At 24.3% G+C, this 231,767-nt stretch overlaps 22 protein-coding genes across 37 annotated transcripts; 7 read left to right on the top strand and 15 right to left on the bottom strand.

Annotated features, from left to right (window-relative positions):
- Positions 1-2,696: 2,696 nt before the first annotated feature.
- LOC129608203 (thioester-containing protein 1 allele R1) lies at positions 2,697-23,406 on the top strand. The gene is made up of 17 exons (XM_055519558.1): positions 2,697-3,157; positions 17,522-17,699; positions 17,779-18,006; positions 18,237-19,010; positions 19,089-19,183; positions 19,240-19,351; positions 19,408-19,822; positions 19,895-20,123; positions 20,189-20,364; positions 20,418-20,552; positions 20,627-21,396; positions 21,468-21,645; positions 21,706-22,061; positions 22,147-22,322; positions 22,394-22,517; positions 22,590-22,743; positions 22,839-23,406. Exons 1-17 carry the CDS (start codon positions 3,093-3,095, stop codon positions 23,072-23,074), a joined length of 4,401 nt encoding a protein of 1,466 aa, XP_055375533.1. The 5' UTR covers positions 2,697-3,092; the 3' UTR covers positions 23,075-23,406.
- A 1,184-nt stretch (positions 23,407-24,590) lies between these two features.
- On the bottom strand, positions 24,591-28,135 carry LOC129608438 (uncharacterized). The gene is made up of 10 exons (XM_055519931.1): positions 27,981-28,135; positions 26,265-26,495; positions 26,029-26,168; positions 25,780-25,924; positions 25,582-25,715; positions 25,374-25,515; positions 25,175-25,308; positions 24,981-25,119; positions 24,777-24,910; positions 24,591-24,698 (listed from the first exon to the last, which is right to left on the bottom strand). The coding sequence occupies exons 2-10, from the start codon at positions 26,412-26,414 to the stop codon at positions 24,677-24,679; spliced, it is 1,140 nt and encodes a 379-aa protein (XP_055375906.1). The 5' UTR covers positions 26,415-26,495; positions 27,981-28,135; the 3' UTR covers positions 24,591-24,676.
- A 1,555-nt stretch (positions 28,136-29,690) lies between these two features.
- LOC129608263 (probable cytochrome P450 6a20) lies at positions 29,691-31,518 on the top strand. 2 transcript variants are annotated; one of them, XM_055519656.1, is made up of 3 exons: positions 29,691-29,863; positions 29,960-30,784; positions 30,880-31,518. In XM_055519656.1, the coding sequence occupies exons 1-3, from the start codon at positions 29,737-29,739 to the stop codon at positions 31,293-31,295; spliced, it is 1,368 nt and encodes a 455-aa protein (XP_055375631.1). In that variant the 5' UTR covers positions 29,691-29,736; the 3' UTR covers positions 31,296-31,518. The 2 variants fall into 2 exon arrangements, with proteins under 2 accessions (XP_055375631.1, XP_055375630.1); XM_055519655.1 differs by having other exon boundaries at positions 29,691-30,784.
- Positions 31,519-31,658: 140 nt separating this feature from the next.
- Positions 31,659-37,313, bottom strand: LOC129608436 (uncharacterized). Its single transcript, XM_055519930.1, has 4 exons — positions 36,161-37,313; positions 35,054-35,470; positions 34,492-34,503; positions 31,659-33,355 (listed from the first exon to the last, which is right to left on the bottom strand). The coding sequence occupies exons 1-4, from the start codon at positions 37,245-37,247 to the stop codon at positions 31,854-31,856; spliced, it is 3,018 nt and encodes a 1,005-aa protein (XP_055375905.1). The 5' UTR covers positions 37,248-37,313; the 3' UTR covers positions 31,659-31,853.
- Positions 37,314-40,199: 2,886 nt separating this feature from the next.
- Positions 40,200-52,108, bottom strand: LOC129608262 (myosin-VIIa-like; the record flags this gene model as incomplete). Its single annotated transcript, XM_055519654.1, has 17 exons — positions 51,923-52,108; positions 49,818-50,081; positions 48,589-49,710; positions 48,353-48,494; positions 48,139-48,273; positions 47,832-48,073; positions 46,910-47,758; positions 44,564-44,785; positions 44,034-44,455; positions 43,759-43,963; positions 43,267-43,668; positions 42,793-42,903; positions 42,428-42,733; positions 41,807-42,357; positions 41,577-41,736; positions 40,426-41,517; positions 40,200-40,364 (listed from the first exon to the last, which is right to left on the bottom strand). Coding segments are annotated over exons 1-17 (6,414 nt in total), but the record flags the coding sequence as incomplete, so codon positions are not given.
- Positions 52,109-53,479: 1,371 nt separating this feature from the next.
- Positions 53,480-54,806, top strand: LOC129608316 (39S ribosomal protein L28, mitochondrial). The gene is made up of 4 exons (XM_055519766.1): positions 53,480-53,671; positions 53,766-54,347; positions 54,404-54,606; positions 54,657-54,806. Exons 1-4 carry the CDS (start codon positions 53,651-53,653, stop codon positions 54,715-54,717), a joined length of 867 nt encoding a protein of 288 aa, XP_055375741.1. The 5' UTR covers positions 53,480-53,650; the 3' UTR covers positions 54,718-54,806.
- Positions 54,807-54,832: 26 nt separating this feature from the next.
- LOC129608315 (THO complex subunit 6) lies at positions 54,833-56,048 on the bottom strand. The gene has a single exon (XM_055519765.1). It carries the CDS (start codon positions 55,955-55,957, stop codon positions 55,022-55,024), a length of 936 nt encoding a protein of 311 aa, XP_055375740.1. The 5' UTR covers positions 55,958-56,048; the 3' UTR covers positions 54,833-55,021.
- Positions 56,049-56,487: 439 nt separating this feature from the next.
- LOC129608478 (uncharacterized) lies at positions 56,488-61,202 on the bottom strand. Of its 2 annotated transcripts, none has more exons than XM_055519983.1 (5): positions 60,948-61,202; positions 58,041-58,206; positions 57,846-57,948; positions 57,546-57,752; positions 56,488-57,477 (listed from the first exon to the last, which is right to left on the bottom strand). In XM_055519983.1, the coding sequence occupies exons 1-5, from the start codon at positions 61,032-61,034 to the stop codon at positions 56,631-56,633; spliced, it is 1,410 nt and encodes a 469-aa protein (XP_055375958.1). In that variant the 5' UTR covers positions 61,035-61,202; the 3' UTR covers positions 56,488-56,630. The 2 variants fall into 2 exon arrangements, with proteins under 2 accessions (XP_055375958.1, XP_055375959.1); XM_055519984.1 differs by lacking the exon at positions 60,948-61,202 and adding an exon at positions 60,405-60,423.
- Positions 61,203-68,281: 7,079 nt separating this feature from the next.
- On the top strand, positions 68,282-72,413 carry LOC129608529 (TBC1 domain family member 19). The gene is made up of 10 exons (XM_055520089.1): positions 68,282-68,383; positions 70,384-70,714; positions 70,810-70,900; positions 70,971-71,031; positions 71,099-71,281; positions 71,352-71,619; positions 71,693-71,802; positions 71,859-71,950; positions 72,028-72,109; positions 72,240-72,413. Exons 1-10 carry the CDS (start codon positions 68,282-68,284, stop codon positions 72,411-72,413), a joined length of 1,494 nt encoding a protein of 497 aa, XP_055376064.1.
- A 256-nt stretch (positions 72,414-72,669) lies between these two features.
- LOC129608435 (SANT and BTB domain regulator of class switch recombination) lies at positions 72,670-75,786 on the bottom strand (the record flags this gene model as incomplete). The annotated part of the gene is made up of 10 exons (XM_055519929.1): positions 75,153-75,786; positions 74,723-75,032; positions 74,373-74,661; positions 74,048-74,319; positions 73,751-73,994; positions 73,546-73,683; positions 73,312-73,485; positions 73,133-73,247; positions 72,958-73,081; positions 72,670-72,895 (listed from the first exon to the last, which is right to left on the bottom strand). Coding segments are annotated over exons 1-10 (2,526 nt in total), but the record flags the coding sequence as incomplete, so codon positions are not given.
- Positions 75,787-84,606: 8,820 nt separating this feature from the next.
- On the bottom strand, positions 84,607-105,435 carry LOC129608341 (bridge-like lipid transfer protein family member 3A). Of its 8 annotated transcripts, none has more exons than XR_008696889.1 (21): positions 105,276-105,435; positions 103,687-103,888; positions 103,380-103,595; positions 102,218-103,322; positions 102,069-102,095; positions 100,994-101,086; positions 100,192-100,922; positions 99,765-100,130; positions 99,542-99,701; positions 98,216-98,357; positions 97,751-98,146; positions 97,494-97,658; positions 97,319-97,433; positions 93,585-93,605; positions 88,046-88,188; positions 87,868-87,991; positions 87,586-87,748; positions 87,381-87,519; positions 87,172-87,289; positions 86,950-87,087; positions 84,607-85,796 (listed from the first exon to the last, which is right to left on the bottom strand). XR_008696889.1 is itself a non-coding variant. In XM_055519803.1 (20 exons), exons 1-20 carry the CDS (start codon positions 105,317-105,319, stop codon positions 85,740-85,742), a joined length of 4,527 nt encoding a protein of 1,508 aa, XP_055375778.1. In that variant the 5' UTR covers positions 105,320-105,435; the 3' UTR covers positions 84,607-85,739. The 8 variants fall into 8 exon arrangements, 6 of the variants coding, with proteins under 6 accessions (XP_055375778.1, XP_055375780.1, XP_055375783.1 ...); XR_008696888.1 differs by having other exon boundaries at positions 86,992-87,087; XM_055519803.1 differs by lacking the exon at positions 86,950-87,087.
- An 877-nt stretch (positions 105,436-106,312) lies between these two features.
- On the top strand, positions 106,313-107,178 carry LOC129608272 (39S ribosomal protein L34, mitochondrial). Its single transcript, XM_055519666.1, has 2 exons — positions 106,313-106,480; positions 106,543-107,178. Exons 1-2 carry the CDS (start codon positions 106,449-106,451, stop codon positions 106,814-106,816), a joined length of 306 nt encoding a protein of 101 aa, XP_055375641.1. The 5' UTR covers positions 106,313-106,448; the 3' UTR covers positions 106,817-107,178.
- Positions 107,179-107,306: 128 nt separating this feature from the next.
- LOC129608271 (ubiquinone biosynthesis O-methyltransferase, mitochondrial-like) lies at positions 107,307-108,670 on the top strand. Its single transcript, XM_055519664.1, has one exon. It carries the CDS (start codon positions 107,569-107,571, stop codon positions 108,412-108,414), a length of 846 nt encoding a protein of 281 aa, XP_055375639.1. The 5' UTR covers positions 107,307-107,568; the 3' UTR covers positions 108,415-108,670.
- A 198-nt stretch (positions 108,671-108,868) lies between these two features.
- On the bottom strand, positions 108,869-115,042 carry LOC129608270 (ubiquitin conjugation factor E4 B). Its single transcript, XM_055519663.1, has 12 exons — positions 114,258-115,042; positions 114,093-114,204; positions 112,549-113,957; positions 112,104-112,434; positions 111,811-112,042; positions 111,551-111,739; positions 111,240-111,447; positions 111,065-111,177; positions 110,827-111,004; positions 110,022-110,168; positions 109,611-109,953; positions 108,869-109,550 (listed from the first exon to the last, which is right to left on the bottom strand). The coding sequence occupies exons 1-12, from the start codon at positions 114,279-114,281 to the stop codon at positions 109,243-109,245; spliced, it is 3,594 nt and encodes a 1,197-aa protein (XP_055375638.1). The 5' UTR covers positions 114,282-115,042; the 3' UTR covers positions 108,869-109,242.
- A 634-nt stretch (positions 115,043-115,676) lies between these two features.
- LOC129608202 (uncharacterized protein DDB_G0287625-like) lies at positions 115,677-121,468 on the top strand. 2 transcript variants are annotated; one of them, XM_055519557.1, is made up of 9 exons: positions 115,677-116,767; positions 116,952-117,376; positions 117,444-119,156; positions 119,219-119,359; positions 119,423-119,562; positions 119,623-119,762; positions 119,855-120,145; positions 120,208-120,710; positions 120,766-120,902. In XM_055519557.1, the coding sequence occupies exons 1-9, from the start codon at positions 116,065-116,067 to the stop codon at positions 120,772-120,774; spliced, it is 4,065 nt and encodes a 1,354-aa protein (XP_055375532.1). In that variant the 5' UTR covers positions 115,677-116,064; the 3' UTR covers positions 120,775-120,902. The 2 variants fall into 2 exon arrangements, with proteins under 2 accessions (XP_055375532.1, XP_055375531.1); XM_055519556.1 differs by having other exon boundaries at positions 120,208-121,468.
- A 6,598-nt stretch (positions 121,469-128,066) lies between these two features.
- LOC129608236 (sterol carrier protein 2-like) lies at positions 128,067-131,492 on the bottom strand. Its single transcript, XM_055519608.1, has 5 exons — positions 131,329-131,492; positions 129,597-129,920; positions 129,340-129,530; positions 129,056-129,272; positions 128,067-129,002 (listed from the first exon to the last, which is right to left on the bottom strand). The coding sequence occupies exons 1-5, from the start codon at positions 131,371-131,373 to the stop codon at positions 128,142-128,144; spliced, it is 1,638 nt and encodes a 545-aa protein (XP_055375583.1). The 5' UTR covers positions 131,374-131,492; the 3' UTR covers positions 128,067-128,141.
- A 719-nt stretch (positions 131,493-132,211) lies between these two features.
- Positions 132,212-135,343, bottom strand: LOC129608322 (sterol carrier protein 2-like). Its single transcript, XM_055519774.1, has 5 exons — positions 135,214-135,343; positions 133,754-134,077; positions 133,497-133,687; positions 133,213-133,429; positions 132,212-133,159 (listed from the first exon to the last, which is right to left on the bottom strand). Exons 1-5 carry the CDS (start codon positions 135,256-135,258, stop codon positions 132,296-132,298), a joined length of 1,641 nt encoding a protein of 546 aa, XP_055375749.1. The 5' UTR covers positions 135,259-135,343; the 3' UTR covers positions 132,212-132,295.
- Positions 135,344-135,982: 639 nt separating this feature from the next.
- LOC129608294 (UDP-glycosyltransferase UGT5-like) lies at positions 135,983-146,209 on the bottom strand. 2 transcript variants are annotated; one of them, XM_055519704.1, is made up of 6 exons: positions 146,032-146,209; positions 140,366-140,646; positions 137,361-137,737; positions 137,095-137,293; positions 136,603-137,042; positions 135,983-136,502 (listed from the first exon to the last, which is right to left on the bottom strand). In XM_055519704.1, the coding sequence occupies exons 2-6, from the start codon at positions 140,639-140,641 to the stop codon at positions 136,223-136,225; spliced, it is 1,572 nt and encodes a 523-aa protein (XP_055375679.1). In that variant the 5' UTR covers positions 140,642-140,646; positions 146,032-146,209; the 3' UTR covers positions 135,983-136,222. The 2 variants fall into 2 exon arrangements, with proteins under 2 accessions (XP_055375679.1, XP_055375680.1); XM_055519705.1 differs by having other exon boundaries at positions 146,149-146,167.
- A 2,162-nt stretch (positions 146,210-148,371) lies between these two features.
- Positions 148,372-153,268, bottom strand: LOC129608234 (UDP-glucosyltransferase 2-like). Its single transcript, XM_055519606.1, has 6 exons — positions 153,126-153,268; positions 150,632-150,914; positions 150,176-150,546; positions 149,807-150,008; positions 148,726-149,165; positions 148,372-148,641 (listed from the first exon to the last, which is right to left on the bottom strand). The coding sequence occupies exons 2-6, from the start codon at positions 150,893-150,895 to the stop codon at positions 148,629-148,631; spliced, it is 1,290 nt and encodes a 429-aa protein (XP_055375581.1). The 5' UTR covers positions 150,896-150,914; positions 153,126-153,268; the 3' UTR covers positions 148,372-148,628.
- An 18,277-nt stretch (positions 153,269-171,545) lies between these two features.
- Positions 171,546-179,849, bottom strand: LOC129608361 (polycomb protein Sfmbt). Of its 5 annotated transcripts, none has more exons than XM_055519840.1 (10): positions 179,703-179,844; positions 177,831-178,174; positions 176,322-177,006; positions 174,056-174,937; positions 173,540-173,986; positions 173,224-173,473; positions 172,974-173,163; positions 172,633-172,915; positions 172,199-172,554; positions 171,546-172,116 (listed from the first exon to the last, which is right to left on the bottom strand). In XM_055519840.1, exons 2-10 carry the CDS (start codon positions 177,975-177,977, stop codon positions 171,742-171,744), a joined length of 3,615 nt encoding a protein of 1,204 aa, XP_055375815.1. In that variant the 5' UTR covers positions 177,978-178,174; positions 179,703-179,844; the 3' UTR covers positions 171,546-171,741. The 5 variants fall into 5 exon arrangements, with proteins under 5 accessions (XP_055375815.1, XP_055375817.1, XP_055375816.1 ...); XM_055519842.1 differs by lacking the exon at positions 179,703-179,844 and adding an exon at positions 179,540-179,622 and having other exon boundaries at positions 177,831-177,957; XM_055519841.1 differs by having other exon boundaries at positions 171,547-172,116; positions 177,831-177,957; positions 179,703-179,849.
- Positions 179,850-191,375: 11,526 nt separating this feature from the next.
- LOC129608551 (GATA zinc finger domain-containing protein 8-like) lies at positions 191,376-192,455 on the bottom strand. Its single transcript, XM_055520134.1, has one exon. It carries the CDS (start codon positions 192,209-192,211, stop codon positions 191,387-191,389), a length of 825 nt encoding a protein of 274 aa, XP_055376109.1. The 5' UTR covers positions 192,212-192,455; the 3' UTR covers positions 191,376-191,386.
- On the bottom strand, positions 192,395-223,007 carry LOC129608550 (uncharacterized). The gene is made up of 3 exons (XM_055520133.1): positions 222,905-223,007; positions 192,598-193,968; positions 192,395-192,535 (listed from the first exon to the last, which is right to left on the bottom strand). The coding sequence occupies exons 1-3, from the start codon at positions 222,971-222,973 to the stop codon at positions 192,458-192,460; spliced, it is 1,518 nt and encodes a 505-aa protein (XP_055376108.1). The 5' UTR covers positions 222,974-223,007; the 3' UTR covers positions 192,395-192,457.
- Positions 223,008-231,767: the final 8,760 nt, after the last annotated feature.

Genomic DNA, 231,767 nt, shown 5'->3' with positions numbered 1-231,767 from the left:
AATTCTTGTAACGATTAAGGAATGTGAAAAATAAAAAATTTAATTTGAATATGTTTGACATCCATTTACTCTGTTTAAATTGTGTGGTAACAAGTTTGTGATAAATTCAAACTTTTCGGTTGTATAACAAATAACTGCATAATTAGCTACATAGTCTTTGATGTATAGCTATGTGAATTTCAGATTCTATATTATCACGATCCTATAAAGCTAATTTTTCGATTAAAACCATTTACGTACATACATATGTACATATACATTGTTATGTAATTGAAATATATTCGATCGAAAAAGTTATTCCAACAACGTACCTACCCCATAATTTCTATAATTTTTGGCTCAAAAAAAACCACTTTTAAATTTTCAAATATTTTTGTTTAGAAAAAAAAATAAAGATATCAAGATTTACTTACCACAATCGCTTTTTTGGAGAACGCCAAAACCCTTCGTTAAATGGATTAATTGATTTTGTTGACGGTATTAAAATTCCTTTTGGATTTGTAAATAGATTTTTTTCCATTATAAATAATTTTATAAATTTACAGTTAATATTTATATTAAAACAAATCTATTTTTTCTGTATTTTCTAAAATTTTGTTCTTTCTTCACTGATATTCACTTTTGTTTTTGTTGTTGCACAGCATTAAATTATACCGGCTTTAATTTATTTAATAAAAATTATTCAAACATGCTTCTTGTATTTATAGTCTTGAACAAAATAAACAAAACCATATGATTTCAGTGTATTTCGTCATTTCGTATAACTCATTATTCTCTGTTTTGAAATTTATTGTGCTCGTTAAACAAAACAAAAATGTAATTTTGATGACATCACCAAAGCTTTTTTGTTTCCTTTATATGTATAACAAAATGTAAACATGAAAAGCTTGAAAAGCATTCCTACTGAAATTTTTAGTACTTTTTTTATTAATACATAATTGAACTAGAAGTTAGTAGTACTTTTACTTTAAATTGGAATGGGTAATCATTTGGGCAGTTTGATTTGGTAAATGAAAACCAAAGTTTGTATGTATATCTATTTAAGAAGTAATTCGAGTCTTCTAAAACTATTAGTTTTCGTTTACTTGCCACTTGCAAAATTCTCAAAATACTCTATTTTTATTAAGAAAGAAATGTTAATAAGAGTTACGTAGCCTGGAAAGAAACAAAATGTTTTTGTTTACAATAGCGAATTAAAATAAAATTAAATTTTGAGTTACGTAAAAATTTTGTTGTTTTTATTTTAATAAAAGCAAAATTATTTTTCATTTCACAAAAGTTAGTTAAAAACATCCCGAAGTAGAATTTTGCTCTTCACCCACAAAATTACAAACCAAGTAGTTCACATAATGTTTACTTATTATTAAAAAATAATTTTACTTTTTTACGACTCTTCAAATATATTTTTTTTATTATTGGTTTTTTTTTTTAATTTATCTTTGTTACTTTTAACATATAATTGTAATTTATAATTTATTTGTACCGACCAGATTGCATACAATGGCGGAGGTCATGTGATGATTTCACATGATGTGAAATCATCACATGACCTCCGCCATTGTATGCATTTCATGAATTTCGTTTATCGAGATTTCGGTGGGAAAGCACTTCTCCGAAATGGAGAAGCATGTGCACGCTTGTATCTCACGTTCGGCTGAACCGATTTAGATGAAATTTTATATGGGAGTTTATTCTGGTTTATGGTACTGATTAATCAACTTTTGGGATATATCAGACCTTGGGAGCTTTCAGACCTCTTCGCAGGCCGATTATACATTTTTGCGTATATAAAGAGAAATTATCAACCTATTTAAAATTTAATATTTTAATTCGAAGTATTAAAACAATGAATTTATAAATTTGTGGAAATATTAAGAGGCGATTTCACGTTTTTTAACGTAGACATACGGAAGGAATTAATGGAATTTCTTGATATTTGATAATTTAGCTCTGATTATTACCGAAACTATCTGGTGAGCTTTTCAGGAAATTCAGGTGGTACAAAGAGAAATTCTACTACGAGTTTTATTTCCACTTTTCTCGATATGTTAACTAAACCTAGAAATATTTATTAGAAATATTTAAATTTTTTTTTTAAAACAATGTGAGATGGACAGTTTTCTTTATAAGTTCTTGACAAGAAAATTAACAATGTATAAGCCCTTCGAAACTATTTCTACATGATATTTATTATTACTATCACCAATTCTGTTTACCGTTATATTTTTTTTACTGTATGCATAAATTATGTTACAATTGTGCAGTATGTATGGATGTTTTTAAAGCACACACTATATAAATTATTTATCTATTTTCATTTATTACTTGTAAATTGTTTATTTTATTCTTCTCTCGGTTCTCATTAACTCTTTTATCATACCACTTTAAATTCAGCTCTCTGTTTTTGTTAAAATTTCATACATACTCACATACATACATATTTGTGCCTACAAACATTTTTTTTTTGAATGCATACAAAAAAGAAAAATTAATTTATAAAACAATAACAAAAAAAATTAACAAAAAAACTCTGATTTTTAAGCTTTCCTCATTTTTTTTTATTTTTTGTTTTAATATATACACACACACACGATTCACTAGAAAACTTTTAAACTTTACTCTATCCGTATATTCTCACCTTGCCTTTTTTTCTTACCTGACATCAATTCAGTTAGTCTTTCTCAAACAGTTATTCATATCGGTTGTGAATGGATTAAAGCTACAAAAATTTAAAACTTGATCAAAAGTTAACAAAAAATCTGAACAAAAAAAAAAAAAAAAATTTCTTTAAACCCACATAAAATTATTTTATTTTTTTGTTTTTTCACCCCACCTACTTCACCTGTTTAAAACATTTCGCATTTTAACCTTCACGCGTTTTTAATCTTAAATTAATTTGAAAAACAAGAACTATTTTGAAATATTACAAAAAAAAAGTGTTAAATAATTTTAGAAATTACAAAACAAAAAATTTTTTCTAAATGAAAATAAAGAAATAAATTGTGTTAAAAAATAAATTATACATGTGTGTACATACTTATGTATAAATAAATATATGTAAATTTAGTATATAAAAATTATAATTGTTCAAAATGACAAAGAGCCTAATATTTTCTAGTTTAATTTTACAAATTTTTCACCAGTGTTATTGTCAAGGGTTAGTAAATTTTTTTGTAATTCATGTGAAAATTTGAAATAAATTTAATAAAGATTGCAAATTTAAAAAAAATATATATACATATATGGAAATGATATGTAAATGCACATATAAACAAACATATATATGGCATTTGTTTATCTATATTTGTGCTTATGATTTCAAAGTTAGTTTTTCTGTTTTATTGTGCAAGTTTTTTTTCTTATAAGTTTTTGTTGTGGCAAATTTTGATAGAATACAGTAAAATGGGAAAACTTTTTACACATTCAATTTCATTTTCTCGTTTATAATTAGTATAAAAATTAGAATAAAAATATTGAATTTAGAATTACAAATGATTGAAAAAATGCGAATTTTTGTGCACATACATACTTATACAAAAAAAAATTGGTTTCAAAATCTTTTAAAGTTTATATTTTTTGTATTTCCTATTCTAAAAAAAATAAAAACAAAAGTAAGGATGTCAAATAAAATCAAACTTAAATTAACCATTACACAACCCGGTTTTTGGTCAATTTTCAGAGAATTGTTTCTCCTGCACGGCAAAATCGATTTGTCTTATATTTTAACAGTATTACACAATTTACCTATAAAATAAATGTTTTATTTTATTAAAACCAAATCTTCCTTATTCCTTCTCCTCTATTGTATCTGCTTCTCGATTTCTCCATCTTCGATACTATAAGCTTTATCTAATTCTATTAAAAACTATTAACTTAAACTGTTATGGAAGAAGTTAAGAAAATATTTATTAAAACAATAAAATTTTTCCTTTATACTTGTATTTAGATCAATAAAATTTAATTTTATTCCAATAAATTACGCTAAAATATTTGTAAACATCCATGTACTCATATTAAAAACTCATATTTTAACTAAATATTAATTTCATTTTGGACACAAATAACTGTGTAGCACTGATTTTGTAAAGCAAAATATTATGTAGAAAAAAAAAATTAGTTTTTAAAATTTGGGCAACCACCATAACCTGAAAAAAAGAGAAAAAAAATTCAATAAAACAAGCATCATGTTGCAATAACCAGGTAACAATTACGCATTTCAAACGGCAATGCTTCTTTTTTTTTATAGCTTAGTCGAAAACCAGTAAAACTGTAGCAACTGTTGGACAATATGGTTTTATTATCTTATACAATACCTTTCTGTTTGCTCTGCTTTTACAAATTATTTTTTGTTATTTATTATTTAACTTTTCAAGCAAAAAGCATTTTTCATCTCTTTCCAATTTTATGCATAAAAAAAAAGAAATGAAAGGAATGGAAAATATCATTTATTCGCATCTACATACATACATACATACATTAAAATCTTCTTGTTTCTAACGAGTTAAGAGCGGCAAATTCACTTTTCTTTGTGTGTTTTACCTCTCTCTCTATATTCCTCTCTTTCTTCTTCTATCTATTTTCTGCGTTTAAATTAGATTTTAGCAACATATTTTCAAAATTAGATTTTGTTTAAGGTTGAATGAAAAATTTATGTATTACTTTTGAAGTGAACTCATTTATTAACTGGAAACGATTGCTTACCATGCTTGATAGGCATGGTAAAAAAACTTAAATAAAACTTTAAAAAAATAAATATATAAAAAAATATAAAGCAAATATGAAACTTTTTGTTTAAATTTGAAAGAGTATATTTGACTTACATTTTTCATGTCTTAATTTCAATATTGCAAATTCAACGTTTATGTGAAAAAGTACACAGCTAAGTTATGTGAAAAAAAAGAGATCTCACCAACAAATCAACACACACATGTTTCTATTGCTATCTACTGTAACATAATAATAATAAAATATGAAGAAATTATTTATAGAGCTACAATGTCATATTTTTTTCTCTTTTCTCTGGGAGCAATAAAAGGTTTAAGCTTCAGTTTCACAAGCTATTTATAATTAACTAGGCACTGATCAGCCTGCCATAATTTTTTCCTTATATTAAATATTAAAAATTATTTATTGATATGTATTTATTTATTTTTGTTAGTATTCGATATCGAATGTTATGGATTTACTTACATATATGAATAATTACTTTTATATTAATACTTTATTTTACAATATTGCAAAATCTCTGGTGTTCAGCACTTAGCAGAACAGATTTGTGCTACCCACTTCGAGGAGATGAAGATATTTAAATTTTTATGCTGGTTCAATTTGTTCATCTAGAAATACGACCCAAAACAATTTTAAGTTTTTGACGTTTACTATGTCAAAATTTTGGAAATTGTTTTTGTGAATGAAAGCAAGCTAAAAACCGAATTATACATTATACAAATTTTAAAATTTGAAACAAAATGAAAATTTTACGAAACGAATAAGAATTTTTCTATAAAAAATAATACATTTATGTGGTAACACTATTTTGTTAGAGCTATTGCTAATATGAATTAATATGCAAAAGATCAAAACAAAATCATATACACCCCATTTATTCGTGGGAATTTTTTTTTATATGGACTATTAAATATTTCCATATATATATGTATAAGTATATATATGTATATATGTATAGTTAATAGTATGATTAAAAAAGTAAGAAATTAAAATTATTATTAAAAAATCCATATTGCCTAAATCACTGACTAGATTTATAAATTACAAATATGAAAAATATGGATATGAAGTAAAGCAATAAAGAAAAGTGAAACAGTTCAATAATTTTCCATAAAAAACAGTTCATAATAAAAGTTTTGCAATCAATGTAGTATTGAGAATTTTCATTCAATTTTCAATTAACATTCAAAGTTGCTCATTTTGTGACGTGACAGAAAGTTTTGTAACTATAGCAGATAATACGGCAGGCAAAACAGTTATGTAAACGAAAAAAGTGTGTTATGTTGCAAGTGGAAATGAGAAAAAAATGTGAGGTAATGGTTAATATTGATTATTGATAATCAAATAGTAATTATCACCGATTAATTGAGGAAAATCATAAATTTTAAATAAACAAAGAAAAAATAGTTTTTTTTAGTGTTTTGTTCTTTTTTCAATGAAAATCACATAATTAAATTTAAGTTTACTCTAAAGAAAAATGATCGATTGATGATTGGTGAAATTTTTTCTGTAATTTTTTTTTTATTATACGTATCTTAACTTTTATTTAGTGAAGTGGCAAGAAGACATGGGAAAAGTAAAACAATTAAACAATTGGGAATTGGAAAGTTACATTGTACCTTACGTTTTGTAAATGTATGAATACACACATTTTTCCATATGCAAGATATTTTTTAAGATGGTTAGATTAAATCTTTTATTATATTATTATTATAAACTTACTTAATTTGTTTTATGTTTAAAATCGAAAGTTGTTATGAAATTTTTGTATTTAGATTTTTGATAGCAAAAATGTAAGGGAATGGGTAACACTCAAAGTACAGCCAATCATTTATGACAATTTGTTAAGACAACAAAATATATGTAAATAATCAAGTAAATTACTTTAAATATAAAAATAATTCTTTTTTAAATTCGCACTTTCAACCGACGGGACTCGTCATTTTTATTATATTATTAGCATGTAACAGTTGAAGTAATTAATTATAATTAAAATTTTGGCTATGAAATTCTTATAACTTCCACAATACTTTCCGGTCGCATTATGTATTAAAAATTTCTCTTATTTTCATTGTATATATTTAAATTCAAATTTAATTTTCGAATTTAAATTGAACACTCTGTATATGTTTAAAATTTTATTTAAACTTAATGCATACACATAAAATTTTTATTTGGGAAATTAATTATATTGGTTGTACTATTGAAATTTTCCATAAAAAAAAAGTTTTTCAAATTTGCCCATTGCTTAAAGAAAGTTTAAATGTTTGTTCAATAAAATCTATCGTAACTTATTTACAACATTTTATATTGAGAGTTGATAATATTACATATTATTTCTATAGGATACTTTAACCAAATACGTGATATTTTGAATTCCATATTAAATTAATCAATTAATTCCACAGATATAGTTAATACAACGTATGTTCGTTATTACGACATATTTGTAAAGTGCTTGAATAAGCGCGAAATATATTCCGTTCCCACACCACTTACCCTATTATACTGCTATAATGTAATTTCATGTACAGAACAATCAAAAATTCAATAACGAAACATGCTAAAAACACAAATTTGTTTTATTGCATTCAACGATTTTTGATATATTTTTGTAAATTAAATAAAGTTTCTAGCTTAAATCTTTTGTTTAAGATTATTTTTTCCATAGTTTTCATAAAATTATAGGGGAATTCCTATTTTTTTTTTTTTGTAAAAGTTTGCCTCTCTTAGATTCCATTGCACGTCCACGGTTTGTAGTATTTTGAAGGTCGCGCATGAAGCCTTTATTGTTCCTCTGTTATCTTTGTTTTTTAATGTTGGTTCCCCAACACTGAGTTCCGCTCAATACCAGCTGCGTCTTCTGACAGGCGGAGTAGGACATTCACACAGAATATGTATGTTCGTCTCGTCATCGCTCTTGCAGAATCTATATAAAAAGGAATTTGACTTTCTTAGCTAAAACAGAAATCAAATGCGTACTGTTACTGTCCATTATCGTAATGATAGATATTGACAGTCAATAGAAGGGGGCGGGTCGAACGAAGAGAATCTCAGATCTCCATGCCAACTCCTAAGTCTCGTTGCCTTTGAGCCCACTGTGCCTTGTTGATACCTCCACCACCAGTGCGAGCACACACCTCCAAACTAACTAGAATATGATCTTAGCTGATTTGAGCACTGGTAACGCTTCCCTTATATCTAAGAGCACATTTTGTGAGATTTTTATATTTCCTGCCTAAGTTCACTCTTAGGCAGAACTCTAATCTAAGTCCTTACACGCATTAATACATGCAGCTAACCTTATATATATATAATTGGATAAAAATATGCAAAATAATAAACATTCATTTCTGTACAAAATATTCAAGTTGGAATTCAATTATTCTGCTGTATATACTTAAAAATATTAAAATTTTAAGCAGAAAAAAATAATTATTGCTGAGCTTTTCTGTTTTTGGAAATAACTACTTTATAAAATATTGAAGAAAAGACGTAACTCAAGTATTACGATAAGCAAAGACAAAAAATAAACAAAAACAACTAAATAAAATCGTTCACGTCATGGGCAATGCGTTGGTGTCACTCCAAAAAATTAATAAAAATACCAATATTATGAATAATTTAAAAAGTCGGAATTAAATTTTACATACATAGCGATGTATTTATTCGGTGTTTAAAAGTTTTAACTTATTAAGAGGAATTTGCAGTATTTTATCAAAGATTGATTAATTAAATTAAAAAAAGTAATTTCATTATTAGATAAATCGTAGATAATTTTTTGACAGTAATTGTAGTTGTAGCTAATATGCAGAAACACCGCTAGGTGACATTTACTATAAGAAACCAACTCTTTGTACCAGAAGTTAATTTTTAAGTAAACAGTTCTTCTAACAATTTTACTGTCGAATTTTCAAAAATGTCCACGAAATAAACAAAACTTTGCATAACTACATAAAGTTTCTAAAATTATTAACTATATACATTGAAACTAAGTTACGGTGCCCAAATAAATAAATTGTTATTCGGGCACCATGAAACCAATTTTTCTTTTAAATTTCAATTAAATTTTTTTTCTCTGTCTATATTATTCTTGACTACAGAAAATGCATATTACTTATAGCCTACTACAGATAATTGTTTTTGACACCTGATCATTAGATAATAGGATGGTAATATACCAATCTAATATGGAAAAGAAAACAAAAGAAATAATTAAATTTAAATTAAATTGCTTCTGTGATAAGGACGACAACAATTATTATCATAATAATAATAATTATAATGTGACGATAATCATAATAATGATTTTAATGCAATGATTAAATACAAAATTTTACAAATTTATGAAATTTTTATTTTTACTAAAAATACATGTGTATACTCATGTGTATGTCGGTGTGTGCAATGAATGTTATACTATCGCGATAATGCCATAATAAAAATTAATTTTGTAAAATAACATTTAAGTTTTATTTTTTAAGCTTTGAATTTTAATTCAAGGTTGAGGTTATGTTACGTATGAAAGTAAAACGTTCATAATTTTAGCAAATAATTATATGCAAATGTATAGCCGCATTCATATATATGTTCCCTTAATATAATTTATTTTATAAAAAATATAACTATAATTACTATCTGTTATAATAAATTCATAAATTAATTTATTAAATCGGATCTGATATTATAACGAAAGCTTGAGTTTTTTTGTTTTGTTTTTGACTTAAAGTGGGTGTAAAGATTTCTGAGTGTTGTTGATATACATAATGTACTTAATAATTATGAAATAACAAAGAATTTATAATAATTTGAGATGATTCATTATTATTTTTTTTTATTAAAATCATTTCATATTACGTGAATCAAATTATTAAGAAAAATTATTGAAGAATTCAATAACAAATTTCAGATGTATAAAAATACTAGAATAAGAAATTCTTAATAAATGCCTTGCGTGTTCTTTTGATTATTGTTAATCAAATTTATTAAATTTCAATCTTATTAAAATTCAATCTGACAATATTAACAAGTTTTCATCAGATTCAGATTTATAACTAGACTATCACTACTGATATTGAACTACATTTTAATTAATTTAAAATTATTTTATGTAATTTCCTGTTAAAGTTCCACATATGACACATTTATATGCTCATATGACCCATTCAAAACTCCTCTGTGTTCGACTCATACGATCAAAATTGCGATTATCGTGTCAATCAATCGAATTCAAACTTACAGCATCAATAACACAATATCCTTTCAAAACAAGCTTTATAATCAATTCGAAAATTGTAAAGACAAAACTTTCAACTTTACTTATTATGAATGCTAAAAATGCAAAACAAAAATATATAACAATAAAAATAAAAAATTATTACCTTGAAAAAATATCAGGAAATGAAATAAAATATCACCATTTTGCTTTAATTTCAATTTTAAATTGCATATGAAATGATAAACTTACATCAAAACAGCTTTTTTTTTTGTTTAAAAGGGAACACTATACCAGAAAATATGAGTGTACAAGACTCGTGCACTCATTATGGTGAAAACAACATAATTCTAGTACTCAAATATTTCTATATTTCACTGTACATATGTACGTGTCAATATTAAAATTCATATCAGAAAACCTTTTTAAAAGTAAAATATGGTGTTCAACATTAAATTACCAAGTCTGATCATAAGCAACCCACATACAACTTTTGATATCTCATATTATTAGTATTGTAAAAAAGGTAAAATCTCTAAAACATATAATAAGTATAAATTATATTAATAATAAAAAACAGAAAATGAGAGAAAATCAATTCTTTAAAGGAAAATATACAAACATTTAAAACCTTTTCTCTGCACATATCCAAAATGTAATAGTAACATACACTACAAACAAAATGATAGCAATGACAGCAATAGAATAAATTTAATGCTGAAAGTTATTACGAGTACAACAGGAAAAATAATATTAACAGCCTTTCTCTATGTTACTATTTTTTTTGCTCATTTCTTTTTTATTTTGATTATTTTGTATAAAATGAAAATTTTACGCTGGTTTTCTTGCGAATCCATTTTGCTCACAGACATTTTTAATTTTTAAGCAAAGAGTGAAATTGTTATTAGTGGCATAGTTAAATAATGTAAACTCTTTTACTTTTATAGAATTGTCTCAAAAAAAATGTTGCATACTTATATTCCGTCACGTTATTGTGTTGAAGTATTGCGTTTATGAATTCTCAGTATGGCACTTTAGACTTGAATTCACTGAACTGAATAAGATATGTAGCAAATTTTTTCTTAGTTTATTTATTTATTCTAGATTTTAGTTACACAACTAGATTTATTCTAGATTTTAGTTATCTAGAGAACAGATTTCTAGATTGAACATTGTAAGCCTCACAGAACTGATTTCCAAAAGCCTAACGGAACAGAGTTATCAATCTCACTGAGACCTTTCCAATAATACCCTATATGACCACATTTGTCTACTGCGATCAGTAGTGTATTGTCTGTTCATAATAACACGGAACTGACAGACAAAATACTTACGTTGAATTTTTGTCATTGCAAATACTTTTAAAGTACTTTAAAAGTATTTTACATTTTTCTTATACATTCTATTTTCTCTATTGTTTTCCTTCTTAATATTTCCTAAAGTGTAATTTAAGATCGAAATCTTGGTCTTTTTATAAAAAAAAAAAAAAATCTAGAACATTACAGTCATGTAAATTATCTCAAGTACCAATAATAATAGTAATAATAATGAAGAAAATAACCATTATACCTCCCATGGTTCAAAGGTAAAAAATATTAAAGAAAGAGAAAATAGATTAATAAATTTTTTCAAAACAGTCAAAATAAAATCACAATAGAAAATTTATATTTAAGAAAAACGTTTAAGGCAATAACTATTGGCGCAGAATTATTTGAAAAGAGAAAAAGAATATAAAGAGAGAAAAGATCAACTACAACACAGTGACTGTAACATTCAATACTTACCTTCAATTTCAACAAATTAATGTAGAAAAGGTGTGCTTTATCACAGGCATCTTTATATTATAGGAGTTTATGGCTTTATACACATTTCGTTGCTCTATATCGGATATACGCCAAAGTATAAGTCCCAATAAAAAATTTATTCGGGTTAAATTCTCTTTCTTCAAAGTTTTCTTTTATTTTCATATACCTTTGATCATGAGAATGTCGTTTTTAATCCTCGTGGGTTACTTAACGTGTATATAGCTTAACTTCAGTCATTTTAAAGCAACTAAAACGTGGCAGGAAAGGGTCTTTGTTTTTTATTTGCCATAAATCTTTCATGACCACTAAAAATTTGGAATTTCAAGAAAAATTAAAATACCAATTTTTTCTCTTCACTGTGCAATATTAAATGCACTACAATCACTTTAAAATAGGTGAAAAAAATAATAAATGTATTCTTAGTCACGGTCTGTATAACAATTAATTTGTATATAGAAGAAAAATCGTTCTTACAGCTATGTTAACTGAACAACGAAATTTGTAAGTTTTATCTTGCAGAGATAGTAGCGCTAAAACGAAAAGAGGAAATAGTAATAAAAGAAGACGCATGTGTAACACATTACATTTTAAAACCGCCCGACTTCTTTCTAAAATTCTAAAATCTTTTCACTGCCGTCTAGTGGGAGGTGCATTCATTATTTAACTGCAGAAATACAAAAGTAACAGGATTTTGTTTGCCTTACGAAAAGTGTTACCATACTTTTTAAAATTTTATATTAATTTGTTGACAAGAATATAAAGCAAAAAAAAACTGTAAATAAAACTTATTTATTTGTCTTTTTAATTTTTAATAAAAGTTCAATTTAATCACAAAATACCTTTTTTATAATAATAACATTTAAGATATTTATAAATAAAAAACCAGTTACAGTTTCAATATTTTTTTTTTTACATGAAAACTATATGTAGTTTACCAGTTATAAGTTCTTGCAAAAATAAAAACACATACAAAACTAAAAAAGTTTATAAAGATATAAAGATAATTTTGCACTTGGTTTTTTATAATACTTAGAATAAAAGAATTAATTTTTTTTTGCCAATTTAATTTTATTTCTATGACATTCGCATATCAGCCCAGTAACTAAGAATCTCAGTCATGACAAAATAATTCCGCCTTTAAAATAACACAATATACATCGTCAAATACACACATACGAGAACATCTAATACGTTATGTTTCATATGTAAAATTATTCAAAGTATTTATTTCTGCTAATTTTATTATTGTTATGACTCATAAAACGAGTATATAAAATAAACATTTGATTTTGTTTAAAAAACATTAAACAAAGAACTTAATTTATATTATTTCTAGTTTAAGTATTCATTCGGCAAGGAATAATTCTTTATTAAAGTTTTGTTTTCTACATGCAGCAAAATTATATAACGGAGAATATAATTATTTTACTCTTAATTAGTTCAATATAAAAGTAAAATGTAATAGTCTTTGGCGACTACTTTAAAAATTACATAATATTTCTACTTGACATTTTTAATTCGGTTAGAATCGGGTCGCTCTCAATGAAGTCTCTGTGAGTCCTGTGGGCCAACTTTAGCTCTGCCCCGTCCTCGCCAGAGAGAAGTCGGTAAGTCACTAGCTGAGCTTCCTTTAATATATGGAAGTGCAGTGGCGGCAAGCCGATCATCACCTCCAATACAGCGGTAGGTGCCGTCCGCATTGCCCCGGTCACTCCCAGGCAGGCCAGCCTCTGTAGCTTTTCCAGCTGGGCCCGCACACCCGCCTGCTGAGACTTACGGCACCATACAATTGACGCATAGGTGGCGATGGGCCTAGCAAGGGCCGTATATAGCCACGGTGCTATCCTGGGACTGATTCCCCAGGTCCCCCCGATGAAGCTCCTACACGTCCACAAGGCCGCCGTAGCCCTCTCGATAACTCTATCTATATGGGTATTACAGGAGAGACGATCATCCAGGGTTACCTCCAGATACTTCACCTCCTAGAGTAACTAATACGTTCACCAAACAGAATTGGGCTCGTTAATCTGTCCTTCTGCGTCTGGTGAAGGCAACCAAAGTGCTCTTGCTAGGATTTATATTTAACTCAACGCCTTCGCACCACCTCTCCACAACACTTAAATTTTGCTGTAGAAGACCAGAAATAGTGCTCTCAAATTTGCCCCGTACGACGAAGGCCACATCGTCAGCGTATCCCCAGACACGTGCCCCGGAGCCCCTGAGAGCAGCGATTAGATCATCAACTACAATGGACCACAGGAGGGGCGAAAGAACCCCGCCCTGCGGACACCCTTTTGCAGCATAGATGAAGAGTATATTGTCAGCTATGGTGGACTTAATAATCCTGTCCTGTAGCATCCGATTAACCCATCTGCTAGTCGTCGCATCAATCCCTCGTTTGTGCAACGACTCACAGATGACATGATATGGGGTGTTGTCAAAAGCTCCCTCTATATCAAGGAAGCAGCCAACTGCCACCTCTCGCACTTCCAGTGAGTTTACAAGAACCCCCACCAGACTCTGCAGAGCGAGTACAGTAGACCTTTCCGACTGATAGGCGTACTGAGATTCATGCAAAGGATTGCTTCCCAGTTCATCATCCCGTATAAATCTATCAATCACTTTTTCCATTGCTTTCAATAGAAAAGAAGTAAGGCTGATTGGACGGAAAGACCTTGGGTGGTTGCTTGGTCGCTTACCCGCGTTCGGAATATACGTCACTTTAGGCACCCTCCATGCCTCTGCAAAAATGCGGGATATATCCCGTCATCAACTGGAGATTTGAAGGGCCTGAAAGAGAAAACAGCCCATCTAATCCTGCCCATCGTGAAAGCTAGACGGGATCGTTGCCAGTCATCCCTTCTGGGCCAGGATGCCCTCGGTTCAATGACCGCATTTGAGTGATTCCGAAGAATCTTCGAGTCAGGAAAGTGCGTTGACGCCATAAGCTCCAACATCTGCTTTCCGTTCTCAGTCATGGAGCCATCAGGCCGTTCTATTAGGCCCAACCCGCTAGCATACTTTTTGGAAAGCACCCTGTGAAGAAGCGCACTGCTGGACAGTTCATCAATGCCCCTGCAGAACGCCCTCCACGAAATTCTCTTCGCTTTCCTAATTTCTTTGTTGTATTTCGTGAGTGAGTTTTTATACTCTTCCCACGAACCCGACGCCTTGGCGTTATTGAATAGCTTTCTGGTCTTTGATCTAAGCCTTGAAAGCTCTTCATTCCACCACGGGCACTTCCTATTGCTCCGCCTCGGCTTAGCGCGGCAGCTCCCATGGTAGGCACTAGTAATAGCCGCCGTCAGAGCCTCGCTGCAAGTTCGATATCAATCACCGTTCTGATAGAAGCAGGAATGGATCCAATACAATCCATGAGGAGTGTTTCGAATTGACTCGAATCTGTGGATTGGGGTACCCGATACATTTCTTCTGTCAGGCCCTCGGAGACCATGATATCAAACCTAATCTGCCTATGGTCGGACATGGATGTCTCATTTGAGACATGCCATCCACTAACCCTACTGCTGATAAACTCAATGTAAAGGATGATGTCAAGGACCTCTTCCCTAATTGCATTTATGAAAGTCGGCCTATTGCCCTCATTCATAACCATTAATTTATTTCTATATATAAATTCAAGTAGGCACTCACCTCTTTTGTTTATATTACTGCTTCCCCAGACGGTGTGGTGGGCATTGGCATCACTAACTATTATTAGTTGGAAGTTTCTCCTTCCACAAAAGTCCATCAGATCTTTTCAGTTGTTCGTCTGGGTGGGCACAGTCTCCCGAGAGGTAGGATGAGCACACAATGAACTCTGTCCAAGCCCCAGAAGATTTCACCTTCACCAACACAGCTACCCGATCCTTAGAACAGTAATCTGGATTACTAAACAAAATGCAAGCCCTAGGCCTGTCCCCAATTGTATTATCATACAATAGCTCACCTGTTAGGCCCTTAACCTGATCCTTCACTATGTAAGGCTCTTGGATAAGGGCGATATCGAGATGATCCTTCATAAATCTATGAGCTAGAACATCAGTAGATGCCCTAGCATGCTGTAGATTTATTTGGATGCACCTTACAGCCATATCATTTCCTCCGGCTCTTGTCTATTTTGGTCCTTACATAAGCCTTGCTTCCCATTGCCGCCTGTTTACGCATCTTGGTGGGCGCCCGCCCTGCCATAGCCTCTTTTGCCGTCCTAGGTGCCACACTAGCCCCTCCAACAGCAAATACCGAAGCAGTACCGGGCTTCCCAATGGGCTTGGGCCCTTTTGGTTAACCCGGGACGCTTGTATCCGGCGCGCTGGTCTACGGTCCTTCCGCCTCCTCCGTTTTCGGAGCGACTTCAGACTTTCCAATGAGTTTTGGCTCTTTTGGTTGGCCTGAAGTGCTCGTTGATAGTTTCCTAAGTAATTCCCGAACCTAAGTTCCTAAGTAATCGAACTGTGATTGCTACGAAGGTAGGTGGAAATTTTTCCTCCGCACGCACCCAACGCGTGCCTGTTTATTCCTTTATATATAGAAACATTAAACTGACGCGATATTTAGTTAGTTTTTAGTTAAGTATGAATAACTTGCTCAGTAGATCTATTATAACGGCCATGAAGTGGTTGAAATGTTTAAGAAATAAAATGTAATAAACTTGAAGCTTTGTTTGAGCGGCAGTCATGCATAAAGAGTCAAAAATACAAACACAAGAAACCAAACAGAAAATTAATAAGCCATTATAGTGTCTAATATGTTATTTATCCACGTATATTTAAAAACTAAGTCAATATTGTATAACAGTAAAAATTTCGTCTAGTTTTAATTGAATTGAAGCAAAGATTCATTAAGATGTGAAAAAGCATCACAATGACATTATAATATATTTTGACTTTTACATAGCAGCTCTATTCTAGAGTGATCCTAATAAAATGAACTCAATCATTAATAACTAAAAGCTAAATAAAAATTAAAAGTCCTAAATATTCGAGTACTCTTACTTTGCTTAAATACAGTGAACGAAATACGGTCCATGTTATTTGAAAACACGAAATTATATGTGCAATTTAAATCCATAGAAATTTCCATTAAGTTAAATCCATAATTTATTCCACATATGTAATTATTTGTTGATCAGCTTGACGCTCCAATTCTCACCTGCCAAAACAATAATTAAAAAAAAAAAGCGGAATTAAAAAAAATACAAAAAAAACAACTGCGCGTCTAATTTTTGATTTTCAAAATCAGTAAAGCGATTGAATTTTTCGTTTCGTTTTTGAGTGCCATAAATTTTTCCCATAACAATTGTGCTCATAATTAACTGATCTAACAGCCCGACATAAATAAATATGTAATTAAGTTTGTAATTTTGTTACAAAAATATGAGGTTTTATATTGTTTTTATTTACATATTTATTTATTCAATTGCTCTTTTCAAAATAAACTACATAGGTAATTTTAAAAAATAATGGAAAGTGAATCCAACATAAGGTTTTGAGAAATGAACTCATTATTTATTCAAATTCAAACTCTTTAGCGAAAATTGATGCCATTTTCATTGTAGGAAGTTGGTAGACTTGTGAAAATTTATTGTGAGATGACAAATTTCAAGTATACTAGTAGACTAGCTAGTCAAAGCTAATAATAATTTGTAAGCTGCATCTTTTTAAATCTTCTGAAAGAGCTGCTATGTGTAACGTTTTAACATTAGAATAACAACCTTAGTCCGCCTATTCTAGACATAATAAAACAATTCTAATCTTATAAATTTTAATTTTAGACTTTATTCAATATTAGCACCAAGTACAATTAGACCAAATTCCGAATATCATGTAGCAGTTAATGTGTATCGTAATGGAGAACCAGCAACAATAAAATTGGGTATTATAAGTCCAAATTATTCAAATTTTAAGACTGTAGAAGTACGTCCGTTTTTCTCAGAATTAGTACAATTCGATGTAAGTAAATTTTTTTGAAATAAGTTTTTTTAATTTGAATTTGTAATTTTCTTGTTTTTTTTTAATTTTATTTAAAAAGTTACCAGACATAAAAGAAGACAATTATAAGCTTACAGCTGAGGGTATTTCTGGTTTAACATTCACCAATGAAACCAATCTACTATATGATTCTAAACAATTATCAGTTTTAGTACAAACTGATAAAGCTATTTATAAACCGGGTGATATTATTAGATTTAGAATATTAATACTAGATGAAAATTTAAGACCAGCTAAAAATTATGGAGAAGTTACTGCTGAAATGAGAGTAAGAACTTTTGCAAATACCTTTTTGTTACTTTATTCGCAATATTTTCCTTCAAATATCAAATCTATTAATAAAGTATAGTTCTTTTAATATCTTTAAAAGAATAAAGTATAGTTGGAAATTTCAAATAATAACTACTAAACACTAAAAAGAAGTAACAAAATGGTGTTCTTTATTTTGTGTGTTTTTGTGTATTTACTATATCAACAAATATTTTAATTATTTTTAAGGATTCCCAAGGAAATTTAATTAGAACATGGAACGATATTCGTTTAACAAATTCCATATATAAAGATGAGATTCAATTAACTGGAGATTTTCCTGCTTTAGGTGAATGGACAATTAATGTAATAGTTATGAAAGAAACCCATGTCAAAACATTCGAAGTTGATGAATATATTGTACCGAAATATAAAATTTCAATTGAAACAGCTAAGCACACGTTTTATAAAGATGGCAAAATTACAGCAATAATACGCGCTAAAGAACATTTTGGAAAATCAATTAAAGGTGAAGTAACTGTAGCAATTTATCCTAAATTTTATCAATCATTGCAACCATTTATACTTGGTTTAATAACACGAAAAGTTGTGCCATTAGATGGAAAAGCATATATAGAATTTGATATTAAAGATGAATTAAATTTTAAAGAAGATTACAGACGTGATATATTATTAGAAGCTACTGTAGAAGAACAATATACCGGTAGAAAACAAAATACATCCACTGTAGTTTCATTATATCGTGACCGGTATAGTATTGAAGCTGTTCGAATACCAAAATATTATGTACCAAATGTTCCATTCGATATTTTAATTAAAGTTTCACAACAAGATGGAACACCTATTCAAGATCCAGCCAATCTTGTATCAGCATATTATACAGATAGTCCTAGCAGCGAAGAACTTAAGAATAAAACTGAAGTTAAATTAAATAATTTTGGAATGGCTACACTACAATTTGTAATTCCAGATACTGAAACAGCTGATCAACAAGCTATCATTGTAAATATTATGAATACATTACTTTGATTAAGTAAATAAAAAATTTAGAATGTATTAAGAAAATTAATTTTTCAATAGGTTAAATACTTAGATGTTACGTCAGAAGTTGGCACAATAGAAAGAAAACAAAGCCGTAGTGAAAACTTTATACAAGCAGAAATTTTAAACGAAAAGTAAGATTTTTGAAATTACAAAAAAGAAATGACTATGAAAATTTTTGATATTTTAGACCAACTGTTAATCAAGAAGTCAACATTGTTGTTAGATCAAATGAGCTAATGAAGTATTTCATGTATCAAATTGTTGGACGTGGCGACATTATAACTTCAAGAACTATTAATGTATTTTTAACCTATAAAATATGATTACTACATTTAACTTTAAATATTTTTATTAGGTTGATAATTCAAATTATCATAGCTTTAAATTCTTGGCAACTTTTGCAATGGTTCCGAAAGCAAATCTAATTGTTTCTTATGTAGATAGCACAGGAGAATTGATTTTTGATGAACAAGTGATCGATTTTGGTGACGATTTGTGGAATTTCGTTCATATTGAAGCACCTGAAAAATCGTCTCCAGGGCAAGAAGTAGATATAACAATTACTACAAAACCCTACTCATACATTATGTTAACGGCTGTTGATCAAAGTGCTGTCGATATAAGATGTTGTGAAAATGATATTACTAAGGATATGATAAATGATGAGCTAAGTAAATATGATGCAGATACTGAAATGACTAATCGGGGCAGCCCTGGTCATGATTCAGGTTTAATAATACTAACAAATTCCGACTATTTTGCAATCAAATGTAAGATTTTATAATTTTATTCAGAAGTTATAAAAATATTCACTCACACATTCGTCTGTTAATTATTTCTAGCTGATTCCACAAAAGCTCCACCCACCACATTAAATGTTGTTGAAAGTGACGAAAAACTTACAAAAAAAACTGATATCGGTCCAGCTCATACCTTTGATGTGAACACCAAACCACCTTTAGCAGGTCCATATGCTTTCAGTAGAATTCCAAAACCATTTTGGAATCGTCCCAGAGTACATGTTATGGGTGATGTAATGGATACATGGTTATTTATGAATATTTCATCAGGGTAATTATTCAAAAATTTTCAATTACGAATTCTATTGAAAAATTGCCTTCCGTGTTTTTCTATAGAAATGATGGACGTGTAACAGTTCAACAAAAGCTTCCCAATTCCATGAATTCTTGGATGGTTACGGCGTTTTCAGTTGATCCCATTACTGGTTTGGGTATCCCAAAAAATACCAGATCTATAGAATATTTCAGATCTTTTTATATAACTACGGAATTACCTTATTCAATAAAAAAAGGTAACCTATATCAATATATCAATAAATAATTGGGTTTAAAATGAATATTGTAGGTGAAATTATTTCAATTCCTTTTGTTGTTTTTAATAATCAAAACAAGGAAATCGAAACTGAAGTAACTCTATATAATGTTGCACGTGAATTTGATATAGTTCAAATTAGTAATGAATTAGAACCAAATACATCAAGTAAATACAACCAATTTTACAAACAAAATTACTCAAAATGGTTTTTTCTGAACAAAACTTAATAATAATTTCAGCTGTTGAGTTATACAGTCGTCAATCTCTAAGAATCCCAGCGAACTCTGCTCAATCTGTTTCATTTATGATACAAACCAAAAGAATTGGACCTGTTATGATTAAAGCTACAGCTAATACCCCGCTTTCCGGTGATACAATCGAGAAAATTTTGATGGTTGAACCTGAAGGAACCCCAATAATGGTGACTCGAGGAATCCTTTTGGATTTACGTTCTGGAAAACCAATCAAAGAAAATATAACTATAGGAATTCCTAAAAATGCTATACCTGATTCTTCATATATTGAAGTTTCTGTCGTTGGCGATCTTTTAGCATCTGCAATAAAAAGCCCAGAGAAACTTTTAGACAAACCAGATGGTAGCGGTGAACAAAATATGGCAAAATTTATGCCCAATTTAATGGTACTACATTATTTACAAAAAGCAAACTATGGAAGACCAGAAATTGAAATGAAAGCAATAAAGTATTTGGAACTTGGTTACCAGAGGCAACTTTTTTATAGGCATTCAGATGGATCATTTAGTGAATTCGGAAGTGCAACTGATAAAGTCGGAAGTACTTGGTTGACGGCATATGTTGCACGAGCATTTAAACAAGCTGAAAGTTATATTGAAATAGATCATACAATTGTTAGTAGAGCTTTACAATATTTAGCAAAAATTCAAGCACCAGATGGTCGTTTTCCAGAGCTAGGTGATGTAACAATACGTTTCGAAGATGATGGAATTAGTTTAACAGCATTTACTTTATTAGCATTTTTGGAAAATTCAGTGAGTACATATTAAACTAACACAATTTCATTAGCTTATTTAAGTAATTGCTTTTCGTTCTTTAATTTTAGAATAACATTCCAGAACATAGAAATGTAATTAGCAATGCTATAAATTATTTAGTCAAAAGTTTATCAACCACAAATGATGTATATCCGCTCGCAATTTCAGCATATGCTCTATCAGTTGCAAATCATAATACTAAAAATTTGGTAGTTCAACGTCTTGATTCTTTGGCAACTTATGAAGGTGAAATAAAAAAGAAAAATTGAATTGAATATCCTAAATATATATACAAATGCATTTTAGGTGACAAAAAATGGTGGTCTAAACCATATCCAGTCTCTGAAAAGAAAAGTCCTTGGTACAATAGTACTCGTTCAATTAATAATGAAATAACTGCTTATGCTGCTTTGGCGCTCTTAGAAAATAACTATATATCAAATGCAATTCCAGTTTTAAAATGGTTAGTTGATCAAAGAACTAAAATGGGATCATTTGTATCATCCCAGGATACAGTTGTTGGGTTACAAGCATTAATTAAATTTTCGGAAAGAGTACCAGATATTCAACCAAACGTTCAAGTAACATTTGAACCGAATGATGGATCAGAAACTAGAATTAGTGTTAACAATGGTAATGCTCTTGTACTTCAAACAACTCAGGTTAGTTTCAACAAAATATATTTCATGCACATATAAGATATAACATACATATATACAATATATCATGCGTCTTATTTATTTATAGCTGCCAAATAATATTAAAAATGTAACGGTTAAAGCATCTGGTAGCGGTTTGGCACTGGCCCAAGTTTCATACAAGTATAACACCAATATTACTGGCGCATGGCCTCGTTTTTCATTAGATCCACAAGTTAATCGAATTTCACATGCAAATTATTTACATTTGTCCATTTGTGCAAGGTATAAAAAATCTATTTTTATGAAAAATTATTTTCTAAAATTGGAAAATTTTTTTGCTTCATAATTTTTAGTTTTGTGTCAGTTCCCGGTGAAAATAATAGATCAAATATGGCAATAATGGAAGTAAATTTACCAAGTGGTTTTACAGTCGATTTGGATACACTACCATCATTAGAAGCGAACGAAAGAATAAAGGTCATTGTTAAATTTCAAACATTCATTAAAAAATTTACATATTAAATTAAAATTTTATTTTTTTTCTTATAGAAAGTCGAAACTCGAATGCGAAATACGGTTGTTGTAATATATTTCGACTATTTAGGTCGTAGAGAAATTTGCCCAACTCTTGATGCTTACAAAACATATAAAGTAACAAAACATCGACCAGTACCTGTCATTATATATGACGTTTATGATAGTGGTAAGTTTTTATTAATTTTCGAATATACAAAAATTTTTTTCATATGCATACATTTAAAATTTTATTGCAATGCTACATATTAAATGTATTTTTAGCACGAAAAGCCAGAATGTTTTATAGGGCACCGAAATCAACACTATGTGATATTTGTGAAGGTTCAAGTTGTGGAAAATCATGTGGACCACAAGAACAGCGGCAATCCAGAGTACTTGTTGATTTCGATGAAAAACTAATTAAGGCTAAAACGGGCGGTGGGGCACAATCAATATTTTCAACGACGTTTTCTACAACAATTTTAATAGCATTATTTATAGCAAGAATAATTACTTAATTATTACATACATGTACATATGTTAATTTATAGTAACATAATTTTTACAGTTTAAAATTATAATGCCATCTGAATAAAAAAAAGTATTTTGTTTGATTGTTAAGTTAAAAAATAAGTTTACTAGGTTATGTAAACGCAAAATTAAATTTTTAATAGAGTGTACAATATGATTTTGTTGTAAAAGAAAATTTTTAAAAATCGAATACTTAAAATTTTTAAATAACTTACTAATTAAAATTATTATTTTTCTCAATTATGTAATTTTTTTCCCTTAAAAATAAATTCCATACAAATTTTATTGATAAAATTAAAATAAAAGTACATGAAATAAAAAAGAGCTTTAATATGTTATTTAAAAAAATTTATTATTTAATGTAATATAATTTTTATAATGTTACTAATTTATGAATTGAAAATTAAGAAATTTTATTGAGAGTTTATTTGAAATTCAGAAAATATAAAATATTTAAACAGATAGAATTTTAATAATTTATAAATTTAATTTATTGAGAATGTTAAATTCAATTATGTTTATTTTAAATATATATTTAAGTTTTTAAAATTTTAAATATGTTTTAAAAAAATTTGTTTTCAAACCATTATTTTAAAAAATATTCAATTAAATAAATTTTTTTTTTTAATTTTAAAAAATAATTATTAATAATACCAAGTTAAAATAATACTAAGTTTTAATAATAATTATTAATAAACCCAAGTTATTTAACTAAATAACAATATTTTTGTAAATAACAACATAATTTTTATACATAAAAACACAAAAACAAAATTAAAAAAAAAATTAGTTAAAAAGGGAAATGAAAATACCGTTTTATTTGTTTAAAATGATGAAAAATAATTCCAAATTTTTTTTTCAGTTACTCGAATAAATGTTTTTTCTTTATTATTTGATATTTTTTTATCTAAGTTTTTTTTAAATTTAGTGTCATTTGCTAAGTTGTTTAGTTTTTAATTAAATTCGTCTAAAAAAATAAAAATCTATGATGAAAGCTACTAGATTTGAGATCCATAAAATACCCGCTTCTTTTGAATTCGAATAATTTTTACTTGTACTATTACATCTTGTTGAACCAAGTCAAGAAAAACTGAAAGGGTTCGAGATTTTGTAAAATCCCTTGTGAACACAAGTAATGAAATGTAAATTAAAAAGAAAATAACTATCTACATAATCATTTATAGTTTCACTTATATAAAACGCAAACGAATCCCACATGAATTGTTAGAAAATTCACTTGAATTCGGAATATAGTTTCACTAGTAGAGAATCTCTTTCTACCAAGTTCAACTGAATATTAATATTAAAACATGAATATGCACTTTAATTCGTATTTAAATTTTAAAATTTTGAACAGCAATCAAATGTAAGATTTTAATTTCACGCATGTTATGTCAAAAAACCATGTGTATTCATTTAATTCTTTCCTCATTTAAATAAGAATTTCAAACTAATGTGCTAATGACAAAACAAATTTATTTGAGAAAAATAATTACAAACATTTTTATTCTTACATTTTATTTCAAAAAAATTCATATATCTATGTATACATTTTTAAATGGAACGCTGTGTTGTGTATACTTAAAAAGCTAATTATGAGTTTTAATATACCTAAAAAGAAAATAAAATAAATAATTTTGAAACAATTAATAAAAGCAACTATGTTATTCATAATCAATAATGTCTTACTCTTCAACATCATCTATTATGACTTCATACGACATGTTATTTTTTTCCAATATTGAAAGCAAGTTAGTGGCATTCTCAGGTGACACCATTATATCAGCTAATTTACTTTTCTGACGTAATTGCCAAAATGAATACTGAAATCAAGGTGATTACCATTCAATTACTATAAATACTCAAAAAAAAAATATAAGTAAATTATCTTACATTTCCAGAACCTGACTCTATTTGCATTTTACGTAAAGTTTCAAATTGCTCATCAGAATTGAAATTTACCCGGTAAACTTTATATCCCTTGTAAAAACTTCGATCATTAGTTGGCTTACCTTTAGATTCATTTATTAATCTAAAATTATTAACTAATAATTTTAAATTTTAAATTTTATTTTTAAAAAATTTACTCTTCAACATCTTCACAAACACATTTATAACTTAAATTTTCTTGATCTAGTACATTAAATAAATTTGATATTTTACTAGGTCCAACCATTATATCAGCAATTTTACGAGAACGTGATAAATGCAAAACATTGTACTGTTAAAAACACAAAAGTTATTTTAAAAATTACCGTACTGAAAATCTTTATATTTTTAACTTACATCCGATGTTTCACCTGATTCCAATAGCATTTGGTTTAAAATTTTAAATTGTTCATCAGTTGTAAATTGAACCTCATAAATTTTATAACCCTTATAACTTTTAGGTTTTTCATTTAAATTTCTGGCGGTTTTAGGTATTGTGCTGTAATTCAAAATTTATATTTATTGTATATGGTGTATAGATTTTAAAAGAAAATATTTGATTTACCCTTCAACATCTTCAACAATGCATTCATATTTAAAATTATATTTAGTTAAAAAATTTAGAAAGTCGGCAGCTTTCGTTGGGGCTAGCATAATATCAGCAAATTTATCAAAATGAGAAAGATGCCAGAATGTGAACTAATTAAAGAAAATTTTTTTAGTAATACATTTAATATTTCAAAAAAAAATTAAATCTAATTACATCACCGGCTCCTGATTCAAATTGCATCTTACGCAATATTTCGAATTGTTCTTCGTTATCAAATGTCACCTTGTATACCTTATAACCCCGATAGCTTTTACGTTGATTTTCAATAACAGCCCTTGGCATATAATTTTTCAAAGTTCTATAAACAAAATTTTGTTTTTAATTTATAACTTATAAAATTGCTTTTAAATTTCTTATTTTAAAAATATTTCTACAAATATGAATTTCAAATATTTTACTGACTCATCATTCTGTATTTCATATAAAAATTCCCATTGAATAGATAATTCTCTTAATAAATCAAAAAATGGTTTTTCATCTTTTGGTGAAACAACTATTTCAGCCCAAGTTTCATTCGGATCTACATATAACCATAATACTTTCTAAAAAAATTAAATTAGTAAATTTACATGTTTTAAAATTTTAAATCAATTTATTCGATTTTAATTAAAATTTTTAACCAATAAAATTTTGTTTACCTCAAACCTTGTGATCATTGCATCACGTAAATCCCTTAATTGAATATTTTCAATAAAATGAACACGATAAACTTTATGGCCAACAAGATTATTTGTCTGTGCAATAGCAATAATAGTTAAAAAACCAAGTAGAGATATGAAAACTTTCATGATGTTTTTTCTTTACAATTATTTCCAAGAAAGATAGCCAAAAAATAAAGTTAACCGTACAGATGAAACTTTGAAAAAGTACTGCAAAATTTAAAAGTTGAGAATCAGTATTTATATTAACATAAGATAGGGGTGCCCTTCTTAAGTGGACACTTGTAAAAAGAAAAAACCTTCCAAAGAAAATAATTTTAATTATTGATAATTTTTATTTATTTTAGCTTTTTTTTAAGAATTATGAGTATTCAATATACAAAATTGAACAAAATCATTTCAAATATTTCATTCAATAAGACAATAGTTGATAACAGATAACAAAGAGTGTTTATTAAAAGGTGGGCATACACAGTAGGCACAAAAAATTTTCAAAAAATTTTTTAAAACACTTAAGTACTTTAACTTACGAAAAAATATTATTTTAAATAATTTTATAGCTAATAAATTAATTGTATAAAAGTCATTCACCCTTATAGATATGCTTTATAAGCAATTATTTGTCAATTAATTTAAAATAACAACAACCAAGTTTAATAAAATGCATGAAAAACGAACCACTCCTGCATAGAATTTGAAATATAGTTTTGATTTTACATTAATTTTACATTAAAAGAGCATTATAGCATTAATTGGCACATTCAAAACTTCCGTTTCAATTTACAATTGTAGCTTTAAAAGGTTATTAACTTCTATTATAAAGTACTAAACCTTATTGCAAAATTAGTTTTAGTTGCAGTTTTAATTTGCTTCCAGTTTCTGAGTTCTATATAGAAAACGCATAATAATATTTCAAAGCCCCAAATTGCTATAAGAGTTCGTAATATTCAAAAATTCATTACATATATTAATAAAAAAGAAAATAAACTGAAGAATGATAAAAAAAATTAATTATGACTTACATTTTAAATAACCAACTATATTTATATTTTAATATTAATTTCAAATAATTTTATAAAATTCTAAACTTTAAATCAGAGTGCAAAAATGTCTACACTAAATACGTTAAATAATTCATGGCAGAGGAAATTAATAACTAAAATTTCAAAAAAAAAAACAATTTTATTTAATTCTATTGCAAACGTTCTAAATTTCTAATAGGAAAAACTTGTTTTATTTACTAATTTTTACTTATATTTACTTATATAATTGTATTATAATTAAACACTATACATTTTTTAATACGACAAAATTACCCGTGATTTTAATTTATAATAAAAAACTATCACAATTAAAATTTATTCATTTTATATGGAACATTTTATTGCGGATAGTTTATAAAAAACCGAAAAATATAAGGTATTTTCAAATCTATACATTTTATATTCGTTTTCACTGAATTTCATTGTTTTATTTAGAAGCACTCCATTTAATATTTAAATTAGATCACATCATAGCGCATGCATGACTAACTTGTCATATTGTTTAAATTAAAAGATTTCAGTACAAAAAAAATATTTTTTAAGTAAAATGAAAACATACTAGAATATTAAAACTTAAATGTTCTTGTACCATAAACCAAATAGGAGGATCGATAAATATTTACATAAAAATAATTTAGCACTTGAAATATACCTTCAATTATAAATAATTAAACCCGTAAGAAATGTTTTTCTATTCTCCTTGTGGTATAAACTATTCTCAAATGGTCAAAATTAAAAAATTATTGTTTTGTTACTTTTCTCTGCGGTGTGAATGTACATACTTCTAAATTTTATTAAAATCCTCTCCTTTCGCCCCACTTTTTCATATTAAACAATTTTTTTATAACATTAAATTGTTTTCATTGAATTTCGCCCATGCACTTTAAATATTTTTACACACATTATAAAATTGTTTTTCAGTTTGTTTTATAAATTTCTTTTAATTACCAGTAGTTACAAAAACGATAAACGAATTTTTATTTTAAAATAGTAAAATTTAATTTTTACTCGTAATTTCCCCTTGCGAATTTAAATTTATATCTATTAATAATAAATCTTTTATATATTTTAAATTAATTATTACATACATTATTATTGTAGTACATTTTATTTATATTTAAATCAATTTTGTTTAGAAAATTTTAAAATACCCTATAATTTGTGTGATTTATTGTTTTTATGTTGTATATCTGCATATAAATGTACTGACGTATAAACAGACCCATAAATTATGTCACCGTTTAATATTCAATAGTATCAACCATATAAAAATAAGGTCAATACCTTATCATACTCATCATACATTCATACAAACAAATAGATAAAATATGATGAAGTAAAACAACGTCTATATAAATTTATATGCATATATGTAATTTATTTTAGCCCAAATGTATGCAATTTGAATTTTCAAATTTATCTCTCATTCATAACCAAGAAGCATTAAACTTTCTAAAGCTTTTTTATTTTCTAAATATGCAAGTAACAACCAAAATATTTACTCTTGATAAGATTTTAATTTTTTGCTTTTAATTTGTTAAGTGAAAAAAAAATTATATGCATACAAAAGTATCCACAATTCACATATTTTATTACGCTAATTTCAGAAGCAGCATTACCATATTGATTTTACGAAAGATATGAAAAATTTTGTCAAAAAATCTGAAAAATCCGACAACATAAAAAGAAAAAAAAAATTACCTTAAGTTCAGGTAAAAAAACAGACTTTTATATTTAATTTAAGCATATTTTCGTTGTCATATATTTTATTGTCTTTTAATCAATAAATGTTTAATAAAACAAAAAAATATAAATCATTTCAGTTTTTGAAACGCTCAATATACCTTATGTTTATCAAAAAATAATCTTATTACAATTAAATTTTCAAAAATGCCTAGAATAATGTTGGCGAAAAATTATTTAGTTAAGTTTTTATACACTCTTGAATTGAAATTATAACGAGTATATTTGTTTTTTTGTGTTAAATCGTTATAAGATAAATAATATTGTATTTATTATGTTTGAATTAACATTTTCAATCTATTTTTGGCTAATTATGACAGAAAAAGTTCATCAGATAATTCTAGCAATTTAGAATATCTAGTAATATAAAAATTCAGATAAATCTAGTAATATAGGAACGCTGTTCAGAAGGAAATTTTAAAATTAAAAACCTGTTATAGTGTTACAAATTTTCATCTATTTTTCCATACTAATTTAAGCGTCTAATTCAATATATTGAATATTACTTATTTCATTCATTTCATATCACGTAAACGATTCAAGGGAAACTAAAAAAATTTTTTATAATTAATTTTTATAACATTTTCTCTCATTTCAGTTTTATTTCAGACATCATTGAGATAACTTCAACTTGAAAGTAAAGTGCAGATGACATTCTCATAAAAATGTTATTTTATTTAATATCAGCTGTTTTAATTAGTTTGATAACAATTCTTTATGGATTTATTAAATATCGTTTTACATATTGGGAACGTAAACAAATTCCACATAAAAAACCAAAATTCCCTAAAGGTAATATGACTGGAAATTTTTTAATTGATTTAAAAAATCTTTATGCAAATTTGAAAAATGAGAAAAATCAATTTTTTGGGGCGTATTTTTCATTAGCACCTGTTGCAATAATCACTGATTTAAATCTTATTCGATTAATATTAATTAAAGATTTTGAATATTTCTCAAATCGTGGAATGTATCATAATGAAAAGTATGATCCACTATCAGCAAATTTAGTGACAATAGATGCCGATAAATGGAAAAATCAAAGAACAAAAATTTCACCGACATTTTCATCTGGTAAAATGAAATTTATGTTTCCCACAATCAAAGCAATTGGACAAAGATTAACAGCTCATATTGAAAAATTCGAAGAAAAAGATCTTGATATTTATGAAATTGCTTCTCGTTATACTATCGATGTAATTGGAGCTGTCGCATTTGGTATAGAATGCGATAGTTTGTCAAATCCAAATTCAGATTTCTATAAATATGGTATTAAAGGAAATGAAAAACGTGAAGGTCGTAACCCTTTAAAAATGATGTTAAAAATACAAGCACCAAATTTAGCAAGATATTTGGGTATTAAAGATACACCAAATGATGTTATAGAATTTTTTGTACAAACTGTTGATAATACAATCAATTATAGAAAAAAAAATAATGTTAGAAGAAATGATTTTATGGATATTATGATCGAAATGAAAAATCAATCGAAATTAAGTTTCAATGAAATAATAGCAAATTGTTATATGTTTTTTAGTGTCGGTTATGATACATCATCTATAACATTAGCATTTTGTATTTATGAACTTGTAATGAATAGTGAAATACAGGATAAAATTAGAAAGGAAATCCGATCAGTATTAGATAAACATAACGGAGATTTATCATGGGAAGCTCTAATGGAAATGCCATATTTAGAACAAGTTTTAAAAGGTATGTTTTTATTAATTCTTCTAAAACCAAATGAGTAATAATTTTGTTAATCAATTCTTAAACCAATTGACCGAATATTCTTTTTACATTTGTAGAAACTTTAAGAAAATACCCAGTTCTGGCAATGTTAGGACGAGTAGCAACTAAAAATTATAAAATTCCAAATTCTAATTATATTATTGAAAAAGGTATTCCAGTAATCATTCCAATTTATGAAATTCATCATGATGAAAATATTTATCCGAATTCAAAAGTTTTTGATCCTGAACGATTTTCTGACATTAATGTGGAAAAAAGACATCCAATGGCTTTTCTTGGATTTGGTGATGGTCCCAGGAATTGTATTGGAATGAGATTTGCAAAATTACAAACTAAAATAGCTCTTATATCAATTTTAAACTCATATAAGTTATTCAAAAGTGATAAATTACAAATTCCTTTGATTTATAATACAAAAAGATTTCTTTTGTCACCACAAACAAAAGTTTGGATAAAATTTAAAAAATTGTAACTACAATTAAATTTACACTTCGTCTATTTAAAAAAAAAAGTCTGTAAATAATACTTTTTATGGAGCATCTGAATTAAACGAAAGAATAAATATTCTGCATTATTATACAAAGTTAACATACCAATATAGAAGTATCTATTCATATATGTATTATTCAAAACTATTTCATTAATTATATTTAATCTTGAAATTAGATAACTTCTACTCTACATATGGTAAATAGCTAACTACTAAGTTTAAATTAGACATTTTATCAACAACAAATTTTCTTCAACAAATAAATATTTCATAAAAACAAACTTTAATAAGATTATAATCACCGGTACTCATGCACCAGAAATACCTACTTAAAAACACATAAACTGAATGAAGTGATAAAGAATTTATTTAAAATTTATAATTAAGATAAGTAAATTAATTGCTTTAAAAAAGTTTAAAATAAAAACATACATGATTTTATGTAGTTATTAAGTAAAAATTATTAAATTATATTCTTTTAAAGTACGTAGTTAAAGATCAAACGCATATATAGAACTTAATGTGTCACCCTCCAGTACTTCATACGTTTAACTTTTTTATTTTAAACCACAAACCGTGTTTGCTTTGTCTTAGAACAGCTGTTTCATTTAAAACAATTGGCACTTTTAAATTATCACCAGGATGAATTTCAAAATTTCTTAATAATGTCGCTAAACCTAATTTTGCTTGCATTTTACCAAATCTCATGCCAATACAATTCCTTGGCCCATCACCAAATGGTATAAAAGACATTTGGTGTCGATTTTGCATTTCTTCAGCTGTAAATCTTTCTGGCATAAATTCATTGGGGTTCTTATAATATTTTGGATCTCTATGAATGTCGGAAATTGGTATAGTTATTTGTGAATTAGCAGGTATGATGTAATCTGTATTTAAAACTTTATAGTCTTTAACACAATGCCTATGTAACTCTATCAAAGGTGGATACATACGAAGCGTTTCATTAATTACTTGTTCCAAATATACCATTTCTTCTAAACAATCATATGACATTTTACCATCATGCTTCTCTAAAATTTCAATTATTTCATTTCTTGCTTTATTTTGTACCTCTTGATTTAAGCACATTTCATATAATGCAAAACCCATTGTTGTTGAAGTTGTTTCAAAACCAGCAATAAAGAAAACAAATGTATGAGCAGCAATTTCTCCGAATTCCAAACCATTAGGATTTGCATCAGTTCTTTTCATAGCTAACAATAAATCCATGAAATCATTTCTTTTAATATTATTATTAGTTCTATAATCCATTGTTTGTCGAACAATTTGAAAGCAAAATTTTTCAACATCAACCGGTATATTACGTATACCAAAGAATCTAGCAATGTCTGGTAAATTTCTCCTTAAAGCTCTAAAGAAAAAATTTGATTGAATATTTGTAACAGATTTCCTTCCAAATTCACGAAATTCAGCATTTGGATCTCTTAAACTATTACATTCAACACCGAATGCAACATTACCGATAACATCTGTACCATATCTTGCCAAATATTCTTTCATTTCGATTTCATTGCTTGTATTAGATGCTTCACTTAAAACATCAGCCAAACATTCTGTAATTTTTAATACAGTTGAAAACATATATTTCATTTTACCAGATGTAAATGTTGGTGATAATTTAGATCTTTGATCTTTCCAACCCTCTTTATCCATAGCAAATAAATGTGCTGATAACGGATCATTTTTTTTATTGTGATAAAGTCCACGTTCTGGGAACGTATGAAAATCTTTAATTAAAACATTTTTTATGAGATCTAAATCCTTTAGATAAACTGTTGGATTAAACATTAAATACATTCCGAAAATTGGTTCATTTTTAAATTCATTATATAATTTTGTAACATCCGACATATAATTTTTTGTTAAATTTCCCATTAGTGTGTATGGTTGCCGATGCGGTATTTTGTGTCGTTTGAAAAATGTTATTTGACGATAAATAAATAAAATTAATATTGTAAGGATTGCCACTAAAATGGTAGTAATCCAATTGATGACATTTAAAATCATGATTGAATTTTTTTCTCGAATTTAGAAAAAACACACGTTATTAGACCGCAACTTAATAGTCAACTAACTGTATTTTAAAATTTTCGTTAACATTTAAATACTCCAAACAATATAAAAATGTGGTTACTATTTGTATTTTGTTTTAAAAATTGCGATGAGAATGCTACATTTTATCAAAAAGATAATTTAAAATTTAATTTTGTTATAATGTAGATAAGATTTTAATTTTTTCAACAGTTTTTTTGACTGAAAAAATGTTTTCCATTATTTAGGTGTGCATTTAAAAAATAAATCATGCAAATGTACTAGTAAATAATGAATGTACAACAAAAAAATATAATTATATTTCGTCACCTAGAGATGACTCTTAAAAATTGTAGCGATATCAGAATAACATGAATTAAAGCCGAGAATAATGACGTATAGAAACAATTGATAGGTAGAAAATTTTGCAAGAAACAAATCAATAGTGCAAACGAATCTTCTATTATTTCAAAAAATTTCGGAAGAAGCAATAATATTTTTTAACTTTGAGGCTTCTTGAAAAATTGATGTTTTTGTGTATTGTTTTTGAAACTTTTTAAAAATAATCACCATAATTATTCTCATAAGTAATGGGGCTCAGGTTAGCTTGTCGAATGAAAAGTTAAAGACTGATAATTTGATTATAGTAAAGTTATCCCCGGAAAATGATTGTTTATAAATTTGTTGCTGTTAAGGTAACTGATCACAAAGCGACAAAAAATGGTATTAACAAAATTATTAATTAAATTTTTCTAAAATACAGCAATAGTAATCAGCAAAACGGGCCATTTTGAAATGTGTTAACTGCTGCACCAGCCACGTGAATGTATAATATTAAACAAACTTAAAAAAGCTTATTAGAAATCGGTATTCCGAGATTGTTACGGATAAAGTATTTTGTGATTAACGAGGGAGAGAGCTTGGTATCTATTGATTATTTGAGAATTATTAAATATGTTAACTGCTAGATAATATTCGAATTCGATACTTTCGATCTATTTAAACCACACCGTAATATAGGTCTCGCATGAATTTAATTTAGCAAACTAAAATAAAAACAATTTAATTTATAAAAAACTTTATTAATTAAAAATTTATTATCTGATATCTACCTATAAAAATTTACTTCTTATTTTACCTAAACAAAAACACTTATTTAAAAAATTTTATTTCTTTCTTTTTAATAGCTAATAATAATTGGGAAAATTTTCTTTTATAATTATCTTCTCTAATTTCAGTTGAATTAAAATGTTTACTAAAATTTCTTTTAAATAAATAACAAATAGGATTATTAAAAAATTTAAATGGCAACATAATTTTCTTTGATTTAACAACAATACTTTTATTATTATTGTTACCAATTTTATTTTTATAATTTGTATTTAAAAAATTTCTAAATAATTTGAATGATTTTATAAATTTTGTAATGTTATATGATTTATTGAGTAGATTTTTATTACAATTTTTACATAAATTAATATTTTTGTTTTCAATATTTAAGAATTTTTTCCATTTTGGTTTCTTAGTGAAATTTAACAATTCATCGAGGTTATAGTATATGAAACAAAAATCTTTTGTTAATTCACACATTATTTTTATTTCATCAATTTTTTCCAATATTAAATTAAAAAACTGAAATTTATATTTTGTAATTTTCTTCATTTTATTTAAACAAACATCTAATCATGATTCAATTTTATTTACTTTAAACCATAGTCCTGATTTTGATTGCCTTAATACAGCATTTTCATCTAATTCAATTGGTATTGTTAAATTTTTTCCAGGTTTAAAAATAAATTTTTTTAATAATATTGCTAGACCAAGTTTTGCTTGCATTTTACCAAATCTCATGCCAATACAATTTCGTGGACCATCACCAAATGGTATAAAAGACATTGGATGACGATTTTTCATTTCATCACTATGAAAACGTTCTGGTATAAATTTATCTGGATCATCAAATAAATTTGGATCACGTTGTATTAATGAAATTGGTATAACAATTCTCATACGTTTTTCTATTATTAAATTTGTATCCTCAATTTCATAATCTTTAACAGCTCTTCTATTTAATTCAATAACTGGGGGATACATACGAAGAGTTTCTATATGGCACAAATATAGTTATAAAAAAAATTAATACCTTATATGTACGAAATTTTCTTTATGTAATGCAAAATATTGTAAAATATCTTTAAAACCGAATATTTTCTACATAAAAACAACATCAACTCAAATTCTAAAATTTAATAGCTTATATGTATATATTTAGATATTCATTAATCACTATAAGTACCACTTATCAAATATAATAAAAAATACGATTCAGACGACGCTTTAAAGACAATCAGCTAAACTTGATAAAATACTATTTCCTCGAAACAAAATATTTGATTTCATACAACATCGCATACACGCAAATGTACACATTTGTATTGAAAATATTAACGATCCACGTATACATAATTAAATTTTGCTTCCAATACAATCTAAAATTTGGAGAGCAATATGTCACTATAGAATTTTTGGACATATTGCACTATGAAGTTAATTCAAAAATTCTATAACTTTTTTTAAAAAACATATCTCACATAAATCATGAGAAAGCTCTTATAATCAAAATTTTGAAGTTCGTGTAATAAATGAGTGTATACACTTGAAGAAAAAAGCTTACTAAAAGGTGATAATTTTTAATTATTTTGGACTCACTCACTTACATATGTACATATTTTTGAATATTATTTTATAATACCCTATTAATATTAATTATATTTTTTATTTTAATTTTGTCTCACCATTAATTACTTGTTCCAAATATACCATTTCTTCTAAACAATCATATGACATTTTACCATCATGTTTCTCCAAAATTTCATTTACTTCATTTCTTGCTTTATTTTGTACCTCTTGATTTATACACATTTCATATAGAGCAAAACCCATTGTTGTTGAAGTTGTTTCAAAACCAGCAATAAAGAAAACAAATGTGTGAGCAGCAATTTCATCAAAGCCTAAACCATCTGGATTTTTGTCAGTTTTTCTCATTTCTAATAATAAATCCATAAAATCATTTTTCTTTATTTGACCATCTTGTCGATAATTCATTGTTTCACGTACAATACGGAAACAAAATTGTTGTACATCAATTGATTGATTTCGAATTTTAAAAAAACGTGCTATTTGTGGAAAATTTGCTTTTAGAATTCTACCAAAAAAATTTCCAACTGATGCATTAACTGCTTTTCTACCAAATTCACGAAATTCGGCATTTGGATCTTTTAAACTATTACACTCAATACCGAATGCAACATTACCGATAACATCTGTACCATATCTAGCCAAATATTCTTTCATTTCAATTTCATTATCATTTTTATTTAAAATTATAGCATCATTTAAGGCTTCAGCTAAACGATTTGTTATTTTATCGACAACCGAGAACATATATTTCATTTTACCAGATGTAAATGTTGGTGATAATTTTGATCTCTGTTCCTTCCAACCTTCTTTATCCATATTAAATAAATGTACTGATAGTGGATCATCTTTTTTATTTGTATAAAAACCACGTTCAGGAAATGTATGAAAATCTTTTATTAAAATTTTTTTTATTAAATCTAGATTTTTTATAACAATTGTTGGATTAAATAATATATACATTCCGAATATTGGTTTGGAATCATTTTTAAAACATTCATATAATCTTTTTACATCTGATAAATATTTTCCAGTCATATTTCCTTTAAGGAATTTTGGCTTTTCATATGGTATACCATGATTTTCAAAATAATTCATTCGATTATAAATATAATACAGAATTCCTGTAACCAATACAGTTAAAATTGTAAAGATCCAATTTAAAAGACTCCACGTGATTATCATCTTAATGTATATATAAATATGTATGTATATATATTAATTTTAAAGCTAGAGAAAATTTTGGAATATTAAAATTAATTCTTATAGGGACAAGAGTTCTGAATTAACTAAAATATAATCAGTTTCTTTAATTAATTTTTATATTCTTTAAATTAAAAACTATATTTCAGTGTTTCATGTTTACAAGATAACATTTGATAGTGAACTGATAAAAAAATTCATTTGTTTTCTTTTATTATTATACAATTGTTAAGAGCATGTATAAAAAAATATACAAATTTAAAATAAAAATATCGCAGACTATTACATGTACACTAAGGAAAATATTTCAAACTTTCAATCAAAAAAATTTTGTGAATAATAAATAAAGCCCTGAAATCAAACCAAAAACCAAAAATATTTTAACCAATGAATTTGTTATTCCAAAAATTTTAAATAATCTCTATACTAAACTCCAACACCATTGTAATAAGGAACTAGTAAATCAATCTCGAAAGCAAACTATAATTATATTGATCCAAAAATTATTCTAATTTATTATTTTTTTTTCTCTCTGTTTTTATTTAATTTATAAATTAAAATAAAATATTATGTATAAAAAAAGTTTTGTTCACCCGCTTCAACAATTCGATATAGAACTAAATTAATAAATAGTTGCCATTTCACTAATCCATACAGAAAATTTCTCTCAGTATTTAGTGACAAGAAACAATACAAAAAAAAATTTTTTTGATCCAAAAATACCTTATATACATGTGTAAACAAAAAGCTCTTAATAAATAAAATTCACTGTTTTTACCTACCTACCTATGTACATGTATGTTTACAAATTACATATATGAATGCTCATATATGATTAATAAAACACCTATATGTACGTATAAATCAGATTACCTTTATATTATAAAATTTATAATATGCCTGTAAAGAGCGTCAATTAAACAAATTAAAGAAATGTTTTAATTGTAAACTTTTTTATCTTTCATATTAAAAATATTATTAACACAAAATAATACTAAATATTTTTCTAGCATAATACAATATCAAGAAAAATATAAATAAAAATTTTAAATGACCTTGAACATTAGTCAAGATTTTAATTTTGTTTTTTATAACTTTAATATTTTTTTTTATAAAGATTTTATAATTCTTATAAGGTGTTATATAGTGATTTACTATTATTTGATAAATTACATATAATTAAGACGCTGTAAATCCATTCAAATAAATTTGTTCATATATTTGCTATCCTATTCCCTGGTGGGTAGGGGAAGTAGAAACACGTTAAGAGAGAAAAGAAAAACAAAGTCTGAAGAAAACCCAAAAAGTAAAACCTCTAAAGGCAATGTAAAAAATTCATTTTCTGTTTTATCAGAAAACTGGATCAATAATGGATTCGCGTATGAACAATTTGGAAACCCTGTGTGAGGAGCTGAACAGAATATAGTTTCAAATGGCACCAGGAAAGACAAAATAGGTATGGTTGTGTACGGAACAGATGAGGAAGAATTGGCTAGAGAAACCAATTGAATTTTTAAAACCAAAAGAAATTCAAAGAAGATAAAATTCAAGATTCACCACAAACGGAACCAGTAATAGAAATGAAGCACTAAAGCAAAAAAATATTCACCAAGTATTGACAATACTCAACTTAAAAAAAACAATCTTCCGCCGGTAACTGTGAGTAATATAACTAATTGCACGCAGTTAATAAGGATCCTCAAAGAGGAAAATATTGACGTAAAACAAATGTTGAAAATTAAAACGAACAATTAAATAAAGCTGTTAATAAAGCCACAGGATATTAAGTGTGAACTTATCCAAAGAGGTTTCGAATTCGTAGATGTCATAAATAAAACTAAAAAATAGAAAATGACTTGAATACTATTATAAAGTTACCCCTTTTTATGTTGTCGATTATACCGAAGACATAAATAAAATATATAAAATAAAATATCTTTAGCACATGAGACTAAAAGTTGAATCTCCTAGAAGTAATGGGTCCATCCCGTGATGCAAGAGATGCCAGAGGATACACATACACAAAGATAATCATAGAACGGCAGAATGTAATAAAACAATTAATTTTCAAGCCAGGTGTGTAAACTGCAACGGAGTACACCCTGCCCCTATCATTCTACTAGCAGTCTGACTTATTAGCCTACTGATGCCAACAAAGCCCCGGATCTTATTAAGTTTTTTATAACTAAAAGATTTGCGTGAAATTCTTTAAATTTAGAAAATGATTTTAATATGAATTTCGATCACTCTGCTTTCATATTAACTCTTCGATCACTTCTTTGTTTTTCTTCAGGGAATGTAGACAAAAAAACGGTAAACTAATGTTTAGTCAGTTTGACTATTTTTGGGAGTTTAAGACCTTCCAAATGCGTTTTAGGTTGGGTTATAGTCCATCAGTATTCATAGGTCTGACGACAGTTTGGTTTCGCCTATTTTTTTTTTCGATAATTTTAAACATAATAAATTTTTTAAGAATTTTGAATTAATTAGAATTTGAGTAAAATTATAATAATTTATTTAAAACTCTATATACGAGTGCACTACGACTGTTCCAAATATGTAGTTGCTAAAAGTAGCAAAGCCGCAAAGAGAATTCTCAATTTTCTTTTCTCTCTTAACGACCTCTATGAGTTAAGATAAAAAAAAAGAAATTAACTCAACTGCCGAAATCGATTTAGAAGTTTGTAAATAATTTTTTATGTCTAATTAATTGAAATTACGGGTTATAATAATTTTGCTAAATATTCTTAGTCTGTTGAATCAAATTTTACTTCTTTGGAAATATTTTTAAACTATAACATTAGGGTTTATTGTTTATTAAATTATTTTAAAAAACATATTTTCAATTTTATTTATTTTTAAACTAATTACTACAATAATTTTGATAATTTAATATTTTAATTTTTTTTTAAATTAATCATTTTCTCTTGTTTTCAAGTAATTTATATAAGATGTTAACAAATTGTCAATTTTATATCCTAAAGTGGTTGTACAAAGTAATTTTGAAGCACCGATCATATTGCCAAAACGTATATGAAAGAATGTATTTCCAGAGCTCCAAAAATTTAAATCTTGATAACCATAGGATGCCAACATTTCCTAAATACGAAAAAAAAAGAAATCAAAATAAAATACATGAAATTCAAAAAAGCATATTTACTTTTGATCTAGGATCAATAATGGTAAATCCGTTTCGATTAATTGCTATTAAAATTGCTTCGGGCAAAGAAGCATCATTTGTTTGTTTAACAACGAAGAAAGTTGATCCAAAAGTTTCTTGATGTGAAATTTCTTTTAAAAATTTATTTTTTGCTTCGACCTCATTCAAATGATTTATGCAATTTAATTCTTTTATTATAACTCTTTTCCAATCATCTGGCTTTTGTAAATAAGCAATATCTTCCGGAATCAATTTAGATAAAATATCTTGCGTTTTCTGTCCTGCTTGGAAATTAGTACCAAACTTAATTAAATATATTAAAGCACCAAGTTTTGCTGCTTCTTCTTTATTAATTTTATAATATCCCATTAAATATTTCGGTAATTCTTGATAAAAATGAAAAATTAAATCAGCGATAGCATCACGACCAATTTGTATATTAATCCACAATTTTCTCATAAAATATATTTGATATTTAAAATGTAAATTTGAATCACCAGAACGTGAAGGCATTGTATCTTTTACCCACTTTTTTATTTCAACTAAGAAATCAAATATAAATTCATCTTCTGGTATAGAAAATGCTTTGTCAGATATTTTTATGAATAAACTAAAACCTTCAGTTGATTTTAAACTCATTCTTTTTGCTATATCAGCCATTAAATCGGAAGCACGAGTTGATGATTGTATTTCGAATGCTTGATCTGTATCATCTGGAAAATATATTTTATGATATATATGTTCACTGCGATTTTGTATTGCTTCAACTTCTACGATATATGGTGGATATTTTCGTTGACCAACAGATAAAGTTTTACGTACACGTTTTAATGATTCTAAAGCAATAGGATGAGTACGTGTTCTTAGAAATTCAGTTAATTCTTTTAGAACTAATGTTCCAGGTGTCATAATACCAGTTGCTAACCACATTAAATCCCATGCCCGTTCTTCACTGTAAAATATATTATTTTCTGTTAATTGTTTCATTATTTGACAATAAACTTCATCTCGTAAATCTTCATTAGCTAATGGTTCTTTAAAGATATGATCGGTATTAACAGAAACCATTGCACGTCCAGTTTCACCCATATACTAAAATTTATAAGAATTAAATAAATTAATATTGCATATACAAATTTTTACTAGTATACCTTTAAAATGTAACTAAATATTCCAACAGCAATTTCAAAAAGTTTCGTTTCCTTCTGAAGTTTCTTTAGTAAAGGAGCCCGAATTATGTCTCGCGAATGCTTCCATAAAGTTTCATTTTTTTCCCTAATAGCACGCATTGATTGAGAATTATATTTAGATCTAAAATTCAGATAAAACTTTTTAAAAATATTTTCATTAAATAATTTAATTTTTGCACGTCAATTGTTACCCTATATTTGCTCGGAAATGGAATTCAGCAAATTTACGTAATGTATACATTTTTTGACGTTGTAACGTGTTATATTTAGCTTTAAGATTTCTTTTAGACGTAACAATTGATCCTTCTCTAAATATCTTTAATATGCTTTCCGTTGGCACCATTATAGTTGGTAAAATATAGATCATATCAGCAGCAAATAAACCTTGTTTTCCATTACATTCACCTTTAAACCATGAAGATGGTGGTGCTTTCATTATTTCCGTACCATTTATGCCTTTAGAGAACTTTATGAAATCACCCTTGTGAAAATTTAAATATTCATCAGATTTCTCCGAACTGTTTAAATAATCATTTGTAGCTACAGCATATATTGAGCGGGCTTTTAAATTCTCAAGAATTGATGAAATTAATTCTGAAATATCTTTCGCTTCAAAACATTTAAATGTATAATTCTCTTTTTGGATTGTTTCTATGGAAAATTCATTTATTGTAATATTTGAGTCAATTGCATCTGATTCTTGAAGATTCACTGCAACAATTTCAGGATATGAATATTCAGCCTAAATCAAATAATTTGTGTTATTTTTTTCTTCGAAATTTTTCGTTTTTAAAAAAAAATAAAAGTATCACCTGAACTTGTTCACTTTCATCAATCAAAAATATACCAACAGAATTTACAGCAATTATAATATTATCAGTTATTAATTGTGCTCCAGATACTCTGACAGTTTCAAAAAATCTTGAGAATAACATTGGCCAATTAAGCTGGGCAAATACTACAATATCTTCCTTAGCATTGCTTTGTGGAATTTTATTCTTTACATAATCGTTTCTATTAAAAGCTTCAGTAATAATACGTTCCCAATTTTTTAATGCTTTATCTCCCGATTTTAATAAATCCTTTGGTAAATATTCTGGTAAACATTCTAATAAAATCTAAAAAAAAATTTAAATAATTTAATTTACATATGGCATAAAATTCCATATAATTATACCTTTGGATTCAGCACATGTCCATGGTCAGCATAATATTGTAAAGCACATATCATAGCCAAATCTTTTTCATTTTTACAACGATATTCACCAAAATTTATTCCACGGACAATCTTTTCATGACGGATAATGAAATTAAAAACAAAATTATGATTTAAAATTAATAAATTTATACTTGGTTGCTTATAAGATATTTTCACAGCAAATTTTCATAAATTTTGAGATAATCTTTTCATTCACAGGACTTTCTAAGTATTGAAAATTAAAATTTGCATTATTCTTATTAAACTCTCAACTTTAGTTTTATTAGAACTTTTAAGTTTGATTTTTAAATTCTAAATAAAACAAAGTAAAACAAATAAAATGCAACAGTTAGGAACATTAAAAAATAATTTTCATTTTTGACAGCTTTCATTTTTATAAAAAATCTAAAGGTTTTTTTTATTAAACTTTTAAAATGACTACAAATTGCTTACTTGTTTATATATTAAATTTGTTGCAATTTGATCTATAGATGGATTATACCAGGGTGAGAAAATTTCTTTTCTTAAATACAATTTACAAACAGTTTTTCGTTCACTAACACCACGTTCCTTTGCATATTGTTCACAATTAGAGATCGCATCCATAATATGTTCTCGTCCACCACCCAATGATAAAACTTTATCAAATGATGTTACAAATATTGAAAAACCAAAATGATCTAAAATCCCTACATTATTAGCGATCTGAGTGATAGCTTCTTTAGCAGTAGATGCTGAATCCACTTGTATTTTTTTTATTGAACCATCCATTAAAAATACGTTTAATGTAACAACATCTTTATTACGATTTGCTCGTAATTCCAAATATGATGGAGGTTGAGTCCGAGTACCATTCTAAAATATGATATACATACATTCATGGTCGTTTTTGACAAATTCTTTTTAAAAATGCTTGCTACATTTAAAACACGTATTATAATTTACCAATAAAGTTCTTTCTAATAAATTTTCACAATAAGGAGAGTATAATTCCGGACCACATTGAATAAAACGACGTAAATATTTTTCGAAACGAGATGATGGTGGAAAACTCCCCAAACATAATGAAAGTAAAACCCAACCTCTTGCAAATGATGTTTGATATGGGTTGTTTGTTAATTGTTTACAAATTTGACAATAAATTTCATCCCTTAAATGACATTTAATTTTTTTTTATTTACAATTTTTAGCCACCCATGATTATTTGTATAATTGAATACCTTAATTGTGGTTTTAAAATACCGTGTCCAATGATAAAATGAGTTTTTTGTAAATTTGAACTTCTCTGTTCTAACCATTGATGATAATATTCTATTTCTTCGCTATTATCTAATGCTTTTCGTAAAATATCTGGTAATTTCGTTTTTCTTTTTAAAGTTTTTCTAATTAAACGTTGATGGCCAGTTTCATTATCAGTAATGGAACTCAAAGCATCTAAATAATCTTTACTAGAAACTTGATTTTTACTTAAATTTACAGTTAAACGGTGCATAATAGATGGTTTTGATTTTTTTAATGCTTTTGATTTCTTTTCATAAACATCAATTTCATCATCAACATCTTCTTCTTCTTGATCATCATCAAAATCATATTTTGCTTCAGCCATGTCACCCATAAATCTTAATAGAGTTATCCATATTGCCTTAATGGTGAATAATATATATGTACATAAAAATATAAAAATTTAATTGTGATGCATTAAATATATTTAATAATTTATTGAAAAGCATAAAATTGTTGTTATGCAAACCTGTGCTGATATAACATCAACCGGTATATTGTGATCTAATAGAGAATTTTTCAATGGTTTTTTACTATAGTGAAATGACACATCCGTGTTGAAATATATCGCTGCAAATTTAGCAAAACTATATTCACTTAAATCTTCTATAATAATTTGCCTTTTCGGTAATCTTATTGTACCATCTTTAGAAATAGCATGATATGGTTCCGTCAAGGTGTCGCGTTTTCTCTATAATTTTTTTTAAATAACAAGAATTTTATATAATATTAAAATATTTGTATTCACTTGTTATAATTTTATTATTAGCATGTTGAAGAGAAAGCTTTGAAATTATTGTAGTTTAAGTTATATTTCGACTAATATAACTAGTTCAATAATTATATTAAGTTGTATTTGCAAAGATATCAGTTATATTATTTTTTATCTTATTAAAAAAAATACCATTTTTCGCATAAAGTCGACTCCAATATGCTAAAAGATAGTTTTAATTAAATTTTATATTTTCTTTAATTTAATTATAAATCCAAATTTCCTCTTTAAAGTCCCTATTTATTAATTTTATTATAAATTTAAATTAGATTTTTTATAAAATTGAAATCTTTAATTAGCAAAAATTTATATACAATGCCTTGGAATAATTGCGTATGTCCAATAATTTCATATAACTTCAAATCTACTTTACTTATGTATTTATCTTTGATAATGCAATGGAGACAACAGTTTTAAAATTTCAATGAATTTAATGAAAACGAGTTTGATGTTTTAATAATTACATTAATTCTATTATTATTACATATGTATGCATACGAACATATTAACAAACACTATTAAGTATGAAATAATTTACGTACCATTAGCTTCCCAAAAATATTTTGTGTTGAAAATCAACAAAAGTTTTCCTATGTAACTACACATATATATATATACAAAACTAAAGTTTTACATGAGAAAGAAGTTTCCGCTTTTATTTCAAGATGATCAAAATTTTGTCAATGAATAAGTTATGCCAAATTTACCTGTACAACTCTCCCGAAAATTATGAGCATTTAGTGTAAGTAAAGATGAACTCTTGCGAATTCCAAATACAAATTAAATTAAATTTAAGTTGAAAATTTATGTTTAGATTTAAATTAATATGAAAATGATCTGCTGACCACCAGGCAGCGGATTATGTATTTAAAATCTCCAAACATAAGATCACGGCCAATAATTGGTTTTATGTGATTAAACTGTAAAGATGGTGTCACAATAAAATATTAAAATTTCTTGTTTCAAGTTTAACATCTTGACCTTCTATTAATGGGTGTAATAACCTAACCAAAAATTTACATTCCACTTTGAATATTTACATGTATGAGTATGTACATTATTACCTATGTATATTATGTACAGAGTTTTGTAATTTAACATAAATACAAAATTCAGTTAGGAAAATATTTTGCAAATTTTGAATTTTGATGTAAAATGGTGTAAATTTGTGTAATAAATAAACATTGTGTTTTTTTTGCGTATTTTGTGTTTATTTCTTTTCCAATGTTTTAATGTTCTAACTATATTTACTTTACAAATTTATATACAATGAAATAAATATTATTTCAAATTTAATATTATAATATAATTGTATAATATTCTATGCAGAAATGAGTTTAAATAAAATAAAATTTTTTTAATAAATTCGAGAATAATTTGTAAATGAAATGATCTGAATATAAAAGAGTATGACTATATATAATATACTTTTGTAAAATTTTATATACAATTTTTTAAATAAAAATTTAAATTATACTATATATTACTAAAAATAATTTTTTTTTAATTTTTTTAGCGTAATAAATAATTTTGAAATTTATTTAATAATTTAATTACCAAGCCAATTTTTATACTTTAATAATACCGTAAGCAAATATTTTAAATGAAATTGAAAACAAATTTTATATTATATAAGGAATATATACGAGTATATAAAATGAGGAAATTTTATATATCATATGAAAATAACTACATTTATTTAAAATTATAATTTAAAAGTTATTATTCTTACGAAATATATAGAAAAAGTTTCGTTAAAGTCTCGAGTTTTTAAACTTATAAAATTCCAAAAGCATAAACTGTATTGAGGTGCCGAAATTAAAGTTGACTATATAGTGAAATTAAGCTAATTGTCACCGAAGCTTTACTTTTAACTGTGCATTTGTAAAGCTATAGGACCGATTAGTTTTTTTTTTAATGTTATATTTGAAATCACATTCGCGATTCATATGAATAAAAGCCAACTGGTCTAGACAATAACTTACTCGGTATTATTTTTTTCATACGACTTATCTCTTCAAAGTAGACTAACATATCGCTTACACTTTCTGATTCATTTTCCAAAAATTCAAATGCTCTATCGACAACTCTTCCATGATCCTCAGATGTTATCACTGAATTATCACCTTTTTGACTTCGTCTTGCACTTTCTTTATTTGTTGTTATTAATGTTGTAATTTGTTTATTTAATTCCATTAAACGTTTTTGGTAAATAATATCAGCTTCGTTTTTCCAATTTGATTTTCCCGATTTTTTAAGTTCTTGTTCATCTAATGCCCTTTGCACTCTTATTTCTTTCAATTGTTGACTATACTTTGGCAAAATATTATTAAAATGTCTACGAAAGACGTTACCACGACAATGTGCTTGCAATTTTATGATACGATCTCGTTTTTGTTTATAATTTAATGTATTTTCACGGGACTTAATACATGCTTGCAAACGATTAAAACCACGTCTCATTACTACAAAACGTTTACGTAATTTATATCCACGCCATGTTTTTTGTATCATAGTTGCTGCATTACGATATTTTTGTAAATAGCGTTTAAATAAAACACGACGAAATCCCCGTTGTATTGTTATTATATGTTTTAAATAAATTCTTGTTCTTTCAGATTCTAATAGAATATCATCAGCATCCTTAAGAAATATTTTATTATTACCAAATTGATAATCAGATTCTTGTGGTAAAATTCTACTACAAATTTTTTTAGAAGCCTCTACACAATCAGTTTTATGAGCAGGTGCTATACCACTTGTTAAATGCCGGTACCTTTCAACAAATTCAAAATAAGTATGACGTATTGGATATCCTAGACGACGAATTCTTGCTGTTTCCATCATACCTGAATAACGTAATTGGCGAACACACAATCCTTTATCGAAAACCTAAAACAGAATAAAAGGAAACAAATAATTAATAATATAATTAATTAATAACAAAATAAATATTATTTTTTACATTTGGCATTTTATTTTCATTTGGTTTTATGCAACGAACAAATGATGGATGACACGCTAATAATGTTTTCATCAATAAATCCAATGAACTACGAAATTGAAATGAAAGGGTCACTGCTTTTTTAGTTGTGTCCAATGCACTTTTATCATTTTCAAATATCTCTAATAAATATGGATTCGTTGTCTTTGAAATCAACTCTTTAAGATCCAAACTGAAAGAATCTCTATTTTTTTCAAGAAAACCTATATAGATACATAAAAGAAATAAGTACATTTTTATAGGTTTTATATAGCAACAAATTATTTACCTTTAGGATTATAATAAACTGTTCCTGCATAATGTTGGATACCGAATATGTGATCATTAGATGATTTAGGTTTTTTGTAAATGGTTTTTGTTCCATGAGTAGAATGAAGCTTTTCAAGTAATGTGTAATCAGTTCCTGTATTTAATTAAACAAAACAAAATCAACATTACCATAAAATTATCATGAGTTTTTATAATTTTTTTTTGAATTTTACCTTTTGGAAATTTGGTCTCCTCATCAATCAGCGACATAATGTTTAAAGTTTTCAAACCAATCAAATCCAAAATATTTTGATTATCAACAAAATCAATCATTTTCCAATTAATACCCTCATTTTGATACTCAGCTTGTTCCAACTTTATTTTTTTTAGCAAATAATAGAAAATAATTTAATAACCATTTGCCCTAAAAAACTAAACAAGGAAAAATTAAAAACAAGTAAAAACTTACCTTAAAAATGTGTTTTACGAAAAATTGTTGTAAATTCTCATTGGCATAATTTATACATAGTTGCTCGAAACTATTTGAATGGAAATTTTCAAAACCAAAAATATCCAAAACGCCAATCGATTGAAATTTTTTGTTATTATGAACGTCTTTAAAAATGGTTTCATTTATTTTATCTACAATTCTCAAAAAAATTCTTCCATAAATTGCTTTCACAAATGCATCGCGACCATCAATTGCTGCGTCTTTAGATAAAGAAGTAATAACTCTTTCACCTTGTACAAATAAAGTTTTTTTAGTTAAAGCTTCGCATAAACTATGCTTTTGCATTCCCAAAAAATTTGCTATCCTTGTAACATTCGTGTTATCGTTAATTTCAGATGAATCCATATTTTGTGTTACAGTTCCTTTAATTTTTAAATTTCCTAAATGCAAAATTGCTGCCAATAAACGAAATATATTCCAAACTTCTTCTTCTCTAAATGCTAAAACTTGTAATGCAGATCGTATATCAGTTAATTCTTTAGCATCATCACGGCCCTCACATATAACGTTACCACCTTGAGTCAAATAATAATATTTTGTAGCATCTTCTAATTCTAATTTTCTTTTCTCATCTTTATTAAGACCCGCTAACATCGAATAGAATATATGATAATTACGTTCATTTTTAGTCTGTGCAACTAATCTTGATTTCTCTAACAAATATTGTTCAATTCTTGCTCCTTGTATTGCTCCAGTATTGTTAAAGTAAATATCAATGTATTTACCAAAACGTGAACTGTTATCGTTGCGGATTGTTTTCGCGTTACCAAAACCTTCCATAATTGGATTTGCTTCAATTATTTGCTGTTCTATCCATGAATGTTTGCCACTTATTGCTGCTAAATATTGCAATAATAATTTTGTACTTTCAGTTTTTCCAGCACCAGATTCACCACTAATAACAATACATTGATTACATGATTCCCGTTTCATCTCTTGGAATGCATTATCACCGATTGCAAAAATATGTGGTGGTAACTCACCAATTTTTTTATTACGATAATTTCTTATTTCACGATTTGTATATATTGGAAGAACTTCATATGGATTTATGGCAACTAACATTGCACCAGTGTATGTCTAAAAAAATTTAAAAATAACTCTTCGAATAATGCTACTTTGGATTAGTTCAAATTCTTTTTTTTTTACAAAATTATTTATTCTTGTGTATGCATGTATGTACTTACATAAATTTTCTTATTCTTATACCGTATGTGTAGATTTCGTAGAATTGCAAATTCTTGTAGATCGCCTAATGTTATCATATCTTCAACACCATTTTGTGATGTAACATGCATTCCTTTAATTATATCGGATGATGCTATCCATACTTCGTTCCCTTCGTCATCTTTGATTAGTGTACGATTTTTATCGGTGCGTAATATGCGTCCACCAGTTGGAACTGAAAACTCATCTAAATGATTTGATGGTCGAACCCAAACATAATCAACCTGAAGATTTAAAAATTGCATTATTCATATTTTTGAAAACTTTGGAAATAAAATTTTGATTATTTATGTAATTTCGAATTGAAAAATAATACTAAAAAAAAAAAAAAAATTTTAAAAGTTTTGACTCATTGATTTTATGATTATAATTTTTTTTATTTTTAAAAGCACTTTACAAAAATTCACTTTAACATTTTGAAATTCCCATAGGAACATAATAACTGATTGAATCACTATTTTTTAATAATGAAATTTCATTTATGTATGTATAATGAAGTGCAAGAATTCTTATCGCTCTTATCAATATATAAAAATTAATTTTATCGCAGCCTACAACAAAAATCTTTTGTGAATTATGTTGCCATTAAAAAAGTCTAATCATAAATATTTTAAGAGCTTAAGCCCAATTGGCAATGCGTACAAATACAGTTAGTTTTAAATATACATAACCAATATACAGCTACATATATGTAAGTACATAAGTACAAAAGGTTTCATGACCGAAACTGCCTCTAAAATTAAAGAAAAATAACACTTTTACTAGATGAAATACAGAAGAAATTTTTAACATAAAAAATGTACAAGTACTAGAGTATGCCCCAGTACATAATTATATATGTATTTCGTTGAATATTTAAACTAAAATTCAGTTACTATACATAAATTATTAATTTATAAATAAACAAGTGTATAATATTATATAACCAAAATAATTATATACATATGTAAGTAAATTTATTAAATTTAATAAAAAACAAAACTTGTTCTTATCGTAAGAGAGCAAAAAAAAATATTAGAGTAGGTACTTCATTAGTTTCCTTAGTAATACCTAAATATAGATTAATCCGTATTATTAAAAGATTCTTATGTATCGCAAACTTTGATTTAAAATATCATTCTAATGATAACTGAAATACTTATGTGACGTATTAATTTGTTGGGTTTGTTACTAAATTTTGTGTTTAGGTGTAACTGAATGGTTGGTGTTTATCTGTTTTATGTAATGTAAACTTATTTGACTCCAAATCACTATGACTTGGTTTAATTTAATAATGTTTAATACTTTAACTTTATTCAACAATTTTACGGAAAAATATCTTTATAATTACATACTACAAACTAAATTCAACGTAAGACAAGTTAATTTAATGTATCTAAATCCACTTCCATTAATTTTTGAATGACAAATATTTACATATGTATGTTTGATTACAGTAGATATAATTTGTTGTCCAATACGAACTACATTGACATTTTATTTGGTGTTCAAAATTTATCTTAATTGTTATATAAGGACTTTTCATAAACGCAGTATATTGCCACACATAAAAACGAAAACTTAAATCATAAATTTTTATGTTCACAAAGAAGTGTTGCTATAACTTAATTTGCTCATAAACTTACTAGTTTTTTTGCAATATAGGCAAGTTGGTATGTTTATCGCAGTTAAATCGTATAAAACTATAAACTGCCTCAGTTTTATAGAATCATATTACGTTTTTGTACTACAAATTTCGTACATAATACAAGTACATTTTAAAAATTTGTTATACGAACTGTTATACTTATTAATATACATAATTGTTATATATGTACATATATAGTTAACACAAGCTTCAATAGAACGTATTTTCAACATACTCGTATAGGCAATAAAAAAATTTTATAAACATACATGATTATACACAATATTTTCAATAATTAAAAAATCAAATTAAATATTTTATCAAAAAATAAAATCTAATATCAGTAAATTGATAAAATTTGCTGTTACATGTCATTTCATACACACACATATTTTTATATTATATTTGTATTTTTTTGTGATTTTTTAATGAACTTACATGTTCCTTTTTTGAAGTGGCCATGCTAATTATATTTGATATTGTTGCTTTTTTTATATTATTTATTTTTTAATATCAAACCTCAATTATTATTAAATGAAAATAATATACAATAAATTCTGGAACTTATATTTAAAACATTTCAAATAATTTTTGAAATATTATTTTTTTTTTAATATTTTTTAATGATCGCATAAAACTTAAAGTAAGAAATTCCGAATTGAACTGAGTAATTAATAAAAAAATTTTATTCAATAAACCTATCAGTAAAGAAAAAAAAAATAATCAAAGTTTTGATAAAAAAAATTGTTCTACAATTGAAAAAAGGTATTTATTGAATACAATTAGATAAAAAAAATTTATTTTGATTACAACTCAGTTACAAAAATTTTTAATGTTATACTGTAGGTATTTTTAATGTAGGTATAAATATGGGTATTTGTATGATGATATATATATATATATATATATATGTGAATGTGTAACTATTATTAATAATATGACTTATGTATATATTATTATTATTAATTTATATTTGTAAAATAATATTTGTATAGATTAGATACAGAGAGCACGAACATCTCTATGAAATATGTTTGATATCTATAATATTCAATTCAGCATTGAATAATATTGGTATATATATTTGCACAATATACAAAGAAAAGAATATTGAATAGACACTTCTTAGAGACCTAAGAAGTGAACACAACAAAATTATATTTCCCTTAAATTGTACAGAAAAATGCACCTGACTTATATTGGACTTCCAAAAATTTACCAGTTTAACATACACCAATTTGTCATCACTAAACTTCAATCCAATTTAAATTTTAACCTTTGTCCGTATTATTGCAATAAGTTTAAATTTCTTAAAAACAGTCTTTCTTATCTTTATATAGGTAATATTTTAATTAGCAATTAGCATTCCGACAATTCTTTTATAATTCTTTATAAAAAAAACTCAGACGCTTGTTAACGCTTATTTAAATCCAAGACAAAGTCTTGAGTTTAAAAACGTTTCCATTTTACTAACAGTGTGAGCATGTACTGTGTAAATTTTTTCCTAATTAGTTTTTTTAAATAAAGATTCTTTCACAATCATAAAAAATATAAATAGTTAGAATACTCTTACGAGTATTAATCATGTAACGCCTTTTGTAAAATTTACCTTTTTCAAATTTTTTTAACATCTACAGGTAAATGAATACATTATTAATTAAAGTGTGAATGCAGATTAAAATGCGTTTCCCAAAAACTGATGTTTTATTTCACAAATTTAGTGTAATCATTAAGAAAGGAAAAGTGAAAGGAACATACTTGCAATTTAAAAAATAAATCAAACCGCACGAAGTTCACGTTTTTCGTAAATACAACTTGAGATAAACCAAGTTTTCTAAATTTTAACCGCTCAAATAAAACGGAAATGGACTCATGAATCTATATTCACCAGAATAAAAACGCTTCCACTTTCACATATTATGTATATGAATTTTTGGAAATGTCAGAACTATTAATTATGGCATCAAATAAATAATTGTCAAATTGGCAGTTGTCAAAAGTCAATCTTATCGAAGTTTTTTTTTTTTTTGTAGAAAAATTTAATAAAAAAATATTACCAATATAATACACTCAATTATTTATTGGGCATACTATTTTATAGTTGAAAGGAATTTAAATAATTCTGGGCTACATTAAGAAAATTATTTACAAATTCAAATACTTTAAATGTCTGCTGGTACCTCACAGGTAAATTTTGGATTGTTTAATTTTTATGATGCAATGTTTCCCAATAAAGCGTATTTTGATTTTAATACTCACATATATTTAAATTTTTGTACAGGGCCCTAAACTCTTAAATGGGTTCAAGCATTTTACCCGTTTTGATAAAGGATTAGGTGCTCAATTACCAGAGGCTTATAGAAAGTTTTGGAGAGAATGGAAAAACGCTAAGCCAACAGCAGTTCATTATATACCAAAAGAAGGGACGTGGGAAAGAGACGAGTTTACTGGGCTTGTAAAACCAATTCAAGATGTACCAATTCCTTTAATTGATGTACCAGAATCAAATAGAGGAATATGGGGTGGTGAAGCAGTAATCAAGGGATTTCAGAAACGTAATCAATATAAAAGAAGAGTGCCACATTTTTGGGTTCCACTTTTAAGACGTTCTGCAGTGTATAGTGCCGTTTTAGACGAATATATGTCAATGGTTGTAACTGAAAGAACCATAAATTTAATATTCGAAAGCCACGGATTTGACCATTATTTATTGAAGACCCCAGCTTGTGACTTACGTTCAATATTAGCATTAAAACTCAAGGCAAAAATTTTGCAAAGTTTATCAAGTGGTTGCCCAAATTTAAAAGACCAACCTGACAAACAAGCTTATGTTCTAAAAGAATATGGAAAATATCTAGAACAGGTTAGCGAAAATTAATTAAAATTTTGATCATTTATACTGTAAAGTTGAATTTTTAGTACACTAACGAAGAAATAGAATGGTACGGATTAACATTTAACGAGGCGATAAATAAATTGAAAGACCAAATAAAAGCGGAAAACCCTGTGGTTCCTCATAAAATTGAATTTCGTAAGCAGTTAATTGAGCAATTGAAAAATGCAAAACTTACCGAAGGTGACCAAATTCTCAAAAGTGAAAAATTAGAAGCGGTTAATATAAAGTAAGTTCCATTTTTTTTATTATTAAATTAATTACCAAGATCATTTTTAGTGAATCTTCGTCTAGTTGGTTTTCTAAAATGAACCCATTTGGAAGAAAGCATGAAAGCTAATTAAAAAGGGAAATCTTAGAGAAACTTAATATATTGAGTTCGATTGTTTGAAATGTTAGGACTAATTTGTTAATAAAAGCAAAACAATATTTATCAGCGTTTGTTTTTCTTTGTTTATATTTTCCTTTTGCGAGGTATGCATAAGGTAATTAAAAAAATAATGTAATACGTAATAAGGATGTTTAATAGTTCCTAGTTGGTGGAACCGAAAATTGTTACTTAGAATGCTTACAGAGAGCACATGTTAACAAATTTTTGTTTCTATGCCTTAACATGTTAAAAAAAACAATTTGCTTAAAAATTTTTAATATTTATATAAATCCTTGTAATAATCTATGTACCTAATGTCATTCATATTTATAACTTTATTGCCAGCTCCGGATATGGCCATGTAATTTAATTTTTTACAATACGTCACATTGTAAATGGCTGGCAAATCACTTTCAATTTTTCCAACCTCTTCTCCATTTAAAGCATAGTATAAAATATTTTTTGACTCGCCAGCTATCATTACAGTTTCATCTATAAAATCACAATAATGTATTTTTCCAGGGAACGGGAAAGCTTGAATCATTTCGGAAGAAGGTAAATGCCAAAGCGAAGCCTGCGTTCCGCCTCCGCATATTAGCCAGTCGTTATATACGGCAACACTCCCTTGCCAATTCCCAAATTCTGGTCTGTATAATTTTTGCTCTTTATATGGTTTAATTTTCTTCAGAATCTGTTTAGTATTTATGTCCCAACAAATTATTTGACCATCTTCAGCAGCAGAATACAAATTTATTTCATATAACTGAATACAATGAATGTAATTAGTGTGTCCTTTGAATTCGAACAAAATAGTTTTTGATTTTACACATATCTGGTAAATGCTATTATTCCCACATCCAATAAATATGCTGTCATTAGAATCGTCTGACAAAATACAATTGATATCGCCGCAACCACTAATTTCTATTTGAAAATATGTTTTGTTGACTTCTACCTTTTCATTTAGCCATTTATACGCAGATATTAAGGAATCTGTTCCAACTAAAATTAAGTCTTTATAAAATAATAAACTCAGTATTGGTCCAAGATTTAAAGAATAGCATTCAGTATCTGCAGTCTCACATCCCTCACTTAAATTTTGTACAAACAGATCTCCGTAATTATTTCCGTAAAACATCCATTTCCCATCGGAAGAAATTGTTTGAGATAGAACCGTATTGTAAAGTACCTTTAACTTATCCGATACCATAATTCTTTGTAAATATTATTTAAAAAAATATTTTAACCAATTTTGCCGAAAAAATTTTGTTTATGCACAAAAACAAAACGCCAAATCGTATTTTGACTTTTTGAAGTTTTTCTTTTGCGAACTTTACTGTCAGCTGCCATATGTTTGAACTTCAACTTAAAATTTTTAATACATCAAGATGACATTCAGAAAAACGTTTTGTGTTTCAAAAAACTTTTGATTTGTGTCTACACTGTGGGTTATTCTAGATTTAGTTTGGTTTTTGAAAGTCCACATCCTTGGTTGGTGGTCATTTCCCACAAATATGCTGGATTCAAATGTATTTTTCAGCCCATTAAAAACAGCCAATGACCGTCAACCAAATTTGTAAACAATAAAAATAAACATAAAAACTAAAGGAAAACCGCGACATCTATTGCCAACATTACACAAATTTCCCAAAAATTTTTCTCTATTTTCAAAAACTAATTTTTTCGTTTTCGTTCCGTTCCGTTTAATGAAAAACAAACATCCATAAAAATAAATATCTATTTGCTTTCAACACAGTTGCTTTATTATTTTAAAAATCACAGCAATTTTTTTTCAATACTTTTATAACCGTTAATTGCAATGCATTATTATACGTACTTTAAAATATTTTGCAATCTGTACATAAGGAATTATATAAACATTATTATGTAAATTTTGACCTAATTTGACAAACTCCACCACTATCACTAAAAACTAAATTACAAACATTTTCTACACTATACCATAGTAAAGAACCGTAACGTCTAGCTGTGAAATCAATAGTTGATGATGCCTCACAAATTAAAAATAGACATTGTGTCCGATAATTAAAAATGACTGCTTCCTCAGATGTAACCTTTCCACTGGTTGTAAAACCATATAAAGCCCGCCAAATTTGATGGTTACCTGCTTCCACAGCTGTGCTGCCTACTACGATATAACGATTTCGTATAGGCATTGGAGTTTCGCTTCTCTCAATTTTAACTTGTGAATATAAAAATTTATTGTTAAAATTTGGTGGAATATTGAATCTGTCAAGGCCATAATTCTGATGAAAAAACACTGTATCAAAAATAAAACTTGTAGATCTGTAACGGTCTTCGAGTGTCTCGACATATTCTGTTAAGGTATTTTGTTGTAAAGGCATTATAATTTCATCTATTCCAACCATAGCTAAATGTTTAAAACCATCTTTGAATGTTCCACGATACATACAATCATTGTAATATGCCAAAATGTTAGCATATTTAACTTCACTTTGATTCAAGCCTCTATAAAAATTCCAATCCATTTTCTCAACTACATCTTTTTCAACATAATAATCAAGCAATTTATGTACATCATCAGTCGCTTTTATTATATAAAAATAGAATTTTTCAGATCCTAATAATTTATAAAGCTCAATAAATTCAGCAATACGAAGAACATTTCGATAATGAACTGGTAGTGGAAACACACATACTGCTAAGTATTTATAATTATATCTTAAAATATTAGATGCTACTGGATATCTAAAAGCACAAAAAAATTATTTATTTTATGTTAAAACTATTTTTAATTACATATGCAATAAACTTACGTAATTGGGATAAAAGCGGGTTGTTCTACAGTTAACATATTACTCTCATACGATAAAGCTATAGAATATGGCAAGTCTACAATTTTACTATTATTAACATTTATAAGAGGGCACATAATTGTGAAGGCAGCAAATTCTAAGTCTTCATGTTCTGTAATAGCATTAACTTCACCTGGTGTTACAGTCATAGTTTCATTGTCATCAAATCTATTGCAAAATAAAAATATAAAGTTAAAAATTAACATTATATTAGGTGTATACATAGACACAAAAATATTAAAAGTAAATTATCGTACTTACTTATAGATGCAAACAATTTCATCATCATCTATATCCAAAGGTAATATTGCAAAAGTTCTAATTGTTCCATATGATTTATTTTCCTCGTCAAAATCTGCACTATCTGAAATTTGTTTATTTTTTTTTAATATTTCTATAATTATTGTACATTTAAAAATATGCATATGTATATATATATATGTATATATATATTACTTAAAGTTTCTACTCTCGGATCAAAATACGCTGAATATTGTTGATGTCTTAAATCTGGATCACCTATATAAATCCATTTATAAAAGCTCTCATTACCACTTTGCATAGGTCTTATAAATGTTAAAGATTTTTGTACTTCTTTCAGAATTGCGGTTCTTTGTTCGTACTAAAATAAATATTAAATGTATAATTGAAATTAGTGTGTTGTTTATTAATTCGTACTAATAACTTAAGTTTTAATTAACTACAGGCTTCGATACTAAAGAGTCTATATTAATAATAATTATAATAATGCAAAGATTTACAGGAATAAATTTAACTCCGATGCAGTTCTACCTCTCGCGTGTAAAAATATAAAAATGAATAGTCAAAAGTATTTAAATACTTTAAAAGTGCAATAATTTCGAATGTAAATATATTATTATGATGTTGAAATATTGCAATTGCATAGTATATTCCGAAAATTCATATAGTTTCCAAGTGTCACAAGACTGTATTTAAAATCGTAATTTGGTAAAGGAAAATAAAATTCTCAAATTTTAAATATTCTAAAATAAAATGCATATATGCAATATATTTTGCACAAAAAATATACATTTAATCAGTTATATTTTCCTAAAATATTAATATCACTTTATTAAGAGGAAGTTAATATCACTTCCTCTTAATAATAGGAATGCATTTTACCATTAAAACTAAAATTATAAAAAAAAACACAATTTTAATGATTATCTAGAATTATATTATTCTTAAATATACCTTTAACTTTATTATAACGTAAATATATGTATATGTGTCTGCAAAACACAATATCAATGGATAACATTATATCTCTAATACAATACTACATACGTATGTATGCATATGGATCCTTATTATTGATATTTTCTTCATTGTTTTCATACTTTAGTTAAAAGCCTTAACCTTCAAAGTTGGTTTTTTTATATATGACAAATATATTCCAAATATATTCAGAGGTTTATATAAATTCCATGTATAATAACACATACACAATATATTAAAGCACATTGAATTGCATATAGATTTACCTGTGTCTACTGATATATTAAATATTATTATTAGCTATTATTTCCAGTTTATGTATATGCACATTGATTGAGTTGGTAAACAAAATTGTGCCAAAATATTTTTATTATTATACGTATACCCGTAAATCTTAATATAGAAAAAAAACTACATACTTAGCTTTATTATACAAATTAATCAATACTTATTATATTAAAAATGGAAACGGTTACTGAACATAAAGAACATAGTTAATGTAATATTCCGCAAGTTTACAAGTAGGTACCGTACATATTATATGTAATTAAAATTTATATTAAATGAAACCAATTTTAATGAGAAAAATTTAAAATTGATAACAAAAATTGAATAACCGATTTAGTAAATTTAAAAATAAATTTAACCATTTATGCAAATAGAATTAATTTCACAAAGCAGATAAATATTTTACTTATTCAACGAAACGCAAATATATATACTCGGATACGTAATTTTTTTGCAAAATTTTGAAAAAGTTGAAAGTCAGTTACTTATGTCTATACTTGGCTCATATTTTTTGAATGTAAACTTTTTACATGCCTTATTTATACATATGTTGGTATACATAAAATTATATCTACATAATGTATTTGGGTATAAGTATTCTGCAGATATCAAACACATTATTATTACTCTTCAACAACTGTACATGTATTAGAGTTTTTTTCAAATATACATATATTCACAAATTGACTAATGACAAATATTTGACAAACAATTAATAAATATAATTTAGATTACATCACTATTGTATAAGTACAATTAACATCTAAAACACTAGGGTATCATAAAGAGGTTTGATTGAATATTTTTATTAAACCCAAACGATTTTGTAGATATAATGATATAATTTTACTTTAACATATATTATGCACATATTCAAGTTATATATATTCAAGGAGCCTAAAAACTCAACAGCAATGCTATAAATTTTGTTCCTAAATAATTATACACTTCATTACGATTCATTTATTATTTTTAATTGATATAATAAGATGTCACAGTGACATTTTAATTGATAATTGAGTTAATTCACTTGACATTAATAATTAATTTATTCCTGTATAATAAAATATTACTAAAATTATAATCCAGAAATATTTTGAAATTTCAGTTTAATGCGTATCATTAATTTCAAATTTAAAAACAAATTATTCATATATGTACAAACGACTAGTCGTACAAACATATTTAAATATTTTAACTTTATACCGAATAGAATTAAGTATAATTGTATTCAAAGAAATAGTAAAACTTTCAAAAAATATTTCCTATACATATGTATATGTATATACCTACCACCCTCTGGTTTTATTATTAGCAATTAAATTACCATAGCAAAAACAAAATTGATAATTTTTATTAATTTAAACGAAATTCAGATCAATATTCTTGTAGAAAACACGCGTTCAATTCACTGTAGACAAAATTTTTTTCGTATATATTTTCTATTTCTCATTTAAAATATTTTGCATGTATAAAAAATATTAAACAATTAAATTTATAATTAAATGTCCTTTATTTCATATAAAATATGTAATAAAAAAAAATAGAGAAGCAAAAAAAATTCATTAAATTAAAAATTCATAAAATTCGAATGTCAAGTCCATGAAATTAAAAAATGTTCAATTTTGCAATTTAAAAAATTCAAAACAAAAGTATATTTAAATATTTTATTATATGCATGTATCCCGTCCCAATGTGTATGTATGTATATATATTTAAAATAAAATGTAGATATAAAAAACATTACGAAATATTGTATACCACTTTATATGCACAAAATATAACATTATAATAAATTTACGTTTGTATAACAAAAAAATATATAGAAGAACTTACAATAATATGTTTGAGTGTAAAATATAATAATAAAGATATTAAACCCGTAACAATTCCCGATTTAATTAAATAAATCCATTTTCCCATTTTTTTTTAATATTTTATTTTATTTAAAAAAATTTTTTTTTTTTTTGATAAAATATTTCTTTGCAATTAACGAAAATTAATTAATATTTTTAATTTTCTCTTAAAAATAATTTTAATTTTAATATTATTTTTATAATAACAATATTACCGCACCGCCATTATATTAACATTTTCTTTCAATAATCTTAGCGGAACTAAAACGAAAATTTGTTATAGTATTTATTTTTTTTAATATTTATAAATTTTCGTATACTTCATATTGGTACGAGTACGCTGTACCTACCACCCATGTGAGAAAAATAAATAATTTAAAGATATTATAAATTTAAGTTTACGTTTTTGATAAAAAAAATCTAATCGAAAAAAAATTTTTTGTACTTATAGCTAATGCCCTTTACACATCAAATTTAAAACAATTTCATTCTAAATTAAACTATTTTGAAATGTCATTAAATTTCATTAACTAAAACGAAAAAATCAGAATTTTTTGGTAGTAATAAATACTTTGAACTGTGATGAATAATACCTGTTATTCACCACATAGCGTATTTGTATTTCAATTTACACAAGTTGACTTTAAACAAAAATACTTATTAATACGTCGCGCTTGCGAAAATTAGTTAATCTTCTTAATTTATAATAAACATATATACACATATCTTGTGTCAATTTGATTTAGCAATTGCAATATTATTTTGTCAAAGTTGAAGTCAGATATAAATGCATTTTGATAGACATTTTCAACTATGATGTACATAATGTCTTTAACTTACTCAGTTCTAGAATTTAAAAATTAATTTATTGAAAATATTTTTAATAACAAATGTTATGCATTTTATTTAATTGATTATATTGCTGATTTTCTAAAAAACCAATCACCATTCAATGATCTGACAGTTTACAAGATTTAATACGTACATAATTTTGGTTCTTAATTTTTTATACACCTATATGCATATATATTTTATATAATAATATTTTCTCTCAAAATATCTCAGAAATTTTTAATATTCTTATTATTTTCAACTTTTATATTTATTGTGATTGTTTTTCTCTATGTAAAAAATTACTTTGAGTGCCAAAAAATAAAAAACAAATAAGACGAAAATATAAAAGAAATATCTATATACAAAATAGAAACTTAACTATAACATTCTGCTGTTTTTACTAAGATATGAGAAATTTATAGTGAATCTATAAATATTACAAATATTTTTTTTTTATTTTTGTGTACAAATATAAAATATAAAATATATTTGTACATAAGTTAGTACTTATTTATAATGAATGAACCTAATATAACATCAAAATATTTGCATGAATGAAGTATAAAGAAACAAAACATTTGCATATATAGAATTTTGTGTTTTGTATACAAATATACACACATATGTGCATACATCTGTATAATAATATTTATTATAAAAGTGTACATAGTTATAAACATATACATATTCATACAAAACATGCCAATTTGCATAAAATTGTAGAACATTGTTATTCTACATGTCATCAATATATTTATTAACGGTATTTTCCTTGTCGCTGGTCGTTATTTCATTTTAAGTTTTTTTACTTATTTTGTTTTTCTCTTTTAACATTAATGATTTTTGAAAAAAAAACATTGGTCCTATAAGCTATACGTTATATACCTATATACAAATTCATATTATGTAGGTATATAGGTATATAACGTATATTTATATGTTGCATAGGTGCATTTTATATTTACGTATATGTTTTCAGACATTTCTCACAAAAATTAGAAAAAATATGCTTCGGTATTTGTTTCGTTCCATTCCATCCGCCCAGCCGTGCCTCGTTTTTGTAAACTATTTTGTTTTTAAAATTTTTGACGTTGTAAAATATGTACGTTTCCAATTTTGTAGAAATTATCAAAGATTTTATTTAATTGGAACAAAATATTTATTCATCTCACTCCCCTTCAAAGTTATCAGATCCCAAAAGTAGCACTCAGCTTTCCTAAGTTTCTATAAAATCAAAAAAATTTAAAGTATAAAATGTCTTGCCATCAAAAAAATGGGTTCATTTACCTCAATTCCATTAATCATTGGTGAACGAATTTGAGCGTTACGTTAATATTATATTTCTTCAAATATTTATTTGAATCCTAAAAGTATGCAATAATTGTTTATTTTATAAAACAATTTTGACAATAATATATTGTATTTTCACTTATTAAAAGAAAATGTGCCACTTAACAAACCATTGGTTTAATTCGAATTTATTGTAAGTACATTAGGATCGATATAAATTCATATACACACACAATGCATAAATAAAAAAAGTGAAATTATTATAGATAATTTATTTGAAATAAATGTAATGTAATATTCATAGTAATAGAATACTATTCTTATAAGTAATGCCCCTAAATAGTAATAAAATTCTCGAAAATATGAGTAATAGGACGCAAGAATATTTTAATTTTTCTTCTCATTATAATAAAATAAAAGATTTTTCATTAGTTATTCAAAAATCAGCGTAACAATAGACAACACATAGAAATTTTTTATTATTTTTTCCGAAGAAAAGTAGATTTTTTTGCATGTTAAATTTTCTTTTTCTGGAAAAAGAAACACAACCTCATATACATACATCTTTGAATTTTTAAATTACATACTATTTTTAAAATTAAATTTTTTTTTCTCGAATTGGACTTTAACCAGCGACCTAGCGAATACTCTAACTATTTCTGAACTATGGTTTCTGGTACAAGTCCTTTTATGGGAGAAAATTTTTTGGGTCATCCATCTGTATGATGTAATTTTTATTGTTGATTTTAACATTCGCAATTTACGTAAAAAAAGTTTTGTCTAAAATTTTCTTTTAAAACGCAACATTAAAATATAATTTTTTGCTTATTTTATTATACCTAATTATTTTATTATAAGCAGTTATTCTTAAAAAATAAATAGGCTATATAGAAAAAAATAGAAAAATAAATTTCGCGTGCAATTTTTTATTAGAGAATTACTTATGTAATTTAATTTGAACTAAAAATAACTTTTAGATTTTTATTTTATTTTTATTATGTTTAATGAGTACGTACATATAAAAATGTTGGGACTACAATTAAATTATAACAACAAAAATAAAACAAAAAAAATAGTCATTTCCAAAAACAAAGAAAAATTAGTACAACCTATACATAAATAATGAACATAAAAATTGTAAGTTATTAAATTACGATTAGATTTACTGCAAAAAAAAAATATTTTTAAAATATAACCTCATTTTAAACACAAATATGACGAAGAATAAAAGATTGACTTCATAAAAAGAATATGAATTATTGGTTATTTAAGAATCGAAAGTGTAACCAAAATTCACAATCAAACCTTAAAGCTATTTCACCCAGTCAAATTAGGATATAACGTATATTGAGTGAATCTTTTATCTTGCTCTAAATTTCACCAAAAACTTTAAAAAAATTAAACAAAACAGTTTTTGCAATAAACTTTAAGAACTTTATACAATTAATTAATCACGTACAAATTCAAAAAATTTTCAATTCTAATTTTAAGAACAAAATTTGAGAAAAAATCATATTTCAATCAAATTTAATTAATTTAATTTTTAATAAATGTTTGTATCGTTGTGGCCACAACTATATACATATCATGTATGTACATACATACTCGTATAAGCATTCATAATGCTTTATATTGTATAGGTACTTAACAATTTTTAAAAAATATTATTCACATATTATTATGCTTATAGATGAGTATGGTTGCTCCTTACTTTCATTCAACATTTTGTAATACTACCAATAATTTTTATTCAAAACTATCATACGCATATGTCGTCGGCTGAGAAAGAAAACAGCGTATAACATTTATACGTCGTTATCCGATTTTATCACCATTGGATTCTCCATAGTCGATTCTATAAGTTGAGTTACTTTATATTTCTCTAGCTTTTCATTTTAACATACTTTTTAAATAAAAACGAAAATATTGTATAAAGCATTTTTAGAAACTAATTAATAACAAAATAGCGTAAAATGCGTTTACTTTGTTTTATTGCCAAACCGTAACTTTTTACAAAATTTAAAATAACGTAATGAATTCTTACACTATTTTGGTAGAAAATTTATCATTCAGTTGTTAATTTCAATACCAAATAAAAAAGTGTATGTTACTTTTACACGCTTTTTAAATTTTAATAAAAAAAATTTTTGCAATAAACTGAAAAGTAAAACGGTGTAAGAATTTGATACACTGTTTCATATTGTCTTATACACTACTTTAATTTTGAATTTTGAATCGTCTTCCCTGGCAAACAATGCAATAAAACAGCGTACAAAACAAACGTACATATGTACATTATACTTGTTTAATTTTGTTTAATTCTATATGCATCTTCATGTATAAGACAAATATTTTTAACAAATAAGTATTCTGTTGGATTTTGTTGATCAGTACAGAACTTAAAGTTATAACTTTTTTAATAAGTGAAGCAAATAATTAATAATTTAAGGCAAAATTTTATACTCACAACAATTAAAATAATTTTGTTGTGTTACGTAAAAAGAAAAGGAATAAAAATTTTAATGATGAAGAAGTGGTAACGTTTTTCGAGAAGTCACCAGAAAATTCTATTACACACTTTTCTTCTGGCTCTGATGACAATTATGAGCCTAGCAAGAGTTCAGCATCTGAAACGGGTGAAGCGGAACCAGAAAAACTTACAGAATGTTTTATAGACTAAACGTTTGATAATGAAACCATTACATCTACATCAGCGGAAACACTACTCGAAAAAATTTTATAAAGTACTAATCTAAGTGAAAATGTAAAAAAGCAATAAAAAAAATTAAAAAAGAAAGAATTCAAAGCAAAAGAACGTTACAACGGAATTTGCAACTGCCAACACAATTGCGTTGAAAAATTTCCTTAAGATGCAAGAATTAATAGTAATAATTCGTATTGAAAGCTGGGTGATTATGGAAAGAAAAGATTATTTCTAAAACATACTCTCACACACAAAGTATATACAAGAAAACGACCGCGAATGTCTCGAAAAAATTTTACGCCTTGTTATACATTGTATGGTAAAACCGTTTGCAAGAAAGCTTAACTTAAGCATTATAAAATACACATAAAAGTTGGCTAGCATACTTATAAAAGAATCTTTAATACAAAATTTAATAACTCGTTTCATGTGCGCAATATGAAAACATGATCAATCAATCTTAGTTAGAAACATTCAGTAGCATTTTATCAAAACTTGGCAGAAAAAGCCTCATCTAAAAATAATTTATCTAAATTAAACGAACCAAGCTATTCAGAAGACGAGATTGAAGAGCTACAATTAAATTTTAGAACTAAGTTTCAAAATTTCAAGTAGAAATAATGTACATTTGAATTATCTTTTATGTTAATATTATTTATTTTTGTTTACGACTTTTCATGTTACATTAATATCGATAAAAATACCTGTTTATATTTTCATACGTTGAGTTAAAGTATGTAATGTTAATTTGGTTTCTCAAATTATATTAATTTTTTACAAAATAAAATAACGTATAAATAAAAATGAAATGGTGTATACCATACAAAAAAATTAAAATGAAACAGTGTATAACTTTCTTCATACAATTTCTACCAAAAATAAAATAGTGTAAGAAGTACCAAGAAATTTCAAACCTCTAATTTTCTAAGATCTACAAAAATTTATTTAATCAAATTTATGCAAATAAACTATTTATTCCCCCAATAATGTTTAACATAACTTTTCAGGATAGTCAAAGATGACAACCGGAAGATTTTAGATTCGAAACTTCATTTTTATTTTGCAAAAAACTTCAAACGCGATTTACTCAAAACTATACCTTTTTTTATACACTGTTTTATTTCTCAGCCGACGATGTATATACATCAATATGTTATGTATGTATATCTAATAAGCAATAATAAATTATAATATAGCAATGTATGTATGCATGTATGGAATATTAAACCGAATTGAAGATCAACAGGTATTTTGTATTTATATTATTTACTACATTATTTTCCGTTTTTATTGCTAAGGATAACAAAACAACAAATGAAATTAACAAACATTCTAAAATTCAACAGGTTTTTTATTATTACATACATGCGAGTCGGGGATTTGTACATGCATGTATGTATGTATGTATGTCCGGAAAAAGTAAAATATTATGTATAAACATTTTTCCACGCTTGATACAAATGATATTATAAAACTAGAAATCCAATTAGAAGCGCGTTTTCAAATTTTGTACACCTGTTAAATCACTAAAATGAAACTTGTACACGCAACTATGTAATATAATTATTATTAGTTACATACGTGTATGTAACGCTATCTTTAGGAGAAAATATCACAAAATAATATTTTTTATAATTATCGAATGATTTGTATACAATTTATAATTTAATATAATTTCGTATAAATGAACAAATATAATTTCGTTTGGGAGAAAATTTTATTTTAAAACTCTTTTTTTTATATTGCAAATTTGTTTAAATAAATTATGTCTGCAAGTATAAGCATTCGAATTCAATATCACAATTAATATTCAAAAATATTTTAAATGAGTATCGTTCAGTAAGTTGCTATAAATCTTAATATTTTGTGTCTTACATTTGTTTTTCCAAAAAACACTCAATATTTTTATAAAATATCAAGTAATATTGAAAATAAGCTAAATTATGTCGCTAAACATTTCTAATGTTGCTATATACCTATGTAACAATTTTCAAAATATTATGTACGTCATATTTTAAAAAAGTTGGTAAACATTCATAATAACATTTTCTATATACATTTATTATTATTGTAAAATGTATTTAGTTTGATCAATACAATGTTAATCAATCCTAGACACATTTACATATACACATATTTATTAATTTTGATGTAATAAGTATATACGAATGCTCTTCATCGACTTTTTTTTAGATAAGTAATATTAAATGCAGAATTTTCATTTTAGTCATGCTAGTCGAGTTGAAAATAGCAGCATACTTTAAAAATTAGGGAATAAAAAAATATATATAAAAATTTTTTTCTCGTTTTTTCTTCCCATTAATCTACAAAAAAAAAAATTTATTTTTTGTTTTTCTTTTGGAATTTTCCTTTTATCAGAAATTGAGAGTGATTTTTCTCAATTAGGTTTTCAATTTCATAAAAAAATTTTTAATATTAGTGTTTAATAATAATAATAACTATATAATATTATATTTGTATAAAATATGGAAGAATTAAAAGATGTTAGCATTCATCATACTGCCATAAAGTTAGCTGGAGAATTGAAATCAATGAAAATGTACGAATCTTTGTATAAAACAGTACAGGTGAGATCAAAATTATTTCTAGAACAATTTCTAAAAAATATTATTCACATATTATTATGTGTATAGCTTTGGTTGCTCCTTACTTTCATATGCATGTATACATAATGTGAATAAATAATTTAATTTGTAAGAAATGTATATAGATAAAATTCAAATTAAATTTTTCCTAAAATTGTCCTTAAAATTACACAACTATGACGAAAAGTTGAAAAACACTAAGTTATAAATTGAAATATTATAAATTGAATATTAATTCCTTTACAGTTATTAAAAAAATTCTCATTTCTTTGTTTTTAATTTTAATTTTATATTAACATGTTTGATCAATGACGACGACATTATTGTGTATAAATGAAATATGCAAGTACATATATCCCCCAAAAAAATGAAAAAACACCAAGAGTAAAACAAAAATCCTCTAAAAATCAATAGAAACGGAAATAAAAAATTTTTTCGGTTCATTTTCTTCTTTTTCTTGTACTTATTGGTATACAAACCCTCTTAACAAATCAACAAAATAATTCTTAGGTTCTGCTCTGATTCCAAATTTATTCATATTTATTAGTTATTTTAGGGTTCTTTTTTAACATTTTTCTAATTCTAAAGGTTGAAATTTCGTTTTATTATTTTATTTTTTTCTTCTTTTTTTTATATATTTTGTAGAAGTTATAAAATTTGATTGAAACTTAATGGAAATAAAATTGAAAGTTTTGTTTTTACCTTTTATTTTTATGCATACCTACCTACATAAACCGTTTAGTGATGTGCTCAATAAAAAACGCGTAAAGAAAACTTAACAAAAATATTTTTTAAATATACTATTATTATGCCTGGAAAATTATAAGCAGAAATTTATTATTATTATTTATTTATCAAAATTATCGTACATAAAGTATAAAGAAATAAAAGGAAAAACTATAATATGTCAGAGAAAATAGAAATTCTACAAAAACATCAAGGTATTTCCAATAAAAAATTGAAAATATTATATGTGAGATTTTTAACATAATATTGCAAATGTATATGTACATATGTATGTACATATATGCGCGTAAGTATAGGTACGAGTTCAAAAAAATTCGATTGTACTTGCAATGAAATGATAGGGTAGGTACTTAACCTCAATAGAATAGAATAAAAATAAATGAACTTTATTTACCTGTCATAACAAAAACTTTGTCAGTTATAATTTCAACTTTCATTCAATAAAATTTTATCTAATGTAAGAATCTTAAGCGTAAAAGAAAGTTCAACACCACTATATAAAAGTTTTAAATATTTATGTATATAGGATTTGTAATATACGAGTAGATACATGGTATATACAAGTTTGTTATTATAAATTTATTCCTATGTGTGTTGAACTTTTTAACTGTTCCTTAATCAATGAGAATACAAATCACGTTATATTTTTTTTACATATTTTATAACAACTCACATATATACATATATATTAATGGATACGAAAAGTCAATGTTCCCTGTCATATTACTATAGTTATGAATTTTTAATTTTAATATAATACGCGTTTAAATTTAATAAAAACAAACACATTTTAGATTTAAGTACCTTATAATAGGAACGAACGTGTTAAAATGATAACTCAATTCATTTTCGTAGCAACATGCACATTGTAAAAGAATTGTTAACGGAATTACAATTTTAACAATAAATTTTAAGTCAGGCAGTTGCACGGATATTATTAACATTAAATTTTTTCCTATGCTTTGTATGCTATCAATTTCAATTTTCAAAAAATGCTTTATTTATTTATTTTCTTTTTTACATTATAATTTAAACTTAATATAGCTTAGGACTACTTTCAAATTTTTTTTCAATTTTTTCTTTACTGGCCCTCTGCTGGAGCTTTGTATGCTATCAATGTGACATCTCCTTTTTAATTGACTTTAATTTATAATCTTTTCTCTTTTTCTTATTTTATTTTTATTTTTTTTTATGTTTATTTAAGTTAATGTTGATTTCTTCATTTATATTTATAGAAAATAGTATGTAAACCAAATGTAGATAAATATGATATGAAAAATACATTAGAAGAGGCTATTAAATCAAGTGGATTAGAAATTGAAATAAGAAATTTAGTTTATCATTTAATTCGAAATTCAAATAAAAATGAAACAAAAACGACAATACCATCAAATGATCCATTAAATTATTTGAAACGTGCTGGTATGCTGTGGGATCGACGTGTTAAAAAATCTTTAAACGCAATGTGCACTGAATTAAAAGTACCCATACATGGTCAACATAGAATTACAGCTGAACGAGAAGAAATCTTAACAAAGTGGGATGAATTAAGTAATTTTCAAATAGGTGATTATATAACAATTTAGTAAATTATTATTATTATTATTATTATTATTATTATTATATACAAACAACAATTAAAATCAAATTTACATATGTAGATTTAACAAATTATCGACCGGTATATGCTCCTAAGGATCTTTTAGACGTCCTACTATCACTTAAGGGTCCAACTAAAAGTAACGATAGCGAGTATGTACACTGTTATCATATTTATGCTATAACAAATGCTAATACTCAGTTTGAATATTTTATTTTGCAGAAATATTCCGAAATGGGAATTTTCTCATATAGCTTTAACAGTCAAAAATCTCTTTGAATTGGTATATGTTCTTAATTTTTAGTCGTTCCTTCATTTTTTAGATTTAATTTAATATAAAATTTTAACAGAGAACTCATTATTCTGAATTATTAAGAAGCGATTTTAATGCTGACTTGACAAATCATTGTAAAAAAGTTTTATCTTATAAACATTCACCATTATGCCAACAACTTTTAAGACAAGGGAATACTCCAGCACCATATCGAGGAGAATTGTGGTCATATGTTTTAGGCAGTAATATATATACGCACGTAAATTTTTAAAAATTCAAAAGAAAACCTATAACAATATCTTAATTATATAACACTTTGTTTTTCATAGCAATCACAATATTGGGAACTCCTAAAAACAAATGTTCTAAATATTGATCATATTGTTGATAAATTAGTTTTTAAAGATATTCAATTAACGGCTTCCAATGATGATCAATATTTTGTTTTCGAGGATGTTTTATACCAAGTAATGTTATGCTTTTCTCGTGATACAGAAATTGCTGAATTGATACATGTTGAACCTTATATGATTAAAGGTAAACAATATGAGGGACCACCTTCTGGTGTAGTACCATTCCACGGCATTTGTATGTATGGTAAAAACAAAATAATAGATTAAGTTTATTAAAATATTATAGAAAAAAAAAAAAATTTATTTTTAAATTTTAGCTGCACCGTTTTGTTATTTATTTGATTGCCCGCGATCATTATATTTTACTTTTCGAGCTTTTTATATACGTTACTGCCACAGATTAACAACTATTAATACTCACCCACAAGTAAATGCTTTTTTTAATTATTTAATTAGACAAAATATAAAAATATTAATTTATAGGGTATTGTAAGCTTGTGTCTTCTATTTGAAAAACTCCTTCAAACTCACGAACCATTATTGTGGTCGCATTTCAGGGAACTTCAAATTTCGCCGTAAGTATATTGTAATTTTTACTTTTCTTCTAAATGTTTTATAGTTTTATTACATGTTATATATTTTTTTGTTATAGAATTCGAATTGTGTTCAAATGGCTGATGCGCGCTTTTAGCGGACATTTAATGCCAGACCAATTGTTGATTTTATGGGATTTAGTAAGGATAAACTTTGCGATTTAAAATTATTTTACTTAATTTGAATTTGAATTATATTTTATGTTAATTAAAAACATATTATAATATTAAATTATAAGAATGTGATTTTTAATTTCATAAATATTTTTAGGTCCTAGGATTCGATAGTTTAGAAATTCTTTCTTTATTTTCAATTATAATACTTAGTTTTCGTAAGGAAAGCCTTATGCAAGTTGTTACATTGGACAGTATTGAAGCTGTTCTTTCAGATTTATCATCAATAAAAGTTCTCCCATTAATTCAGCTTGCTTTAAGTCGTGATTAATCATTATTGACTTATGAAAATAAAATAATTAATTTAAGTAGAGAAATTTAATGTAATATATAAAATATAGTACAATATTTTAATATAAAAATCTGCGTTTTATTAAATTTACTTGTACGTAAATTTAAAATTATTGATAAAATTGTTTTGTTTGTTTTCTATTTTGATTATTATTTAATATAAAATGTTTTAAAATTTTTATAAGAAATATACAATATTATTAAACTTAAAACTTGGCTTTTATTTTACATAAATTTCTTTGTCGAAGCTGTTCCTTCCAATCAGATTCTAAGCGAACATATGATCCACCATGCAATATGCCTGTATTGACAGAGCCATGATCATTGCCATTTTTCCTACTCACAATTGACATTATTTGTTTCATTACTTTTTCCTCATACTCTCTTTGATTATCCTGATTGCTTCGCGCTGAAACTTCACCACACCAATATCGACCATATGTTTTTGATCCCCTTGCAGTTCTAAAATATTATTTTTTACTTTTACAAAACATGATCGCTTAATCTAATTTAATAAAAACAACCTGCGGCGTCGATTATTTTTATAATTTCTTTCGCTACTGCTTTCAGATTCACAACCATCAGTACTACCAGATAATTGCCTATTTGAAAATTTCCCTTTAGCCATTGGAAATGAATCACTTGAGTCTAAAAATAACGAATATGTATTAAAATATTATAAAAGTGTATTTCTAAAACCTGATTCAGAACTTGACTCAGGATAAGATATTGGTGTTTTTCCTCTACGAATAAATTTTGAGTTACTTTCATCTACGTGCACAACGGGCAGCAACCCTTGACGACATTTTGTAGGCTTACATACAAGGAGAATTAATAATTATCACGTATGTACGAAACTACGAGTAGTTAGTTTTTACCATTAATGATATTCCAGTCCATATTGGTTCATATGCTACTCCACATTGTGTAGCTGTTTTCATTTTTGGCGATTCCGTTAGGCAACCGCCTTCAGCTGCAATTTGAGCTAATGCCAAAACAGCACGATCACGATCGCTCTCTACCAAAACACTATGCTCCCGGAATTGGCAACCCTTTCGAAAAGAACACAGTTGCCATGAATAATTTTATTATAAATAATTATAATTTCTTACATTAGGTCCAATTAATGATTCAAATCTAAAAGCTTGCTGCCCACAACATGGAAACCTCCCAGCGGGACCGGGAGCATGTCCTTCAGTTATTGGGCCTAAAAATTGCGCTGGTTCTGGATGAAAAAGACACCAGTTCATCTAAAATGTACATTTTTTAGAAAAGCTTAATATTTTCCTTAATTTAAAGAGTTTTAAGATCTAATACCTGATATACTGGAAAATGCGTTTCACAAATACAGCAGTATAGAAAATGGCAGTGACCCCATAGTTTCCAATACACTTTTCTCCAACTTTTAAGTTCTTTGTACAATGTTACAATATAATGATTAATGTCCCACTGCTGATCTTTTATATGTTGACTAACTAATTGTCCCCAGCGATTTATGCGGATATTGGAGGCCGTGCAATATACATATGTAGCAGCTGCTTGAGTTAAATATTTACCGCATCTGAAAATTTACGCATCATTTTAAATACTTATATTACAATAGAAATATCTTACTTCTGACATCTAAAAATGCCAGCTAAACTAAAGTAATGGCCACGCAAGGCTTGTGGTTCGGGCTCCATCAAAGATTGTATTAATTTTGTCCATAATCTAGGTGTAACGCGTTCTTTTTTATCTTTAACCATTTCTAATTCTAAATTTGTAAACATTGCGGCTAATCTTATAATAATCGCATCATTTAAACAAGATAAGTTTGTTGAAGTTCTCACAACATCGTTTAAACGAGAATGGCAAAATGAGAGACAATCCAAAAGTAATGGTTCCATCTATGATATATTTGGAGTTAATTTCTAACATGTTAATATTGAAACTTAGTTACCTGCAAAAAGCTGGCTGACACCAAAATTGGTATGACATTCGAGGCATCCAACTGCGGTGAATTACTATTTCCGTCAAGGGATGATTGATTTATATCCTTTTTGACCCATTTCATTAACCATTCAAAAATTTGTATATCGCAATGTACTGATATATCCATGTCCTCCAATTTTTGGCCACCGGTTACGTCCGCAAAATATCTCATTTTATTAACTAATAAATTTTGCGGACAACTAAAATCTTTTGATGTACTTTTCACTTCATCGCATACATGTATTATGACCTCGGATCTATAATTGATAATAATATTCAAACAGCATTTTCATTAAGTTTTTATAAAACACAAATTACTCTCCGCATTTCCTATTTTCATTAGAATCTCTGCTGCCTAATCCAGAAGCTAGCGATTTTCTTCTTAAAGTTGTTTTGTTTTCCTTAACTTTATATACTGTGTCGGCAGTTTTCGGTGCTTTATGCTTTTCCGTATTTTCACTTTTTCCCATTATGCTTTCATTTCCCTCTTGTGCAGACGGAACTTCAACAATATCTACCGAAGCATGAAGAACATTACGTTGCTGATGCTGTCCCGTTTTACTAGAATTGCTATTATTATTTGAGTTTACATTTGAAGTTTCCTTTGGTTTTGAAACCGTTTTAAATCCTGATTTGTTTGCATTTAAATTTGTTGCATTGCTATTAACGTTGTTACTGTTGTTAATGTTGTTAATATTATTTGAATTATTATTCGGATTCGAAAATATATTTCCAGTCGTTATGTTACTAGCATTCGAATTGTTCAATGTATAATGTAGCAAAGCAGATGGCGGGTGCGCTGGACAAATGTGAGGTAAAATTGAATCAATTATACCCTCATCAATGAACTGATCAAGTTTTTTTTTTAAACTTGGATGAATTCCCTTGCTATATAGTGAACTAGAAGTTGATGACGCTCCTGCCACTGCTGCGTCTAACTTACCTCTGTTTAAACAATTTTTTAAAGTTCCGGCAACACTCGGTAAAGCACGTTTTCTTAATATTGAAGCTGCTGTTTCTATTCTATTCGATTGTCCTGACACATTATTTGTATTAGCTGACAATTGATTATCGTATATTATTGATAATTCGTTAACACGTTGTTTGATTGTATCACCAAGAATTTTATTTATCATACTGTTATTAGCTATATCATTTAAATCGGGATCTCCAAAGTACTTGGATTCACCAAAAAATATTATATCATGAATTTGACAGGCAAGTTTTAAAAACTCCAAAAATTCACTCATTGAAATTTCATCTTCAGCAGATTTTGTATTGTTTTCAGTATTTTTTTCAGGTTGCGATACTTTTTCGGTCGGAATGTTAGTTTTTTTAATTTCGTCGGGTACTGTTTTAATATTTTCGGTTTCTTTATTCATCTTTATTTAATGTTCCTGCTTCGAAGGTTTTTTTTGTTAATGAATTAAGTTTATTATAAATTATATAAAATATTTACTTTTAAATTTTTCTATTATAAAATTATATATATTTCTTTTTAGCAATGTTTTACCAGATTTGATATAGGTCAGGTGAAATTACAAATTGCCCTTTATATTAACTACAAATGAAAAATACTTTTTACCAGCAAGTTTTTCAAACTCTATTGGTAACCATGTTATTAATAATGTTAACTAAGCAACCGATTCGATTTCCTATACCCAGAGAATATAATATTATTCTTAGTTCAGTTTTCAGTTTATAATAATCAAAGTAAAGCTATCCACTGTTGACTTTATTGAAAAAGCTCTTGAAGAAACTTTAATCGTATTTCGGCCAGGTAATATCAGTCAAAAGTAAGGCGCGAAATTTCTAATATTCTTTACTTTTTCAATGTTATAATTTGCATGAAGGGCAAATTCTTTCGGATTTTATGCTATTTAAAATTCTGTTGTATGATATTAATTAGAAGTTATTCTAGATTATATGAATTTAAAGGAGGCGTTATATATTCTTATGTAACTAACTTTATATTTTGCATATTGAAATAGAAACCTAGAAATTGAAAACTTATAATCGCAAGTTACAAAATATTGGTTAATTTTTGGTTTTTTTCATTTTTCTAGGTTAAATTTTTTAATATAAAATTTATATTTAAATAATTATTAATAGTTGCACATTTATTCTTGAGGGTGGGAAAAAACGTGGGCAACTCTTTGCTTTATTTTAAAACCAAGTGGCTCTTCAAAACATTTATATTGCAAATTATTGTAATTTTTGTATTTCCGATTTTATAAAATTGAAAAAAAAAAAACCTTCCATAGTTAAATCGTTAACCAGCCTCGGTAAAATTATATGCATAGAAATTATGACTTAATTTTATTTTAAATAAAAAATGTTTTGAATACACATACTTACATATTTCAAAAGTTCAAGAAAACAAAAACACCAAATAACATATGTACATACTCAATTACATTAACATTGTAGTAATTTGAAGGCGAATACGAGAAAAAAATTAAATAAGCATTTTGATAAATCAAAAGCGTCCACGACGAGAATTTTTGTATATTTTTCAGGGAATTGCCATTTGGTGAAAATTGTAATGCGGCTCCTTTTTACCTTGTATTTGCCCACTCCTGTCTTTTGAACATTATTTTACTTTATCATTTTTTCTATTGTATGCTATATTTTTATTTAATAAATGAATACTATAGATTAGATGTACATACATTTGTACATATGTATACTGATTAGTAAAAGTAGAATTTTATTAGCATAATAATTATGATATCTTTATTTAGCAAATTTTATTAAACTAAAAGAGTTTTAAAAAACTTTTAATGCAAAATAAAATCATTCATAAGTGAAATGGGTAAGTGGGCACTATTATTAATTATTATATAAAGAAGTCAACTTTATATAAATACATATATATGTATACTCGCATACATACATTTATACAAAAAAGATCGATTTAAATTTTAAGTAAAAATGTGTATAATACTTACATAGTTTGATATAGAATACATCGCCGTACAAGGCATAACTTTCTCTTTCCCAAAAGTTTAATAAATATTAAAAATTATTTAATTATATGCAATCGTATTATTAATTATAAATTTCGTGTATTTCACTCAGTTTTACGAAGTTGATATAATTGTATCACGAAAATAACATCAATTTCAGATACTTAATTGACAAATTTTTCTCAAATTTACTTCGGTTATTTATTATACTTTAATAAGCAATATATTATATAATATATACTGTGAGTCGAATTGAAAAATCTAAAACCAATAATTGTATTTCTATTATATTGAATCGTATTCATTATTTAATTAAATTTAATTAAGCCAAAAATATTTTTTGATCTATTAATAATAAACTTCAAATTAAATGTAATTTTCATGTCAAATATGACCATATTTAGAAGTTGCGTTAATCAACTCAAATTCATTTAATTGACCTATACGCACTCCTACATGCAAACAATTAATTTGTCAATAAAAATTATAATAGACATTGTGGAACAGACTTCTTGGTGAAGAGTAAATTCTTATAAAAAGCTGATACAATAAAAATATAATTTTAGGCAGTAATGAAATAATTTTATATATTTAAACTTTCAGAACCGAAATCGGAATGAAATTCTTTTCTTTCGCTTATAAAATATATTTTGTTATTATTTACTTTAATTTAGTTCAATGTACTAATTATCAAAATAAAATAATTGAAATTTTAAAATATGAAAGTTTAAAACGTTCAACAAATAGTCTACTAATATTTTCAAATAAAAATACAAATTTAATAGACATTAAAAATATTTATAACAATTTACATTTTTTTAATATAATTTTAATGGAAACTTCTAAAACCGATATAATTTTCCAACAAACAACTATTAATCGAAATTTATTAATTATTATAATCAGTAAAAATATTAAAACATTAAAATTTGATTTAGAATGTATAACAAACTCCTTGACCGGTTTACATAATTTAAATATGATTGGAATTATTTTAGAAAATGAAAATGGAGTTAAAAATAATCTCCAAGTGCTTGAATCGTTTTTTAATTGGATTTTTAAAAAAAGATTTTTAAATTTTATTTTATTATATGAAAAATTTTATGAACAGAAATTGATTTTCATTGGTTATGATTGCTACCCGAATATAAAAATTAATTTTTTGACAAATACTACAGAATTGTTTCCCGATAAAACAAGAAATCTTCATAAAATTGTATTAAGGTCAGAAGTAAAACAAGATGTTCCAAGAACTTTTTTTTATAAAGATAGCAATGGAAAAAAAATTATTAAAGGATTAGGACCTGAAATATTTTTTCTATTTATAAAATTTATAAATGCAACTTTTGAAGATACGAGTATAAGCTTAAATAATTCAAGTGATTCAGAAACTCTTAATGTTATAGATGCAGTAAAATTTGTTAATTCTGGACAAACTGAAATTCATTTTCATTCATATGTTACCGAATCAATATTTCCAAATATATTTTATATTAATTATTCGTACCCTTATAAATATTCTCCATGGTGTTATATGATACCATATAGTAAAGAAATACCCTTATCATATTATTTACTTTTACCATTTAATTTAAGATTATGGTTATTCATTGGATGCAGCCTATTAATTTTAATCAGTTCAAAAATATTAGTATATTTTAGAATATATAACAAATTCAAAATTGAATATATATTTAATGCTATAGAGATTACATATTGTGAAATATTATATTTAACTTCAAATGATTGTGTTGAAAGAATGAAAAATTTCTGGATTTATAAAATAATTAAAATTAATTCTTTTTTTAGTGGATTTATAATTACAACACTCTATATGACAGCATTATCAGCATTTTTAATAACAAATGTATATGAACCGCAAATTGAAAATCTTAATGATCTTATACGTAAGGGTAAAAAAATAATGATAATTACCTATGAGGTAGAAAAATTTAAAACACTTGATATATATCCAAAAATTAAGCATCTTTTTCATCCAGTTAAAAATGATGATTTTTATAAACATAGAACAGATTTGAATGATACATATATTTATACTGCAAATACAGATCGACAATATTTTCTTTTACAGCAACAAAAATATTCAAAAAGACCAATTTTTCTTCCACCTAAAATTTGTATTTTAGATTCATATTTGGCTTTTATTGTATATCGTGACACACCGTTGCTTAAAACTTTTAATTTATATTTACGATGGACTTCAGAATTCGGATTACATCAATATTGGGAAAGTAGAAGCATAGAAAGTGCATTTAAAATGGGTATTTTGAAGAAAATTAAAAATCATACGTTACATAATTTTCGATTTAATTTACAGCATTTAAAATTAATTTTTCAACTTTTAATTGTAATGTATTTTTTTTGTATATTAGTTTTTCTTTATGAATTATTTTATTACAGAAATTTCCATAAAATTATTGTAATTACAGAAAAGCTATAAATAAAATAAAAGTAAAATTTTTCTTTCACAAAAATTTTAAAAGTTAATTAAAACTTATACGAAATTAAACGAAATTAATTTTTGAATAAAACACATTTTTCTTATCATTTATATATTATCTTCATTTATTTTTCTTTTTTTTTTATTTTATATAGTTATATTATATTACTTACATCGTTATATATATATATATGTATATTCATATGTACATTTTATATTTTTTAAATTTTATTTCAATATACATGAATATATTAAAAATTTTTACAACGAACGACAACAATATAATAAATTTGTTTTTAATATTTAAAATTACATATAAAAACAAAATAACAATATAATATGTAAGTTTAAAAATATTTAAAAAAATTTTTACAATATTTAAAAATAAACAAAGAAAAATAGAAAACAAAAATTACAAATAATAATTACACCTGTGTGAAATACAAAATCATAACAAAATTTTTATTATAAAGCTATAAAATTAACAATGATTATTAATATTGCTCTTTGGTTAACAACATGAACAGAATAGTTTGGCATTTTACAATTTTATAATTCAATTTTTTTAAATAAAGAATTTTCTGATTGTTTTATATTAAAATAAAAATAATATTAGTTATTTTTTTTAATATTTAATCTAACAATATAAATTCTATATATTATTGCAATGTTGAGATATTTTTATTTACTGCTAAATGAGTTAAAACAGTTAAATTTAACTGTGTTAATAACACAGTTATTTTTAACTATGCATTATAGTTATTTACATCATGAACTAATTCGAAAAATTATATTTTAAAGCGCGTTATAATTTAGTAATGGTAGAGAACTACTGAAAATAATGCCTAAATGCCGGACGTTAAGAGATTTTTTTGCTTTCTTAATAAAATATAATTAAATTTTTTATTTAAATTACAATTTTTAAATAAGTTCATATTACCGGATATTATGAAATGTTGCAAATTTTTATTTAAAAAATAAATAAAAGACTGAAGTGTAATCGCACTAAGAAATATAGTCACCCATATGCTCGTAGACGCATCATTTGATGTAATCTAAATCAATTTTGAAATTTGAAATTTTAGATCTTTAGCGTCTAAGAGAATATTAGTGAATATTAAAATTGAAAGCATTTACATTTACCGACTTAACGAATTTACCATTATATAAACTACAAATCAGAATTTGTTTTGAATTTCTTAATATTATTTTAACAACAATTATTTAAGCGACAAAAATAAAAAAAAAATTTTAAAACTATAATCGTAACATCTGAATTAACTATTCTTAAATTTCTGATTCTTTAATTAATTTATTCATTTTTCAATCGCAATTTAAGACCATTTGAGATATGTATTGGTTTAAGATTTTTTTTAAAACTATCAAATATTAATGAAAACTACACAAATTGCATTTAAGTAATTTTTTTGTTGTTTTTTTTTTCAATATAGCTAAGCACTCATGGTATTTTTCTTTTTTTTTTCTTTTGTTAAAAATTAAAAATTCAAATATTACTTTTTTCAAATCGCAAAGATAAAAATAACACAAGATTCTATTAAATTTCTAAATTAAATTTCGTTTTAAGCTTAGCATTAACATAATCAATTCTTTGAATTTTGAAGGTAACAAAAAACAAATTTAATGCACTTAAGAAAAAGGAAACAATAATTAAATTTTAATAAAATAAAATGATTTTTCATATATTTTATGTTTTTCCAAATTTTTTTTTATTTTAATTACGAAGGACTCTTCTCGAACCCTTAATTTGAATCCATTTTAATATATTGCATCCTCAAATTTATTTTAAAATTGGAAAAATAAAAAAAATTTTAATAATTTATATACATACATACATTAATTTCTTTAAACTTTAGTTTAACTTAATTATGATTTTTTCTTTTTTATAATACATGCGTAATTAAAAATCATGCTTCATGGAATTATAAATATTTTAGGCCATAATCCAATTGTTAAACTTAAACTTATTTCGACGTTTATAATATACTGATGAAAATTTGCTAATAATCGTAATTATAAACCAAGTTTTATTTTGAATTTTTATAAATTTCGTATTAGAATAGATTAATACAAATAATGAATTTTTTAATATTTTAAACAAGAAACAGTGTTTGCATAATTAAAATATTCATATATACATAAGTATATTAAAAAAAAACTGAACGAATTTTATAAGAAAAAAATTTTTCAAACCTGTCTTTTTTTAACGAAAATTTTTGCAAACATTAAATTATTTATAAAATCAATAAAGTTTTAAACCTTAAAGCATATTTATAAATTTATTATTCAATTCACTTTCTACTACAAAATCAGTCATATGTTCGTTCTATATTTGGTAATGGGTTGGGAAATTCAACTAAACAAGCCAAAAGTAAAATTCTAATGAAATAAAACTAAAAGCTAAGTAACTACAAGTTTTGCAATTTCCGACGTCAACATTATAATAAAACTGCATTTTTAAAATACACAGTTTACAAGCTTTTTAAATTTCTTATAATTTGCGTACTAGATATTAAAATCTTTATTAAAATAAATCTGCTTATTTGCAATATTCTGTTAGATGTATCACTTGAAGTGATGAGATATTATTAAAAATTACTGTGGTTTCCATTAGAGAATTTCAAATTTCGGAATTGATTTTATTCAGAAAATTACAAAAGTTTTGAATGACAACCAATCACTTCAAGGGATGCAATTAATAGAATATGCCTAATTACTAAAGAAAAGAACTAATATATTTTTTAAATCAATTTCCAAAATATATATTTCTAGATAAAATGAACTATTCGTATCCGAACTTAAACATGTTTTAAAATGGTGGTAATACATATTTGCCCTATGAAATTCAAGGATAATTAAATTTAAGTCACAACAAAGTTCTATTAATTATATTTCAATTAAAAATATGTATATATTTTAATAAGTGTAAAGAGAATTTACATTGGCATTAAGATACTAATTTAACTTTAAAAATTTTTTATAACTAAATAAATATTAATTCTGAGAAAAAAGAAATTTTTTAAGAATCGTAATAATTTGCCCTGTAAAAACCGATTAATTTTTTTTTATGTTGATGCTTTTACGTTCATATACACGTATGTAATATGCACAAATATATTTTTGATTAATATTAAAAATGACTGTTTAAAATAATTAAGTAATATAAAGTTAACAATTATTTTTATTAAAAAAGCTGGTTGCAGCGCTTAATTAAAACTTCTTAATTATAAACTTTAATAAAACTGCTTCTTGCTTTTAAAATAGACATTGCAAAGAAGGACACTATGTTAATTATAAATTCCTTATCAAATGTAAATATATTGTGTGAATTAATGCCAAATATATTCCATTAGATCGCCAAGAGAAAATTATTTTCCGAAGAAACCAAATTTTAAATAATGACTAACATTTTTAAATAATGCCTATTTTGTAAATAATGGGAATTAATTGATTGACGTACAAATATTTTTTTTTAATTTTGAATTACCCTTCTTCCCAATTTTGAATTACCCATATTAAATAATATTTGAAATTTTTAAATATTACTTAAATTTAAAGTCGTATTTCATCCTTTTAAATGGTGCGTTTAAGCGAATATGGTTATATATGATTTTTGTAGTTATTTAGAAATTTCATCACTACTACATTTTGAAAACGGGTATCTTCGGAATTCACCGACGCATAAGACACATTGTATCATCATCTGAAATATCAACAAAAAAATTTGACGATATGTTATGTTTGATGTTTTTATTTATTTGATGTTGTGTCTGCGAAAATCCAAAATTTTTTTGATGCTTAAAAGGTTTTTATGTTTTTTAATTAAAATGAATTGGAACAAAAAATTTTCTTATTAAAGTAATTAGTGAAATCAAATAATACAATGCATCAGATTTTTAAGTTTTTAAATGTAAAATAAGACAATGTGTTTAAAAAAAAGAATTGAAAAAAAATTTAATTTTTTTTCGATTTTGAAAAAATCGTACAACTTTTATTTGGTGATTCCAAACAAACCTAACAAACAATAAATTTTTTACCAAAATCATTTATTGGATTCAGAGTCTTAACTTTCAAAAAAAGTAACCGATTTAGGTATGCCTGAATTATATTTTCTAGTAATTTTACCAAATTTAAATGTAATATATTCAAATGAAATCAAAATAGTTAAAAATTTATGCAATATCTTTTAAATAAATAATATCCTACTCCTTACGATTTACATAAATTGCATATGTATTAAGTATATTGTAAATTATTTTTAAACAAGTTCGAATATTTAATCTGATGGAATATATTAAGTACTAATTATTTTAGTATTGTTTTTACATACACGTTTTCAATTTTTTTCTTTTTTGGATTGAATATATATTATTTGAAAATTAAAATTTTAGGTACTTTAAATATTATTTGTATAAATAAATTTTTGTATTTATTTCTTTACATTTTTTCTTTACATTTACATTAACGTTTAATTTTCATTTGTTTCCTTTTCTTTAATTTTTATTTATTTTATTTATAGGTTTTTTCTTTTTATTAAGGTTTCTAACTAATTTTAAAATTAAAAATCACATTTTTAACAAATACCATTCACAATATTATGCTTTTAATTTCAAATATCGTGAAAGTTACACATAAATAAAATGCAAACTTGCAAAATTAAATTTAATCTTTTAGTAGGTGTGATCAAGAAAAAGTTAGTAGAGAAATATTTCTATATGTAAAATACATTTATATATTTCTGCATATATATATATATATATATTTATATATAGATATATATATTTATATATATATATTTTATTTCTTTATATGTATATTTTATTTATATATACAAAGATTTTTTTAAAAAATTATGTAATGAGTTGAGTTTGTTAATCTACCTATTTTTCTAAACTATCTTGTTTGTTGAAAATTTATTTTTATAGTCAGTGGAATAACATTTTTATTTGTAAAAATAATTTTTTCCAGTATATATAAAAAAGTTTTTTGTTTTACGGTACCAATATTTATCATTTATCGTTACTAAAAAATTTTTAAAACTTGTGCACAAAAATTCTTAAGTCACATTTATAATTTGGTAATAAATATATTTTTTAATTAATGTGTATAGAAAAGTAATTATTTTATGTTAACCCAATAATTTAAAAAAAAAAAGTTTCTTTGACAAATTCGTTTAAATAATGAACCTACAGAATGAAACCAATACAAAAACAGATATTATGTCTGATATCCTGGAGAAGGAATACAAATTTTTCATTGATATTCTTTGTTTTTAAAAGAAACGTAAACTTTTTGAAATTTTGTGCTGACTTGAAATATTATTAAATCATCGAAAAAAACATCGCACTGCTAAAATTTAAACTGTTTAAAATGAAAGCGCTATTCGCAATTTTTTCTTTCATTTAATATACAATTTTACCAGCAATAAATTGAAATTTTTACATTTTTGTTAAAATTGAATCATTTTCATTTTAAAAATAAAATTTGTTCTATTTGGCTTCTTATAGCAAATTTATATTATGTACGTAAACCTTTATTATATACATATTAGATTTACTTACACAATATGTATATTATGTACATATAATAATAACATAATTTGTTAATTTTATTTTGCAAGTTTTTTCAAAATTTAAAATTCTTTAATTCTAACTATATATATATATATATTTTGTTATGATTATATTTTATATATTTTTGGGATTTTTATAATTTATTTATGGAAATATTTTGTTTTGTTTTTATTATACACAAAAGTATACATTTAAAAAGTATATAGTTATTATATTTAAAAAAATTAAAGGATTTTTAATTATATTTATACAAATTATGAAAACTACGGATTGTTGTTTTCACCACAACACTGAATACAGTCCATGCAGTTATGCTATCTGCTAGTCACCTCTGGTTTTTTAGCATTACCTTGATAAGCTGACAATCGGTTCTAAAAATAAATATGTTTAAAGTAATACTTTATTTTAGTTAAAGTGTACAATAATTCGGAAATATTAAAATAAACTTTTAATTTTTATAATTGTAGAAACTTACATAAGAAATTCAATAATATATAAGTTTTTAAATTCAAATTTAAAGTAAAATATTTAAAGGTCAATACATTTTGTTTCAATCAAATTAAAATTAAAAATTTATAATTATTGGAATTTGGAATAATTTTTATCTACAAAACTAGAATGCAATATAATATGAATGCACCTTGGTAAGTATAATAAATTTCTTGACATTTCTTGACAAATGCAATTTCACAATTCTTATTCCCTAAAATATTCGATTCAGATAAAGTTGCAAATACTTTTGTGCTATAGTTATTTTTAAAAATGAGAGTGAATTTTGAAAATGGTTATTTATAAAACTCACTTACTCTTCATTGAGTGAGTATGTCAAAAGCGCCAACATGTTTGAATTTAATGTTTGTTATCTTTTTTTTGTATTTTTCATTAAAAATCTAATTGACTAGACGTACTAACTTGCAAAAGGATTAAATTTTTATTTGTTATATTTACGTTAAAAAAAGTTTTTACGAAATTAAAATGAAAAAATTTTTAAAATGGCTAATGAACTTCCAACCATTAAAGAAGTAAACAATAATATTAAAAGTTGCGAGTCTTTTCTTCGGATTATCTATTCTCATGCAAAATAATGCAAAAAAAAAGCAAATCATAATTTAAAATAATGAATATATTGTGTATTATTATTAATTTTTTGGTTTAATTTTTAAATCTTTACGCAAGATAATTTCGGACGTATAATACATAAATAAAAATTACAACAAATTTACGTGAAAACAAATCGGAATCAATTGAATAGAAAATTATTTTCTAATTAAATTAATAATAATTCTTATTGAAATAAGAATTATTTCAATTATATTTTTTTAAAATTTTATTCTAACCCCTAACAGATTAAATTGCTTGCAATTAAATGCTTGTTATAAAATTAAATGCTAGGTGAATGTCATTGAAAATGCTGCGTTAGGATTTTTCAAATGGTATAAAGTGACATAATAAGCTTTATATATTATATATACATATATATATTATACTTATAATCAGAAGCATTAAAATTTCTATTTTTCTAACCTTTTTGGAAATTAAGGATGCTTTTTTTTATTTAAACCTTACCGACAATGATGGTTTTAACGATTTTTTAAAAGACTTTTGTTGAAATTTAATTTAAGCTTCAAATTCCAAAATTTGCCCTTTTCTTATGCAAAGTATCTTAATTAATAGAGATATTTATATTATTAAAAATAAATAGAAAAATATATATAAACATACAAATGTGTTAAAAACTTCAATTACCTGTAAAGATTTTATTGTATTCATCAGGGCAATTTTTTCGTCCGTTAACTTTGCAATATCATCCTTGGCTGCTTTTAAATCATTGTTAAGAATTTCAGTATCTTGACGACTTTTCTGCCTAAAAAAGAAATCAATTTATTTATGAAACATAAAATTATGTTAAAACAAAAAAATTTATGTTAAAAATAATTTTTTATTTTAATATTTACCTAACACTTTCAGAATGTTCTCTTGTCAATATTAATTCTTTTCTTAACATTTCATTGTCTAATTTTAACTGACGCATTACTAATTGCATAGACAATAGTTCAAGATCTTTTCCTCGATTTGTAGAGCTTTGATCTGCTCCTTTATATTAAATAAAATGCTATATTATAGATATGATTTAAAAACAAAATCAAAAAATAATTTTACCAATATTGTTAACTACATTTGGTTCAATTCTTAATAATCCACTACTATCCCGTGTTATGAAAAGCTTTGAAATTGCTAAATTAATAGGAACTGGACCTGGTGATGTAATATTAACTGGTGGCCTATCTTCAATTAAATTTAGCCTAACATTCTCTAAATTAATCTATAATTTTTTTTAAAAAAAGAAGACAGGAAAAATACATTAAATTTCAATCAGATTTCAATTCAACAGATTTCAATAAAATTCATTTTTAAAAAATAAGTCGAAAAATAAAAAATTACATTCAACGTCAGAGGAGGTGTAATAACTTCATCTTCCACCAGATCACCTAAGCCTGTAACAGTGCTCATTGAAAGATCCATTGTCAAATCTTTAACTTTAATATCTGCATGGCTAGTAAACCATCTGAATTAAAAAAAAACCAAATTAATAATGTAAATTAAAAAACAAACTTCTTACCTTTGAATAACTTTTTTATCTTTGATTTCTGTTATATTTTCCGGTGGCTCTAAAACTTCTTCCATTCGTAATTGAATCACAGGTGGAGCTTCTGGGTTATATGGTGCTAAATTCCAAGCTCGGCAACGTGCTCCAAATTTTGTCTTCGTTTATATCGTTTCACATTTTGAGAATTTTTCATTTTTTTTTATATGTTTTTTAAGCAAAATAAATAAATAAAATAAAATTGTAGAAATTCCAATATTTTACATAATATATAAAACATATATTTGTTAAAAATTAATATGTATTTATAATAAATATAAAAAAGAATTTTAATTAATAAAATCTGATAACAAAAAACAATCAAATAAATTTATAACAATTAAAAATGAAAATAAAATATATATATATATATATATATATATATATATATATATATATAAGATAAATGCTATGTATGTATATTTATATATATATATATATATATATATATACAATATATATATTTATATGTCTGCGATATTTTTACAATGCATCATAGCTATATGTTTGCTGCAATTTTTAATTGCTCATTAATGTTTGTCTCATATTACTCATATTGACCAAATAAGAAAAATTTCGGATTTTTATTCTACATTTTCAATATAATTATTGTTGATAATCGAAATCAAAGACAAGCTATCATGTTTTGTGAAAAATACCAAAGTTATATAAGCTCATAATTTATACATCACTTTCAAGATAAGAAAGAAGAAAAAGCAGTGCCAGAATATGTGGATAAAAAGTGACAAATTAAAATAGTTTCAAACAAAAAAAAATTATTTTACACATGCAAAACAAAACATTGAGATTTTTCAAAAAGATTTTGTATTTATGTAACATGTAAAATGTATTGTTCTAACATGTTTGCGTTCGGAATTAGTTAGCAGAATATCAACTGTTAGATTAAGGATTCCGAATTAGATAATTTATCTAAGCTAGTTAATTTTTTTGTTAAAGACAAAAATATCGGAAAGTTTCGAAACTATACAGAACTTAATTTTTTAATTATTTAACACTATTCTTAATTTAACGAGAACTTAAGATTTGTTTATAATAAATAACTAGTAATTACTTTGTGTCTCTTAAATTGATTTTCATTCCAGTATACAGTGTATTGTATGTATAATCTATAATATCAATATTAGGTATGAAACTTAATCTCCAAATTTTTTGATTTAGTAAAACATCTAAACATTGAAATGTTTCGCATTTGTATTGTTAATATTAAAAATTACTAGTAACTTGATAAATGACAAATTGAAGACCTATAAATATTATGTATATACATACGAGTATATCATACCTTTACCTGAATTATCTAATAAAGGAACCAATGAAAGATTTACACTTTCTTATAAAATATTAAATGTTACTATTATAATAGAAAAAATTTTACAAAAATTATTGGAATTTAAATAAATAATCGGAGTAAATAAAATCATTAATTAAATCGTGGAGGAGCTTATGCAATTAACATTTCAAAAGTGTTTGAAAAAAGTGAACAAAACTTAAAGACAATAAAATTTGAATTTTAATGTTTTTTAAATATTTTTTTTTAAATAAGTTTTATATAATATTTTATAGAATTTTATTGTTTTATAGTAAATGCGAATGATTGAAGAAAGCTCTAAACCTTTCAGGAAGCTGCTTTATTTCTATTAAAAAATTTTTATTTAATTCGAAAAAAAAATATACTATTGATAAAAATTAAAAAATTATTACATAAAACTGTACGCATGCTATCAATTTCAATCGCATCTAAATACTAGCGTTATGCAGCTTGTTTGCACCTGTTCTTAGGAATAAAATGTATAATTTCAATAAAATTTAAAAAAAAATTCGAAAAATCTTTTAACTGCATAATTTTGTATTGATGTTTAGTAGTATTTTATTTTTTCTTTTTAGAAAACAGCTTCTTTTCTTAAATATTTTCATATTCCGCTTTATATTGTCGCGCATTCGGATATGCATTTTTGCAATATGATTATGTTCGTATACAACGAGCTAAAGAAATTTATACCTTTGAAATATTTAAATTTAATGATTGATCTTTTAAGTATCTTAAAGTTCAAATTAAAATTTATTATAGTATATAGAAAGTTGTATAGAACTGATAAAACTCTTTCTTGCTAATTTTCTGTGAAAATTTGTAGGGTTTGCTAATATTTATTGAAAGGACTTTTAAGTTATTTTTTTTTAAATTTCTCTTTTCATTATTTTTATGATATGTATACACAAATAAAAATATAGTGTTTTAAAATAAAAAATTAAATCAAAATAAAATATTTTTTATAATTTTTAATAACAATAAAATCGTTCTGTATACATTTTCTAGTGATATATGGAAGACAATTTTCGTAGTTACACAATAGAGCTACTTTTTCTGAAAAGTGCTATTTTAAATTAAAAAAAGCAGTTCCTTACGTTATTACAAAAATTGTCTTCTGTGTATCTCTATAACCTATACACACAATGATAAAACTAAACAATTAAACAGAAATAGGTAAAATAAGGTTTAATTGAATTCATTTAAAATGGAATTAACATTAAATAATTTCAAAAGAAATTGCAAAAAATAAAAATGTTTAATTTTAGATCAATTTTCTGTATTACAGAACCATAATAAATTTACGTTTTTTAATTTATTTGAAAAAGAAAACAAATCGCCACAAAATACAAAATAAAAATCTTTAATTTGAATATCAACACGACAAACATATTAACATTAGCTCCTTTATACGTGAAGAATTAAATTTTAATAATTTTTTTTACCGATTAGCGATTTTTTGGTAATAATAGAACCTATTAACCATTGTCTTAATTTTTATTCATATTTACACATTTAAGAACATTTCAAAATGGTAGGTATTGTAAACCTATAATGCTTATTAATTTCTGCTTGAATTTATTAAATACTTTTTTTAAATTTTTCAAGATTTTTTGCTATTAAACTACAACCAAAATTTTAACATAATTATATACCTAACCGATATAGTTCTATTTAAGATATTATTGTAATGCAAAACTATTATTAACCTATAAAAATCAAGATTAAATTCTTAATTGAAATAAAAATTGAAGGTATTCGAAAAAAGAACATCTTCAAGTCTGAGAAAAAAAATTGGAAAACTTCCGATTTACCATTTTCCGCTTTATTTTTGAAACTTTAAAAGAACTTATTTAAAGAATTTATGCTAGAACTGACAACGTTCCATAAAAGTACCATAAAATTTAATAGTTGTGGAATCCAAACTTTGTTTTGCATAATAATCTAATTAATTTTTAAATAATTTTATTTACAATATTTTTATATACATAACGTAAATAACTTAGGTATTTTCAATTTAAATTTTTCGAAAATCATTTTAATTTTGAAATTTTATATAGAATTGTTTTTATGTAAATTATATAATTTTTGCATTCACGTTATGCGATCATATATTTTATAACTTTGTTAATATCTAAATTGATTATATATACATAATATGTAAGTACATAATATATACATGTATATATTTTGAAAAATTTATTAATAATCTGGTTTTTTATATTAAATTTCAAATAATTTTTTTTTTATTTTAGTTGAAAAGGTTACAAATGGCGCTCCTATCTGTTTATTATACTCCTTTACTGAACAAATATGTTTTAAGAATAATGTATAATTGCTGCTTAAAATATTTATTTACAATGTAAAACAATTAAAGTTTTACTATAGTAGATTCTAATTTACAACAGCGCTTAAATATCTTTCCATTAAAACCAAAGAAAAAAAAAAGTAAATAGAAAAAGTAGAAAACACAAAATAAATAAGAAATGTAAAAAATAATTTTAAAATTCTTTTAATTTCAATTTTTCAATAAAAATTATTAAAGGGAATTAAAATAACAATATGAAATTTAACTATTAAGCGTTTTTAATTAATAACGAAACAAGTGAAATTTTTCATAACTATGTATTTTTTATTTTTAATTTATTTTTCCATTTTATTTTTTTTGTTCAATTTTCAGTTCATCATTCAAAACTGTATTTAATATATAGAGCTATATTCAAACAGCCAAAAAATCGAAAAAAGAACGTAAACAGAAAATTTGTGTTCCACATTTTTTGCTTTTTTTCACTTTTAAGGGATAGTTTTTTTTGCTCAATTTTAAATGTTTTTTGATTTGGAAAAACTTTAACATGCAATTTTTAAACACATATATATAGTATATTATAATTTATTCATCTAAATTTTTAGGTCATAATCTTTATTTTCGAATTTTCAAGTCGATTAAAATATTAAAATACCAAAAAAAAATTTTTAATTAAGATTTTCATTGCAACTAAACAAAAGAAAAATAAAAACATTAATTAAATATTTAGTAGCTTTTAGCAAAAAATATATCAGCAGTTAATAGGTTGTTTTTCTCTTTAGAACTTTTGAAATTTAAAAAACCATATAAAAACTATTTTTTTTTTATTTAGAAAATACAAACAGAAAATTAAAAAACAAAAACAAATCGTTGATAATAATTAATAATTATATAATAGAAAAAAATAAAAATTTCAGCTTATTTATAAATAAAACGAAAAATATAATAACTACATTTCTTGAATAAATTTAAAAAAAAAAAATTATTTTCAAAAACAAGATTTTTAAGAATTTTTTTCTTTTCACACGTCGTCAATAACATCCACATTTAAATTTAAAATATTCATCAGACTTGGCGGTTAACATAACAGCAAAATTTAAAACTCTCATTTATTTTTTTTAATCAGTTTCATAAAAACCAACTTGACAAATTAACAACAATTAATATTTTGGTTTAACATTAATAGCACATTTTGTAATAGTAAAATTTTTTGTATAAATTTAAGCAATTTCGGAATATTTTTATATTTTTAAATATGTAGTTTTTCTATTCTGTATAGAAATTACTAAATTTACTTTTCAAAATAACTTGAGTATCTAAATACCGAATAATTAAAATAAATTGAATTTTATTACACTCTTATTTTAAATTATAAATATTATGTACAACGTTTCTTTATTGGGGATACACAAACAGAATCATAACAGAATGTTATTATTAATGGCACTAATGTAATTTATATATGTTTACAATTGACATACGTTAATGTTATAAAGCAATTAAAGAGTGTTATATACAAAATATGTTTTTGCTAATTAGCGAAAGCTAATATTTTTTTTATTTTAGTAAAAAATGAATATTATTTTATTTATATTCATTATTATGTAAAATGGTTTCAATTATGATTTCATGACTGCATCTTGCAAGTCCAAACAATCCCCAATTCGTAACTCAAACAGAGGATAAGAAAAAATTTTCAATTTAATTTTGTTTTGTTTAATTGTGAAAATAATTTTTTTTTTATAATTCAACAAAAAAAAAAACAAAAAAGAAATGTAAAATTAAAGTTAAAAAAATATCAACCAAAAATTAAGAAAATTAAAAAAACAAAAAAACTTTTTTTTAATCAATGGATTTAATTAAATAACAAATTTTTTATGTACCTTTGTTGATTGGTGAACAGTCTTTTTTTTATTGTTATAATTTAGTGTTATTTTTTAAATAATTATTTAATTATTTAGTTCAATATAATGCAATGCCATTTTTAACAGGATTTGTATAAAGTTGAAGTTTTTTTTATTTTTTTCATTTGTTTGTTGAATTTTATTTAAAAATTTTGAGTGTTTTTCGTTTTTTTTTTAATTGATGAATGTTTTTTTTTTTTATATAAATAAAGAGTATATATATTTATATATATTATGTATGCATATTTATATATATATAAATATATATATTTTATTCGAACAGGCACATCCCACAAGTAGCAGAATTAATATTTTTTTTAATGTTTTTTTTGTTTTGTTACAATTATTTGAGATATAAAATTTAATATTTTTTTGTTTCAAATTATCGATTAGAAAAAGAGAAGAAGAAGAGCATGCAAAAAAAGTATATATATAGCAACACATTAACATGATTTTTTTTATAAAATATGTTTAATATTTAAATATATAAAATGATAAATATAATAATACAAGATATATATAATATATATATATATATATATATATATATATATATATATATATATATATATATATATATATATATATATATATGTATATAATTCAATAATATAAAAATGTATAAAATAAATAAATACATGAGAATTTCGTATACATATTATGTACATAAGTACATTAAAATTTGTACATTAATGTATATAGGTATATTTGTATTATAATAATATATGTTATAATTATATCTAAAAAATATTTAGAGTTTATATATATACATATATATATATATATATATATATATATATATATATATATATATATATTTAGGCTTTGTTTTATTTATTAAAAAATAATTAATACAAAAGTTTGTCCTATATTACTTTATTATTATTTTAACTAATAAAATTTTGATAAAGTTTTTGTACATATTTATTGGCTTTATACTGAGAAACAGTATATTAAATATATTGTAAGAAATATTTTATTGCATATCCGCTATGATAAGTATGAAAACAATAGTATGAAAACTCTCTTATTTCACAATTTATTCCACACTTCAAAGTATCATTTCTCTTCATGTATTTCATACAACTGTATGTTGATTTTTTTTAAATTAAATAGGCTTAAATAAAATTACATGTCAGCAGATAGCCAAGTACATACTCATTAATAAGTATATTAATTCTGGCTTAAATCATGTATTTTGAATTCTTTGTTTGCCTTGATTATTGTGCTGCTAATTACAATAGAATTGTAACTTAAACTCTTACTGTTAAAAGACAAATAATACGTACATACTTAAAATATTATTATTTCTCACATTTATTCAAAATACGCTGTTATTACAGCATAATACAAGCTTTCATAAAATTATTAACGAAATAAAAAGTGAAAATAAGTTTAGAATTAAGTGTTTCTAAAGCTACATAAATAAATCTTATTGGTATTTTATGTAGTTGATATTTAAGAAATGATTTGCTTTTTCTGATATCTTTATTACATCTATTATACAAGTTTTGTATCAAAATTTCAAATATAGGACAAGTTTCTTCACAACATTTAAAAAAAAGGTGGACAAATAATTTCAATTAGTTTTTTTTCTACTATAAATAATTTGTAAAAAGAGGAGTATATTAATATTTTTGTATTAAAAAAAAATATTTCAACACTGTGGCACGAATTTTTAGGCGCTTTGCGTTATTCATACCTTACATATTTTGTCTTATTGTGATTAAAGTAGTGTTGCAATTAAAAAAACAATATTAAAAATATTGTATGTATATAAATATACAAAATGTCATTACGTAAAAACAAAATAAGAAAAATACAATTAGAAAAACTACTAAGATTCAAAATTGCTAAAGTTTCCCGTACTTGTAATAAGATTATTAAGATAATTCCGTGCAATGTTATATTTCGTACCACAGTTTGCACATAAGAATGTTTTACAATATGAACAAGTATTGAATTAAAGGCATTGTAGTTCAAGAATTTGATTTTTAAAAATTTTTTTTGTGAAATTTTTTTTTTTTCAATATTAAGAATTTAAAAAAAAATGATATGCTAAATTAATACGCATTTAATTTATATGAGTTAATATTCATTGTTTCATTATAAAAGCAAAATTAAATATTGCATCTTTGAAGTTTAAAAAAGCGTCTCCAAGTGTTAGTAATTTATACTTTTTTACTTTAGAACAACGATACTAAACTTTGTAAAACGGTGTATTTTACAAAGAGTTTGTCGAAATATGTTTCAGAACACTTTCTAAAATATAATCCTTCAATTCAACATTTCATATATACCACATATCACGCAGAAATTTTTTAAAAAAATTAATTAATTTGAAATATAAAACAAATTAAATTATTATAAAAAAGGTAAATTTTTATTATGAAAACACGACTTCCTTTTATATACAAAGAAATAAATTTAATTCAAATTAAGTTAAAAGAAAACTGAAATTTTCTCTTCGGCTTAAAAGCGGACAACAAGAATCGCTTTGTATTATCTCAAAAGTAAAAAAAATTGTTTCACAGTTTAAAAAGATCAAATTTATAGAAAAAAAGTGAAATAAAATCCAATTTAACACTTTTAAGAGCAGTCTACGAAAAGGGCAGATAAACAAAAAGTTGTTAAATCATTTACAAAAATTTGTTTTGATCGTCCAAATTTTTGTGACTTTTTAATTTACGAGTATGTTTTGCTTAAAAAATTTTTGCAGCGCATTTATAAAAAAAACGCTATTTCAAAAAAAAAAGGCAATTATTTCAAAATGAAAACTCTTAGCAATTTACCGAACTAATGATGGTTCAAAATCCAGTTGAAGTTTTTTTTTAGTAAAAAAAATATTTTTACGCTTCCTGCACTTATTGTAAATAGCTCTTATTATAAAGCAAAAATTATCAGAATCGAAAAAAAATATTAATCACATTCAAAGTTAATTTTTACAAATGTGTATACAGTCAACTCATTATTTACACAGCATCTATATGCCTTTTTGATTCAACACCCGGTTTTAGTAGAATGAATTTGAATTTTGTATGAATATTATTAAAATTAAACGATAGAAATGTAATAAAAAAGTTACTAATGCACGTACAATTAATTTCTTCATACCTACAGTGAGTCAAAAAAAGCTTTTATGCAAATATAAAAAGAGCTAGATGCAAAGCTAGATAACAAAAATCTGTATAAAAAAATTTTGATCAACTGTGTTTTCACAATTTTGATCAAGTCTTACTAATTTGTATTAAGCAAATTTATATTAATAAAATAAGAAAATTAAAAAAGAAGTAATGACTATTGAAAAATAATAATTTTAAATATTTTCTATATATCACTGTCTTTTGTACAAATTCCTGTGCAAAATATAGTTATTATTCAATCTTGCATTATTTTTTATAAGGAACCATAATTTGCCATAGGCATCTTATATTATATTACAGTTTTTTGTAGAACGATATTATGACAAACCAAACTACTGTGTAAAAATGAGTTAACTGTACTTAGAGTATATAATTATGAATAGCCAAAGAGAATAAAAAATACATGATTTAAAATTTGCTTTTTTATTTTATTTTATTGAAATATATGGGATTGAAATTCAACCGTTTCATATATGGTTGCATAAAACAAAAACCTTTATTATCCCAAAATTATATTTAAATTAAAATAAATACATATCTGATTTTCAAAACAAATAAAAAAAAATGTACCTGTAATTCATCCCAAGGTATTGCTCCACATTCGTCGCAACTTATTGCTGAAACTTGTAGTTTAAATGACGATTTATAACCTTCATTTTGGCGTATTAGTTCAACTGTTGTTAGCCTATTTTCACAAAATATTTTTCAGATAACAATACTATACAAAATCTTTAAAACGTATTACCTAAATGTCGCCATTGAAACCAGATCTCTCCTTCGCCAGCAACTTCCTTCGGACGGTTCAGATGGGGAGCTCATATTTGTTTTGTAGTTTGACTCTTCGTATACTTCACTAGCGATTTCAACAGGAGATGCTCTGACATTACTGTCATTTGTAAATGGGTTTAATCTGAAATTAATTATAATTACTCAAAATAATATATAAAATTACAAATACATGTATATTATTTTGGATTGTAGACAAATATTGAAAAGAATAACCTAAACATAACATCTATGCAGTCCGTTGTTTTATCGTCTCCCATAACAATTGCAAAATTCTCTGAATCAGAACTAACATCGCTGTATATTGAAAATGTATCGCTTATATCATCACTAATTACGCTACTTCCGGATTTTATTGCAGAATCAATTGATGTCATAAAATTACTAAATCCCCTTTTTACTTTCTTTTCAATTTCTCTTCTTATTGTTGATTCCGTTATCGAACCTTTTTTGTTTGTTGCAACAACACTACTGTTACTGTTACTACCTTTTGTAAACGATGCTGTAACAGGCGATTGAATTGACTGCGAAAATATTCCAGTATCATGGCGGGAGCTTTGACTAATTGTTGAAGAAGTTATCGCGGTTGCATTTTGTATTTGTACGTTATGTCTAAAAGAATAAATAAATAATTTTTAAGCTGAATAATGTATACATTTTTTTGTTTTGTTAATTAATTACCCCCTTGGATTTGGATTTGGTATATGTGTGCCATTACTATCAAAAGGTGGATCGTTCGTAACTGGAGACGGGGTGTCAACACTTCCAAATGGATTTGTACTTTTAACATTGTCAAATGATTGTTGCCACGTTGTATTTGTGACTAAATATTATTTTAAAAGAAGTGTTTTTAACATAAATATATTAATTCAATTTATTTTTAACATTAGTTAAAAAACTTTACTTTCAAATCTATAACTCTTAAAATGTCTATATATTCCTTATTTCATTAACGAATATCATAAGTGTAAATTAAATCAAATAAAATGAAAATTAGAAAACCAACTCATCACAATACAGTGCTCTTACTATTTCAATTTAACAAAATTTTAAAAAAACTTAAAAAATTAAAAAAAAACAAAAATTTAACATGAAAAAATTAAGTTCATATCAATATAAAACTAGTAGCACAAAAGTCAACCATTAATAATATTACTTTCATTTCAAATCGTGCAATAAAGCAAAAATTCTTAAAATAATATTAGAAAATAAGTAGGAAAAAAATAAAATGCAGAATTAAAATAACAAAACATTACATCTTATCAAAATAGACACTACTCGTAAACAGTAATTATATTGTTTAAGCATACTAAGACTAAAAGCAAATTAAATTTAACAAATTAAAATTAAAGAAAAACGTACTTATATGGAATTATTATGAACAATAAAATGATATTGTGAAAATACACTTCATAGTTGTTTTTGAAATCGAATGAAAATTATTGTTAAAATAAAACTACACAGTTTTACCTTGTTGTGTATTAATTTATATTCTGTTCATTAAAGGGTTGTGAAAGAGTTCTGCTTAAATTAAGCTAATAAAGTGCCAAAAAATATTTAAAATTTTTCTAAGTCATTAATGTTATATATAGATAAATCATCATATACATTATGTGTCAAATCTCTATCGATGCATTAAGGAACAAAACAGTTTTTTTAATAAGAATACGATGTGAAGTGGTTTTGTTTTCGAATAGAAAGAATTAAAGGCAAATAATATTTGCATTATGCATAGGCAAATTATAATTTTTGTTTGTACAGATTGGATCTATATCTTATTTCTACTTCCTGTCTATGAAATATTAAAAAAATCATACCCAATCGAAGATAATCACGAAATTATGTTTCTAAATATCAAAAATATTTCATATACTTATACAATATGATGTACATGTGCAATATTAGAAAATAAAATGATTAATTAGTAAATTTGTGTCCTTTTGACGTTATTTTAAACAAAGGTAAATTAAAAAAATACGAACAAAGCATTTCAACTAAAACTCTTACTATTCATGTGTAAATCATCACCCAAACTAGCTGAATCTGGCAGAACACTTTCTGCATCACCACCGCTTGATTCCTTACCCGGTGTTGGGGACGGCATTACCATCGTTATTTCAACTTGAGGCACAACACAACCAAATATTATTGATTTTTTGATATTTTGCTATTACAAACACAAGCAAATTTTAAAAATTAATGAATATGTATGAACATTATATTTTTTTACCTTTTTCAATATTCTTTCTGCGTCTATAGTCAAAAAAGTTGTTAGTTCCGTCATCTCTTCAGCTAAACGCATTAAAAATAATAATTGGTAATGATCAATTTGTATGCTAACTAAATTGGAAACATGTGCTATGGCATGCATATCAGCACATTCAGGAATTTTGTTATTGCTATATGAAGCATATGACTCTTGAATTTTTGAATCAAATTGTGAAAACTTTTGAGGATGAGTCATATTTTTTGACTGGGTTTGTGATTCAGGTAATATTAAAACATTACTATTTTCATAATCTAATTGTGTATTTATCACTGATTGAGCTGACCCTCGCCGTAATGGTATATGGTAATCACTAACAGTTCTCTTAATCTTAAAAAAGAAACGTCAAGCATAAATCCTTTTTCGCAATTTTTTAATAATAGTTTCTTACATTTTCTATATCTTGGCTATTAGATGAACCATGCACCCACAGCGTTATAGGAACTGCATCAACAAACGGAATTGCTTTGTGTGAACCCAATGATTTAGCACCCAAAAAGTCGATCCATACTGGATCGAATTTTATACACCAAACATCACGTGGCTCAGACCACACTACATACCTTGACAAACAGCTTAGTAAATCCCCAATATTCGTTTCAGTACCGCTGTGCTGTTCGTTACAATGCTCTTGTTGGGCAAACTTACTATTTGGTACATCAGTTGCGGCAACATGAGATAATATACGATCTGTCACAATACATAAATCACCATTTGCTGAAGGAAATCCACTACCAAACACCAGACTGCCTTCTTGTAGCGAATCTAAGGCTTGTGCCAAATCAGCTCGTGATGAACCTGTCTCTCTAATATTCGTAAGGACGAATCGAGAAACTTGTATTTGCATTATCTTTGGTCTATCACGTTGTGTCGGTGCATCTATTGCGGATTCTATTACTATTCTTGGCATTATAGCTTCTAGTTTAATATCCATATACATTAAATCTGGTTCATTTGCACTCTTTGCGATTGAATCTCCTGTTGATGTATTACTCATTCCAACACTTGCTTTTAAAAGACTCTCATGTAAATTTAAAGCAAACGAATTTAACCATAAAACGGAAGAGAGATCGAAATGAACTTGAATTGGATTAATGTAACAAAACATTTTGGACGGAGGTACTAATTAAAATAAACATATAAAATAATAATATAAATATATATACACTTATGTGAATACCAAACAAAATTACATGGAAAAATGAAATCTCCTGGATAATAAAAATATGTAAATTCAGCATGAACGAGCGACATCTCTGGTGGAAAGGAATACCGATCTTTGTCGCCTTATCGAGGTAATGAAAAAAAAAGAAAGAAAGAAATTAATTTAAAATAAGTTTAAGTCTCAAATATACTGGCAAAAAAAGGATACAATAACGTGTGAACAACACTTTGAAATTTAATTAGCTCTACTTTTTATTTTTAAAATAAAAACAATAAATAAAAAAAGCATAAAATGGTTTTAAGCAAAATAGAATATATGACCGTTACTTTGAAAACTGTTTAAAACATGTGAACCGTGTTATTTTTTTCATATAAATGTCCGCAGAAAATATTGTTATAGTCTTGTCCTATGCCAATAAAATTAATGTTCTAATACTAAGATCTAATATTCTAATAATAATAGTAACTTTGAAAACACAATTAATCAACAATGGATTTTATCAGTTTCTGTTTGAAGAATCGTTTAAAAATTTCAATAACAAGTAGTAAATGTAGATAAAACTTAATTTCAAAACTCTAAATTATACGTTTGTGTGTTAAATTAATAACTTAAATTTCAATAATCTTTTAATTTACTAGTATCAGAAAAGTTTATATCAAACTGAAAAAAATAAGTAAATATGTAGAATATCAATATAGAAAATATTTTACCAAAATAGTAACTTTTTTGCTTTTAGACTTGCTAATTATCCAAAATTAAAAATATTTGACTTTATTGAAATAAATTTTCTTTACCCGAAATACATATCATTCTGTTACTTTAACTTAGCATTTTTTTTAATCATTTTAAACCAAAGACAATATTAATACATATGTTTACACATACTCATACTCCTTATTCCTTGTCAACATGAAACAAAAATTAAGCATACATATACAAAAAAAATTGTAAATAGGTCATGCTTTCATTCTACATAAATTAAAATAAAAATTAAAGACTTGTAAAGAAAATTTGAAAAATAAAAAGAACTAGAAATGATTACATATTTGAAATATCTGAATTATGTAAAAATATGGAGTTTTTTCTATTTCGCGGAAAATCACCTGATTTAGGTTTCCTTTTTTGTTGAGCTTTTGCATTATAAAAAAAATAGGTTAAAGATAAAATTTTCTTAGTAGTACTTATAACTAAATATTATATTATTTGAAAAACAATAAATATTCCGAGTGCTTACGAAAATAAACTTTAATACCTGCAACAAATTCCTTTTGCATTTGTTTTTTCCCAGATGTTGTTACTCTATAAAGAACAAAATCTCCGATTCTCAGTATTACGCATGCACTCATTAATTTTGCTAAGTTATTAGAAACGGTACGATTAGTTGAGTCATTTTGAGCTCCACTGGCGGTACTGCCTGTTCTGCCCCGCAATGTTTTTGGTGTTGATTGCCCTGATTGTGGAACTGACGAAATATTGGGTGTGCAAATATTATTATCAGTACCAAATGGATGGACATTATGTGATATTATACTAGTTGGTGTTACAGGAACACTACGCTCTAAAGGAGCATGATTCAATGGACGATTCGGCTGACACAAGTTAAGTACAGATTCACGAAAAACATTCAAAGATTGTTCCAACCATAGTGCTGGTGGTATTGAAGCTTCCTTATATTTATGCCAACGTGAACGATCTGCTTTTGCTAAATGGTATGGATAATAATCTGTTTGAAAATCTTTGATTGATATAAGCAACGCCCCACCCTCCTTTAAGTCGGGATACATGGACCGACCATCGCCTTCATCATCGCACAAATGTAAATCAATATGTTTACTAAAAAAATGATAACTTGTTTCACGTATGTCAAACATATTGAAAATTTTTTGAGTTTGAGATTGATGACTTAAATCAACAGCAGGGCCTTGCTGCGATTGTGCTATTTGTGCTTGATATTCAGGTAAATTTTCCAATTTTTTTTGCGCTTTTGTTTTTTGAGTTGTTTGAGTAGTAGATTTTATTAAACCCGACAGGGAATCAACAAAATGTAATGCTGCTTTTAACTGAGAGTCGGTGAGTACCCATAATAAATCTTCCAAAATTAAAAGTAAACAAGATGCAAGTATACTACAATCCGATAAACGTTTTCGAATTGTAATACGGCACGTGGCATTATTAGTTAATAAACGTAACGGGGTTAAACCAGTATCTTGTGTAGAACTAGCTTCAATTCTAACAGTTTGCCATGATAATTCCTTAAATATCAATACAATTCCTTTTTGCACATCTTTAAGTCTTGTCAAACGCAAATCAGCGGTTGACCATTTTGGGGTTTTTGATTCTACTCTTATTCTTGCCACCTTAAAATTATTAAAATTTTAATTACACACACTTCTTTAGTTTTTAAAAATCTCTACCTCAATTGATGATGTAAAAGCAGGACTAGCAAATTTTACATTAACCGTATTGATTATTATCGTTATCCCATCAATGACTTTATGAATAAAACTGTATTTTCCTTGTGGCGTTTGTAGAGCTTGCATCCCACCGGATGCAGTTGGTGTGGTTGCATTAGAATTACTTCTTGTTCCTAGTTCACATGTTTCTATGGCAATTTTTACTTCGTCTAATACCTGCAATACAATTTAACGATTTAAAAATGTGACAAATTTATTATTTATGTATGTATGCATATACATATAAATATTCAAAAAATTAGCTTACTAAAGTTATTGGAACACTTTTCAATTTTGTCCAACTTATCCTAAAAGAAACGTGATTGCACCATGCTGAAGTTAAACGCAACCAAGATGGTAGTTCTAACAAATCGGTTAAAACAACTTCATCTAGTTCCAAATTCGATAAGTCACCTTCACCTCGAAAAGTGCTTAAATTTATTTTATCAGGTGACAAATTTTTAGTGTAACTAAAATAGTAATAAATAAGTAATAAAAAAAAAGTTGTTTCATGTTTTTTTTTTTCAAAAATACAATAAAAAAAACTATATTACATTCTATAACAGTTGGTTTAATACTTAAACCAAAACTGATCAAACTAATTAAAAAAATCTGAATACTATTGTTTTAAAAAGCTAAGACCAAAATTATAAAAAAAGAACAAGTGAATTAATAATATACCTAAAAATTTCTAAGATTTCGTGAGGTTTTCAACTCATTCAATTTTCGTTTCTTATTCTTAAATTTAATAAATCTGATACATTTTGTACAGTTTAAGAAAACCTGTACTGACTACAGAGCATAAAGTTCAATAATGCAACAATTAGTCACCACCACACCCTTATAATGCAACCTATATTTTGAAAGATATCAATATGAGATTTACTAAAATATGAAAGTGAGGACTTAAAACTTAAGGTCAATTCCCTTTTTAATACGTGTCTATTAAGACAATAGAAATATGATAATGTGTTAGCATAATCTGGACAAAAAACCATATAAATATAAAAAAACCAATACGAGAAGTATAAAATAAAATGTATTTAAATCGGAACTACATATTATACATTTTATACATGTTATATATGTACATACATATGTATATAGAACTATAAAATCAAAAAGAATTATATAAAAAAATTTTTTGAATATTTTTTTGTATTACTAAGTTAACGTATAATATTTTGTAGGGACATAATTATGTACATATTATTATAAGATGAAAACTCAGTTGGTGAAAATATATATAATATATATATATGTATGTACATGCTTAGGTACCTACCTACATTTTTTGAAATACAGCAGTATTATATGTAGATACTTTTAAAATTGAATTTCAAATAGATTCATTATACAATGGATTCCTCATTTCAGCAAAATTAAATTAAAATGGCAAAATCCAGTTTCTTTGTTTAAGGCAGGTAAGTACCTATGTACCCATTTACGTTACAAGGGCTGTTAAAAGTTAACATAAATTAATTTGCGCAATATATGTATACACAAATAATAAAGCCAAACATATATTGTTATATAGACAATATATGGATAATAATTTGATTATGTTAATAAAAATCTACTACACGTTATTTGAGCATTACTATACTATAGATAATGAATTAAACACTCTAAAATTTTTAATTGGTGCCAATTTAATATTTGAATACAATTATAAAAATATATTTGAATCACAAAATTTCTGAATTAATTATAATGTTTTTAAATGGAAATTTTTATGATCATTTCTTTTTAATTCTTGAAAAATCAATTTTTCAAAATGTACACCGTATACACAAAAGATTTTTCATGCAGCTATTACAAGTCTTTATTAAGTTAGCATATCTTATATTCACTTACCGTGATAAATGTTTCAGCAACTGATTTTTTATTATAGAAACCATTATCCTATCAGAATAATATAATAACACTATACAAATTAGTTTCAACAAATGTTTTTTAGTTTTTTTTTCTTCACGACATTTTTTGTTTTCAAAAGTTCGTAATATCAATATGCTATGCACAGAATTTTGTTTTTCAAATAATAGTGACGTTTTTCAAAAATTTGACGTTTTTAAAAATTCAAAAGCTTTGTTTACATGAAAAATCAAACTCATCTAATATAGATAGTTTCAGGTGACACCTGTAAGAAAATTTTATAAAATTAAATAGGCCGAATCCCTTATGCCAAAATAGGCTATAGGTGATGTCATTGAATGACATTGTTCATATGCATTTTCGTTGCAATAGCGCTGCGAAAAACAAATTTTAAATTTTTAACAAATTGCAAATTTTTTGCACAACTACGAAACTTATTGTGGAATTTCTAATAATTAAACAATTAGATAAAAAATACATATTGAAAAAAATTTTATTTAGGAAAAGCATACTCTAACGCATATGATAAAAATAACAGAACAAAATCAATTAATTCTCAACACAAACAATTTTTAATGGAAAAAATTCTCAAAGTTTTTCTAATTAGGTTCAAGAAATCGAATATAAAGGTGTTTCTTGAATAAATTTTATGACTCTAAGCTGTGCAGATATTTACCTTTCAAATTATAGAAAAACAACAAAATACGTAGGTTTGCAGCGAACTTTAAAGAGAAAAACTTACAAATAAAGCGCTTATCAAAATCAATTTTTTTAATATTTACTATAATATAATTTTATGAATATACAGCATAAACTTAGCAACATTATTATGACTTTTGTGGAATTGATACTATTTTTGAATTATGTAATTTAAAACAACAAAGAAGCTACGCTATACACGGTGCATACGAAAACATAAAAGTTATACTCAATTTTACAACAGATGGCGGGTCTAACTTATCTGCGTTAAAATTATTAAAAATGACAGCCAGAAATCAAAACAAAAACAGCTGCTAAAGCGAACATCATTGACCATGCCAAAAATCTATTGTCTGTTTGGAACTGTTGAATGATTTTTATTCTAATATTAAAATAGATATTCAAATTCAAAACTAGATAATTTAGTACCAACCAAACGTCAACTAGTATTTAATTATGATTCTCCTAATGAATAATTTAAAAAACCTGTAAGTTTTTACTGTGAAATTTGCATTTGAAAATATTTTTGAAAAACAATTAAAATTTTTAGAGCAGCAGGCTTACTTAGAAACAGTAAGCAATTTTCTACTTCCTCAATCTCACTAAAAGCAATGTCGTGCGTTCAAGTGCCTACAGAAGGCGAACCTCGAAAAATCAAATGGTACCCTTATCCAGTCCACGATTCCAGAAGATGTAATTTTCCAAGAGCTAAAGAAACGAAAAGAATAGTTACGCATGGATTTGAAAAAAGGATGTCAACTCCGAATGGTAGAGCGATACTAATGAGACGTATACTGAAAGGTCGTCATGTTTTATCACATTAATATATTAGGTATTTACATGTACCTACCCATATAGAAATGAATTTAAATAAATTATTTAAAAATTTGAAAAAAGAAAAATATATAATTATTTTCAAAATTCCTCAAAGAAAAATTTAAAGGTATTACTCACAATCTTCGGAGGAAATAGTAACAAATAGAAAAATATTTTTCTCAAATATAGGTTAGTATTTGAAGTTCACACAATATTTAAAAAAATGCAGTACAATAATATAATTATAATAGTATAGAAACTTATAACGCAATATGATACAATAATATAATATGTAATAGTATAAATATATAATTATGTATATAACAGTATAAATACAGAAATAAATACAGAACTGGGCATGTTAATTGTATATTCAATTGTGTAGTTAAGATTTAAACTGTAGTATATAGATAATCAAAATTGTAGGGTTATGAATTTAAACAATTATACATATTCAAATAATAATAAGATTTTTATTTTGATTGTAAAAGCGGTGCAGCGATCATGCTTTCTTAAAATAAACAGGATAAAAAAAATTAGCTGGAATTAGCAAAATCTACTGCCATTTTAAAATCTCTTTTACTGTTTACTGTTTTACGGTATTATAAATCGACAACATTGGTATGAAACACTCTTTCACTCAAATACTTTCGTTATGTCAAAAGTCAAAACAATTTTTATAAACATTAATTGAAGTATTGAGTGAATATTGAGTCAACCAAGTGAGAATTAAACATAGTAGAATTTGTTTTTAGTAACCATGAACAAAAACTTGCAGAAGATTCTAAATTTTAAATTCTCGCAAAAAAGGAACATTTTCTTCAATTATAATCTTAAAGTTAATGAGGCAAATGATAGTAAAAGCACAAAAGATGAGATTAATCATCACGCAAATTTAGCAACAGACTGGTGGAATAAACAAGGCCCAATGAAAGCCCTTCATGCTTTAAATGAATTAAGGGTACCATTTATACGTGATGGAATAGTGGCTAAAAATAATTTATATTTTAGAGAAAATAAAGGCAAAATTTTAGATGGTGTGAATATTCTTGACGTTGGATGTGGCGGGGGTATCTTGTCCGAAAGTTTAGCTAACCTTCACGCTAATGTTACTGGCATTGATTTAGGGGAAGATTTAATTACTGTTGCAAAAGAACACCTAAGGAGCCGCACCAAAAAGTATCAAAATTCATTAAAATATGAAGTAGAATCGATTGAAAAGCATGCTCAAAAAAATGAATCAAAATATGATGCTGTAATTTTATCAGAAGTGATCGAACACATCAATGATAAAGTTGAATTTATAAAGAACTGTGTTGAAACTTTAAGAGTCGGCGGTTCAATATTCATAACTACGCCTAACAAAACAATTTTATCCCGGTTGTTTGTAATTGAGTTTGCTGAAAAGTGTACAAATGTGGTCCCAAAAGGAACTCACACATATGAAAAATTTATCAGCCCATTAGACTTACAAAGAATATTAGATAGTTTTAATTGTAATACAATTATCGTCAATGGAATGTGTTATGACTTTCTTTCTAATAAATGGAAGTGGACTTCAAATTTAGAACTTTGCTACGCTTTACAAGCTGTCAAAATCCGGTAATATAATACATAACAGCTTTAAAGATTATGAATTAATGTAATAAAAAAGTTTAGTTTTGCGATATTTTATTGATCAGTACATAAAGTTTAAAAGTACATTAAAAACTTATGCCCAAAACAATTATATTAACTATTTTAATAGTAAATTCTTAAATAATATATTTTGTTTACATATAAATCAAAATTTCGTCGACTATATTGTTAGTTTTATTTATGTATGTTTAGTTGACCTATGTATGTATATTAAAAATGAAATTACTCTCGCATTGAAAATTTCATTTTTCTAATTTTTAATTTTCGTAGTTTCAAAGAAATTTTTATATCTTAAATTCTTGCAATATTTTGTTCATCTTCAACAAGATGATATTACACATAAAAATGAGCTTTGAAATATTTTTTTCTACTTTTAAATAAAGGCATTTTTTTACTTTGCAAATATATACACCAATCTTCAAATTTTTATGATGCCAATGATTTTTTATCTCACTTATAAGGAAATTTACCAGATTTTAATTTCTCGGAAATAAAATTTATTTTATACTCAATCATTCAATATAAATCTTACATTAATTTCGGAAAACCTGTTAAACAATAATTACTTGATGTGTATAAATTACTATTTCTTAGGTGTTGAATCTCAAAAACTTAGCACTTAACATACAAATACTTTCGCTTTTTTTAGTACGTACTTCAGTTTATGGTTTATTTTTTAATAAATACCTATACTATATCTTTTTTCTCGAATATTTCAAACAATACTATAAAATTTTGCAAACAAAAAATATAAAAATATATGCAATTGTAAAGAAAACGATATATAAAATTTTTTTTAACTAGTTTTATCACTTAAATCGCACAAATTTAGTTGTTTTTCACTTTGTCTTTTTTCACGTTTCTCTTTACGCCATTGCATTATACGCTCTTTTAATTCGGCATGCGGAACTAACATATCTTCCGTTAAAGGTTGACGGTTGAAAGGATCTGTGCTACTATTTAATAAATGTCGTACTATAATTGATCTATCCATTATTGCACCAGACGGTAAACACACCGGATCTAACATCAACGTATCCATTAATGGATCTTTAAACTCGTCAGGAGCATCTGCACATTCGTCTTCAGCTTGCTGATTAGCGACTATAATAGTTATCGGTATATTAAATGATGAATTACAATAATGTGAATAATTTTTTTTACCATAAATATCATGTGCTTTAGCTAATAAAGCTCGAAATTTCTCAACTTCAACTGTAGAACGAATACCTAAACGTTCAATTCGATTTGCTGCATCATCAAACAAATGTTTTTCAAAAGAACGCTCATCGGCTGCTAATGCCTGAGCGAATCTATCACAGTCAAGATGTAAATATATATCAAATATTTGACCCAATAATCGTCTCGGATCCCATCCATATTTAGCTGGATTACGTACTTTTAGATCGTTACATTTTGGACCACATAATTGTTGCAAATTAAAATTGAGCATAGAACTTAAACGATCGACTAACTCAGAACGCATAAAGGGTTCCTTAATATCATTCTAAAAAAATTACATTCTATAATAACGACAATTTCTTTGTGTAAGAAAAAACGTAGAGGAATGCTTACAGTTAAATAATGGAACATTTCTACAGTCTCTCTTGCTAACGTTAAATATGAACGACATTGTCTTTCATCTTGACTCAATTGGGACATTCGATTTTGTTGTTGCTCTGATGTTAATTTCGACCATTCTTTAGTATCCATCATTAGTACCTAAAAATTGATAATATCTCTTTTTTAATCAGATTACAATTCAATAAAACATAATTTTTTTTTGGTTCAGGAGCACTCATTGTTTAACAAAAACCAAAAACCTGTTTGTTCTAAATATATTCATTTTGTATATTATTGTATAAACACTTATAAAATAATACACAATATAAACTTATTAATAGAATGAAAAAACAAAAAACTGATTTTCAAAACCACGTGGGAGATGTGATGAAAAATATATAAACAATAAATACTATACAATATGTTTTTATTGCGAATCTATTTTTAAATTTTATCATCAGATGCTTTTTTAATAAAAAAGTTTTTAAATAATATAAAAGGTATTTTCATATAAAAAAACAAAGCTTCAAATAAATAAGTGCGTTTTCTTCATCACAAATACTAAAACAAAATAAAATAAAAATTTACACGAAATTCGAAGAAAAAAAAAATATCAAAAAGTAAATAAACTAAAAAGAAACGTATAACATAGTCTTAACACAAATCAAAAGAAGCGTAATACAGAATACAAAGAATAATTTGCATCATTTTTAAAATTCGCGTAAGAACATAAAAGAAATTTCAAAATGACATTGATAGTTCAAAATTGTTTCCGCTTTGTAGGTTCGTTTATAACAAAAAAAGGTCTCTTTATTACCTGCACCTGATGAATCCGTTTCAAATACTCTAAACATTCATCAAGCAAAAATGTTGTATCATTCATTAACATGTTGATAAATTTTACAAATTGTTTCCCGCTAGCAGACTCTGTTATCATGACTTGACGATGAATAGGATTTTCCCACATCCCTTTAAATAAATGACTTATATGATACCTAAAACAATGATAAAGAGTTTTTTCAAACGAGTAACGAAAAAATGAGAACTATAATTACCTTATAGTAAATTTATCATAAAATTCAGTACTTTGTCCAGTTGTTTCAATATCAACGTAAAATTTCATAAGAGAGCTTAATAAAACTGTTTGGGCCAATTCGTGATTTAAAATCTGAGTACGTACAAACAAATAACAAAATTGAAAATTGAAAAATTAAAAAAAAATTAACTTACTAATGAGCTTATCTGTGGAAGATTAACTGAAAACACAAATAGTACTTCCACTAATTTGGCAGTGACATATGGATTCTTAATACAATGTGGTGCACAAACACATGTCAATAGCCACGTAACAATTGAATGATCTATTGATGCTTTAATTGATGCGTCTGAACAATGTTGCATTGCAAATAATATGAATTCAGCAATGTCATCGACATACCTTAAATATATATTTTTATAAAAATAAGAATTTCAATCCGAAATGCGTAAAAATTAGTTTGGATTCATTAAAAATTTAGCACATTAAAACTAGTAATTTATACCATTCTGGCAGTGCTGAAAATACATCAGTCGGCTTTAATAATGTTGGATTAGTTTGTGTAATAAAAGGGCCTTCGATTGCACGACCTTCCATCTGATACAAAAGAAATTCACAAACGGTTGAAAAGAAGCTCATACACGATACAAGAAGTCTGGGATCAAGTAAGCATATTTCACTGCACATTTTAGATCTTCAATAACAAAACAAAAAATAAATTTTTAAATAAAATTACTTAAATAAATTTTAATAAAGGGAACTTACCTAGTTAATTTTTTTAATTGTTTCATCCATCTTTCTCTAAACTGGCGATTTCTATGAGCAAGCGGCTTATGCTCCCACTGGGATTTTGTGCGATCGATTTCGTCTATTAATCGTTGCAATTCTTTTATAGCTCTAATTTTTTGACGATAACGCTGTATAGCTGGCATTATTCCTAAGTGATGAGCTTGTAGTGTTAAAAACCAACACTGTGTTTGAAAATTTGGAGGTGCAGCTAAAAATTAATTAGGCTTTTATTAAATAATTTTATAAAACCGATTAGCTTTTAAATTTACTTTCAACTTTTTTAACAAATTCGTTATATTGACTGTCATCAAATCTTAATTTGGTATCTTTCTCTATATCAACCATAGATTCCCAGTGGAAAGGATACAATGGATCTACCCTCGGCAATTTAATTTTCACTGACAATTGCTGTAATACTCCCATTAAATTAAGCATAAATCCATCTCGTGCTAAGGATTTTTCATCGACATGAAATTGGATTCGCCTTGCGTTGCTTTTTAAAATTAATGAAATATACATCAACATACTATTTCTGCTTTCAATATTGACCAAAAACGAATGGAATACTGAATGCATAAACATACGTGTTGTAAACAATTGCTATAATAATGATATAATGTAAGTTTTATAGAATTCAAGATGGACATTTAAAAACTTGTAACGTGATTAAAAGTTACAATAATTGCCTCATTCTTAACATATATACATACTTACATGTCTTAATCGTCCCATCATTGGCGCCAATATAGCGTTTCTCCCATTAGCTTCAGCAAATTTCGTGTTTTCTTCAGCAAACACTGAAACCGATAAAAATGGACCTAAATAACTACATTTAACTATTTCACGCCCTGGTAACGTGGTGCACAATTTTGGATAAAAATTATATTGTTTTGATATTAAATCACATATTGGCCTTGTATTTTCTACTTTATAGGTTACTAGCTGAGATAATAATTGAATTTGATCTAACTGAAGGTTTGTAACAACGATATTACTTTGCATGCGAACAAATAAACCACGCAGAACTGAACCGAAAATATATTCAAAATTTGATTTATTTTTATATGAATCTGCAATTAGTTCTTCGAGAAATTGTATTGGAACAAGATTTTGATACATTAGTTCTAGTAAAGGTGACTGATCAATTTCACTTTTTAAGTTTTTTACTAATTTATCACATAATAATGATACTGTAAAAGCAATTATTTGTTTTCTAGTTGCTTCTATTGTGGCATGAATTTTTCGAATTTCTTCACTCTCTTTTTCAGCTGCATATTTACATAATTCCATACCCGCTCTTTTATGACATTTAAGCAGATATATGAGAGCGGACTTCTTTGCATAATTTAAAGGACCAAGCAAAGGTTTAGATCCGCAGCTATCATCAATATTCCCAGATGTATTTGATATGCTATTATTCGGTGCAGAGGTAGTGGGTTCATCCCTTTTTGAAGCGGGCAATGCTCCAGAATCTTCTGGTATATTGGAAGAACCTACTGATTCCGTCGGTTCGTCCCACTTTTTGATTTTCTTCTTAATTGCTGGGAAACCCAAATTATCTTCGTCTACACTTTCAGTTAAATCTCCATTCATGTACATATTCAATACCTCATAGAGCGCACTTGATACAATGTTATCAAAATTGTAACGGAATATATTTTGCCTTGTAATTTGAGATGTTTCCTCACACTTTATTTCTCCAACACATTGTTCATTCCAATTACAATTTAAAACAGATGATAAAACAATTTCAATACGTTCTTGTAAAGGTATTTCTGGCTGTAAATCAATTGGTGGTGTTGATATTTCATTTGTCTCCATGTTTTCAATTCCAGAATCGCGATCTATTGATTGTTCCTTATTATCTAATTTGTTGGTTATTTTAATCGATAAATTATTTTGTGAAGTAGATATAGACGACTCATCTGTATCCATTTTTTCATTTAGGGATGTACCAGAGGACGTCGTTGAAAGTGATTGAGATGGGCGTTTCGTTGGAGTTGAAGTTATCGTTAGTGATGAAGATGGAGGTGATGATAATGCAGTTGCTGCTGCCAATAAATTTTTAACTAAGCGAGATTCATTTGCAACATTTGTTGGCAAAGAACGGGAAATAGATGCATCTAAAATGACAAAATTTAATATTTTAACTTTTCCATTGCTTGAAATTTGTTGCAATAAGAAAAAGTTCAAATAATATACAAACTTAATTATAATAAACTCTGCGAAGACAGAATTTAAAAATAAATATGATTCACCTTCGGGATCATTAATAGTACTTGTATTATCTGTTGAAGAACTGCTACGAGCTAAGTTAGACGAAGTGTTACTCTCAATAATTCCCAAGGATCGCAACCTTCTGGCACGAATCTACATTATATTTTAATAGTTAATATTTTCTTCCTTTTTTTTTAATTATTTACCTCTTCTGGTGTCAGCTCACTCATTGTATTAATTTATTCTTATTATTATTATTGTCAAATTTATGGACAAATTTATTAAAAAAACTCCTTACTTATTATTATATTTAAAGAAATTTCAACTTTGACTAAATATTCTTCAGTACTAGGTTGATGACATTTATTAAATTTATAGTAACCTCTTTAGTGTACTTTAAACTTTGGTTTTTCTCTTGCAAAGAAAAACAAATAAAATTTTCGATGACCGTTTATTTTCCGAAATTTTTCTTCTTAATCTTTCTTACAACGTAAATAGCACGACTTTTCTTAAATAAAAATGCTTAATAGGTAAATTTTCTTTGTTCTTTTATATCTTGAGATACGTAGGCCAAAAATTGTATAAAAATTAATTGCAGCTTTTTAGAAAATGCGATTCACTACAATTTATTTATTTTCCAAAATAATTACGTGTTACTCAAGTAAACGAAATTAAATTAATAAAAGATTTTCCTTAAAATTTTACAAAAGTCGTCACTGTTTTCTTTCTTCTCTTTAGATATTTAAGATGATTAGATGATTTTTATTTCTGCTTTGTTATAAAAAGCCAACCCTCAAAAATCTCAATGTGATTTTTTAGAAATCTTAACACTTTAAATTTGAAAATACAATTAAAATTTTACTTTACACAAGTTATCAAATATATTTTCAATATACATTAATTTTTTTAATTTTTCTGTACAATTTTTATTTTTTTTCCTTAGAATTTCTAGACTAAACTGCTGTGTGCTGTGGGCGAACAATAAACTTGTTTCTTTAATTTTCTTTTCCTTGGCGCTTCACTCCACTTCACTTTTTTTTATACGTATTTTACGAAAGCATAGCAAAAGTCAAATATAAGCTTTCAAATTTTCAGTGACATCTCTTGCAATTTTTATGAAACTTTTGTATTGTGCCGTGTAAGTTCGATGGATGGTTTCAATGATGGGCCCTCAATTCCCACAAAATTTATGACTAATCCGTTTAATTTTAATGGGCTGAACGACATTTTTTGGGAAATGCCGTCAATCGTCATTTCTCACAAAAATATCATTCAGCCATTTAATTTTTATGGGCTGAATGAAATTTATGTGGAAAGTGACCGTCAATTGTCATTTCTCACAAAAATATCATTCAGTCATTTAATTTTAATGGACTGAAGGAAATTTTTATGGGAAGTGACGGACCATCATTTGAAATGATCGTCATTCTTAAAATTTTATAAAAATTATGCCACTTTGATTTTTCGTCTAATTTGCTACTATCAGAGACCTAAACCAATAGTTTTCACCGAAATGTAGCTCTTTTGATGTTGTACGTGACCATACATACGTCAGAAAGAGATAGACCTAAATTGAATTGAAAATATGTCATCTTTTCTGTCTAATTTATGGTGAAAAATTAAGATGTTCCATAGAGCGCGTAGTAAATTTAGTATCCAAATATTTTATTAATATAATTGTTAAAAAAAGAAGTTTTATTAAGATTTATGTGAATTTATTTTCTGAAAACAATACTTTCTTAAAATATAGAAATAACTTTAAGAAATATTTTGCAATTTTGGCGTAAATTGTGTAAAAAAATGTGAGGAAACAAAATGTTTTAACCACACTGAATTCTTGTATAGTGTAAAAAAAATATTTAAAATCATAGAAAAAAAGGGAAGAAGTAAAGATAAAAAAGCGCCAGTGAGTGAATAATCTTTTAGGGAGTTTATTTGATTAGTTGAGTAAAGTAAAGTTAGGTTTTTGGAAAGGTGAACTGAAAGTGACGTGAACGGGGTCAGTCCATAATAATGGCGTCTCCAAAACATAATAGTATTTCTTCAAATTGTGCAAAAAATTTAGATCCTGATAATAAAAAGAACTTATTACAAAATGAAAATAATATAAAACTAATTAAGAGTGGTGAAAATCACGGAATTAATGGAAACAATAATACGTTAAATGTAAAAGAAAAAAGCAAATATTTGACAGTCGAATCCAAAGGGGGTGAAGGTGATTCTATTGAAAAGAATAAATTAAAATGCAATTTTGTTGCCGGAATGAAAATTGAGTCTAGTAAAAATATAAAAAATGATTCAAATATTGATGTAAAATCGAAATCGCAAAACAATTTACCTAATGATATAACAGCATCAGCAACAACAAATGGTTTTCGTGATATAAAAGTAAATGGTGAATGCAATAACAAAGTGATTAAAGAGGCTGAAGTTAGTAGTGTAAAAATTAATAATAGCTCAACAATTTGCAGTGTAAAACAACAAGAAAGCAACAAACTAAAAGAACAAAGCAAAAGTTCTGCTTCAGCGAATTCTCTGGTGGTAAATAAAAATCATCATAAAGGTAATAATGAATCCAAAATGGAGGGTTCTAAAGCAATATTATCCTCTTCAAAAGACAAAGATTTGCTTAAAATAAAAGAAAAAGATTCCTTGAAACATAGTAGTAATAACAATACACCAATTAAGAAAGACAGCAAAGATAGCTCTGTAAAAGGTAAAATATTGATTTTTGTTTTATAGACATTGCCTTTTTACTTTATTAAAACTTCATTAACATCTACATGCAGATTACAGTATTCATTCAGAAAAATCATTTCCATATGCAACTTTGTTTTACAAAATATCTGTTCTATGCCACAAATATACGAATATAAATAAATACTTATTTTATTTTGCAGATGAAAGTGGGAGAAATCATAAGAAGAAAAAAAAAGAAAAAGATCGCGATAGAGATAGAGATAAAGATCGGGACAAAACAAAAGATAAAGAAAAATCTAAAGAAAAACATAGAGAACGAAAAGAACGAGATAAAGACAAAAGTGAAAAAAGTAAAGAAAAGGAAAAAGTTAAGGATCGTTTAGAAACTTCTGAAAAACATCGGCCGGAAAAATTGACAAAAGCTCGACCCGAAATTGACAGAAGTTCTAGGGAAGATAAAGAGGAGAAAAGGTCTGACAAAAGTAGTTTAGAAAAAGATAAATTAAGCAAGGAAAAGACTGAAAAATATCAGTGTGAAAAAGATCGTAGTCAAAAGGATGTAGATGAAAAAGCATATTCTAAAAAGGAACAAACTCAATTAGACAAGGAACCACGAAATGAAAAAGTTCGTATATCACAAAAATTATTTCTTTTCAGATAAAATAATTATTCTTTTTTTGTTTTTTTTTTAGAATGAAAATCAATTCACATCAGTTAACAAAGTCGTTACGAAAGACCAAGAAAGTTCAGCTAAAGTCTTGTCAACCTCAACAATAGCCTTAACAAGTGCATATTCAGTCGCAAAGAATATTTCAAATATCACAACTCAACCAATATCGTTATTTATTCCAAAAGAAAAATATTCAACAATATCAGAGACCGACACATCTAATAACAATGGTTATACATTAAATTCTGTGCCTTCAAATAAATCCTCATCCGTAGTTAGTAGTTCACAATTACCCGACAATTTATGTAAAACAGAATCAAAAGAACCAATATCAACTATTTCGAAAACTGAAACAAAAGAAATAAAAAATAATAACTCAATAAAAAGCGAACCAAAGGATTATAAAAGTGATATCGATATGCAAATATCTCCAAATATTTCCAAGGCTGACGGAGAACACAACACATCTTTAAATGTATCTTTTCAAGCGCCGGAAATTTCAACTACCAAGCTTGAAATAAAAAAAGAAATAAAAATTGAGCCTCCAGTACTCCCTTTACCAACAGTTAGGTTGGAAATTAAAGAACCACCAAGTACAATCATAGTGAAAAACGAATACAACGCTTCTCCAGCGAAAATAATTAAACTTGAGAAAACTCGTGAAGATGTAACACGCATTCTCAATTTTAATACCAACACAAAAGAGTCTTCTCATAATGAATCTTCAGACCCAAATCTGTTGCAAAATGAAACCGAAAACGCAGTGCCTAAATGTGATCTAAAACTTTTAAATTCCTCGCCAGTTTCTTCGAATCCTTCAGGCGGAAATAATAATAGCAATAACGGCTGCAATAGCAAGGAAAAATCTATTACCTCAAACAGTACATTAAGCCACCCTAAAACATCTGGTCAATTCAATGGTAACATATCAAACCAAAAAGATCCTCCAAGTGTTAGTAGCAAATCTACAAATCAATCAAACGTATTAAAAACAAATGAAGCTAAATCTGAAAATAATGCAAATTCAAGTAGTAATACTAGCAACAGCAGTAGCAAAGATAAAGATAAAGTTAAGAGGTCTGAATCATCTTCTTCAGGCCATCATCATCATCACCATCATTATCATTCTTCCCATCACAGTAGTTCATCATCATCATCATCGAAGAAACCAAGTAGTTCTAGTAATAATTCTGCAAGTGGTTCCAGTAGCTCTCATCATCACAAATCACATTCTTCTTCGTCCTCTTCACGACGGTCAAGTGGTAGTAGAGATTGTTCATCTTGCTACAAACGGTCAAAGGTACGTCGCGCAAGTATTGGTATCCAATGTCAGGGTTCAAAGTTAGATTTTCAAGAAGAAAAAGTACCTGTGAGTCATCGCGGAATTAATTGTGTACAAAATGGCTTAACGGATTTGAAATATGGTCGTTATTTTCACATTGAGCGACATCCGAATGGAGGTGCTTCAATAGTTCGACTTTATCAAGACGAAATTAATCATTTCAATGAAGAGCAAATGAACGAGCTTGTAGAAGAATTTTTTGAGGTTACTTTTGCTGAAGATGAAAATGGCTTTGCTCACCATGTGATGGGTATTGTACATGATGCTGCGTCGTATTTGCCAGATCTCCTAGAACATATGGCAGATAATTACTCAAATTTAACTGTTAAAGCAGCTGTATTAGGAAGAAATTCTGACATTGAAACTTGTACTATGGCTCAATATAACGACCAAGTAAAATGTTAAAATTGTTCTTATTATATACAAAATATTAATTACTGTCTATTGTTTTTAAGGTGGTAAAAAATTATTCTCATGGAACTTTTAGATATGGACCTCTTCATCAAATAAGTCTTGTTGGTAAAGTTCACGAAGAAGTTGGAGGTTATTTCCCAGATTTACTAGCGAGATTGGAAAAAAATCCTTTTTTAAAAAAAGTGTGCAATAATCGACTATATCAATTATTTAAATAATTAAAACGTAATATTTACCCTTTTCAGACAATGCCATGGGGAGAAAAATCAATTCTTCAAACAGATCCTAGAAATTCAAATGACGGTCCAATTTTGTGGATAAGAGCTGGAGAGCAGCTAGTTCCAACAGCTGAACTTAATAGCAAAACTCCACTTAAACGACAAAGGTATATTTTAAGAATATACTTTTTTACTATAAGAATAACATTAAATTCGTCTTATTACAGGACACGTATAAATGAGCTACGCAACCTGCAATATCTTCCACGTTTATCAGAAGCCAGAGAAACAATGATAGAGGACAGAACAAAAGCACATGCGGATCACGTTGGGCACGGTCATGAAAGGATGACTACTGCTGCAGTTGGTTAGTTTTTTAACATTTTTCTTTGTATATAATATTACTACCACTTATAAATTATAAATCTTACTTAATATTGACTTATATTTATAATTTAGGAGTTTTGAAGGCGGTTCATTGTTTGCATCCTTATACTCAAAATCGTGTCACTAAGGATGTTGTTGCGTTTTGTGCCCAAGATTTTAACTATTTGGTAGAAATGCTACAACTCGATTTACATGAGCCACCGATATCACAATGCGTGCAGTGGATAGAAGATGCGAAGTTAAATCAATTACGTCGCGAGGGTATAAGATATGCAAGAATACAATTATATGACAATGACATTTATTTTCTACCACGAAATATAATTCATCAGTTTAGAACAGTAACTGCAGTAACAAGTGTTGGTAAGTAAAGTTTTTAACTTTATTAAAAAAACTTGTCTTTTAACTATAAAGCTTACTTTTAGCTTGGCATATCCGTTTGCGACAATATTATCCAGGTCAAGAAGTTATCAATGAAAAAAATAATCCAATAGTTGCCGAAACACCAAATTACAAAGAAAAGCAAACAATTTTACCGCATTCTGTTACGGCTTCTGAAGATAAAAAAAGCACACCTACAAAAAGAACTCATGATGGAAAGCCTAAAAAAGACAAAAAAATAATATCGGATACAAGACGCTCTAGTGAAAGTGGTAATGAAGAAATATCCAAAGATGAGTACAAGAAAATTATGAAAGAGGAGGCTAAAATAGATATGAGGAAACTGGTCTTAGATCCAAAAATAACAAAATCTGCAACTAAAATTAAATGTTCATCACCACAAAAAGAATATTCCGATACACCTAAAAAATCTTCATCAAACAGAAATAGTAGCCCAAATCGTAAATTGAAGAATTCAAATGACAGCAAAACTGTTGTCATTATGACTAGTGGATCAATCACTGAAGAAGTAGCGAAAAGTCATAAAGTGCATAATATTTCTTTAAACTCAATTCAAAATAATAATGATCACAAAATTTCAGTTTCATTGAATACCGCAAACACACAAAATGAAACATCAATTTCAGGAAGTATAGTAGATTCTGAAAAATCTGATCAGAATTATTCTAAAGTACAAAATTCAAACGAAATTATGCATAATACTTTAATGTCTTTTAGTCAAAATTCTAAGAACTCTGCACAACAACCGCCTATATTTAATTTAAACACTCCAAAAAATGTAACAATAAGTGAACCTATGTTATTATCTCAAATAAGTACTCAAAATGATAGTACAACGGGAAAAGAAAATGTTCAATCATCTACTATGATTATTATAAATCCATGCTCTTATGAATCGCAATCACAAACTTGTAATGTGGAACCAATGAGTATAGATAATGAAAGCTCACCTCGCTCAAACACATTAATTAATACCGTTCTTAATAGTAATATAATAGAATTTAATAGTTCACCTCAACCGTCTGTTATTGTCGAAGAAATTGTTGTTGCAACTGAAGATGAAGGTAAATTAATTACATCGACATCAGAGCGCCAAGATGTTAATAACAGTATACAACAAAATGATATAGTAAGTTCCATAATAGCTGGTATGGAAACAACACCAGATAAAGCAAATAAAAATGATTCAACATCATATTAAATAACAAAATTCAAATGCAATGTATGTATTAATGATGTAAGTATAAAATATTTTGTTCATATATATATATATATTTATATTTATAAGCAAAAATTATATATATAAGCTATATATTATTGTGTATATATACTGAAAAAATATTTTTAATTATTAATTATATTTAGTATTTTATTTTAAATTAAAAAAGTATGTACTTTATATAATTTTAAAAATGCTTTCTTTAAAAAAAAAAAACAATATTTTTAATTAGTAATAAAAAATTGTATTTTATAAAGTTATAAATTTATATATGCGTAAACAAAATTATGCATGTTATGTATGTAAAAAAAGTAGGTCTAATTATTTATATTTGATTAATTTTAATTACACTTTTAAATTTGAAATCTTTAATGTTAAGGATCATATTTATAAAATATAACGAACAGAAATTGTTATGGTAGTAATAAGAACAACAATTATAAACCGGAGCTGGTTCTTCATAATTCCATATGTGTTTAAGAACTATACAAATATTATAGTGTTTGAGAACTACATAAACAGTTCTATATAAATTATAATATTTCTTATACAACTATAGGTATACATAAAATATTGAAAACAAATTGGTTCAACCCCAATTTTTGTTACCAAAATTCAATTTGAAGAGCCAGAATAACATACCTTAAAGATCATTTTAATAATTTATTTGGAATATATTCACATTAAATATGACTTGTGGAAATTATGGTTGGACCACTTTTACTCTTATAATCGCATATAAAATATTTATATTATTTGTATATTTTTAACAAAAAATAAGAAAGGTGTTGGACTGAAAAAAAATATTAATAATAAATACATTATTTAATTTGAATGTGAAGCAAAAAAAAAGAAAGGCACTAAAAAGTATAATATAAAGCATTAAAATGTTTTACCCATATCTTTACAAACTGCTATTTAAGTAATCAAATAAATTATAACTTGTTTACATTTTTTAATCATATTTGTTGCGTTTTGTTTTTAGACTTAATTTTTGTTTACATATTTTTTTTCCGAAGATACTATAAATCAATATTAATAATTATTAAAAAATTTATCTGTTTCAAATATATTATCATTTTCGTACATTCTTATAAAATTGGAAAAGAAAATTAATTTGTGAGGAAAAAATATGTTCTAAAACTCAATATATAAAAATTTCAACCTCTTAATTTTGGTTTGAAATTATTTCTATTTTTATAAGTTTAAATCTTATTTTACACTACTTTTAGTTAACTTTTTTAAACATTTTCAAAATATCAAACTTTTATATAAATCAGATATGCACTTCTATAGACATGATCATCTTAGTTAAGATGTCTAAAGTACATGGTAACAATTGTAATTATGTTTATGTAAGGACATAATCAGTACATTCTAAAAGTAGTAATTCTTAATTTAAGCAGAGAAAAAACGATAAAAATTATGTAATTTTCCAAAAAAAAAAAATATAAATCTTTAATTTTTTCAAAATTATATTAAAATTTAATTTTTATTATTCCTCCAACTTATTTGCTTAAGTATTATTACAAATTGTGTGTAATTTAAATATCCGATTTGAAGAACTCTTTTTCTTAGATTAAGTAAAATTTAAATTAAAATTTTCTGATTAAACCAAATTTATAAAAAGATGATCTCTTAAAAAATTATGAGCTGTCTCACTAAAGCAAAACTTGAAAATTTTATAGTAAAAACAAAAACTATTTGTTTTTTACTTCACGTACTAATATTAATATTGAACCAATGTTTTAAAAAATTAATACTTCTTAATTAATTTATTTAAAAAAAAAAAACATAGTTTTAAGTCTTTAAGAAATTAATAATAGCAAAAACAAATAAATTTAAAAAAAAAAAGTTTTTTTCTTCTACTTGTAATTTTATTATTTTTTTTTACTTAATTTTATTTTTCTTTGTAAATAAACTTTAAATATTTAGTTAATTTTTCTTTCTTTTTTATTTTCCACATATTATTCAAATTTGTTTTTTGTGAAAAAAATCATTATATTCTATTTTTTATATTGTGTAATAAATTAAATTGTTTTATAGTTATATATGTATGTATTTTTTACAAAAAAAATCAAAAGCATAAAAAATACATTTGTTAAAAATTGTGAATGACGATTTTTAAAAGCAAGTTTATTTTTTAACATAAACTATAATTTTAGTATCCTTGTTGATTTCATTTAAAATAGGGATTTTAAAAATAATTACTTAAAATAAAATTTGTTAAAAAGAAATTGTTTAGTCTTAATAAAATTAAATACAAAACACAAACAGAAAAAGAGAACACAAATTGCTAAACTGAAATTTATAAAAAGTTTATATTGTATAAAATGATTAGTTTAAATTATAAACAAAACCTTTTCGAATGGTGATGAAGGAAAATAAATTTTTGAATTAAAATTTTTTTTAAATTTGAGAAAAGTTTTGTTTTAAATATGGCAAAAATTATTGTTTCTTGTAAATATACATATGTACATATATGAAGAAATTTACGAGTTGTATACCATCCACGTTCAAAACAAGCAAAGTTTACGTTTTTTTTAAATAATTTATACTCAATAAAAATAAAATATGCTTTAAAATTAACTATTGAGTATCTTATGAAAAGCAAAATTTTTTTATGGAATTTCAAGATTTTCAAAAGCAAAAACAATTATTTAATATACAAAAATTGATTTTATGAAATATTAATTTCAAAAACTATTTAGACATTTCACATATCGTGTTAATTTTATTGTGTTAATTTTAATTAAATTTCAATGAAAATTTAATCTTAAGAAAAAGAAACGCAAAAGAGAAATAATGAATTATCAAAAATATTAGAAAATTTAAAGCAATTATTTTGTAAAACCTAAAATAATTAAATTTTCTATACATCTTAATACCTATGTTATTAAAAACAGTTTTGATTTACACAATATTATGTATAGAACCATATAAACTTTTATATGAGCTTATTGTTTGAAATTATTGATATTTCATGTTTATTCGTAATCATACAAGAAAATTATATCACATGGCTTTTAATTTAACTTTTTTTTTCGATTTTTAACTCTAAATTTTAATTGCTTCTTTTAATTTTTGCTATATTGTCTCTTTATTTTTGCCGTATTTTAGTATATGCACGTAACATAATTGTATCAAATTTAAATTATTTGTTGTATTTGAAATTTTATTCATTCACACTATAAGAAAAATATATCTAATTTTAAAATTAGTATGAAATTCAATATATTGTTTATAATTCCACCATTCACTAGACTTTAAATAAATCAATAAGCATTACTTGATTTACTATAATTAAATAAGGTTTTAATTTGTTGAGTAGCTTTTACATAACAGTTTTAAAAGTTTAAATTAAAAAATATTAAATTTTTGTTTTATTAATATTTTCGAAAGTGTTTCAAATAGAAGATTATTATTAGTAGTGTATTCGTACATAACGTTTAATAAAACATATTCGCAATATAATTTTTTCATTGTTTTTTATTGTTTACAACTGTTATGTGAAAAGTTAATTGGTATACTATACTTTAAAAAAATCCTGCTCCCCACTTAATTAAAAAACTGTATAGAACTAAATTTATAATTTAATAAATTAATTATAAAGAAAATTTAGATGTAAATTAAACATATAGAAGAAAAGCAAAATGAAATGGAAAAAAAGATGAAGTACACATTGTTTTTAATTAAAAGGCAAATCAATTGAAAATCAAATTAATGTAATATGATATCATTAAAAAAAAAAATAATAATTAATAATTATTTAAAACAAAATCAAATTATAAAGCATTAAAATAAGTTAAAAAATTATTAGCTATTAAAATAAAATGAAGCAGATCAAGAAAAGAATTCGTACATGTAAATATTGTTTTTGATCAAAAATTTAATTACATAGTATATAGAATACAGATATATGTTATTTAAAATAAAGTATATATTATAAAAGAATATATAAAAAAATAATAAAAAGAAAATTAAAAAAATCGCTCTTTTTTCGCTTTGCGTTTTATTACTTGGTAAAATTGAATAGTTTTAGAATACACGAATCTATTAAAATAATAATTGTATATGATGTTATTAAGCAGAAAATACTGTTCTAGAAGTTTCTTTTTCATTTTATAATGAAAATTTGAGACCACTGTAAAGAAACCCGACAAACGGACATTTAGAAAAACTTGGAGAACTTTCTTGTTCGAAAACATAGTTCTCCAAAAATGGTCAGTAAAAAAATTCTTGTACAAAAGCAGGATAAATTCACTATTTAGAATATATAAGATCCACAAAACAGTACGTGCTTTATTTTTAACTAGTTAAACATGTAAATGTAAATGGTTATAAAAATTCAAAATTAAAGGAATTTATATAATTTGTTAAATATTTTTTATATTAAATTTCCAGAGTACCATCATAAATTAACGAATTTTATTTTTTATATGAAAGAGGAAAAAAGAACAATTATATATTCAACAAAATTTCAGCGAAATCATAAGCCGAACACAAACATTTAGGGAAACAGCTAAATTAAAATTATCGGAAATTCCACTCAAAATCCCAAAAAATAAATGTTATCTGAAAGACTAGTCAACGCGTACATTACCTAAATTTATAATTCGTTTTGCCATATCATATTGAAAATAAATAACATTTCTACAATTAACACATATTCGTATTGTTCATACTATTTAATTTCAACAAATTATCTGTATAGATCCAGAATTTTCAACAAAAATAATAAATAAGTACATAATTGATTAGATTTTGCTTTAATTTTTATTCTTTACCCAATATTACTATAAAAAAATATACAATATTTTTTACTATAATGTTATACAATAACTCCATAAAAAAATAAAAAATAAAGTTTAATACAATAAGTCGATTTAAAATTATCAATATATTAATATACAAATATAGATCAGATCTAACGAACCCATTAAAGATAACAATTATTACATTTTTTTTTTTAAAAATAGTATTATATACTCTTTGTATTCATAAAAAAAAATAATACCACAACACTGCATTCTGATTATAAAAATACATTTTGCATTATAATATTTATACATAAAAACAAATAAAAAATATTTGGAGATAAAATAAAATATCGAATAATTAACTATGGTAAGTAAAATTTCTGGATAAAATCAAATTTTCAAAAAATGAATGTAAAATGAACTGTTAAGACGAAAAACCAAAAATTATATTGCACTCAACCTTTAGAATTGGAAATTACTTTAATATTTGTGAGAAATATTTTATGTTACTAACATTATAAGATGTTAAAAATTGGCGGTAAATGTTAAAATAACACAAAATATTAATCAGATATATTATTTTTCATTTTCAAAAACCTTAGGTTTTTTATTTACATTCCATTATTTTTTCAACAAAATTATATTTTGTTAAACCTTTCCAAAATCTCTTCAAATCTTCTGAAATATTTTTATTAAAAATAAGGCACTTGATGTTATGGCCTTCAAGATGTTAAATTTTTTTTATATAAGAACAAACCATTACCAATATTTTTTTTATTTGAAATTTTTGTTGTATTATTTATAAAAAAAAAAAATAATAATAACTTTAGAAACCCATACAAATATAAAAAATTACAGAAGAATTATTTAAATTTTTTTACTTTAGATAATAATAAAATCAGGAATCATGACGCACATAAATAATGTGATTTTCGATTTTATATATATTGCATATCATACTGATCATTAAATTTATTATAAATGTTTTGTAGATTTAAAAATATAAAAAAGAATATAATGAGTTTATTGACTTTCGATCATTTTTAAAACTACGTGTCTATTTGCTAATTATTGTACATAATCCCAGTCCTAGGTTACCTATCCCAGTCTTATTTTTTTTTCTTTTTCTTTTTTTTTTGATAAAAATGCTATTTAATTAATACAGAGACAAAAAACAATATATTAATTTCAATTGTGATGTATTGAAGTTTGATTTGAATATGATTATTGGATTCAATAATAATAACACTTATAATTACTTAATATTAAAAACCTTTTATATCTTCAAATAATTAAATTTTAGGCATGCAAATTTTCAGGTTTATATTCATAAAAAGCTTAATGTTAAGATACACTGTAGGCATTTACTAAAATGATATAAGCCGCAAGCTACTTAATTCTTAAATTGTATTGTAAAAACAAAAATATATCAAACTTAATTTTCTAAATTATTTTTTTTTTTTTTCAAAATATCATTTAATATTATTCTGTAATGCAAATGTACGATACACGTAATTATACGAAATAATACGAAACTAAAAAAATATATCTTGGTTCTCTTAATTCTACTTGTTACCCGATCTAAATCTAAATATTTATTTTTTTTTTCTTAATTTTTGTTAAATTTGATAAAATCAATTTTAGTCAATTATAGCTGATGTACTTACATATATTAAATTTTTTTTTTATTTTTTGGGTATTATTTTGGTAAAACTAATTTCAAATCAAAAAATAAAAATGCATAAAAATGATATCAATAAAGTACTATAAAAGAAACTTTAGAAAGATTTGAAGAGATATCGATTCGTTTTTCTAACTTCATATGTACATATATAAAATTTATCTGCAGATTAATAAAACTTATTGAAAAAGGAAAGATAAGAAACTATGTATTTACAAGTATGTATTTTATCTCCAATTTGTTTGTGATGTTCTAAGTGTTAAACTTATATTATTTTTTAAAATTTAAAATCTATGCTTATAACTTTGATCTTAATTCATCAATTCTGTGTTGTGCTGTTCTTTGCAAATCTAACAATTTCATAGCCAATCCCATGTTTCCTTGAATTTTAACTTTGCCTTGGAAGAATGCTTTTTGTGGAGGCAGTTTACCAGTTATAAGCTCAGCTACATCTTCATCATTTATAATAAAGGTGATATCACATTTATCTTTTCCGTTATATATAATCTTTCCTTTGCCTTCTTTTGCGTTTATTACCCAATATCCAACTTTTCCATCTGGACCATTTGTGACCCTAAAACCATAAACTGCGCGAACTTTCTCAATTAAATTTTCTTTATCTTCTTGCATTGCTTGTTCCAATAATTGCAATAATGGTGTAACCTGAAATCCTTCAGGATTATCAGCAATTGCCTCTGTGGCAGCAGTTAAATTCATTTTTACTCGATTCTTCGCATTGGGAAAACCCAAACGATATAACGCTACAACAACAGCACCTCCTAGACCCAAGTTATGTTGAAGAGCTAGTTTACAATTTGGTACCTGACGTTTATCTGCTTCTCCTCGAAGTTGCCATACTAATTCAGAACATTGTGCTAAACCAGTTGCACCTAAAGGATGTCCTTTGGATATCAAACCACCACTTGGGTTAATTACATATTTTCCACCATAGGTGTTGTCATTTCGGTCAATCATTTCTCCAGCTTTCCCTGGTTCACATAGACCTAATGCTTCGTATGTTATTAATTCGTTAGCCGAAAAACAATCATGCAACTCAACCACATTTACATCTTGCGGTTTATAATTTGCTTTAGCAAAAAGTTTCTCAGCAGCAAGCTTCGTCATATCATAACCCGCAATTTTCATTAAGCTTTGCCCCTTAAATATGGAATTGTATCAAACAAATTTTACTTCTAATAATATTATTTTACCTTTAATGTTGACTCAGGGTCAGTTGCCATTTCCATTCCAACAATTTCAACAGCTTGAGCTTCTAAACCATGACGTCTAACAAAATCCTCTGATGCTAAAATACAAGCTGCTGAACCATCACTTGTTGGGCAACATTGCAACTTGGTTATTACTCCATGAATTTTTGGTGATTTCATTATTTGTTCCAAACTATATTCATCTTGAAATTGGGAATAGCTAAAAATTTAATAAAATAATAGATTTCATTACAAAAACAATGTGTATATTATTATTCATTAATTACGGATTATTAACTGAATGCTTGTGATTTTTGTAAGCAATTTTAGCAAAATGTTCCGGTTTTGTGCCGTATTTTCTCATATGTTCAAGACCAGCGTTGCTAAAGAATTGACACGCCATTGGAGATCCTTCAATATCAGCCATTGTTGACATGACTTCAACATGTTTCTCCATTGGGTTAGCACGATCAAAGTACTAAAATTTGCATTTTATATTTTCATTATTTCGTGAACTTAATATTTTTCATTTTTATTTATCTACCTTTCCAGATAAGGAACCTCTTTCCATTTTTTCAAATCCTAATGCTAAAACACAATCATTATTACCAGTCTCAATTAATTGTTTCGCTAAATATAATGCACTTGATCCGGTCGAGCAATTATTATTAACATTATAAATCGGTATTCCTGTCATACCAACTTCATACAAAGCTCTTTGTCCACTAGTTGAATCACCATAAACATATCCAACACAAGCTTGTTTTATTTCAGAGTAATCAATTTTCGCATCTTTGAGAGCTTTTGTAACAGCTTCTTTAGCCATATCTGGATAACAAACATCTTGACGGCGACCAGGCTTCTCAAACTAATATTAAGATGAATAAATTTATATTATATTTTTATTCTTAATAAAAAGAATAAATCGAGATCTAATATTTTATATATATTTATTACAATTTAACCACACAAGTGTGTGTAATTAATATAAACTGATTCTCAATTTTTCAATACAAATTTAGATAACAAAATTTTTTGATAAAACAAGCTCAAAAACAATGACAATTCAAAATTTTGCAGATAAAAAGTGCGAAATAAATTTGTATAATTTAACGTAATCATATATTATTAAAGATTAATATTACAAAGTTAAAAATGTCTGATTAATTTTATTGAGCTAAATTAGTTCTATTTTAAATAACTTTAGCTTTGAAGTGAGTAGGTACATGAAAATTATATTACTGAAAGAGTTTCTGATAATTCCGATTACAAACGTTTATAAATTTCCTGAATTATCAGATGGCTTTGTATTCTAGAAATGCATAATTTATGTTGCATTGAAGGGAGATAAGGCATATTTATCTTTAAGAATTTCTGGAAAATCTGTAAGAATGAAAATATCGAATAATGGTACCTGGCACCATAAAATATGTAAACGGATACACTCGATTTTTCTTCACAAAGACATTTGAATAGGCACAGGTGCCTATTTAATTTAAGCTTTGAACGACAATTCAAATAACTTACATATAAAACTATGTAAGAAATAATATAAAATACTTTCTTAAACAATAACTAAACTAGTTCCTATTTATAATTAATCTTATGTTTGTACGTATATTATTTGCATAACTTTTATTTTGATTACCCGTGTTGTAAATTTTAAATTATACATATAGTTAATTCTATACAATAGTACATACATATTATTTTCTGTGACTTAACTACAATTAATCAAGTCATAAAATTTATAAACCAGTTTATGATTAAAGTAAATGCATATAATAAATGTTTGTACATATACATATCTATTTTATATATGTAAGTACATAAGTATAGTATATATTTTTACAAGTACATATATTTGTTAATTAGTCAAAGTTTTTATGAACTTTTCATTTTCCACTCGACAAGATAAGCCTAAAAATAGGATTTAATCAAAAATTCATTGTTACTTATTTTTAACTACATATAAACTAAATATTATAATTTTTTTTATGTTTTACAAATTTTATTACGGAATATTCAAGAGTGGAGACGTAAAACTGAAATTGTTCTATATAGATAATTAAAATTTTTAAATATTTTTAAATTCAATGATAATTTCGTTCTACTAATTTTAAAGATTAATAATTCTATTTCATAATTTTTAATTTATTATTGCAAAGAATAATCAAAATATTGAATAATTTAAATAATTATACTATAAAATATTCCAACTTCGTAGACCGAAAAATCTTAATACTTAAAAAATATTTAGATTTTTTTATATTTACCTTGGTCATTCCAACTCCAATAACATAAACCCGTATTTTGGCCATTTTCCTCTGAATTATTTTTATTATAGAACTTAAAAAGCAAGTACTAAAAAACTGAATTTAAAAAATTTATGACTGGACAAGAAAAAAAATATGACTACTTTTTATAACTAGTAAACCAACACCAGCAAATCACAAAAAAATTTTTAAAATTTATTCCTAATGTCAAAATAGAAGATAACAAAAATAAATGGGGTAAGCAACTAATGTGACAACATTTCCAAAATTCAAACAGTACTTCTCCTATTATTCAATAGATGGGTGTAAAATTAGTTCTAAAAAAAGAATATATAAAAATTAATTTAAAATATTCTTTTAATATATTGCAATTCGAAAATCGAAAATTCAAGCACAAAGCATGTATAATAATTTAATTTATACCTTATTTCTACCATTTCAATTTTTCTATTCAGTTGTAAATAACGAAATATTAAGAATTTTGGTAGGTGTTTATTGGAGCCGCATACAGTTCGTCCGGATGCGGCACAAGCAAAATGCACAAAAATGTACAATTTGCATTGGAAAAATACCTCACGGCACTAATGTGCACATTTCAAGAGTAACGACCTCTTTCAAAAATGAGGCCATTTTCATACGAAAAATAAAACAACTCTAATAAACTTTTAACAAAATAAGTCCTTAATATCTAACTCCTCTCACTTTCCCCCCTTACTTTTTCTTATGTTTTATTTGGATTATTTATTTTTTTATTCCATTTTCTAATTTAATAACAAGAAAGGAGAAAACTGTATGCGACTCTTAAAAATATAGGACAAAATTAAAAATTCACGTATTTCAAAATTCTAAAATATGCAAATTTATTATTATAAAAAAATCAAAATCACCTTACTTTTCTTATACAGTACAATGTTAGTGGAACACTACATCTATTGTCCATAGAATATTGAAATTTTAAACTTGTTTGCTACAATTTTGATTTTATCAACTGCATAATCTTTGGTTGCGCTCTTCTCTGCAAATCTAATAGCCTCGCTGCTAATCCCATATTTCCTTGAATTTTTACTTTTCCTTGAAAGAAAGCTTTCTGCGGCGGTAGCTTACTAGTAATTAAATCTTTTACATCTACATCATTAATAACAATTGTTACATCACATTTTTCTTTCCCGTTATATGTAATTTTTCCTTTGCCTTCTTTGGCATTTATTACCCATAAACCAATCTTTCCATCAGGTCCATTTGTCACTTTAAAACCATAAACTCCACGGACTCTTTCAATTAGATTTTCTTCATCTTCCAGCATAGCTTGCTCTAATATTTTAATTAGTGGTGTAGCTAAAAAACCCTCAGGATTTTCTGCTATTTTTGTTTTTGCAGCAGTTAAATTTATTTTTACGCTATTCTTCGCATTGGGAAAACCCAAACGATATAACGCTACAACAACGGCACCTCCTAGACCCAAGTTATGTTGAAGAGCTAGTTTACAATTTGGTACCTGACGTTTATCTGCTTCTCCTCGAAGTTGCCATACTAATTCAGAACATTGTGCTAAACCAGTTGCACCTAATGGATGTCCTTTGGATATCAAACCACCACTTGGGTTAATTACATATTTTCCACCATAGGTGTTGTCATTTCGGTCAATCATTTCTCCAGCTTTCCCTGGTTCACATAGACCTAATGCTTCGTATGTTATTAATTCGTTAGCCGAAAAACAATCATGCAACTCAACCACATTTACATCTTGCGGTTTATAATTTGCTTTAGCAAAAAGTTTCTCAGCAGCAAGCTTCGTCATATCATAACCCGCAATTTTCATTAAGCTTTGCCCCTTAAATATGGAATTGTATCAAACAAATTTTACTTCTAATAATATTATTTTACCTTTAATGTTGACTCAGGGTCAGTTGCCATTTCCATTCCAACAATTTCAACAGCTTGAGCTTCTAAACCATGACGTCTAACAAAATCCTCTGATGCTAAAATACAAGCTGCTGAACCATCACTTGTTGGGCAACATTGCAACTTGGTTATTACTCCATGAATTTTTGGTGATTTCATTATTTGTTCCAAACTATATTCATCTTGAAATTGGGAATAGCTAAAAATTTAATAAAATAATAGATTTCATTACAAAAACAATGTGTATATTATTATTCATTAATTACGGATTATTAACTGAATGCTTGTGATTTTTGTAAGCAATTTTAGCAAAATGTTCCGGTTTTGTGCCGTATTTTCTCATATGTTCAAGACCAGCGTTGCTAAAGAATTGACACGCCATTGGAGATCCTTCAATATCAGCCATTGTTGACATGACTTCAACATGTTTCTCCATTGGGTTAGCACGATCAAAGTACTAAAATTTGCATTTTATATTTTCATTATTTCGTGAACTTAATATTTTTCATTTTTATTTATCTACCTTTCCAGATAAGGAACCTCTTTCCATTTTTTCAAATCCTAATGCTAAAACACAATCATTATTACCAGTCTCAATTAATTGTTTCGCTAAATATAATGCACTTGATCCGGTCGAGCAATTATTATTAACATTATAAATCGGTATTCCTGTCATACCAACTTCATACAAAGCTCTTTGTCCACTAGTTGAATCACCATAAACATATCCAACACAAGCTTGTTTTATTTCAGAGTAATCAATTTTCACATCTTTGAGAGCTTTTGTAACAGCTTCTTTAGCCATATCTGGATAACAAACATCTTGCCGACGACCAGGCTTTTCAAACTGAAATAATAAGTAATTTTTTTTTGACGGCTTTTAAATAAAGCTTTGAAATTTAATATTTATTAAATAACTAAAGTTATATAATAAATATTCAAAACAGAAGGCAACCCAAAAAAACGATGAGTTATTTTTTTATTTTTAAATAAGATAGAGAACCTTATCTTGTTTTCCCGTTGTTTAGAATGATTTGCAAATTTTTACATAAGAAATTAATTTATTTTCGTCTTTAATATTTTTTATGCGCATATCTGCATACATTCAAATGAAAAGGATGATATTTCAAATCACCGCTGAAGATTTTGTGTATTAAAAGAGTTTTCACTTAAAAAAAACAAGTGTAAAATTTCGCAAAAATGACGACTCAGCATTTTAATATTTTTTCAAAATTGTGCTAATTACATAAAAACGAGAATTTTTTAGAATATATTGCAATACTTTCGAATTTTCTTAAAAATTAAAACACTGCACATTGTAATTTTAATTAACAAATTCCTAGTCATAAAAAAAAAAAATTAATATTAAAATACTAAAAATTTAATTACCGAGTTTACTGCAAAGCTTGTGCAGATATCTAAAGTTCATAAATGCTTACACATCTAAAATGTAAAATAAAATTCACATCTAAAATTTGTATTTTTATATTTTTTGCTTACGGGTTTTAAGTAAATTAAACAATAAAATGTTAAATTTAGCTCATTTTGCAATTTTTGTTCAAAAAATAAGTTCATCCGATGTGACCAACTTATACATACATATGTATGTATATGTGCGACCGTTTTCGTTATTTCAGTCGGAGAATTTTATTTAATGATTTCATTAGATATGATTCCAACTAAAAAAACGATTCGAATGGACAATGCACTTTCCAAGCCCTGACAAACAAAGTTTTTACATGGTTCCAATAACCACAGTTAAAACATAAAATTTCAAAGAAATCGGTTATTTCCATTACAAAATAAAGAGATACGTTATGCACCTATACGGAATCAAAGTGATTTTATACAGATCTGACTTTAACCAAATGTTATTAATTCATGAGATTCCCCAGTTATTAATTCATCAGATTCTATACAAAATTTACATTATTACAAACATGCAAAAAGTGTATGCTTATCTATGAAAAAGCCTATACTTACCTTAGTCATACCAACACCTATAACGTAAACCTTTATTTTTGCCATTTTTGATTTATAATTTTACGTTATATTAAAAAAATATTTCTTTCATATATTAAAATCAACTTATTTTCCACAATTTACAATTTATACTGGTACGAAAATTTTTTAAATATTGTTTGTTTTGTTTATGAAAAAGAACAACAGTTATGTTTACAAAAACAAATAAAAAGTAAAAGTAAAATAAAATTTAATGACATTATGTTGGATATCCGTTATACATTGCTGTCAATTTTTTTTTTTGAATTTTTCTTTCTAATTGAATTATTAAAGACACAAACCTTATCAAAAAATTTGGCACTGAAAAATTTTTATTTTTAAATTTATACAGGGTTTTCTGTTGAAAGAATGGTACCAGGTGGTTACTTCATATAAATAAATGATTATAGCTTCGGAACCATGTGACATAGAGTAGCCACAGAGCAACTAGAATTTTTGTTTTAATTTTTTTTTTAAAAATCGAAATTTCTCGTAGATTTATTTACTTTTTCCGATGTGTTACAATAAGATCTAAAAATTAACTCATACAACATTTTCTTATATCTCTCATAATTCTGCCTGTAAAACATATTAAATGTGTTTTGAAAACATGCAACAAATGCAGAGTTTATATATGAATGAAACCCCCTCCCCCTTGTTGTAAAATTTTTTAAATCGGGAAAAGAAGCAATTAAAAATAGAACTTAATCTTAACACAATATAATTGAGTTAATCAAAATTATCAAGTAAATTCAACCTTAAACAATAATTTTATTATCACAATCATACAAAAACAAATTACATTTACAAAATTTATAATAGGTATGGAGTTGCTTATGTACAAGAAATGATTGTAGCAATTTTATTTACATGTAAATAATCAGTTTGTAATAATTTTATATATAACTATATAAATATGTCCATTAATATGTACATATTTATGTAATTTTTGTGTGATTACATTTCGTTTTAATTGAAAATTAAATAAGTTTTAATTTCGTTTTGCTTTTTCAACAGATGCTGATCTATTACCACATATGATTCTAGTTAAAGCAATCCAACTCATAATTGAGGAAATAATCATAAAAATGAAAAATAAGTAAATGTCAAGACAGTTATATGAATACCAAGGCATAAATGTAGAAACAGATTTTGTAAATGGTGCACCTTCAGTCTTTCCAACATGTTCAACCCACCAAATTGCCGTTTCGAGTGCTTTTTGTGGTCGGTTTTTAAATGAATATGAAACTGCTTTTGCAGCATCCATGTATCTATAAATTAAAATAGTATTAAATAATTTTAAGATAATATATATCATTAAATAATATATATGTATATAATATATATTTGATTTTATTTCATATGAATCACCTTCGATTTAAAACTTCATTAATAGCCTTATATACTGAACTTTCTGTAATGTCTTCATAATTTAAAACTATTCCCATTTCTCTTTGTCTAATTGCAGCTGAATTTAAAAATTGATCACCATACATTGGTGTTAATACTGCTGGTACTCCACAATATGCCGCTTCAGAAGCACCCATCAATCCACCATGACTCATAAAAACTTTAACATTAGGATGGCATAAAATTTCTCTTTGTGGTAACCATTTTCTAATTAAAATATTTTTCGGTTGATTATGTAAAGTTTCATTTTCCCATTTCCAAATAACTTTTTGTTTTAAACGTCCAAATGCTCTAAGCATACCATCACGTTTTTCTGATGGCAAAGTTTCAGCCCGAATCATTGATCCCCAACTAACATATATAACGCCTTCTTTGGCACTATCCAAAAATTTTTGTATATCCTAAAAAAAAATATTAAAAAATAAAAAATTTATAAAAAATTTGTTTTCTTACAGCTTCTAATGTTTTAGCTTTTTGTATATGAATTCCTCCTAATTCTATAACAGCAGGAGAAAGTGGTTTTGCGCCTCCCATCGAGTAATGTTGATTAACAAAAAATAAGCTTGTTTCTTTTACCAATTCACTAATTTCTGGTATATCATTATCAAATCTCTTGCGAGATAATTCTGTAGCAGTATGATGAGAATAATAGCTAAATAACAAAAAATACATATGATATACACATATTTATACGTACTTATACTAAAAATATCACTTACTTATATAAAAATTTCATTCCATGAAATGTTATCCAATTTGCTAATCTATATGGAAAGCTCATTTCTTCAGATTGACCTAAAAATAATGACGGAATATATGATGGTATACCTGGATTACCTATTCTATCATAATGCCATGGCATTAAGGCACAACTACTTAATGCAATAACTGGTGCTTTTAATAAATGAGCAACTGACATCATACAATCAGTATTAAATTGTTCCATTATAATTATATCATATGGATCTTGTTTGCCAAATTTTAAAACATCACGTATTGAATCTGAATACAATGCTGTCTGACATGCTTGTTTTCCCCAATCATATAATAAGAAAAATTCCAAGAAATGATTGTAGAATCTTCGATTTTCAAACCACTATTAAAACAAAAAATAAATTTCAAATTATTATTATGATAAAATATTGTTATAATAGTAAAAATAATAAATAAAAAATAATTTATTAATTCCAATTACAAACAGGGTGTTTATTTTATGTCCACATCGCGAATAAATGCGTTTCTTGATAATGAATAGCTCAAGTTGAAAATATTTCATATAAAATTTCCAAAGTACATTGATTATTACTTGGATTATCGTCAAACTGATTAAAAGTAATTTTGTTTGCAATAACTTAGTAAACTCATTTTCCAATTATTTTGTAAAAATTCTTGAGAATATAAAAAAATTACCAATGCATATTCGTATTTACTTCGTTTGATAGAATTTTTAGAACAAAAATCAAGAATATTATTTGAATAAGAACAGCAACAAAAATTAGCTATATATGTATGTATGTATGCACATAAGAATGTAATTTAAAAAAAGTGTCATTAAACTTCTTAAAAAACCTTGAAAGCAGCGTATTTTCGTACAAAAATTATTGCAAGACATTAAATTAATGGAAACTACCTTTATGTATTCGACTACTCATGTATTCTTATATATTTAATCATACATAGCTGTCTACAATATGTTGACCATGACAGAATTTTAAAAATTAATAGAAGTGTTATTATAGAATTTGAAACACCTGTTGTTTCTTATTCACAACTCTTATTCAAAAATAGAAAAAAAAAAAAAAACAATAATTTAAACTAGCTTTATATTTGAAACTAAACTAAATATTGTGCACATGTAAATAAAATTCAAAAAGCTTCCATTAGAGTATATTTTGTACATTTCATTGTTACACTCATAAATTATACTCAGAAATTCTAAAAAATGCTAAGAAAATTTGTTAATATAGGTCAGTATCCATATTATGGCAGCGCTACACACATAACTCTACATTCAGTAAGAAATCTTTTATAGATAAAAAAACTAATTCATAGAAGAAAAAAATTTAAGCTTCATTCAGTATTTACACATGTATGTATGTATGTATATGTACATAAGGTCATTGAACGCTATCATCAGGTGTACAAATTATGATAATAAAATATTTTACAATGATTGAAATACAAAATTATCATATTAAAGCTTAATTTTTTTTTTCTTTCATAATAGAAACTTGAAAACCGGTTTATTCCATTGATAATATTAATTTTTACTATTTTTTTAATATACACATGTATACATAGTGAAATAAATTTCATCAATTTCATTTATTAATCAAGATTTAGAATTGTATTAAACTATATATAGGTAATTGAAGGTTACAAGATTTTATTATACAAATTGTTGTTCTTAAATATTAATTATAATAAAATTTGATTAAAAACTTATACTATCTTACAAGTGCACGCACACTATGGGAAATGAAAATCTTATTAAAAATTCTTAAAATGTGTTAACTTGGAAAAAATGTTTCTATTCAAATTTTAGGAGGTTTCATGATGATAACTTGAAAATGATTAACGTTAGTAGTAGTTAGAAAAGGGGCCCCGCCTGGCCACACACGCGAAGTCCATTCGCTGCCCCAGCAAAAAGACCCATCGACTACCCTGAAATTAATACCTTACAATTCCCACGTAATACAACCACAAAAACTATCTGTGGGAGCAAATTAACCTCCTTGGCGAACCATAAAAACTGCTCCAAAGACTCCCTCAACAGATCATTCCTCTTCCACATCAGAGGCGGATGGGCACAAAGACCATGTTCCACATCTTTCACCTCTGCAATAGCCTGACATCCACGACATACATCCGTCGTAGCGACTCCAAGCCTCTTGACTAAGACGCAATTTCCCGTCAACACTCTCACCAGTATGCTGAGATCAGCCCTACTATATCTCAACAAAATTTCCTAATTATTATACTATATTACGGTAATATTAATTATTATACTATATTAACTTTTAGCGTATTTTATATGTATATTAAATATTACTATATAATAATGATAACATTAACTATGTTTATTTATGCCATCTAATATAATTAAAAATTTTCCAGTTTCAACAAATTTTAAAAATATTCTAGTTTTAGATTTGAAAATATTACAAAAATGTCATAAAGACCAAAAACTTTCTGCAAGATTACATTAACTTATATATATATATGCATATACATATATATATATATATTTTTATGTATATGCATATATATATATATATATATATATATATATATATATATATATGCATATGTATATATATATATATATATATATATATATATATATATATACATATATATATATATATATATACATATATACATATATATATATGTACATATATATCCATCATATATATACATATATATATGTATATATATATATATATATATATATATATATATATATGTACATATAGATATATAATACAGATACATATAGATATATAATATATACATATATATATATATATATATATATATATATATATATATATATATATATATATATGTAGATATATCTATATATATATATATATATATAAACATACATTCGCATACAGAATGTTTGCGAATACATTCTGTAACATACAGAATGTATGTTTAGTGTAATTGCTATTATACCTTTACATACCTTTACCATGTAACATAAATTTTAACTTACCTTTAAATCGACTGAATTAACTAATGTTTTTTGTCCAGTTAATGGTAAATCTCTATAATGTGCTGGTGGACTTTTATCAGGAAAATGACTAACTACTGTTACTTCATGACCATTTTCAGCTAATCCTCTCATTATTGGATGAAAAAAATGAAAATGACTTATACCAGGATGTGGAAATATTCCTAAAATCCGATATGAATTTGTTAAACTGCTAAAAAATACTATAACTAATAGTAAACATTTTTGAATATTATTAATACAAAAATTTGCTGCCATTTTGTCTGAAATAAAAAAAGAAAACAAATACATGAGTATATATGTGTATATATCAATGTAATTTAATTTTTACAATATATATTAGTGACTTAACACAGTATATTTAGTAAAATGGTAATTTTCTACTTGGGACCATTTCGTTAGTTATGGTATAAAAATTATTTTGACCGATCGAGAACTCTTCATATAAATTACAAGAGATACAAGGATTTAAAAAAGACACGAGCTTGTAAAATTCTCTAAATAGAAAATTTTCATGGTCTTGCACATTTTCATTGAATGAAAGGAGAGTTTCTTTTTTATATAGAAAATTTTCTAGTCTCACAAAATTTTAATGTTATAGTTTGTACTCAATTTTCAATATTAATTGATAGAACATTGTTTATCAAAATATACAAATATACAAAATAAAAATAGATTTTGCGGTGCAGCAAAAAGGTCTAAAGTTCCCTATAAGTTTTCAATTTAACATTTATTTTGTTATTAAAATATTGTATAACACTTAAGGTTAATGTACTGAACTTCAAATTTAAAATAGTAGATATAAAATCAACGAAAAAATATTCTATTTATATAAACTTTAAAAAAATTTATTTGATAATAGTTAATTTAGAGCAGAATTGGCCAACTTCCAAAAAAAGAACAAACACAAATATTATTTTAATTGAGAATATAAGTAAAATTTTATTTAAAATAATAAGATAGCAAAGATAAAATTTGGTATTGAGCTGTCAGCATTGTGTTTAATCTGATATTTTTAAGCGTTGTCAATATATAAATTATGTGTGAGAAAGATGTGATTAACATAATTATTACGTGTTTTAATACATTGACTATTTAAAATTTTATTTCCATTTATTTGCACTCTAAAATCGATTTTTAATAACGATTTGGAGAGGAATAAATTTGTTCAAGAGAAGATTGGCTACAAGTTATCGTAAAGGTCAATAATCTCATATAAATTTTAATTCACAATAATATGACTGAAATAAAGGAAATTTGCAATGCAACTCATAAAATTTTCCATATGTACATAATATGTAGCAATGTCGAATAATGTTTAAAGTATTTTGGCTTAAAATTTTGGATTTGCTTGTTTTTGTAGTTTTTTTAGAAATTTTAATTTTAAATATGATTATAAAATGGAAGAATTACATAAAGCGACTTAATGGTCTGATTTCGGGGCAGACATTTACGGTACCTCAGCTCCATTTTTTTCAAATCCATTAACACTATTGTAGTTTACCAGGTTTGTGTATGTGCATATATGCGTTTAAGCTCAATTTTTTTTGAGCTTTCATTCAAAATTTTTAAAGAATTACGAATAAAAGTAGTTTTTAACACAATTTGTCTGTCTGAAAGCAACTCCAACAAAATGACAACCCAGAAACAAGAACACTATACAATCCTGTTGCAAAAGAAGTAAAAAAGGCACCTGGCATGAACAACATGAGGTTATGTGTGCACTAATACTCTTATAAATACAAACATCAAAGGACACCAACCAATAAAAGATAATGTAACCTAAACACAAACACACATATCAACTTGTAAGATGGAGGAATCATTTCAATGAGCAATCTTGAATGCATTACATATAAGGGCGTTCCCAGAAAAATTGTAAATATCAAGACCATATGTACAAGAATACGATTTCCAGGGTTTTACATGCAAACCAGCTAAGCGTGCAAATTAAGGACGTGCCCCAAATCAACTAGATGGATAGCGACGTCAAGCGATGGAGGAACGAAACAAGAGAAGCAAAGATGGGTTTTGCCCGGCTAAGGCCTGTATGGAAGTTATCCCACTTGGCAAACAGCACCAAGATTAGAATATTCAATACCTGCGTAAAATTTGTAACACTGTATGACTGTGAAATATGGCTAGCGCCTTAAAAATCATATGTGGAATATTCTGGTCCAGAACAACAACAAACAATGAACTATGGGCTATTACAGACAAGTAGCCTGTATAAACGTGGCTACAAGTGAAAAAAAGTGAAGATGGGTGGAACACATATTCCGGAGATCAAATAGTAAGATAGAATAGAATACAAAATTAAGGTGGCAAACACATAATAAATTTTAATATTCTGAAATTTTTTTAATTTATAATTTTAAAAAACTTTCACTTTTCATATTTAATGCAATTTCAAATTTATTATTTGAAAATATTATACATACATATTTATTAATTGGCCTTGAAGTTTTGCAATTCTAGAATATTATACAGTAGTTTGTACGCACAAAATTAAATTAACATTATAATAAAAATAATGATATAAATTTTGCGTTTACATAGACTAAACATTTGATTTCAATTTCATGGTAATTTTAATTAACAACCAATTATTATAGTTTTCACTAATTCGAATCCAGGCGAATTTTATGTATTCTTGTTTAAGTATAACTTGTAAATTCAAGATTATTCAGTATAATTCTTAATTGTGTGAGTAATCAATGACGATTTTCAGAAATGTTTACTTATTTTTATTTAACAATATTTTGCAATGATTTTTATATATTTACACAAATTTTTTTCAAAAAGATTTTTCAGAGAATAAAAAATTTCACGATTAATTTTAAATTAATTTAAATTTTTTATAGATTAGTTTTATATAAAAAAGATTTAATTACCTATGCCAATAGATATTGTAAATTATTTTTACATCAAAAATATTGTTAATTTATCTAGGGTTTAGTTTAATTGAAACAGAGATAAATCATCTATTGCCGAATTTATTTGGTACTAAACAATTAGTAATGCACTACTATCAATTTAGTTCAACCATTTATTTGTAATATTAATATGAAAATATTTATTTTAAATTAGTCTACAAAATGATTTACGATAAAGTAATACTCGTATTGTTATTAAATTCTTTATGCGAAAAATATATTTTTCTTTTTTCATTATCATATACCCAAAGAATATTAAGATAATTGAGTTTCCTGTTAAATAGAAGAAATTCCATTCTTTATTATTAAAAGCAATAATTGAAAATAATATTTTTCGCGTTATTTTTATTTTAAATGAAATGAAAATATTCAATAAATAATTATTTTTAATTATAATCAAAAATAAATGTTGTTATCTAGAATTATTTAACGTTTCAAAAATGAATTTTGGTTTTGATACAAAATATGAAATATAACAAATAAATTGTGTACATAAAAAACAGTTAAACATTATTATCATAGTTTCAATATTAAAAGAATATTTATGACGTACACATAAACACACGCATTATAGTATACAATAGCTGTATATTTCATATACTTATTGTGAATAAAGCATATAAAATTTAATGTAAAGAAATTAGAAAAATTGTTTGTGTACGGAAAAATTTTGGAAAATTTGGAAATATGTACTTGGAAAATTTTCTAATTAATCGATAAATTTGTTTACTTCACAATAAAAGAAATTTGTACTATATATGTTCTATATATACTATATATGTGTACTATATATTATGTGTTCACATAATATTATATATATATAATAACTATGTATACTATATACATTATATTTTATTTTATGACACAAAATCTTCTATAATTTCTTTGAAAGGAAAATATAACAATTTTCATTCATTTTACAGGAATACATAATATCTTTCGATATCTATGTACGAGTATATGTAATTTGTGAATACTGTTATTAATATTTAAAAATATAACTAAAATAAAAAAATATCTGAACATTTTTGACAATTTCACTTTACAAACTGAAACCTTTACGTACATATACTCAATATTTTGAATCATTCTACAGAAATTTTCGAAAAGGTTATATTGCTATATAAAAGTTATGAAGCCTATTTTCTTATAAAGGCGCACACCATTATATTTTACAAAGTTTATATGTGGAGAAAAGTAATATACAGAATACAATACTCGATTATGTATATTGTATATGTATATTTTGTCAATTTTACATTTATATACATATATATTATATATATGTTGAATAATAACAATAATTTACATATTTATAAGTAGGCAAATATTAAAAATAAAGCGTAAAATATAATATTGTTTATTCACAATGTGTATCCTTTATTTAATATCCTTTACACAACAATATGTCTAACATTCGATATATATAGATTGAATATATAAATGACGATAAATATACATATATATATATTTATATTTATATATTTGTATATTTTGAACATTTTTTACATTGAACTATAAAAATTTTGAATGAAAGTTTTGATATAATTATTTTAATTGTATTTGCTTGCACATTGCAATTTTTTATGGTTAACACATTCAAATTATAGTTTAATTCAGAATAAAACCCAAAATAATAATCTCAATTTTAATATTTTCTGTACTTGTTCCCCGACTTATTTATTTCATTCCGATTCTTTTTCAATTTCTTTTCCCCTATAATCAATTTGAAATTTTAAATTCATTTGAAAAGTAAAATTCATGTTATATATTAATTTTTATTAATTCAAAATTTTTAATTCAACTTTGTACACATTTCTTATTTCTTTTGACTTTCTTTCACAGTCTCATACTCGTATTATACGTATGTATGTATATCTGTTAGAGCAGTATTTTTTTCTTTCATATATTGTATTACATTCGTATTCAATGTAATTATGACTGTTATGATAGAAAGCATAATCATAACCATAAAAATGTGAGTACTTAAATGAAAATCATGTAATTTGTTTATTATTAATGTTATGCTCTCTTTTTGTTTAATACCAACATTTTTAATAATGTATTTTTATTTATGTTTTCCGTAACTTATTAATATTTTTGTGCGAATGTTAAATTATATTTATACAATTTTAATGTACGGTATGACTCGTATATTTTGAATAAATTGCAATTAACAGAAAATTTCATAATCAAAAATTTAATTGAAAATTTCCTGGTCACATAGTATAAATGTAATGGATTGGATCAAATATTCTGCAAATGAAAAAAAAAATCCTCTAAAATCGAATACAATTACTTTAATTTTTACTAGACATTTATTTATCACCCTCTGAACTTTTCTAATTAATATTAACCTTGTTCTATTAACCTATTAGACACTATATTTATTTAACATGTTACAAACTCTTTTTTTTCTGAATTTCTAAATGAAGAAAATTAAGAGGAATTGTTTTTTTTTTAAATGATTTTTGTTATGTGCTTTTTAAATTTTTTATTAAGTATTTTTAGAATAAATACGTTTTCTTAAAAAAAAAAAAATAAAAAATAAATCAAAAAAAGTGATCCACTTAAGAAAATGAGTACCAACTTATGCATACGATTACGAAACATAAAATTTTTTAATTTTACTTAATCTAACACAATTTTTAAAGATATTTTCTTTTATGAATACAAACAAGTTATTATAAAATTTTCTTAATTATTTCCTACATTTTCAAGTTTTCCACCACTGATTCTTATCCAATATATAAAAATTTTAATTATTTTCAAATTTTCAACTTATGGAAATTAAATTAATTTTAAAATTTTCGTTTCTTTTATATTTACATTTTCTTTTCAAATCAAAAACAAAAAAAATTAATTCTTCCGTATAATTAGACTTAAATAAGTCGACGAGTTACGATCAACTGACGAATTTTCAAAGAAAAATTTAAAAAGAAAAAAAAACATTCATAAAAAAGAGAAATAAACAAAATAATAAGAAAAAAATTTTCGAATAATAGTTGAAATGAATGAGTCTTTAGTATGGTGAAAATTTGTTTTTCCTCATTTTGTTTTGGTTTTTTTTTTGCATTTATTTTGTTTTTTTATTTTATTCCTTTTCTTCTAATATTCTTCATAAGAAATTTGTATGTGTGTAGAAATGCGAAAATGTGATGTTTACTATTTATTTTAAAACAATAATAAAATGAGAAACAAAACAATTATATTATGTTTGATCAATTTATACCGTTATTTAGCAAATTAGAAAAAGCGGTTTCAATAACCATACATATATTGTAATAATAACCACTTTATATGTAAGGTTAACCGTTATTTAATACATATAATTATGGTTGAGCAAAAATATAATTTCTGTATATTGTACCCGTATATCAATATAATACTAATGAATCACGCCGTGAAAAATGTGTTATACAATGAGTGAAGTAATATGAATATGAAAAATGTTTATGTTCATTCGCCGCAATATATGCTACCAATGGTAATTATTCATTATGTTAGATATATTTACATAATATGTTACCTACATAATAGTGTTATATTATGTTTATTGTATGTAAAAAATACGAAATCAGCTGGTAAATGAAATATATATAAGAAAGCACGTGATTTTGAAATTGTTATATTAATTGATTATGTCTGTTATACTCGTATAGGCGAAATAGAAAAACAAAACTAAAATAAAAAAATATTTATAGCGACATTAATAGAAATCAAAGGTCACACAAATCAATTGTATAAGGTTGTAAATGAAACTAGGAATAAAAAAAAATATTTGATTTTTTTGAGAATGCATAACTACATACCTTCATATATGTAGGTATATAATTAATAAATTATGTATGTATATAGTTAATAAGTTTTTTTATAATAATGTTTAGTTTAGTTTTAATAAGTTTTTCAGTTTAAATACATCTACTAAATAGTTTTGGAGTTGAGTTTTTTTGTTATTTCACTTCTGAATATTTTTTTTTGAGTATAATGTTTTCAATCAAAATTTTAATAAATATTTGAAATAGTGATATGAAACTGTTTACAATACTGCAACACTACGAAAGCAACAGTTATGTGTGTATTATAATAAATTATTATGCCGACGTATGATAGAGGCAATTTATAGTTTCGGAAAATTAAATATTTGTTGCTGCAACATGCAATTACAACTGAATGAAAAATAGCACATTTAATTTTTAAATAAAATTTGAAATAAAAATTGGAATACGATCGCTTCAACACAAATGTAAACTCAATTATACTAACGACTCCTGTTGGACTTCTCGTACTAATCTTAATTTTGCAGTATCCCAGTTGTGGTAAAAATTATTCTGAAATATTTAATATGCAAGTTATTACGTCATTATCTATAAGCATTTAAAACTAAAAATCATAATCATTAAAACGAGTGTACATATGTATATATAACTGTGTATTGTTTCCGTAATTCTTCAAAAATGTAGTGAAAACAATAATAAATGTGCTGATACAAAATTTACAAATGATCACTATAATTTATTCAATCCGCACATTAAAATTATATGTCTGGCTTGTGACGTAGATGTACTTTAATAAAAATAAACGTGATAATTTTTAAAATTATTAATTTTATATGCGGATAACAAAAACCTATTATTCATTAAATTAAACGAGTATTCAATTAATTGATTTAATTATTTGCCTAAAAGGAAATAAGATTAACTTTTCATTTTATTTTCTTTTCAGAATTATTCTATGGTCATATTCTTTGAAACAAACAATGGAAATTAAAAATATAAAAATTATGAAAATATTCAAGGAATTTCAAATTTCATCTTATGGTATAAAAATATTAACATTATTTCTCAATAAAGACCAATCTTAATTTATATACAAAATATAAAAAAAAGTCATTGTAGTTTAAATCACATTTTTAATATTAACTTTATTAAAGTTATAAAATCTTTTCAATTCTTTTCATATACCTACGATATTTAATAATAAATTTAGATTAAATACTAAGGATCAATTTTATATTATTACATAATATTATTACTTAATTAATTACTTTTAACTTTAGTAACTTTTGAGCTATTTGATCTACAACACATGAATTTCATAATAAATAATAGAATTGAAATTGTAATTAAACAGATCACAGTTAAAAATATGCATACATCAAATGAATAATAGATGTACCATGGTAATTTAAAATAATCAGATTTATTTAATAAATTTCCTTTTGTTACAGCTACACGTTCAACCCACCAGGTTGCGGTGTCTAATGGTTTTTGAGGTCTATTCCGATATGCTTCAGATACAAGCTTTGCTTATTGTTGGAATCTACAAAATAAGAATAAGAAAAATTCAAAATCATTTTTTTAATTTTTGACGAAGTTTAATGCAAAATTTTTTTTTTACACTTACTCTGACTTCAAAGCAGTTTGTATTGAATTATAAATATTTTCTTCAGTTAAATCATCAAATAATAAAGTTAATCCCATTCCACGTTCCGCTAATGTTTTTGAATTTAAAAATTGATCGCCAAAAATTGGTGTTGCTATAATTGGTACACCATAATATGTTGCTTCAGATGTACCTAATAATCCTCCATGGCTCATAAATACTTTAACATTTGGATGTGACAATATTTCACGTTGTTGTGTCCATTTCATAATATGAACATTTTTTGGTTGATTTGGTAATGTTTCATTTTCCCATTTCCAGATAACTGTTTGTTTAAGACGACCGAATGCTTTAACTAATTCTTCACGTTTTGATGCCGGTATTGATGATTTACGTACCATTGATCCCCAATTAACATAAATTACTCCATTTTTAGATGCATCCAATATTTGTTTCATTTTCTGTTATGAAAAAAAAATAATAAAATATAAAAAATTAAAGAAGGAAATTTTTCATTTTTGAATTTTTGCTATTTTAGTTAAACAAAGATATTGCAAGAATTTTATATTGTATGAGCAGTTGTGTCTAATTGTTTTATTTGCAAAAAGATACAGGAAACAACAGACAAAATTTTGTAATCACCTGTCCACGTTAGATATTTACAAACTCTACCCCGAAAAAATAACTATTTTATTCATTGTTGTTAAAAAATCTGCACAAATTATTTACAAATATTTACAACTTTCCTGCAGACTGTATTGCATGCGATTAATGCAACCACGTGCTTGACATAAAAGCTTTCAACTATAGCGCTCATGTAAATTGAATTTAAACAAATAATCTTTTTTTCTTCGGTTGCTATTTTTATATTTTCTTTTTAGTTATTGCAAACGTTTAAGCTTACAGAAAGCTTTACGAATATTACACTCATTCACTCATTCAAAAGTTGCTTTCATCTTTATATTTTATGCTCTTGCAACACATTTATTTAATCAAAATGCAATTTTATTAAATTGTTCAATTTTTAAAATCAAATTATAAAATATATATAAATCTAATATCATGTATGTAGCATTGTAAATATAAAACTATAAATTCTTACCGGATTTAAAGTTTTAGCCTGTTCAATTTGTAAGCCACCAACTTCAATTACAGTTGGTGCATATGCTTTAACACCAGTTAAAGAAAAATGTTGATTAATCAGCATTAATACAGTTCTTTTTCTAGCAATTTCATCAACATCTGGTATAGAATCACCTAAATATTTTCGAACTATTGTATTTGTTTTAAATTTGGTAACAGTTCTGTAAAAAATAATTGTAAAAAATATTTGATATTTTAATATAAATTATATAAATATATATATATATATATATATATATATATATATATATATATATATATATATATATATATATATATAAGACTGATGCATGTACATATATATATATAAAAATTATGAGAAACTTACTGAAACCAAAAAATACTATAATGGTGATAAAGGAAACATTTAACTCTTTCAAGAAAATTCATTTTTTCACCAGTTCCACAATTATTTGGTGGCCAAAATGATACAAAATATGGTGTTTGCATACGATCATATAACCATGGCATTAACCAACAACTGCTCAATGATACAACTGGAGCATCTAATAAATGTGTTATAGCTAATATACAATCATTATTAAATTCTTCAACTAAAATGACATCAAATTCATGTTTCATTGTTAAAATTTTTGCAATTGCATCTGATTGAAATGCTGCTTCACAATCTTTAAGACCCCAATCTTGAATTCGATGAAATTCTTCTAGACTACTATGAAAATGTTTTGGTTCAAAAATCTATAAATAGTTATAAAAATTGTTATATACTAATAGTTAATAAAATACATTTAATTAATAATAAATACAAAAATCAAAAACTTACACTTAAATCTATAAAATTTTTCATATCAGGTCCTTTTATAGAAATATCAGTAAAGTTTTCCAATGGAGTTTTTTGTGGAAAATAACTAACAACAGTAACATTATGACCTTTGGAAGCCAAATTTTTTAATAATGTTTCAGCAAAATAATAATGGCTAGCAATAGGTATTGTAAATAAACCTAATATATTATATCCATTTGTTGTACTACATAAAATCATTATGAGTAGTAGTGTTATTGGTATTTTTAATGTTTGCAATTTCATTTTGCTAAAAAATTTAAAACTGAAATGAAAAACAAAAAATAAAAATTTAAAATTAAAATTATTGTTTCTTTAATAGTATGTATGTAGGATATTAAATTATAGTCTCTTATAATAATTTTCTTCTAATATTGCATTTATTAAAAGAGAAATTTAATAAAAGTTTCTTATTGCTTTTCTTAAACTTTTACTATAAAACAAGAGGGCTTTAATGTCAAAATTTTTAATTACTCAATGTACAGAGAATAATTGCATACTTGTATAATGCTCTACGATCATGAACTTAAAACTTTCTTGAACTTAAACTTGAAAAATAAACAATAGATGAATCGAACATTTAAATATTTTTTTCAATACAAAACGCAGTATATCATGAATAATTATCAGAAACTTATTCAGTATAACAATTAACTACATTTTGAAACACGTACGTATGTTGAACATTAAACAACAACTCACCATACGTAAAATTTTAAAGCAAAAGTGATTAAATTAAATTTGGTTGATCAACTGATAGTAAATTTAATTGTAATATAATTGATTTTATTAATTAAGAGAAATGGGTATCAAAGATTTTTGAATTTTAAATAGATTCAGTAAATTATAATGACAGACGTTGCAAAACTACAACTTATGTAAGACCACAAAAATATTTTTAAAAATTTTCAAGTACCTATATCAATAATGGAATTTAATCTGTATATGTACATATATGTATATACAAAATAATCCAATCAAACCACAAAAACTTTAAACTAAATTATATTTAAGATTAGATAATAACAAAATAAATAATCATTTTAACGCCACCAAATTAATAAATTATTAAGAGTTTATAGTAAAAGAAAAAAAAAACGAAAATATCCAGACACTTATTTATTCATGGTCCACCTGATTAATTTATTCATTCATAACTATAGAATAATGTGATAATTTTTAATTTTGTATAATATTTAACAATAACATCGCGGCATTAATATAAATATTGAATATAAAAGTTTATTGAATACAATTTTAATAATTTAAATTTATATGCATGCATATATGTACGAGTATGTATATCGAAAATGGAATTTGAAATATAGAACGAAGAGAAAATTACATAATTTTAGAACTACTAAATCAATTTATTAAAAAATTTTTTAAATCAGTTTTTGATTATAAAACAAAATTTAAATCAATTGCTCTTTTTTATCAACATTTGCGTTTTTTTTTGTTTCTTATGAAGAACCTGTTTTTTATTAAAAATTTTGTATATATATATATAATTCTTCTTTTAAAAAAATGCGACTAATGAAAAAGTCAATTAATTCAATCTCAATGTCACTACAAATTTTATCAGAAGAATTTTTTTTTCAAAAAAAAAAAAATAATTAAAAGTAAAAAACCCGATAAAAGTAAATAGTGCGGAGAAATGTCATTTAAGAATTTGTCGAAGCACTTAATACAGAATTTATTTTTTAATTTCTAAATAATTATTTTTCAATTATTATTGCCATTCGTTAAAACAAATCTTACTTAAACAATCATATAAAAAGTATAACATAATTAAAACAATAATAATACGCTAGGCACTTTTATTGCGCTAAGTTAATTTTTAATATGCAGCTGAATTGGCACCAATACAGTACTCAATACATTAAAATTGTTATGTAAAATATGCATAACTTACATACACACATATATTATATGTAGTTATATTATATATTTTACAAAAAAAATATAAATTTGCATAAAAAATAAGTTGGAAACTTTTATAAAATATTTAATTAACAAAGAATTTTGTAAAATATTAAAAAAAAAAATCACATACTGCCGACTAATTTGATTATCAAAACCGTACTAAAATCAATAACAAATTTTCAAATTTAATTTATTAAAAAATATTTTTTGTTTAATATTAAAGTTTGTTAATAGTTTTTTAATTTATTCTTATATAAATATTAACATGAATATATGCACAATTGTATTTATTAAATTTAAATATGTACACCAAATTGAATTTTAATTAAAATTAAAAAATTTTACATTTAAATTAATTTTAAATTATCTATATTTTTAAATAAATTTCAATTAATTATATTTTGTGTACACGCATTAAAATTTAATTAAAATTCTACTATATTATATAATATTATGTGTAAGTTATTTATTATAACCACTTAATAATTGAATACAAAAACAAATAATTTCACAAATCATTCATTTTTAATTTTTAAATTCAATAGCCTACCTATTGTATGTAATTATGATTATTTTTACATTAATGCTTTGATACACTTTATAATTTTTCAAAGTTTATTATTATTTTTTTTTTTTAATATCTAACTGCTATAACATGGTGTTTCTCACAATTCATTTTCTCAACAACTGAACATATTTTAGTGAGTTTTAAATTTCACAGACTATTTCATTATGGTGAATATAGTAAAGAATTTTTAATGTTAAATATTTTAATTTAAAATAAACAGAAAAAAAATAATTGTGCAGTAGTAAACAAAAAATTCATTGAATTTGACAAAAAATTTTTACTGCGAAAAATGTGAGAGTATATGATGAAACAGCCTGAGTATTCAAAAAAAAAACTTGATTAACAACAAATTATAAGAAACTATCTCGACTTCTCTGATCTCTGAAAAAATCTGATGCGGTTAGCACATAACCGACCGCAATGTGCATTGCCTAATTTATGGGAAGTTGCTTTCATCTTAAATATTGGCTCTTAGTAAAATTTCGCTTTGTACCACCCAAATTTCCTGAAAAGTTCACCAGTTAGTTTCGATAAAAATCAAAACCCAAATATCAAATTTCAAGAAATTGAATCAATCCGTTCCGTAGATATGGTAAAAAATATAAAACCTCAAGCTTGATTTCCGAGCCCTGACGTTTCATAAAAATTTGTAGATTCATTGTTTTAACATCCCATATTTAAATATTAAATTTCAAGCAAATTGGTCGATAAATTATCTTCATATATGGCCCGAAAAAGAAATATACGCATGTAAACCAAATTTTCGCAGAATAATATGACTAAACTATTAAAGCCTTTACATTTAGAATAAAATCTGGAATTTAACCAAATCCAAACTATTTAATTTGTTACTTTGGAATGACGAAAATATAAATAAATTCTTGTAAGATGGTAACACTATAATCATATAATTTTTCGTTCATATACAAAATTTTAGCAACTTTTTGGTGTTTTTTCAAATTAAAGCGAAATTTTTTCTTTATTTTAATTTTTTTTGTGAAATTTTGTGAAATCAGTATTACTTCGAGCATATCACTATTAATTATAATGCGTTATATACGAGAGTATATAATTATATTTAACAAAATTTAATTACATACTCGATTTTTAGTAAGATTTTTTTATTCCTATACTGTATTAATTTTAACTATAATATTAAAAAGCTTTTTTTTCTGTTTCAATTATATTCTTCGCCTTCATTTCATGATAAAGATATTTATTTAACAAAAAAGTAAAAAAAAAGCAGAAACGTAAAATATTTCAGCATTTTTTACACATTAATTTTATATTTTTTTAAAAGAAATTCTAAACTTGACCTTATTACCTACAAATGTCAACATGATGACAACTTTTAAATAGGTAATTTAACATAGACGTCGCAGCACCGGTTAATTAATGTGATCCTATGACGATTTTTTTTTTTTATTTTGAATTTGTCAAACATTACAGTCAAATTGTTTTAACATTGTGTGCACGTTTTTAAATAATTTTATTTGTTTGTTTATTTTTTACATAATATTTTACAATGATATTCATATTTTTTATTTATGAATTCATTTTCGGTCTCAATATAGTGATATATATAGTGATTCTATTGCATGAATTTAGCTTTGTTGTAAAATGATATTTTGTGTAAGTCCATTCTAATTTAGTATTAAGGAATGGCATGTTTTCTTATGTACTCTCATAATGAAATTCTAGTCCATAATTAGTCTTATATTACCAATATTGCTTTTAAACAGGTATAGGATCGAATGGTTTAAGTTTTCTATATTATATAAAATTATTATTGTTAATAAAAATCCATACATTTATTTAATAAAACTCTTGAAATAATTGTACATAGCTTAATAATTAGTGAAATTTCGAAAAAAAGTTCTGTACTTCGCTCTCGTTTCGCATCATACTACAATCAAATTACTTATTCTTATTTCATAGAATTTTACTCCATTCGCTCAAATTTTTTTGTTTCAAAGCATTTCTGAAATAATAAAACATTTTCTTTCTAAAAGTATTTCTTTTAATTTTAAAAAGAAATCAAATATAATTAAATTAAATAATACATACATATACATATGTACATATATACTTATTGTCAGCTATTTAAAATAACAAAATTTATTTTAATTTAAATTCCTTGGAAAAAATGACAAAATAAAATGGTATAATAAATCATTATTCAAAGAAAACTGATCTAATTTTATATTTGATTTGTTTTCTAAAGAGTATTAAAAAATATTTAAAAAATAATCTAGAAGAAAAACTAAACAATTTTTTATTTTTTATTTTGAAAATTGAAACTCTCCAAAAAAAAATAATATATTTTATTATTTATATATACATATCTCATATTTTTATAGTAGATAATATTTGTGATAATAGGAAAACTGCTTGCAATCCAGCAGTTGCCATCCGGTTCGTGTCAATTGCTTGTATATTGTTAAGCAAAAATATTAATTCTGGTCTAACCGATTTAACTCTTTTAACAACGGAAATTTTTACTAAAGCAATATGAAAAAATATACTATTTTGCTCCACAATTTCAGGCATAACATAAAATATCATTGATAGAAGTTCTATAGCTCTAGGAACCTTATAAGAGATATTATTACATGAATAAAGGTTTGCAGATAAAAAAATATAGTCTTTAATGCGGAGAGCTTAAAGTTCCTAAATTTTACATTTACATAATCTAGCGGCAATATACAATTTATTACTCCTAATATAATTTGCACATGAAACATAGACTTGAAGTTTGAGCTGGCAAATGATTTTGGAGACGCAAATTAAATAAATGATATATTGAGTTATATTAATCTATTGTCAAAGAATAATAATATAATTATGTAAGTAAATTTGAATATAATTAGTGTTATTAAGAATTTATTCAAGCATGTAACTCTTAGTATATTGTATATACCATTAATTAAATATTGTGTTATGAATATAATCTTAAATTTTAAGCCTTATGGTTATTGTCTTGCTAGTCTTACACAATTTATTGTATAATTGAAAGAATGTAACAAACTAAATTAGTGAAAAATTCATATTTAAATTATTATGAGTAAGCTATATATTATATATAGCTATATATTATATATGTGAGTAGCTATATATTATATATATCATTCCACTTTTAATTTAATAGTCATTATATTAAATTTCACTAAACGATATACATAAGTACACAATAAATTCTTTATACTTTTGTTATACAACAAAAAAATTATAAATAAATAAAATATTTTGCAAGCACTAATTTGTATGTTTTGTTGGTAATTTAAATTTTTAAAAAAATATTTGCTCAATTTAATTTATATTTGCTCTTATACCACTAGTATATGTATATGTATTCAGTTCCATATCCTTACATATTTGAAAATATTAATTAATATTTTCAAAATAAAATATGTTAAGATCAATATTGTGAATGATACGAGTATTAGAATGATTATAACTTAAATTTTGTCATATGTCATTTATAAAGGGGTAACCTTTAAAATAAAATCTAAATAGACAAAATAATATTATAATGAGCGCTTAAAATGAAATTACGTAAGTCATTTTAAGGTAAGCACCGAATATTTTTATGTTCATTTAAATAATTAAGTACAACAATTTGTAACATACACATATGAAAATGATTTCACATAACAAGTAATTCAATAATTCTATATTATGTAATCAAATAACAAAATTACTTTAAATGAATTATAAAATTGAAAATTATTAAAAACTTCATTTGTTTAACTAAAATTTAACTACTAAAACACATGTCAAACTACTTTATCACAATTATTTCGGCTAGCTTCTGAATTTTATCATATATATTACATATATATATATACAACCTATTATATATAAAATTATTAAATAAAAAATTATTTACCAAATTTTTTATTTAAAAAATAATATTTAATGACAGGCTTTTTGTTATGTCATCAATTTCTTTTTATTACAACTTTTCCAATTATAATAAAAATCAAAAATAATTAATTAAAAATTTTTGAAAATAAAAAAAAATTCATTGCAATCACCTTATATACATACATAATTCTTATATCATTTCTATTTTTGCTATTTTATTACAATGTAAGTATTAAAAATTTTGAAACAAATACTCGTCTTAAGTCCATAGATCAAAAAAATTTTAATAGCTCAACCCGATCACTTAATTAAAGATACCATATACAACAATAATATTGTGTTAATTCTAATACGATAAAGACAATATAAAACGAATTTGCACTTGAAAAGTTCATTTGCATTTTAATTTCTTCTAATATTTTATCAAAAAGTATAAGTATTACTAAATTTAGTTCTATTATTTTAAATAAAATGTATTCAAAAATTTATAAAGGTAAACAGAAATTTTATACATGTACATACATATATGTACATATATATACTCTCTATATATAAATTAATTATAAATTCTTCTTTTGACTTTGAAATTTTAACAACAATTTTGATTTTAAACCATTTATGTATGTATGTGCATATGTATGTATATAAAAGAATTAATTTTTGCAAGGCACTAAAAAGCTTTTTGCTTGTCTTTTCGTTTATGTATATACATATATATAAATTATGAATGAATTATATTTTTCTTAGTTTGTCGCGTAATTAACTCCTTTTTTATTTAAAATCAAATAAAGTAAGGCAATTGAAGTATAAATATATTTAAATATGTTTTTAATTCATAATATTTATTCTTTATCTCTGATAAACATATGCCGTTAGGCAAAACTATCAGGGCACATTTCGAGAAGTCGTGCGTCGATCGATCTGTTGGAAGCGATAACCCACCACGGGGTTGTGCTCTCTCCACTTCTTTGGAATCTTGTAGTGAATCAACTTTTGCTACGCTTGGAGGAGGAAGTCTCTTAATATTGTTTCTGACAGAGCAGCTGGCCGCGAGTTGGATAAAAACTGCCGTAAGACGAAGCTGGTCATTTTCGGCAGGAAATACAATATACCAGGTATGGTTCCGCCAAAACTGGATGAAAAAAGGCTTTCTTTCTGCTCTGAGACCAGATTCTTGAAAATACTCTGCGCTTAACTGGGGCTCCAGCATGAGCGAGTGAAGAAAGCAATTACTGCGCTCTATTGATATTCTGGCATTGTGTTCAATTGTGCTCGCACTCGGGCACTTGAGATGGTTTTTCACCTTCTTACTATTGATATTCTGAGAAAGCAGACTGCGAGTTGGGGGGAGAGGCGACTATGTCTTCTCTTGTTCTTCCATTCGCGAAAGACTTCGGCAGTTCGCTTCCATAAAGAATAAAAATAACATATGGAGCAGTTCTATTCACTTGTACGCGGATGGATCTAAGCTGAATTAAGTGGTTGGAGAAGGATTCTAGTCCAAAACATTTGGTGTGGAGATCTTGCAGAATACAGCAACCTCTTTCGGTCGGAGTTGAATCTGCATTTTTACGAACATTCAGGTAGCAATAAGAGAGGGGGAGATCGCTGGTTATTTCTCAACAATATGGTGCAATCGTTCGAAATTTACTTGATTTAGGTTTCTGTTCATAGTGGATTTCAAAAAAACTGCAGGGCGGACTTGGCGAATGTAAATACCAGGGATTTTAACCCGTTTTGTAAAAGAGGATAGTTCAACTGAGGGTAGAGATATGGAGATCCAGTAGTATCACAGTGTATACTACACTAAAAATATTTTGCAAATCTATTCAATTTAAAAAAAAAGTTTTATTATTCTTAATTACATAGTATTTCGTTACTCGGCATACATACTACTCAAATAACTTGTTATATTTAAAATATCAGCACAATGCAATACGTAATTTATTAATAATTAAAATATTTAATAAAATGTTAAACAAATTAATTATAAAATATTTGTTCAAATGTTTCTAAAGAACATCCATGCTTATGATGTTATAGAATTAATAATGAAAGAAAAAAATAGTTAAAATTATAAATATTCCCCACTTCATTACCCGCACCAACATTTTATACTAAACGTTTTGTATATTTATTTTATTACCGACCGTATTGCGTATACAATAGGTAGGTTATGTGTTGACAACAAATTTTGCATATCGAGTTTTCGGTGGGGATGCACTTCTCCATATGGTAGGGAAGTGTTTATAGACTACTTTTAGCAACCTTTCGGCCTGTCGGTCTCTGTTCGCACACGTGTATCTCAAGTTCGGCTAACCCGATTTTGATAAAATTTTATATGTAAGTTTATTTCGACCATTTTGAAGAAAATATTCAACCGATTTATTTGAAATTTCATATATAAGCTTCACTCGACCATCTGCGAAACCCCCTACCTTTTGGAAGAAATCAGGCATCAGCAACTGGACGTTTACTACGGGCTAAATATATATTTTTGCGTATGTAAAGAGAAATAATCAACCGATTTCATTGAAATTTAATATTTAAACTCTTCGTACTACAGCAATTAACATATAAATTTTTTGGAAAGTTCATCACCATATCTACGGAACGAATTGATAGAATTTCTTGAAATTTGATATTTGAGTTCTGGTTGTTACCCAAACTAACTGGCATTTCAGGGAATTTTGGTAGCACAAAGCGAAACTCTACTAAGAGCCAAATTTACATTTTTCTAGCTATGTTAACTATAAGCTTACTAATGTCCTAAAAATTTAAAAGAAGTATTTAACAGACATTTTTATAATATTCTGTAACACTTTCACTTAACTAGACAATACACATTGCGGTCGGTTATATGCTGATCACATCAGATTTTTTTTTTGCTTGCCTTATTTATATTTGAAACTAAATATTCATTGCAGACTAAAAAGACAATTTGAACAAATAATCATTGCCAATAACAAATTTTTTTCACCAAAATTCATTAAAATTGAAAATTATAATAATAATAATCACTGTTAATGTTCTTAAATTTTTATTTAAATTATTAACATTAAGAACGAAATTTAATTTAACAAAAAATCAAATTAAATTATAGTTAGTGTTTTTATTGAAATTTTCAATTCCGAAATAATTTTAAATTTAATTATTATTTTTAACCAGTTAAAAATACTACTTCTTTAAAATGCGATCATATGACAGTGATCGTCTATAACTAAAGTTCTTATATACTCGCATATATAGGACGGTGTCTTAATTTTTGTTTTTAAGACAGTTTAATGACAAGACTGTAACAATGTCAAACTATATTTAGATTCTCCACACAATTAATTCAGCAATTATCATAGTATAATCTCATTCAAAAAATTTAATCATATCACTCTACTTAAACTTTGTATTTAAATGATTATTCAAAAGAAAAAAAAAAGCTTAAAATCTAAAATAATCTTAAATATTAGCATATTTAAAAAGACTTCATTAATTCTAAAATAACGCGGTTTATTATTTTAATTTATTCATATTTTGCATTTTACTGTTAACAGAATATTAGCAACTCAAATATTGATATCGTATAGTCTATATTCATACTATGTTTTATATATGTATATGTATGTATATGTACATTTTTTTTTCCTAATGCTAATTTTATAAATATGCATTATATGTAGACTTTTTTTCTATTTTGATTTTCTTTTTATTGAAAAGCTTTTCAATAAAAATTTGCAATGAACTTGCAATAAATATTCACACTTTAAAGAGATAATTCACATATTCGTTACTTCCTGTACGATTCGAATATTTAAAAAAGTAATTGAAAAGTGCATTAGAAATTAAAAAAAAAAATTATATCGCTCCATATGGAAAGCAAGTATATACTCCTTTCTAATCAAATATTAATAGAGAAAACTTAATATCGAAACTAAGTTCAGTAGAAATTTCACTAAACTCAATTAAATTTAAGATATTCAAGCTCTATATTAAAGTATTATTTAACTGTTGACATAAAAATTAAGTATGTAACTTATTGTATACGTACATAACAATGTAAATGAAGATATGATGCTTATCTCATAAAAAAATTTATTTAAATTTTTATAAAATGCAAAATATGATTTGCACATTTTCTTACTTTATTATCACAATTGAAAAATTTTCAAAATGACAATCAATAGTTAAGAAAAACCTGAATTATAATTTATTTTTTATGAAGTTTCTTTCCCAACATTCCACATATTTATATATTTAAATATTTCAATTAAGATTTTTTTAAAGAAACTCATGCTTTTTATGTTGATTTTTAAATATTTGACAAGGAATTCCTGATACACAATGACATTTAATTCCATATAATAAAATTTACAAATAAAATGATTAAATGATGCACAATATATGTACAATAATTTTATGATAATCATGTTAAAATAACAACGCATATCACTTTTAACAAAAGAAAACCCATTGAACTTCGAATTTAATCTGGGCAAAGCATTTTTTCCCCCTAAACGTAAATTAAATATTTTCACTCATAAAATTTACTTTGTATAACCTAGATTTTATATACAATCTTTTCCTTATCAATTAAAATAAATATTGCCAAGTAAATATTTAAATATAAAAAATATTTTTATTAAAATAGCACCTTATTTAATAAACTCTTATATTAAAAAATGTATTTATTTTTACTGTAGAATCAACAGTTCATTGCACGTTTGTATGCTTTAAATACGAGTAACTAAGGCAATGCATAATATACCTATATACATTATGTATGTATATATAGAAAAGCTATCATCACAAATTGAAAATTATGCAATGCATAGAAACTTTTGTTAATGCAATTGTAATGCATTTATAAGAATAAAAATTTTTCTTTTCGACCTTGAAAATCGTTATTTAAATCACATTATTCTAATAAAGAAAAAGAAATTTTATAAATAATTTTAAATTAAATGTGAAACTGAGAAAACATGAAATGCAATTTTCAAATTCATTGCTATCAACATTTTATTGCATTTAAAGTTGCCAGCGTACAAATTTTTTTGTTCATTTGGAAATCAGGATCAGGAAAATTTTCTTTTTCAATTCAATTTATTTGCAAAATATAATATTTAATAGAAAAATTGTGCATCATTTTATGAAAAAAAATTCACCAAGAAAATATAATGAAAAAAACAAAAAAATCAAATTGAATTTTAAAATTATTAATTTAGCGAAAGAAACAAAAAAATGTATACAATACAGGCAATATAAATGTTTAGATACATTCATTAAGAGAATAGCTGCAATAAATTGTACACTTGAATAACAAAACATACAGAAAGAGTTTGAATAAGAAAAAATTATCATAATTTACGACATTTTTATGACCGATTAGTGTTAAAATAATGAACTCTTAATATATTATAAATGCTATTATTAAACTTTTTAAGTAAAATTTATTTATCTTGCTGTTTTATTATAAAAAATTATTATTTATTTTATGCGAAATTATTTTAATAAAAACTAACTCATCTGGCTACCTAAAAATGGAAGATTTTAAATTTAAAAAAATTTATTGTGAAAAATTGTTTTGATAATAAAAGAAATTTTAATTTTCTCTTTCAATCAAATAAATTAAATTTTGTTTGTCTTCAATTTTTAAACAAATATGATGTACATGTATGTAAATATTTTTATGTATGCCAAAACTTATAAATACAAATTTGACTTTCGTAGGTTTTAAACAAATTATGGGAAATGTATTTTTGTGAGAAATAATGTAATTTTGAACGTATGTAACTATTTAAACAAGAAATGCATATTGAAAAAAATTCTATTTGTATAACGAAATTACAGTGCTAATAAAAATTAGAAGAAATTTTTTTTTTTTTGAGAAAATTGAGAAATACTTGGAAATAGACAAACAATTATAAGAGATTAGCGGGCGAGCTTCAAATGTAAAAAAAAATATTATTTGAATACATAGATTTTTCGAAAAAAACTTCAAATAGTTATTTATTAAATTTTTAACTTTAAATGGGAATTGATTGAATACCTGCTTCTGAAAGTTATTAAGAAACCATAATGTTATTTTTTTTAATATTAAGTTTCAATTTTTAAAGCACATATTAAATTTCATTTTAATCTTCAATTTAAATATTATTTTATTTAATAATAAGAAAATCATCTTTCACTTACTAATTAACATTAGACAAACAATAATGTAATATAGATAAAGTTAAAAAAAAGCAAAAATTAAAAAAAAATTATAACTGTTGTAAGTTTTGTGCATATAGAATTATAAACTGATAAGGCCGCATATTAAGAAACTATGAGTACTAATTAATTTTTTTTGCAAATCAGTTAAATAAATAGGTATATATAAATGTATATATATATAACAGCTAGAATAAGTAGATGGCACATAGAAAATAGATTAATTTACATAATTATTTTATAGCACGTGACAAATGAATTAAAAAGTATTTTAAACAGAATAATAATTTTTTTAATTTTAAAATAGATTTTAAATCTATTCTAAAGATATTTACATTTTGCATCTAATTTTGAATTAATATAATAATTAAACTATATGAAATTAATTAACGCTTCCGAAATGTATAAATTAAAAATAATTGAAATTCAATTGTAAATTTTTTATTTAAAATAATTTAATAATCAATCAAAAAATGAAAAAAAAATTATTATAATTACCATTAGCTGACCTTGTAATATATATGTATATATATATATATATATATATATATATATATATATATATATTGGTACATTTTTTTATGAATATACATAATTGAAAAAAAATTATATAATTTGCATACATACATTAGCATATTGTCTATTCCGGTATTGTTGTATATATTTTTTTTCAATTTTAATTTTATATTAAATTATAATATTTTAATTAAATAATTTCATATGATTTTATGCATACTATGTACTATCAATCATATTAAGTTAATATATATAAATTATTATATATTAGTTTCATAATAATATAAGTAAGAAATATTCATTAAATTTGTATTTACTATTTAATAATTATAAACGCTTATTAGAATCCATCGCATTCATTAGAAATAAAATAATATTAAAATTTTTATAAATTTTTCAAATACAATATTTATGATTTTTCGATTGGTTTGCTATAATCATTAGAATTAATTAAATTTATTAATATTCTTAAATTCTTATATTTTCATTGTTTTAAATATTAAATAGTATAAGAAACGTAATTATTAATATATTTAAGGCTTCTTAAATTTTATATCAAAAAATTTAAAGAAAAGATTTTAAAGTGATTGATTTAGAATGAGTTTGAAATTTTTAATTCAAAATGCTTTCCTATTATTACGTACTTAATACACTTAAAAATATAAATTTCACTTTTAATTAAATTTTAATAATTTTTTTACTTCAGTAAATTAATTGTTATGTAGTAACAATAATTAAGAGTAATTTAATAAATTTAAAAAATTGTGAAAAAATTGCAGTCCTTCAGGCGCTTAATTAAGCCTAATTTTTATAAATCATTCATACTTGCTTAATTAATGCAATATGGTTAACACAAATACATATAAATTCCTTATTATCATTATTTAAATCTTATTTTATTTTAAATCGATCTTCATTTTTAAAATTTGATTTTTCCCGATATTACCAACTTTATGTAATATTTATAAAAAATTCAAAACAAATGTAATATTATCGTGCATAACAACTGAATCCTATATAAAAATTTCATATACTCACTATATTATTATTTTTAAATTATTTAAATTCAATTATTTTTTTTTTAATTAATTTTTTCAATTTTAATTTCAAATAAATTATAATGAATATAAAAACGATTGTGTTCCGTTTTCAGATATAACAATACTGATTTCAACGATATTTATTTTGTAACTGAAATGAAAGCTTTAATTTTATTTCAATTTGTAGAAATTTTTTCAGACGAGAAGGCCATTACACGTTTGATTGATAAGATTTATTTGTTTTACTTTATCTATATTATTGTGTACACCTAAACATTGTACTAGTTTAATTTTTTGTTTTTTACGTTCTTATTATTTGTATTTTGAAAATTTAAAAAAAAAAGAGCTGATCAAAATTTACGTTATTTAAAAGGAAACACACTATTCAAACGAAGTAAAAAATTCCAGAAAGAAATTTTTGATCCCACAATGTAATTTTGATCCCTTGTGTAATGCACGTTTATGAATGTTTGTAAACGTACAACATTTTAATGTTATTGTCATTCTCAGATACAGTGAATAACTTCCAATTTATATCGTATATTCTATATTAAATCAAATGAAGCAGAGTGATATATGTAGCTAAAATTATTATTTGTTAACTTTTTTAATATTTTATCTCTTACATATTCAGTACATATTTGATTATATTAAATTAAATTATATTTTATGGCATTAAAAAATTATTTATCATTATAAATTTTTATGTCTCATATTGTTTTGTAAAATTATTCTTTTTTAATTTTCTTATAATTCGGTTGCATTGTTGTTGTAATATGTATAAGAATAAAATAAATAATGATGGAAATAAACTTTTTCACCCAATATTTAAAATTATGTACAAGAAGTTTGTTTACATAATGTTTGTTTGTTTTTGCTTTTACATTCAACCAAATATGCAGTTGCATTATACCGAAAACATTTATTTACAGAAAGCGTCAAGTTATCGAATATTAAATGATCACCTTAAAACCTCACTAATTTTTTTTGTAATTTAGGTAACATTTAATAAACATTTAGCTATCTGCTGTCATTAGATATACTGAACCAACAGTCTGCAGTACGATTGGGAGTACCGTCACAGCAGTCGTGTGGTCACATGGATCGTGCTTCCATTCTTACGAACTTGGACTGATTCTAATTAGAGTAGTCCGATCATACCACAACGAACCTAAATGGCCCAAGTGCGTTCCCTTTCGCGGTGCCGCGCGAACTCAGCTCAAGTGGCAGTGGTTTTTAATTAATGTAGACAAGGACATCAAAGTGGTGTTTTAAAGGAGAATGCTTGTATTCTTGGCTTATTTATTCATTTATTTCCCCAAAAAGAACCAAATACCTCGTACAGAACTATGTCTAATTTAAAAATTAAAATTTTTTCAATAATATGCTAAGATTTAATTTAAATTCTAAAATTTACTTAACAATTTTTTTTAGGTTTATTGCTTAAAATTTTAATTGATATTTGGTAATTTGTCTTAATTTATTCTTACGTAAATCATTTTGTCTCCCTTTTTGTTCGATAGAAAAGATTTCGTGATCAGAGACTTAATTATATCATGATTGTCTTATCAATTATTGTTAAAAAATGTTGGTACAATTTTTCAAAATAAGCATTTCTTTTGTATAGGTTCAGTAACAATTAAAAAATGGAAAAATACAATTTTTTCTTCTAAAAAAAAATATTTAAATTTAATTATAATTCTTTTCCCGTCTCCAATTATTCTAACAATTTACCTAAAATATTGAAATTTGGATTAAAGATTACATGCAAAATTTCAAAATTTGAAATCTAAATTTTTTATTTTTGATGATTTAGAAATCTTTTTATTCAATTCTAAATCAACTTTGTTAAATAAAAATGTTGTTGAATCAAAATCGTTCAATAAGCCTAAAAACAATTATACACATGTAAATGTACAATGAAAACAGGTATTAGTATTTTCAGAAACATAGAATGACGTTCCAATCACATTTCAACCGCTAGTAATGGATAAAAATGCGAAAAGAAATATTTCAATAAAATATTTTCCGCTGATTAGGAAACTTTAACACGATTTTACGTTTTACTAAATAAGCTTTGGGAAAACCGATTTAATAACTAATCTTTAATGAAATTTTGCATAATTATGTACGGTGCATGTTAAAAAGGGATAAATTTATTGCTATATTTGCAAAACGGATATGACATCTTCCAATAATATTCTTATATTAAATACGTCATTAATTCTAATATAAAACAATTCAGAAAAAAGAACGTTATTGCTTTATTCAAAGAAATATTTTCATTATTTTACAAATACTTGTGGATAAGATGAAAATTTCAATAAAATTCTTTTAAAAATAAAATCGTGATTTTTAATTTTTACTGCAAAATTTTTTGAAATAAAGAGAAGCGTTAACGTCACCATCTCCTGTTAATAAAAAGAAACTGTTAATGCAATGTAATTATGTATACGTATAGTATATATACAATATATATCATATATAGTAAAATTAAAAATATGAATAAAAATATTTTAATTGAATGCATATAGCACATGGGTCCAGTATTATTACATTGTTCATTTAACCCATTTTACACTGATAGAACGATAAAATCAGTCACAACCTTCCTATGACACAATGCGATTTTACTTTGGATAGAACAAATTAATAATTGTAAGTATATGTAAACATAATTGTATGTATATAATAACTATCAAAGTATCGCAATCCGAAATTTTGGACTACATAATATGTGGTTTATATTACACATGGTTTAAACAACCCAAATGAGATTTTAAATTTAAAAAATAATTAGAAGAAAAAACTGTGTATTATAAACGTTTTATATATTATTGTTCAATTAAATTCATTGATACATTTAGTATGTTAATTTTAAAAGTAATTCAATTTGATTGAAGTACATAAAATTATTTTTTACACGTAAAAACCTCGAGTTAAGTATTATACGTCACATTTTATATTCTATTTAATCAATCAACTAAAAAGAAATAAAAATTTTTGAATTAATTTTAAAATTTTATTTTATTCCATATTATGACTTTTTAGTACTTATTGCATGAGATAAATAGTAATTTTACAAGATCTTTGTCTCGCATGATGCAATAATTTAAAAAATTTCTTCAAATAATTAATTTATTAGAAATTCATATATAGAAAACTGCACCCACGCCTTATATTAGAGTAGAAAAGTGTCTTAATGCGTTTTAATTATGATTTTTTATATTATTTTAATATAATTACATTTCTTTTTAATGGAATTTTCAATATATTATATTGACTATCGCAATAAGTATGAAGATTTTAATTTTTATTCATAATTTTTTCTTAAATGTTTCAAATCAATTTGTGTTATTTACAAACCAGTGGTTCGTGTAGATCTCTTTTAAACTTTAAAAAAGCTTTTTTTTTATAAGAAATTACTTCTTGGTCTGTTAAATGTTTGAAATTTAATTTAATCGCAAATTTCTAATGCTATTGCCTGCCCTTAGGCATTTTGATAATTTTTACATTTTACCTTGTTATTTAAAATCAAAAATAGAAACAACTACTCACAAATAAACAGAATAACTAGATTTGAATTCAGGACTAAGTTTAAATTAAAATCGATCATGAAATGATTGATCATTCATATCAGCGATCATGGAATGAAAGTATAATGTGTTTGTAACCCCAGGAAATTAATAATATGTATAATATAAAGATTCATCATATCTTTCTACAAATATTCAGTATATCATGAATCTTTGTAAAAAAAAAACTGTAATATCCATGTGATAAATATCAATGTAAAATTAGACATTTAAAGAGATTTCACTACAACCAAAATTCACCTGTTTTATTAAATTGCACTCTCATTCAAAACTGCATGAATATTTATTTGAGTATCTGGATTTGTACTCTAAATAGATTCCAGTCTTTGAAATTTAAAAAAATTAAATGACATAAAGGTGATTAAAATAATATTTTTTCATTAAGGAATTATGAAAGGAAATTAAATTTCATGGTACTGAAAAAATAAATTAATTTGAAAAAATTTAAAATAAAAAACATTACAATTTGAAAGTTTATAATAGATTTTATATTTACATTTTCTTTTTTCTTATATTCCATTAAAATAATTTCTTTTTTGTTTCATTTACTTTTAATATACTACAATTTATGTATATATAATATAATAGAGTAATAATATAATAATAATGATATTTTTTTTTCTTTTTTTGTTTAATATTTATATTAAATATCTGCTTTATAATGGTAATATTTGTTTTTGTTTTTCAATTTTAAATTACAATTTTTAAAACAAAATACGTCATTAATGACTATTTCAAATTTTATTTGAAATAAGAAACAAAAAAAAAAATTGTATACCACCTGTAATGTCGTAAATTGTAAAAGTAACTTACTTTTGTCGAAAAATTTATTTCAAAAACTTTATATTTAAATTTTAGAGGTCCTTATTATGAGTTTTTATCAAACTTATGATTTTATGATCAAACTAAATACACAGTTGTATATATTACATATATATGTATATATTAATCTTCTCAAAACAAAATAATTTTATCAGGATTTATAAAATTTTGTAATTTTTTATAATTTACAATTGGCCTGATTATATTTCTTTCTAGTAAAGTAGCTAATTTTTTTTAGTTATATTTCGTATAATTGCCAAATTTATTAATTTTTCCAATGTATTTTCTTTTTTAGTTCATGATAAAGAACATAATTTTTTATTTATCATATTACAGTCAAGTCCCAGACATTTAATTTTTCTTTTATTTCATTCATTTTCTTTAATTTTTTTTTGAGTTTCAAGTATAGAAATTTTTTGTGTACGATTTTTAATTTTTATTTACCAACTTATCTATTTCAATATTCTTATAATTTAATTTTGCATAATGAATTGTAAAAATTGTTGACAAATCGATTAACTGATATAAAGTAACATAAATTAACAGTCATTGGAATTTTTTTTTTGATAAAATTAAGAGTTATTACTTTGGTGTATTTAACAGTGTATTTTCAAAGTAGAAAAATAGTGTGAAGTAAATATTTGATAAATAATTACAAATTTTACAACTTTATAATTTTTACGTGTTGTCAATTAAGTAAGTTAGATGGCTATAAGCTTCTAATATTCTATATAATATGATTCAATAATTAAAATCTCTTATATAGGTGTTAAAGAAAATTTGAATATGCAATTTCATTAGAAAAAGAAACATTATCAAATCATTGGAAATATAATCCATCAACAATCTTTATAAATAAATTTTTATATCCATAATTTTTTTAATTGGCGTTGTAAATTCTAAGTTTATCTGTAAATGAAAATCACATTACTTACTATTCAATTACACTGGATTGGAAAATTTACAAAAATATTTTATTTAAAAAGAAATTATTACTTTGACTATTGAATTTACATGTTATTCAAAAATTTTAAATTGCATAAGATGAGCATTTTGTATGAAAAATATTGAAATTTGATTAAAAAATTTGTTTTGCTTTATTTTCTTTTTCTGTTTACCTATTTTATTTTAACCTCTTAACAATAATAGATATAAATACATATGTACTAACAAATAGGTTGATATTTGTTTTGTTTAACATTAACATTAATGTTTTTTTATTTTATAATTTTAATTGCTTTAATCATTAAAAATGTTTTACTTTTTAAGTTTCAATTTTTTTTTTAATTAAGTCACTGTTATTTTGTTTTTCTTTTATAAATTTGTTATTTGATTGTGGTGTTATAATAGATTTTTTAAATAGTCGACAAATAATAAGTAAATGTTGGAAAATATAAGGAAGTTTGATCGCAATTTGAATGATCGCTTTAATACCTAGGTGTCATTGCATAATTTTTTTCTTCAATTTCTTGTAAATTGCGATTATGAAGATATATATTGAAAAATACATATTTATTCTTTTAAAACAAAACAAAGATGTAATTAAAATATTCTTAATATATAATATTAATGAGATATGAGTTATACAAAAGAAATATTCAGAAAAAATTTTAAACTAATCTAAAATAAAACTAAACATATACATTACTTAAAACGTAAGATATGACATTTAAAAAAAATATTTTTTTTTTATTTCAAAAATGAAAAGTTTTATATTAATTAATTAAAATTTTACTTTTGTTCAGAAGAAAATGTTTAATTTTTGGTCTTAATTTTACACTATGAATTAAAAGTATGTTAATAATATCTAAAAATGATTATAACCAATTCTAAATATTCTAAAGATGTTTTGATTAAATTTAAAAAAATCAAAAAATATTTGAAAATATTTGCATTTATTCAAAGAATAAAAATTTGTCACTTTATTTTTTAACTTAATAATTATTTTATTAACTTCTTGATTTGAAATTTGTTTACAAAAATCATAAATTTTCAAAAATATAATATGAAATTTTAAGTAATCATTCTATTAACTTATGTTTTAAATTTTTATAATTTCGGGCTCAACACTAAATTCAAATAAGTGATTAAAAATGACTCAATTATGCTTAATACATAAAAATAAAATTTAAATTAAGGTCAACATAATCTATACTACAAAATTTCACTTAAATCAAATTACATTTATAGAATATTTATATATTTCTGTGTATATTATACATATATCATATATGTATGTATGTATATATGTACATATATCTCAAATATATTAGAAGAAAAATATAATATATTGTTCTATATTTATTGTACATATACATACATATTAGATAAACTAAAATTTATATAAAATAAATTTTAATTTATTATTTATACAATATTTGTTTTTATATATTGGTTCTCAAATTCCTTGCTTTAATTACATTTGTGATATGAAAAAAATATTTATTAAAATTTATTTATTAATAAACCAAGCAGAAAAATATTCTAAAACTTTGAAGAGTAAATTTAAATTAAAAAACTTTTACGAAAATCAAAAAAGTCAATGAAGAAAAGGCACTATAAAAATTTTTTATTATTATTTGCCTTTAATAATTTTGATCTATTTGGGTTTATTCTACATTTTAATTGTTGTATCAAATCATAGATTTTAAGGGCGGGACCAACTTTCATGCATAACATTGATACAATTTCATCTTTCGTTAATTCTAGTAAATTTTTTCCATCTACTTTACTACGACTGAATGCGTCACAATAAGCTGCCAAATCATTTACACGTAAAAACTGTGATACATCATGAATATTCCATGTATAGGGTAATAGTTCATTATTATTTCCATTTGTTGACGATAACGTTGAAGCATTACTATTATTTGATTCGTTTTGTAAATCAATTAAACGAGGAATGTATTTACTACTTGACACTGAGGTATTCTAATATTGATAAAAAAAAAATTAATGTAAAAATCAAACCATACACATTACTGGTACTTTAAAATAATTTCGCGTAACTTACTGATATATAACTAGTTGCCTTCCTTTCTGTTGGCGGTGCAGGTGAGGTTGATTTTTGTACATTGCTTATATTTAAATTTGAGCTTCCATTTGATTTTGATTTTTCTAATCCATGTAACGGTTCCGGAGTACCAGAACATAACAATGGAGTTGACTGTTCAGATCTACTTTTTCCACTTATTAGTTCTTCTTCCTCATCTTCAAATTCATATTCATCCATATCGTCTTCATGTGGCTCATTTTTCATTTCTAATTTAATACTAAGGCGATTTGAACTAGCTGAACTATTTTGGCTGTTTCTTGATGCACTTCGACTTTCATTTCCTTCTCTCTTAATGTTAGGAGGCCTACCTCTTCCTAAGAAAGTTAATTCAATTTAAATAGTTTATATTTTTCTCTTAAAATGAATTTTTAACGTAACGCTGCCTAACCTACCGCAATAGTTTGGTTTTCTCTTCTTTTTTTTTGTATTTTTTGGAACTGCTTTTTGAGGAATTTGGGGTTTATTTCGAACTGGTGGACCTTCTAGTTTGTGGTCAACTAAAACACACCATCCGACAGGGTAAAAATCTGGCGATTCGCAGTCTAACCATTGATCATACTCCTCCGGCCAACCATCGAAGCTTACTTTAAGTAAGCGACCTACTATTCGTGCAATTGTTGCCACACAAACCAGGCGTGGATCCATCAAATCTGCACATTCCAACTTCATACCAATCTTAAATAAATAAGCTGTTAGGGACTTGCTAAATAAAAAGTTTTACTATAGTCTTTACTTCGAATCCGTGTTCTGGAATAGATCTATCAAACAATTGCTCTTGAGCAGGCAAACTTCCGGTTTCTGTTAAATAAGTTTCCCAAGTAAACGTTTTCTGGTCATATCCGTGAGGTGGAGTTAACTGTATATTATTAGCCGCACAAAATCCTACTGGAAAAATGCTTGGCGATTTCTCATGGTAACAAAACCTACAATATATTTTTTTACCAATTTTATATTACATTTTTCAATCAAAAATCAAAATTTACCAATCTGAACCAGTTTCATCAGGATCATAAGAATCTATCCTAATCATCATATATCCAAATTTCAATACACTCATTACAGTAGCCACACATATTGATGATAAATTAAGTGGATCCACTGCTTCTAGTTTCATTCCTTTTACAAAACAGTTAGTTTTTCCATCTAAATAATACTCTTCAAACGTAAAATTCATTTTAAATAATTCTATAGGAGCGTCGTCTTCATGCATTTCGATCATTTGTTCCTGACCAGCTAAAAAAATTTTTGAGTTCATTGTAAATTATTGAGCAATAAAATATATTTTTTAAAATTTTTTACCAATCATTCTATCGAGATAATCTTGCGGTGCTGCTAATGTGTGTCCAACAGTAGTAGCCCAACCAACGGGATGAATAATTGGAGCATCTTCATGACACCAAAAACCATCGTCGGGTGAATCATAATATTTAACATATAAACGTTTACCAACAATTTTATGTACGGTAGCTAATTTAACTTGTGATATGCGATTTTTATCAACACATTCTAAATTTAAACCACATCGAAATCTGGATTTAAAGCTGTCTGCAATTTTATTGTAGAAATTCGATGGTAATGTTCTAGCTCCAGATAATCTGGTAACAAGAAATTCCTTCCAATCACTGTATTTATTTTCTATGGATTTTGGCGGTATTAATGGTTTTCCACGAGTCGCACACCATCCAACTGGATGAACTTCTGAGGAACACAAATTCACCCAAAAATCATGTGAATCATCATCAAAACCTAAAAAAAATATTTTTATTTTTGTATGTTAGTTTTATCTTTAGTTTTTCAAAGTATGCTACAACAAACCTTCGTATCTCATGAGGGCTTTATAGCCACAAATATTGAGAACTGTAGCCACCCAAAATGAATGTGGTGTTTGACCAGGTTGAATATTCAATATATTGTCGCAATCCGTATTTTCAACTTCAACTTTCATATCAATTCCAATATTATCCCACATATCAAAACCAGGAGCATGTGGAAAACAGGTAACTGGAGCAGCAAAAAAATTTGGTTTCGAAAGTTCACCAATCCAATCAAAAGTGTGTAAAGTATCGGTTCTTTTTCTTCGTATACTACATATCTTTTCATCTTGCGGACATGGCGATGGAAGACGATCGGATTTTGGTATTTGTGGTACTTCATCTTGTGGTAAGACATCCCGATACAGTATTGCTTTCGATGATATTATTTCACAATTACGTCCATTTTCATTATTAATTCCATTAAATTGTTGTTGTAAAATTGTACTTGATTGCTGTTGTTGCTGCTGTTGCTGCTGTTGTTGCTGTAATTGTTGCTGTTGCTGATTTATTTGTTCTTCAGGATCACAAGCAATTTTAAATCGATAATTATTATTTTTAATTTGTGAAACTTGTAATTCAAGTTCCACATCTCCATCTTTGGTATTATCCCCCACAACGCCAACGTTACCACTATTTAAAGAAACATGTCCACTTGTAGAATTATTTGCGATTTGTGAATTAAAATTATTGTTAAATATTGTTGCTGGCTTTGTTGTTGAACTAGTCATTTCAATATTTGATAAATTATTTATATTTGAATTTTGCAAATCGCTAGAAACTAAATTAAACAATTCTCCTCTAGCACATGCCATACTACAATAACGTCTTGATTTTGTGTAAAATGTATGCTTTACACCAATGGCACCACATCTTTCACAAACAGCTAAAATTTTAAAGCATAAATTAATTAATTTTAAATAATTTTATGACTAAAAATTTTTAAAACTAATTATCGTTTTTATTTTATTACAATTTCGTGCACTTTAAAATTTAATAGTTCCAATTTTATTTCTTAATTATCATGATCTCAGGGTGCATATTAAAGTAAAATCGCATCCTTATTATTTTTTTTTTTTGCAGACACACAAAAATAATTTTTTTTTATAATTAATGCTTTGTGGAAAATGCTTTGCAATAGCTAAGTTTGAATATAGTCGATTGCCGATGCTAAATGCAGTCACCTCAAGTTTGTGTTATACAAATTCTTATTTTTTCGGAATTATCATTAGATAATTTTAACTGTTGATAATAAAAACTATTTCAACAGTTTGTAAAAAAAAGAAAATAGATGTTATATACAAAAACAGAATAAATATCCAATAAAATACTCATATAAAATAATTATTAAAGTAAAATAAAAATTGAGAATTAAATTTCAATACTAGTACAAACTTAATTTTTCAATGCTCAATACAATTTCATCAAAGTTTATATAAGCTTTCTACAATATACGTAAGATATTTTCCAAAAATTTAATTCTCAACTGATTCAAAAGTAATATATAGTATGTATCTCTATTTTTTTATATTATGTAAATTGTTTAAAAAAATCTAAATTTAAGATCCATGCAATAAACAACTTAGTAAATAGTGTTCTTGCAGCTGATCAAAAGCAAAAGTTTTTAATTTTTCATGCTGCAATCGATTCCTCTATAACAAAAGAAAAGGGTATTGAATAAAAAGTGAAAATCATATAATATCCTACTTAAAAATCAATTTATTAGAAAAATTATTATTTTTTTTAAATATGTACAGATAAAATGTAAAGCAATATTAGAACTAAAAAATCAATTGCCTATAATGTAGATAAATATAAATAATAAATTTATTGTAAGTGTTACTTAATAAGAATATTTTGTAATAACTACTTATTTAATCGCAAAGTATTTAGAAAAATTAAACGTAAAAAAGCACTATTACAATAAGTGTTATTAAATTTATTTAATGTTCAATACTTAATTAATAATTTTATTGCAAAAGGCAAAACGTTCTTTTATCATTTTTAATTTCCTAAAATAATCCAAATTTCATCAATCATTATTATATTAATATACCAATCAATCCATTTTTCCAATTGGAAATTTGTCAAATTCAATACCCAATATTATATACTTAAATATGTATATAAAATTAAAAATTTAATTGAAAATTATACCAAGAAAAAAAAATAATTAAAATAAAAAAAAAAACTAGATTTGCTTGAAAACAAAAACGAATCGGTTAAATGAAAAAATTATAAAAAAAATAAGAAACTAAAAATAAACGTACCCATTCCATCTCGTTGAATTGGTATAACAGATGGATCTATATTCCCTCTATAGGCAATTGGTGTTTTTAACACCAAACCTGGTCGATTAACTGGCTCAATTTTTCTGGTTTTTCTATTTGTTGGTTTTGTAGGTTGTGTTAAAACAATATCATCAAATGAATTACTATTTTCGTTATCATTATCATTTTCATCATTATCCATTAATATAAAATCATCAATATTAATAACTTCTCTATTATCATGCATTATTGTTGAATCATAATCATTATCATCAATTTGTTCATAATTTTCTTGATTGTCATTATTGGTAATGTTACAATTTCTTTCATTGCCGTTATTTCCATTACCATTATTAATATTTTCATCAACAATTCTGTTGCCATTATTGTTAACGCCATTTCCACCACCGCTATTACTTGTATCCATAATATCATCATCATCAGCCATTGCTGAATAATTTGTAAATGGACCACTAGCTTGCTGTTGTAACAAGTGTTGTAAGCTACCAACATTTGGTATTCCATAAAGTTCTGGATTTGCTGTTATTAATGCGTGTGATGGAGCTTGAGTTAAAGCTGTGCCGGTTGCTCCTTGAGCTGCTGCCGCTGCTGCTGCTGCTGCTAATGCCGCTGCCTGATGACCACCATACTCCCCCCCAACAATACTCATCATAGGATTCATATTCTTTATTTTTTAATTTATTAATTTTTTTGTAAATTTTGAATTTCGAAAAAATTTGACCAAAGAAATAGCATTTTCATTGTATTTTATTTTTTATATTATTGAGCGAGCGTAAATATTTGTATTTTTTTATTTTTAAATAAATTTTGAAAATAAAAAAAATATAATTTTGAAAATAATTTAATATTGATTTTAGTGGGGAGGACCATGTGGGATTTTTTTTATAAATGAAAAAAAAAAAAAGTATAATGTAGTAGACTATATGTTTAACAAAGATTTTTTTTTACTAAAATTTAGAATATCCAATGATTGTTATTCATCGAATTAAAAATGCAAACTAACCCATACACGCATTATAATATATTGTATATAATGTAATACAAAGATTTTATTGAACCTAATGCTTTTAATATAAAAAATTAAAGATATTCTAAATAAAATTCAAAAATTGATTAATTTAAATTTAAAATATAATTTAAATTTTGCAATTATAAAGCGAATATTTTAATTTTTACGAATATTTCTTTTAATTTTTTATACTAAAATCGTTTAAATCTTATAATTAAGAAATACTTTAATGTAAAAATTTAAATAATACATAAATTCATAAAATTAAACAGCATGCATAAAATATTTTTTGATTTTACTCTAAAAAAAAATCAGTTTCAAAATTGCCCAACTATTAGTTATGAAGTGCTACAGCATCTTATTTTTTTTGAATAATATGTATTTTTATATAAATAATTTACTTTATGTTGCAAATTTCATTCTAGTAAAATGTAAAATGAATTATAGGAATCCATATTTCAAAAAAAAAAAATACTTACCATCGCTCCTGCTGAATGATGGGCTAATTCGTCCACTAATGAAAGTCCAAGAGAAGGTTGACCGAAATATGTTGTAGCATCCTCTAGAGAAATTCGTTCTGGATTATAATGATTCATCAACATCATTCTTAGTTCAGAAGGGTTCATAATGAAATTTTAGTTTTTTTTTTTTTTTAGAAAAATGCAAAAATTCTTCTTTTTTTTTATTTTTGAGTAGTGTGTAGTGTATGTGAATTTTATGAAATATATTGTGTGCAGATTTGAAATATTTTTTAATTGGATAAAAGTAAATGAGATGAAGTAATTTTGTATATTTTTTTTAACTAAAATAAAGTTAAAATAATCTGTGAAGTAAAAGGCGTAAAATTTGATATTAGCAAAATAACAAAAAAATACAAAAATCATAACACAAAACAAAACACATTGTGAATAGAAAAAGCAAAAGTGAATAGATAGCATGAAAAAAGAATGTATTAGTACAAAAATAAAAGAATAGGAAGTAATTGAAGGATAAAAGATTTATTCACATTTTTGTAAGTAGCTTTGGATTAAGGTCGGAACATTTTGATCTTACATATGTATATACCTACCATAGGAATTGTGTACTAAATATTACCTTACATGTGCAAATATTAAATCTGATTAAATCTTTAAAATTAAATGAAGCCAAATTTTTAAAATTCATTAATTACCCTAAGATTTTATTTAAGACGACTTCTTGACCAAACATTTACACAAGTGTCTAGTTGATAAAAATTTTATATTAGTTTTATAATTTTATACTTTTTGAACTTTTTAAAAAATCATTTACAAAATGCCAATTATGAATATTTATTTGGAAATGTAAAAAAACATTTAGATTAAAGAAACTTCAAATTAAGTAGGCCAAATTAATATCCTGGTTTAGGTAAAAAGAAAAACATGTCTACCTACATGTATAGTTATATATCTACATTCCTGGTAAATTCGGACATACATATATATGTACACATTGTTTTGCATACGCCTTCACTTACCAAAGAAATATTGTAAGGCATATGTATCTGTAGTAGGTACCTACCTAGTTAAAATAAGACATTGTTGCAAATTAATTTCAAAAGGCTTTTTATTTTTCTTTTTGCAAGTTGATTACTGTGTGTGTACATTATAACATGTTTTACATACTACACATACTTGTCGGACAATCAACTTTTCCATCAAATTTTACACAAAAAAATTAATATAAATTTGAACCAATCTATTAAAAAAGTTCAAACCGGTTTTGATATCTTGTATTCAGACAATTATGTAGGTACCTAATTTATATATCCTTCCTTTGTAAGACTATCATAATCACAAATTATTTCAGATGTCCTTTTTCATGAAACAAAAATTTTTTTTTTCAACTTTAAACTGGCAATCTTCACTACATATGTATTTATTAAAATAACTATTCTTAATGAAATATTTATTGAAATTCCAAAATTATATATTAATATTTAAAAAATAAAAGTTTTTTGCAATTTCAATTAATAAAAGTTTTTGCAAAAATCAATATTCCTTCTGTACAATTTTTCCGACCTTAATCCTAATTACAATTTTTAATCACTCGTTTATATTGGTCATTGAAAAAAAAAGTTATAAATCAATTATTTCCTATTTAAAATACAAAAAAATATTTGAAAATATATTGTAAATATTGTATATTATGATAAATAAAATAAGCCAACCATAAATTTATAATACACAAAAAAAAATAAATAGGCCGTAGCTGATCAGGAGTCGGGAGAAGCACAAAATAGAACACATTTCGAAAACAATACTCCTGTCACTTTTTTTTCTTTTACTTTTTTCAACATTTTCGATAGAATATTTAATTTCTTTTAAACATACCATTTGAACAATCGATGCATTTTTTTATGCAAAATGTAAACTAAGAAATTTAATTAATATTTTTAAACTTTGAAATTAGATTTTAAACAATTCACATCACCAAAAAAAATGAATTTTGTAAAGGAAGAAAATAAATTGCACCTTCTTGTAAACTATGTATTTTATTTTCTGTTTCTATAATTTCATCCTTTTCTAATTCATGAGACAGAATAGTTGTGGCTGTCATTGGTGAAAATACTCAAATATTGTTGAAAATGTCAAAATTAAATTGTCAATTTTAAATCAGTGTTGCCATTATTAGAAATAAAAATATTGAATATGGTATGGTTACAATAAACATTAATGCCATTTTCTAAAATTTATCTTGTTTTTAAAGATTTTCTATTAATTACAATTTTCTAAAAATATAGAAACTGTGAAATTTTTAAAGTTAAATAAAATACTTAAAATTTATTTTAAAAATGAACTACATATATACATATATGAAACTTTGTATTCAATTTATTAAAAATATTTAATTTAATTTTAATTAAAAATAAAATTCAAATCAATGTTACAAGGAAGCAGATGAAATTTTTATTGAATCATTGTATATAGCGATATAATTTTTAATTTATATCGTAAGATACTAAATTAAGCCAAAATAATCAAATTGTAATTAAATACTCATTCAACTAAAAAGTAACAATATAAAGTTGTGCTTGTGCGAATCGAAAAGTTCTTATACTCAATATTTATTTGGCTACGTTTACAAATGCTCAAGTCTGTTTTATAATTGAACGAGATAACGAAAATTTTTAACGAAATTCGTATCAAGCTTATGCAACATAATACTGAATAATATGATGATCAATATTTTTTGGTAATAGTTTCGAAAATATCTTCAGAAGGCAAAATTAAAATTTAACATTTATGTTATTCTCAATAAAAAACAATGTTAGAGAGAAAAAATAACGAAAGTTAAGGAAAAATAAATTTTAAAAACTCCGATTTTTAAGACTCTTCTAATAATTATAACACAAATTTATTGTTTACTATATATTTATGTAGAACTCACTTGTATGTCACTTGTATCAAAAACATTGTCTAGCATAATATGACAATGAGTAATGTAAATTAAGTATTAAATCTGAAAAAAAATATTAATTAAAAAAATAATAACACATTTTTGGTTTCGGTAATATTATAATAGTTAATAATTTATTTAAATCTCAAAATTTTTTTTTATAATTTTTACAGTGTTATTTTCAGTTTTTTTTTTTGTTTTTTTTTAGATATTATCTTTTTGCTTTTGAATTTATTATTTTACTTTTTTTTTTAAATACATTTTATGCGATTTTTTTTGTATTTAATTTATTTTATATTTTATTATATTTTCTAACATTTTTAAAGAATATTTTATTTTTTTTATTCTGTCCCTTATATTTTTATTATATTTTATTCATTATATTTAATTATCATAATAATAATAATAATCATAATAATAGTAATAATAGTAATAATAATAATAATATTAAAAAAAATAGTTAATAATAATTACATATACATAAATACGTACATCTATATGTAATAATGTATAAATATTTTATAATAATTAGCGTTATTAACTATTTATAATATTTTATAATTGATTTCAATTATGTATATATATATATATAGATTGTACATAATATAACTAATTATTTTTAATTTTAGAAATAATATCTATCTAAGTATATTTATTTATAACTTATTATTTTTCTTTTTATATTTATATTTCAGTATTGCGGATTTTATTATTTAATAAACTACATGTAAGTTCTTTTGGTATGTTTTTTTTATTTTTTTTTTTTGTCTTTTATTTTTTACTCCAAAGATTATTTTATTATATAAATAAATTGTTAATTATTATATTAATTTAGTTTATACTGTTTTTTTTTTGTTAATTTTTTGCTTTAATTATAATGAAAGTAGTTTTATATTATAACTTTATTTTATATTTCCAATAAAAAAATGTAAATGTTTTATTAATAGGTATATTATATAATATTATAATTATTTTTTCATATTTAAATTTTGTGTTTTTGCATTTTTTTTTAAGTTTACTTCAGCTTGGATTTGCTATAATTTTATATAATGTTTTAAATATAAATTTACTAAAATAATAAATGAATCAGTTTTGATGGTTGTATTATTAATATTCATAGCATATAATATGTATGTGTATGTATAGGTACATAAATTTATTTTATAAGTACATATTTATAGTATTCATGGGGTTACTCTGTTTACATATTGGTACTATTTTTATTAATTTATTTACTTTTTTTTTTTTTTTTGTTTAATACATGAGATTTTTTTTTTATATAATTCAATATTTTTGTAAAAACATTTTTTAAAAGCGTTGGAAGTAGTATAGTTAATATATATTTTTTGTTTTATTTTTTTTTAGAAAAAATTTATAGTTCTATATGAAATTATTATTTTGGTAACGTGAAAAAATGAACAGTAGAATGCAAAAATAAGAATTTGATTTCGAAAATTTTAGGCTTAAATTTACTTTAATAAAATATTATTAATAAATTATTAATAAATTTATATATATATATATATATATATATTTATGTGGTACGGGATTTTCGATAATTCAGACATATGCACTGTTTTTAAGAAGAACAAGTCATACAATCGAAATATAAATAAGAAATTAAAAAATAACTTTTAAAAGTTAATTAAAAATTATAGTTTTTTTTTTTTTTAAATTTAGGCATAATAACAGTAAATAATTATTTATTTAATGTCATATAGAACTATTAATTTAAATTAATTTATTTTTTTTTATATGTATACATATATATATAGTAGATTATGAAAACACACAATTAAATATTTTTTATATTTTATCTTTTTTTTGGATTTATTATTCTTTTTTAAATACTTCGTTACATAAGGATAGATTTAAACTTTTTTTTTTATATAATTTTTCTATGCATTTTCATTAGACGTATATACATGTATATATATATACATATACGTACATAATAAACTATACAGAGAGATATCTGAAATATTTCAATTAAAATTTTGTATAATTTTTATGTATTTTGACCGAATGAACTCTGTTAAATTTTTTTAAGTATTTTATTATTTTCCTTTATTAATAAATAAATTTAATATATTTTTCTAAATTTTTATGTTTAAATTTAATATTTTATATAAAGTTTCTTTTTTCTTACTGTATCATTCTTTTCTTTCCATTACAAATTTCTTTTTTTCTCTCAATAAATTTAATTTTTTTGTTTTTTTTTTCGTAATTTTAGTATATTTATATAAAATATGGTATAAAATTAATATTTTAAATTTCAATTTTTTTGGCCTTGCTATAAAATAAATAAATATTTCATAATTATGACCAAGAGTATTTACTTATTGGGTAATAATAAAGTTGAAATTATTAATAAGAAGAGTACATAATTTTGTATAAAAATACAATTAAATTTTTGACTAAAAAAATAATGTTTATTACCTAAATAAGTGCCATATCTATATTCTCAATATATCTATTTATTTTGAACAGGTGACACTAAAATGAGAACCGTGGAAACTATAATTAATTTTATTAATTATACGAATTTTAGCGTTAACAAGAGTTTATGTAATTTAAATCATAGCGTCAACTAAAATGACCAAATTCTTGTTAAAAATATCATATACACATAGATTTGAGTTTCCAATAAACTACCTTAGCATTTTGCAGCCACAAAATTTTTAATTAGGCATTAATTTTAATATCATAATAATTTAAATCTTATAAAATTTATTCCAATTTTTCGTTTTTGATTAAACTGCAAAAACAAATTAAGTATGGAAATATATTTTAAATTATATAAATTACACGCACTCATATTCTTTTAGATGCACCATTTAAAGTGATTGAAATATATAGAAAAATTTTATAGTTTTTGTAATATTCAAAATAAAAATCAATTTCAAATAATTAAATTTTTTACTAAAAACCCTCAATACTTTGAAAAAATATTGCACAAACTTAAAGTGAAACCTTCAGGTAGTAAGAGAATATAAATAATTAAAAAATAAAATGAAGTAAGCAAATATGTAACAGAGTATTTAATTTTACTACCAGAATAATTAGTTATTCTGGATTAATATTAATAATAATTTATTTTTAATAAAATAATTAATCAATACTAAAGATTAATCAATTTCGGTTGAAAATATTTATTTTTTTTTTAAATATTCAGCCATCTATTTTTAATTAGTTATTAAGTTTTCTATAAAAAATTCTCTTGGTCTTTAAATATGCCATTTTAGTTAATTATTATTTTCTTTTTATTTGTTTACAACACGTAATAGTTTTTTTTTTGACTTAACGTACTTAAATGTGAATGATTTTATATATATATTATATACTGGTATGTAAATATTTGCTATGAGATCATTATATACTTATATATTTAATATTATGTCGCTCGAAAAAGTTTATAACAAATATAAAGACAAGTTTTTATTTAATTTTTTTTTTTCTATTTCCTTTGAAAGTTTGAAATAGAAAAGCGTATACATTTTTGAATTATTCTTAAGATTAAAATAAATTTTGGTTTTTTTTTTTGATTTAGAAATTGCTAGAATTCTTATAGAGTAGGATATTTATTTACTCGTTTCAAAACTAAAAAAAAAATATTAAAAATTTAGTGTAAATTAACTTTTCATTCTTATCTCTCAAACATTCCCTCACATTTGCTAGAATTAAAATTCAAATTACTTTGATTGCATAAGAAACGGGTGGTTAATCAAAAAAGTAATTTAATTTATTTTAAAATTTATACATATATAAAATAAATTATTTTTCTTTTTTATATTTTCATTATATTATCGAAAATTATATGTAGGAATTTTTCCTTTGCAATTCAAGAAATAGGATAATGATTTCAATTTTATATTTATACTTTGAAAAGACCAACCAATTCTAGCACAAAAATATGCTGAAATTTTTATATCTTCATATTTGGTCTGACCTTTTTGAATATGAAAAATTTACAAAGTTTTAAATAAAGAAAGAAACAAATATGAAAAAAGAAATACTTTTATATTAAAATAAAGAATAAAAAAACAATAATTTTTATTTTAATTTGTTTTATATCAATAAAAATATCAATTATAAGAAAACAAAATTAAAAATAATAAATATAATTAAAAATATTATTTTAATTAAACATTTACATTTGCAAATTCTAAAAATAAATTATTTCCATTTTTATTTGTATATTATTTTTATAAATTAATAAACTGAAAATTTTAAAGAAAGAAAATAAAAATTTCCCTTATTATACAATATGCACTGAGTACACCATACATAACTTCGTTTGAAACTTGTTTTAACAAACCCAATATTAATTATTTTAATTTTTAAATAATTTTTAACTTCGAATTAATGAAAAAAATACAACATAAAATCTAAAAAACTTTCTTTTTCAAATTTCAAATTTCAAATATCATACTGAATTTTTATTGCTTAGTACTTGCATTCGTATTTTATTTATTAGAAATTTTTATTTTCCAAAATTTTCAAATATGTATTACAACATTTATATGCAAAATTAATTAAAAAATTGAATTTGAATTCGGTTTTAATTAATCAATATTTATTAATAAAATTAATATATACTTCTAATTGCCATACATTTAATTTTTTATAATAATTAAATAAAAAAAAATTTTTACATATAGACATATTAATATTTAAATAATACTTTAATTTTTTTAACAAAATATTATGTAAATTTAAATGCAAAAATATTTCATGAACTTACATAGAACTATATTAATTGGTATAGAACAAGAATTCAAATTCAATCATTAAACACATTGAATTCTACATATAAAGGTGGAATACTTAAAGTATTTTTGTTTTTAATTTCTCTAAATCACACCTTAAATTAAATTTAAAATTAAACAATAAAAAATGAATTCGATTTCAAAATTATTTTGGTAATCATTTAATTATAAAAATTTTTCTTAGTTAAATATAGAATATTAACTATCTTTTCATATTAAATAATTATTTTATGTTGATTATTATAAAATAGATAATAATTTCATAGAAATTAAGAGAATGTTTCTAAAGGGAAATGAAGAAAAAAAAACAAATAAATTAAAATTCACAAATTCAAGTTATAAATAAAATATTATTAATTTTACCATTTTGATTAACATTTGAATTCAATCATTATTGCTTATTTTTTTTTTCTTATATTAATCATTATTTATTTAAAAAGAAACATTTATATATAAGAATAACTTAAAAAATTAAAACTTTTAATAATATACATATGTGTATATCTATCGCGAAAATATATAAATATGATTTGGAACTTTATTTATTTTTAATAGAAAAATTGACACCAAAATTGATAATTTCCATATTTCAAAGAAAATTCTTCAAATGTAGTTCAAAATTTCGAATTTTCTACAAAATAAAATAAAATTTTCAAATTAAATTTAATTGAAGTGATAAACTTTTTAATAAATATAATTAAAATAAAATTTTAATATTGAATTTTTTAATTACAAAATACATTTATATATTTTTTTTTAATTTATAATAAAACTTTTACAAAACATCTTTTTTTAACAAAGGAAAAATATGTTATTAATGAAATTTATGAATATTCATTAAATTTGTTTTTATATCAAATTTGATTAATTTTGCAAAAATTTTTCAATATAGAAAAATATTTATATTTTTTAAAAATATATTCACATTTTTAAAACCTTTTTGTTTGTATAATCCAGCACATTCATTAACTATGAAAATGAGGCACTCCATACTAAAATTTTGAGTTGGAAAAATATGAAATTATGGAGAAATAACAAATTTTTTTCGATATTATATTTTTTCTAAAAGAAATTTATAAATGCACGCAAATAAATTTAAATCTAATTAATCTGATTTTATCTAAAAACATATTTCTTAAATAAAATATAATATGTGAATACTGAAAATAATTAAATTTTTATAACAAAGAGACTTAAGGATTAATTGAATTAAAAAAGAAGATCAAATATAAAAAAAATATTGAAAAATTCATATAACATTTTTAATATTTTGCATTATCATTCTTTTAATTTTATTAAAGCAATAAGTAAGCAAACTTACTATTTTTTTTCCTTAATACATACGAGAATTTGGTAAAATGTACCAAATTTTGGATTACAATTTTTTAATTATTCCAAAAATTTGCAAAAGTTTTAATATATAGTATTTTTCAATACAAATATCTGGATTTACTATCAAAATATAGAAACAAAAATCATTTTTCAAAGAAATTCTAAATGAAATTCTAATGAAATTTGCGTTCTATTTTTTTCTTTTATGAAAAAACCGTGTCACATAAAAATCTTATTTTATTTTATTTATTTCTATAATTTTCAATAATTTATTGGAAAATTATTCAAAAAATTTATTACCACAATTTTCAAAAAAATTGTGTGAATTGAATGTTAAAATTTACTTTACATTTAGGTACATACAACTTTTTTTTTAACAATAATAAATTATTGGAGATTTTTTTTTAAATATTTTTACACTGAAAAAGGATTCTCAAAAATGTTTTTTTAATTACATATTGGTTTCTTTCGGAGAATTTTATTTATTCGAATTCTATTTATATATTATTCTCGTATTCTTTATGAACCTATTATTTTTCTTTTTAAATTATAATCTATAATTTTATTTTAATTTATAATCAACTACATATAAAGGATTACATATTTAGAACAAAAAAATTCTAATCTTTTTGGATATTCCATCTGTTTAATATATGAAAAAAAAACATAAAACGTAATGTCTAGTGCGATGGTTTGGAGTTCTTAGTAAAAAAAAAAAAACAAAATTACTAAAATAATAATAATATGAATATATTTTCTTTTTCCTAATTTAAAACTAGATTACTAAAAAGGCTTAGATTAAAATAAAATTAAAAAATAAAAAAAGAAATAAAAATTATATTTTAACATATTTTTCATATTATTTTTTTAATACATTACATATTTAAATAAAGTTTAAAATATTTTCACTTAATAATAACTTTTGTTATTTAAAAAAAAATTAATAAAAAGTTTATTTTCAAATAATCAGACGCAAAGAAAACTTTCTAATGATTACATAAAAAATTGTTTAAAAAAACCAAAATTTTAAAATACAAACATACTTATTTCAAAAATTAATAAAATTTTCCATTAAATTGATGAAAAATTTTTATGATAAAAATTTCAAAAATTTTAATTATTGTTTAAAATTTATGTAATAATGAGTAAGTTTTAATAAAATATTTTGAATTTTTTAAAATAACTATGTAAATTTTCAATAATTAATGGAAGACTATTGCTTTTTTTATTTTATTTCAAAATTGCTTGTGAATGACTGCTGAAAAAATTAAATTAAACATTTACAATACTTCAATTTTTGGTAACTAAAAAAATTTAGTCACTTTTTCATAAAAAAATTTTTCATCACTATTTAATGAAATGAAAATACAAAACTAATTGAACAAAATAAAATATTTTTGCATGAGTTTTTATTAACAAAAAAATTAAAAATTTCGTATATTTTTATTGTAATTTTTTAAAATTTTCACTACACAAATATTCTAGCTTTGCAATTTTTGTATTTAAATATATGAAATTAAATTTCTTTAAAATTATTTTACTTAGTTATTATTTTTTTTTTAATCATATAAAAAGAAGACATAAATAGCCACCATATCTAACCAAAATCATAATGAAATTATTCACCTAATAAAAATTTATCAGACTAATAATTTAGTGCTTTTGATAATACGCGTATGTTTACTAATATTATTATTTTAAGTTCACTACAATTACTAGTTTACTTTATGAATTTATAGTTGTTGTTTTTTTTTAAGTGTTAAAAGAAATAAATATATTAAGAATACTTACATTATTCTTTTCCATTTTGAAATAAAAATCAAAAGTATTCACAAATTATTTTAATTTTCATCCTTATCTTCTATCAAAAGAAAATTTATTAATATTATGGCGTTTTTAAAAGAAATAGTTATATTGATTATTTCAATTTTTTGATTTTATATTATTTTAGAATCTTTTGTTAAGTTATTTTCTGAATAACAAACTATATTAAAAAAAAATTTTTTTTTGAGAAACAAAATAAAAAAAAAATAAAGAAAATCTTTCGTCTATGATATTTTTTGAAAATTAGTCGATATTTGCTGATAAAAATTTTTAAAAACACGTAATTTGATTTATAATTGTGATATTTAATCAAATTACATACACCCATATTCTGTTAGTCGTCACTTGATGTGATGGATTGTTATTCAAAATTATTCAAAAATCTTGTAATTTTCTGAATAAAATAATTTCTGTAATTCAAAATGCTGAAAAACAAAATTCTTTCCATTAACATCGCATCTCTTCAGATGATGCGACTAAAAAAATAAGGGTGATAATTACAAAATATGAAAGCCAAATGTATATATTTAGTAAATTTTTGCAGAAAAATTTTTATATTAAATATTAAAATTTTTCAAATTTTTTTTAATTTCTTTTCAATAAATAAACATTTTTTTATAATAAAAAATTCTCATTATAATTTATGAAAATAATATTAAATTTTTAATTAATAAATATGCACGAAAATAAAATATTTTTTGTTTTCTTTCTTTGCAGACAAAGAAAACAAAAAAGAAAAAAAAAATGAAATGAAAATTATTAGTTTCTTTTTATAAGTTTATTTTTATTTAAATAGGAAGAAAAAACATAAAATTTGAATCCTTCAAGAAATTATAAAACTAATTTTTGATTTTACAATATAAGTATATCTTTTCTTATAGATTATTTTTATTACATTTATAGTAACCAATGTAGCATTTTAATTTATATATTTATTTTCAAAATAAAAATTAAATTTTATACTTTATTTTTCTAATATAATATTTTTGTTTTCATTTTTGCTGATTACATTTTCTAAATTCTACTAAATACCTGAGGCAATAAAAAAATAATAAATTTCTCACTAATTTTATTAAAGAGGCGTTCACACTATTTTTCATTTACGAAATCATCAAATTACTCTTAACAAGTTGTGTAACACCCGTAAGTTTTCATTAATTTATTTAATTAAAATCTTTACAAATAGATGTTAATGCATAAAAAGTTTTACGTCAAAGTATAATTTCATGCGAAATTCATTTATAATTTCATATAAATTATCACCTACATTCTGCTAGTCACATCATTTGACGTGATGTGTTGTTATTCAAAAAATTTGTAATTTTCTGAGTAAAAACAATTTCAAAATTTGAAATTCTGTACTGAAAAGTAAAATTCTTTTCAATAATATCCCTTCATCTCATGCGTCTAACCGAATATGGATGTATAATTCTTGAACAATTCAAAAAAGTTCAAATTTAGCACAAGAATAATATCTCGAAACGAATATTAAAATTTTTTTATAGTTAATCTTAACTAATTTGTGAAAAGTAACGAAAATCTCTAGTTATACAATATTTATTATAATTTTTTCTTCAATTAATTTTAAAAAAATGGTTATTAATTCATGTACATATTATAAATTATGAAATAAGGTCAAATTATTAAAAAAAAAAGTAATTAAGAAAAACTAACATTTTAATGTATTATTATTAATTAAATTCAAAATTTCATCAATTTTATTTTTAGTTTTGTTTCTAATAAAATTAAAATTTATTTAAATTTTATAGTTTTAAAGAATTTTTAATTAATTAAATAGAACTTTTTCATACACTACGTTATGATATATACATAAATGTAGTTAAATTTTGTCAATAAAAGTATTTACTGAAACTTTAAAGTTCTATTTTCAAATATAATTTCGCAAAATTATAAAATTTTCAGTTACACAATATTTAAAAACAAGAAAAAAGAAAACAAATACAAATTTATAGCGAAAACATTTAATCTTATTTAAATTGAAAACATTTAATTTTTTTTATGAATATCATTAAGAACTAATCATTTAAATACAACTCCCCCTTTTCAATATCATTCGGCGTTGAAAATTCTTAAACTATTCAAAAATATTTTATTGAATGAAAATCATTTTGTATATGATAACATGTTTTAACATTTTATAATACTTTTAAGTGCAATTATATAGCAATATATTCCAATTTTTAAAAAAAAAAATTAAATTTAATAAAATAGAAATATAAAACTGCTTAAGGGGTGCTTTGTATATTCTTTATTCTAATTAAACTCAAAGCCATAATTTTTTTGATTCATATATATTAAACCTTAATGCTTTTATAAAATATGAAATTATAAATTTCATTTGAAAAATTAAAAAAGAATAAATCAAATATTTATAGTTATTTTAAATTTTACTTCAAATTTGCATCAATATTAATATTAGTAATTTCCTACGTATTGATGATTTCATTAAGCAAACATAAAAAGCATTTATTTTATTATGATATACGTACATTTTAGAAATAAAAATAATTAAATTGATGTATTTGTATATAATAATATATACATGCACATCTCACATCTTTTTTAATTAATAATTTATTTTTATATTATTTAAATTAATTTGTGAAAAATTGTTTAATGAAGGAAAGTATAATAAATATACTTTATGATTATTACATAATTATTTTTTTTATTTATTTAGTCATTGTATTTTGTTGCCTTTGTTTTAATTTTATAGCAAATTTTCCGGATTTCGTGGTTACATTCGAGTTTGGTTGAATATTATGTACTTTTTGTTGTTTCTGCTGTTGTATCTGTTGATGAATTAAGTTTTTGGTTGCTATGTTTGTAGTTAAATTTTTGGTTGTACTATTATTATTGTTTTTACTAATTTTATTAATCGTTTGCTGTTTTTGTTGCAAATTATTTTTCGTAGTCAATATTGTAATCTTTTGTTTATTTATACTTTTAGATGCCTTACAATTATTTTTAATGTTATCAATGTTATTATTTATATTATAAACTTTTTTATTATTATCATTATTATTACTATTATAATTTTTATTATTACTATGATTTACATTAAATCTAGACTTATTCAACAATGTGTTATTTATTGACGATGATGATGATGTTGGCGATGATGTTGATGGTAATGATGTAGATGCAGATGAAGATATTAATGTAGTTCCTGTTGATACTGTCGATGATAACGGAAATGTTGAAGCTGACGGTTTTGCGTACAAAGAAGTTACTGATGTAATAATCGGAGAATTATTAGTTATCGCTATTGTTTTTGATATTCCTTGAATGGGTGTTGTCTGTTGTATTGTTGAATTCACATTCATAATGTTTACAGTTGTTGGAGAAATAATATTCTGATTGCTATTATTAATTATATTATTACTATTAGTGTTATTAATATAATTATTATTAATATTACTGTTATTATTATTATCGTTTATAATAATATTATTACTACTATTATTATTATTATTATTATTATTACCAGTATTCATATTGTTATTATTAGTATTGCTGTTATTACTGTTATTATTGTTATTAATGGAATTTTTTTGAGATTGGTTTTTTGTTGTATTCGTAATGGTGAGTTCAGGCCTATTTGAAATTAATTCAGCTGCTGTTGTTGATGCAATTTTTGTTGTTGATAATGATGAATCTGACAAGGTTGTTATAGTCGTCGAGTTTTGAACTGGATTTGATGATAATGATGATACTATGTGTTTGTTATTTAATTTATTAAATCAAGAGACTTGTTTGGCAACAATAACACCAGGTCGACATTGTTTCAATTGTGTTGTAATTATTGTTGAAGGTGCGATCTAAAATATAATATTTCCAAATTAATTAAAAAGCAAATATATATATATATGAAAAGAATTACCTGCGACTGCGTCGTCGTTGGATGTTGCTTTAATGTGATTGTACCGGAACTATTTCCAGATAGTGTACTACTGGTGGGATTACTTAAACTACTCTGGCTTATACTACTATTGTTTATGCTACTTGCTGTTTTACCAACTATGGTTACATTCGCTGTTTTTGCTTTCAATTGTAGGAACGGACTCAAATCACTTGTAAGCTTTCTCTGTTGTTGAGTCGTTAATGCTTGTGTATGAACTTGATGAATTTGGGGTTGTTGCTGTTGCTGTGCTTGCGTTTGAATTTGATGTTGTTTAACTGATGTCGTTAATGCAAGTGGTGTCTCCTGTGGGGATTTTTTAAGTTGTTCTTGTTCGATTTGCGAACTGTCAGCAAATAAATGATCACCCTCCAAATGCCTAATTGCTTCAACAATTGTTTCTAAATTCTGCCTTGATGTACTTGTTAAATACATACGTTTCCCATCATCATTGCGCTTAGTCAAGGTTGCGTTAATACGCTCAACTTCAACTTTTGGTTCAGCTTTAATTGCAGCTTCTAAAATTGGCTGTAAACGTGATGGAACTTCCAAAATTTCTGTATTTTCATCAGTCATAATAACCTCTTCGCGTATGTTTTGTATATCAGCTGTAATTATCTCAGCTGCTTCATCGTCCTGCATATCTTCCATTTGTGAACAAATAACGACTTGAGTTTGACCAACATTTGGAATATCATTTAATTCAACAACTTGTAGCTTAGTTGGATCAATCTTTATTTCCTCTTGTTCTGTATAAATTGGTTGATGTATTATGTGCTGCTCATAGTCTTCCTCACGTATATTATCAGTATGTTCAATAACTTCACGTTGAATACTGTAATGATGTTGATGTTGTACTTGTCTATCTTGTCCAAATAAATGTAATTTCTTTTCCAAAATTCGAACACGTTCTTCAGTTAAACGTCGACGTTTACGCTCATTTTCCAAACGAACTTTTAATTCATTAACTTCTTTTGCTGTACTACTGATGTATGCTGTAGCTGCATTAGTGGCAGAAACGGGCTTATTAGTTTGAATTTGTACACCAGAAGCCGTTATCAAGGTAACTGGTTCAGGCGACATTGAACCCAATCCTTCATCAGATGAATCAGAAATTGCTTGCATCGATATAACACTATCAGTTAATTTACGTTTTTTCAACGCTGTTACAGTTTCTGGTCCAATACTATTAATTCCTGTTGCATTTCCAGTAGAATTATCTGATTTTGGTGTATTAGTACAACCTTCATGTTGACAATGCTGTCGTTTTAGTTGACTGTTTTGTGATAACAGCTGAGTTTTCTCACTTTCCAAATCCAATATGTATTGTGCGGTCTGTTGTAAAATTGCCGCCTAAAATATAAAAAAAGAAAAAACAAATTAAAAATTTATAAAAAATAAAAATGAATTCAAAATAATTAATGAAGAAGATAAAGGAATTTTTTCAAAACTATTAAATGTTCAATAACCTCAATTTATGAATATTTTTAATATTTGCATTTTTAGCTGCATCAAATAAGTTATTAAAAAAATGTCATATGCCTTTGTTAATATGTAGTCTTAGTATATACATTTTCATTTATTATATAAAATTTGTAAATTTAAACAAGTTCCCCTACAGGGTCAACACAAACAACTCCTACAAAACTCACAAAATACATACATAGAGGTATAATACACATAATTGATTTGTTATTTTTAGAAACCCTAATAAACTTCTACTTTTGCTCAATAGAAAAAATTCTAATTCATGATATGGGTATAAATTTTTACCGCGTTTTTTTCAATTTTTTCTTGAAAACAAAGAACATATGAAAATACTTTCAATGTCAAGTCAACATTTTTGGGATTCAACTATGTATGTACTCTTTCTTTTATATTCTTGTAAAAATGATAATAAAGAAAAACTTATAAAAAGAAATATTCTAGAATAAAATATACAAATACATTATATTATGTATGCATGTATGTATGTATAAAAATAAATTGAAATTTTATACATAAATGCAATATATGTAAACATACATATGTATAGGTACATAATATTTAAATATACACATTTTAGCTTTTTACAACGACTGTACTTTTGATTTTGCTTTTAATATAAAATAAGAATTATATGTGATATCGGATGGGAAGAAGGGAATAAAAATAACTTCAGATTCAGATACTTATTTTATGTTCCATCTTTCGATTCGATCTCATTTCTTTTTTTTTTCCCTTTTTTTCTTTGTGTTCAAAAACAATTTGTCTTTTATAACATTTTTAACATTGTTATTGTTGTTGCAGTTGAACTTTGTTCTTTTCAACATCAGTTTTTCGTTTCTCTCTTGTCATTGTTAAAGCATAAAAATTTCATGTTATCAACATAATTTTTCATTCTGTGTTATACACATTATTTTATCCTTCCCTTACTTTATATTATTGTGGTTATGTTGCTTTCATATTTTACTTTTATTGTCGCTTCTTTTTTAATCAGATAATAAATTCTTTCGCTGCAATCCTAATCAATTGTTATGTAGATTGATTATTGTTTGTAGTGTTTCGTTTACAAAGTATGTAATGTTTACAGTGCTTCTCTGTTAATTAACACTCAATTATTTAAAAGAATCGCTTTCTCATAAATAAAGTATGCATATGCATACGTATGTGTATTTCTTTAAATCGATCAAATTTTGAAACAATTTAATTAATTATTATTAATATTACAAAAACAAAAAATCCTTTGAAACAGAAAACAAATAAATTTTTTCATACAACTATCCAAATTAAAATTCATCATATAAATCATATAAATCTATGGTATTTGAACGACGGAGCTTATAATCAGCAACAAGCCTTTATTTAAGCAGCTACTTTAAATGTTTGTACATACAATGTAACAACTCAAATAATTGATTCGACAAAAACTTTGATTTGCAAAAATGCTGTTCAACAAAAATTCTTTAAAATTCAAAATCGAGAAGTGAAATCAATGGCAATTTTTTGGAAAAACGCATACATTGGCATTCCAACTTCGAAAGTATAATCTTGTAATTAACTAATACCGAAAGTTATCTTGTAAATATTTATGTACATGTGTACAAAAGTGATGCAGATTTAAGACTACATCGAAGTTACTATAGTAAATTTTATTAATAGCTTATATGTACGCATTTATGTTTTAATTTTATTTTAGATTTTATATGTTTACATACATACATATGTATATGTACATACTTACGTATACATATTTTTTTTATTTAAATATTTATTTTTACTTATATGTATACATATATCGTACGTGTACATAATATTTTTATTACTATTATTCTTATATCTTTTCTATTTATTTTACACCATTTACATAATCTGCTTCCGAAAAAATTATATACATATATGTATATTTTAATTTTTTTACTATACTATTTAAAGTTAGTGTTAGCTTTTTTCTTCTACTATACTTGGCCTTCTGAACTCACTACTTTATACTTTATTTAACCCCCTGATTTGCTAAGACGGGAATGTTGTTATATTTATTTATACATATGTATGTAAGTTAGTATTTATAAATAGAAAGGAAAAATAAAAAAAAAAGAAAGAAAAATCGTGCGTTGCTGTTGAATCGAAATCGACAAAAGAATATCGACGAATCAAAACTGAAAAAAGCGCGCGACAATATTGTTTCTTTTCTTTTTCCTCTTTTTATTTTATTTTAATGCTTTTAAAAAAAAAAAAAAAAATTGTTTAGAGCTGTTTCTTCTTGTGAAGGACACAAGTTCTTTCACCTGTAGGTTTTTCTTATGGTATGAGCAACAACATGCGTTGATTTTATATTTACATACATATGTACATATATTAATAAATATCTGTAAATACTTGTTATATGCATAAATATAAATAAGTATGTATGTATATGCAAATAAATATACAATAATAAATGAGTATGCAGCATATGATGCTTTTGTAGTGTATAGAAATCATACTAAACATATTTTTAAATAATATATAGAAAAATATGAAAATAGAAATGTAAAAAAATAATGAAAACCACAAATATTACTAATATTATGGAAACATAGAAGAAATAAAATAAATTCCCTTATTTAGAGTCTAGGATTAAGATAAAATTCATATAGGTATATACGTACTTACATCTGTACACTGAATATGAAAATAACCGAATGAATAAGAGAGGGAGTAAAAAGTATTTAGGGGGAAAAAATACCATTTACCTACAATGTGAATATAGAAAGATTGTTGTATTTAAATAACATAAAAATTGCATTGTAAAAATTGTACACAATTACAAATACAATGAAAGAAAATACTTTTTATACTCGTAATTGATTAGATTCAATCTTGAAATATTTTCGAATATAATATATGAATTTGATTGTTTTCTTATTGCATATAAAAAACTCTTATATGATAGTAAAATCAGATAAAATATACTTGCAAACACACGTACAACGCATAAATATAATTATAATTAATATAATTTTATAATTAAATTAAAAATTTAGGAATTAAGGAACAATTGTTTAATTTCTTCTCATTTATTATATTACAATCTAAAAAAAAATCTAACTAAACTTTAACTGAAATGTTTTGTTATAGAATAATATAACAGACACTATCGCATTAATTTACAAAACTTCACTTTATCTGTATTAATTAAAAAGATCTTAAATTTAATTTTACTGCTGAAATTTTTGAGTAATTGTGAATATCGGAATGTGAATTTATTATATTTAAAGAAAAAAATAATTAAGTCTTAACCAATTTCCAATTTGCTAAATTAAAATTATAAAAATTCAATACATGGAAAATTACGATATACAATATTGGATATATGATAATCTTATACAATAATATTTATTATTATACTGTTGTTATCACAATTCGTATCAAAACAAGCTTAAGACACTTATATTTCCGATGATTTCGAACTTCTGATTTATAGGGGGGCCGATTTCTCGCAGATCCTCTACTTCAAATACGTACCTATGTCAAAATGCATGTTCATATTTTTTAATTTTCAAAAATAGAATCATGTCAAAATGCTTAAAATTACATACACATGCACAAACAATTCATGGTTGTTTTATGTTATTATTTCTTTTTTGTGACGACCAACGAAATATTATCCTATTACGACAACTAGAAAATAAAATAAACCCACTATTTAAAAACATATGATGCCCACCTGATAATTTAAAAAATAAAAAAAAATTATTTTATCTGACATTTTTTTGTTTGTTTTAATTCGAATAAAATTAAATATTTAGGTTGCGTGTGTGTATGTAAATATACAGAAATACGTTCATAATATGTAGAACGTATAAAAATAAATTTTTGTTTTTCTTTATTGAATTTTTTTTTATTAAATTTTTTGAAAAAAAAAGAGCAAAAATAAAAAAAACTACCCACACAATGTAAACATATTAAACACTAAAAAGAATGTGATAAAGTGTGTGCTTACCAAAAAGAAAAAATTTTTTTTTAATAAGTAAATGTTAAATATTAGCTTAACGACAGACTTCGTATGGTCCCCCCTTTTTTTTGTAAATTGCAAATTTGTACGTCATGCTTATATTTATGTCCATACATATATTCCTATATGTGTGCATATAGGAATTTTTGTGTAAAAATTAGGTTTAAAATTTTGTATAATAAATTTTGACAATTACAATTACAATTTAGGTTGGTTTCTAGAAAAACACACACACGTATACACATATTTTGATATTTATTCCTAGCATATGCATAGTACTAAATCATTTTTAAGCTAGCTCCCACTTTCTCCTACAACATTTTATTTTATACTCGTAATGTTGATTATTTTATTTTATTAAAGTTTTCAGCGTCGCCGCCACCATCAACCATTCCAAAACAAAAAATTCAAAAAACACATGACTAAACCGACAAAAGAACAAAAGGAAAAAAAAAGTTCTAATTGTGTTATCCAACTTCATTAATCAAAAGAAACAAAAAAAAAAAAAGAAATAACTGAAATAAAATAAGCTTTCATGAAGGGCAAGCATATCTCAAAATAAAAGAAAAATACAAGAGAAAACAAAAAAAATTATTTTCGCGATTATGTTCCAAAATCTAAAAAATTCGCCATATCAAAAGCAAAATTTTTTTTTTTGCGAAAACTATTTTAGGCCAAAAAAACAAAAAAAAACAAACAGACAAAAAGTGACACAAATCAATGAACTTAAAATTTAATTTTTTTTGTTTTCTACTTTTTATCTATAGATTGTGTTCATTTCATTCGCGAGATAGAGAAAAATTAGCAGGAAAAACAAAAAGAAACAAATAAAAAATTTACGACAGAAAGAAAAATAAAAAAAATTAAAGAGCACTTTTCAATGTAGTGGTAATGATGATAATTTGGAATTGGAAGAAGTTAGATAGCATGTGTAAAGATCAATCACCCTAAATAAAAAAAAAATGAATAATAGAAACAAATTTTTTTTTTGTTCCGAAAAACTATCATGAAAAAATTTGCAAATTCATTTTTTATTTATGCCATTTTTTTAGGCTTTTTTTTTGTTTTTGAATTTTTATATTTTGTACTATGTAGGTACTTCAAGCAATACAAAAAAAAAAAAAACAAATTATATTTTTGAGGGTCATTGTTTTTTTATTTTCTTTATTGTTGTTGCCGCGTACTTTTACAAAATGTTTTGAATTTTGCTTTGTTGTTTTTACGATAGTAATCCCCAATACACACATATGTACATGAAATTGTAATAAAAGTACAATAAACATATTAGACACAGCGAAATTTTAAAATTTTTATAAAAAAAAAAAATTGGTCTTTTATTTTTAATTAAAAAAAATAGTTTCTTTAGAAAAAGCTTATAAAATATAAGAAGAAAAATACTCATGTAGGTATTTCGCCATTTAATTTTTTCTTCTTGCTATTCTGTATAATGTACTCGTATATGAACAAAATAATAATGAATGGCATGAATGGAAATGGTACATAGTTAACTGTCAAAAATAAATGAGAATTTGATACGCAACATTAAGTATAACAAGAATTCCTAACTATTGCTTGTATATGTAAACGATTACAATTTTGACAACTAGTTAAATGTTTTAGAAATTGTAATAAATGAATAATTTTATTATTTCAATTTCTTAAAGTACTTAAATTTAAATTACAAACTTAATTACAAACTACGTATTGGAAAATATATTTAATATATATACATACATATGTACATATGTATTTAATGAATATATATTTCACAATTCTGACACAACAGTTGACATTAGCATTTAATCACTGTTTCTCGTGTATTAATTCAAAACGAGGGAAAAAGTAAAGCTTCATAATTCTTCAAAAAACTTTTTTTTAAAACAAAATTAATCAGGAATCCATTACGAATTTAAAATAATCTGCTGGTTCACTTATAGGAAGCTTTTATAATAAAATAACATTTTTTTTTCAAGTAATTTTACTTTAATTTTAATAAAATATTATTTAAAATATTAGAAATTAATGAATCTCTGAGCTCTTGATTGGTGTTGATTTTTTAAAGTAACCCGTATTCTTAAATCAAATTTCCTATTAGAGCACTAATTATTACATTTCCAAATATTGCAATAGGACATGATGCCTTTTTGAAATATTTTGTATTTTAATTGAAATTTTTGTTAAAAATATTACGACAGATCCGTTACCTATCTAGTTTTAAAAATCTAATGGCGCACGAAACTGAGGCATGGCTTTCTTCGATATCATACACCAGTCCCATGCTCCCTCTATGGGTGATGTAGGCAAAAAAATATACATACACATTATTCCTAGTGCATAATTGTGAATATACATAATTTCAATCACTGAAAAAATATTCACAATTATTTTAAATATTTTAGTAATTAACACGTTATTTTTTTTTAATAATCATTATTGTGCTCATATACTAGTTACTAGTATATGCATCATAATATACTTTTTTGGGGGACATATTAAAGCTGTTAACAATGATGAATCAAATTGAAGTCTACCATGAATTCAATTATTTGCATATGCGTTTAAATTTATATGTATATGTTACAAGTATTCATACTTATATAAGCATATAAAAAAGAGATTTATGCATACATACAAGTAATTTATGTAAAATGTTTATAAATAAATTATATTCCATTCAGTTCTATTTTGACTTCAACTATAAAACTGAGCTGTCGACAATCAAAAAAAGAAACAACAATATATCACGAAAAAGGATATTCATTTACAATTTAATTAATAGGAACGAAATATATTTTCAAAAGAATTCTAGAGAAAAAAAAATACATCAAAAGGGAGACAAAAAAAATCGTATTAAAACACCTGCAAAGGTGTCTATTAAAAAATATTTTTGTTCTTTTGTTTTTATTTTCCTTTATTTATTCTTAATACATATAGACGTTAATTTAACTAAATGTCCTTTTAATAGGACATGCAAACGTCATTATATTGCTTTCTTTCCTTTTTTTTAGACAAACTAAACATCAAAAATAAAAGCAGAATTGAAAAGAGCAAAAAAAAAAAGTAGAACATTAAAAAAAGGGTTTGTCGCTGTGAGACAATTAATTTATTGAAAAATAATCAACAAAGAATATAAAAAAAACGACGCTCGAAATTTTTTAAGGGGAATAGAATGAGAATTAAGTGATTAATGATTCTTTTAAACGTCAGACGGTTTTATTTTTTTTCTTTCAACTTTAAATTCTTTGCTATTTTCAAAACTCTCCCCTTTTTTTTTGTTTTAAGTGACTAACTTATATATCCAATTAGTTAGTGGAATTTTTGTATAGGTTAAAAATAAATTTTATGCTACTTATTTCGCTTAAGTTTTAATTTTAGTTAAACAGATTCTAATGAATAGGCGTATACCATAAAGAAATTATTTTGTATACAGCGCCGCCGAATCTATCATATATGCAAAGTAAGCAATTGCAAATACGCGTATTGACAACATAGTAAAAAAATTGAATTTCAAAAAATTAAATATTTTTTCAGTACGAGTTTTCAAAATATTTTTTTTTTTATTTACAGTGAAATTATAACTTGATAACATGTACCTATATGCAAAAATTGCAAAACAAAAAGTTAAAAGTGTATTTCCAGACTTAAATTCTGTGACTAATTTGCACTCAGCATGATAAAGTTACATGGTTATTAGCGGGGGGGAACGCATTTTGTAGAAACCGCGTAGGGCGCTGAACAAAGCAGAACCGGGCCTGTTTTCATACGATTGCTTTATTCCACTTTTAATCTTTAAATGTGTACTACTCGTTTTCATGTGTATTTTTGGCATTTCTTGAACTTATAACGCTATATAATTTTGTTATAAAATGTTGATCCACTTAACAGTCATTTACTTCATTTAATTCTTCATTTGTATTACTATAACTTTTTTATTAGGAATATATGTAGATGAGCTGGAAGCTAAAAATATAAATGACCACTTTTGCAATTCTTACAAATTTTCGGAGACACACAATTTTTTTTTTGAAGACACTAATTAATTTCGAATAAAATATGCAAATTAAAAGGAATTTGCAATTTAAATTTATTTAATTATGTATTTAATTATGTATTTTCCAACATGAAAATCTAACATGAAGTTAACAAATCTACTTACAATAGGCAACGGGCCTGTATTCTTAAAAACAACCCTAACGATGTTTAATTTCTATGTAAAAAAAATTCTGCAAACTATAAACTATAAAATTACAAAAATAAAAAGAAAATTTTCTAAACGGGCTATTCGGGCAAACTATAATTTAATTAATTATTTTATTATAATTTCAAAAATAAAATTAAAACGTCATTGTTTATATTAAATATGTTGACATACATACAAATAATTTACTTATACATACATATACGTATGTAATGTAGATATTTCGCGTACTCATAAGTTAATACTAAATATATACATATATGTGTGTGTACATATTTTATGTATTCTGTCATAAAAAATTTTCCACAGCAAGTCACACAGATGACTTGCTTAAGATTTTTTAACAGGTGTTTTTTTTTTAAAGAAAATAAAAATAGCAAAATGAAAAAAAAATTAAATATTTTCTTTTTATAAAAAAAATAAAATAACAAAAAATGTAAGAAAGGAATTCAACCTTTATAGCCTTGAGAGGAAATTTTTCATATCCTTTTTATTTAATTTTTCTTTGTTGTGCTCATTTCGCCTTTAAATACACCTACGCAATAAAGTGGAAAAAATATGTATTCATAAGCTTATTATATATAAGTATATAAGAATCTTGTATATATAGGGCTATATAAATTGTAATAATATTTGCGATTATATACATATGTATGTACATATGTGTACAATATACACATAAATATGTATATACCTTTAATATGAACGTATACACTACGTTAATAAATAAAATATAAATAAAACTATAAAATGTCATGTATGAGTGCTATTGTTTATAATAATAAACAATTCTCAAATATACAAATTCATACATACATATTACATTTTTCGCACATATAATATACATACTCTAAGAAATAAACAATGAAATTCATTCTTTTTTTTATTTTTTTTTATTTATGTACGTAAACCGTATATATACATTTTATGTTAATTGTACAAGTAAACCACTAGTAAGTTTTTAATATATATTTTCAAATTATGTACATACATACATACATATGTTTGTATATAACATCAATATTAATGTTTTCTTATTTACTCCCGATTTATTATATTTTTTATGTGTATAATATGTACATAAAAATTTTTATAAATATTTAAATAACAAAAGAAATGAAAGAGGATTAAATAAGAATATTTTGATGCTGTGTGGTGCATTGTATATGTATCTGGTACATACATATGTAAGTACAGTAGAATTTTGTTTTTTAAAATATAAAACTTGAACTAATCGAGATGGCGCTCTTTTTTTTTTGTATTTTACATTGGACATTTTTTTGAGTATTGAATCACTAAGTAATAGTGATAATTATCGTAAAAAGTTCGATATTATTACTGTAAACCAATTTATACTAGCACACAAACCGATAAAGCGTAAAAATTTTAATTTTAGTTCAATTGTTTATGATTGCTTTCAATTCTCCTTCTCCATTGTTTTACATTCAAATTTCGTTTTACATGATATTCTAAAAAAACAATATCATACTTTAAACCTTTTTCATAATTACGATCCGATTTTCTTAAATTGCTTTAGCGTCATTGTGCAACTCACGAAAAGAATAGAACAAGAAAATTTGCTCTCACATTTCAATTTTAAATTTTTTTTAATAAAAGCACTTTTATTAATTTAAAAGTCTTAGTACTTTTCACAGTTCCACAGCCCCCCAAATTATAGCAAAAACAATTGTTTATCACTGATTAGTTTGTTATTGTGATCATCAGTGAGTTATGCAAAACCAAAAAAAAAAATAACAAATTACATAGCAAATAAATAAAAAATATAGCAAACAATAAAAAGTAGAAGTAATAAAAAAGAAAACTACTTAAAACGAAAGCAAAAAAAATTGTGTATAAATAAAAATTATAAAGGGCGTAGTCCTTTTTTACATAAGGATATAAAAATAGCAAACAAAATATGAAAAATAATAAAAAATTAAAATCACAATAATTGAAATAAAAACAAAAAAAAACAACCAAATGCACGTATGTACATTGTGTATATTATGTAAGTATGAATGTAAACATAAAACAAATATAAAAATCATAAAAATTGTATTTTTATTTTTACATTTCAAAAATAAAAATAAGATTCTTATAACTTGGTATATTTACATACGCATTAAATTTATAACAGTGGTGTTCAACCTAAAAAATTGCGATTCGACACACACGACGAATAAAACTTTTAATTTACATAATAATTTTACGAAAATTCGTTATAGAGTAAACAATCACATATAACGTGCTTCACGATACACACGCACGTAAGATTCTATGCCCGTTTTATACAAATATGGCGAATAAATTTGTTTAAAGACAATAGCCCATTTCAAGTGCCTGTGTAAAAATAAATTTAAATTGAAATAACGCTGGTTCTCCAAAAATAAGGATGTATATCAAAATTTTATATTTAATTATTTATGTATATTAGACACAAGCCATACATATATGTACATAAATATACATTTTATATATACAAGGTGCGCTTTTCATTTTTATTTTCTTACATTATCTACATACATGTAGTACATAAATAAGAAGACAAGTACTCGTGTATAATAATAGCAAATGTAATAATGGAACTTTAACTTTAGATACATACTGCTTATGTATGATTAAATATACAATAATAATTCAATATTACCTACAAATGATTTTACATAATATATGTATTATCTACATGCCATATACATAACATGTTGTTGGTAAGTGAAAAAAAAAATATTAATAAAAAAAAGACAAGAAGGAAATTTCTTGATTCTTACTTCATTTTTACGTTTTCCCTCTTTTTTTTCTCTTTTATAATATTGCATCATTAAAGATTAATGCTGTATAGTGAAATGCAAAATAAAAATAAAAAAAAGCAAAGAAAAGTACTACTTAAAAATCACAAAAATAAAAGAATGAAAGTATGAAAAAAAATAAAAACTAAATACACTTGATGTTATAGACGGAGGACACAAGAAACTTATTAAAATATTGATGTACATATAAAATTGCCATGCATTCCATTAGCACACATTTCACTTCACATACATACACTTAAGTATATGCGTGTGTACGCATTAATATACTCTGTCGAATCTGGAAAATATTATGGAAAAGTGAAAAATAAAAGAAAATTATATAAATGCTACCGATTACAATAATGTAACTATATACATATGTATGCATGTAGCTATATATGTACATAAATAATAAATAAGAATATGTAAGTATATACATATCTTACAATGTAAATATCTATACGCATCTCTCTCTACATCTACACATGGAATTTATATTTAAGATAACAAAATTATTTGTAGGAAAAAAGTATTCCTTCAAAATAGTATATACGTACACAAAATTATATATTTATGAGTTTACATTATATTACATGTAAATATGAATATATATACCATATGTATATTAGCACAATGTCCGTGCATAATTATTATGCTCCTTATTATATGACACATTAGAATTTCTTTTTTATAATATTCTTTTATCAATTTTTTACATCCATTATTTTTTTTTTGTAAAAGCAACATAATATTAACATAAATAATAAAAAGAGTTGTACGTTACATATAATGGATATTCATATACATACATACATACAATATGTACATATATTATAAACATGTTTTTATGTAAATAAATATTGCATGTTAATTACTAATTAACAATATTATATTTTTGATATTATCACATAATTTAAAATTTTATGATCGCCAACAGCAATTCTACACCAACATACTCACACACACACAAACATACTAATTCAACACACATAGAATAAAAATAAAACCAAGTTTCTGTATAAAAAAATATATTAAAATCTATAGTGACAAGATACCAGGATTATTGCAAAATTATGATTAAAATATTACGAATTAACAATTAGCAAATTACGGATTAAAATATTAGCTCCTCCACAAATAATGCAGCGTGACATCTGTATATTTTTACCCCTATTATGATCGGCACGAAGCAAATGAAATTTTTGATGAAATTGAATTTTTAGTGCTATGGTCAACGAATTCGCCGTCAATGATGTTATTTAACCCCTTGAGCTATCAATGTTTTGAACCTGAAGAACAACAGATCGACGATTCATCAATCAAATTTTGAAATGTCTTTGCATGCATTCGCCAATCCATTCATTTGTCAAATATTAAAATATTTACTGTTCATTAAATTAAATAAATAAATGATAAAAAAATTGCTATAATTTTAAATAATATTTCTCAAAAAAAAAAATTTAAAAATTGACAAATTTAATTTGAATAATTCTTTAAGAATCTGCAAAAAAAATTTACATTTCACTTACATTTTGCAAAAAAATTTCAGAAATAAAAAAATTGCATACTTTACGGCAATATTTAATTTATGCAAATTTCTTTTTAATAAAAAGAATTCCAAATATGTTCATAAATACAAATTCAAGGCACTTACATAATGTATGTATGTACAAAAACATAATTTTAGATATCGTATGATTTTTTTTATTTATTAAAAATTATTTTCGCAATTCATTTGTTTTTATTATAAGAATATAAAAAATTCATTCAATATTCATTACACATACAATTCACATAATATTTATTTTTAAATGATTGAAATCATCATTGAATTTTACTGATAATATTATAATATTTTATATACATATTTATACATACATATGTATATACCTATGCATATACAATGTGATTTCATACATGCATACATACAGTACATATATATTTATTTTAAGTGTACATAATATTACATAAGCAAATTATAGGCACATAAATTTTGTGATTCTAATGTACAATATATGTACACCTATATACATACATACATAAATTTGTATATAATAAGTGATTGTTGTAAATACAAATATGCCTACATGCATCAATAAAAATAAGAATTTTTTTTAAGAAAAAAAAAAGACAATAACAACAAAAAATGGAACGCAAGATAACATTCTTTCAGATTAGTGTTGTAAATTATAGACGCGTGCCGAAAATTTATTATTTTATACATGTGTAAATATAAACACACATACATACATTATATGTTCTGATATTAATATATCTATCTCCTTCTGTATATAATTTTATAAAATTCTTCTACTTTCTTAATTTTCTTCAATTTTTTTTTGTTTTCTTTCTTTGTTTTTTATACTTTTAACTTCGGTCTCTCTCCCTTTTTATTCATTCTTTGTTTTAATCATTTTTTGAATGTTTATTTTTGTTTTTATATTTATTTCCATTTTATTACACTCTATACAACGATCTCTTTTTTTTTATAATACTACTATTTGTTCCTTTGACTTTTTTCTATCCTATTTTTAGAGAGAAAAAGCAACAAAAAAAAAAACATAAAAATTGTACAAATATAAATTTTTAGTTTTACTTTATGTATTTAAATATAAAAATACAAAGCAAAAAAAATAAATAAATAAATAAATAAAATATAAAATAAATAATAAATAAGTGGAAAGAAAAAAACATAAAAACAAAAAGCAAAAAAGCACATCAATAAAGAAAAGAGGGAAAAACATACAAAAATTCGTAAATATTATGAAGTCAGAAAGGAGATACAATGATAACAAAAATGCAAACCACATACAAAAAAAACTAAACCAATTGACGTAATACCAATGTCATTAAACGACAAATTAGTTAAAAGGAGAAAAAGGGAAATTCGGATTCGATTATAAAAGTCGATAATTATTGCTTAAATTTATGTCTTTTTCACTTTGAGTACTTAAACACATTTTTCGCAAATTTCTTTTTATGTTCGACTTTTCTTTTCTTTTATTGTGTTGTTTTTCAACAACTTATAAAAGAAATTAAAACTTTAATGAAAGTTCCTCGTATAATATGATTTAAAACAAAAAATGATTGTTTAAAATTAATTAGGCAATAATTACTAAAATTATTGAAGACCGAAAAAAAACGAAGATTCCCGAAGTGAGAAAATCGCTGTTAAATAATTAAAAAAAAATTCTCTGGAATTTATTTTCGTAGAAGCTAGCCACCCACAGCAAAACTCTCCCAATATTATTTAAGATCATCAAAAGTTGTTGGGCAATATTTGTTATCTTTTCATCACATTTCCCCTCTCCTCTCGTGAAATATTTGATATTCTCAAATTTTAATAATTTTATGAATATTATTAATAAATAGTTTCAAATTTAATTTATTACACCAATTTTATTTTAATTAATTTGCATTTATAATTGAGTATATTAGAAATAATTTAAATAAAAGCAAATTCTACTATTTTTCATTATTGTATAACAGTTTCAATTACTGATTGAAACTGTTATACAATAATGAAAAATAGTATAATTTGAATTATTATGAATTGCTATTTAAATAATTTTAATAAGATTATTTATTGCAATTGAGCGGTCTAAAATCAAACACCAATCACTATACAATCACATCATTATTCATTAAATACATCATAATCTGAACTAAATAAGTTAGTTGTATATAATATTCAAAGCTTTGAAATTATCATTAAAAAATTACTGGTAAGACAGCAAAAATTATTTTTAATCAATTGTACTTAACATAAAAAAAAAGAAATGCATAATATTATATCCATACACATTCCACGTACATATGTATATCATATGAAATCATTGCAGTATGTGTATTCAATCCTACAATTACGTTGTACTAAATTATAAAGAAATATAACACTAGCAAAATTATAGCACAATTAATTTATGTTAGTCATGTTTAAATATTGTTACCAATTGTGATTATGATTTTTTTTTTTAATTTTTTCAATAAAACATTATTAAATTATGTAATAATTTATTGAAAAGAATTTACTACAATTTCTAAAAATATTTTGCTACAATAAATGCATTTTTAATTCATATAACAGAAAAATCATAAAAAAATTCATTTAATGATAACATTTTTCATTAGAATCGATTATAATAAAGTGTAGGTACATAGGTACTCTACTTTATGATTCAAAAATTCTTTGAATTACAAATCGTTGCATAATAGCTATAATATAAAATAAATAATGTCATGCATATAGTATATGACATAATAGTAATAGTAAAATTTAATGAATTGAAATTGCTCTTATGTGCACAAATACATTAAAAAAAAAAACTATTTCATTGAAATTCTACTACGAACACTTGATTATTTTTTTGTTTCTCTTTCGTATTTTAAAAATAAATAATTAATATTGCTATTCTTTAAAAAAAAATGTCATTCAACTTTATTAAAAAGTGCTACAACACAAAAAATATGTTTTAATTTATGGAATAAAATATTGTCATAATAAAAAAAAAACATAATTAAATTTTTCTTTAATTTTCTTGTTGTTTTATTTTTAAGTAAAAATCCTTGACTTCATATCTATTAAAATAATCATACTAAACTATAAAAGCAAAAAAAATACTATCATACAAGTAAATTACGTCACTTCTTATAATTAAAGTAAATTGGCAATAAAAAAAAACAAAAAACAAATGTTAACCATTTTAGCCGGCCGGTTTTTTTTTCATTATTGTTTTTATTCTTGTTTTCTATTACTACTTTTTATACACAACCATAATTTTAGGCTCGAACTATTTAAAATGAATCAATAATAAAAATGTTAAAATTCCATTAAATAAATTAAAAAAAAATTAGAGAAAGAATTTTTTAATGATTAAAAATAGCATGATTTCATTATTATATCATTCATACCATACACACACAAATAGTTACATAATTGAATTTAATATAAGAAATGTAAAAATTTATTATTATAAATGTTAAGATTATAAAATAAATTTTTAATTTTAAAGTTCTTGTATTTATTACTGTTATGGAATTTTCTTAAAATTACCAGTTTGAGAGAATATAATAGCTTTTGAAAAATTTCCTTACTGTAACTAAGAGAAGAAATTTCTTTTTTTGATTTGCTCTTAAAATTTTTTTTTGTTTTTATACGAAGGTATTATTTGTACCATACTCGTACATGAATGACGCAATAGCAATACGATTTGTGTTTAGAGAAAATTACTCTTTAAAATTAATTTATAATTGTCGTGTTACTCATTACTGTCCTATTTACTTGAATATGAGTTGACTTTAAAAAAAAAATTGAGTAAAGTAAAATGTCTCAATCTCTACAACATTAAATAGAAATTTTAACTCTATTACATGTTATGCGCTCTATTACAAATTTTTTGATTTAGTTGACTGAAAACTTGAAAAACAAATTTGCCAAAAAACATATTGAACTCAAACATTTTCTTTTAAATGAAAAGATCAGGCCAACCAGAATAAAAAATGTTTATTATTAAAACTAGAATAACAGAGGGTAGCTTCATAATATTGTTTGAAACGTATATTGTGAATATTCACCATCCTCTCGCTAATATTGACAGAATTTGTAAAAATATTTTACTATCATTGTGACGCTAGTATAATTTTGACCTATTAAAAATAATTTTGTATGCAAAAATTAATATTTAATTGTATGAGTACAAATTTCATTTCAATTTAAAATATTAAAAAAAAAAAAATTTTTTTTTTGTGCGTCATTCCTGTGTTGCCAAACCAAAAAAAAATTTTTTTCTCTAAAAATTACATAAATTTCAATAAAAATCATGGAACTGCAATATAAAATAAATAAAAAAAAAATTTTATTTAATTTTCTTTTGTTTTTTTAGCCTAGTAAGAGATTTCATTGCATAATTTAAAAAAAAAATTATAAAGGACTTGGAAAAAAAACGGAGAATACTAACACATATTTAATGCAGTATATGTACACATTGCACTGCACACTGTGCATACATATTTAAATTAGGACATCTGTCAGCGTTTATTCTTTAATACAAATCCTAGAATTTATGTACATTATGTATATAACATCTTATATACATATTATATACAAAATAATGAATAATTTTACACTCCTTTCTTTTTTACTATAAAAATACAACTTTTGCATTTTGTATATACCGAAATAGGAGAAGAAAATTTGTATAAAATTTACAATTATATACGGGCAAATACAATAGTATTAAAATATATATAATATTTTATATACATTTTATATATATATAATATTATATATACATACATACATCATGTATTTGTAAAAAAAAAATATACATAAATGAGTAGCTATTTAAAAATTTTTTTAACATTATTTTAAGTATATTATTTTTTTATTTAATGTTAATATGAAATACTTAGCATAATTTTATAAAATATACATACAAGGATTTAAAAATAAAAACAAAATGAATGTACAAAATATTTCTATGCACTTAGGGTGGATACACATATAATATGCACCTTTATTACATATGGATTCATAAATTAAAATTGTGTATTATATTTTATGTATCCAGGACATTTTAGATTATTGCACTCCTCAAATGTATATATATAATATTTGCTATGAAATATATGAATTGCATATGCACATGTGCATGCATATGTACATACATACATAACTAAGGTGTTTTCATATGCATAATAATATACATAATAAATACATATATAACAGTGTGTATAAGATATTTCTGGTATTTGTAAATTATAAGACTGCATTATATAAAAAATATACTACATAGTTTTTTTTTTAATACTTATTTTAATTTTTACCTTTCGAGTAAAATTGTATAGCCCCCCCCCCCCCCCCCAAACCACCCGCTTTTCATCCTTTTCTGTTATTATATACGCAAATATATATAGACTCACATATTTATATTTGTAATTTTTTTTTTAATATCTTATACTCAAGTACCTACATATTTTATGAATCAATTTTTATAGTATGTGCACATACGTATTTTATTTAAACATAAAAATAAATATAAATGTTAAAATATTGCATTATAATAAATATATATGCGATGAATGTACATATATATGTACATAAAATAAAAACAAGGACAAGTATTTTGAGAACATTAAACCTGAATAGTATATAATGAAAATAAGGTATATATAACGAAGTGTATATAACGATTGTATAAGGTATACTTTGTGTATAATATAAAATTAATTTTATGTACAATTGCAATAAAAATTGTGTATTTGATATTGATATGTAATATATACAAAATTGGAAAATATGCATTTATATTTATTAAAATATTGCAGTATTACCCCAGTATACCCTTACACATTATGTGTATATTTTATTGTAAAACAACAGTTTTGTGAAGAACAAATTTTTTAAAGTGTTATATTATATATACATATGCATGTTAAAATTTTATGTGTATTTTGTTATATAATAATATTATATATATTTATATATATGTATATATTAATGCACTATATACATAAGTGAATGAAAAACCACTTTTTGCAAAACAAGCAAGATGTTATGTATAATTAAAAACAGTTTATTTTATTGCGTATTTATGTATATAAATAAGTATATTTTATTGTATAACAGTGTATAAGTAAAATTTGCTATATTAATTTTAATGAATTTTCCAGTTAACATTTTACAACCAAGTACATACTATTATACACTGTATGTGCATACTTTATCCTATTTAGAGCTTTGTCGTCGTGTACAGCTTTGTTATCATGCAGAGCGTTGCCAACATACACTAAGTACCATAAAATCTTTATCGTTCTTTAAGATATGTTTTCTGTTCCATAAAATTATTATCAGAGAATTTTTATATTTACAAAAATTTTAATTAATATTTTAACTTTGTATGAACTATATTAATTATGTTTGTTAAACGTAATGTGTATGAACTAGCTTATGTAGAGCTATGTAGTACATAATACTTCACATTATGCTTTATTGAAATTTTCATACAAAATAATTTTATGGTTCTATAAAAAGTTTATTAAAATTTTTCATATAGAATGCATACATATACATATTTGTAATTTGTAAAATATATTTTACAATTTTATATATACACAGGTACATATATAGTTTGTTAAATAAGTAAAATTACATGGTTTCAAAATTCTTCGACCATTTTATTTAAATTTAGATAAAGAACACGTTAAGGTTTTTAAGAATATCCTGCAAAGTAGTCTGGAATAAAATTTAGAAATCTTATCACCTTATAAGCAAAATATATTGAAAAGCTCAGGAATTTACTCATTCATCCACATTTACATAGTATCAGGTTTGAACTGTTTTAATGAACTGTCTTAATGGCAATTACCTTGCGTTCCTGTTAAACTTTGCTACGGTGTTACTATTATCAATTGCTAACATATATTTTAGAAATGAGAACCTATTTCAAAAAGTATTTGAACTAGTTTTCAAATTATAAAAATCGCTTACACCTTTCTCTTGCACATAACATGTGAAAATATTTATGAAAGTCTTATGTACATACATACAATTTTGTGTATATTAGTCTGTATATGTAGAGACATTAAAATTTTAAAAGAAAATTTAAGATTATAAATCTGATTTATTAGATAATGTAAAAACAATTTTTTTTTTAGTAGACAAAAGCTTGACAAATTTTCTTTTGAAATTATACACACATACATACATACATATAAACATAAGTATACTGATGCCCTAAATGTTTCAAAGTGATATGTACAAACATACATATATTTGAAATCCTATTGTACATATTCGTACATATTGCACAAATGTTATTGTATAATATTATATTTTATATAATAAAAAATAAATAATAATTTGCAAAATGTAAAAGAAAATAAATAATATGGCGTGCCAAATTTTGTTTTATGCACATACATAGGTATAATAAATACTTTGTAAAAATATTATGTATATACATAAATACATATGTATGTCTATATATTTCACATGTGTGTTAATATCAATATGTAAATATCGATATGTAAAATAATACGAAAATTTTAGTTCATCCGTTTATTATACAAGTTTTTTTATTTTAGATCATTTTTTGTTTTTACATCATACCAGCAGCCCCAAATACTCATACTTTAGTTTCTGCACAATTTATAATATTTCCTTTCTCTCTTTCTCTCTCCGTATACGTATCTAATACAAAATCTAGTTGGTGATGCCATGTTCATTTATTTTTAATTTTTTTTCTCTATATGCTTTAAATATACATACATATGTATGTATTATTATATGTAACAAAAAAAATTAAATATAGTTACACGATTGATATTTTCTTGCTCTTTCAGTTTCTATTATATTCCTATATGAAATTCGAATATAAACACGAGTATATATTTATATTTAGTATATAACACTTTTTCGTTCGATAGATAGAAAAAACAAAGAGAGATAGCAAATGGAAAAAAGAAGAGAAAAAATCGGATAGAAAAGCAAATAGGTACCTAAAAAAAATTAAACTGTAGTATAGTAAAAATATAAGAAGAAAAAGAAATAAAAACAAAAATGCCTTGAACGAGGTCATGTTGCCGGGATGGGCATTAAGCGAATATTTTCTCTATATCAAATAATAGCAAAAATATTAAACAAATATTTATTATGTACGCATGTAGATAGGCATATGAGAGTTTTATATTTTCCAACATGGTACAACAATGTTAGTTTGTACAAATAAAATAGCAAGGAATGAGACAAAAAATATATTTATTTACACATGGTTTGCTTATGAACAAAAATCATCACAATCATCGTCATCATCATCAATGGATTCGTTCATATTCGTAAAATTTAGGTCTCCTTTAGGACAAGAATTAGAATATCAACAAAATGCAATAAAATTCAAAAAAAAAAGAGTGAAAATAAAATAAAAAAAATCAATAAATTTTTCTCTCCTTCTAAACACATTCTCTATTCCATTTCGGTCAAAATTCGGACAATTATCGTAAATTTTTATATTATTTTTTATGTTTATGGCTTATCACTTATCATAATATTGTACACATGTTCTTAGCAATAGCAATTGTAATTTTTTTTTTTTGTGTCTAAACATAAAAATTATTGTCATCACATTATTTACATACATTCTCTTTTTGGTAGTAAAGACGAAGAGATACAAATAACGCACAGTACATTCGTTATTGCATAAATTATTAGTATTTTATGATAGAGTAGAATATACACACTATATTATATAACAATAAAAATTTTGATGCAAAAAACAAAAACAATAAAAGGAAAAAAAAAACGGCCGAACAATTAAATAGTAAAAATTCATGGATTTTTCTCATGCCATTCAAAAAATTCACCTCTTTTTTTTCTCTCTTTTTCTTATTTTTTTGTTATACTACATTATATATTTATATACTCACACTCATTCATACAGAATAGGAAAAAAATAAAAACAAAAAAAATCATATGATTGTGAAATTCATTGAGTAAATAATGAAATTTCATATTTCATTCTGTGTGTATTACCTAAATATTGTAAATAGAAGCCGAAGGTGCCTATAATGTACTATATACTTTTTCATTATATACCTATATATACTATATATAGAATAGTATATTCATGAATATTATATATAGAAGGAAAATAATTCAATATTTTAAACAACGATACAAATATACCATAAAATTATATATTTAACTACGTATGTATGTATATTGTATGTAAATGCGATTCGATTGCATCAAAATAAAAGTATAGATACTTATGTGCACTTATATATAACAAATGCTGACACTATACCATTTTTTAATGATAAAAATCCCGGAATTTATATTTCAAATACATAGAACATTTTATGTACAACATTATTATGTATATAAGCCTACTCCAAAACATATTGTACATACAACAGTAAATTTTATTTAATCAAAAAATAAATAAAAAAAAAAAATTTAATAAAACTATAAAAAATTTATTGTTTAAAAAGAAATTCTTTTTTTTCTCCTTTTCATTGTGCAAACTGCACACGTACTTTTTCTTTTTATGTACAATATCGAATTTTACCGGGAATGAGGTCAAGTTGTATTAAATAACAGCAGGAAAAAAATGCAGTCAGATTTTTAGCGCAGCAATTTATTGTTATACATACAAATGGATATATAAATAGTTTATAGAAGAAGCCAAAGAATTGCAATAATTATTGTATTCATAATAGTATAAAATAGAGTATACTAGTTAATATAACAGAGTAGTAGTTGTAAATCTATAGTAAAGTAGTATGTAGTAGTAAAAAAGAAATTTACAATTGCAGTAAAATTTCATATTATAAGCGCGTTGTTGTGAATATTCTTATTTTTATCATTATTTAAAATTTTATATACATATAAAAATGGAATTACATAGAAACACTATACGAGTATGTTAGGTGTTATACGTATATTATTATATATATCTATTTAATACTGCTGGGATTTCCTTTTTTCATTTTTATCTAATTAAATTTTATGTATAGTGTTAGTAAATTAATATATACTTTTTGTATATTACATAAAGCGTACATTATTGTAGTTATATTACATAAAATTAAATACATAAATTATATTATATAAAATAAAATTTGCAATAATAAAATACTTCATTATTAAAATCGATATGCAATTTTAAAGTATGTGCATTTATATATGTATAAACATATGTACATTATAAACATATACATTCTTGTATGTTGCATAGAATATAATATTACATAAGATATCCTGAAAATTGTAATTATTATAAATACGAGTAATACTTATTGTTTTTTTTATTATTATTTTTACATTTCTTTGAAAAAAAAAATTGCCGTAAATTTTTATTCTCGTTAAAATTTTCAAACAAATGTGCACAGATTTATATAATATACGAGTATTATGTACAAGTAGGTTATAATACACGTTATGTATGTACATATGTACATAAATTATAAGTAAGAACATTTTTGTGTCAATGAATTATACTTCAATTTTAATTACATAACAGTCTGAACAGATGAACAGTAAATAATGCTATAATAAGCAAAATTTTAATTTTTCATTTTCAAACAATAATGATGACGTCAAAAATAATTGAGGCTATACATATGTACTGAATTAATATAACTAAGGGTAATGCGTTTATGTATTATTTAGTATTACAAATACCTATACAAATTTTCAAATTATTTGAAATTTAAAATAAATTTTTTTTTTCAAATTATTCCGTATTTCTGTAAATTTATATCATACATAATTTATCCTAGAACACAATAGCTTTCAAATTTTTTAAAATTCGAATTAATTAAAGAAATTTTTTATTTTTTTAAAAATCAAGAAAAGAGAAAACTAATCACCATACAAAACAAATAAGATTTAAATATAAAATAAGTACACAAAAGCTCAATTCTCCTCTGTTACATTCGAATTGCTTATTGAAAAATGCTGAAAGTAAGTAATAAAATAACTTTGACGACAGTGTGCGACAGTACCTATTTGTGATTGTTAAAATATATTCAGTAAATTTAACAATAATCTGAGTAAAATTTTAGCTATTAGGACAATAAAATAAAAACTAATACAATAATACTTTCAATAATACTTGTATATAATTGTGATATTTTTTTTAATTTATGCAATAATATACATTAAAATCTTATTATATACCTAATAAATATTAATCATATTTGTGTAGTGTAATAATATTCATGTGTAAATATATATAGAAAATTTTGATTTTTGTAAGGATTTCTAAAAAATTTGCATAAGATCATATTTAAAATATTTTTGATTTTTTTTAAGATTTATTTTTATTATACTTATTAGTATATAATAATGAATATTTATACAATAATTTTTTGGTATTAATAACTATTATCCTTGAATTTAATTTCTCTTTTCTGTGTACCCATACATGTGTGTATGTATGTAAAAACATACATAAACCTACATTATTTCTTAAAGTTTATTTAAGGCCACCATATAATATGTAAATATTATTATAGAATATTATATAATGATTTTATGTTAATGTTATGCCATTTATTGTTATAGTTAAACTATATAATAAAGATTAAAATAAACTTTATAGACAGAAAATTGAATTTATGGAAATTATTGAATAATAAGCAAAGATTTAATAAACATATTACATCAAGAATATATAATATGTAAACATATTGTATTAGCATATGAATAAATTGAAAAAGTATATAGTTTTCCAAAATAGTTATATTATAACGAAAATATAGTTAATAAATTAAAATTATTATATTATTTAAAACAATATTATGAAGTCAAAAAATTTGTTGTAATTTAATATTTATTTTTAATTTTAAATACTAAAAGAATATTTTTGCAGTTTTCGATAATTGTACAATAATTTTTAAATTAGTGTACATTTTAGCCCTAATTTATGCATAAGAGCTGTACTGACAAGCATAGATCAGCGTTATTATTATATAATGTAAATATACAAATTTTTAAATACCAAACTAGCGATACGGAACCTGTATATAGCGGAACCAATGGAAAGGAGAAAGAGTTCAAACAATAAAATTATTACAGAATATTTCAGTGATTGTAAAAGTAAAATAAATACGCAGGATTCAATTTAAAATTGATGTAATAAATTTAACAAAATTAATTAAAATCATTTACTACGGGTTTACTGAATACCAATTTTATATGTTAAAGTTCTTTTAATCTCATTATTTGACACTTAATTTTGTTAAGCTTCGAATATTATTGTCATAATTTATTTAAAACGATCTTTCTTATTCAATAACTATGACAATTACTGTTATAATAATAATTATGATGACAGTTTTCGAAGAAAATTTTGAAGAATGTTAAGACACAAAATCTTTGTATGCGCCATCTTTAACAAATTTTTGTAACTTTATTGCCTTTCTCATCTTTGATAATTAACACTAAAGTTAAATTTTTTGACATTGTTACATTTGTTTATTAAATTGTAATCTTTAATACTTTGAAAATATTGACTAATAATTTCATATAAAATGTTTTCATACTTTTATGATTCAGATTATTGTTAGAAAAAAAAAACTTGACCTAGTAAAACTTTAACTAACAAAATTATAGAAAAACTTAAAAAAAAAATTTCTACGAAATTTTCCAAGGTTCTCTAAATTTAAAAAATTTTTACATAAAAACTCACGTAGTACACACACACACACTTAAAGCAAGTATATTGTTACTATTGCAAACATTTGAATTAGATTTGGATCAGGTGTTAATTTTTTCTTCTTTTTTTTTTTATTTTTACTTCGCATTTTATATTTATTTTTGTAGATTTTTGAATAAACATTTTAACCTTACCAAAAAAAAATCTTAAGTAAATAAAATTTATTTACAAAGTGCCAAAAAAATTTATAATGGACGTACCTGTAAATATAAAAAAAAATTGTATGATTAATAAAATGAGTTATTGAAAGTTTTGTAAGATTTTATAGTTTTTTTTATAATTCTTAAGAAAAATTATTTGTATGTACGAGTACTAAGTAATAAAGCCTTTAATTTAATTGAATCATCAATATTCATCTTTGTTATCTTAAATGAATCATACGAGTATAATTTATAAAACAAAAAAAGTTCAGATTCACAGATCAAATATGATTCGTGTTCAATGTTGAGAATCAAGTTGACATTCAAGTTTATGTTATATAAATTGCAAGCAGGGGGCACAAAGACGAAAAAATTATTGGAAATATTAAAATTTTTGTTTTATTTCAATACAAGAGAGTACCCCTCTTTCATTGTGGGTGGTCATAATATGTCTGTGATGCAAATTGCATTTTATATCTAATTAATTTAATATTTTTTAATCATTTACTTCTCATTTCATTTAATTCAGAACTCCGACTTTATAGTAATTTGTTTAAATTATACTACTTTCAACTTTTAAATCTCATAATAACAATATGAAAATTATGAATGAGTAATAAATAATATGTACAAGTATTATTAACTAGAAAATATTACAAAGAAAAATATGTCATCATAGTCTGAGCGTCAAAAACAAAAATTTAAATTTGTATATATATAAAAATGTATATGTATATAAAAAACTCGAGGATTTTGCGTAATTATTAATGTAATAATATTACAAAAGCATTTCACATAGTAGAAAAAAAAGACAATAGTGAAGCCTTTCAACTTAGATCATAGATGTCAAAAGTTTTATATACAAATACTCAAAATTTTACGCCTATTCCCTCTGTCACAGCAATATTCTCTTTGACTAATTATTATGCAAATATGAAGAAAAGTAAATACAAAAAAAAAATATTTTCTTGTTCTCTTCTTTTTCTTTTCAAAAATATTTTTTAAAGCTAAATAACAAATTTGTTCATTTTTATTGCAGGTAAAAAAAAAATTTACCAGATGACATAATTTAGTAAAAATGTGACTAAGTAAATAAAAAAAGAATAGAAAATAAGTAAGTAAAAATTTAAAAAAATTATAATATTAAAACTTATTTAGTTATTATAAGAGTTTGGTTTTGCATGGTCAAAATATTTAAAACAAAATTTTTGATCCAATTTCGGCTAATAATTCGAAGAACTTTTGTTATCAAATTTTGAAAGTTCATTTTGTTTTACTAAACAATGCATACAATTATTTAACATTAGTTTAGTTATAGAGTTAAATCAATCTAGGGATTTATATATTTCAACTTTAGTACGCAGAGACAAGAGAACTAAAAATGTAGCATTCCAATAAAAATTAATGAAAGTGTTAATTCCAACATGTTTCGAAAACGATTTTCAGTTGTTCCCCTTCAAATTTAACGATACCGATCCAAAATTTAACATGGAATTACTCTATATTCTCCAGGTTTGATGCAAGATTTAGAACTGTCTCCAAAAATGTTAGTAATTGATTTTCTGCAACATTCTTAAGTATGAAGAAAATTATTTTTAATATTATTTTCTTTAAATTAAATATTATTAAAATATTATTTATTAATAATTTATGAATGGTTTACACCTTTTCAATATAAAAAAAATTATTTTACATATACAAACACATACTTAAATATGTATGTTAGTATGTATTTACTTCATTCATTAAATTTTGACAAATATCCGATCGGATTTTTTTTTATTATTATTTTAGACTCTCTGAATGTCGTGAATTACAATGATAGTAAATATTTAATAAAAATATTTTGTAAACAAATAAAAAAATATTTGCTAGTTCATATTTGCTAGTAATTCAATTTTCAAAGCAAAAATTACTAATGATTATCATTCAGTTAAATTTATATAGCTATAATGAAATTCTATATAATTGAATTTGGAGTTTCTCTATACTTACTAATTTCAAATATTAAATTTACAATTATTATGAGCTCATTAATTTAGATTATCGTAATAATGAAATCAAATTGTAATGATAATAATTGATTAGTATTCAAAAAAAAATATTTATTTTTTTTATATTTTATTATCTTAAATACATATTTATTCAGAATAAAAAAAACTAGCCCAGAACCTTACACTATAATTTTACCTGAATATTTATCTTACTTTAATTTTCTAATTTAATTTAAAAATGTGTCATGTCCTATTGAAACTTCTACCAACCACACCCCTACAATATTATAATTATAATTGTTGTATATGTAACAACAAAATACATATGTATATGCACATACATATGTACATTTCCATTAATAAATTATCAGAATTAAAAAGAATAAAAATTTTAATAAATTTAATAATAATTGTATAAAATATTCAAGCAGCTGACAGATATTTTTAATTTTATTAATATTGTTCACATATACATACATAGGTATGATTGTACATATACTTAATTATTTATGTATGTATATCATTTTTATTTTGAAAACTCAAATATGTTTTATAAATAAATTCAAATAAAGTAAAACTATTAAAAATTTAATTAGTAATTATATACATCCATACACACATATTTACATATAGGTATATGCGTATATTTTAATTAAAAAAAAATAATAATTTCTTGGTGAATAATAACTAGTAGGCTAGACAGTATACATTTGTATGTATGAATTTACAGAAATATCAATGAAATCATCCAAAGCTATTTAAAAATGCAGAAATTTAATCTCTACAAAATAAAAATGTATAGGATTGCGTACACTTAGATCATATATTTAATACGGTATATAGACACATTTAAGTACAATCAACCTACACTCAGAATATTATTGCATTTTTTACATACATACACTTATTTAATATAATGTACAAACATTTATGTATATGTATATATGTATGTAATAAAGAAAACAAAACAAAAAATAAAACTAAATAAATCTTATTTAAACTTTTAGACAGCAAACAGTTGCAATGAAAACTACTGACGTCAGTAAAATTTTTTTTTATATAATTTTATGTTTAATTTTTCTATTTATTGCGAAAACAAATTTTATAATAAATGCTTAAAAAATTTAAATGTAACCTGACTTCAAAATTACAGTAACATACAGTGTTAACACATTCAGCATACGAGTTTTAATTGCTGAATTATGTCGTAATACATACATGAGAATTGCTTTAAATAGTTATTAAAAACATTCTGATTGCAAAATTCTTGTTCTAATTTTAAGAATTTTCACTATACATATATTAATTTTATCTTGGACACAGCCATTAATCAGTCTTAAACGTCTTACTTACGAAATTTAATATGACATTGTTTCAATCTGACATTTCTAAAGTCAACTTATTTATATACAAATGTACATACATATGTACGTATATATTTTATAATTAAAGGAATGTATCATATTTACTTACAAAACTCTCAATCGTACCTTTCACTAACAATAGCAAACAGTAAAATATTTTAAAAAGAGTAATTTTCATACAAAATGCACAAACTTATTGACTATGACTGTTACTGATTGTGTTTATATTGAATTTTAAATAATATTAATTTCTAAAAATAAAAACAGTTTGTGACAATTAACTTAAATCAAGATTAAATTTCTTAAATAGTAGTTAAGTAATTAGCACACATTATAAAAACAAAAACGTGAATTCCACAATAATTTAATTAAATAATTAATTATTTTAAATCTTACAAGCACGTCAGTCTACTAGATACATACTTTCTATTATGCATATACACATGTACATATATCAATATATGCATGAGTACAATATGCATGCATGCATGTATACAAGTAAATTAATGTCATTCTAACAAATTTTATTTTTATACCGTTTAAAAAAATTCCCTTCTAAATACGGTATGAAATTCAAATTGTCGCCACACCATTATAATATTAGCATGCTAATTAATTAAGTATTAAAATTTTAAAAAATATACATTAATATACATACATAATTTAAATATACATAAGTATGTATGTATATATGTACACGTACATATATAAATACTTTTACTTTGAAAACGTAATTTAAATTTCAATAGAAATGTTAAATTTGATTTCTATTGTTTAATATTATGTGAATTTTAAACACATATTCTATGTATGTATGTATCCGGTAATATGTATGTATACTATGTACACTGTATTTTTGGAATATTACATATTGAATTTGAATGTCCGGTTTTGATTCCATTTTCCATATGAATAAGAGTTTAAATTGGCATACGAGTCGATTTTGCAGCTCGTACATTGATGTTATATTGTACTCGTATATGTAAGCGCATAAAGCCTATCAATACTTTCGCTTCTTCAATAATTCGAATTATGTTGCTGAAAAAGTCAAATTAACTTTTGTATTTCAGCCTGAACTCTGAAGTACAAAATAATAAAAATAATAAAAATACTGAACTGACCTGAAATTTTCAGGTCTATTTCTCTATATTTTATTCATTTTTGATATGAACGGCTTAGAGTTCTCCTCCGCCACTAATATATGTATGTATGTAGTTTAATGGAAGATGTATAACTACTAATTCAGTATAATGGGTACACTAACTTTGTACTGAAAAACGCAATTAAATAAAAGCTCTTGTAAATCAAATTCATTAAAATTAACGGGATTTCCATAATTAATAGCAATGTGTCAAGAATAGATCTGATAATTATACATAAGCATATATGTATGTACATACATAAGTACATTTATATAATATATTATTTAAAACCCAAACACTTGTAAAGCATTGTATGAATGTACATACATATATGTATGAATGTATACTTTTACCGTTGCAGTTATTTTGTAATTTACAACTCAAATGTTAACGTTTAAAAGTATGAGGTTCAGATTTGTTGAAATTTTAAAAATTAAAGCAAATAAATTAATTAGCATAAAATTTCAATGGAAATTATCATCAATATTTTTTTTATTGTTCTCATGCATTCTTTTAACACCAACAACAGTTACAAAAATAAAAAAAATAACAGAACGTGTTTCACACATTCCGTCTTGTATTTTTAATTAAATATGGAATGATAAAATGATTTAAAACATTTCAACTATTTTTCAAATTTTTCTCATATTAGAAAATATTATTTACCTTAATAGTGGTTGCTCAAACCGATGTGTGGCATACATGTAAGAATACTCGTAAATGTATTTGTAGTTTCTATGGATGTATGGGAATAAAATAATGAATTCCGGTATAAAAAAAACAAAAACCACACAAAAACAATATCGGATTTTTTTTAGAACATTTTTGGTACATACAACTTTAATAGCAAGCAGCCACTATACATTCATTTTACTAGTATACAAGAACAAACAGAAAAAGAAACATAAATATAGGTCAAATTGTACATTGAAAATAGAAAAAATAAAAACAGAATAGGAAAATACTAATAAAAAAAAATAATATTTACGACGCAATTCCTTTTCGCAATTTGCGATTTTTTTTTGTTTTTCGTTGTTTACTTCCTGCACTTCTATATTCTCACTTTTCAGTCTCCTTCTCTTCACGTTTTTATGATTTAAATTTGTTTTTTTTTTTTTGATTTTAAAAGCAGAAAATGTTTTTTTGATTCAAAATAATCGATAAAGTGATCTTGTCGTAAAAATTTGAAACTTTACGGTAACAAAAAAATTATTGACTGACGTTTAGTTCATACATACATCGAACGTCATCTCAGACATTTTTCTTAGATTTTTTATCTAATGGTAATTTGATAGCGTTAGAGTAAAATTTTTTCAATCAAACTAAATCAGTTTGGCATTTATGTAGAAAACAAATAGACTTTTGTCAAATTTTAAACAAATCAAACAAAAGTTATTAATAATGTTATTGATGTCTAAAAATGCTAAAATTTCTGATTATGTACATGCATATGTAAGTATATAAAAATGTATGTGTGTACGTATGTATGTAGCTTGAAAATATATAAATAAAAATTTTGATATTTTTTAAAATTTTTTTAACAAACCAGTCATTAAGATTGCGTGTTATTTAAAATAAACAAAAACTTTTTAAAATTACGTAATTCGTACTTTAAATAAAAGGTTGTCAATGCAAGTATAATAATATGTATGCATGTACGTTTACACAAGCATATGTCATAATATTCATTCAGTGTTCCCACTCAATAAAAACAAAATGTATCCAATTTCAAGAACAAAATGTATCCAAAATGTATCCAGCCTCCTAAAGTAGAATTATTATACTAAATCGCCTTATTTTATACCAATAAACTCTTAAATAATATTAATTTGCTTTCAACAATGTAAGTTTCGTTATTTATAGTAAATTCTTTTAGAAATCACACGCAATTTCTATTACATTTTAAAATTTAAGGTCAGAAAATATATGTTCTGTAGCTGTTGAACTATGCGGTAAAAACTATTCAGCACGAAAACGGGCAAATTTTATTTAGTCAGCAAATAACATTTTTTGGAAGATAATGCACTTAAAAGTTACAGCACTTTAAAAGTTTTCTAACATTTATTTAGTGTTCGAGAAAGAAATGTATCCATATTTCAGCAAAATTTTAAAATGTAGCCAATTTCGACATTTTAGCAGATTTGAGTATCTTTGTATCCAAGCTAAATTTTAAAGCAAAAATGTATCCAAATGGATACAATTGTATCCAAGTGGGAACGCTGTATTCATTCATGCATATATAAAAAATTGTAGATACTTTTGATATATGTGCAGTATTTGCAGAATTATATCTATTTGATCGTAACCCAAATATAAATGTATTGAATTAAAATAGAAAATAATTATAATAAAAAAAAAGTTGCATTATTTTGGTTAAAAAAATTTTTTTGTATAGTTACAACTTGTCAAAACAAAAATAAAAAATAACAGCGACATAACATGAAAACAAAAAAAAAATGAATTAATGAATAGAAAATGTTACGCAGATAAAAAATTTAATTGACTCAATAGTTTTTTTTATTTTTCTATAAGTAACGTTATGTGTGTACATATAGAATGAAAGTCTGTAAGCACAACTTCTACATGCATGTGTATTTATACGAGCATAAAAAATTACATTTATAAAAGCATAAAAATTTGTTTGATTTTTAAGTATTAATAACCAGAGTTTCGAATCTAAAATTTTACCATGCTGTTAAAAATTTAATTAAATTATGATTACGAATTGTAATTTGCATTCAAGCTCATAAAAAATTCGATTGATGTTCAATGATGTTCAACGAAATTTTACAATTTAAAGACCCCTCCATACTTAAAACAAAATAAGAATGATATCTGTTAATTGTAGCGTGTATACATACTTGACATTTTGTGACAAAAAGAACTTAAAACAAAATACATACATATGTATGAACAGTAACGAATCGGAATTCGGGTCATCAATTTTAATATATCTTAAAATTCGACACTGCTTTCAACACAATAATTGCTAACTACACAAAAAAATAAAAATATAAAAATTAAAGGTATGTAAATTAGTTTTTTTTTATTAAAAATCTAAAAATAAATACAACATAACAGAACAAAATGTTGAAAAAAAAATTAAAAAAAAAATGCAAATTTAATAGAAACAACCACAAGTATGCAGAAGAACAACAATTTAAAAAATAAAATAAAACAAAACCAAAAACAAGTAATCCATTCATACACAAACACTCTTATACAACATGTTGGTAGTAAAAAAAAAAATAAAAGAAAAGAAAAACAACGATAAAAAAATATGAGCTTTCAATTGTTGTCAAATTACTGAATGGCGTAGAACTTTATTTTTTGTTGTTTTTGTTTTGTTGATCACCTGAACCATAATGCACCTTGAGTCAAGTCATTCGTTTATTGTTGTTCTTTTTTTTTGCCTGTTTTAGTTCTTCTTTTGCTTTCATTCTAAACATTTTTTTTATACATAAGCATGTACATATAAATTTTTTCATCCCTTTCTATCTCGCTTGCTCATTCAATTTAATTGTTATAATTTTCATAAATTGTTTTCTGTTAGGCATGTAAAAATATATAAAAAAGTTTCAGTTTTCGCATTTTATACTTCTTTTATTTTTGGAAGGCCGTTTTAAAATCAAAAGCTTTTATTATGTATGTACATATATTTTGTTTTTATATATTATGTAAATAATTAAGAACTTTCATTACCCCAACACTATATTTTTATATTTTATCAAAAACAAAATGCAAATACATATGTATAGAAAATTTAACAAAATAAATTAATAGAACTCAGGTATAGTAAGTATTGTAATTATAAATTATTTTTAAATTACATCGAACAATATTAATTGTTCGATACAACTCGCAAATGTATGCCAATTCTAAATATACACATAATATTGTGGGGAAAAATGCCTAAACACCTAAAAACTCTAAAAATATATTACAAATTAATATATTTAGATAATTGAAACTTGTTTACGGTCACATAATGCAAATTTTAAAAATTTTAATTCTGCATTTCTGTAAGTATGTAAGATTGTGTTTACACATGTTTATAAATTTTTCTGTATAAATTAAATTGTATTTTTTTATCAAATTTAATAAAGATTTTGACTGCTATGCTTTATGCTATGCTAAAATTGCCAGAGAATTTGCCAGTGTTTAGTGAAATTTGTACTCTAGACATTTATATTATGGTACATACATATGTCACAGGTATGTTATATACATGCATATAATGATTATAAATACTATGTATGTATATGTAAAATTTTCAAGTAACAAATACCATTTTGTTGGGCGCACATGGCAATGCAATTTAATCCTATGCATGTATGTACATATGTACGTTCATATGTATGTATGTTAATATTTCTGTTGACATAGTACTCCATGTTTAAATGTTTTTGTTCTGTCATTATTCCTACTATTTATTAAAAACAAAATTTGTTTTTATTTTGCAAAGCAACTTTTAACAATTTTAATTGCAATGAAGTTTTTTTTATATAAAAATTTTCTTACATACATACATAGCTTGTACATTTGAAATGTTTAAAACAATAATCAAGTAAAGTGCACAACATTACTTATAAATACATATGTAAATATTTTGGCTTAACATATTTATAAATGTACATACATATATAATACGTTATGTACATACATATGTACATACATAACTAAACACTATGTTTATTTACAAACAATTTTAATCGTATACGTTCATATAGTAAAAAAGCATAGAATTACGTTAAGTAACGAGCACAATTAAACGATGTTTACAATGGAAAATTTCTTCGTTATTAACAAAGGTATACAAAAAGAAAAAAAAATTATATAAAAAAAATTAATTTTTTAAAGAGTTGACGGAATTTAGAAATAAATCAAAAATAACAATATAATACCTACATGTGTACGTATGTATGAGCACAAATGACATGTACATACATTCGTTATTGTTTACGATAAATAAACAAGCAAAAATATTTTTGATATTTTTTGTGGCGCAATATTAAAAATAACTTCGACGGGTACAAATCAGGTGTATTTGTTTACAAAAAAAAAAAATACATAATTATAAATACATGTATATACATGTGTACATATATATATATAATAAAAAGAACAATATGCATGAAGTAAAAGGGGTAAAGAATTATAACATTATTCATATATTGTTAATTATTATATCGTAAAATGGCATTTATTTTATTGAGTTCAAGCCGATGCATAAAAAGTAGACCAAAATACGAATACTTTAATATTTTCAATGAATTTTATGAAATGAAAAACATTTTATTTAACTTATTTATATACCTAACAGTTTTATGTTTGAAGTGAATTATAAAAATCGACAATCTGTTTTTATTGATTTTTATTGAAAAACATAAAAATTTTGTTTTTAATAAAAATAATAAAAATAATATTTTAATTTAATCAATTGTCAAATATCTTATGTCAAAATCATCAATGTTTATTTGCAAAAATGTCATATGTAAAATGTTATTGAAAATGAATCAAAAATATCATGTATTGAAAATTCTTATTATAATCAATACAAAATTTTAAAAGATATAGACTCATCTACTTATAGGGGTGTTGTAAAATATAATTTATTAGTTATATACATACTTGTATATGAATTTGTTATATTTAATCATTTTTACACTTAATATTAAAATACATTCATTCATATGTATGTATGTATGTATCTGCATATAAAAATTTATATTGATTATAAAAATATTTTTATGATCAAATGAGAAAAGAATATTGAATAAAACATTATTTATTTTTTACTACCCATATAAGGTAAAAATTAAAATTTTCTTAGATTCGTCTTTCAAATTAAAAATAATAACTTATAGTTAGTATTTAATTGATTGACATAATACCTTTAATCGAATTATGTACAATATTGAATTTTGAATTTTAATCGTATACGTTCATATAGTAAAAAAAACTTTGACAACTTATTGTTTAATAAACACATAATTAACAAATTAATTACATTTAAAGTTTTAGAACTATTTTAGCTAATTTTCTTTTTATTTATTCACACATTTTTTAATTATTTACACCTACTTATATATGTACATATATAAAATTAATAACAGCATATTAATTAATATGAATTAAAGTTTCTTAATTATATCGTAAATTGCTATAATGCTACACAATTCAACAATTTATTAACACTTATAAAATGAATAATATGCATGTATTAGAGCTCATGACAGACATGTAATTTTTAATTTTGCAATTACAGTTTAATTGCAAATTAATTGCGCGAACAACTAAACTAGAATTTAAAATTACTAAATTCCAAAGAGTTTTTAAAAAATGACAAACTGTTTGATTGCTTAATTGCATGGGATCATACAGTGGCATGTGTGCGTGCTTGCATATGGACCTATGAAACACAAATAAGCAATCAAACAGTTGTATAAAATGTTTTTAAATTTTTCATTGCATGTCTGCCAGAGCTCTTACTGCAATGAAATATTTAAACTTTTGGTGCCAGGAACAATTATTGCAATGTGAAATTAAATTTTAATAATTCATTTAATTTTATTAAACTGAATTTAATAGGATTTTTTTTAGCGAAATGTTTCCTATACCAACTTAAATTTTAAAAACTATAATAAAGTTTTTTAAAATATTATTTTTATGAAATTCTATAATTAAATGTCGTTTTTTTTTTACACAGAGATATTCTTGATAATGATGTGAATAAAATTATAATAAAAAACGTAATAAAAAAACTAAGCATCTCAAGGGCAGAAATGAAATTGAATAATGGTGAGTGAATGATCTCATGTATAATGTTTTTTTTTTATTATAATAATTTTTATTTATTTATTTTTTTTTCTAAAATTCATTTGATGCATTCATAATTGTCTAACATAAATGCTGTTTTTTTTTGCTTTTATTGCAATTCAAAGTTATTTTTGTCTCTGGCGATGAAAATATCAAAAATCGCGTAAATGCCAATTTATTGAGTTTCTTGTTTTTTTTGTTATTATTATTTTTTACATTTTTTTTGTTTCTATTATAGTTTTTGCTTTTTTTTCTGTTTTTCATTTGTAAGTTTAATATCGTATATTTTATAATTATGTATGTACATATATATGTATATATATAATATATATTTCTACTTTGCTGCTTTATTTGGTGAAGGACGTTCATTCACATTACAGATTTACAATAAAAAAACAAAAAACAAAAAAAAAAGAAAGAGAAAAAGAAAAATGTTTTTATAGTAAAAATGTTATGTACTTTATGTAGTAAGGTAACAAAATATAATATTTCTGTATATATATATATATACATATGTATGTATTATATGTATAAACATATTATATTTGAGAGGGTACATTATGTAGGTTTATATTTTTTCTTGTATATTTATTTAATAAGTATGACACTATGTAATAAATACATAACGAGAGAAAAACGCGATAAGCAAAAAAAATTCACAGTATAGGCAGTAACGTTAACAGGCATAATAACAATTTTTTCGTATATAATTCGTAAGAAACAAAATATAATAAACTAATAAGCTTAAAGAATTAAAACACTATCTATAATATCTATAATACCTACATATTAAATGCATATTTGTAATACAATATACATAAGTGCTTACTTGTATGTATATCTTCAGTTATACTTTTATATACTAATCAAATACGAAAACTTGTACATACATAATATTTTCTACTAAAATGACTTAATAAAAGCAGTTGTAAACATATTACATACATAAGTATGTGTATATGAAGAAATATACGAGTTCAAACAAATACTTGATTTTTATAGAAATTATTT

This window comes from Condylostylus longicornis, unplaced genomic scaffold (genome assembly GCF_029603195.1).
Source record: "Condylostylus longicornis isolate FDR11 unplaced genomic scaffold, ASM2960319v2 ptg000031l, whole genome shotgun sequence".
Classification (NCBI taxonomy): domain Eukaryota; kingdom Metazoa; phylum Arthropoda; class Insecta; order Diptera; family Dolichopodidae; genus Condylostylus; species Condylostylus longicornis.
This window is presented reverse-complemented; position numbering and strand designations above follow the sequence as displayed.

Excerpts from the sequence above, each read along its gene's own strand:
- LOC129608202 (XM_055519556.1), top strand. The coding sequence starts at position 116,065 with ATGGCGTCTCCAAAACATAATAGTATTTCTTCAAATTGTGCAAAAAAT. Across the intron at positions 117,377-117,443 it reads AGGAACCACGAAATGAAAAA|AATGAAAATCAATTCACATC; the intron begins GTTCGTATATCA and ends TTTTTTTTTTAG. Across the intron at positions 119,563-119,622 it reads ACTCCACTTAAACGACAAAG|GACACGTATAAATGAGCTAC; the intron begins GTATATTTTAAG and ends GTCTTATTACAG.
- LOC129608272 (XM_055519666.1), top strand. The coding sequence starts at position 106,449 with ATGATTCTCCTAATGAATAATTTAAAAAACCT. Across the intron at positions 106,481-106,542 it reads ATGAATAATTTAAAAAACCT|AGCAGCAGGCTTACTTAGAA; the intron begins GTAAGTTTTTAC and ends TAAAATTTTTAG.
- LOC129608315 (XM_055519765.1), bottom strand. The coding sequence starts at position 55,957 with ATGGTATCGGATAAGTTAAAGGTACTTTACAATACGGTTCTATCTCAA.
- LOC129608263 (XM_055519655.1), top strand. The coding sequence starts at position 29,737 with ATGTTATTTTATTTAATATCAGCTGTTTTAATTAGTTTGATAACAATT. Across the intron at positions 30,785-30,879 it reads TTTAGAACAAGTTTTAAAAG|AAACTTTAAGAAAATACCCA; the intron begins GTATGTTTTTAT and ends TTACATTTGTAG.
- LOC129608361 (XM_055519840.1), bottom strand. The coding sequence starts at position 177,977 with ATGAACCCTTCTGAACTAAGAATGATGTTGATGAATCATTATAATCCA. Across the intron at positions 173,987-174,055 it reads AGCCCTCATGAGATACGAAG|GTTTTGATGATGATTCACAT; the intron begins GTTTGTTGTAGC and ends TATTTTTTTTAG. Across the intron at positions 172,117-172,198 it reads AGGCAACTAGTTATATATCA|AATACCTCAGTGTCAAGTAG; the intron begins GTAAGTTACGCG and ends TATCAATATTAG.
- LOC129608478 (XM_055519983.1), bottom strand. The coding sequence starts at position 61,034 with ATGGGAAAATGGATTTATTTAATTAAATCGGGAATTGTTACGGGTTTA. Across the intron at positions 57,753-57,845 it reads GAAATTGTTTGCATCTATAA|ATTTGATGACAATGAAACTA; the intron begins GTAAGTACGATA and ends ATTTTGCAATAG. Across the intron at positions 57,478-57,545 it reads CCCGCTTTTATCCCAATTAC|ATATCCAGTAGCATCTAATA; the intron begins GTAAGTTTATTG and ends TTGTGCTTTTAG.
- LOC129608270 (XM_055519663.1), bottom strand. The coding sequence starts at position 114,281 with ATGAGTGAGCTGACACCAGAAGAG. Across the intron at positions 112,043-112,103 it reads ATTTGTTAAAAAAGTTGAAA|CTGCACCTCCAAATTTTCAA; the intron begins GTAAATTTAAAA and ends ATTAATTTTTAG. Across the intron at positions 111,448-111,550 it reads TTTTCAGCACTGCCAGAATG|GTATGTCGATGACATTGCTG; the intron begins GTATAAATTACT and ends TATATATTTAAG.
- LOC129608550 (XM_055520133.1), bottom strand. The coding sequence starts at position 222,973 with ATGAAAATTACTCTTTTTAAAATATTTTACTGTTTGCTATTGTTAGTG. Across the intron at positions 193,969-222,904 it reads AAGGTACGATTGAGAGTTTT|GCGGCAATTTTACAACAGAC; the intron begins GTAAGTAAATAT and ends TTTATATTTTAG. Across the intron at positions 192,536-192,597 it reads CAACGACGACGCAGTCGCAG|ATCGCACCTTCAACAATAAT; the intron begins GTAATTCTTTTC and ends ATTATATTTTAG.
- LOC129608436 (XM_055519930.1), bottom strand. The coding sequence starts at position 37,247 with ATGATAATCACGTGGAGTCTTTTAAATTGGATCTTTACAATTTTAACT. Across the intron at positions 35,471-36,160 it reads TTTGGAACAAGTAATTAATG|AAACTCTTCGTATGTATCCC; the intron begins GTGAGACAAAAT and ends TGTGCCATATAG.
- LOC129608234 (XM_055519606.1), bottom strand. The coding sequence starts at position 150,895 with ATGAAATTGCAAACATTAAAAATACCAATAACACTACTACTCATAATG. Across the intron at positions 150,009-150,175 it reads TATAGTATTTTTTGGTTTCA|AACTGTTACCAAATTTAAAA; the intron begins GTAAGTTTCTCA and ends TATTTTTTACAG. Across the intron at positions 149,166-149,806 it reads AGGCTAAAACTTTAAATCCG|AAAATGAAACAAATATTGGA; the intron begins GTAAGAATTTAT and ends TTTTCATAACAG.
- LOC129608529 (XM_055520089.1), top strand. The coding sequence starts at position 68,282 with ATGGAAGAATTAAAAGATGTTAGCATTCATCATACTGCCATAAAGTTA. Across the intron at positions 68,384-70,383 it reads CTTTGTATAAAACAGTACAG|AAAATAGTATGTAAACCAAA; the intron begins GTGAGATCAAAA and ends TTATATTTATAG. Across the intron at positions 71,032-71,098 it reads TCAAAAATCTCTTTGAATTG|AGAACTCATTATTCTGAATT; the intron begins GTATATGTTCTT and ends AAATTTTAACAG.
- LOC129608341 (XM_055519803.1), bottom strand. The coding sequence starts at position 105,319 with ATGGTTTCTATAATAAAAAATCAGTTGCTGAAACATTTATCACG. Across the intron at positions 103,323-103,379 it reads CTTTTACATCATCAATTGAG|GTGGCAAGAATAAGAGTAGA; the intron begins GTAGAGATTTTT and ends AATAATTTTAAG. Across the intron at positions 85,797-87,171 it reads ATACAATAAAATCTTTACAG|AACCGATTGTCAGCTTATCA; the intron begins GTAATTGAAGTT and ends ATTTATTTTTAG.
- LOC129608236 (XM_055519608.1), bottom strand. The coding sequence starts at position 131,373 with ATGGCCAAAATACGGGTTTATGTTATTGGAGTTGGAATGACCAAG. Across the intron at positions 129,921-131,328 it reads TTGGAGTTGGAATGACCAAG|TTTGAGAAGCCTGGTCGCCG; the intron begins GTAAATATAAAA and ends TCTTAATATTAG. Across the intron at positions 129,273-129,339 it reads AAGCATTCAGTTAATAATCC|CTATTCCCAATTTCAAGATG; the intron begins GTAATTAATGAA and ends TTAAATTTTTAG.
- LOC129608271 (XM_055519664.1), top strand. The coding sequence starts at position 107,569 with ATGAACAAAAACTTGCAGAAGATTCTAAATTTTAAATTCTCGCAAAAA.
- LOC129608294 (XM_055519704.1), bottom strand. The coding sequence starts at position 140,641 with ATGGCAGCAAATTTTTGTATTAATAATATTCAAAAATGTTTACTATTA. Across the intron at positions 137,738-140,365 it reads TTAATTCAGTCGATTTAAAG|TGGTTTGAAAATCGAAGATT; the intron begins GTAAGTTAAAAT and ends TTGTTTTAATAG. Across the intron at positions 137,294-137,360 it reads GGAATGAAATTTTTATATAA|CTATTATTCTCATCATACTG; the intron begins GTAAGTGATATT and ends TTTGTTATTTAG.
- LOC129608551 (XM_055520134.1), bottom strand. The coding sequence starts at position 192,211 with ATGAATACTGGTAATAATAATAATAATAATAATAATAGTAGTAATAAT.
- LOC129608316 (XM_055519766.1), top strand. The coding sequence starts at position 53,651 with ATGTCTGCTGGTACCTCACAG. Across the intron at positions 53,672-53,765 it reads TGTCTGCTGGTACCTCACAG|GGCCCTAAACTCTTAAATGG; the intron begins GTAAATTTTGGA and ends ATTTTTGTACAG. Across the intron at positions 54,348-54,403 it reads ATGGAAAATATCTAGAACAG|TACACTAACGAAGAAATAGA; the intron begins GTTAGCGAAAAT and ends TTGAATTTTTAG.
- LOC129608322 (XM_055519774.1), bottom strand. The coding sequence starts at position 135,258 with ATGGCAAAAATAAAGGTTTACGTTATAGGTGTTGGTATGACTAAG. Across the intron at positions 133,430-133,496 it reads AAGCATTCAGTTAATAATCC|CTATTCCCAATTTCAAGATG; the intron begins GTAATTAATGAA and ends TTAAATTTTTAG. Across the intron at positions 133,160-133,212 it reads ACCCTGAGTCAACATTAAAG|GGGCAAAGCTTAATGAAAAT; the intron begins GTAAAATAATAT and ends TCCATATTTAAG.
- LOC129608203 (XM_055519558.1), top strand. The coding sequence starts at position 3,093 with ATGACAAAGAGCCTAATATTTTCTAGTTTAATTTTACAAATTTTTCAC. Across the intron at positions 20,365-20,417 it reads ACCTTATTCAATAAAAAAAG|GTGAAATTATTTCAATTCCT; the intron begins GTAACCTATATC and ends TGAATATTGTAG. Across the intron at positions 22,518-22,589 it reads AAGCGAACGAAAGAATAAAG|AAAGTCGAAACTCGAATGCG; the intron begins GTCATTGTTAAA and ends TTTTTCTTATAG.
- LOC129608438 (XM_055519931.1), bottom strand. The coding sequence starts at position 26,414 with ATGAAAGTTTTCATATCTCTACTTGGTTTTTTAACTATTATTGCTATT. Across the intron at positions 26,169-26,264 it reads CAATGATCACAAGGTTTGAG|AAAGTATTATGGTTATATGT; the intron begins GTAAACAAAATT and ends TAATTTTTTTAG. Across the intron at positions 25,925-26,028 it reads TATGAAATACAGAATGATGA|AACTTTGAAAAATTATATGC; the intron begins GTCAGTAAAATA and ends TTTTGTTTATAG.